General features: G+C 58.9%; 8 protein-coding genes and 2 long non-coding RNA genes across 19 annotated transcripts in view; 4 read left to right on the top strand and 6 right to left on the bottom strand.

The window, feature by feature from the left end:
• The first annotated feature begins 5,495 nt into the window (after positions 1 to 5,495).
• Positions 5,496 to 33,220, top strand: CHFR (checkpoint with forkhead and ring finger domains). 3 transcript variants are annotated; one of them, XM_069497433.1, is made up of 18 exons: positions 5,496 to 5,557; positions 5,736 to 5,877; positions 11,039 to 11,138; positions 14,554 to 14,663; positions 15,527 to 15,586; positions 15,739 to 15,945; positions 19,660 to 19,824; positions 21,427 to 21,586; positions 22,592 to 22,746; positions 22,851 to 23,013; positions 24,435 to 24,577; positions 25,889 to 26,083; positions 27,952 to 28,035; positions 28,537 to 28,607; positions 29,495 to 29,582; positions 31,344 to 31,451; positions 32,031 to 32,103; positions 33,110 to 33,220. In XM_069497433.1, the coding sequence occupies exons 2-18, from the start codon at positions 5,748 to 5,750 to the stop codon at positions 33,150 to 33,152; spliced, it is 2,055 nt and encodes a 684-aa protein (XP_069353534.1). In that variant the 5' UTR covers positions 5,496 to 5,557; positions 5,736 to 5,747; the 3' UTR covers positions 33,153 to 33,220. The 3 variants fall into 3 exon arrangements, with proteins under 3 accessions (XP_069353534.1, XP_069353536.1, XP_069353535.1); XM_069497435.1 differs by having other exon boundaries at positions 25,889 to 26,008; XM_069497434.1 differs by having other exon boundaries at positions 32,031 to 32,083; positions 33,110 to 33,201.
• Positions 33,221 to 36,459: 3,239 nt separating this feature from the next.
• GOLGA3 (golgin A3) lies at positions 36,460 to 87,251 on the top strand. Its single transcript, XM_069497457.1, has 24 exons — positions 36,460 to 36,516; positions 42,216 to 42,529; positions 44,896 to 45,054; positions 48,144 to 48,256; positions 53,083 to 53,738; positions 54,569 to 54,680; positions 56,485 to 56,791; positions 59,188 to 59,390; positions 63,434 to 63,571; positions 64,932 to 65,093; positions 65,415 to 65,783; positions 68,337 to 68,414; positions 69,230 to 69,493; positions 70,899 to 70,993; positions 72,374 to 72,593; positions 75,952 to 76,095; positions 76,836 to 77,033; positions 77,815 to 77,931; positions 79,761 to 79,900; positions 80,477 to 80,609; positions 80,814 to 80,936; positions 81,709 to 81,873; positions 82,669 to 82,832; positions 83,453 to 87,251. The coding sequence occupies exons 2-24, from the start codon at positions 42,397 to 42,399 to the stop codon at positions 83,655 to 83,657; spliced, it is 4,398 nt and encodes a 1,465-aa protein (XP_069353558.1). The 5' UTR covers positions 36,460 to 36,516; positions 42,216 to 42,396; the 3' UTR covers positions 83,658 to 87,251.
• A 3,822-nt stretch (positions 87,252 to 91,073) lies between these two features.
• ANKLE2 (ankyrin repeat and LEM domain containing 2) lies at positions 91,074 to 120,252 on the top strand. The gene is made up of 13 exons (XM_069497599.1): positions 91,074 to 91,254; positions 98,375 to 98,848; positions 100,841 to 101,047; positions 102,032 to 102,225; positions 102,331 to 102,519; positions 104,260 to 104,382; positions 105,761 to 105,827; positions 108,270 to 108,442; positions 109,826 to 109,932; positions 110,858 to 111,048; positions 116,012 to 116,651; positions 117,648 to 117,779; positions 118,194 to 120,252. The coding sequence occupies exons 1-13, from the start codon at positions 91,074 to 91,076 to the stop codon at positions 118,414 to 118,416; spliced, it is 2,901 nt and encodes a 966-aa protein (XP_069353700.1). The 3' UTR covers positions 118,417 to 120,252.
• Positions 120,253 to 121,085: 833 nt separating this feature from the next.
• On the bottom strand, positions 121,086 to 128,212 carry PGAM5 (PGAM family member 5, mitochondrial serine/threonine protein phosphatase). 2 transcript variants are annotated; one of them, XM_069496719.1, is made up of 6 exons: positions 127,990 to 128,212; positions 125,633 to 125,811; positions 124,385 to 124,510; positions 124,178 to 124,266; positions 123,843 to 123,976; positions 121,086 to 121,982 (listed from the first exon to the last, which is right to left on the bottom strand). In XM_069496719.1, the coding sequence occupies exons 1-6, from the start codon at positions 128,178 to 128,180 to the stop codon at positions 121,832 to 121,834; spliced, it is 870 nt and encodes a 289-aa protein (XP_069352820.1). In that variant the 5' UTR covers positions 128,181 to 128,212; the 3' UTR covers positions 121,086 to 121,831. The 2 variants fall into 2 exon arrangements, with proteins under 2 accessions (XP_069352820.1, XP_069352821.1); XM_069496720.1 differs by having other exon boundaries at positions 123,843 to 123,973; positions 127,990 to 128,180.
• Positions 128,213 to 131,843: 3,631 nt separating this feature from the next.
• On the bottom strand, positions 131,844 to 138,449 carry PXMP2 (peroxisomal membrane protein 2). 2 transcript variants are annotated; one of them, XM_069496721.1, is made up of 5 exons: positions 138,196 to 138,449; positions 136,847 to 136,963; positions 134,878 to 135,040; positions 133,558 to 133,677; positions 131,844 to 132,228 (listed from the first exon to the last, which is right to left on the bottom strand). In XM_069496721.1, the coding sequence occupies exons 1-5, from the start codon at positions 138,315 to 138,317 to the stop codon at positions 132,160 to 132,162; spliced, it is 591 nt and encodes a 196-aa protein (XP_069352822.1). In that variant the 5' UTR covers positions 138,318 to 138,449; the 3' UTR covers positions 131,844 to 132,159. The 2 variants fall into 2 exon arrangements, with proteins under 2 accessions (XP_069352822.1, XP_069352824.1); XM_069496723.1 differs by lacking the exon at positions 138,196 to 138,449 and adding an exon at positions 137,341 to 137,707.
• A 170-nt stretch (positions 138,450 to 138,619) lies between these two features.
• On the top strand, positions 138,620 to 180,586 carry POLE (DNA polymerase epsilon, catalytic subunit). Its single transcript, XM_069496797.1, has 49 exons — positions 138,620 to 138,681; positions 141,214 to 141,355; positions 141,765 to 141,845; positions 142,207 to 142,251; positions 142,372 to 142,464; positions 143,053 to 143,207; positions 144,403 to 144,544; positions 144,676 to 144,756; positions 145,448 to 145,555; positions 145,890 to 146,000; positions 146,746 to 146,831; positions 147,023 to 147,142; positions 148,594 to 148,726; positions 149,008 to 149,121; positions 149,422 to 149,634; positions 149,943 to 150,050; positions 153,768 to 153,896; positions 153,982 to 154,084; positions 154,174 to 154,320; positions 154,678 to 154,823; positions 155,797 to 155,945; positions 156,703 to 156,795; positions 156,900 to 157,044; positions 159,329 to 159,486; positions 159,816 to 160,011; positions 161,741 to 161,955; positions 162,835 to 162,937; positions 163,440 to 163,520; positions 163,603 to 163,725; positions 164,808 to 165,020; positions 165,174 to 165,383; positions 165,570 to 165,713; positions 168,740 to 168,880; positions 169,091 to 169,244; positions 169,320 to 169,426; positions 169,627 to 169,803; positions 169,889 to 170,112; positions 170,198 to 170,418; positions 170,770 to 170,974; positions 172,770 to 172,943; positions 173,850 to 173,975; positions 175,415 to 175,547; positions 176,778 to 176,964; positions 177,918 to 178,049; positions 178,166 to 178,359; positions 178,678 to 178,878; positions 179,182 to 179,307; positions 179,898 to 179,987; positions 180,086 to 180,586. Exons 1-49 carry the CDS (start codon positions 138,620 to 138,622, stop codon positions 180,197 to 180,199), a joined length of 6,855 nt encoding a protein of 2,284 aa, XP_069352898.1. The 3' UTR covers positions 180,200 to 180,586.
• Positions 178,392 to 180,150, bottom strand: LOC138401408 (uncharacterized). The gene is made up of 3 exons (XR_011236519.1): positions 180,067 to 180,150; positions 179,415 to 179,536; positions 178,392 to 178,686 (listed from the first exon to the last, which is right to left on the bottom strand). It is a non-coding gene; the product is annotated as an uncharacterized lncRNA (long non-coding RNA).
• Positions 180,587 to 181,827: 1,241 nt separating the features above from the next.
• On the bottom strand, positions 181,828 to 185,456 carry P2RX2 (purinergic receptor P2X 2). 5 transcript variants are annotated; one of them, XM_069496745.1, is made up of 12 exons: positions 185,201 to 185,456; positions 184,948 to 185,083; positions 184,784 to 184,855; positions 184,630 to 184,705; positions 184,362 to 184,458; positions 184,113 to 184,193; positions 183,780 to 183,918; positions 183,446 to 183,576; positions 183,219 to 183,309; positions 183,020 to 183,085; positions 182,866 to 182,943; positions 181,828 to 182,673 (listed from the first exon to the last, which is right to left on the bottom strand). In XM_069496745.1, the coding sequence occupies exons 1-12, from the start codon at positions 185,374 to 185,376 to the stop codon at positions 182,569 to 182,571; spliced, it is 1,248 nt and encodes a 415-aa protein (XP_069352846.1). In that variant the 5' UTR covers positions 185,377 to 185,456; the 3' UTR covers positions 181,828 to 182,568. The 5 variants fall into 5 exon arrangements, with proteins under 5 accessions (XP_069352846.1, XP_069352844.1, XP_069352845.1 ...); XM_069496743.1 differs by having other exon boundaries at positions 181,828 to 182,943; XM_069496744.1 differs by lacking the exon at positions 184,784 to 184,855 and having other exon boundaries at positions 181,828 to 182,943.
• Positions 185,457 to 186,672: 1,216 nt separating this feature from the next.
• On the bottom strand, positions 186,673 to 188,910 carry LOC138401392 (uncharacterized). The gene is made up of 3 exons (XR_011236516.1): positions 188,238 to 188,910; positions 187,528 to 187,628; positions 186,673 to 186,722 (listed from the first exon to the last, which is right to left on the bottom strand). It is a non-coding gene; the product is annotated as an uncharacterized lncRNA (long non-coding RNA).
• A 16,643-nt stretch (positions 188,911 to 205,553) lies between these two features.
• FBRSL1 (fibrosin like 1) overlaps positions 205,554 to 273,532 on the bottom strand; it is a 68,850-nt gene continuing 871 nt past the window's right edge. The window contains exons 2-20 of one of the 2 annotated variants that reach the window (XM_069496739.1): positions 259,233 to 259,433; positions 247,287 to 247,391; positions 245,493 to 245,528; positions 229,913 to 229,942; positions 218,922 to 218,967; positions 216,920 to 217,238; positions 216,558 to 216,778; positions 215,527 to 215,753; positions 214,784 to 214,840; positions 214,533 to 214,628; positions 213,259 to 213,327; positions 213,108 to 213,137; positions 212,899 to 212,970; positions 211,399 to 211,528; positions 208,529 to 208,606; positions 208,253 to 208,336; positions 207,892 to 208,099; positions 206,637 to 206,856; positions 205,554 to 206,570 (exon numbers count right to left, since the gene is read on the bottom strand). In XM_069496739.1, coding sequence (XP_069352840.1) covers positions 206,031 to 206,570; positions 206,637 to 206,856; positions 207,892 to 208,099; positions 208,253 to 208,336; positions 208,529 to 208,606; positions 211,399 to 211,528; positions 212,899 to 212,970; positions 213,108 to 213,137; positions 213,259 to 213,327; positions 214,533 to 214,628; positions 214,784 to 214,840; positions 215,527 to 215,753; positions 216,558 to 216,778; positions 216,920 to 217,238; positions 218,922 to 218,967; positions 229,913 to 229,942; positions 245,493 to 245,528; positions 247,287 to 247,391; positions 259,233 to 259,433 — 2,769 coding nt within the window. In that variant the 3' untranslated portion in view covers positions 205,554 to 206,030. Of the gene's footprint in view, positions 206,571 to 206,636; positions 206,857 to 207,891; positions 208,100 to 208,252; positions 208,337 to 208,528; positions 208,607 to 211,398; positions 211,529 to 212,898; positions 212,971 to 213,107; positions 213,138 to 213,258; positions 213,328 to 214,532; positions 214,629 to 214,783; positions 214,841 to 215,526; positions 215,754 to 216,557; positions 216,779 to 216,919; positions 217,239 to 218,921; positions 218,968 to 229,912; positions 229,943 to 245,492; positions 245,529 to 247,286; positions 247,392 to 255,820; positions 257,960 to 258,016; positions 258,448 to 259,232; positions 259,434 to 273,532 lie in introns of those variants that run through there. The other variant, XM_069496740.1, reaches the window with a different exon arrangement.

The raw sequence follows: 273,532 nt of genomic DNA on the forward strand, positions 1-273,532 counted from the left end.
TTAAAAAAATGTGGGTGGGCAGATTAGACACAGAAGAAGGAAAAAAATGAACGTGAAGAGTAAGAAAAAAACTATCCAAATGATATACAGAGAGGAAAAAGACTTTTTAAATTTCAAAATATTATAGAGGTACAAATGTTTTTGATTATATGGATCAGTTTTGTAATGCTGGAGTCAGGGCTATAAGTGTGCCCATCACCCAAATGGTGTTCATTGTACCCATCAGGAAGGTTTTCAACTATCCCCTCCTCCCCCCGCTTGATTTCCACTGAGTTTTGCTGTACACATGTGTGCTCATTGGTTAGTTCCAATTTAATAGTAAGTACATGCGGTGTTTGTTTTTCCATTCTTTAGATTTTTCACTTAGGATAATAGTCTCCAGTTCCATCCAAATTGTTGCAAAACAAATTAATTCATCCTTTTCTATGGCTGAGTAGTATTCCATGGTATACATATAGCACATTTTGTTGGAAAAAGACTTTTTAAAAAGACACAGAATAGGAAAACAGTTACAGTGGTGTAATATATGCATAATTGGAATTCTGAAGAGAAAGAGAAGAGGCATAAAAATGTATTTGAATAAATAATGGCTGTAAAATTTCCAAATATGATGAAAACAATAACCCCACATATTCAAGAAGCTCAAAGAACACAAAGCAGAATAAACATAAGGAAAATCACAGCAATACACATCGTAGTCACATTGATGAAAATCAATGATAAAAAGAATAATTTTAAAGCACCTAGGAGAAAAAAACAATATATCTACAGGAACAAAGAATGGCAGTGTACTTCTGGTCAGTACTATGCAAGGTAAACACAATGGAATGTCATCTTTACGTTTACTAAAAGAAAGAAAAACAACAAACCCTTCAAACTAGAATTCTATTTCCATCAAAAACATCCTTCCAAAATGAAGGCAAAATAAAGACTATTTCAGATAAAAAAAAGTCAAAGAGGATTTACCACCTGTGGACCTGCCTATAGGAAACATTAAAGGAAGTTTGGGGGCAGCAGGAAGATAATACAAAGTGGAAATTTGGATCCATACAAAGGAATAAAGTTCGGGAAGTGGTGAATATGTGGGTAACTATAAAAGATATTTTTCTCATTTTAAACTATCTTAAAGGGAATTAATTGCTTAAAGTCAAAACCGTGATAACATATTTTGGGCTTATGATATACTTAGAAGTAGTGTATGACAGCAATAGAACTTAAGTATAAATCTTTAAAAGTAATTGAACAGACTGCATCCTCTGGGTCAGAAGCTGGTTTCTGCAGAGCTCAGGAGATTGGCGTCTGCAGCGGCTGCTCGCAGGGGCTGTCCGTGTCGCGGCTCTGCGTGTGCTGACTGTTCTCTGCTTCTCCAGATCCATTCTCCTCCCTTGTCTGCCCCGCATGCCCAGCCTGTCTTCCAGAGGCAGGTGTGAACATGGGACGTACCAGGGGGTGGGAGGAGAGAGAGGTTGTAATGTCTGTCGCCTCCCCCTCCCTGCTGGGCCGTGACCCTGCCAGTCTGTGTCCTCCCTCTGGCAGCCCCGTCTGCGGCTGCGGATCTCTCCGGCCTTCAGTGAACCACAGCCCCTCTGCTGGCTCTTCAGACTCAGCTACTTCCGGGAGCTTCCCCATAACTGGTTGGGTTGCTTTAATTTGAAGACATACCTGTAAACAGCCCCTTTATTAAATGTTCTTAAGTTAATATTTTGAATGTGCCATATGTTTTCTGTGCCATCCATTAAATGATGAGCATTTAATAAAATTGTGAGCATCAGCGTACGCCTCACAGGGCATACCATGACATCTACCGAGATTTCCCACACTGAATACCAATATCTTCTCTTTGTATTTTAACAGTGCAGTAGAAATTATACCAAATGACAAAGTTATTTTTGCTTTTTTGCTGCATATATAAACGGCTCTGGGGATTGTTGCCATCTGCTACATATGTGAATGGGATTGCAGTTGTCACTAAACTACTCCTCAGTGATAGAAAGCAAAATGTGTATGAAGTCTTACGCTACCTCTGGGTTAGCTGTACAACCTACAGAAGACATTGGTATATAGGTTAACTACGTACGGACAGGAAACAAGATAACCAGTTACTGAGTGAAGAAAGGGGAGAATGATGTACCATCCTTCCCCGTGCTCTGAAAAGTTGTGCTGTGCAACTAAAATATCCTTGTTTTGTAGTCTGTTCTTTATTATGTGTAATTCATGTAATCTGTAACCTATGGGCAAGATTTTCCACTTCAGTGGTCAACATTACTATAGGGACTTCCTCAAAGCCTTTGAAGAAGGCTTTCCCACCTTTCCCATCAGTTCCCATCCCACAAACCATCAAAAAGAAAATCAGCTTTTCTAGGATTAAACTGGAGTTGATTCACTTATGATTTCATGAAGCATAATAAATTAAGTTGAGCTGGGTGCGGTGCTTTGTGCCTGTAGTCCCAGCTACCCGGGAGGCTGAGGCAGGAGGATCGCTTGAGCCCAGCAGTTTGAGACTGCCTGTGCAACGTAGTGAGACCCTGTCTCTAAAAATACATACATATGTACATGCATACATACATGCAAACTAAAGAGGCCCAGTATAGATGGCAGCATCCCCCGTCATTTGCTAAACATCTCCCTTAAGAATTTCACTTTTCTTTATCCTCTCTCAACTAATCGTTCTCTCCAGCTGACACACAAGCATCATTTGAAGGGAAATAATTGCCATCAGGCTACACAGAAGTCTCTTTTTTCCCCGTTGGATTTGCATTTCAGGCCGCATTTTGAAGGAGATCTTTGTACAGGTTTTCCATGTCACACAACTCCCGGAGGCTCCATTCACATTGTGGTCTGTGTTAATAAACGTGTATTACTCTGGTCCTGTCTCTAAGGAATGAACTAGCAAATGAAATAAATATTTTGGGATGTGGGCGTAATTGGAATACAGCATTGTGAGTTACCTGTAATTGTTTCTTTGTAATAGTAGTGTGTTATGTGTGTGAATAAAATGGTTTTCACCCTCAGGATTCTCCCGTGGCCTCATTTATTTGCCGTATAGTGAAGGGAGAGGCCATTCTCACTCCCCTTGTCTTAGAAAATTTTATTTACCTCATGAGGTCTGTCTGCAACTTAGAAGCAGGCACTATAACATCTCTTGACTAGTTCAAAAGAATGAAATTCAACTAAGTTATACGAAGTTTCCTTCCAACACCACACACCCCAATGACATATCAGCTCAGATACCTTAATGAGTAGTGGATTTATATTGAGACCAAATATGTGACTTTAGTGATACTAACTAATAATTCTTTATTTTCTTTGTGGGATTTTTGCAACTCAGAACACAATTATTACTCATTGTATCCAGGTAGTCTTAACATCATACCAGAGTGCTAAAATTAAGTAAACCAGGAAACATCAAATTTATTTAATGATACTTAAACCACTAAAGGTGCCCAGGAAAAAGAATGTAGCTATAGAAGCTACATTCATTGGTAAGATGAAAGGAAGAGAGATGTACAAGTGAAGGGACATTTATAACTTGAGTTTCCCATTTAAAGACTATCCTATCATTAAAAATCCTTACAAAAACCAGATCAAGTTCAGACTCACAGTAAGGAATGGGAGGATGTGCATTAACTTTTTTTTTTTTTTTTTGAGACAGAGTCTCACTCTGTTGCCCGGGCTAGAGTGAGTGCCGTGGCATCAGCCTAGCTCACAGCAACCTCAAACTCTTGGGCTTAAGCGATCCTCCTGCCTCAGCCTCCCGAGTAGCTGGGACTACAGGCACGTGCCACCATGCCCGGCTAATTTTTTATATATATATTTTTAGTTGGCCAGATCATTTCTTTCTATTTTTAGTAGAGACAGGGTCTCGCTCTTGCTCAGGCTGGTCTCGAACTCCTGACCTCGAGCGATCCTCCCCCCTTGGCCTCCCAGAGTGCTAGGATTACAGGCGTGAGCCACCGCGCCCGGCCTGGAGGATTTTTAATAATCAGGCGGATGGGATGCACCACCAGTGAAAAGCAGCTAGCTACTCCTGTCACTGCCAATAAGTTCATGATCAAAGTGGCCATGGCGGCAGGGATGGAGGTTTTGCGTGAGCTTCTACTCACCAAGGGTGACCTGCTACGGCCACCACTGAGTGCCCAATATGCCAGCAGCTGAGACCAACACTGAGTCCCTGATATGACGCCGTTGCCCAGGGTGATCAGACAGCTACTTAGGGGCAGGTTGATTATGTTGGAAGCTGCTATTTTGGGAGGGGCAGTGTCTTGTTCCTACTGGAATAGACACTCTGGATATGGATCTGCCTTCCCTGAATATACGGCTTGTGCCAAAACCGCCCTCTGCAGACTCACAGAATGTTGATCCCAGGCTTTCCACAGTGCTGGGCCTTGATCAGCACTGCTTCCGACCAAGGAACTCGCTTCACAGTAAATGAAGTGCGCCTGGGCCCACACTGATGGAATTCATGGGTCCTGCTGGTTTTGGTTTTCTGGTGGAACTCAGACTGATACAAGTATATTGTGAAAGGGAGTCTCTGCCAGAGGCACTCACTGCGATTTTCCTGTGTATCCTTCCAGAGATATTTTTATAAACATTTGTAGGCATAAGTATAGAATACATACAAATATACTTACGTATGTATATGTATATCTAGTTTGTTTAACACAAAGGGATGCCTACTTTACATTTTTGAAACTTCACTTTGGAGCTCTTCGTCGGTGCAGACATCAGCTTCGTTTTTCTGAACTACACATAATGGCACTGCATGGACGTGCCTTGCTGTCTTGACTCAGTGTCCTGCCGGTGGGCATTAAGGTTTCCTCACTTGCATGCTGGAGCATCCTTCTTCGGAGCACACACCGGAATGCCGAGAGATTCCAAAGAAAACGTGCGTTTACAATGGAAAGATATTGCAAAAGCGCCCTCCGATACAGGTAAGGTGGACAGTCGCTTCAACATCTAAAAGTCACGAGGCAGACCCGCCTGGGGAAGAGCGAGACCCGTCTGTAGGAAAAATAGAAAAATCAGCCGGGCGCGCTGTTGCGCCTGGAGTCCCAGCTACTCGGGAGGCTGAGGCAGGAGGATCGCTTGAGCCCAGGAATCCGAGGTTGCAGCGAGCTGTGGTGACGCCAGGCGACAAGAACGAGACTCTTGTCTCGGAAAACAAAATAAACAAATAAAAATAATAAAAGTCACGAGGCTTTAAGAATCTATTCGGACCCCAGGGCAGAAGTTACTCCTCCCTTTTGCCCCAACAGAACATGGCCCCGACCGCAGCTACTTCCGTAATCCCCACGAGACGAGTCCTCCCGGCCAGCATCAAAGATGGCGTCCAGGCCTGCAGCCTCTAGTCCACGCACGCCCGCCAGACCCTGCACGCCCGCTCTCGCTGGTCGCTCCCGGCTCCGCTCTAGCCGCCGCTCTCAGTGGGCGTCGCCTCCAGCCAATCGCAGGGTGCGGACGCCGGCTCGCCCCGCCCCGCGGATCAGCTGAGGGATCCGAGATGTCCGTTGACAGCGGAGGCGGCGCGGCCGGTTCCGGGTTCGGCGAGGGGAGGGCGGTGAGCGCGGCGGCCCGGGGGCTGCGGCCGGGAGCGGGGCCCGCCGGCGTCTGGGCCGGGCCGCAGGGCGGCGTGGGCTGGGCGGCCGGGCCGGGAGGCCCGCGGGGGCGGACCGGCCGGGCACCCGGCCTCTGCCTGTGGGGCGGGATCTCAGCGGCCGTTTCCGGGCTCTCGTTAGATGTGAATCCCCATGGAGCAGCCCGAGGAAGGCGAGCGGCCGCGGCGGCAGCCTTGGGGGCGGCTGCTCCGCCTGGGCGCGGAGGAGGGCGAGCCGCACGTCCTCCTGTGGAAACGCGAGTGGACCTTCGGCCGGAGGAGAGGTGCCGGGCCGGGCCGGGACGTGGGGCCGGGCGGGGGAGAGCGGGGCCGGGAAGGGAGGTTCCCGCGGGGGAGGCCGGGGGCGGACCCGACCCGGGGACAGGCCCAGGGGCGGGAATGCGCTGTGCTCTCCAGTTGTTCCTGTGAAATGGACTCTCGCGTAAAAGCTGCCATTTATTCACTTATTTATATGCCCACTCACTCTTCTGCGTGATTCATGCAGATCATTTAATCCTCATTATAGCTGTACGAAGTCGTTGCATTCATATATCCTCCAGAATGCAACCTTGTCATATTTGTTACTATACAAAGTTTCTTTTCTGACTACATGGAACGAAATTAGAAATCAGTAACAGAAGGAAAACTGGAAAATTCACGGATCTGTGGAAATTAAACACCGCCTCTTAAGCAACTGATGGGTCAAAGAAAAAATCAGTAACAGGAAAGGTTAAAAAATACCTTGAGACAAATGAAAACAAAAATAGAATGTAACAAAACTTAGAGGATGCAGCTAAAGCAGTGCTCCAAGGGAAATGTATAGCTGTAGTGCCTACATTAAAAAAAGATCTCGAGTACCTGCTCCTAGAATATTTGTTTGTTTAATGAACCTGGGAATGTAAGAACTTGAACAAAATTGTAGAACTAGTGAGAGAAAGTACCCTCACCCTCCACACTTACTGCCTGTAGACTTCTGAGCAACCGTCTGGTAATCTGAGTTCCCCTGTAGTTCCCTATAGGGAGAGAAATGCACTGGTTAGGTCAACAAAAATATTTCGTTTGTTGGAAAATTAATAAATTAGCATTCTGACTTTATACTTTAAAAAAGAGAATAAGAAAGATTGCTGTTTGCATATTGTTAATTTTACCCCTTAGAATGTATCTGCACCTGGTTTTTTGTTTGTTGTTTGTTTGGCAGTCTTAAATCCCAATATTAAGTTAAAAAAATTTCTACAACTTTAAAAGTACATATATTAGAAACATTTGAAAAATGCTGTGTCTTCACTTGATATACTGTAAGGACTGATGAAGAGCAGAGGCCCTGGAGACAAACTGCCTGGGTTTCCAACCTGTCACCAACACTTAACTTTGGGCTTGCAACGTATCTTTCTGTGCTTTTGTACTTTCTTCATAGGGTTGCTGTGAGGATTTGATAGGATCAAACGAGGACTGCTTAGAAGGAGCCTGGCTTAGAGTTAACACTGAATGTTAGCCATTGAAGAACAAAGTCCTATTGTAGGATGTTTGTGCAAATGAGATTTTTAATCCAGTTTTATAGAGGTATAATGTACATATGGTAAATTATATAAATAACATGTTATTACATGTTAAGGCATAGTACATGTTAAAGAGGAAAAACATGTCATTGAGTTAATCTGCTTCTTAATAGAAATGCTTTCAGTAAATGTATTAATAATGTTGCTAGCAAAAATGTAGTTTGTTGGCCCGGCACGGTGGCTCACGCCTGTAATCCTAGCACTCTGAGAGGCCAAGGTGGGCGGATCGTTTGAGCTCAGGAGTTCGAGACCAGCCTGAGCAAGAGCGAGACCCCATCTCTACTAAAAATAGAAAGAAATTATATGGACAGCTAAAAATATATATAGAAAAAATTAGCCGGGCATGGTGGTGCATGCCTGTAGTCCCAGCTACTCGGGAGGCTGAGACAGGAGGATCCCTTGAGTTCGGGAGTTTGAGGTTGCTGTGAGCTAGGCTGATGCCACGGCACTCACTCTAGCCTGGGTAACAGAGTGAGACTCTGTCTCAAAAAATAAAATATTTTTTCCTGCAGCTGTGAAGCAGAAAAACAAACAAACAAACAAAAATGTAGTTTGTTGTATTAGTCTGTTTGTACTGCCATAGCAAAGTACCACGTTCTGGGTGGTTTAAGGCTGTCGTCCAGGGCCATCCAGGAACTGGGCTGCACAGCAGGAGGCAAGCGGGGGGTGGGGGGGTGAGCGAGCTGAGCCCCCCTGCACCCACAGCTGCTCCCATTGAATGCATCACCGCCAAGCCCCGCCCCCGCCAGATCAGTAGCAGCATCAGCCCCTCAGGAGCACAGACTCCACTGCAGGCTGCACATGCGAGATACCCGGTTTGCACCCCGCCCCCCCCCCCCCCGCCCGTGAGAATCCAGCCTGATGATCTGGGGTGCAGTGGAGGCAGCGACTCCCACCCCCGTCCTGTGGAAAACTGTCTTCCATCAAGCCGGTCCCTGGTGTTAAAAAGGCTGGGGGCTGCTGGTTTAAGCAACAGAAATTTATTTCTCCTTGTCCTAGAGGCTGGAAAGTCCAAGATCAAGGTGCTGGCAGTTCCTGGTGAGGGATCAGTCACTTCCTGGCTTGCAGACGGCCACCTTCCCGCTGGGTTGGCACATGGTGGAGAGTGAGAGCTCTTGTCTCTCTTCCTCCTCTTAAAAGGGCACCAGCCCTATGAGATCAGAGCCCACCCTGTGGCCTCATTTAATCTTTATCACCTCTTCACAGACCCCGTCTCCAAATACAGTCACATCGGGGGTGAGGACTTGAACATACATTCAGTCCATAAACAGTAGAACCTGGTTGTGTTTATTTTAAAACAATTGTATGCCTGCCCTATGCAAGGCATTATTTGGGGGGAAGGGGAGTGTAGAGTTGACATGTGCAGGAAGGGATAGAAGAACTTCACCTTCCCAAGGAGCTCTTCATTCTCAGGGGCTGCCAGAAGTGTACAGCAGCCACGTGAAAGATTCAGCCCAGCAAATCGCTAAGAATAGAAACTCAGTGCAGAGTATCTCTGTCCCACATTAAAATGCTGATGTTCTGGCATGGCGAAACCTCTGATAAAAACCCACTGTGGCGACACAGTGACTAGTGCCGGGTCTGAGGCTGCAGGGAGACCATCCTGGTGCTTATTTTCAGTGGAATGGGAAGATCTTGACCACAGGTGATATTCACCTTGGACAAGTGTAACAAAGGACTTCCGTAATGTAGAACGTTTGTGCAGATAAGATTTTTATGGTATGGTTTTATGGAGGTGTAATTTACATACAGTAAAATTCACCTCTTTCGACGTTCAGTTCCGTGGGTTTTAAGAAATGTAATGACCACTACAGTCAAGATGTGGAACATTTCCATCACCCCAGAAACTCCCCTTGGGAGTTGGTCCCCCAGCCTAGCCCCAGCTCCTGGCAGCCACTGATCTGATTTCCGTGCCTGGACTTCTCCCTTTTCCGGAATGTTATCTGAGTGGAGTCACACAGCTTTCCACTGTAGTCATTGCATCAGGTTTCTTTCTCTCGGCCTGTGGGTTTGAGAGTCACCGTTTGCTGTTGTGTGTGTCCATAGTTTGTTCCTTTGTGCTGCTGGGCAGTATTCCGTTGTTAGGGTGTCCCACAGTTTGTTAGTTTACCACCAGTTGACGGACATTTGTGTTGGTTCCTGTTTTGGGTCATGAGAATAAAGCTACTGTAACATTAGCGTACGGTCTTTCTATGCACATGTAATTTTATTTCTCTTAGCTCAACACCCAGTAAGGGAATTGCTGGGTCGTGTGGCGAGTGTATGTTTAACTTGGTGAGACATTGCCAAGCTGCTTTCCAAAGTGACTGTGTCATTTCGCAATCCCACTGGCAATGTGTGAGAGATCTGGTTTTTCCACTTCCTCCCTGGAAAGACTCTGTGTGGTCAGTCTTTCATTTCAGCCAGTTCTCATTTGGTGATTAGTGGTATTTCATGGTTTTAATTTGCACTTCTCTGATGGCTGATGATGTGGAACATCTTTTCATGTGCTTATTTACCATGCATATCTGTTCTTTGATAAAGTGCTTAAGTCTTTAAATTGTGTTTTGGCTTTCTTATTTATTGAGCTATCAGAGTTCTTTATGAATTCTGGATACAAGACCTTTATCGGAGAAGTGTTTAACAGATATCCCCACCAGTCTGTGGCTTGTCTCTTCATCTTATTAGACAGTGACTTCTGAAGAACAGATTTTTACTTTTGATGAACCTCAGTTTATCAATGTTTTCCTTTCTGGTTTGTGCTTTTTGTGTCCAATCCAAGAAATCCGTGACAATGTCACCAAGTTTTTCTCCTGTTTTCCAGTGGAAGTTTCATAACTTTAGGTTTTACGTTTATCTGTGTCTGGCCATCTTTACACAGTGTAACACTGTATTGATTATTGGAGCTTGATGGTAAGTCAGCCAAGTGATGTGAATCTCCCAACTTCATTCTTTTTCAAAATTCCTTTGGTTATTCTAAATTTTTTTCTATGAACTTTAGAATCAGCTTGCTTTTAGAATCTATGAGCCTTCTGGGATTTTGACTGGAATTGCACTGAATCTGTGAAACCATCTGGAGGAGGACTGGCATATTGAGTCTTCTGACTCACAAACCCCGTAGGTCAGTGATGGGATCGAAGCAGGGTCAGCTTGTCGTTTCTTGTGGAACCTTCTGGAGAAGTACATGTGCATGGTTACTGTCTCCTTGCCAAATCCTCTTTTTAATTGCCTTTAATGCCTTATAGTATATGTACCATCATAGACAATTATAAGCAATAGTGATTACCGATTAGATATTAAAAAGCTCCTAAAACTTTTGTTCTTTTAAGGAGAGCAAATATTTGAGGATTTTCCCTCTTGCATTTAATGAAGATATAATGATTGTATTCAATTTTAGGTGCATTCCTCTACTGTTTTATATTTTCTTACACATGTACATGTGCCTACGATAATTGTCTCAACCACATTTCCTGTGACTGTTGGTGTTTGCTTCAATTTTGTGATAATTTATGAAACATAAGGTTACACAGAGAAGAAATTTAGGACGAAGTTAAGATACTGAAGCATTACCTTAGCCCCTTATTTTTTAAAGCTCTAAATTTATCAGGCTGGCAGCACACATGTGCATGTTGCAAAGTGGTCGGGAAGAGGCAGTTCACATGTAGCTGGAGGTGCTGACGGGGCATGTTTGAGGTGGCGGGCATTCGCAGAGATTCAGGACACAGTCCTTGCCCCTGTACTGTGGCTCAACACTTAGATACTTTTAAAATTCTTCGCACCTTGCTTGATTAAATTTCCCCTAAGTGTGTGTGATGGGGGTCCTAATTTCGACTCCCACTTCTGTAAAGCAAAGGGCACTTGTGTTCACAGCCCGCGATCATCCCAGTGTCTCCCACCCTCTCTGTTTTAGGTTGCGACCTTTCGTTCCCCAGCAATAAACTGGTCTCTGGAGATCATTGTAAAATTGTAGTGGATGAGAAATCTGGTCAGGTGATGCTGGAAGACACCAGGTGAGCTCTCTCTGAACCTCTTTGTGTCCCCTTGCACCTGAAGAAGCCTGACCTGAAGCCTGTGAGTGCCCGTGTGCCGCGGCTGAGGGGAAGGAACGGGCTGTGTCTGCAGCGAGAGGCCAGCGGCTCGTTTTCCGTAGCGCAGCACGGTCGCGCGCATCGGTGACGGGGACGGTTCTGGGGGAGCCTCGTGCTCCTGCACAGACGCGGGTGGGCGGCCCCTGGGCTGTGTGGGGGACGCTGTTGCTCCCAGGCTGCGAGCCTGCGCGGCGTGCTGCTGTACTGACTGCTGCAGGTGAGTATGCGTGCAGCTGAACAGAGAGGTGCGGCCAAGCTGGGGTGTTACGGTCTCACGGGACCAGCCTCGCATGCGCGGTCGCTGTTGGCCAAAGCGTTGCTCTGCGGCACGTAACTGTAGTTAATTAGGTACTCACCGTATTAGAAATTGTTTTCTGGCTTCCAGGACGGGACACTCAGTGGCGCTCTGGTGTCTGTGACCCTTCTTTGCGTGTATTCAAATTAAAGCAAATATGTCTCAGAAATAAGACTTTGAAAATATTGTCTCTACAAAAAAATTTTTTAAAAATAAGCCAGGCACAGTGGCACGTGCCTATAGTCCCAGCTACTTGGGAGGCTGAGCAGGAGGCTCATTTGAGCCCGGAAGTTCGAGGCCACAGTGAGCTGTGATCGCGCCAGTGCAATCCTGCCTGACCGAGCGGGGCCCTGTCTCTAAAATGAATGAATCCATGAGATTGGTAAATTTTTGGTTCTCGCAAACATTTTCAAGTTTGACTTCTCTCCCCCAAATCAAAAAATCTTTTTTATTAATTAATAAACTCTCATAAAACTTAACTACAAGTTGAGCACCCCTTATCTGAAATGCTTGGGACCAGAAATGTTTCTGATTTTGTATTTTTTTAGATTTTGGAATATTTGCATTATAATTACCAGTTGAGAATCCTAATTTGAAAATCTGAAAAGCTCCAAGGAACATTTTCTTTAAGTGTCATGTGAGCGCTCAGAAAGTTTCAGATTTTGGAGCGTTTCAGATTTTGGATGAGGGATGCTCAACTTGTAGTATGTAGGAGGTGGAAAGCTCTTCATATTAAAGTGCATATATATTTTGTGTAAATGAGATTATACTGCAAATACTATTGTGGTATCTGCTTTTTCACTTACAGTGTTTTGTGGGGTGCTTAACATGACATTGTGTCTGATCCATCTCGTTTTTTCATTATTTTATAGTTTATTTGTCACTTCCCTAACTGATGGACATTTATTATTTTGGCTTTTTCTTATTATAAATGACACTGTGGTGACTCTCTTCCAACCTCTGCCTTCATGTCTGATTATTTTCTTGGGGTGATTTCTCAGAAAGGAATGCCGTGTCAGAATGTGCCTGTTAGGAATCTGGTACAAGTGGCAGTGTGCGGAGAGCATGCCTTTTCCACTGGATTTTTTATTTTTATTTTTGTAAAGATTAGGCTCTATGAGATTCTTTGGTAACTAAGAGTTCCGGCATGGAAGACGAGGAAGACTAGGTTTTGCTGGGAGGAAGTGGTGCTCCCTTTCCTGTTCGGAGAGGTAGCAGGTCAGGTTCTTTATTGCTCAGTGCAGTGTGGAGAACAGAGTGCTGGGTCTGGAGCCGCTCTGCCTGCATCCGGAACTGGCTCTCCTGTGCTGGCTGTATCATGGCGTTGGTTTCCTGTGGCTGTTGTAACAGTTACCACAAACTTTAGTGTCTTAAAATAACACAAATTTGTCATCTGGCAGTCATGGATGTCCAAAGAGCAACATGGGCCTCACGGGGCTGAAGTCAAGGTCTGGGCAGGGCTGGTTCCTTCTGGAGGCTCGAGGGGGGAATTTGTTCTCTCTCTTCCAGCTTCCAAGACCACCCATGTTCCTTGGCAGAGGCAGGCTGGAGGGGAAGAGGGGGCTCCAGGCAGAAGGAGCCACATGTGGGGAGGTCCGGAGGCACGAGCAGGTCTTATGTGGTCAGAGCCAGTGGTCTGTGGCAAAGCCACACGAGGGAGTTTGGACTTCAGCTTGGGAGCAGCAAGAAGTCATGGAACGGCTGTAAGCAGGGAAGTGAAATAATCAGATTTTTTGTTTAGAGAGAGTGTGAGGTGGATTATGGGGAGACGCCTGGCAGCAGAGGCGCTCAGTGTACGTGGGGATTGGCTCCAGGACCCCCAAACCCGCACAGGCTGAAGTCCCGCAGTGGGCCCCGCAGAACCCGCAGGGACGGAAGGTCGGCCCTCCACGTAGCTCGGGTCTCCCATTCTGAGTGTTTTCGACCCACGTTTGGTTCAGGCCCGTGTTGTTGGAGGGTCACCTGTGTGCTGTGACGGTTGAGGTCACCACCCTGGCTGCTGCCGTGTGGCTCTCTGCATTTCACTGGGATGCAGCCATGGCCATCCGTAAACGTGCCGTCTCTGGCTGCCGTCACGCCACAGTGGCAGAGCTGAGTGGTCACGGCAGGGACCACGTGACTGCCAAACCTGAACGGTTTACTGCCTGGCCCTTCACAGAGAACATCTGTGGTCCCTGACCCCGTGAACTGGGACGGAGGTCAGCTCAGATGCGAAAGCTCTTCACCGCCGGGCCGGGAGTGGCCCTGTAGAGCTGGGGCCTGCAGTGGGGAGGATGGCCGTGATCAGGCTGGTCGCTCAGGTGCTGAGCTTTGTGGGGTGTGCCGTGCTCTCGGTCTGTCATCACTGGCCAACCCCAGTGTCCTATCAGGTCTCCACTCAGCAGTCCTCCCAGGGAAGTGCTTCCTGTCCCCTCTCAGTCTCCTCCTGCCTGTTCCTGCCACACCCTGGGCCTGGGCATCTGCCTTGGCCTGTCCCAGCAGCGTTGTGGTCACTGCTGGTCACCCAGCAGAGTGGCTCGGGTGACTTAGCAGCCAGGCCACACATTCTGAGCACAGGGACACATCATCTTCCAGGTGATGGCCCAGCATTTATTTTGCTTCTGCCCTGAGCCCGTCTCATAGGAGGGATCAGTACTTATCTGAGGAAAGATCTGGGTCGTGCCTGCTGGAGGGAGTGACCTGGTACGGTGCTGAGCACACTCGGGCGAGGCTGGGAATCAAAGCCCAGTGCTGCCGGCGAGGCCTGAGGACCCACCGGGCGGCAGACGGGAGAAAACCCCGCCTTGCACAGCAGTGTGGAAACACTTGCTAGGCCGTTTAGTTGCCACTTAGGTTGTCAGAAGGGAGGAACAGGCAAGTTTTCTTCTCCAGAGAATTACAAGGTGGTGCTTGATATGTGCATTGTTAAATATTTGCATTATTCCCGTCCAGTGTCTTCAGAATGGCAATGTGAGCTGTTTCCCTAATGATGGTAGAAAAAAATTTTAACTCAAGTTATTTCAGTAGGATAAATAGCATTTTTGTTTGTTTGTTTTTTTACAGCACCAATGGAACAGTAATTAACAAGCTGAAAATTGTTAAGAAGCAGAGTTGCCCTTTGCAGACGGGGGACATCATCTACTTGGTGTACAGGAAGAATGAGCCGGAACACAGTAAGAGCGAGGAAACTTCCCAGGGTCAGACACAGGCAGGGGTGCGCTGCGGAGAAGCCCAGCTGAGCCAGACGCACCTGCAGAGGGGCTGTTGGCACAGGTGTTTCCTGGAGGAATGTCGCTGTGGGCTGCGCTCCCTTCGCCGTCTGCGTGGGTTCTTGGTGTCCGTAGTACCTGTTGGAGAACGGGAGTGCGGCCGAGTCCCACAGCTTTTCAAGGACACCACTTTGGTCACACGCGTGAATCTCAAAGGGCAGGCGAGGAAGAGGAATGGTGGCGGGTTAGGTCCCATCGTAGTGGAATCTTGGTTCTTGGGGAATGAAACCCAGGACAGAGACCTGGAGGCCATGGGTGGTTCTGCTTTTGGAGCTTTACGAGAGCCAGCAGAGGCGAGACTGGATTCCTGTGGGGCTTTCTCAGCCCCAGGGGTCCATGTTTTTGTTTGTGGAAGAATGACAGGAGGATTATGGGAGTCCTGTGAGGGTCACCCCGAAACATTTAAAGACCACGGTGGTAAGAAAGAGGCAGAAGGGGGCAGATATTTCTTTGGTCATCCTCAACCTAATCAAAATCAGCCCCTGCCACAAGGAAAGATCTTACTTCTCTTCCTTTTGGTGGTGTGAAATGATAAGCAAGGCACGATGCTTCCCCACAGCACACCGTGCCGTTTTTCCCTGGGGCTCGTTTATTTCAAGTTGGTAAAGATGTTTTGGATCACTTGTTTTGAAATCTTAAGCTAGGGAATGTTGTTACTGGCCAGTGAGCCAGAACAATCGAAGATGTGTGGCTGCAGGGAACAGGGGGAGAGCGAGCTCTCCCTGCACGTGGCTGCCACTGGTCTGACCCGATTCCTGTCCTCGCAGACGTGGCATACCTCTACGAGTCTCTACCCGAGGAGCAAAGCGTGACACAGGAGTCCCTCGGTGAGTAGGATAACCACAGAGAAGTGGACGCATGTAAGGGCTGTTGAATTCTTAAGACAAACGCCCTTCGATGCTCTGGAGCGTCTCAGCTAAGGTGGCGGTGTCCGCCGGAGCCCTCAGTGTTGCTTCTTCTGCTCCTTTTGTGGCTACAGAAGCTAATAAAGAAAACGTGTTCCACGTGACCAAAGATACCTCAGGTGCAGGGCATGGTGACGAACCCCAGGTCCCACCATCGTCACCCGTCACTCAGGTGTGCTTTGAGGAGCCGCAGCCATCGACATCGACGTCAGACCTCCTCCCCACGGCCTCTACCTCTGCCCCGGAGCCTCCTGCGGGACACGGGCGTTGCTCCGGCTCCGGTGAGATGGACATTTCCTGTGTCTGTCCCGTGAGGTCGCGGTGGTGGGAGCACAGTGTTTTGTTCATTGATCCTTACCGGTGTTGTCACAGGCACGGGTGAGCCAGTGGAGAGGGCCTAAGGTTCCCAGTACTGTGATCTCTGCAGTAGTAAATATTGACTTGTTCTATCCCCGAGGGAAATGCTGAAGGTCGGGGACTGTGGTACCCTGGTATACTTACATCCCATTTTATTGGGATGTAATTCACGTAACATACAAATCACCCAGTTACAGTGTCCATCTCGGTGGTTTTTATAGCATTCCTAAGGTTTTGCAACCATCATCACTAACTCTAGAACGTTTTCATCGCCCCAAGAGGAAACCCATCCCCAGGGGCAAACACTCCCCATCCCCTTCCCTGCCCCTCGGCAGCCGTGAACCTGCCTCCTGTCTCTGTGGATGTGGCTGTTCCGGATGTTTCCTGTGTGCAGAATCAGACGGTAGCATGTGGTCTTTTGTGACTGGCTTCCTTCACTCAGCTGATGTTTTCCAAGTTCATCCAGAAGGCAGATTATTTAAAACCAGCTTCCCACACGCTGTTCCTTACCGTGTGATGGCTCCGTGGTCACTGGGAAAGGGTCAGACCCTCTAGGTGCTGTACGACGTGGTGGTCTTCTTGTAGGCGTTGTATGTTCCCTGAGTTGGATCACACTGTGACTATGTATATTTTTCTAGTTTCTTTCTTAGCTGTTCTCCTGTATTTTTCTTCTAGATTATCTTCAGAATTAGCTTTTCAAGTTTTAAAAAAAAGTCTTTTTGAGATTTTGATTTGGGGAGAATTGAAATTTTATAATACCTGGGGAAATGGTATTTCTCCCTGTTCATTATTAAGCTCTTTGACGGTCTTCAGTGAAGTTTTGTAGCTTTCTTCACGCAGGGATAGTTCTCATTTTTTCCTAGGCTATTGGGCTCTCTTGTTCTCATGTCGTGCAGCAGTCTGGGGGTTTCTTTTGGACAGAGATCCTCTAAATCTCAGTGAGGATGTGTTTGGATGTGACGGAAAAGCTGGTTCCCATAACAGAAAGGCTGAGAACACCCCGCCCAGGGCGGGCACCAGAGCCTGTGGGAGAAGGACCTTGGTTTCGAATGGGTCTGCGCTGGGCAGCAGAGCGAGACATCTGCCCCGGGGGCTGCTCCGTCCGTCTCGCCAGCCTGGCTGCTTTGCAGCAAGATGTCCCTTCTTTTTATGTCTCTTCAAGTACCGAGCGGGATTTGGGGACAGGGACTCAGTCTGCCTCTTGGCCCTGGGAGCCTTCTCCCACCCCCTGGACCTGTTCCTGCTTTTGTTAACTTGGTTTTCCTCCCTCACGCTGTGGCTCTTTCCTGCCTGGGCAGCCCCGCACGGCCTGCGTGTCGTCCTCCTCAGGGCCTCGTGGGGGCTGCCCCGTCCGGCCTGCCCCGTCCTTCTCCAGGGCCCCTTTGGGTAAGCCTGACTCCTCAGCAGCAAGGCATTGTGGGCAGCGTACTTCACTCCTTTCTCAGGTCAATGACATCCCAGCCGCCGGAAGGGTGATGTTGTGGCTTCTCAGGACACGTGGGAGGGCTTCTCAGATGCTCGGTAGGGACGCTCAGTTGCAGAGAGGCTGGTCAGCGAGTGCCACGCAGGACAAGTCACTCTCACCAGCCCAGGGACAGAAGGAGTTCCCTCCAGCCTGTCTCCTGGAGACGTCTAAACCCTAACTCCAGCTGCTCAAAGACCCTTCGATCTGCGTCTGTTCAGACATTACCTCAAATTCACAAGTGAAAGAAAATGCAGTCAGACTTCAAGGTGAAGACACGCACGTTTGAATAGCTGGACGGCTGGAGTTCTGCGAGTCTCTGGGCCCACGTGCCCTTCACAGTGTTGTCCAGGTCCCCTAGAGCTCAGGTGCCAGCACTCCTGGGGTCACGCTGGCTCTCTGCAGCCGGCTCCAGCCGCTGGTTACTCAGCCCATGATCTTGGCCCCAAAGGAGAAGTAAGTGGTATTCGCTCTACGTCATGTGACCCCAGAGCCTTCCAAGTCCAACAAGCACAGACCACCAGCCGTGTAGACAGGCTACACCGTGTCTGGAGTCCCAGCTGTCATTTTGTGGATAGTATAAGACCCTCTTCAAAATGAAGCACCAGACAGCTCTGGCCTATAAAGAAAACCCACCTCACCAGTCCAATTGTTTCCCATCCCATCCCCTCCGTATGCGTAGCACGGCGTGTAGACCGAGCAGCAGGTTTCTTTAATTTTTTTAGTATGTTCTACTGCTATAGGGCAATGCATTTATATATTACTTAGGTAATTTTCAAAAATGAAATTTTTTGTATCCGTATGCCTAAGTGTATGCACACTAACAAAATAATCGTAGTTGATACTGAGCACCTGCTGGACGTGAGGGAGTGTGCAGAGAGCTTCTCATAAGTCCTAAGTCACTTCTCACCGCGATGGGGCCTGTCGGAGAGGCGCCATTCATACGACCTTTATTCTGGAGTTGAGGAGTCGGGCTGAGCACAGAGGGCTCTCGAGACCCTCGAATGCTGGGCCGTCGGCCCCCGGCCAGCCCGGGAAGCTGTCTGTCCCCTGTTAGTACGTGAGTTAATTTATTCCCCAAACTATTTTGTTTTTCTTTCAGCTGCTGTTGGCCAGTGTTTTCTTTTTTCAAATACTAGTACTTACCATTTGAATATTATAAACTAAATATGTATTGCACTATAATGTTATAAACCAGATCTGTCTGTTTGTTTGAGACGGTCTCCCTGTGCTGCCCAGGCTGGAGTGCAGTGCCGCCATCACAGCTCGGCGCAGCCTCGCACTCCTGGGCTCCTGGGCTTTAGATCTTTCTTAAGACAGAGGTTATCGGCCAAGCGCAGTGGCTCACGCCTGTAATCTTAGCACTTTGGAGGGCTAAGGTGGGAGGATCGCTTGAGGCCAGGAGTTCAAGACCAGCTCTGAGCAAGAGCGAGACCCCATCTTTATAAAAAATAGAAAAATTAGCTGGGCATGATGGCGAGCACGTGTAGTCCCAGCTACTCGGGAGGCTGAGGCAGGAGGATTCCTCGAGCCCAGGAGTTGGAGGCTGCTGTGAGCTGTGATCATGCCGCTGCCCTCATGTCCCGGCAACAAAGCATGGTCCTGTCTCAAAAAAAAAAAAAAAAGATGTTAGAAAGTTTGCCCATCCTTCTGCCAGGGTCACTGCAGTGATTTACGACTCGAGCTGCTTGCTCGTGGAGCCCAGAGCTCTCCCGACACGTTGCTGTTCTCCTTCCCTTTATCACACTTCTTGGGAAGACAGTTAACGCAGCCCTCCATCCCCGCTCCCGGCTAGAGCTGCTGCCTCTCTCTGTTGAAATGTCTCTACACGGACCTGTGTTTAACAGTTGACAACATGCGTGCATGCTGCAGTGGCATGTGGCTCTGCCCCGTGTTGGACTCGGTGTCCGAGGGTTGACCCCAGTGACAGACATCTCTGCATTTCGTTCCCTGTGACTGTGCTACTCGCCCCAGCTCCACCCGGCACAGTGACGGGCACAGACCCACCTAAGATCGGGAGGAGACTGAATAAGCATTTCTCGTGAGCCAGGCATCGTTCTTAAACCAGGACAGCCTGGCCTGCAAAAGGCGCTTGTTTAAGCCAGTGACACCTGACCCAGCGTGTTCCCTCCTGAGGTGGATAAATCAGAGTCTGTCTTGTTTGTTCCACTCACAGGGTCCGGGGGTGCAGCCACCTCCCCAAAAGCAGGTGGTCCATTGGTGGCCAGTGATGAAATCGCCGGCTTTGCTTCGGCTCCCCCAGACTTAGAAGGAGCACCCTCTTCGCTGGAACCCCAGGATCAGGAGGATTTGGAGCCCACGAGAAAGAAAATGAAAGCAGGTCAGAGTCTGTGGTTCTGTGCGTCCCGCGCCCTCTCGTGAACTCCCCGGGGGGTGGGGGGTGTGGAGGGGGTCCTCACTTCCTGCAGGAGCACGAGGACCCTGCCTCAGCTCGGTCCCTGCCTCAGCTGGGTCCCTGCCTCAGCTCGGGCCCTGCCTCAGCTCGGGCCCTGCCTCAGCTCGGTCCCTGCCTCAGCTCGGGCCCTGCCTCAGCTCGGGCCCTGTAGCACCTCAGCGTTTTCTGAGTGAAAATCCGGGCTTTTTCTTTCTCATTTGCATAATCCACGTAGAAGTGTGTTCACTGCCCGGCTATGCTCTGTGTCTGGAAATGGTGTGTTCCAAATTTCAGAATTGATCTAAAAGTCCTCTGTCCTGATACGGCAATAATTTCTAAAAGTGTAGTTTGAATATTCACATGGAAGATGATTTAGATTCTGTCCTGTTCTGCAGGACTAAATAAATAAATGAAATTTTTTAAAATGGAGATTATTTAGAGAAAAGTCTACATTTTAAAAGCCAAAGTTAAAGGTGTTACCAGAAATACCAGGGAGTGTCGTGGCAGGATGACGGCTGCCCCGGGAGCAGCCCCGCCGGGCGCAGTTCCGCAGGGCGGCTGGGCAGGGTGGGGGCCTCGGGAGAAATTAAATCATCCGCCACGGCGAGTGGGTGGGCTTGGGAAGGGTGGGCAAAGAACCAGCAACAGTCACGTAGGAAAAGTAAATAAGCATAAAAACGAGGACATTTTTAACCCCAGCAAAAATTAAAAATCGTACAAGACAGAAAACTTAATTATAGTCTCTAGTGGGCTCAGGAATGAACATTTATAAGCATAATGGTGTAAAGGCCGCATATGGAGCCAGCGGTTGTGTGGTGACAATATTGGGACGGGGCCTCAGGGATCAATATTCTCTACCTCGATAGATGTCAGGAGACCATGTCTAAAATTGGTAAATCAAATTGTAGTATTAAAATTCAGAAAAACGGAGGTAAATGCCAGCAGAAACAGGTAAAAGACATGAAAGGAGTTTTCCTCAGAGGAGGGAAATCTGGGTCAGGAGAGGCTGGGGCCAAGGGTGGCTGCTTTTGTTTTGTTCTATTTGTCTTTTTAAATAATGTGTGTTTCTTTAATTAGACATTTATGAATGTCAACATATGAGCATTATAGAAAAATAAAACCACCAGAAGAAAAAAATTTTTAAAGCTACTGGTGCCAGCTTGTAATCTCTGCTTTTTAGCACTGTTCAGGGTGTACACGAGTCACAGTTTTTTGTTTGTTTAAACAAAAATGGACAGTATACACAAATACTGTTTGACAGCTGAGCTTTATCTCTGAGCCACACATCCCGAATGTCTTTTTTCGTGTATTAACTATGCCTTTAAACAAGACTTAAACATACTGGGACATGAGACTAAGGTGGGGCCTTCTTAAAAATACCCCGTGTAAATACAGACACACGGCGGGGATTGCGTGTCTCCTGCCTGGTGGACAGCAGAGGCCTGAAGCTTTTCTGTGTCTACAGATTACGACGTTAGTAAACCAGAAAGACGCTGCATTTATTTCCTTCTTGGCTTTGACAGTCAGACGTGTCCCTTTCTCTCACAGACGGTGAGCTTGACCTGAACCTGCAGCTGTCGGCCGCAGACCAGGGTAGGAAGGCCCGGACCGTCCCCGAGGGCGCCAGGGCTGCAGCCGTGAAGCCAGACAAGATGGAGGAGACGCTCACGTGCATCATCTGCCAGGACCTGCTGCACGACTGCGTGAGGTACGACCGCGCCCCGCTCGCCCCGGCGCAGGCTGGGCACGCGGGTTTCTCGCCCAGCGGCAGGGAGGAGGCCACGGCTGGAACAAGCCTCGCGTCCTGCTTGGCATGGAGTTGCTGAGGTTGCATTGTCATTTTACTCGTGTGGCCGGCAAGGAGCAAGCCTGGGCCCGGAGACCGAGGCTGTGGAACCCGCAGGATCTCGGCAGGGCCAGTTTCGACGGGTTTGGGTCCCCTGTGACCTGGTGAACCCCGTCTCCACCTCGCAGGCAGACCAAATGAACCGTACTGAGTTCTAAACGTGTCCTAGCTGAAGAAAGGTGACACTTAGCGTAGAACGAGGGTGTAGGAGCAGCTGGGGGAGAGCCTGCTTGCTTGCCTTTGGGAACTTCAGAGTTAGAGCCTGTCGGACTTTCCATCCCAAACACGCTGCGTCCTTGTTACTCGTCTTGCTGCAGTCACAATCTGTTCTCCTCTGTCCCTCCTGAAAACACAGAGTCCACGTGGCCTCTGATTGGTTTTCGTCGACCAAGACTGAGTGGAAATATTTTTAGGTCGAATGATGGTTTGGGCTCCGCCCTCCCACCGGTTGGCCGGTGGCTCAGATTGGCATGTCCTTTTCCTGGGTGGGCCCGCTGGGGGACCTGGGCCTGAGGGCCACAGCCCCATCTGCAGACGCCCCTGTGCTCCAGCCTGCAGCCCCTGGGTGGGCCCGCTGGGGACCTGGGTCCGAGGGCCGGGGCCCCGTCTGCAGACGCCCCTGTGCTCCAGCCTGCAGCCCCTGGGTGGGCCCGCTGGGGACCTGGGCCCGAGGGCCGGGGCCCCGTCTGCAGACGCCCCTGTGCTCCAGCCTGCAGCCCCTGGGTGGGCCCGCTGGGGACCTGGGCCCGAGGGCCGGGGCCCCGTCTGCAGACGCCCCTGTGCTCCAGCCTGCAGCCCCTGGGTGGGCCTGCTGGGGACCTGGGCCCGAGGGCCACAGCCCCGTCTGCAGACGCCCCTATGCTCCAGCCTGCAGCCCTGCATGCACACGTTCTGCGCGGCGTGCTACTCCGGCTGGATGGAGCGCTCCTCGCTCTGCCCCACCTGCCGCTGTCCGGTGGAGCGCATCTGTAAAAACCACATCCTCAACAACCTCGTGGAGGCGTACCTCACCCAGCACCCAGGCAAGTGGGCCGCCCCCCGGGCCCCCCTTCCTCAGGCGCCGGGGACGTGAGCCGAGCGGCCAGGCTGTGCCGCCAGTGAGTGGAGTCGTGCCCTCTGACCCTAGACAAGAGCCGCAGCGAGGAGGACGTGCAGAGCATGGACGCCAGGAACAAGATCACTCAAGACATGCTGCAGCCCAAAGTCAGGAGATCTTTTTCTGACGAAGAGGGGAGTTCGGAGGACCTGCTGGAGCTGTCCGACGTCGACAGCGAGTCCTCGGACGTCAGGTGAGTCCTGGCCTGGCGCCGAGCAGAGCGTGGGAGCCGGTGGTGCCGTCAGCGCCGCGGTTGGGAGTTTGCCACTGGGGTGAACTGGACAGCGTGGGCTCCCGGCCCCGGCTCTGCCCCCGCAGCCCAGCTCCTCGGTGGCCTGAGCTTGTCTTCTGGTGTTGGGGGGACCCGCACCTGCGCCGAGGCGTGGTGAGGATGGGACGAACACTCAGGGCGGCGGCTGGCAGTGCCGGCCGCGGGTGACCGACGGGGACCCGCCCTGTGCCGACACCCTTTCGTGTCCTCAGTCTCCGCGTCGAGGGTCTGGCCCTAACACAGGGTCGTCACTGGATGCGCTGTTTTCTTCCCACACCAGCACACTTAGTATTCATGCCTTCTCTAGTGGCCATGAAGTCCTGTGTTGTAAACTGCAATACGTGTCACTTGTAAGGAAGTGGCCCAGTCGTCCAGCTGAGAGGGTACTGTCCTGGGCGGCCTCATTGTGTCTGCTGACATGTTGTATTTCCTGGCTCAGAAGTCCAGGATCTGAAGTTTGCATCGAGGCCATGATATTTAAAAAGACAATAAACAGGCCGGGCGCGGTGGCTCACGCCTGTAATCCTAGCACTCTGGGAGGCCGAGGTGGGCGGATCGTTTGAGCTCAGGAGTTCGAGACCAGCCTGAGCAAGAGTGAGACCCCATCTCTACTAAAAATAGAAAGAAATTATATGGACAGCTAAAAATATATATATAGAAAAAATTAGCCGGGCATGGTGGCACATGCCTGTAGTCCCAGCTACTCGGGAGGCTGAGACAGGAGGATCCCTTGAGCTCAGGAGTTTGAGGTTGCTGTGAGCTAGGCAGACGCCACGGCACTCACTCTAGCCTGGGCAACAAAGTGAGACTCTGTCTCAAAAAAAAAAAAAAAAAAAAAAAAAAAAAAAAAAAAAAGACAATAAACAAAAGACCCCAAACCTTTTATTATTATTTCCTTTCTGTAAATTTAGCAAATGACAGTTAAGAAAAAAAAGAAAATGAAAAATCAGTTTAGTGTTAACGTTTTGTTATACCCACCTGGTCATTCAGATGCGTATCCATGCACATGTTTTTTAACGAAATAGACAATATTCTAGTGAATACGGCATGAAGATGAGATTGTACTGTGGGTCTGCACCTGTGGGGCCCCCGGCATTTCGAGCCTGGCAGCCGTGCTGTGGCACCCCCCCACCCCCCGTCCCCTGGGACAGGGCCCTGCTTGCCGCAGACTCCCCTTCTCTTCCAGGGATGGGGCGCTGCGCAGGGCGGGAGGCCACCACACTGCTTGAGGCTGGCGCCAGGGCGGGAGGCGGCGGATTTTGGGTGGCGCTGTTTCTGTGTCTGGGGGCTGGCGGGTGCGGCTCCACCCTGCCCCCCAGCCCTGCCCTGTGCTCCCCTCGCAGCCAGCCGTACGTCGTGTGCCGCCAGTGTCCGGAGTATCGGAGGCAGGCGGCACGGCCCCTTCCCTGCGCGGCCCCCGACGGCGAGCCCGGTGCCCCTCAGGCCCTCGGAGATGCGCCGTCTACGTCCACCAGCCTCGCCACAGGTGAGACACCGCCCCTGTCGGACGTGTCCCTCGTCGTCCCGTCTTGCCTCACGGCCACCGTGCTGACGTGCAGTGTGGCCGACACTCTGCCACCTTCGCTCTGCACCGTGTGCCGCCCTCCGGCCTCCTGCCTCAGTGGCCCCGCCTCTCACAGCTCGTTACTTTTTGTAACGGATTTTGGCTGAGAAATCAGATAACTGCGTGTTCCCTCGTGAGCTCCCTCCTGTGGACCCCTGGGGATTAGTCCTGGTTTTGACACTTGGTCTGTCCCCAGCCCGCTGCTCAGGCAGCTGGCGTCCCCGCTGGGTTTCAGACCCAAAGCGATGGTCACACGTCTGGCCCTCAGATGAGAGGTGGGCTTCTCGCCAGCAGCAGGTGGGGACGTCACCAGAAGCTGTCCTGTGCCTCGAGTCACCCCGAACGCTCTCCTGTCAGGCGCCTGTTTCCAGCAGGCGGGTCCCCAGGTGCACCAACAGCGGCGCAGGAGAGCTTGCCGGGCACGTGGGATGCGCGGTTCTCGGCCGTCCGCGCTGTGGTTCCTGCAGAACGGAACACGGCCCGCCGGGGCCTGGCGCGAGGCCACCCGCCTGCAGCCGTGACGCAGAGCCACCTTCCTAGAGCTCAGTTCTCCAGTGGCTTCTCGTAGAGCCTGTGGACGGGACACGGGTGTGCACGCGAGGCCACGGGCCTGCGTGTGACTCTGCCACGCCTCAGCTCCGCCTGGGGCACTAGTCGGGCTCCTGCTTGTGCATAGGAGGGACCCAGCACCTCCTCTGGGCCTGTCACGGTGCTCATGGGGGTCATGCGTGCAGAGGTGTGAGACCCTCGGTGGCTGCTCCAGAAGGTTGCAGAGGAGTTGCTGTGGGGGTGGTTGGCGTGTCCCCGTGATCTTTCCTCTGTGGCCCGTGCGTGTCAGGGAGCTTGGCCACGTTGGCACACAGTGCCAGGTCAGCCGCACCACCGTGCCCGTCACGTGTGTTTCTGAAGGATGTGCTGAGGCAGAAGTTAAATACATACTTTGTTTTGTTGCTTTACAGCATTATATATGCTCCGTGGGCCTGTCTTTCCTTTATAGGAAATAAGAGAAAACCTTCAACTGATCTTTGAAATCTTCCTGTAACCACTGAGCCAAAAGGCAATTTTTGATGACCCTTAAATCTACTCAAAGTCCCTTGGTTGGGACGGTCCAGTGTCCTTTGTCTGCTCAGAACAGGTCCAGATTCCTTGGTGTCCTCGGGTCTGTCGCTCTGATGTGAGTCTAATCTGCTCTTTCTGCCCGTTGTTCCAACACGCTCGGCCCGTGCACGCCAGCGGGCCAGGAGTACGTGTGCCCGCTGCAGGGGAGCCACGCCACGTGCACCTGCTGCTTCCAGCCCATGCCGGACCGGAGAGCCGAGCGCGAGCGGGACCCGCGCGTCGCCCCCCAGCAGTGTGAGTGCGCGAGCCCGGCGCTCTGCCCGCGAGGCTCAGGTGGCAAAGCCGTGTTGACCTTGTGTGGGGCGCGAAGTAAGGACACAGTTTCTCTTGTTTTCATCCACATAGCCAGTTGTCCCTGCGTGACCGTGTTGAATAATCCATCTCTTCCCACCAGGGAAGACGCTGCCCTGACACAGGCCAGGTCTCCGTACTCGGCGGTTCTCTGTCGGGGTCTGTGTCCATTTCTGTCCCCACGTAGGAACCACAGTTGCTTGATAACGTCTCACTTCTAAACCGAACAGATGCGGCCGGGCACAGTGGCTCACACCTGCAGTCCCAGCTCTCTGGGAGGCTGAGGCAGGAGGATCGCTTGAGCTCAGCGGTTCGAGACCAGCCTGAGCAAGAGTGAGACCCCGTCTCTACTAAAAATAGAAAAATAAGCCTGGCGTGGCGCATGCCTGTAGTCCCAGCTACTCGGGAGGCTGAGGCGGGAGTGTGCCTTGAGTCCAGGAGTCGGAGGTTGCTGTGAGCTACGATGACACTACTGCACTCTACCCAGGGCGACAGAGGGAGACTCTGTCTCAAAAAAATAAGTAAATAAGTAAATCTAGGAGGTGAAATGTGATCCTTTGTTTTACTCTACAGGCCTTCCTGTCAAAATGGAGCCTGTGGTTGATTTAGTGGCTGTCTGAGTTGTCCCTGACTGAAACGTCTGCCCTTTCCTTGGCCTCCTTGTACGATGCCTCCTGGTTTGCACGAGCACCACTGTCGGTGGAGAGAACGTGGACCGGTGTGGCAGCACCAGTCTGTTCTGGTGGCGCACGAGGTGCTGTCCTGTCCCGCACGCTGGGGCCGTCGCAGGACAAACACGGTCCCAGCACACGCTCTCTCTGGAATGATTTGAGCGTGTTCCGGGCACTCTGCCACTGTGCTCCGGAGCCTGGCTGGGCACAGGTGCCGGCTGGGCCTGCTGAGGGGGATGTGGGCCCAGGGCAGGCAGGTGCAGCTGCCCCGGTGGGACACACCTGGGCTGCCTCCGGGTGGCCACTGCTCACTGCTCGACGTCGCCCGTCGGGAGAGCAGGTGAGAGGTCGCAGGGGACGCCCACCCCCTGCCGGACGTACGCTGAGGGCAGCGAAGGGCAGCTCAGGGAAGGGCTTTACAAACTGGCAGGAGGCCAGCTTTCTCTCAGTAATCTTGACTTTTGACTCTGATTTCATACTGAATGCTTTCATACGTGGAGACATTTATCAAGTGATTACAGATTTTAAAAGACTTTTTTTTTTTTTTTTTTTTTTTGAGACGGGTCTCGTTCTGTCGCCCAGGCTGGAGTGCAGTGGCGAGATCACAGATCACTGCAGCCTCCAACTCCTGGGCCCAAGCGATCCTCCTGCCTCAGCCTCCCAGACAGCTGGGACTACAGGTGTGAGCCACGCGCCCAGCCAGATTTTAGAAGACTTTAATATTCCATATGATGAGAATTTTACCTAATATTATATTTTAGGGAATTCTGCTCTATAGAATATTAAACATTAAAAAATAATGTCTGTAAAAAGAAGGTAACAACATGAAAAAATACTCAGGTAGAGAAAAGGCACCTACAAGATGTGAGTACGTGGCTGATGGCAAGGATGTCACACCTGGCAGAGCTGGGCGGAGCCCGCGGAAGCTGCGTCGGGCGAGGGGCAGATGTGATTCTAGCTTTTGCGGGTCTCGGGGTTTTCTGGGGACGAGCGTGTGTACGGGGCGAGGACCAGTGGGGGTCTGCAGCCCTCAGCTGTTGCAGCTCCGTCCCTCTGGTGCCAGCGGGGGTGTGGCCCCTGCTCCCAGGTTCCCTGGAAACTCCTCCTAAATCGCGTCCTCCAGGCGAGTTGAGCGCCTGGGTCTGGCACTGCCTGGAATCGCGTCCGGGACGGGCCGTGTGCCGGGTGCCGCCTGACAGTGTCCTCCGTCCACAGGTGCGGTTTGCCTGCAGCCCTTCTGCCATCTGTACTGGGGCTGCGCCCGGACCGGCTGCTTTGGCTGCCTGGCCCCGTTCTGCGGTAATGCCGGCTCTCCAGCCTCGAGTTGCTTTGACCTTGTGCTGTCTCTTGGGGACCTTGAGGGCAGGTGACGGTGGTGACCATGGCCCACCGGGGGGCAGGGGGCGGCCACCGTAGGTTACCACGTGACCAGCTGCCTTTGCCCGCTCAACTGAGACGTTTGCCGATTTCAAAGTGTCAAATTTGTGTCGATCCAAAATCAAGCAATAGCAGAACAATTAGGGGATGCACTAACTTTTGAAACCTGAATCCTTACTGCAGGGTCCACTTTTACACTGTGAGAACAGGTGTGGAGGAGACGCAGAACTTACCGTTGTAACAAGGGAGTGAAATAGAAATCCTTTTTACCTGTTGTCTGTTTAAAGTTATCTTATTGAACTTAGTAATTTATTCTTTGTAGAATCTATAATGAAAAGAAATTTGTCTATTCTGTCAGGCAAATAATACTTTCCTACGATGTCTTTATAAAACAGATAACATTGCTTCCCTTCATCTCGGCAGAACTCAACCTGGGGGACAAGTGTCTGGATGGGGTGTTGAACAACAACAACTATGAGTCAGACGTCCTGAAGGTACCCCCCTTTCGAACTTGCCCGAAACCGACAAGAGCCCCGTGACTTTTCCCGTTACTTTTCGGACTCTTTGTGCTCCTGCTGACTCATCCAGCCAGCTCTCTGCATGCCATTGCTGGACGCCTGTTTTCCCCTGTTCCAAAAATCGGTGTCTCCTTTCTGCCCATCACGCCGTGAATCCGCAGGAGCCAGTTTCTGAAGCTCACGGAGAGGGTTTATGGAAAGTGCGGCCCTCAGCGGGGTTCTGCTCCCTGGCGCCTGCCTTTTCTGGCCGTTTTCCTTCCCACGTTTGAGGAAGCCGCTCGGCGCTCACAGTTTTCATGTGTTTAACGTGCACACCCGCCCTCTCCGCCAGAGCCTCGCCGACCACCGCACGCGCACAGCAGGGGCCTCCGCCTCCCCCGTGGGCATGGCCGCGCGGGCTTCACTCAGCGGCACCACGCTGTGCTTTGAGGCCACACGCAGGGGCGTGTTTTGTTGGTTTGCACAGAAGGAGCTAACAGCTCCGGTTTCTGAAGGGCAGAGAGGACAGACGCCAGGCCCTCAGTTTTCCCTGATCCCAGACCGAGGCCCGTCACGGACTCGGGACACCCTGGCCGAGGCTTGGCGTCTCACTTGCCCGTGTGCTGTGGGCGTCACTGCAGACGTGGTGTGAAACTGTGGTAACTCGTGCCCTCAAGCTTCAAAAGCTCGCCTTCCTCTCCGGAAGGCTCCGGGACGAGACCCCTCGCGCAGTGGCGTGGGTGTCGCCTGGGCTGGCCCCGCACAGGTGCCCACAGGGGGCCGTGCTTGGCTCTGCCCACCTTCGGGGCCTTTCCTTTCTTCGCATTTTAGCATTTCTTCCCCTGACCTAGTATTTCTTCTTACTGCCCTTTTCCCCCTCGCAGAATTACCTGGCAACCAGGGGTCTGACGTGGAGAAACATGCTGACGGAGAGCCTGGTGGCACTTCAGCGGGGGGCGTTTTTACTGTCTGGTAAGCTTCGTTCATGTGCCGCCGAGCTCTGGAACGGACTCGAGTTCCCAAGGCTCCCTTGCCTGCTGCAAAGCAGCAGAACCTGGCAGGGCGTCCCGGGCCGCGTCGCCTGTCTGCTGTCCCGCAGTTACGGCTTCGACCTCCACCCACCCTGGCGGAGAGAGAGAAAGGTCCGGATACTTCTGGATGGTTTTTTAAAAATTTGGTTTGAACCTGCGTGACACATTCCAGCACCTTCTCTCCCCATGGAGGAGGGCAGGATCGCAACTTGGAGGTTCCCCACGCTTGTCCCCGGGGGTCCTGGTGCCTGTTGTCCTAGGAGGCTCTGGTCTTGGTGTGCTGAGCATCAGCGAGAGTCACCCTCTCCCAGGGGAGGACCAGGTGCCTTGAGGAATGGGATTTTTGTCACTAAGGGAGGCTGCAGAAATATTAACAGGGGACTCTTTTTCTAAGACATAAATTATTAAGAAAGAATTGAGAGGTTTTTCTAAAATCCTTTCAAGCTGTGTCTGTTTCGAGGACGAGTTCTAGTGAGCGTCTTATGTGTGGGTGTCGGGCGTCCTGCGCTGTGACAGCTGCCGTGTGGCCGCCCAGATCCGTCAGCGAGGTCTGAGCTCCTTCGGGTTCTCAATGGCCTCTTATTTTTGGCTCACAAAGAAAATGTAAGTGATCCAAAGATAAAGTAAAAGTCGCTGGAAATGTACTAGCTTAGAGACACGCAGAGTTGACCTGTTTGTGACGGCCCGTCCAGGCACCTTGAAACACACACCCCTGCGTGTGCACCTCACTTCCACGGCGTCCTGCTGTGCACGCTGTGTGCACCCGGGTTTGCACTCAGCACGGTGTCGTGGACCCCTTCTGTCTGTAAAGTTCTACACCTTGATTGTTTTAATTGCATAATATTCTAATATCGTGGGTTATTTAGCCAATGTATTAATACAGGGTATTTAAGTTATTTCCAGTTTTTCGCCATTTTAAGCAACATTGCAGTTGCTGAGCATGCAGCGTTGTAGGCTTGAAAAATCCTCGGCTCGGGATAAATAAGTGGGATCCTCAGGACGGTGGCGCACACAGCCGAGGCCACCGGGCACGGTGTCCTGCTGCCCCATGTCCGGGGGGCCGACCGCAGAAGCCGCGGCCGTCAGCTCCGAGTTGCCTTCACCTTGTCAGTGGGAGAGGCCGGCAGTGACGTGTCGTTGTGCTATTTGCCCGTTTTCGATTATTAACTACATTGAAGATCTTTTGCATTGATGGGTCATTTGCCTGTCTGTGATCCTGGCCCGTATTGGTATCAGGCTCTTTGATCTTTTGTTCTTGGTGTGGATTTGTATGTTAACTTTGTTAACTGAGGGCACAGCGCATGGTCACGTGTGTCGCGGATGTCTCCTCTCTGTCATCGGGACTTCACGTCTGTCTGTCGTGTGTGTTCACTGTGATGTTGACGTTGTAAGACCTTTCTGGTGTGCCCTCTGGTTTCCATGACATGCTTAGAAATGGGGCAAGAGAAAGTAATATTCATTCGTTTTTCTCTTAGTGCATTTTTGGATTTTTTAATATTTAAATTTTTTATCTGTGTGAGATGATTTTGGCACAAGAAAGTAAATTGGTCTCTCTGGTTTTGCTCGTTTGGGCCGTCGCCTCAAGCCCAGTTACGGGTCGGGCGTTAGCTTGCCCCGGTGTGAGGCGCCGCGTCTGCTCTGCTGCCCTGGGAGGGGACCCGCCTGACGCTGGCGGTGTCTGCATGAGGCCGTGTCCTTCCAGATCGCAGGGTCACGGGGAACACGGTGCTGTGCTACTGCTGCGGCCTGCGCAGCTTCCGGGAGCTGACCTACCAGTACCGGCAGAACATTCCGGCCTCCGAGTTGCCAGGTGAGGCTCCCACCCGCACTCCCGCCCGCATGAGTGCCGCTCGGATCGGCCTTCTTAGCAGACGCTCGGCCTGGCCTTTGCTGGCGTCCAGCGGAGGGGCCGCGGGCAGGGAAGCGGCTGCGTGAGGCCCTCGGTCTGTTCGCTGTCACTGACCCAGGCAGCCAGGCGAACAAGCTACATGAAGACGTCCGGTAGACAAGTGGAGTGATTTCATTTCCTAAGTTGGACTTTCAATTAAATACGTTTTCCTTTCCTGAAATCTTGGAACCATCCAAGGGAGTTGGTTATAAACAGTGACAAGATGCTGGTGTTTCAGCTGCGATTTGTCTTCTTGGACCTCTACTTAAATTCAGTCAGTTGCCCGGGCACAGTGGCTCACACTTGTGATCCCAGCACTTTGGGAGGCTGAGGATGGAGGATCACTTGAGGCCAGGAATTCAAGGCTGCAGTGAGCTATGATGACACCACTGCACTCCAGCCTGGGCAACAGAGTGGAGACCTTGTCTCAAAAACAAAAAAAAAAAAACAACACCTCAATTGATATATCTAATAGATACACGTAATTTTTTCTTTTTCCAGTGGCTGTAACGTCCCGTCCTGACTGCTACTGGGGCCGTAACTGCCGCACTCAGGTGAAGGCTCACCACGCGATGTGAGTGAGGCTGGGGCTGCCTGTGCGGCCGAGGCTTGGGAAGGCAGGGGAGACAGCCCAGTATCTGCTCATAAACACGCTAGCTGAGCCACTGTGCCTCTGCAGAGCCACGCAGTGTGCAGAGTAACCTCTCCGTGTAGGAATTCTTCTCTCCTGTTACCTTCTTTGGTGCAGTGTTTATTGCAAACGTTCACTTCCATCTTGCACTCCGAGTCTTCATGGCCGGAGTCACTGGCGGCTTCCAGGGGACGCTCAGCGTCGGAGGCCCAGCAGCTTCTGAGCCAGGGGCTGTGGTCACCGCAGGCCACTCACGGAACTAGGGCAGCTGGGAGCTTCTCTGACTGAGCGGTGAGGCGATCACTACAGTCAGTCCCACGCCTGGACACGGGCCCCGGCAGGCGCCTGTGGGCTTGGGGCTCGGGGTACAGTCCTTGAGACAGTGCCGTCAGCATGGGGGACGTCTGATAAAGGTGGTCCCACGAAGGAGTAGTTTCGTGGAATAAAAACCAGGCTTTGTGTTTGAGCACAAACAGCACGTGGAAGAGACCGTATTGTGACCACAGAGACTTCCCTGGTGCCTGGCTCACCTTCCTCGCTGGAAGCACGGATCAGGGTGGCAAAGGCACATCTGACGTGTGGGGCTTGCGGGAGGGAAGGTGGCTGCGCTAGGGACCTGCGGCACCACGGGGACACTCTGAGGAATCACAGCTTTTGTTTTCTTCTCTGACAAAATTACGCAAGATGTTTTCACTTCTCTTTTAAAAATTTAAAAGAGAAAAAGAAGGCTACCGTTAGGGGTGAGTTTCTTTGATATGATTAGACAAGTACTGCTGTAGGTCCACATGCACACACGCACGCACACACGCACATACACGCGCACGCACACACACACACACACACACACACAATGTGTCTCTCAGGTAGTTCTTCCAGTACATGGTTTCAGAATTTATTTGAATACCTGTCTCATGTCCTCTTGTGTAATTTGACCATTCTCTCCCTGCAGGAAATTCAATCACATCTGTGAACAGACGAGGTTCAAGAACTAGGAGTCGGGAAGCCCTCGTAGATGTGGCGTGTTGGAGGAATGGCAGCACGTTTTAGAAACACTGAACACAGACACGTTGGGGCATCTCTAGAGTCCCCGAGAGATGCTGGGGTCTCTGGTCAGGGACTCTGGCGTGACTTTCTCTTCGGCGGAGTTCTGCCCTCCGAACGAGACTCTCCCAGGGTGCCTGGGGGGTCTTGGCAGCCACAGCCTGTCCCCCTGGCAAGCGCCAGGCAGGGACTCACGGTGGCTGGAGCAGCAGAGACGGAAGCGCTTCCCGTGGACGGAGTCGTCCCTTCCCACTGAGATGGGGACAGCGCGGCTTTGCTCTCTCTGTGCCCTTCCCATAACTAGAGTCACAGCAAGTCTCTTTTCAGGAAAAGTTTCAAGGGAGAAAGGGGAAAGTTTATCAAAAACATTCTGTTTAAGGAAAATGGAACATAAGTTTACAGCCTACAGGATGTACAGAATATTCTACTGTCGGGAAAACCACGGCGTTTTATATATTTTTTATTTTAATAGGTTTGGTGCTTATCTTCTAATAAGATTTAAATATCACAAACTGTAGCACAAATAATATAATTTATAATTTACAAATTGACTAAAATTGGGTATAGTATGGTATTTGAAAGAATAAGCATATGTTTCTGTTTATTAAAAAAAAAATCTACCGATGTCCCAAACTGCTCACCCTGGAAGTGGATCGTGGGTCTCCGCCGTCACTAGCGCAGGGCTGACCACGGTCCTGGATGGGGTGGCAGGACGCCCCCCCCAGCTCCCCAAGCCCCCGTGGCAGGCCCTCCCCACGGAGACCCCGCAGAGTGCGGGGGGAGGGGCACACGGGGCCTTGGTTTCTGGGATCCCTTTCCCACATTAGGTTTGCCATGTCATCTGGAATAATACTTGAAATTTTGGCTTTTGTAAAAAAGAAAAATTATCTTCTGTTGAAATCACCTGTTATGTTTGTTTGCAATCTGGTAACTTTTTTGCTTCTTCTCAGGAATATGATTTTCAACTGTTGTCTTGCTCTTGATACACACTGAGAAGCAGCACTCGGATTTGTGGAAGAAAGTCCTCTCTTTTGCAACCTAATAAACAGGCCGCGTTTGTTTCGCTCCCCGTGTCGGGCTTGCTTGTGTGTGGGCTGCCGCACGTGACGGACCCAGAGCTGGCCTGCAGCTGCCCGTGGGCTATCACCCCCGCCCCCCGTGCCCACCGCATGCGTGCCGACTCCGTGCAAGCTGTGTCTCCTGTGTGCTCTGGTGCAGCACGGGGCTCCCCGTCCTCCCAGTGCCCTGCTCAGAAGCGGCGGCCAGCCCTGCCCCCCCGCCTGTCCCATCAGCTGCACACCCTTCAGTGCCGTCGGAGCGAGGCCTTCCTGGCCCAAAGGGCTCTGAGCTCCACACCAGGGGAAGAGGGCCAGAGGTTCTGCATGAGACGGTTGGCCCCACGAATGCCAAGCAAATTGGGTAAAACAAGGACTTGGGAATGAGGGCCAACCCTCCTGCCTAAGGCCAAATAAAAGCCTTTGAAATAGGTTCTAAATCATCTTAAATACCTTCATGCTAACAGGCGGCAATGCTTGGTCAGGCCCAGATCCGAGAGGTGGGAGCCCAGTGCTGCTGCTATGGCCAAACGGGAGACGCGGCTGAGAGGCTGGAGGGGCTTCCGCCAGCTGGGGGTTCCCCTGCCCTGGGCCGGCAGCCCAGGAGAGAGTTACAGCTGGCCTCAGCGGAGAGACCCAGATGCTGTTGCCAGGGCCACTGGGGCGCCAGGAACCTGGCATTGGGAAACAGCTTTCCTCGGTAGAAAGCCCAGGAGAAACACAGATTTGTGCGTTATGCTTTTCTCGTCATGTCTAAGAACTCTCCCCAAGCTGTAGGTCCTGAAAATGTTCTCATATTTTCTTCTAAAAGTAGTAGAGTTTCATGTATTTTACACTTAAGTCTGTGATCATTTCGAATTAAAATTATTATTACATTTTTGGAGCCAGGGTCTCTGTAGCCCAGGCTGGAGTGCAGTGGCACAATCATAGCTCACTGCAATCTCAGGCTATCCTGCCTCAGCCTCTGAGCCCCTGGGATTTCAAGCATGAATTGCCACCTTGAGTTAAAATTTGCATTTGCAGGTGAGTTGATGGTCTATGTAGATAATTCCATGGAATTTACAAAAAAAAAAGACAAAAACAAAAAAACCTAAACAAACCCTATTACTAATAAGTCAGTTCAGTGAAGTCTCTGGATACAAAGTCAACACACAGAATTCATCACATTTCTAGAGACTAACAGTGAACATGTAGGAACCAAAGTAAAAAACAACGCCATTTACAATAGCTTAGAAGAAAATGAAACACTTAGGTATAAACAAGACGTACAAAATCTGTATGCTGAAATTGCAAAACGTGGATGAAAGAAATCAATGAAGACCTAAATAAATGGAGGGACCTGCCATGTACACAGATGGAAAGGCTGAGTCAACACAGTAAAGATGTCAGTTCTCCCCAATTTGATCTGGACTTTCATGCAATTTCCATCAAAATCCGGGAAAAGTTTTTTGTAGACAGACACGCTCATTCTAAAATGTGAACGAGACGTCTGGGCTAGCAGAGCCGCCCTCCGTGACGCCACGGCTTCCCGCAGTGTCGGCGGGGGCCGCACACCGAGCACCCCGGCTACTTCTGGACAAACGTGCAAAAGCGATTTATGGGAGGAATTTAATGTCTTTTCAATAATCGGAGCGGGAACAGCTCGATGCCCCAGGCAAAAACCAGCGGCCCAGCTCCGGCCTGCGCCTCATGCCCTAGAGCGTCAGCGTTCGCGCTGCGCAAAAGCCGAGCGTGGCGGTGGCCGCGCGACCCGCGCTGGCGGGAGCAAGACCCGGGCCGGGAGGGGCGGCCGGCCCGCGCGGGGCGGGGCCTTATGGCCACGCCCTCCAGGGGGCGGGGCGAGTTCAGCCACGCCCGCAGCCTGACAGATGGGGCGGGGCAGGACCGGGACTGAGCCCTGCCACGCCACTTCCGCCGGAAGCTCAATTATTTAGCTTCCTGTTGGGAGGGGTCCTGCAAGTCTGGAAGTTGTGTGTGTTCGAGGGAAAGTGCTGCAAACTGTTAAAGTCACTTTCTGAAATCTGCCTGGGGTTAGTTAGGGGTGAGCTCGACATGGACCCTGCGGCCAGACTGTCTGTGGCCCTAGGGCGGCTGGTGGCGAGCGGAGGACTACATTCTCTCCTCCGGAACGGAGGCGGCGCGTACAGGCTGTTTCCGGGGGGCCCGTAGTTGTTGCACCGCCGCGCCCCGCTCCTGGCGCGGCCACGTCTGCGCCGGAGCAGCCGAGCCGGGCGGCCGCCGCGGCTCCCTCAGCGCTAGGGTGAGAGTCGCGCGGGCCGCGGTGCCCCGGGGCTGGGCTCGTGCCGGGAGAGGGCCCAGGAGTCGGCGGCGGAGGCCGGGCGGCGGGCGAGGGGCAGCGGGGCCTGGGCGCGGCTGCCTCCGGGAGCGGCGCGGTGACGGCCGTTCCAGTCACCCTTCTCACTCCTGGTGGCCTCGGGCCCGGAAGGCGGCTCCAGCTGTTAGCGGGGCTGCCTCTGTGGATACCGATTCTCTTGGGCCCTTCCGGAACGCTTGTCTGCGCGTAATAGGGTGCGACTTGTCCCCGAGGTGTCTGCTGCTGCTGCTCGGGCAGTGCTTGTGTTTTAAGTCTTGTCCTTTGCAGTTTAATTTTAATTTTTTTTTTTTTTTTGAGAAGAGGTCTCGCTCTGTCGCCCAGACTGGAGTGCAGTGGAGTCATTACAGCTCACTGCAGCCTCGAACTCCGGGGCTCAAGCCGTCCTCCCACCTCAGCCTCCCGAGTAGACAGATGTCATTTGCAGTTGATGACAAACGTGACATGCTGTCGGGCAGTTTGTGTGCAACCGTGTTCTAAAGAATCCATGTCCTCCCCTGTTTCCCTCTGTCCCTGGCAGACGGATTATTTCTATTCTAGGTGCTCAGAGGTGTTTCCCTGGTTCGGCGCTACTGTCCAGAGGGACTGGGTCCACTGTCACTAGTATGAACCCGGTGAACAGCTCGACCCTCATCCCGCAGATATTTATCGAGTGCCTGTTGGGTGACAGGTCCTGTTCGTGGAGGCCCCGGGTTCAGTGGCGAAGTCTTGTCAGGTTCCCTGTCCTCGCCGAGCGCACCTGGTGGGGGACACGTGAGGCTGGTGCTGAGAGTGCTCCTGGTGATTGGGGTGGGCAAGCTGCTTTCAGTTGTATGGGAAGCTCCGTAAGGGAGGCCACTTTTGTGCCAAAGCCTCTGTGGCGAGAAGCTGGCCACGCAGAGTTGTGGGGAAGGAGCGTTTGAAACAGAGTGAACTGGAAGTGTGAAGACCTTGAGGAAGGAGCAAGCTCAGTGCTTAGGGCTCGTGCGTAAAGAAAAAGGAGCAAAGTGACAGGAGTTGGGCTGCAGTGCAGGCAGGGGCCAGACCGCAGTCGGCTTCCTAGTTCCTGGTGAGAGGTTGGATTTTATTATCATCGGGACATTGCAAGCCATTTACAGGTGACTCATGGATTCTTTTTATTTGTCTCTTTAATATCATGAACATCGCCCTTTATAACCCTTTAACAGCTTTTGGTTACAGTGTTCTTTGAATGGCAAGAAAAGGAAGTAAGTCATCTATAAAGTGGGAATAGGAGAGAAAAAGAAAAAACAAGGAAAAGGAAATAAGTCACCTGGCATTGCCCAGATTCAAAAGTAGCTTTCTTTTCTTTTCTTTTCTTTTTCTGCCAGTTGTCTTAAGAAATAGTGTACTTTCTCAGTTGGCTTTTACTTATCCATTTTGACAAGGAACAATTGAAGGGAAAGTAACAATAATAATTGTTCCCATTTTATTGAAGATGTAGAACAGACCCTCTGCCTTCTTGCATTTAATCCTGGCAGAAATTTTGTATTGTTTTTCTTATTAAGGAAACAGGCTAAGAGTAGGTAAGAAATCTTCGAACAGTCTCATAGCTGAGCGGTGGAGGAGTCAGGATGTGAAGTAGAGAGCTCCAGTTCCCAGCCTGTCCACCTCTCTGTGTCTCTGCTGAACACGAGGTTTGCTTTTGGCTTTCCCTTGGTATGTAGGGCTCCCTGTCCCTATGGATACCAGTGTAGCCCCCCTCAGCCAGATATCATCTTAAGGAAATCTTGTTTTATCTTTGCCTGTGCTCTATTTCTAACTGCTGGGAGGACCACCTTAAATAAGGTGGGGTCTGAGTAGCTGTTAACGTATACATGTGGAATTTATCTAATCTGCTGAATGAGAGAAGCCAGAAATCCTACAGGCGCCTGGGGTGGTGGTTTCTCAGTATGAAGTCCCTTGATGTTGGACAGGGGTGAACCTCGATCTGTGAGCACCCTCTGAAGTCCCACGTGACAGCTTCGCCTGTTTCTTCCCTCTAGGAAACATAGGCATGCAAGTGGTCAAAAATAAGATTGACCTCTTTATTTTTTTTTAAATCACAGAATGGAATGCCTGTTACCAATAACAGCTTCCTTGCGACACACCCCCAACTGTCTGATCCTCCTCCAGTTGCCCAGAGATTCGTTTTGTCAGCGGTCTGAGGTAATGAGCCCCTGAACGACTGAGTCATGCTAACTAAAATTCAAGTGAGACCGAGGAGAGAGAATGCCAGTTTATTGCCCTACAAGGAGGAGTATCACTGTCACCAAACGCTACTTTGGGCTCAGGCGGTAAATCCCGTCTCTGTAGTCCAGCCTCGAGAGGAGCTGCGTGTAAACAGGAGCCGTCTTTATGAGCCACCAGAATAAGTCACAGTCCCGGCGTCTCCAATCGGGTGGGGGCAGGACTGCTTGGGAGTCACGGGGTTTCTTGTTTAGCAGGACATCAGAATGAGAAATTAAATGAGTGGAATCTGTGATGGCTTCTGGCCCAGACAGCCTGAAGTGTACGTTGCCGTGTTTGGCGTGCCTTCGCAGTGGCACCTGAATACCCTTGGCCAAGGTGTCTCTTTCCTGGGCAGCGTTAGGGGTGGGCGTCGTCACTGTTTGCCTCTGTGGCCGTTCCCTTCTGCCTAGTCTGTCTTCAGGGGCTAAATCCCTTCCTGCTGGTCGTCCCGTTCTTCCCGTCCAGGGGAGGCTTGTTTGGGGTGCAGCCTTTGCGGTCTGCTCTTCTGGTCTCTACCTCCCGGGGCCACTCTGGCCCCATCAAAACTGGAGCTCTCAGGTATTTTCCATAGGAAGAGTGAAGAGATTTTCTGTATTTTATTTTATTTATTTATTTATTTATTTTTTTGAGACACAGTCTCACTCTGTTGCCCAGGCTAGAGTGCCGTGGCGTCAGCCTAGCTCACAGCAACCTCCAACTCCTGGGCTCAAGCAATCCTCCTGCCTCAGCCTCCTGAGTAGCTGGGACTACGGGCATGCGCCACCATGCCTGGCTAATTTTTTTCTATATATATTTTAGTTGGCCAGATAATTTCTTTCTATGTTTAGTAGAGATGGGGTCTCACTCTTGCTCAGGCTGGTCTGGAACTCCTGACCTCAAGCGATCCTCCCACCTTGGCCTCCCAGAGTGCTAGGATTACAGGCGTGAGCCACTGCGCCCAACCGATTTTCTATATTTTAAAAGGCAGTGTTGATGCTCAGGGATCCAAATACCTTGTTGTTTTGTTTCGGAACCGTCAGCTTGACTGCCGAGGGGGGGACTTGGCAGAGCCAAGGATTCAGTTCCGCAGCCTGTGTGGGGTGTCGTGAGTGGGCAGTGTTCGAGGTCGTGGGGACACGGACGTGGAAGGATAGTTTTTGTTTTCAGGGATCTGACCAGGGAATGGGCATACGCACAGTTGCAAGCATGACGTGCCATGGCAGAGGGCACACGTGAGGTACGGTGATGACTGGAGGGAGTGTGCAGGGCACTTTGCCCTCGAGGCCCGGAGAGACGTCAGAGGCAGCGCCTGGTGCAGACGGGGAAGGACAGAGGGGGTTTCCCTGGCGGTCGGGGGAGAGGGGCGTTCCTGGCAGAGAGGCCAGATCTGCGGTCGAAGACACACAGGGCACGTGGGCGCTGTGGGAACAGACAGGGATTGGATGTCGTCCCCTGCGCTCCCACCCCACCAGGCAGAAGCAAAGACACAGCAAAACAAAACGCAAGTTTTCTTTTGCTAGGGACACGTCCAGGATGACAGTCCGTGCGGTGTGTCGGTATCCGGTGACAGAGTCCACGTTCCATCACTCTCATTCCCGCGTGTCCGTCTGTGACTCGTCTGTCCTGGGAGCGGCAAGTCTGTGGTGCAGGGGCCACCTTGGCCATCGCGTTGCTGACGTGCCTTGCCCTGCTCCGTGTGTCTTCCCCACGGTGTCAGACCCGGCCTGGCTGGCTTTCCACCCGCCGGGCGTGTCTGGGTCTGCAGCCGAGGGGCAGGCGTGGTGGGCATCACGGTGGTTTTCCTGTGAAATGTGATTTTCAGAGGGTTCTGTGGAGTGAGTGAGGACGGCCGTGTAGCTCGAATCTCTGCCCAGGCTCCGGGGGCCCGTTTATCTGCCCACCCATCCAGAAAGTCTCCAGGGACGAAAGATGTTACTGACGATTGTAAAGACAAAAATGAGATGGAGAATTCGTCGCACACAGCATTATTTTGGGGCCAGCCTCAGTAACGTTCTCAGCTTCTGTGATTCAGACTTCGTTTTAGTGTTCAGATATTTGTATGTGCTGCTCAGGCCGTGCATTCGGATGTGCATCCCAGAGCCCTTGGCGGCAGTTCTTTGATCAGCTCCATTGGATCTGTAGTCACTAATGTTACCACGCATTTCTATTAACAGTACTTTCCAGTTACAAACCCGTAATGCTGGTTTTACACTAGTAACATACAGGCCTTTTTGTATTAGCAACACTATTATTAACTTATCCTGGCTCTGGCCTGTAGGGAGCGAGGTGGCAAAGAGGAAAACGTGGGTTATTACAGTGACAAGCAGATGCTCGTAGGTCTGCACGTCCCTGTATTGTCACTGACGGCGTCTGGAAACTGGGTCACACCCACCACCGACAGGTGCCCTGTCACAGGTGAACAGTCACCGATGGCAGGTGAGTGACAGCGAAAGCTCCTGGCACGACCAGCACCCGCGTGACCTGCCGCCGCCCAGTCAGCGGCACACCTGCTTGTTTAGGCCACCGTGTGGCTTCTTGTCTGTGATTTCTGCGTGGGATTCGTAAGCTAGAGACGAAGGCTGTGTAATGTTTATCGTGAGGCGTGTCAAATACAGAACGTAATGCAGCATAACATGAAGCTTATTCTTGAGGAAGTAAATGCCGTCATTTCTGTAGAATGAATAGAAACTCATGCCAGTATCATATCTGTTAAGGAAATGAGTTCACAGCATCAGTACGTTGCAAAGTTGATAACCAATTGCCAAACTTTGGGCAAATTTCAGTCCCTTAAATCTAGTCTAACAGGTGTGTTGCAAGAAAGCTGGTCCAGCTAGGGATGGAGACAGGGCGGCCACCCTCTGGCCCCCAGCCCAAGTCAGCTGCCTTTCCGTGTGTCCCCTCCCACCTCGTACCCAGTCCCCGCATCCCGTGGCGGCTGCTTCTTTAATGCTGTCCCTCTGGATCTGAGCTGTCCACCTTGCAGGGCAGTGCTGCCCGGCAGGAGCTGTGGCCTTGGGGACCGTCCCTTCGGGTGGCCTGGGAGGGGAGTGTGCCCTGTGGGCACCTGGGCCTGAAACACTGATGTAGAACTGGCCACATGTGGCTATTTCAAATTAAATACATTTAAATGAAATTTCAAACTTGGGTCCTCGGCTGCCCTGAGTGTTGGCTGCAGCCAGCGGCAGAGCTGCTCCGTCCTGGCAGAAGGCTCTCAGACAGGCGCCTTCGGGAACCGGCCCAGGGCGGCCAGTTCAGCATTGTATCCTCAAAACCTGGGATCTTGTAGGTGCCCAAGGATTATGTGTTGAATAAATAATGCGTCTTTTATTTCTTGTACATGTTATATGCAAATCGGGAACCAAATGTTAATTTTGTCATTGTTACTTGAAATCTGATAAATGCAGTTTCATGATACGGTTTTTCTCTCTCCCTCCTGTCAGGTGTCGTGCTGTCAGCTGGTTGGACGTCAGGCTGTCTGGGAATCTTGGAACCCCACCCTGAGCATGGAAGGCGCCGTGGGGCCCTTCGCGGGAGCTCCGGGCTGCTGCTGATGGCAGAGGCCAGGCTCACCTGCAGCCCACGGGGCCCTTTGGCGACAGCGCAGCTCGCGTCCTGCTGACCATGGAGGGGGCGGCGGCCGAGCAGGACGGCCTCTTGGAGGACACGCCCGGCAGTGGCGCGTCAGCCCTCCCCGAGGCCCCCCTGAAGCCCCGGGGCTCACTGGCCCGGCCTGACGTGTGGGACGAGGCCCAGCGTAAGTCCCCGCGTCCCTGTGTGCTGCTGGACGGGAGGGCGCGGTCGGCTCGTGTTTTGGAGGGGGCTGTGAACACGTTCAGAGTGTGTTTTGGTGACCGGATGCGTGTTTTTTCTCATTCGGTGCAGACTTTAGATCAAGCGCCGTTCGTATTAAACGGCATACGAACCACCTAAGTTGTGTTTCCCTGCAGGCTTCTGTGGGTCGTCGCTGACACGGTGTTGTTCCCTGGCTAAATCTCTGCCTTTTTGGTTGGTCACTTGGCAACTTTTAATAACCTGAATTCAGAAATGATCCAACAGAGATCTAAGGAGTGTTGAGTCACGGTTTTATGGTAGTGGCTGGTTCGTGTCGTGGCCCTTCCTGTCAGGAGGTGTCAGTGCAGCGTCGGCTTTGAAACTGTAGATGACAGATGTCATAATTTACTAGCAGAAATTGCATTCTAGTTCCTGTGAAATGACGTTCAGGCACGTCAGGTGGCCTTGCTGGTGACTGCCACGTAAGTGCCAGGTGAGGCAGGACGCAGCATGTGGACCTGAGACCGTGGGGTCTGAATCAGACAGACACGGACCAGCTTTCCAGGCTGCCACGCGGGGGTGACGTGCCCTTGAGCAAGAGGCCCCCTTCCCTCCACCTCAGTCTTCTCTTCTGTGAAACAGAACGTTAACGGTGCCCAAGTCATGGGCAGTTGTGAGGGTTAGGAGAAACGACGCGTGTAAAATGCCGAGAGCATGGCCAGTGTCCAGGCGGTGGTGGTGGCCGTTTGTCATCGTATCGTTGTTGTTTGTTTATCCATCGTTAGCCTTGTGTTTGGAAGCAATAGAGTCTCACTGTTTACTGGGCCTTTTACTTTTAGGTTTTTTAACAACTGCAGTATGATTCTCAAGAACACACTTTGTTGGGCAAGCAGGAAGTGGCATTAACCCAGTTACCTTGTGTCTGAAACGCAGGGAGCCGAAGCAGCCGTGGTCTCAGGGCAGTGACTGGGTCCCCTTGCTCTGCTCCCTGTCCGTGGGACCCATTGGCATCTGGTTTGTCTTCTGGGGAGGCGTGATAGTAAACAGCTGTTTCAGTTGGGATTCACATTTGCAAGCGACAGAAACCCATTTTTAATTTGCTTGCGCACAAAGAGAATTTCCTGGATGTGTACCGGGTACGTCATGGGTTCCACGTGACGCCAGCCCCTGTGGGAACTCAGGGCCCACTGGAGCCAGGGCTGGGACCACCCCCCCCCCCCCCGGGCTCGGAACCTCCAGGACCCTCCTCACACCATTCTGGTCTTTGCTGACTGGCTCACCCGCCAGGGTGAGGGAGAAGACTAAGAATCATTTACTTGCAGTAAGTCCTTCTTCCTTTTTTTCCATTCGATGAGGAAATGTGTTTTAGTTTGCATAGTGAATAATTCTACGTGTAATAATGTCAATGGGTTAGCCTAAGTTTAATACGTGAGTACAGAGTTGTCACTGGTTAAACTTGAGTTTCTGCCTAACTGCTGGCCTTCAAGCGGAAGCACAGTCCTGGGTTCGTGCTTGGCGTTGCCAGAATTGTTCAGCTCGGGTGATCTACCTGTTTGCCGTAGGTTTCTCATACTGGAGGGTAAACTTATGCTTTGGAATGAATCAGGCCTCCGTAAACGGGACTGTGACTAGCACTGCTGTTACCAATTCTTGTTAAAAAAAATTGTCGGCTATGTCTTAAGTTAAGTTTTCTTTTGCTCTTTTTTTTTTTTTTTTTTTTTTGAGAGACAGAGTCCCACCCTGTCTCCCAGGCTAGAGTGTTGTCATCGTAGCCCACAGCAACCTCAAACTCCTGGGCTCAAGCGATCCTCCTGCCTCAGCCTCCCGAGTAGCTGGGATGACAGGCGCATGCCACCACACCTGGATAATTTTTTTATTTTTTGTTGAGACAGGGTCTCGCTATATTGCCCAGGCTGGTCTCAAACTTCTGGCCTCAAGCTGTCCTCCCACCTCAGCCTTCCAGGCCAAGTGCCAGGATTACAAGTGGGAGACTTTGCCCAGCCCTCTTTTGCTATTTTTTAAAAGCAGACTTTCACAAGATTTCTTACTGCCCTTACGGAAATGAAAGGGAGACGTTACTACGTAAGTTCTACAACCGTAGTGTGGAGGGTGAAGCCGTTTCCCAGGTGAGGACGCTGGGCCCAGAGCAGCTGTGGGACCTGTCCCACGTCACCCTGCCTGCAGGAGAAGCGAGGCCTCTCTCCTCTCAGAGTGAGCGTGTTTATGGGATGTGGAAATGCTCATGCTCAGGGATCCACGTTCTCCTCTGTCCTGCCTTAGCTGCGTGTCTGAAAAGTGACTTGACCGTGTTGTCAGACCACGGTGGCCCAGTGTGCTCTCTCTTTCCAGGTGCCAGCGTCAAGGGACACAGAACTTCCGAGGAGGGAGAAGGCCCGCCTGGACCCGGCCAGGGAGGCCTCTGCCGGAACGGGCCAGCAGCGCAGCTCCCAGACCCTCCCCTGTCTCCCACTCCCACCACAAGCTCAGTGGTTCCAGATGCCTCTCCAGGTGTGGCTGGTTTCCATGACAACCTAAGGAAGTCTCAGGGAAGTAGTGCTGAGGGCAGTGTTAGAAAAGAAGCTTTGCAGTCTCTCAGCCTCAGTCTTCCTATGCAAGAAACGCAACTGTGTAAGCATCCGTTCTCCGCCGGGCCCTTCCCCTCCCCGTGCCAGCGTCACCAGCCCCCGAGAGCCGTGCCCTGGGCACCTGCTGTGTGAGCAGGCGCCTCCCTTGGCCACGTCCCATCCTAGCACCGCGCTGGGCCCTGTGTGTACCAGGCAGCTTCGTTTCAAAGACTGAAAACACACTCAGCAGTTGAGGCTCCTCTGCAGCCCGATGTTGGCAGTGGCTGAAGCCCTTGACCCAAAGCCCTCCGTGTCCTTTGTCACCACGTGGGCAGTAAGCAGACTGTGGAGGGCCAGTCCTGAGACAGTTTACAGTTATGCTTGGAGGTGTCATTGGTGAATTATTTTAACTTTTTTTGTTAAGAGTCTTGCTATGTTGCCCAGGCTGGTCTTGAACTCCCGGCCGCAAGTGATCCTCCTGCCTCAGCCTCCTGGGATGAATTATTTTAATCAGCATTTATTTTGTGCTGATGTCTAGAAACTCAGAGATGAACTAACCACATTCTGGCAGCCTGTGGGCCCTAGAAACCTTGAGACCTTTTCCTAACCGTTACTTTTCATGTATGCACGTGTGTGTAACTTTACATAACGAGGCTACATAAGACGTGCCATTCTCACCCCCTGTCCCCTTCATGCCTCGTTCCTGCCCACAGGACCCTCTGCAGGCCTCTTAAACATACCCAGGTTTTTGCTCATTGTTTCTTAAAAGGGGATTGTATTGCTCACATGACCGCATGTTTTCCCCACTTAGCTGGATCACACGGAGACCGTTGCGCTGTCTGACGTAGCTCTGAGCCGTTCCGTGGCTGGGCCACTGCTCCGCGGCCGTCTCCTGCCTGCCGTGTTCCTGGTCCTGTCACGAGGCGTGGCGCTTCAGCCAGGACCCGGGCCCCCTGCCCTTGGGCTGGGCCCTCACTTCGTGGGCCGCACCCCAGAGCAGACTTGCGTGGTCTGGGCCATGAGCACCCTCGGTGCCATCCCAGGTGGTGACACGGCCACCAGACCCCTAAGGACACTTTCTCCCACGTCCCACCAGCACATAGACACTCTCTCCATTTCTTTTTAATTTTTACCAGTCTGATGGGTCTGAGACGATACTTCATTGTTACTTTAACTACTAGAGGGTTACTTGAGGATTGGAACATCTTTTTATCTGTTTGGTGGCCATTTGGACATTCTTCTCTGTGAATTGTCTCTTCATATGTTTGCCCATTTTTATTATGGATTATTTGCCTTTTTCTTCATGGGCATTATTTTTTTTAAGGCTACGGTGTGGTTTTTTGTTTGTTCTTGTGTTTTGAGACAAGGTCTCGCTCTGTTTCCCAGGCTGCAGTGCGGTGGTGCGGTCACAGGTCACTGCAGCCTCCAACTCCCCGGCCTCAAGGGATCCTCCTGCGTAGGTGGGAGACAGGTGTGGATGACCACGCCCAGCTAATTTTTCACATTTTTAGTAGCAACGGGGTCTCGCTATGCTGCCCAGGCTGATCTTGAGCTCCTGGCATCAGGTGATCCTCCTGCCTTGTCCTCCCAGAGTGCTGGGATTACAGGTGTGAGCCAGAACTGTGGTGAATTTTTAGTGAAATTCTTGGGCCTGCTCAGGTCTTAGGGATTATTACAGCAATAGCTGCTTATCTCCTCAGTACCCCTGTCTAAAGAGGGTGCCACATACAACAGGGTGCTGAATGGTCTCACTTGTCTACTTGGTGGACACCCAGACCGTCTGGCGGGGTTCCGTGTGACATCTGTCCATGTGCTGAAGGAGATAAAGTCACTGGCCCAGTCCTGGGGAACTGGCTGCCCAGGCTGTAACTGTAACCCCTTTGCAGGCTCCATTCAGCCCTTTAACTACCCAAAATAAAAGGTTTGGGTTTTAGATATTTTAAATTATGTTTTTGGCTGAAAAGTTGTCATTTCCTCCCCATCCTGTCCTTGCCCACGACCTCATCTCTCTGGAAACTGAGGTAGCCGCCCCTGGCCCTGGGGCAGACGCCTGCTCAGTCTTTGCTCTGCGAGTCCCAGCGCCAGACTTCAGCACTTTTATTCCCTAAGTAGACAGTGTCGCTTACTGCTAGCTTGTGTAAACACTCTTTGGATTTTAGGAAACTTTATTACAACATGACATTTTTGCAGGAATTGAGGTAGGCTGTGGATCAAATTAGATCCCCAAATGTAACTGCATGAAGAAAGCATGCTTCCTGTCACGAGAGCACACGATGGCCACGTGCCTGTTGGTCCCACTGAGTGGAATTCTGTCACGACTGCCTTTAGTGCTCCTCACCTCGAGGTTGTCAGTAGCTTTGTGAGCTCAGCGAGAGTTGAGACTTTCTGTGCCTCAGAGCACTTAGCACCGACACCAACTTTAAATTCAATTCTTTTTGTTATTAAAAGGCACTTTTTGACCAGGCATGGTGGTTCATATCTGTAATCCCAGCACTCTGGGAGGCCGAGGCAGGAGGATCGCTTCAGGTCAGGAGTTTGTGGCCAGCCTGAGCAAGAGCAAGACCCCATCTCTACCAAAAATGGAAAAAACTAGCCAGGCCTGGTGGCACATGCCTGTAGTCCCAGCTACGTGGGAGGCTGAGGCACAAGGATCACTCGAGCCCAGGAGTTTGAGGCTGCAGTGAGCTGTGATGATGCCACTGCACTCTACCCCGGGCTACAGAGCGAGACTTTGTCTCAAAAAAACAGGCACTTGTTACCATCTCCTGTCTTACCACCGAGTACGCACACGAGGTGGCGCACTCATGGCGTGAACACAGACCCAGTGCTTGTCCACTGTGTCCCCTACAAGGGGGGTCCTGGCTGTGGTCAGCGTCGAAGGCTCCCAGTTTCCTCTTGATCTAGAATGGTTCTTCGAAACTAGATGGCTGCATATCGCTTAGGCACTGAAACATATTGGCAATTCAATGCAAAACAGCCAAGCTGTTGTTCTGACTTTTTCACCAGTTTCTAAGTGGCCATTTCTCCCCACAGGCTCCACAGAGTCTCCGCTGCCCCCGGAGAGGGAGGAGCAGGTCCGACTTCAGGCTCAGAAGCAGCTGGAAGAGCAGCTCAAACAGTACAGAGTGAAGCGCCAGCAGGAGAGGGTGAGTGTCCCTCTGCTGAACACGCTCAGTACCAGAGGCAGGAGTTGGTCACGTGTGACTGTGGAACCTGCTGTTTGTGTCCCTGTGCTGGCTGGGACGGGCTCTGGGGTCTGCAGCTCCGCCTCTGAGGAGACCAGCAGGCGTCTGGTTCATGCCCCTCCTCTGCCACTGCTTGCTTTGGAACAAGCATGTTTGATTCCCAGATCTGCCATTTGGAAAGCATAGGAAGTAAACACAGGCACACCTCGGAGATAATGAACATTCTGTTCCACACCACCACAGAAAAGCAAATATCACAATAAAGTAGGTCATACAAATTTTTTGTTTCCTCCGGACATGTAAAAGTTATGTTTACACTGTACTGTAGTCTATTAAGTGTATGGTAGCATTATGTGTTAAAAAAAAAAAAAATTCAATATGTATACCTGAATTTGAAAATGCTTTACTGCTCAGAAATGTCAACAGTCCTCTGAGCCTTCATCCAGGGGTGATCTGTTTGCTGGGGGAGGGTCTTGCCTCGATGTTGGCGCTGCGGACTGATGACGGTGGCAACTTCTTAAAATAAGACAATGGTGAAGTTTGCCACACCGAGGTACAGGGAGATGACTCTTCCTTCCCTCCTTTCACAAAAGATCTTTCTGTAGCCTGCAACGCCATTCGATAGCATTTCACCCAGAGTAGAACTTTGTCCAGGACTGGAGTCAGTCCTCGAAATCCAGCTGCCGCTTTGCCAGCTAAGCTCGCGTCATGTTGTAAATGCTTTGCTGTCATTTCAACAATGTCCACAGCAGCTTCACCAGGAGCAGATTCCATCTCAAGAAACCACTTTCTTTGTTCATCCCTAAGAAGCAACTTCTCGTCTGTGCAAGTCTGATCATGAGGTCGCAGCCGTTCACTCCCGTCTTCGGGCTCCTCGTCTAACTCTCGTTCTCTTGCTGTTTCCACCACATCTGCAGTGACTTCTTCCAATTAAGTCCTGAACCCTCAAAGTCATCCATGAGGCTGGAGTCAGCTTCCTCCAAACTCCTATGAATGTTAATATTTTGACCTCCTCTCGTGAATCACGAATGATCTTAATGGCATCTAGAGTGGTGACTCTTTTCCAGAAGGTTTTAAATTTACTTTGCCCAGGTCCATCGGAGGAATCACTATCTATGGAAGCACTATGGCCTTACAAAATGTATCTCTTAAATAAGACTTGAAAGTCAGAATGACTTCGTGATCCACGTGCTGCAGAATGGGTGTTGTATTGAGGCATGAACACGACTCGTCTCCTTGTACCTCATCTCCTGGTGTCTCTCCAGCGGAGCTCTTGGGTCGCCAGATGCCTTGTCAGTGAGTGACGTTTTGCAAGGAATCCTTTTTTCTGAGCAGAAGGTCTCAACGGTGGGTTTAGAATAGTCAGTGAGCCATGCTGTAAACAGATGTGCTGTCGTCCAGGCTTTGCTGTTCCATCCATAGAGCACAGGCAGAGAAGATCTAGCATCGTTCTTGAGGTTCCAGGATTGTCAGGATGGTCAGTGAGCACTGGCTTCAACTTAAAATCACCAGCTGCCTTGGCCCCTGACACGAAAGTCAGCCTGTCCTGTGAAGCCAGGCACTGACTTCTCACTATGAAAGTCCTAGATGGCATCTTCCAGTAGAAGGCTGTTTTGTCTACACTGCAAATCCGTTGTTGAGTGGAGCCCCCTTCCTCAGCGATCTCAGCGAGACCTTCTGGACAACCTGCCGCAGCTTCTCCGCCAGCACCTGCCGCTTCACCTTGTGCTGTCGGGCCAGGAACACGGCTTCTCTCCTTGCCCCTCGGGAAACTACTTGTGCTGCCTTCGGACTTTTCTTCTGCAGCTTCCTCGCCTGTCTCAGCCTTCACAGAATTGCAGAGAGTCGGGGCCTTGCTCTGGATTAGGCTTTGGCTTAAGGGAGTGTCGTGGCTGGTTTGATCTTGTGTCCAGACCCCTGAGACTGTCTCCATATCAGCAATAAGGCTGTTCTGCTCTCTTACCATTCGTGTGTTCGCTGGAGCGGCACTTTCAGTTTCCTTCAAGAACTTTCCCTGTGCATTCACAGCTTGGCCAACTGCTTGGCACAAGGGGCCTAGCTCTTGGCCTGTCTCCACTTCCAACTTGCCTTCCTCACTGAGCTTAATGACTTCCAACTTCTGATTTAAAGTGAGAGATGTGTGACTCTTCCTTTCACTTGGACACTTCCAGGCTATTGTCGGCTTGTTAATTGAGCTAATTTTAGTGCTGTTGTGTTTCAGGGAGTAGGGAGGTCCCAGGCGAGGGGGAGATGAGGGCACAGCCAGTTGGTGCAGCAGTCAGAACATTCATCGTTTGTCAGTTTAGCTCGATGTCTTGTATAGACACAGTTCCTGCCCCAAGATAGTTACAGTAGCAACATCCAGGATCACTGCTCAGAGATCGCCATAACAGACACGTAATGAAAAGTTTGACATGTTGTGGGGATTTCCAAAAGAACTCACGGCAGTAGGTCCGTGTGAAAAGCTTTATGATCGTCTCAATAGGTGCTAAAAAGGTATTTGGTAAAATACAAAATTCCCGATTGAAAAACACAAAAGAAAACTGCTACACTAGGAATAGAAGGATATTTCCTTAGCACAGGCGTTGTGGTTCAGGCAACATATTTAAATGGTACAAAACGATGAGGAAAAGTCCCCTTCTGTTTCTGGTCTGACGTGTGCTACGAAAACACCCTTATGCTCCTGCTCCTGTCTCCGCTGAGAGCACCTGCTGAGAAACTGTCCCTTCTGCCTTGTCTCCACGCCTCCGACTTCACCACCTGCACCCTGAGCTCTCCGCCGTCAGCACAGACAGTCGGGAGCCCCCGTCCTGCGTGGTAGCGTGTGCGTGTGTACCAGCGTTTAATTAGCCAGTCCGCGGGGATCAGCATTTTGGTGGTTTTCTAATTTTCAAAATTGCAAACAATACTGCCATGAATGTTGTATATCTTGATAAACTTTCATGGGTAAATCCTTAATTATGAACTATTGAGTAGAAGGTGTTATCTATTTGTTATTGTAGAAGTTATTTCCCTCCCATTAGGCTAGACCGGCTTGTGCTCTGGCTGGCAGTGTAGGAGGCTGCCTGCTTCCTTACCCATGGCAGCTTCAGAGATGACAAAACTTGAGTTTTTGTCCCTCTGACAGGTGAGACAGAGGGTGTCTCCCGACACTGAGCATCTCACGTGTTGGCCGTTGTGTTTCTTGCCGTAGTCTTTGCCCGTCTTCCGCTGGCCGTCGTTCTGCTGTGGGGCCGCGTCCCAGGAGAGTGGCCCTTGTCAGTGCAGGTTGAAAGTGCCATGTCCCTGACGGCCACGTCGCTGACTTCTTCTGTGGCATGATTTCTGCTGAATACCAGCTTTAAATATTTGCCATCAAAAATTTTAATCTTTGTTATTTCTTTCAATTTCAAAATCAGAAGAATATAAATTCCTCAGCGTTTTTTTCTTACATTTTTAAGATTTTAAAAAAATATTTACTATAATCATCTCGAATGTTTTGGATTAGAGAGAGAGGTGGGGTTTGGGTCTCTTTGGACAGCCGGTCGGTCAGCCCAGATTGCTTATTCCGTGGTCTGACTTTCCCCCGGTTGCAACACTGCCTTGTCGTGGCACTTCCTGACTAACCACCCGCCCCACCAAATATTTAATACAATCATCCAAAATGTTTTGGATTAGAGAGAGAGGCGGGGTTTGGGTCTCTTTGGACAGCCGGTCGGTCATCCCGCGCCACCCGCGCCTGCTGCTTTTCTGGGCCTGGCTGGGTCTAGTCATCGTAGGTTTACGCCGTCCACAGCGAGAGTGGACGTGCCTGTGCCGGGGCCCCGCCCTCACTGCGCTTTTCTGGCTGTTCCCGCCCATTTGCTCTGGGCACCCCCAGTGTCATTCCGTGATGTTTCCCACCCTCCTCCATGTGCCCTGCCCGATGGGACTGGTTTTGTGGCATGACCAGGACCGAGTGGTTCTGGCAGCGAGGACACACGGTGGGGCTTTCCTTCATCCCGGTCTCAGGCCGACTGATAATTAACGTCAGGAAAAGCAGTGAGCGAGGTGAACATTGAAAAGGAGAAAGATGCGTTATTTGCAGGTATTGGTAACACCGTGGAAAACTCTAAAGAATCAACGGAAAAAATTATTAGATCTCACTAGGGTTCAGAAAATTAGTTAAAAAATACAAGTATGAAAAATTAATAGTTATCCTAACGTGATCGGTTATAAAATTAATGGGAAAAGATAACAGTTACAATAACAACAAAAACGGTAAAATATCCGAGAGATAAATTAAAATGGCAACGAAAAGGGCTTAGACTGTAGATGGAGAAGCTGAAATAACTGCTTTGTTGAGAGACACACAAGCAGATAATAATCGACGGGAAGCAGCCCCTGATCCCTAAGTAATTATAAATTTGAGGTTGTTCTAATTCAAAAGGACATTTTTTTAACTGGAAGAAAAATTTTTTTAATGTTTATCTGAAAGTGAACAGGAGAACAGCCAGGGGCGTCTTGTCAGGGGAGTATGATGATGACATGATGCTCTTACCTGGGTTTCAACATGTTCAAAGTCACACTCACTAAAGGGGGCGCTTTCGGCCTGGGAGTGGTCAGACCAGTCAGCCGAGCGAGACCCCGAAGCAGCGAGACCCACGGCCTGAGGCCTGGCCGCACCCTGCGTGGTGGGGGCGGGGCGGTGGGTGCTCCCTGGTTACCCGCAGAGGGGACATTAGTTGGTGTAGCCTTTCTGCATGGCGGTTTTAGAATGCTGCTTGTCAATTTTAAACATAATTTTTGTGCTTTTGTTTCCTCCTCAGTCCAGTCAACCTGCAACAAAAGCAAGACTTTTTAGCACACTTGATCCTGAGCTCATGTTAAACCCAGAACACCTACCGAGGGCCAGTACTGTGGCTATGACAAAGGAGTATTCCTTCCTGCGCACCAGTGTCCCTCGTGGGCCCAAGGTGGGCAGCTTGGGGCTGTTGGCCCATCCCAAGGAGAAAAAAAGTTCAAAATCAAGCAAAATTCGGTCTCTGGCTGATTACAGAACTGAAGGTGCAGGTGCTGGGAGTTCTGGTGGAAACGCTCCGGCCGCCGACTCTCCCGGGGGGGCCCTGAAGCAGGGCGGAAGCAGCGCGTCCGTCGTGGCCGAGATCAGCCTGTCCCCCGAGACCGACGACCGCCTGGAGAACGCCTCGCTGACTGGGGACAGCGTGTCTGAGGCCGATGGCAACGAGAGTGACAGCTCATCGCACAGCAGTCTGTCCGCCCGAGGGACCTGTGGCGTCCTGGGGAACACAGCGGGCACACCGGAAACCTCCTACGTGCTCGACGGCCAGGAGACGGCTGCGGACGCTCTGGGCCAGTTCCCTTCCATCAAGGACGTGCTCCTGGCCGCAGCGGCCGAGCACCAAGGCCAAGGGCAGGAGGTGAACGGGGAGGTGCACAGCCGAAGAAACAGCGTCTGCAGCAGGTAGGGCAGCTGCAGGCTGGGCGGGCGGGCGGCAGGCCTGGTCTCAGACACAGGTCTGGACCACGTCCCCCGTCACCAGAGCAAGCTGACCCCCTGATTCTCATTCCTGATTTCAGCTTTAGCCTTGACATCAATGTTTCATTCCTACACAGCTCTGTTGCTTTTTTTTTTTTTTTTTGAGACAGAGTCTCACTCTGTTTCCCAGGCTAGAGTGAGTGCCGTGGCGTCAGCCTAGCTCACAGCAACCTCAAACTCCTGAGCTCAAGTGATCCTCCTGTCTCAGCCTCCCGAGTAGCTGGGACTACAGGCATGCGCCACCATGCCCGGCTAACTTTTTCTATATATATTTTTAGCTGTCCATATAATTTCTTTCTATTTTTAGTAGAGATGGGGTCTCGCTCTTGCTCAGGCTGGTCTCGAACTCCTGAGCTCAAACGATCCGCCCACCTCGGCCTCCCAGAGTGCTAGGATTACAGGCGTGAGCCACCGCGCCTGGCCTCTGTTGCTTTTTAAGAAATGAAATTAGATCGCGTCAGTAATCGTCTGTGGCACTAGCGTATCCCATCCTCTGGTATTTACTCAGACTGTCTCGGAACCCGCGCGGCGCTCACATGGGCCCTCGTTTCCAAAGGGCCCAGCGCGGGAAGATGCCTGACTTGGCAGTGTGCCTTGGCAGTGCACATGCAAACTCGAGCTTTCTAGATAAATCTGTCGACTCAGTTTTTAAAGCCACGGGAGGGAGCAGCAAGGGCGTGTGAAACGGGAGTGTGGAGAAAAGTGACGAAGCCACCGTCACTCACATGTCCCTGGTCCTGCGCTTTGTCCTGCAGTGTGTCCATGGAGAGCTCCGTTGCTGAGACTCAGGATGAAATGTTGCAGGTTCTGAAAGAAAAAATGAGACTGGAAGGACAGCTGGAAGCCTTATCATTGGAGGCCAGTCAGGTAATGGAGATTCGGCTGGTGTTTTGTTGTGCCCTGCCTCCGAAAGGAGCGTGCAGTTCCTTTGTTGGGTGCAGAGTTTTACAGACGTCTTTAAGAATGAGCCGTATCCACCAAGTCTTTCGTATCTCTGCGTTTTTGAGCTATTTCGTCTGTCTGTCGGCCTCAGAGAGAGGTGTGTGAGCTTCCTGCTCTGGTCGTGCATGGTCAGTTTCTCCCCCATCTCCCTCAGGGTTTGCCCAGAATATTTCCTAGATGTTAGGTACCTCACAGTCCACGACAGTTAATGCTCTTGGTGGATTGCAGCTTTTCCTGGTATGGTTCAAATTTTCATCTTTACTTCTTTAGTATGTTTTGCGGTGGGGTTCTGCTTTTTTGATATTAATTTTGCTGTATCTGGTTAGCATTTGCCAAAAAATCATTTTCCATCCCTTAATTTTCAGCTTTCCTTTGTCATTTTGCTGTATGCGCTTTTATCAATAGCAAAGCCCTAGATTTTTATCTTTCTGTCAATGACTGAAGTGCATCGGTTCAGTGGAATTTGGTGTCTGCGTTTGGCCTGTGGGAGCGTGAGGATGCACAGCAGGCTCACAGGCCTGACGGCGGAGAAGGTGTCCTTGCAGTGAGTGTGCTGCAGGGCAGCGGGCGGGGGACCGGGGCTGGCTTTGCTAGACACACCTTGCGGGTGTGCAATGGCTTCGTGTCCAGCATGGTCCTTGGACACAGTCCGACCACTGTGTGATGCATAAAACTGTGTCTACTAAGATTTCAGAGATGTGGAGATTAATTTTGGTTGTATACGGTTTTTACTTTACGTACTTCTTGAGAATGTAGCTCTCTCATCAGATGCGATTCCGCTTCATCTATATTCCATTCAGTCCCTGGGACAGTCTAAGAGCTTGCTTTGACTTCACTTTATCTTCGTATCCTCCTGGGATTACTGTGTCCAGACCAAGGTCTGCGTGGATTGCTGTTGGTGCAGTACTTCCTGGCATCTCTGTGCCGGTGCCAATTCTCCTTATTCTAAACTCTCATTAAGCTTGCTCAGTTGACTCGGTGGTAACTGGGTGCTTGTTCCTGCGTGTGCTGGCTTTGCTGTCCGTCTTGAGGGTGACGTGTGGATTCTGGATTCCCATGCACATCTCCAGCTGCGCTTGCAACGCCGGCGTGCAGACGGGCGGGTGGGCGTGTGCCCTTTGCTCACTTCTTGTGGTGGTCTTTGCCGCTCCTGGGGCCCTTCCTCTCCCTCCCTGCTGCACCCTGGGGACGGCCCTGCTGTGGTCACTGAGGACAGCGCCTGCGCCCAGTGGCCCTGGCTGGAGCCCTCAGAACCTCTCTGACGTAGCAGCAGCCTTTCCCTGGAGGTGTTTCCTCTCTGCATCCCCCGCTCCGACCTGCGTCTGACTGCCGTTGACCTCAGGGAGCCCTCAGCACGTCTGGCGTTCTTGCTTTGTGCACGCAAGTGTGCACCCTTGTGAGCTTTTTTGGTTTTTGAAAACATATGTTTTCCCACATCCTTGCAGGCGAGTGGGTGCCTTCCCAGCTCTGCCTGATGCTGCCCTGCCTGGTGCAGCTCTGCCTAAGGCTGGCGCAGACTCTGCACGCGTCCCCTCCTGCCTCGTGGGCATGTCTGGAAACTCGCCGCCTTTGGGGGTGACGGTGTTGGGAGAGTGGCTGGGTGGTGCGGGAGTGTCACGTAAAGTCTGCCTGTCGGACACCTTTCTCCGTCTCGCTGGCTGTGTTTTGGCCGTCCTGTTACCATGCTGGACTTTCCTGAAAGTCAGTGGTGCTTTGGGGGTCTTTGCAGGCACTTAAAGAGAAGGCTGAGCTGCAGGCCCAGCTGGCTGCCCTCACCACCAGGCTGCAGGTGCAGGTGGAGCACAGCCGCAGCAGCCAGCAGCGCCAGGACTCCCTCAGCCTGGAGGTGGACACCTTGAAGCAGTCCTGCTGGGACCTGGAGCAGGCCATGACTGACCTGCAGAACATGCTGGAAGCCAAAAATGCCAGCCTGGCTTCCTCCAACAACGACCTGAAGGTAGCAGAGGAGCAGTACCAGCGGCTCATGGCGAAAGTGGAAGATATGCAAAGCAACATCCTCAGCAGGGACAACACAGGTGAGGGCTCCGCCCCTGCCCCGCCCAGCTCCGCCCCTGCCCCTGCGCGGCTCCGCCCCTGCCCCTGCCCGGCTCCGCCCCTGCCCCTGCCCGGCTCCGCCCCTGCCCCTGCCCGGCTCTGCCCCTGCCCTGCCCGGCTCCGCCCCTGCCCCTGCCCGGCTCCTCCCCTGCCCGGCTCCGCCCCTGCCCCTGCCCGCCTCCGCCCCTGCCCCTGCCCCTGCCTGGCTCCGCCCCTGCCCCTGCCCGCCTCCGCCCCTGCCCCTGCCCCTGCCCGGCTCCGCCCCTGCCCCTGCGCGGCTCCGCCCCTGCCCCTGCCCGGCTCCGCCCCTGCCCCTGCGCGGCTCCGCCCCTGCCCCTGCGCGGCTCCGCCCCTGCCCCTGCCCGGCTCCGCCCCTGCCCTGCCCGGCTCCGCCCCTGCCCCTGCCCGCCTCCGCCCCTGCCCCTGCCCCTGCCCCTGCCCGGCTCTGCCCCTGCCCGGCTCCTCCCCTGCCCTTGCCCCGCTCTGCCCCTGCCCGGCTCCTCCCCTGCCCTTGCCCGGCTCTGCCCCTGCCCAGCTCTGCCCTGCCCCTGCACAGCGGCCCAGCAAGGCGGGCGGTGGGGCCGGTCCGTCGCCACGGCAGTGTGTCTGTGGGCGCATAGTTTATAATTCACACATACAATGTCTGCTTTTCTAAGGGAAATACACTTTTCGGTTGACCTCATGGAGTTCTGCACGTTTTTGCGTGAGTGTCCAGGGACATGAATTAGACCTCAGAAAGTGACTCTGCCCCCTTGACCGTAGTGGTCATCGCTGCCACTCATTCCGCCTTAGAAGTCCAGTGTTGTGGGGTGCAGAGCTGCCTGCTCTTCCACAGAACTGCAGTTCTCTTAACATATTTAAAAGGAACACAGGTTGCTGGTTGCTAGAGCTCTCCGTGTTGTGTCCAGCGTTCTGGCCCAGCCGCCTCCCCGTAGGGCCGACCTGAGGGGCAGCAGGAGCCGGGGCAGCCCCTGTGGCTCAGCCATGTGTCTTTCGCCTTCTCCGTGCTACCTGCCTGCCCTTGGTGCTCCGCCCTCAGTCGCCTCCCAGAGCTGATGCTCTTACCCCACTGGGCACTGAGAAGGTTCCGGTCTGCCTGCTCTGCATGTAGGGGTGCGAACAGGAGGGGGGGCCAAGGCGTGGTGGGACGACTGAAGATCAGAGCCCAGCGGGTGTGGAGTGACCCCCTCGAAGGCTGCTTGGATGAGGCTCTTCTCGGGGGGCTCGGGGCCGCCGGAGCGACAGGAGGGCCTTGGTGCAGCCGGCGTGAGGGCGAGGCAGTGTGAGGCGAGGTCTCAGATCTGATGGCCCAGAGGAAGGTGACAAGCCACACTGTCACAGAGGCTCTCTTCTCATGCTAGAAGAGAGAACCAGCCAAGAAACAAAAAGTAGACTTTTAAAATTGCTATTAATTTTTCAGACTTTGAGAGCTTTATGACACCCAGTCCCCTAGGAAAAACCATAAAGTCCAGAACATTCTGAGTGCCAGTGGAGTTCTGTGGCTGTGGGTTGCAAGGCTTCACTGAGCAGAGCTCGCTGGGTAGCAGAACCAGCCGGCACTCAGGCGGCTGCTGGTCCTGGCCACAGCCCAGCCGCAGGGGCACCAATGCCACTTGTCGATGGCTGGTGGACGTCAGCAGACTGTTCAAAGACGGGAGCCTCGGGGTCCCTCACAATTTGTGGACCCAGAGTTGATTTTCAGCATCACAGATTCCACAACTGTGAATTTGCCACGTAAATTTTTTACACCCCGGAATCGTAACTCGCAGAGCTTTAATAGTCGTTCACGGACATGAGCAGAGAGGCAAAAGCTTAAGTTGCCTGAAGTGCTTGTCTGTAGCCGAGGCGCCTTCCCGCGTCAGCTCAGACTGTGAACAGTGTCCTTTTCCTTGTCTGTTCAGTGCCATGTTTATATTTCTGTGCTTTTTTGGGTGATTTTGCTATTTAAAATGTCTCCAACCACTGGCTGGCGTTAAGTGCAAGGAGGCTATGACGTGTGTTTTTGGAGAAGATATATTTCCTAGAGAAGCTTCACGTTCCTGTTGGCTGTGAGTTCAACAGGAACGAATCGATATGATGTATTACGTAAGTTGTCCTTAAGCAGAAACACACATACGCAGAGGTTCCGGGCTGGTCAGTTGATGCAGATGTTGTGAGCAGAGGCTGCAGGACCTGACCGTGCGCTCCCCAGAGCAGTGGCTCAGCACCTGCAGGTGCCATGTTCACACGGCCGTGCAGGTTGTTACTGAGAATAACCAGCCTGACTGTGTTCCCTGCTCTCTGCAGAGACACCCTTTGTGTCGGGCGTCCGCGCGGGGCTGTGGGCTCCCCCGCGCGTGGCCGTCAGTCTGAGCTGGGTGTCCCCGCTCCCTCACAGTGCACGACCTGCGGCAGCAGATGACGGCCCTGCAGAGCCAGCTGCAGCAGGTGCAGCTGGAACGCACGACGCTGACCAGCAAGCTGAAGGCTTCCCAGGCGGAAATCTCGTCCCTGCAGAACGTCCGGCAGTGGTACCAGCAGCAGCTTGCCCTGGCGCAGGAGGCCCGCGTCCGGCTGCAGGACGAGATGGCCCACATCCAGGTACCGCGCCTGGCACTCCCTCCCGGGGGGACATGGGCACATGGCCTGGTAGGTCATGCTTCATGTCTTTGTGTGCAACTGTAACTTTTCCCTAAATTAAAAAGGTTTTTCCCTGGGCGCAGTGGCTCAGGCCAGTCATCCCAGCACTCTGGGAGGCCGAGGCAGGAGGATCGCTTGAGCTCAGGAGTTGGAGACCAGCCTGAGCGAGAGCGAGACCCCGTCTCTACTAAAACTAGAAAAAAGTAGCCGGACACGGTGGCGTGCGCCTGTACCCCCAGCAGCCCGGGAGGCCGAGGCGAGGGAACCGGGAGTTAGGGGCTGTCGTGCCCTGTGATTGTGCCTGGGATTAGCCGCTGCGCCCCAGCCTGGGCAGCAGAGGGAGACCTCGTCTCTGAAAAATGCCAAATAATATTATAGAAGGATTTTCCTGTTTTTAGATTTCCCAGATATATATATTTTTAATCTCCTGACCACTAATCCTGCCCACGCCGCGTCCTGGGCAGGAGCCTCCCTCCAGGACCTTCTACCAGAGTCTCTCGCTTCTGCTTGAGCGTTGTTGGTTCTGAAGCCCCCCCACTGGGCCGTCCATGTCCCTGGCCCTCGCTAGGCTCCTGCCTCCCCCTCGGGGCCGTCCCGTGTCCCTGGTCCTCGCTAGGCTCCTGCCTCCCCCTCGGGGCCGTCCCGTGTCCCTGGCCCTCGCTAGGCTCCTGCCTCCCCCTCGGGGCCGTCCCGTGTCCCTGGCCCTCGCTAGGCTCCTGCCTCCCCCGCTGGGCCGTCCCGTGTCCCTGGCCCTCGCTAGGCTCCTGCCTCCCCCTCGGGGCCGTCCCGTGTCCCTGGTCCTCGCTAGGCTCCTGCCTCCCCCACTGGGCCGTCCCGTGTCCCTGGCCCTCGCTAGGCTCCTGCCTCCCCCTCGGGGCCGTCCCGTGTCCCTGGCCCTCGCTAGGCTCCTGCCTCCCCCTCGGGGCCGTCCCGTGTCCCTGGCCCTCGCTAGGCTCCTGCCTCCCCCTCGGGGCCGTCCATGTCCCTGGTCCTCGCTAGGCTCCTGCCTCCCCCTCGGGGCCGTCCCGTGTCCCTGGTCCTCGCTAGGCTCCTGCCTCCCCCTCGGGGCCGTCCCGTGTCCCTGGCCCTCGCTAGGCTCCTGCCTCCCCCTCGGGGCCGTCCCGTGTCCCTGGCCCTCGCTAGGCTCCTGCCTCCCCCTCGGGGCCGTCCCGTGTCCCTGGTCCTCGCTAGGCTCCTGCCTCCCCCTCGGGGCCGTCCCGTGTCCCTGGCCCTCGCTAGGCTCCTGCCTCCCCCACTGGGCCGTCCCGTGTCCCTGGCCCTCGCTAGGCTCCTGCCTCCCCCTCGGGGCCGTCCCGTGTCCCTGGCCCTCGCTAGGCTCCTGCCTCCCCCTCGGGGCCGTCCATGTCCCTGGTCCTCGCTAGGCTCCTGCCTCCCCCTCGGGGCCGTCCCGTGTCCCTGGTCCTCGCTAGGCTCCTGCCTCCCCCTCGGGGCCGTCCCGTGTCCCTGGCCCTCGCTAGGCTCCTGCCTCCCCCTCGGGGCCGTCCCGTGTCCCTGGCCCTCGCTAGGCTCCTGCCTCCCCCTCGGGGCCGTCCCGTGTCCCTGGCCCTCGCTAGGCTCCTGCCTCCCCCTCGGGGCCGTCCCGTGTCCCTGGCCCTCGCTAGGCTCCTGCCTCCCCCGCTGGGCCGTCCCGTGTCCCTGGCCCTCGCTAGGCTCCTGCCTCCCCCTCGGGGCCGTCCCGTGTCCCTGGCCCTCGCTAGACTCCTGCCTCCCCCTCGGGGCCGTCCCGTGTCCCTGGCCCTCGCTAGGCTCCTGCCTCCCCCTCGGGGCCGTCCCGTGTCCCTGGTCCTCGCTAGGCTCCTGCCTCCCCCTCGGGGCCGTCCCGTGTCCCTGGTCCTCGCTAGGCTCCTGCCTCCCCCTCGGGGCCGTCCCGTGTCCCTGGCCCTCGCTAGGCTCCTGCCTCCCCCTCGGGGCCGTCCCGTGTCCCTGGCCCTCGCTAGGCTCCTGCCTCCCCCTCGGGGCCGTCCCGTGTCCCTGGCCCTCGCTAGGCTCCTGCCTCCCCCTCGGGGCCGTCCCGTGTCCCTGGCCCTCGCTAGGCTCCTGCCTCCCCCTCGGGGCCGTCCCGTGTCCCTGGCCCTCGCTAGGCTCCTGCCTCCCCCACTGGGCCGTCCCGTGTCCCTGGCCCTCGCTAGGCTCCTGCCTCCCCCTCGGGGCCGTCCCGTGTCCCTGGCCCTCGCTAGGCTCCTACCTCCCCCGAAGGGCAGCTCTGTCCCAGTTCGAGCTCAGCCCCAAACCCGCTGCGGCTCTCGACTCTCCGCCAGCTGCTGCACTCTGGGCCCTGCCCCGCTGCGAAGTCTCCGGCCTGGGCGTGGCAGGTGTCTCTTCCTGGCTGCAGTGTCACCTGGCTCTGGCTGCCTGGGCTCCCAGTGATGTCGGTGACCACGTTTCCCGCAGGGACTGCCCTGTAGGGAGCGTTTCCTGTCTCTCCCGTCCACTTCCTGAGTGGAGACTCCGTGTCCACCCTGATGCTGCCGTGTGGGCGCGGCGTCTGTCCAGGTCCCCGGGCAAAGTCACCTCCTGGCCTGCCCCTCGGCCCCCGGCAGCCGAGTGTCAGCGGCTGGAGACGCTCGGGCGGGACAGGCGAGTGGCCGAAGTGCCTGTGCCCCGGGTCCCTGTGCGCCGGGTCCCTGTGCCCCGGGTCCCTGTGCCCCGGGTCCCTGTGCCCCGGGTCCCTGTGCCCCGGCCAGCGAGAGGGACTCCGGGTGCTGAGGAGCAGGCTCTGTTTCCAGATGAAATACTGTAGATGTGTTAAAACTCTATTTCTGAAGTGCAGGATGTAAAGTACTAATTCGACCAAACTTTCCTTTTTTATCTAGAGTTTACAAATATACAAAATAGAAGTTTTCTGCAGTTTATAGTACATGTGTTTTAGCCAAAGGACCATAGTGAAAAGCATTTGTTCTGCTTACACTGTACTTGGAAATAAATCATCGTACAACTTATTTCACTTTTTAAGCTACAGCCCTAAAATATTTAAAGAAGTCAGTCAGGTATGTAAATGCCCTGGCAAGAGTCAGAAATGTGGTTTGGACGACGGAAATAGAGGGAGAGTCTAACGCAAGGGGTGGTCTGAGGGCTTCAGCTGCTTTTGCCAAATTCCTCTGGAGCCCGGCTTCGGTGTTCCTCAGTCAGGGTTTCCGGTGCATTCTCTGTGCCCGCGTTTCCCCTCTGCTCCCAGGAATGTTCAGAAGGGAGCGTCTCTCTCGCCTCATTGTCCTGAAGCAGCCCCAGCCAGTGCTGTCTTCTTGGCTCTGCGCGGCTTCCGTCTCCACCCTGAAGCCCACACGTCTGCCCCTCTTGGCCTCGTGAGGTCCCCGATGTGGGAGCAGGTCAAGTGCAGCCCCCAGGAGCCCTTGCAGGTCCTTTTCAGTTCTCGGTCCCCTGGGCTGACCTGTGCCACCCTGGGGCCGTGGCTCTGGGCTCCGTTTTCTAGAGGAGACGGTTGGTTGAAGTCGGCCCTGAGCCCTCCGTGGGGCCCTGGTCAGGCCCTGGCTGGGCTGTGGATGCCGCTCCTGGGAATGTGCGTGCTGGCGTCAGACTGAGGGAGGGAGGGGCATCTGCTGGGTTTGTCAGTTCAGATGAGGCTCCTCGGCTGTGGGGCTCAGAGATGCCCCTTCGATAGGAACCTGTTTTTAGAGACAGGGTCTTGCCCTGTTGCCCAGGCTGGCCTCAAACTCCTGGGCTCCGGCCATCCTCTCGCCTCAGCCTCCTGAGTAGCTGGAGCTGTGGGCGTGTGCCACCGCGCCCCGCAACTGATGGGGACTTTTGTGTGGGTCCAGCCACACCCTGCACAGTCTCGGTGTGGTGACCACTGATGTCCAGGCCGCACACAGAGCCCAGACAGCCTGCGTTTGAGGTGGGACGACACGTGGGAGACGTTGAGGGACCCGCCGGTGACCCTCACCCTGGGGTCTCTGGGGACAGGCTGGTCTGCATTTCCTGCTTGAAGTTGAGCAACTTTGGACTTTGTGCCTTTTCCTCTGCAGGTCGGGCAGATGACCCAGGCAGGCCTCCTGGAGCACCTGAAACTCGAGAACGTGTCCCTGTCCCACCAGCTGACGGAGACCCAGCACAGGTCCATCAGGGAGAAGGAGCGTATCGCCGTCCAGCTCCAGAGCATCGAGGTGAGGCCCGGTGGCTGGTCTTCACTGGGTTTGGGGGCATGCTGGTGAGGTTAAGAAAACATACATGCACATGAACATAGATACAGTGTGTTTCTTGTTACACACACATGCACACACACACTTTAATGCTTGCGAACAGCTGCGGCGATAGCTGTGGAAGGTTTGGGGGATCCATGCCTCATCTCTTACCTGTGAGTGGGCCACACTTTGGAGCTCTTCTCCCCTGAGCCCTGCCCTGGGCCTGCCTGGGCATTGCCAGCGGGGACAGTGCGGGTGCCAGGTGGGTGGGGAGGAAAGGGCTTAGCACGTCCGTGCGACTGGCAGCGTCTCAGAGCCTGGCGGTGGTGGTTTCTCAGCCTGCGTTGCTGTGTGGTCCCCCAGCCCCCAGTGGAGTTGCCGCGGTTCTGCCAGCTGCCCGCTGAGAGCCTCTCCAGGGGATGGGAAATACGTAGCTCCGGCTGGATCCACATAGCTGTTCTCTTTTTAGCTGTGAGACCCTGGGCGATTTCTTAACCTCTCTGAGCCTTGTTTCCTTCTTTAAAAAGTGGGGACAATAATACCTACTTAATAGTCTTGTTGGAAAAAGAAGAAGCAACAGTGTGAAACCTCCAGGCAGGTGTGAGGTGGCGTTTTGTGCCCGACTGTTTGCTGCTCTCGGGCACGTGAGGGTCAGCTTCCCTTGACCGCTGGGCTCCTCATCTCTCGGCCTCCTCCCCGGGGAAGATTCCGGGGCCTTTTTGATGGGGATGGTGGATGACGGGCATGTCCTGTCAGCTGTAATGCTTCAAGGGCTGGGTAGAAAGGAGCGGAAAAAGTTTTAAGCTATTAGTTTTAGGTTGTAAACTAAAAAAAACAATGTTTTTTTCCATAAGAAGTGTGCCTAGACATTAGGCCTTACCCATGTAGTTAAGATGTAAGGAATGCTGAATTTGCCCCGTGGTCCCCTGGCGTCGTGTTTTGTTTACCAGGTGGTATCAGGTGATACTCTTATTAAAGAGAATGTTCCATGTCTCACCCCAGAAGGGACCGGCCACCCACCTCTTCACGGGAGAAGCCACCAGGGAGGCTTCCTTTCCCCAGCCGATCCCAGTTCTTAAGACGGGGTGGTTCGCCTGCCTCTCTCGGGCCAGGCCTGTGGGTCAGCAGAGGGGAGGACTGGGCCGGGCTGGCCGGGAGTGGAGCCCCAGGTGGCCTGGCCACAGGGTCCACCCTGGCCCCTCGAGCCGCAGACAGGACGGCGACGGGAACAGGAGGGCCCTGGCCAGGGCGGCAGGTTTCCCGGTGAAGCGGGAGGTTTGCAGTCTTTGGTGGGAGCCAGATTTGCCTGCTTGTTTGAAAACACTTTGTTTCCCGGGCCCAGGCGGACATGCTGGATCAGGAGGCGGCCTTTGTGCAGATCCAGGAGGCGAAGACGATGGTGGAGGAGGACCTGCAGAGGCGGCTGGAGGAGTTCGAAGACGAGAGGCAGCGGCTGCAGAGGGTGGCTGCCTCGGCGGCGTCCCTGGATCAGCAGCTAGAGCAGGCGAGTACCTGCCGCCGCCTCAGCGCCGAGGCCTCGGGTGCACACGGGCAGCCGCGCGGTCCAGCTCGCGTGGGGCGCGTCCATGCAGGCGCCTGTGGGTGTCGGGCAGAGCCGCGTGAGGGGTCCCCCACCAGGCTCTGCTGCTGCTGCAGACCTGGCCGTGTGTTTGCTGCTGTTGGCATTCTTCTGCGTCAGCAGTTTGCATGAAAAAGTCCCTCCAAAGTATCCATCAGAATTATTCAAAACCTGCACAGGGAAAAAGTGTAAGTTCTCGGAGGGGGATGGAGAGCAGCCATATTGAACTCACTGTCTCTTTCTCAGGCTAAGTTGACATTGCACCAGCGAGACCAGCAGCTGGAGGCTTTGCAGCAGGAGCAGCTGGACCTGATGAAGCAGCTCACCGCCACGCAGGAGACGCTGCAGGCCAGGGAGCAGTCCCTCGGCCACCTGCAGGCCCAGTACGACGAGCTGCAGGCCAGGCTGGCGGAGCTGCAGGGGGAGGCAGCCTCCAGGGAGGACGCCGTCCGCTTCCTGCAGAGCGAGAAGATCGCCTTGGAGGTGGCCCTGCAGGCGGCCAAGAGTAGCAAAGAGGAGCTGGACAGAGAAGCAAAGCGCCTAGAAGAGGGCACTGAGGAAACGTCTGGGATTTTAGAGCAGCTGAGAGACGAACTGGCCATGAAGACCTGCCAGGTAACGCAGTCTAACTCTGTTACGAATCGAAATCACGTGCACGAGAGCGAGTGCCGCATGTGTGGTCCTTGGTGTGGACGTGCTGTTTTGTGACGTGGGTGACCATTGGGGAAGGGCCCCGAGCTCCGCTGGGGACGGGATCCCACCGGCATCTCTGCCTCTGGCCCTGCACTAGCTGCTGGCAGTGGAGACGCCCAGACCTGGGAAACTGAATTTTATGTGAGGCTTTTGCGTGATCTACCAGGAAACACCAGTGTCTGCACTGAGGCCGGGGTGCTGAGAGTCAGGAGCAGCTGCAGGGACTTGGCCGTCCCTTCCCTGTGCCTGTGTGTGGCCTCCACGGGCTCCCGCAGGGCAGCTGTGGCGTGAGGTGGTGTGTGGGGTGGGCCAGAGCCCGCGAGGCCCGGCCTGTGGACAGCTCCCTGCGGGGTCCTGGAGCATGTGAGGGGGAGCGCTGACATGCTGACAGCGTGACGTGGCCCTGGTGGAGGCAAACATGCTTAAAAACAGAGACAGAGCGGAAAAGCCAGAGGGCGTGGAGGAAGCAGCATCCGTGTCGAGGAATGATGCTGTCTTTGAATCCCACTCTACAGTGGAACAGCCTGGAAAGAGAAAGTCACACGCTGTGTGTTCTCGCAGCGGGAGCTGAATCGTGCACACGAGGTCACGAGGGTGGGGTGATGGACACAGGGGACACGGGGGACACGGGGGACACAGGGCAGGGGTCTGGGGCGAGTGGACACACCGAGAGCCCAGACCTCACCACCGTGTCCTGCGTCCACGTGGCAAAACTACACTGTGCCCTCTCAGTCTATAAACCTAAAGATAACCGTAAAAATAAATAAATCCCGCTCTGTGAGGTCCGGGGCGAGAGGAAATCATGCATCTGTCTTCCCTCTGGGAAATCAAGTGGGAGGAGCCGCCCGTCCCCACGGCAGTAGGTCGCTCCAGGCTCCCTGCGCTGCGGCGAGTCACGGCTACCGTGCTGGGGAGTTAATCAAGAGCAATTGTCAGAATGCTGTTGTTGAATCTGAATTTTAATGTACTGTTTGCTCAGTAAGAGGAACATCGGCTGACATTGGGAAAACTCTGAAAGAGGCCTTTGGTGGTACCAGACATTATTTGTCACATTGGAATTCCACCTGCACTGTTACTAACCAAGGCGCTGGCAGTTACCTGATCTGGGTTTACCCTGGATCGAGCCTGTTTGCCCCAAAGCAGATGGAGGTGGTGGGGGTGGGGTGGTGGTCCCGTCTCACCAGGAAGCTGCTTCTCGGACTTTGGGTGCTGTTCTCTTGACTGGGGAGCCAGAGTCAGCCCGGCTGGGAAACAGACTGGCCCCGTCCCAGCCTCGGTGCCGGCCGCCGCACCAGCCTCGCTCGCGGGGTGTGCGAGGCGTCTGGAAGCAACCTGTCCCCGGGGGGCTGGAGGCTTGTCTGACCGTGGCGCCCCCTTTGCCTGGTTCCAAGCCTCTGCCCCCACCTGGAGCTGCTGTGGGACCAGGGGCAGGCGATGGGGACCTGTGGGAGGGGACGAATGACACGTGCGAAGCAAAGCAGTGCTGTGATCCTTCTCGGAAGGGTTCCCGAAGGAGCCACTCCAGAGCGTTGGGGAAAGTGGCGCATTTCCGGGCCATACCCAAGTGGTGACTAGGACTTGCATGGAGTGTGTTCCTGTCGGAGAGGAGGAAAACCGTGGCCACGAACAAGCTCCTGCCCGTTTGTAGGGACGTGCGTGCACTGGAAGCCGCACGTAAACGTGATCTCACAGGGCCTCCCCACGTGACATGGCGCGTGGTGGCATCTCCGTCACACGGTGTGGACCAGTGGAAACACGCCCAGGGCCTTGGTGTGTTTGTCACCTGGTTGCTTTTTTTGTCTTAATTCGAGACGGCCTCGCTCCAGCCCAGGCTGGAGCGCAGTGGTGCATTCCCAGCTCACCGCAGCCTCCAACTCCCGGGCTCAAGCGTCCTCCCGCCTCAGCCTCCCGAGTAGCTGGGACTACAGGCACCTCCACACCGGGCCTCACCCGGCTTCTTCAGCGTTCTTTGCTGAGGCAGAGTAGCGTTTCACAGTCGTCACGTGTTCCTGGGTCCCCTGGGGTTTCCACGACGGATTCCGACTCGGTCGGTCTGGCCGGGCTGGGGGCTCTGCATTTCTTGCGGCACCAGAGAGCACACGGCCGGTGACAGAGGCCGGGACCCCAGCCCGGGCTTGGCACACGCAGCCTGGGGCCCAGCGCACCGCCGAGCATCGTAATGTTTATTGGACGCAGGGAATCGAGTTTATTTACTGACTGTCCGTGGCTGCTGCTGTGCTCCACGAGCAGAGCCGAGGGGCTGCAGCACTGCGGCCTGTGAGCTGAAGGTGTCCCCTACCTGGCGGGTCCCAGGAGAGCCCTGCCGTCCCCGTGCTGAGTGTCCCCGCCTCGGCCCTGCCCGCCCTCCTTGCCCGCTCCGTCCTGCTCGCAGTGCTGAGGGGTCCCAGAGCTCAGGCTGCAGACGTGGCCCTGCCGGAGCCCTCGCGTGACGTCTGTGCACTTCCGTCCCCGCAGGTGGAGCACCTGCAGCAGGAGACTGTCACTCTGAGGAAGCAGACTCAGAAAGTGAAGGAGCAGTTTATTCAACAAAAGGTACAAACGTGTCGTCGGTTTCTTCATGTGAAGCAAGTGTGTGAGCAAAGTCCCGGGCGGGGTAATTGCTTCAGTAGAAGGAACTGACCGAGGAGGCAGTGCCAGACCCTTAATTTTTCCGAGGAACTTCACTGGTTCTAAGGTCCCCGCCCGCCCCCCATTTTAATCCCCCAAGTCCGGCTGTGCTTCCAGGCAGGGCGGGGTCTGACCCCCAGCTCAGCAGTGGAGCTGCCATCACGCCTGTCGGGACACCCGTGTGCGTTTCGCACTGTTGTTATCACACAGGTTGTGTTTGCCATTTAAAATGTCCCTGAAAAATTCACACCACATTCCAGGCTTGAAACAAATCCCAGTGTCACCAGCAAGGGACGGAACATAGATCTTGTCGGGGAGGCTCGTGCCTCCTGCTGGAGGGGTGACTGTGGCCCCCACTTCCTCGCAAAGCCGCAGTCGAGCGCCCTACGGGGTGTGAGAGAGGAAGCCCCAGAGCAGTGTCGTGAGCAGTTTCTGTCGTATCACTGGGACACAGGCGGGGGATGACCTGTCTGAAGCCAAGCGACGCGGCCAACGGGAGAAGGAGCTGGCTCAGGACAGAGATGTCCGGGAGGCCGGTGGGCCGGCTTCCAGTGACACGCAGAGTCCGTGCGGGCACCTGACATCACTGGGTGGATGAAATGGGGGTGGCTCTGAGGTGGTGGTGACGTATGTTGTCTTCAAGTCAAAGGAGTTATGCCGTAGATACGTGGCGAGTACCTTGTTGCACGGCCGGGCCCCGGGAAGACGGCCCTGAGTGCCCGGGCTCTGTCTCCTGGCAGGTGATGGTGGAGGCCTACCGGCGGGATGCCACCTCCAGAGACCGGCTGGTCAGCGAGCTGAAAGCCGCAAAGAAGGGGCTGGACGCGGAGGTGAAGGGGCTGAGGCAGGAGCTGGTGAGGCTGCACGGGGAGCAGAGGGCCACGGAGTCGGAGCACGCGCGCCTGCAGAAGGAGCTGTCCGCGGTCCACCGGCAGATGGCCGATCTCGAAGGGCATCTCCAGTCCGTGCAGAAGGAGCGGGACGAGATGGAGACGCAGTTGCAGGTCTGCCGGGCGAGCGGGGTTAGATCCGTTTGGCTTGTGTTGTAGGCGGGGTGGGGGCACGTTGGGGAGAAGCTTCCAGAGAAACGTCCGAGGACAAGGCCCTCTTGGAGCCTCCGTCCTGGTCGGACAGGCGGGCAAGTCCAGGCGGTGATGTGGGCGAGGGGGGTGCATGGGCCGGGGCCGTGCCGGCGCCAGGGGCCGCCCTCCTGCCGTGGGAGCATCTGCAGAGCCCCCCCGTCAGGGTGCAGCAGTCCAAGCGGCTGAGTCCCGTGGCTGGAGTGTGGGGCTGGGGTGGCGGGTGCCACGCTGGTCCCAGCCAGAGCTTTCCCCGGGTGTGTGGATGCCGGCGAGGGTCTGCCCGGCCTCAGCAGGCAGCAGGCGGTGAGAGGTGGGGGTGGGGACGGAGGCCACAGTCCAGTCTGTGTTCAGATGCCCAGGATGCCCAGGTGTCTCATCCTGGGACGAGAAGTCGGGGAAGAACAGTGGATTCGGGGCAGGGTGGGCAGGGTGTGGAGCCAAGCGCAGGAGAGAACCAGCCGAGGGCCGCAGGGCCCGGGGGAGCTGAGGCACCTGCCCTGCAAGGGGCCAGGCTGAGGCTGGCAAGTGGACGGTGCTAAGTAGGGGCCGGGGAGACGCCGTCAGTGCTGGAGAACGGGGGGGTGGGGAGGTGCTGTCGGAGCTGCGGGACTCGAGGTGGCCCCAATGTGGGGCCAAGCACATCCGCACCCGCCGCCTGCAGTGGCTTGTTGCTGTGGCTGAGCTGGTTCTGGGGGACTCTCTGCCGCACGGGGTCAGCAGAGGCAGCAAGGTTCAGGGGTCCTAGGGCTCCGGGCAGCCCACAGGGCGGGGGCTTTCCTGTCACCCGCTGCCTCCCTGTCATGCCTCAGTGCTCTGCACACAGCGTCTGGAAACTCTTTTTTTTTTTTTTTTTTTTTTTTTTGAGAAAGAGCCTTGCTCTGTGGCCCCGGCTGGAGTGCAGTGGTGTCTTCACAGCTCACTGCAGCCTCCGACTCCTGGGCTCAGGCGATCCTCCTGCCTCAGCCTCCCGAGTAGCTGGGGCTGCAGGCACGTGCCACCACACCTGGCTAATTTTTCTATTTTCAGTAGAGACAGGGTCTCACTCTTGCTGAGGCTGGTCTCAAACTCCTGAGCTCAAGCGATCCTCCCGCGTCCGCCCCTTAGAGTGCTGGGATTATAGGCGTGAGCCACCGCACCCGGCCTGGAAAGACTTTTGACCTCTGTGGAGTGTTGTTTCTGAATAGACAAACGTCCCTGTCGGGGTTTTCTTCAAGGCTGAGTCCTCAAGGGTGGCCCTCAATGGCACCACGGACCCCAAGGCGTCAGGTGAGGGGCAGGCGGCTTGTGCCTCTTATCTGTGTTTCTCATGCTGTCTTTCCTCCCAAAGTCGTTGCAGTTTGACACGGGGCAGGTGGTCACCCTTACGGAGGCCAACGAGGCGCTCAAGAAACAAATCGAAGAGCTGCAGCAAGAAGCCAGGAAGTAAGTCTGCACCTGCCTGGGATGGTGGCGTGAGCGTCCGCCTGAGCGTGCACAGGCAGGCCTGGACACCCTCTCTCAGAAGCAGCTTGGGGCCACGTAAAGGCGGCCTGGAACGTTAAGTTCTACATTTAAAGTTCCAGCTGGGCATGGTGATGGGCGCCTGTAGTCCCAGCTACTGGGGAGGCTGAAGCAGGAGGATGCTTGAGGCCAGGAGTTGGAGGCTGCGGTGAACTGCTATTGCACTGCTGCACTCCAGTCTGGGTGACAGTGAGACCCGGTCTCCTAATTAGGAAAACAAAATGTAAAGTTCCTCTGTGATTTGGCAGTTGCTCATTCTGTGAGATAATCACAGATTATTGATTCGCTAAAGCATCCTGTAACAGAAGCTCCCCTTTTGTCTTTATGCATTTGACTTTTTGTGCCACACACTTGTGGCCACCCCTCCCCACCCCCACCCCCTCAGCAGGGACTACACTTTGATATTCGTGCTCGTACCCTTTACATGCACGCAAATGTGAAAACACAGACCTAACCCGCATACACCTGTGTACATGTGTGTGCAGGTAATACACGTGCAGATGCCCGTGTAGGTACATACATGTGCACCCCATGCATACATGTATGTACAGGTGTGCACATGTATGTGCAGACACGCATACGTGTGTGCAGGTACATACACATGCAGATGCCTATGTGCGTGTGTGCAGATGCAGACATCTGTGTACGTGTATGTGTGTGTAGATGCAGACATCTGTGTACACGTATGCGGCTGCATACATGTTCAGACACTTGTACATGTATGTGCAGACACGTACAAATGTGTGTATGTGTGCAGGTACACACAGTGCAGACGTGTATACATGCACGTGCAGGTACACACATGTACAGGCATGTGTGCATGCATGCACAGATACACACGTGCAGACATGTGTACATGCATGTGCAGGAACATACATGACCGTTTCTGTTTGGAGGAGCAGACTGTTTCTCTGCCTTCACAAGATCATTTTAAAATCGCCCCAAGAGGAGGGCAGGTCTGATGGGGGTGGTGGAAATGGCCGAAACTCACGAGTGCTTCCCCTCTGCCTGGCTCTGCGGGACGCCTGACGTGGGCTGTCCCTGTCCCTCACGCAGCCGCAGCAGGACAGGCACCTGCTCACCTGACTCACCTCCCCCGAGGGGCGGGCGGGGTCTGGGGAGGGTGGTGGGGTGGGTGCAGCTGAGGGGGCCCCTCCAGAGCCTGGGTCTGAGCCCCTGGGCCCACCCTGGGGCTGCACTCCTGAAACCTATCACTGTCACCGGATGTGGTGTGCCAGGACGCTGGGCCGGTGGCACCGGAGGGTAATCGAGCTTCCTTCGCTGTCCTTGGTGACACCCCAGGGCCATCACGGAGCAGCAGCAGCAGATGAAGCAGCTGGGCTCGGACCTGACCAGCGCCGAGAAGGAGATGAAGAGCAAGCACAAGGCCTACGAGAATGCCGTGAGCATCCTCAGCCGCCGCCTGCGGGAGGCGCTCACGGCCAAGGAGGCCGCGGACGCGGAGCTGAGCCAGCTTAGAGCCCAGAGCAGCGCCGGCGGCGACAGCGACCTGGCTCTACATGTAGGTAAACACCACGCCCCGCCAGAGTCGTGAAGCCTGTCTGTAGGGAAAGGAAGTGTTACGAACGTTTGCCCCCTAAAACCTGTACGAGGGTCTAGACAAAAGCTAGCATTTCTGTAAAATACTGCTAGTATGGACGTGTGCCAGGGACCTGTGATGACTGTGTGTGTCACCTCACAGGACCCTCACAACCGTGCCATCTGGGGTCTCCTCATTTCCACCAAGGGACCCCCTTGGCTTAGAGGAACCGCCACTCGCTGAGAGGCAGAGACAGACGCGTGCTTGGGCCACCTGCCCGCGCTCTCTCCGCACTCCCGGCTCAGGGGTTGACGTGCCTAGAGGGGGACCGCGGACAGGCGCCCGCTGAGAGCTGGAGTGGACCGTGGGGTGTGGGGGTGTGGGGCCGTGGGGCGTGGAGTGTGGGGCCGTGGGGCGTGGAGTGTGGGGCCGTGGGTCATGGCCGTGGGGAGTGGAGTGTGGGGCCGTGGGGCGTGGAGTGTGGGGCCGTGGGGCGTGGAGGGTGGGGCTGTGGGGAGTGGAGTGTGGGGCCGTGGGGCGTGGCCGTGGGGAGTGGAGTGTGGGGCCGTGGGGCGTGGAGTGTGGGGCCGTGGGGCGTGGAGGGTGGGGCTGTGGGGAGTGGAGTGTGGGGCGTGGGAGTGTGGGGCCGTGGGGCGTGGAGTGTGGGGCCGTGGGTCATGGCCGTGGGGAGTGGAGTGTGGGGCCGTGGGGCGTGGAGTGTGGGGCCGTGGGGCGTGGAGGGTGGGGCTGTGGGGAGTGGAGTGTGGGGCCGTGGGGCGTGGCCGTGGGGAGTGGAGTGTGGGGCCGTGGGGCGTGGAGTGTGGGGCCGTGGGGCGTGGAGGGTGGGGCTGTGGGGAGTGGAGTGTGGGGCGTGGGAGTGTGGGGCCGTGGGGCGTGGAGTGTGGGGCCGTGGGTCATGGCCGTGGGGAGTGGAGTGTGGGGCCGTGGGGCGTGGAGTGTGGGGCCGTGGGGCGTGGAGGGTGGGGCTGTGGGGAGTGGAGTGTGGGGCCGTGGGGCGTGGAGTGTGGGGCCGTGGGGCGTGGAGTGTGGGGCCGTGGGGAGTGGAGTGTGGGGCCGTGGGGCGTGGAGTGTGGGGCCGTGGGGCGTGGAGGGTGGGGCTGTGGGGAGTGGAGTGTGGGGCGTGGGAGTGTGGGGCCGTGGGGCGTGGCCGTGGGGAGTGGAGTGTGGGGCCGTGGGGAGTGGAGTGTGGGGCCGTGGGGCGTGGAGGGTGGGGCCGTGGGGCGTGGAGGGTGGGGCTGTGGGGCGTGGAGGGTGGGGCTGTGGGGCGTGGAGTGTGGGGCGTGGGAGTGTGGGGCCGTGGGGCGTGGAGTGTGGGGCCGTGGGGAGTGGAGTGTGGGGCCGTGGGGCGTGGAGGGTGGGGCCGTGGGGCGTGGAGGGTGGGGCCGTGGGGCGTGGAGGGTGGGGCTGTGGGGCGTGGAGGGTGGGGCTGTGGGGCGTGGAGTGTGGGGCGTGGGAGTGTGGGGCCGTGGGGCGTGGAGTGTGGGGCGTGGGGGTGTGGGGCCGTGGGGCGTGGGGGTGTGGGGCCGTGGGGCGTGGGGGTGTGGGGCCGTGGGGCGTGGAGGGTGGGGCCGTGGGGCGTGGAGGGTGGGGCTGTGGGGCGTGGAGGGTGGGGCGTGGGGGTGTGGGGCCGTGGGGCGTGGAGTGTGGGGCGTGGGGGTGTGGGGCCGTGGGGAGTGGAGTGTGGGGCGTGGGGGTGTGGGGCCGTGGGGCGTGGGGGTGTGGGGCATGGCCGTGGGGCGTGGAGTGTGGGGCGTGGGGGTGTGGGGCCGTGGGGCGTGGAGTGTGGGGCGTGGGGGTGTGGGGCGTGGAGTGTGGGGCGTGGGGGTGTGGGGCCGTGGGGCGTGGAGGGTGGGGCGTGGGGGTGTGGGGCCGTGGGGCGTGGAGTGTGGGGCCGTGGGCTGTGGGCGGTGCTGCTGGGGTTCAGGGAGCTGTGGGCGCAGCGGCGCCTGCCGTGCCCGGAGCAGAGCGAGGCGCCCCCGGCAGAGGCCCCTGTGCAGTCCTGTCAGAGCTGGGCCGGCCTGGACGGTGCGGCCTCCATTTTCTTTCACTTTTACTAGTAGATGTAAGATTCTACCGGAGTCAGTTTGTTTGGATTTTATTTGTTACGTGTCATTACACTGACATCTTAGTGGTTGGTTTTTTGTTTTGAGACAGGGTCTTGCTCTGTTGCCCTGGGCTGGAGTGCGGTGGCGTCATACTCACTGCAGCCTCCAACTCCTGCGCGCAAATGATCCTCCCGCCTCGGTCTCCCAGAGTGCTGGGATCACAGGCGTGAGCCACCGCGCCCGGGCCCATAGTGTTTCTTACATGCAGTTTATTTCTGTCTCCCGTCCACTTACGAGTTTACTAGGAAGTGACTGTGTCATCATCTGGGGTTCTCGCTCTCACCTGGTTACTTTATAAAACACGGGGGGGATTTAGTCAACTGCCATTTTCCCTTCGACCTGAAAGTGTGTCTCGGCTGTTGTTTGCCCTCGGTCAGTGGCGGGTGGTGGGAGCAGAGTCTCCGTGGGCCTGCAGCAGCTGAGGGACAGCAGGCCCGGGAGCTGGCGTCCGAGCTCCGTCTGGGCCTCACCTCTCCTGGGATGGTGACTTCTGGCAGGTGGCTCAGTTGTGATCCTCAGTAAGATGAGGACGAGATGCGGCAAATAGTAGAACCTCCTCATCAGACGGTTGAGTTCGGGGCACTTGGACAGGGTTGGAATGGGGCCTGGCACCACTGAGGCAGCGAGTGTGTGTGTGAGCACGCGTGTGGGGTGTAAGCACGTGTGGTGCCTGTGATGCAAGTGTGTGACTCCATGTGTGAGCATGTGTGTTTGCATGTGCCTCCTTGTGAGCGCGTGCATGGGTTGTGAGCATGTGTGTGCTTACATGTGGTGCCTGTGTGTGCGTGGGGAAGTGTGTGAGCATGAGTGTGGAGTGTGAGCACATGCGTGTACATGTGCACGTGTGCGAATGCACATGTGTGTATGTGTGGTGTTTGTCACACTGTGCCAGGTGCTGCTTACTTGCCCTCAATGGTGGCGTGTAGCCTTCATCTACAGGTCAGATTTTTTTCTGCATTTTCAAAGCGTGTGACTGGAAAGATTATTGTGTTTGTCTTGATGTTACTTTGTGTGTCACTAGCGTGTGCGTGGTGTGTTGGTCAATCCAAGTCCTTTAAAGAGAGTGCAGTGTTGTGAGAATGGGTTCATACCGGTGCTGGCACGGCATTGTCCAGTGTGTGTGGCCACAGCTTCGTGCCTGTAGGCACCGCGGGAGGCCGGGTGACGAGGGCCTGTCCTGATGACCAAACGCACTGTGTCTGTCCCGCCGCCAGGAGAGGATCCGGGCCCTGGAGGTGGAGCTGCAGGCCGTCGGCCGCAGCAAGGAGCTGCTGGAGAGCGAGCTGCAGGAGGTCATCGCGACCAGCGGCCAGGAGCTGGAGGAGTCGCGGGAGAAGGTGCTGGAGCTGGAGGACGAGGTGAGGCCCGACGCCTGCCATCGCCGGAGTGATGCGATGGTCCCTGGGCTCCGGGGCAGGCCGCCATGAGCGCGGGCCCTGGAGAGCAGGAGCACCTCGCCGTGCGCCCGGCACGGCTGCCTGGCGCTGCTGCCGCCCTCTGTGGTGGAGCAGGCTCTGATCCCAGCCCTCCAGCGAGGACAGTTGCCACCACAGCCCCTGCGTAGAGTGGTCCCTGGAATTCGCAGTGACGCTTCCCTCAATGCTCTGGCTGCAAATAAGAAATCCAGCTCAAATCTTGAAAGAACTCTCAAAACTCCCAGGTTCAGAGACGGTTCTTGCTTTGGGCTCTGCTGACGGCAGCTCAGCACTGTCACGCAGAGCCCTTGCCTTGCCCTCACCACCAGCCCCCAGCTCACCCAGCAGAGTCCCCAGCGGCTCTTAGTCACCCTGGGCTGCATGTGTCATTCACTCACCTCTGTCCTGGCCTTAGCTCCGTGCCCACCCCGCTGAGTGGCTTGACCAGGGCCAGGGCTGGGTCCCTGGACAGCCGTCCCCAGACGCACATGGGCCAGGAGCGGGCAGGGTGCTGGCCATGGACAGGCAGGAGGGGGCCGGGGAAGCCACTGCCCGCGGCCACGCAGCCCAGGCCATGAAGTGAGGGCAGTTTGTTGCTCGCGGTTGCGTGCTAGTACCAGCGCTGCTTGCGTATTCCCGGGGTTTTTTGCAACCCCGTGTTCACGGCTGCTCCGGTGTTTCAGCTCCAGGAATCCAGAGGCTTCAGGAGGAGGATCAAGTGCCTGGAGGAGTCGAACAAGAAGTTGGCTCTCAAGCTGGAGCACGAGAAGGGGAAGCTTATGGGCCTCGGACAGTCCAACGCGGCCCTGCGGGAGCACAACAGCGTCTTGGAGCGAGCTCTGGCCAAGAGGGAGGCAGACCTGGTCCAGTTCAACCTCCAGGTACTCGGACGCGTCAGCAGAAGCAAACAGCGCTGGGTGGGCCGGGCGGCACTGCAGATTCCTCCTGACCACCTTCGAGGAAAGTGCAGCCTCCCCTCCCCAGAGATGAGGAGACAGAGCCCCAGAGTGTGGTGGACTAGAGTCCCCAGCTGTGAGGCGCAGACCCAGAGCCCCCCTGTGTGTTCACAGTGGAGCGAGTGTGCCGAGTTCGTCCTGGCTTTGGGTGCAGGCGTGATGCCTTCTTGTTCCAGGCAGGGACGTCGCCTGTAGGGGACATTGACCTGAAGGCCTCAAACTGATTTTAGACCCCATCGGGGCCCTGCTCCGCTCCTGCAGCCTTTCTGCCGGGAGAGAGCGTCAGTGGCAGCCCAGGGCCAGCCGGAGCCCCAGCCTTGGAGTAACCCGTCCTGAGACGGTTTCCCTGCCCTCCACACTCTCTTCTTTTTGAACTTGGCTGCCCCCCGGCCCCCGCATTGCCGCCTCGCCACAGCGGCATCGAGTCTGAGCCCCTGAGTCACGTGCTTCTCTCGGTTCCCAGCCAGGTTCTGGAACGTGACCCCGTGATTGTAGCGCAGCCGCAGGTCCCTGGTCTGGGAACAGTGCTCTCTCGAGGTGGAGTTTCCTCCTCTCTAACTGTGCCCTCCTGATGTGAGCTGCCTTGTTCCCCCTCCCGCTGCACCTCCCGCCGGCACGGGCTGCAGCGGCCCGAGCCCTGCCCTGGCCTCCTCGGGGGCTGGCACTCGATGTCTCTCCTGACTCGTCCTTCTGCCATGCCGTCTAGGTCCAGGCGGTTTTGCAGCGCAAAGAGAAGGAGGATCGCCAGATGAAGCAGCTGGTGCAGGTGCTGCAGGCCTCGCTGGAGAAGGAGAAGGGGAAGGTCAGCAGCCTCACGGAGCAGGTGTGTGCCGCCCTCCTGCCGGTCCGCTTTCTGTTAAAGTCGCTGCCTCACACGGGTGCCCTTCGCGCTTGAGCTCCCCTTCCAGAAATTCACAGAGACGGAGGCATCACTGCCGTCGCTGGGGAAGGTGGGTTGCAGAGCTCCAGGGCCCGTCCGTGGAAGGAGCTGTCGGGTGAAATGAGAGGCAGCTCTGAGGGCCTGGGCCGGGCGTGTGACGTGTTTGTGTCTGTTTACGTGTTGCTGGGAGGAGGCGTCCCGTCTGCAGTGCCACCCGAGCAAAGCAAGCGAGAACGGCGTGTGATCCGTTTGTGTTAAACAAGCGGGCGAGGAGGATGGGTGTGTGCATGCTCGTCTGAGTAGGGGCCGTCTGCTCACAGCTGCTCCGTTCCGGCTTCAGGTGTTCACTGAGGCGTCGGGTCAGCCGACTCAGCAGAGAGCCCTGCGCCGACCGCCTGGTCTCCACACCAGGGCCCTGCCCCCAGGCCCTCCTCCTCCTCCCTAACGGAGGCTAACCCTGGAGGTTGCGTCCCCAGTGCCTGGCACGGAGCAGATGCTCAGAACACGGCTGCCGTGTGTGTGCACACAAGGGCTGTGTGCCCGCGTGGGGTGTAGTCGGTGTGTGCACGCGTGCATTGTGATGCGCGTGTGTGCGTGGAGGGTTTCTCAGAGGAACACGAGGAACACTGTGATCGTCTCTGGAGAGGGCAGGAAAGACACGTCGCTTTTCCTTTAAGGTCTCTTTGAATTACTTTGCAACTTACAGTTACTTTCAAAATTCAGAATTTTCAGCCTAAGAATAAAACTGCTTTAGCTCCTGTGACCTGGCTTTTGCCACATCCTTTAAAAACTTCTCTCTGATAATGCAATGGAGATTTAAAAAAAAGAAGAAAGTTCTTGATTTTTTGGGTGAGACAGTAAACCTTTTTTTAAGATAGAATTAGTTTGAAGATATGGTAAAAATATTTTATTTTTTTAGAGACATGCTCTTGCTCTGTTGCTAAGGCTGGAGTGCAGTGGCATCATCATAGCTCGCTGCAGCCTTGACCTCCTGGGCTAAAGCGATCCTCCTGCCTCAGCCTCCTGAGCAGTTGGGACTACAGGCTGCGCCACACTCGGCTAACTTTTTTTATTGTTAGATCTTGCTATGTTGCTCAGGCTGGTCTCGAACTCCTGGGCTCAAGTGATCCTCCCACCTTGGCCTTCCAAAGTGTTGGGATTACGGGTGTGAGCCGCCACGCCTGGCCTTAAACTTTTTAAATGAAATACTGGGTAGTGCAGTTAGACAAGAAAACTAAACTACCGGAAAACGGAAACTTTTGTTTTTTGTTATACTCCGAGAATTTGCTTGTCTTGTTGGAAGCCTTGAGAGAATCTATTGTTAGCTGTGAAAAGCAGTAAAATTCTAGAAAGGAGGTTTGTTCCATCGTGAATGGCAAGACTCGACAGCTTTATCCCAGCTGAGTGGTACGGTGGAAAGGCAGCGTCGTCTCAATGCTTGAGCTGTGGGTACGTTTAGCTGGAAACGCGCAGATACACTTGAGGGAGACTCTGCAAACCAGTCAGACCAGAAATCTCGAACAGATTTGTTCGTTCAGCAGAGTCTGGCAGCCTAGAGTCTAGCTAGCGCGTACTCTCCGCTCCTGAGTCCGGTGCTTCAGTCGTCAGGAGGAACCAGACGCCCACCTGCAGCTCGGATGCTGGCGGGTCAGCAGGGGTCAGCAGGGGTCAGCAGGGGTCAGCAGGGGCTCCCTCTGCACGTGCCCATCACAGAGCTGCACGCGTCACGCTGGGCGCCGTGTGCGTTGATCGTGTGGCTTCCTTCCTCCTAGGTGGCTGCTGCCAGGGCAGAAGCTGGTCATAGTCGCCGCCACTTCACGGCGGCCGCTCTGGAGCTGAGTGAGGTGAAGAAGGAGCTGCAGGCCAAGGAGCAGCTGGTGCGGACGCTGCAGGCCGAGGCCGACAGTCTCCAGTGAGTGCAGGCCGTGCAGGGGCGGGCGGGAGCCTGGCCGGCCGCAGGCGTGGGGGGCAGGGTCGTTCCTCCTCTGTCTGACTCAGCACGGCAGGGTCATCTCTTTTCTAGCACATTGTAGCAGACTGCCAGGGATCTCAGAGGCAAGTCAAAGGGGTTGAATACCCCCGACTTCTGTCTCCAGATGCTGAGCCTCCCTCTCGCTGCCCTGTGCTCACGCCCCCAAACCAGAGCGCGCCCCACCGTGAGCACGCACCTCAGGGCCGTGGCGGGGACCCCGAGGGGGTCGTCACAGACTCCTCCCTGGTGCAGCATCGAGTCAGACTCACGCAGGCACCAGCCAGGCGCGAGGTCCTAGTGGCTCTGGAGGCCACCGCTCCCTGCACGGTCTCAGCAGCCACTCGCTGTCGTCTGCGGACGGTGTCGACAGGGCGAGACGGTGCATCCAAAAGCACCGGGAACAGGCCCAGCGCAGGGGTCTCACCGGGACGGACGCGCCCCACAGGCAGCATGTCCAGAGGGAGGGCGGGTTGGGAGAACGCAGTGATCCCATTCGCACTTGTCTTTTCACGCTAGGTGTCAGGAGGGGAAACATTCCCAGGAAGTAGCCCAGTTCCAGGTGGAGCTGGCCGAGGCCCGGACGCAGCTGCAGCTCCTGCAGAAGCAGCTGGACGAGCAGCTGAGCAGACAGCCCCTGGGAAGCCAAGAGGTGACGTGCCGGGCGCCTCACGTCCCTAGTTAGCGTGGCTCACGGGGCTGGACGGGATTACTGCCTGCCCTGTCTGCTGGGAGAGGAATGTTTATTTTTTTCCTTAATGTGGCATTAAAAGATAAGTAGGAATACAGTTAGAGCAAATTTGCAGTGCAAGAAAGCCACTTTAAAATGCTGTTGGTCCTGTGACCTCCTCCTCAGGTGGAAAATCTCAGGTGGGAGCTGGATCAGAAGGAGAGGGAGATCCAGTCGTTGAAGCAGCAGCTGGACTCGACGGGGCAGCAGGGTCGGAAGGAGCTGGAAGGGACGCGGCAGATGTTGCAGGTGCCTGTCCTGCGGGGCTCATGGGGCGTTGGTGGCCGGGGCCGCATGCCAGGCAGGGAGTGCGTCAGGATGGCTGCGCTCAGCACACGGTTCCAAAGACACTGTCACCTGGTCCCGGTCACGCAGCTGGAAGGGGCAGGGCTGAAGCCCCAGCCAGCTCGACGCCTCGGCTGAGGGGTGGGAAACGTGCCGGGCGCGGTGCCACCAGTCCCGTTCGCGGGGGGCCGCGTGGGAGGAGTTGGCCAGTTCGTGACCAGCTCCTCTAACACGAGCTCGGTCTACAGAGTTCCTGGCCACGTGAGGAAAGGATCAGGAATGTAATCGTAAGCGGGTGGCTTGAGTCACAGGAGAATTGATTCACGATTCAGGCTGAGTGTCCCCCATACAAGAATCTGAAATCCAGAACTTTTTGAGCACCAGCGCGACACTCAAAACGTTCTGGGTAGGGATCCTCAACTGTATTTTTTAGGAAGGGTTAGGCTGCTGCTAGTGGCTAACAGGAGCTTCTCGGGGTTTATTGTAACATGTAGCCGCGGGATATTGCTGGTGCCTTGGCAGCGACTCTGGGATCCGGGTAGGAATGTCGAGGGTGTGGCTATGACTGTGACTGCAGCCATCACGATCGGGTGTGAGATGGAAACGTCATCCACTAACGCCCGTGAAAGCGCCGTGTGTTCGGTCCCTTTAGCATGAGGACATGACACGCCAACTGGCATCTTCGTGGTCTGTTCAAGATCTTTTAGCTTTTAAAGCTCTGACTTCACTTTCCCAGAACACCAAGTCTGAGTTGGAGGTGGTGCAGGAGAATCTGTCCAGGACCCAGAAGGATAAATTTATGCTTCAAGCCAAAGTGTCAGAGCTGAAGAACAACATGAAGACGGTGCTGCAGCTAAACCAGCAGCTGAAGCTGGACCTCCGCCGCGGGGCAGCCAAGACGGTACGCAGGCCCCCGGCCGCCGTAGGTTGTGTGGACAGGAGGTTTCCAGTTGCTCAGACACAAACAGATAAGTTCAGCCAGCCCTGAGCAAACGGCGGCAGAGTATCTGCTTGGACTGCAGGCCAAGCTGTTTTATTTTGTGGCGTTTCCAAAGGAGTGTTTCTGCTTTTCCTGAATTAAAATACCATGTTGCTGTAATACGCTTCATAAGCCGCACGAGAGAGGACCCTGTGGTGGAGCAGCCCTTACTGTGTCCTCAGAGCCGGGCACGGCGGTTGCCGGGTGGGCTTGGGCCAGGGGCTCTGGAGCTGCTGTCATTGTCCTGCCCGGAGTCTGCACACCTGGCAGTTTCTCCGCACCCGTCTGCGGAGATACTCTCCAGGACGCAAGTGCAAAGAAATCTCTCAGATTCAGGTTTATTTAGCATCAGTTGCCTATGTGTGAAAAAGTTTTAGGTCCTAGGAAAGGGAGTCAGATATGTTGGAAAATTTATTTAATGTCTTAGGGAAATTCAGAGATGGCCACGATCTCTGAGGGTTCTAGTTTAGGATTAAGCTCCGTCCTCTTGAAGATCCAGAACTTAGGTTGTTTGTGCTTTGTTATATGCATTCGAGATAAGATTATTTATCCAGCCAAAATTGCATGAACTCCTTTGAGTTCCTGATGCAACAGCGACCGGGATGGCCCCTTCCCGAGGCCCCACGTTGAGCCGGGGAGGCCCATTGCTGGGGTTTTGCTGGGGAGACTGGCGGCAGGAGGGTGGTGCGCAGGCTAACGATGTGCTTCTAAACACAGAGGAAGGAGCTGAGAGGCGAGGCCAGCCCTTCCGGCCCCGCCACGCCCATCAAGATCCCCGACTGCCCCGTCCCAGCCGCGCTGCTGGAGGAGCTGCTGCGGCCCCCGCCCGCCGTGAGCAAGGAGCCCCTCAAGAACCTCAACAGCTGTCTCCAGCAGCTCAGGTCCGTCTCACTCTGCGCTCTGTGTATTTAAGAGTTAACGATGTGTTTACTTGGAGGGGTCTCTCCCGTTGCCAGCATCGGAGGCCCAGCGGAGTCTGAGCAGGGCTGTGTTAGGTAGGGGTTACACACACACACGCACACACATGCACCCCCCTCAGATTGCCTGGGGTTGGACTGCCCTGATGAGCCCTTAGGAGCTGGAAGACCAGACACGGACTCGTCAGCCTGTGGGCTGAGCCTACTAGCTGGGGCAGAAGAGGCTGATGCTCATGGGTGTGGCCGTGACGTGAAAGTCAAGTGTGAAACCGTACTCGGGGACAGCTTTTCCCCACAGCGACCCAGTCTGAGTCGGGCCACATTCCGGGTGGGAGCAGAAGCCGGAGGCACCTGTCGGTTGGCCTCGGCACAGTGTAGAGAAAAATGCCGAGAACACCTCAAGTCCTGCTGAGCGAAAGCTCGGCTGGTTTTGCTGGTCTCCGAGGGCACTAGGAGCCAACTCCACTGCTAGGGCGAGAACTGCCACTCGGTCCAGGCTTGTTACGGATAAGCCCGTGGGTAAGTGGTTCTGCTCGGCCCTCGTGTGACCGGGGTTTCTTCCTTTGCCTCCTCCTGTCTGGCAGGCAGGAGATGGACAGCCTGCAGCGCCAGATGGAGGAGCACACCTTCACCGTGCCCGAGTCCCTGCCCCCCTGGGCCCAGGCGGAGGGCCACCTCTCGGACCCAGCCACCGCGGGCCCTGCCCTCCTGGGGGACCACGCCAACCCCCGAGGCGACACGCAGAAACACGGGCAGAGCAGGGCTTCCAAAGAAGGACCGGGGCAGTGACTGCTGCAGCCACTGCCAGGTGTTTGTGACTGTGGAAAGGAATACTCTTTTGTCAATGTTATTTATTTGATTGTTTAAAGTTTTGCTTTTGCTTTAATAAGGAGTAAAATGACAGAACGAGAGCCAAGGATTAGAGAAATAGTCATTTGAATATCACAGTTAGCTTTTCCCACGAAGTGAGCAAATCTTAGACACCTCGTTCAGAGCTCGGTGAGGAAGTTTCGCTTGCACCTGACGGGTCGTTGGCAACAGGTGGCATCTGAGTGACAGCAGCCGGTTCCTGGTGGAAAGCGCAGGGCAGGGCCTGTGGCGGCAGCGCCCGGGCGGGCGGGCGGCCTGTGGGGTGCAGCTCACGCCCCTGCTCCGTCTGGTGGGCTGTGCCTTCCTGCAGAAACGGAATTTTATTTGCACCTTTGGCTTTTTGTCATTTTTTCAATAGCCATCCCACCATAGGATATGTATGCAAACACTGGAAATCATAATCTAATCTAGGAAGTACGACTGTCTTTTCATTGATTGCCTTTTGACAGTTTGCTGTCCGGAAATAATGTACACGTAGGCTTTAGGGATATCAGTCAGAAAATTTTATTTTAAGAAATATAATTATTTACGTTCTGAAACCAAATACTCTTACACAGAAAGGGTTCTTTGTTTAGTTTCACTTTATTTCTGAGGGTCTTTCCTTCCGGCCTGGTCTCTTCCTGTCAGACACTGGGCAGGAGCCGGTCACCCCCCGGGCAGACCTGATGTCCGCGAGGAGGCTGAGGACGCCAAGGCCGCCTCGCATGGCCTGCTGCGTGGGGGGCGCAGGGACAGCCAGAGTCGGGGAGGAAGGTGAGAGGGGCCGGGGCTGCCGGCAGGGGCTCCTGAGGTTTCCGTCAGAGCCTGCACCTTTGTAGACAAGAGGCAGTCACAAGCCTTTCTCAGGGCTCACGCTTCTCTGTCCCCAGGGAGAAATCTTCCCCAGGGCCTGCAAGAAGCCTCTGTGGGTGTAGTCACCAAGAGAAATCCCAGATCCTCCGTGGTCAGACTAGTGTCACAGCCCCACAAGGAGGCGGCTGCGCCCTCCTGAGATGCCTCAGACACAGGCGCCGAGTTTTAAGTCGGCACTGAGTGCGTGAGGCTCACATTTCTCACCTGAAATACTGAAACACCGCAGGCACTGATGCCCTGGGAGGGCTGAGGCCTGTAAATTCCCCCTAGTTTGCTAAGAAAACCTAAAATAATATTTATTGGCCTGGGCCAGAAGAGAGAGAGAGAGAAAGAGACTGGGTCCACCTGGCCCCTCCCTGGGTGTCGCTGGCCAGTACAGATGTGCTCCTGTCCCCGGTGGGTGGCTGTTCTGCGGAGAAGCAGTTCGTGTTCTCTCGTAATAGACTGTTAGAAAGTTAGGCGATGAGGTTGAGGTGGCGTCAACCACAAAGATGTTTAGGGTTTAAAAAATATTCCCTAGCAAGTATTTGAACTTCTAAAACACATGTATCATTTGTACAGGGTTAATTTTGAAATAATACTTGAAAACTTCACTATAAATATATTTTGCTTTTTAAGTTGGAGATCACTTCTGACTAAATTGTTTTTGTACCATTAGAAAGAAAATGGTAACTTACGTTCTTATTTATTTTGGCTGTCTTATCCTTTGTTTTAATTTTAAAACCGAGAAATAACACTCGTTGTGTGTCAGAGCTGCTTTCTCCTGGCATATAGATGGTCCTCCAGGGAGTCCTGTTCACGGTGTAGTTTTTTTCTCTTAGGATAAACTGATTCTGAATGTATTTATCAAGTGAAAGCAGATCTCTGTTCCTCACGCCTTTGCCCCTTTGTTTAGCTGTCTGCGTGTATGCTCGTGTGCGTGTGCGTAAGAGTGTAGGCATGTGCACATGTGCGTGTGCTCGTGTGTGTGCATGTGCGTAAGAGTGTGCATGTGCGTGCGTGTGTGCGTGTGCACATGTATGTGTGCATAAGAGTGTGTGCGTGTGTGTGCATGTGCGAGCGTGCGTGCGTGTGCACATGTGCGTGCATGTGCACATGTGCGTGTGCGTAAGAGTGTGTGCGTGTGCACATGTACATGTGCATGAGTGTGCGTGTGTGCATGTGCGTGCGTGCGCGTGTGTGCGTGCGTGTGCACATGTGCATAAGAGTGTGTGCGTGTGCACATGTGCGTGTGCGTAAGAGTGTGAGCGTGTGTGTGCATGTGCGAGCGTGCGTGCGTGTGCACATGTACGTGTGCATAAGAGTGTGTGCGTGTGCACATGTACGTGTGCATAAGAGTGTGTGCGTGTGCACATGTACGTGTGCTTGTGCGTGTGCACATGTACGTGTGCATAAGAGTGTGTGCGTGTGCACGCCCTCAGAGTCAGCACCTCTCTTGGTGTTCTGTGTCACCCTGGGCCAGTTGTCACTGGGACCCTCTTCTGGTCTGGAAGGGCCTGCCCTGTCTTTGTCCCCAGTGCGAGGCGGGTCTCGTGTTTGCTCCTTGCATTTTCACGCACAGCCTGTGGCTCTGGGCCTCAGGCCTCTCGTGTTCACGCTGCCACTGCCTTGGGCCTCCTTCAGAAGTCACCTTAGAGAGGAAGCTGGTTTCTAAATCGCCTGCTTTTCCGTCTCCAAGGGCCCCTCCTGGCTCTTCTACCTCCCGGAGCTAGATTCTTCAGTGAGTGAAGTTTGAATTACTGTTGTTCTTGTGGGCAGAAATGGGAATTTTGGAATATCCTCATGGAAACCAGCGGTCAAGTCTGGAGTGTTAACTGATGAAACAGGGTCACCGTCACACTGTGTCTGTGCGTGTTACTCAGCCCCAGGCTGTATGTCGTGTCCCGTCACAGGGAATGTTGGCTTGGGCACTTTGTGATGTCATTACCCGTTTTTCTTATGTTCCAAAAACACTTAACTGCAGTGTGGTTTCCATGGTGCATGTCAGACAGAAGCCACGGATCTCATCCATTTATGTGCCTTGGTTCTGGTCTTTGGCGTGTGTACCGGGCAGTGTTTTGGTAGAACATGGGTCTGACTGTCCCAGGCCTGGCTCCTGGGGTGGTGCCCGCTGGGGTGGCCGCGGGGCAGGAGGCCTGCGTCAAGCTCGGCCTCGGTGTGGAACTGACTTTCTTGGTTCAGGATCCTGCCACGGCCGTGGGCCTGCAGTCTCCATGAGGGATATTCCTACTTCCATGAGTATTTTAACAAAATTTAAATGTCATGTGTAAAGATTCTAGGAGTGACAGGGACCAGCATCCACTTCGCATTCTAGGAGTGGAAGATAAATGCCCCGGAGCCTCCCTGTCGAGGACGCCTGGTGACGGGCATGAGGCTGTGATGTGAGCCTTCCTCTGACCGGCTCATTGATTCAGAGTTCGAGGAGAATCTCGGTATACGGTGGTCTCAGGTTATAGCAGGATTCCTGAGGGGAAGGTTTTAGAGGGTCTAGAAAATTCAGTGGTTTTAAGTTATTCATTCCTATTAAAAATTTCCTCACAAAAGAATCCTCAAGTTGTGGCTGTTCAGAGGAAAGGTGTCACCATGTGTAACAAATTGTAACTTTAAAAAGCATGTTGATTTTTTATAAATTTAAGTGTGCTTGGGAATTCTTTAAATTTTGTGCAATAAACTATTTTTTGTAAAGATTTTCATATTTCGTGCGGGGCTTCATTTTAATATTTATATTTTGTCATATTTGGGAGTCACTTTGTAATCTTGTGTTATTGCACACTCTGTTTCACAAGATAATTTTACTGTTCCGCCCAAGTTTCAGACAGGATGTGGTGTCTGACTTCGTGCTGCCTTTGACCACGGCAGGGTAGCAGCTGCCCGTGTCCTTCCCTTCTGCGCCCACTCACTGCTGCCCTTTGCGAGGAGTGGAAAGGAGGGTGAGTCTGCAGGGGCAACCAAGGGGACGGGTCGGTGGCTGTTCTCCAGGCTGCGGCTCCGTTCCCGAGTGTTGCCACCGCGCCCCCGCCTCTGCGGGTCGCCACGGATACGGTGGGGCTGCAACTCCCAGACCCACCTGGTGACACCCAGCGAACTCTGGTTCTGCTCAGTAAGAGCTGCCAGGCGCAGAGTTTTCAGTTAAATGTTGCCAGGGCCAGCGTGGCTGAAAGAGCACAGAAGGGGAGGAGAGAAGTGGCCGCAGGACTGGACTCCGTGCTGGGATTCACGCCTTTTCACACATCCCCGTGTGACTCGCTTCCGTGCCCGGGAGTCGGGCCGTTCGGTCCTGCACAGATGTAAGTGAAAACTGCCTGACCCCACATTTTGTGGGGAGTACTGAGGATGCGGTACCTTCTCGTCTACAGTAACCATTAAGGAGGCTTGTATGTGTGAGAGCTTTTTCCTTTTGTACGTGAAATTGCTGAACGTTTGCAGGCAACTAGCTGGCTGGCAGAGTTAAACTGTATCTGCTTTGTCAAACAGACGCTCCATCCTGCGTCCTCTCACAAAGCTGTTGGTGGGCATCACGAAGCAGCTTTGGCACAGATGTATGGGCAGCCGTTTCCTGGCCGTGAGTGGCACAGGTACCTCCAGGAGTTTGGGGTGAGCGTAGGACCAAGGACTGATCCCTGACGGGAGGCTCAGTATTTAAAAATCCCCAGGTCACTCGGAAGCCTGATACTCATGCAGTGGTAGGACGCAGATGATGGGGGATATATAAAGTAGGGTTTTTTACACCCCTGCTATACAGCTTGATGGATAAACGTAACATTTGTTAGAAGAGTCCCCAAGCCTTTCTTTGGTGAGGAATTCTCAGCAGTCAGTAACTTTGAAAGTCGGAAGTATTTATTGGATTCCTCTGCTGGCCTCCACGCCTGCTTTCATTTGACAACGAACATTGCAGATTCTGATAAAAAAGTGTACTTGGACAAAGGCCTGTTTCCTGGAAACAGTGGGCAATATTAAACTGCGTCGCCAAGCCACCTCTGCCGTTATTTGCGATGCCCTCTGTCCGTTTGTGTGTGGGGTGTCACTAGGCACCGTCCTGTGCCCACAGCCCTCAGGACGACCTGGGCACGAGCCTGGCTCCACCTCTTGCTGGCCGGTCCACGTTTCCAGGCTGCCTCCAGCTGCAGCGAGGGCCAACAACGGGGCCTCCGCGGGCTGTGAGGACTGAACGTGTGGGTGGGAGCCTGCCGCAGCCGGGGGCTCACACACCTCGCAGTGACACATGGAGTGGGAACGTCCCTCCGCGAAGGCAGCGCTTACTGGGCAGCGTCTGGGACGGGGCAGCGGTCTGGACGCACAACCAGGGAGGCATCACCATGTCTGCCTAACGTTTTTTATTTTTGTTGAGAGAGGGTCTTGCTAGGTTGCCTAGGCTGGTCTCGAACTCCTGGGCTCAAGCCATCCTCCCACCTCCTGAAGTGCTGGGATGACAGGTGAGAGCCCCACGTCCAGCCCACACCCCTTCCTCAACCGCCCTGCGTGGGGCAGCCCCTCTGCCCGTGGCCCCCCAGGCCCCTGGTTTCCTGCAGCAGCTGGTGTGTCATCGTGGAGCCGCCTGCTCCCACCCAGGCTCCACCCGAGGGTCTCGGTGTCCGGCTGTGGCCGTCTCCATGTTTCCTTGCTGCAAGGTTTCGTTCTAAAAAGACACTGTTTATTCATTTACATGTAGGCGTAATTTATAGTACAAAAAGATACAGATTTTAAGTACGCAGTTTGATGCGTACTTGGCCATCAGGAGGCTGCTGCTGTTTCAGGCTGCTCTGACAAAACACCATACACTGGGCAGCTTGCAAAACAAATTTCCCACAGTTCTGAAGGCCAGGAAGACCCAGGTCAGGCACCTGCAGGGTCAGTGGCTGATGAGGACCCACTTCTAGTTCTTAGGTGGCGCCTTCTTGCTGTGTCCTTGCGTGACTTAGGAGGCAAGGGGCTTCTCTTCCGCGTCTTTCAAAAGGGCACTGATGGCATCCACGAAGGCTCTACCTCATCACCTCCACAGCACCCGCATCCTGACTCCATCATCACCCTGGGGGTTAGGATGTCAGCACATGGATTTTGGAGGGATACAAACATCCTGACCATAGTAGAGTACGTTTAACTTTATCCCTAACTCATTTTACACTCTGACCAGCACTGTATGAGAATTGCAACATTGTTCCACATTCTCACCAAAATTTATTGTCATTCTTTTAATTTTAGCCACTCTGGTGGGCATTTCATTGGGCTTTTAATTTGCATTTCACCCATGTTCAAATTTACTGACCCAACCTACCGTTAGTACCATGATTTTTTTTTTTTTTTTGTACCATGAGAGACGAGGTCGTGCTCTGTCGCCCAGGCTGGAGTGCAGCGGTGTGATCACAGCTCCCTGCAGCCCTCAAGGCCTGGGCTCATGCAATTCTCCTACCTCAACCTCCCCAGTAGCTGGGACTATAGGCCCGTGCCACCATGCCTGGATCAATGATTTTATTTTTGTTTTCATTGTTTCACCAACAAAGCCAAGGCAAAATTGATTTTTTTTAAACCAAGGACATCAATTATATTTTTTAGGTCTTTTTTTACTTAAAAAATTAAGATATAAACTACATAAAGTAAAATTCACCTTTTATCGTACCTGAGCGTTCTGACAAGCATCTGCAATCGTGTGACCCCACAATCAAGATACAGAACGCTGTCGTCACACCCCGACATTCCCCGGGCGACCGTGCAGTCACCCCCTGCCACCCCCAGGCAGCCCGCGCTGCTTTCCGTCCTGTGCACGAATGTCCTGCGGGTGCAATCGTGCGGCACAGAGGACGCCGCCGCACCTCCTCGGTTCCCCGGGAATAGGGCGGTGAGAAAGCAAGAATTAACTCGGACCAAGAATGTACGGATCCGACCGGGCACACTCAGACGAAGGCAGGTGCGAGGTTAGCAGGAAGCGGTAACTGCCCAGCACACGGCGCGGCCGGTCTGCCGCGTTCTGACCGGCGAGAACTGCTCTAGAGTCGTGGCCGCCGGAAAGTACGACGGTGAGGACGAAACGCAAATGCCGGGCGTCCGGGGTCCGAGTCCCGTGCGACCCGGGGGTCCGCGCGCTCCCGGACGCGGCTCCCGCCCGGTCCCTCGCGCGCCCTCACCCGGCCGCGGGCAGACGGCGCCAGGCGGAGGCCGCCCCAGCCGTCCCCGCGCGACGCGGCGCCGCGCCCGCCTCAGGCCCCCGCGCCCGCCTCAGGACCCCGCGCCCGGCTGCCCGCGCTGATGCCTGACGGCGCGCCCGCCCGCCCCGCGCCGCCTGGGGCCTGGGCCCGGGGCCGCCTCCCTCGGCGAGCGCCCCGGGGCTGAGGCGGACGCCCGCGCCCGCGCGAGCAGCCCCCGTCCCGCTCCGGGCGGGCCCGCGCCCGACGCCGTCAGGCAGTGGCGCGGACAGCCCGGCGCGGGGCGCGGCGACGCAGGACCCCGGAGGCCTTGGCGGCGGCGGCGGCGGCGGCCCGGGCGGCGGCGATGCTGTGGCCGCGACTGGCGGCGGCCGAGTGGGCGGCGCTGGCCTGGGAGCTGCTGGGCGCGTCGGTGCTGCTGATCGCCGTGCGCTGGCTGGTGCGGCGGCTGGAGAAGCGGCCGCGGGGCCTGGGCCGGGGCGCGACCCCCGCGCCGCCTTCCCGCGCAGCCGGCGCCCCCGACGCAGGTGAGGCCGGTCGGCGGTGGGGCCCGCCCCGTCCCGCCCGTCCCGCCCGTCCCGCCGCGGGCTCGGCGAGGGGCAGTTGGGCGGGGCCGGTTGGCGGCGGGTGCGGGGCGGCGGGAGTGCGCGGGGCTGAGGAGCGGGAGTTCTGAGTTGCGTGACGGGGTCCGGGGCTCGCTCTGGAAAGTTCATCCGGCCGCTGTCGCGCGAGTTGTCGGGGCGGGCGCAGCCTGAGCCCGGCAGGTGTCCGGGGCGGGGGACGAGCGTCCGCGAAGGCCGCGCGGCCGGGACAGGCGGGCGGGAGGCGAGGGCGACACCGCGGGGCTGGGGACTCTGCTGTGATGGAAACGCGCCCTGGGGATCCATGGCCCGAATCGGGTGGCGGTAACAAGCGTCGCTGAGTCCGGATGTGTTTTCGACGTGAGGCCCCGTGCAGTTGCTGGTAACCGAATGCAGGTGGGACGAGGAAGAGGCAAGTGTCACTCCAGGGTTCGGGGCAGGAGGAAGTGAAAGCGTGTCGGTGTCGTTGATCGCTTTGGGGCAGACTGTCCGGTGAAGCAGCTCAGCAGTTGGGTTTCGGTGATTTCAGATATTTAAATGTAAGGCAACTGTGACATTAGTTGTTGGTTTTCATCCTGGTTTCCTGGCAGAAACTCCCCAAATCCCTGGAATCTCCTAGGTGATGTCTGCGAGTGCTAATGAGTTGACTGGCGTCTGGCCGCCCCCAGGTGGCTTCGGGTCCCAGGGAAGACCCAGGTCTGACGAGAGGGTTGGACTTGCAGCGCCATCCCCAACCTGCGTGCAGGGGACGGGGGCAGAAAGCTAAGTCGATCACCGGTGGCCAGTGGTTTAACCAACTGTGCCGACATAACGAAGCTTCCGTAAAAGCCCCGGAGGACTGGGTTCAGGTGGCTTCCAGGTGGAAGGTGCTCGAGGCTGGTGCCCAGGGAGGGCGCAGAAGCTCCACACCCTTTCCCACTTTTTGGCCCTACGTCTCCCTTCCACTGTGTCTTTTGTAATCCTTTACAACACACTGGTAAATGTAAGTAAAACAGTCCCTGAGTTCTGGGAGCCACTTAGCGAATTAATGGTCCCCGAGGAGGGAGTCGTGGACAGAGCCCTCAGCCTGTGGGGTCTGACGCTGTCTCCAGGAGTTACTGTTAGGACAGAACTGAGTCAGGACATCCAGCCAGTGTCACTGCAGAATTAATTACTTGCGTGGTGTGGGGCGACCCCACACGTCTGGTTTCTGAAGCGCACAAAGAGAGTGCAGTGGGAGAAACTGAGTCTGTTCTTGCTTTATGTCGTCAGACTGCTGGACACGGAGGAACGGTGCTGTGTAGTGACTGAGTGGGTTCATGCGTCAGTGGTGTGAGTCGTCTCCTGGCCCTACCGCCTGCTGCTGTGGGCCCGCGCTGAACACCTCTGTTCTCAGCTGCTCGTTCAGAAGCTAGGAGCAGTAGTGGCACCTGGTTAATAAGACTTGTCAGTGGAGTGGGTACAGCATGTGGCACGTGTCCGGCACTGGTGAGTGCTGTCACTGTAATCGCTGGCATCATCCACGCAGGGCTGTGCAGGACGGTGGGTGTCTGGTGTCTGAGACAAGACCTGGAGATGAAGCGTAGAGATACTGGGTAAAGCTGTGAGTCTGGAGGCCCTGGTGCAGGGTTTTGTTTTGGGGGCTCCCATTTGGCCTGGTCGTCCCCAGCAGTCTGTTTCCATCTCCTCCTCAGCCCGGGACCTCGGGGCGGTGGTCCTTGCCCCCCGGGGTGGTCCTTGCCCCCCGGGCCGTGTGCGCCTCCTCCAGGAACCCCTTTGGGTCCCGTCTGATTTCTTCCTGGAGGATAAACGAGTTTCTCGAGTTCTCTGATAGGAATACGAAATTTTTTGAGCAGAAAACAAAACGGATGACCCTACTTTAGAATCTTAGGGCCAAAGGGATCCTTAGGGGTAACTTCCTTCTCACGTCCTGGTTTTACAGCTGAGGAAACAGGCCCGGAAGGTCAGCGTCCCACTGGGATCCCAGGTTGGTGGCAGAAGCCGGCTGGGATGTGGGTCTGTTGACACGGGGTCTAGCGCACCTGCCATCCTGTTGGCTTCCGCCTTCTCGCGTCCCCTTGAGAAGGTTTCAGGCGGCGCCTTTACTAAATAGCGCGCTGGTTTGTGCGTTTACACTGTCAGTGCTGGGCCACAAAACCCAGGGCAGGACACCGAGACTGAAAACTACCCAGACACTGAAGCCAAACGGTGCGTGTGGCTGACGGGTGTGGGGCTAAGACGTTACAGTTTGCAGTGCTTTTTCAGTAAGAAGTTCTCTTTAATTTTTAGGTTTTCATTTTGAAATAGTTTTAGACTTATAAAAGATTACAAAAATAGTACACAGCAAATAAACATATGTGAACAGATGTTCAACATCAGCCAGTAGGGAAATAACAAATTTTTTTTTAATGTTTAAGAGATGGGGTTTTGCTGTGTTGCCCAGGCTTGTCTTGAACTCCTGGGCTCAAGTGATCGTCCTGCTCCAGCCTCCTGAGTCACTGGGACCGCAGGCACGAGTCACCAGGCTTGGCGGGAAATACAAATTAACCCTAAAGTGGGATGCTGCTGCACACGTATTAGAATGGCTGCAATACCCTAGATTGGCCGGGATGTGGAGAGACTGGGTCTCTCGTGCGTTGCTGGTGGGATGGTAAGTGGTCCGGCCACTCTGGAAATCAGTCTGGCAATGTCTCGGGAAGTTAAAGCTGGCCGGCACTCCTGAGATTTGTATCCTAGAAAAATGAAAACTTATTTTCACACGCAAGCTCGTGTGTGAACGTTCACAGCAACCTTATTTGTCATCGCCCAAAACTGAAACAACCCGAATGTCCCTGAGGGGTGAGTGGTTTAACAGACGGGCACGTCCGTGCCGTGGGGTGCTGCTCAGCGGTGACCCTTCCTCAGCCTGGGTGGGTCTCCAGGGCACGGGGCGGAGCGAGAGCAGCCACTCTCGGAAGTTCCGTGCTTGCTACCCCGTTCATGTAACATTCTTGAAATGGGAGAGTTACAGGGATGGAGAGCGGGGGAGGGTTGCCGGGGGTGAGGACGGTGGGCAAGACGGGAGGTGACCGGAGTGCAGCGGGAGGGAGGTCTCTGTGGGCTGGGACAGTTCTGCGTGTGACTGAGGTAGTCGTGGTTACGGGAGTCTGTTCGTGTGATGAACTGTCATAGAATTATGCAAAGACACAGCAGAGACTCAGCCCGCAGAGCTGGTGAGCTCCGAGGTCTAGTTTGTTGTTCGGTGCCAGTGTCGGTTTCTGGGTTTTGCGAGTGTGCTCTGGATACGTAAGATGTCAAGCTTTGGGGGAAGCTGGGTGATGGGGCCACAGGGGCTCTTTGTATGATTTTTGCAAGAACTTCTGAGTCCGGAAGATTTCAGAATAAACAGTTAAATCATGTTTACCATCTTCTGGATTTCCCAGATGTGAGTATCTCACATAACCACGCTACAAAACAAAAACCAGGAAATTAACGTTGATGGAACAGTCTTATCCAGTCTACAGACCTAACTCAATGTCTCGTATCTTTATCCATCTATCGGAGACCATGAGGTCACACCAATACTGCCAATTCCAGTGCGACATCACTGGTTTTATTCCAGCCCAAGAGTCCAGTCTGGCCCCCACCTACTTTTGTACTTGAAGTTTTATTGGAACACGGCCGTGCCTCTCTGCGTACTGTCTGAGGCTGTTCTGAGCACTGGAGAGACCGTGCGGCTCCCAAAGCCTCGGGTGCTCATATTCACTCTCTGGCGCTTGCAGGAGCAGTTTGCTGTCCCCACCTCCCTTTCTGCCAGCAGGAATCCCGGCTCTCGTCACAGTATGCTCCAGTTCTTTGCTTAGTCCTGGAGCACACGGGAAATAGCTTCAGACTTGGGGAGCTACAAGCCTGTGGAAAACACCTGCTACCTGGAGGGTGGTCATCGTGTGCGGCTCGTTTTGTCTTTATCCTTAGAGTACACGGTCCCTTAGTGTTTTCCAGAGTTACTTCGGTTCTCCCACCTTTGTGTTATTGCTGTGTAATACAGGTAGGATTATCTGTGTTGGTTTGTATTCCTTTTGGGGGTCTCCCCATCTTTTTATTTGTTTACTTATTTCTTGCATATGTGAATCACAAACATGCTTTAAAAGTCAGAACCATATAAAAGCTTAAATTCGGAAGTTACTGGCTCCCATTCTGTCCATCTGGTCCCACCCACCCCGTAGATAACCAGTCTTACTAGTTTCCACTGTATCCTTTGTTTCTTTGTACACTTGAGTAGACACTTGTATCTTGTGTTAATATTAGTAAGAGAGTGTCCATTTTCATTTTTATTCAAACTGACTTTCTAGCGTGTTATGTACTTTGAAAGATTAATAAGCCTGTATTCCTTAATAGTTGAATAGCTATATCTGACATTATGGATAATTTTTTAGTGTCACAGTGTACAGTCTTTACATGCATTATTTTATCTAATTTTCATTACACCATAAGAAAGAGAATTATTAGTGTGTCCGTTTTATAGATAAGGCAACTGAAGATTAGAGTTTAAATAATTTGCCCAAGGCCACAGTTGGTAACTTAATGTAGTTGATTGTCCTGTTGAGGGCTCGCTTGGTCACAAGAACACAGCCTCCTTCCAGCTCGCCCCAGTGAAACCGGCGGCTCCAGAGGAAGGTTTCAGAGGTTGTGTGGAAACAGTGGAACCCTGCCGGGACTGGGAGGGTCCTCTCTGCGTATTCATAGCGTCCTCGCGCTTGCGCCCCCCTCAGATCTTGCCCTGCGTGTGGCTCCGACCGCCTGTGCGCCTGCTTCGCTGTGGGTTCAGCACAGACCTTCCGTCCGTTTGTGGTCACCAGGCTGTGTGCGTGTACAGAGGATCTGGTCAGGTGTTTATGTCAGTGGGCTCCACCGTCGGGGTCTTTGGCAGCTGTGGACGGGGCGGAGTAACACATCCATTGTTTAAAAGATTAGTGTCCCCTGCGCAAATAAGTAACCGTTATTTTTGAAATCTTGGAGTGGGGGGGGCATTATAAAAATTTTTTAAAATAATGAAATAGCACGAAATAGGTACAATAATTTAATGAGTGCTGAGACCCACTGCCCAGCTTCAGCAGGTATGTGTGTTGTGAGTCTTGTTTCACCACCGGGGCTCCCCGTGCTTGCTCTGCTGACGTCATTAAAGCCAGTCCCGACAGCTCATCACGTCACCTGTCGGCACTTCCCAGACCCTCTGCGCTTGCTTTCAGCGGTGTATAATGTGTCCGAGTCCTGAGTTTTTCTTCCTCCTCGTGTCTTTTAATCCTTAATATTACTCGGATGCCTTTTTAGGCTCGCTGTCCTTGTGTGTGTCCCGCTGTTTTACAGCCACCGTCCACCTGCTGCTGATGCCCACGTCTGCTCTCCCCACGCCGAACTTCTGTCTTCCAAACCACAGACCTGAAAATCGAAATGCCCCCTGGGTATCGATGGCAAGGCTTGATGCCTACAATTGGGAAGAAGGAATTTCCCTCTACTTATTCCATCTCTAACAGCCTCTGCCTCAGTAGTCTCTTCCCCGGCACCTGGACTGGGGATGGAGGGGTCTCCATGGGCCATCGCGGTCCCCCCCGGCCTGCCCGGTGGCGTCTGACTGGCCTGTGGATGACACAGCCTGTTTCTCAAGTCCCTGTTACTACGGCAGCAGTCTGTGCCCCGTCGTTTCCTACCTTCTCCCCTGAGTCCAGCTGGCCACGTTTAATCTGTACGCCACAAATTCAACCACTGTTCTCCACGTACACCGAGCTAAGCTCCGGTGCTGGTTCAGACCCGCTGTCTGATAGCTGTGTGACGTGGACAAGTCGCTCAGCCTCTCTCTGCTGCAGGATCTTCCTCTGTAAAAGGGGGGGTGAGCAGTGGCGGCCACACTTACCACATGGGGTTGCTGTGACTATTCAGTGACATGGTATATGCTAAATGCTTGGAACGTCACCAGGTACTAGGCACACGGAAAGCCTCCAAAGCATAAAACACTAGTTATTTGTGGTTAGTATTAGCAAAATGACTGCCAGAGCTGTGTGGCTCTTCCGTTTAAATCTTTGCATGCTTTCCCATCACTTATGGAATAAAGTGCAAATATATCTGTAGGATAAATTTCTTCTTCTTTTTTTTTTTTTTTTTTTTTTTTGAGACAGGGTCTCTACTCTGTCGCCAAGGCTGGAGTGCCTTGGAGCTCACTGCACCCTTGAACTCCTGGGCTCAAGGGATCCTCCTGCCTAGGCCTCCCAAAGTTCTAGCATTACAGGCATGAGCCACTCTGCCTGGCCTAGACCTGGAATTTTGGTGGACAGTGTCAACTTGCCTTGCATGGGATTTGTTCCAAATTATACTCCCAGCCAGTGATGGATGACTGTGCCTGTCTCCTCGGTGCACTTACCTGCAGAGAACGTTCACCTGACGGTAACGTGTGATGGAACTAGCTTATGAGATTCTTTTTTTTTTTTTTTTTTTTGTTGAGACAGAGTCTCACTTTGTTGCCCAGGCTAGAGTGAGTGCCGTGGCGTCAGCTTAGCTCACAGCAACCTCAGACTCCTCGGCTTAAGCGATCCTACTGCCTCAGCCTCCCGAGTAGCTGGGACTACAGGCATGCGCCACTATGCCCGGCTAATTTTTTTTTTCTATATAGATTTTTAGTTGTCCATATAATGTCTTTCCATTTTTAGTAGAGACGGGGTCTCGCTCAGGCTGGTCTCGAACTCCTGACCTTGAGCAATCCACCCGCCTCGGCCTCCCAGAGTGCTAGGATTACAGGCGTGAGCCACCGCGCCCGGCCAGCTTATGAGATTCTTATCCAAATCAACCAGGAACCGCTTATTTTAATTTTGTTTAGATTTTATAGATGTGGAAGTATAAAATTTATGAAAATTACCATAGATAATTTATAGAGGCCAAAGGATATGGAGAAACACTGGGTTGAAACCCAGTGTTTCTCCCACTGGGAGAAACTTGAAACCAGGTTTGAAACTTGAAACTTGAAACCCACTTTGAAACCAGGTTTTCTCAAACCTTGTTTTAATACGAAAGCACGAGCTTGTAGCCAGCAAATCAGGTCTCTTTGTCTCGGTTCCAGGTGAAATGACAATGGACGCCGTCCTGGCTCGGTTGAAACTTCTGAATCCAGATGACCTCAGAGAAGAAATTGTCAAGGCCGGATTGAAATGTGGACCCATTACATCAACCACACGGTTCATTTTTGAGAAAAAGTTGGCTCAGGCTTTACTGGAGCAAGGAGGAAGGCTGCCTTCCTCTCCTCCCGGCCACGACGAGGCAGGTGGCACAGCTCTAAGCCAGGACACGCAAAGGCTGCTGCAGTCTGCGGGAGAGACCCCCACCGGGCAGCCCAGTTTCCCCGAGGACAGAGATTTTGGCTACAGCGTAGGCCTGAATCCTCCGGAGGAAGAAGCCGTGGCGCTGCCGGCCTGCCTGATGCCCGTGAGTGCCGCGGCCCCGGCGGCCTCCCACGCCGCCGGAGGGACTGGCTACAAGGAGCCGCCTCTGTACTACGGGGTGTGCCCCGCCTACGAGGACGTCCCAGCGAGAACTGGTAACGTGGCCATCCTGCCCAACTCCTTGAACGGGTTACCTGTGGGGAGGGTGTGATTTTGAAAATTGGAAACTATAGATAGAAACAGTGTAACATTTTTATATAGAACTTTCTTGAATTTCATGTAAATCTATATAAGCATTTTGACAAATTGTTGGGAACATGGGACCCTGTGAGATACACTTGACTTACAGAGAGCGATCGGCTGCCATTTGTTGGGAACCTTGTTGATTAATTGTCTCCCCCTTTTTTAAATTCATTATAACCTGAGCACCTTTTATGTTAATGAATGCAAATGGCCAAGGAATATATAAACAATTTTCAACGTCAAAGAATTGTGAAGGGCTCAATAGATAGCAGTGGGGAAAAGCAGTGAGAACTCGATGTTGGTTGGACTGTCACAAATTGCGCCCTGCCGTTGCTGCTGTCACTGTGATGCCATTCGTGGCAATGCCCAAGAGTAGGAGGTTGGGTCATTTTACCCCGAGTAGAATGGAATATTATTCCACTGCAAGATCTTTTTAAAGAAGATTAATGACACTGTGAAATGGTCATGATGCAATTTGTGGTGTTAATCTTTATTATGAAAGTTGCTTATAAAAAATTCATTTGTAATGTATGTATTACGTATATGGTATCTAAAGTAAAAGTGAAGTTTCTCTCCTGCCCACCCAAATCTCACTCCCTAGAAGTGACCACACCTGATCTGGCTATTTTTTATGCATACATATAAACATTGCTTTTATATTTCATATATATTTTGAGACATAGTATATGCGTATTTTTGAATTTAACATAAGTGTAAATGTATATAAATACACATTGTTTTTATTTTTATTAAAATGGCAAGTAGAAGTACAGGGTCAAAAGGTAAGCGTTTTTAACACTTTGAAAGCTACCACTTTCCAAAACATATGCATTCCATCTAAAAAGGGAAAAGTGCTTGTTTTATTTCTATTCTGCCTTGTGTACTGCACGCGGTTAAAACTTTCCATTTATGTTTTGAGTAAAGGAAACCTGCTATCTTGTTTTAGGTTAAATACCATTTTTATACGGTTATGGTCTGTGTTTGATGATTGCTTGGTCAATACATTGGCCTTTTGTATCAAACAGTGGACATTAACCATTCTTCATTGTTATATATATATTTTCTCCAAGTCCACCATCATATTTGTATTTTATGTATTTATGATGGTCTTGTACAAAACTTGATTGTGGTAGTTCTACAGAACTTTTAATGTTATCATGTATTCGGAACTGTCTTTTCCTTTATGGATGGTTTCTTGGCCGGCATAAGAAGGCTTAGCCCACTCAAAGTTATGTTTAAAATTGTCTTATATTCTTTGCTAATATTTTCATGGTTTTTTTTTTTTTCATGGTTTGTTTTTTCTTTTTAAGTTATTTTTATCTAGTTTTTTTTTTTTAAGAGACAGGGTTTCTCTCTGTCATCTAGGCTGGAGTGCAGTGGCATCATCATAGCTCACCACAGCCTCAAATGCCTGGGCTCAAGCGATCCTCCTGCCTCAGCTTCCTGAATAGCTGGGACTACAGATGTGCACCACGCCTGGCTAATTTTTTTATTTTTTGTAGAAACAGGGTCTGGCTGTGTTGCTCAGTGTGATCAAAAACTCCTGGTCTCAAGGGATCCGCCCGCCTCACCCTCCCAAAGTGCTGGGATTACAGGCGTGAGCTACCACGCCCGGCCTTTATTTAGATCTCTAATCCATGTGAAATTTACTTTTTAGTGTGGTATCTTGGGATACTAAATTACATTTATATATGAAATATGTAGCATGTTATTCACAACACATGATCAAGCTGATTGTGTTCTTTTGGCCCTTTTTCTTCAAGATTGGAAATCTGAGCTCTGAGTGCAGAGATGAACCCAGTGGCTGGGAGGCTGCGGTTTCCACAGATCACTGAGCCCAGGGTTGACGGTGGCAGTGCCACAGCCACTCGGCTCTGACTCTCCTGTGTTCCTTTTCCCACCAGAAAGGGTCCACGTTTATGAAAATAAGAAGGAAGCATTGCAAGCTGTCAAAATGATCAAAGGGTCCCGATTTAAAGCTTTTTCAACCAGAGAAGACGCTGAGAAGTTTGCCAGGGGAGTTTGTGATTATTTCCCTTCTCCAAGCAAAACCTCGCTACCACTTTCTCCTGTGAAAGCAGCACCTCCCTTCAGCAGTGGTGAGTTGAAAGGTCAGTTATACAGCAGTTCCCGTCTTGCCGTTGCTGTCAGACTCGCCCGGACTGTCTTGTGCCCTCCTTCCTGATACGTGGTGACGGGTTTTCTCCATGAGGGCAGAGGGGATGGGGCTGAGTGCACCAGGGAGCCCCTCAGGCCCTGAGGCCGACATGCCAGTACTCAGCATCCTAACGGTGGAGAAATGCTGGAAGGAACACCGTTGTCCTTCATCCGTCCCCTTGTGTCTCCTGCTGCCTGTTGATTCCGGGTGTTTTTTGGATGCTGAGACGAGCCTGCTTCCCCATCTGAAGCTCTCCCCACGCCTGGGGCCAGGGCAGCTGCAGAAGTTGGGCTCACCTGCAGGGGCGCAGCCAGAAACCCGGCCACACCCGCCGCCCCGCTCAGGGCCGCTGGCAGTCAGCTCCATGCGGAGCCCCCCGTTGCCCCCGCTCAGCTGTCCGGTCTTCCCCGGCTGGCTGGGCTCCAGGGGGAGGGACTGCCTCCTGGACATGTGACCTTCGGTTAGGAATCCTGTCTGCCGGTTCCCTCACTCAGCCTCATCGAGGTGCCTCCTACACAGAGACCAGAGTGATTCCTCACGGTTCACAGACTTCTCTCTTTGTAGTCTGTGAACGTCCCCTGGTGCGAATGACGTGGGGGACATTCTCCCTCTTGGGGGATCCCCTGCACACCCAGGCCTTGTGTGGTTGCTGGCGGAGTCTCCTTGGCTGCAGCTGCCCTGTTCCTCCTCCGCCTGCTGAAAGCTGACTCAGCGCTCAGAGTTCAGCAAGTGACGCCTCATTCACAAAGCCTTTCCCGGGCGGGTGCTAGTGGGGTTGGTCGCGCCCCAGCCTGCCGGTGCTGCTGTCCCTCCCCTGTTCCTCCCCAATGGCGTGGAAGCCGCTGCAGAAAAGCTGTTGATCCTCTCAGCATAGCACAGAGGAGGTGATGAGAAATTGTGAAATTAAGTGTTTTTAAATTTTGTCTCTTGATGACAGATGGTTTGTGCTTGTCTGAATCAGAAACGGTGAACAAAGAGCGAGCGAACAGTTATAAAACGCCCCGTACGCAGGACCTCACTGCCAAGCTTCGGAAAGCCGTGGAGAAGGGAGAAGAGGACACCTTTTGTGATCTTGTCTGGAGTAACCCCCGCTATCTGATCGGCTCGGGAGACAACCCCACCATTGTGCAGGTGAGCCTGCTTTGAGCCGCGCGCGTGCCATTGTGATCGCCGTAGTCGTGACAGAATTCGCCGACCTTTAGCAAAAAGGAGGCTCAGAGTATGCGCTTCTTGCAGGAAGGATGTAGGTACAACGTCATGCACGTGGCTGCCAAAGAGAACCAGGCGTCCATCTGCCAGCTGACGGTGGCCACCCTGGAGAACCCCGACTTCATGCGGCTGATGTACCCGGACGACGACGCGGCCATGCTGCAGCAGCGCACGTGCTACCTGGTGGACCTCTACCTCAACACGCCCGACAAGACGGCGAGTCGCCCGCGCCGCCCGCGCTCCGTGGCCGGCCGTCGCCTGTTTGCGGGTTGCGCGTCTGTGCTCCCAGCAGAGCGTTTCTTGCGCTCCGCCAGCGAGTGAGGCGCGGGGGGACGGTCAGAGAAGAGAGCACACTCGCTGGGCTCGGAAGCCCTGGAAATGCGCCCGCGGGGCGGGAGGCCTCCCGCTGCTGTGGCCACGCTGGGGGGCGGGCCGCTCCCGGGGTCCCTCGGGGCTCTGTCGAGACGGGAACATGGGCAAGTGCCAGAGAGCATAGAAAAGAAAGTAAAAAAAGTTTTGGTGCCTTTTATTCTAGTATTCCACATATATGTTTTATATATTTATGTGTGTGCACACACACATATATATAAAAATTTTCAAAGGCCAGATTTTTAATGGTCCAATAAGGGTTAAGTAAGGATTCCTGAAACACAAAAATTGATGTATTTATAGAAGGGAAAACCCAGTGACAGCTTAGAGCCAAGGAGTGTAAACTCTGAGCAAAACCTGGGAGTTTAGAAAGTTGTGGGTGAGAAAGTAAAAGAACCGTATCTTGGTGGGGCATAATTTTGTTATTTGATAAAACAACAAATATGATACATTGAACTGCAGAATTGAAAAGCAAGAATAACTTTTAAATTAACAAGAAAGAAAAGGGGAAATGTAGAGAAATTGGACCAAGCTACCAAATTATAGAAAGAGGTAAAAGACAAAAAAAAAAATAGTACGCATAAAATAAGAAAGGAAGAATAAAATCAAAGTCAGACTAAGTGTGAACTAATTAAATAAGGATACCAGATTTGATCAGTACAATCAGCACCTGTGACTTTGTGGCTGTAATACAGCACTTAGTGCCCTGTGCCCTACAGAAAAACGTGGGGGTGGTTTTTTTTTTTTTTTTTTTTGAGCCAGGCTGGAGTACAATGGCGTGATCACAGCTCCCTGCGGCCCCAAACTCCTGGGCTCAACAGATCCTCCTTCCTCAGCCTTCCAAGTGGCTGGGACTGTAGGTGTGCGCCACCACGCCCGCCTGGCTAATTTTTAAATTTTTTGTAGACATGGGGGTCTCGCTGTATTGCTCAGTCTGGTCTCAAACTCCTGCTCTCAAGCCATCCTCCCACCCTGGAGGAATACGGTGTGAGCCACTGTACCCAGCCTTTCTTTAAATTAATGTCTGTGGAATCTATGCATGTGTCCAGAAAGAAAACTTATTAAATTACTGAAATTAGATGTTTCAGGTCACTTTGTGTTATAACCACTAGAAGTAGGAGTTCATAAAGTGGCCAGAACGACCTCAGCTCTTTAGAAAGTGCTGGGTTTGTGGGGCCACCACATCCCTGGAGACTGTGGCTGAGGGGAGGGCAGGCGTCGAGGTGAGCAGGTGTGCGGGGTTCGGAGCAGGTGGAAAGGGGGGTCCGGAGGAAGTGTGGCGGTGAGGGTCCTTCATGTGCAGGTGTGGCAGGAGGCCCGGAGGGGCCAGCGAGCGAGTTCCCGAATCAAGGCACCCTGGAACCTGAGACATGAATGAATGAGGCCCAAAGGTTGGGGAGGGCAGAGCCAGTCCTCCCGCTGGAGCAGGGTCCGCAAACACCAGCCCGGGGCCCACGTCACCCGCCGGCTGTGTGTGCAGGTGCAGCTTTGCCAGGACACAGCCGTGCTGTCTGTCTGTCAACTGTAGAGTGACCCTTATAAGGCAAAGAAGTGTGAATAATCGTGCTTCCTCTGCACCTTTTCCAGGGCTACGACACACCGCTGCACTTTGCTTGCAAGTTCGGGAACGCGGATGTGGTCAGCGTGCTTTCTTCACACCATTTGACTGTAAAAAACCCAAGGAATAAATACGATAAAACACCTGAAGATGTAAGTACTTATTAAAATTCAGTTACTCTCTAGAGTTAGCAATGAAAAAGCATAATGTACAGTCTGTGGCCACAGCTACGGTGGAGTCCTAAGTCACCGCGAGTTTGCGTCGTGGGCTCGCTGAGCACCGGCTGACGCGTCAGGGTGACGCCGCTTGGGAGCCGCGAGGGGTTGAACTGACTTGGGTTTTTTGTTTTTTTTTTTTATAACGTTGGTACCATTGACCCAATTTGCTGGTTTTATTTTCCTAAAACTGGCAGTCAGCTGTTGTGAACAGCTCACGGTCTTTCTCCAAGTCTGAAACACATCAGTGACCAGGGTCAGAGAGCACAGAGGTGAGGGTGGTGATGGTGACGAAGGCGGTGACTCTGAAGGCAGCTCAGTGTGCACCAGGGGGTGGGCCAGGCCCCTCACGCGTGTCGTCACCGACCCAGACAGGCCTCGCACGATGCTTGGGGAGGGCAGAGGGAGCTGGCCCTGGGGGTCGAGAGACTGTGAGCCGGGACCTGTCACCCCTTGGAAACAACACCTACCGGGACCCTTTCCTGGTGGCAGCGGCTTCTCCCACGCCCCCCTTGTAACTGCTGCTGTTACATAGGTCAGGCCCACTGTCTGTAGAAAGTTTAAAATAACCCACAAAAAAGGAGTAAAGTTCACCAGAAAATTCTGCAGTTGAGAAATTACCATTATTTTGCATAGGTACGACTTAACTTTGTGTGTCTTTCTTTATAAAATGCTACTTGGTGACCAGCTTGAAAGCTCATGGCATTTTTAAAGCCCCTCGACTCACAGTCAGGGACAGACTGAAAACAGGCTGCACTCGTGCGTTGCTCTCTCAGGCTGTTCCCTTTCTTTTCCGCTTACGTGAAGGTTATTGGTTTTCTGTTGTTTCTAGCAAAATTGGTCTGACTGCTACGATTCTCCAAGGGCTGGGAAGATTGATCCCAGTGCTTACAAAGATGTCACTTTTCTGTTCCGTGTGAGACAGGAGCTCCGTCCGCCTGGACCAGAGCACAGAAAAGTCACACGGGGAGAAGGGCCCGGGCGGTGGTGCTCAGACCACTGAGAACGTCACGGCCACGTCCGTGCTGAACTCTTAGGTTTTCCTTCCCTTGCAGAAAATTACAGAATGTGGAGTAGCACAGAGAATAGTCACATGTGCCCCTGGTCCCAGAGTGTGCTCCCTCGGCCCGTCCCCTGAGGCTCTGACAGAAACGGTTTAGGGGACAGACTGTTCTCGTCACACGATTCGTGTGAGCTTTATTAAACTTCAGCAGTGAGATACTGTCGTGTTGACGGTAAAACTTGCTTTTATCAAATCACTGTAATGAAGGACATGTTGCAATAAAATAAGATTTAGACACTTTTTCTCCAATAGGTAATTTGTGAAAGAAGCAAAAATAAATCTGTGGAACTGAAGGAGCGGATCAGAGAATATTTACAAGGTAAGATGGGGTCAGGGTGTTGCTGCACGGCCGGCCTCGCGCTCTGGGCCGCACAGCGGAGCTGTCCTGGAGCCCTTCGCCCTCCGCAGCCTCCTCTCGGTTGCCCTTTACTTCCCCGAGTTCGTTTCCCTCCTCTGCTTTCACGGAACTCTGCTCTGAAGCCTCGTGTCCTCCTTCGGGCCTTTCTGGGGGGAGAACCTTTTTGAGGTTGTCCGTTGTCAGCTGTTGCTCACGCCTCGCCCGTGTGATCCGTGTGATCCGTGTGGTCCCTGCAGGTCTCTCCCAGCAGGTTCTCTGTGATCAGCTCCTTCAGGTGGAGCCTGCAGGTTGGCAGAGGGCAGCGCGGGGCAGGCTTTGGCTCTAGTTCGTGTCCGTTCATTCCGGAGCCCTCTGCAGCAGGACCTGGCCTCCCTCCCCTGCTTTGAGCTCCTCGGCTGGTGCCTGGGCGGCTCCTGCCCCGGCTCTCTGGGACGGCTCCCACCCCTGGAGGGGCCTTCCTGTCCCCACCCCTGGAGGGGCCTTCCTGTCCCCACCCCTGGAGGGGCCTTCCTGTCCCCACCCCTGGAGGGGCCTTCCTGTCCCCACCCCTGGAGGGGCTGTGTTTGCTCGCTGAGGCCCCTGCTCTGGTCAGAAGCTTCACGTAGCTGGCGCCTGTGCCCCGTGGTCTGTGGGCGCCCGCGTGTGACGGTGGCCGCGTCCCCGAGGGGCTTCCCCTGCCGCCTTCCCGAGTGTCGTTGTCAGTACATGTCGGAAGGGGGCAGAAAGGTGCCCTCTCTTGGCCGTCTGCAGCCAGAGCTGCGGTGCTGCTTGCTGGAGGCGACTGGGGCAGGCGTGCCAGGCTCGTGGACTCTGCCGTCTGTGCCTGCCTTTGCTTCTCCGCTCCCGCCTGAAGCTCCACTGGCCTTCGTTTAAGTCAGAGTCAGCAGGTGCGACTGCCCAGCTCCCGACCTGCTTTTGTAGATAAAGTGTCGCTGGCGCACAGCCGTGACCATCCGTGTGCACGCTGCGTGTGGGCACTTGCCTGGTACAGACCACATGGCCCACGCAGCCTGATTCTTCACGGCCCAGCCTTTTGTAGAAAAAGTTCGCTGACCCCTGATCTAAAGTGTCCAGAGCCTTAGCTCGTTCCCTTGTCTCTTCCAGTCCTAGGAATTTACGTTAATTATACTTGCTAAGTGTGCACGATATGCACAGGATGTGGGTCCCAGCGTTGTGCTGGTGGCGGCAGGGATGTCCTCGGCCATGTGGGCGTCACTTCCAGAGACCTGGCTTGGGCCGGGCACGGTGGCTCACACCTGTAATCCCAGCACTCTGGGAGGCCGAGGTGGGAGGATCGCTTGAGCTCAGGAGTTCCAGACCAGCCTGAGCAAGAGCGAGACTCCATCTCTACTAAAAATAGAAAAATTAGCCAGGCATGGTGTCGCATGCCTGTAGTCCCAGCTACTTGGGAGCCTAGGGCAGGAGGATCGGTTGAGCCCAGAAGTTGGAGGTTGCTGTGAGCCATCATGGAGACACTGTACTCTACCTGGGGTGACAGAATGAGACTCTGTCTCAAAAAAAAAAAAAACCCCACAATTAAGCATTAGTATTTTATGGATAGTTAAATCATAGGTGGATTTTACCCTATACCTTCACCAGAAGACACCATTGTTTCATATACCACTAAGAGAGGAAAAAACTTGCCAGTTACCAACAAAATACCGTTATACTTATGATGCATCCTGGGCCAAGATTGTAAAATGTGAAATACTGTTTTAATTGCTGTAGTTTCTAATATACTCTGCAATGAAAATACGGTACTTTGATAATCAGGGGGAAAAGTATAAAAACTTGGATAGGCATTAAAATAGAAAACTCCCAGGCATTCTTGGGCAGCACGACTGGTGTACCTCCCGCTGTCCACGAGGCCATCGGGTCCAGGGGCCGGGCTCGAGCGCGGGGCGGGTGGTGTGTGGCCTCAGGACACCAAGGACCTCAGGACACCGTGGGACTTGCCACGCACCGCGGGCACAGCCTCACGACACCGCTTGTCCTCTGCCTCCCACGCCACACGCCACGGCGCCACGGGGCTGCAGACCCGTCTGGAGACGCGTGACGAGCGGTGCCAGCTGTGAAGCAGCTCAGGGCTGGGGAACCGAGGGGGCAGAAACAGAGCGTGACTCACTGCCACCGTTTGTGGAGCTCCTGGTCGTGCTCGGTGAAGACAGGCTGCGTTTCTGTCCTTTGAGACCCGGGTGGGGGCGTCTCCCGTTCTCCCCCTTTTCTCTGTTTTAGCAGAGGAGGAAAGCGAGGCTTGTTTGGTGAAGCGAGCGCTGGTCTGTGCCCTGACCTGCGGCTGCAGAGCTTGTGTTTTTATCTCTTGTCACTCTGTCCCTTTGCGAAGGCCGTGGTCGGTGCCTGCGTCACTCGTGCTGAGGTGGCCGACGCCTGTCTCCTCCCCAGGTCACTACTACGTGCCGCTTCTGCGGGCAGAGGACACCGCTTCTCCAGTCATCGGGGAGCTGTGGTCCTCGGACCGGGCGGCCCAGTCCTCTCCCGGTGGCCGCTATGGGGGCAGCCCCAGAGACCCCGTGCTGACCCTGAGAGCCTTCGCAGGGCCCCTGAGTCCGTCCAAGGTGAGCTGCTGGGGAACCTTCTGGAAGCATCTCCTGGCTGTGGCCACACTGGGGTGTTCTAGCCTGTGGCTTTGTGCTTGGGCTTAGGAACCAGGTCCCCTGGAACCTAAGGTCCTCCTCTTCCAAGACCGGCTCCCAGTGAGCTGGTGACAGGCGTCAGGACATTTGCCAGAGGAATGTGTGCCCGACCCAGTTGCCTGTTGGCCAGGCACGTGCCGAGAAGCCCACGCTGCTCAGCGTAGCTCGGGGCCTGGCCAGGCCTCTGCCGTGCCCGGGTCCTCCCTGCTCTTCCCGTCTGCGTCAGGCCTTCTCACGGCACCTCGCCCGTCCAGCAAGGCTGTCCCTCGTGACCAGGACGCGTGCGTCTGAGGGCGACTTGCAGACCGAGCTGCCTGAGGCCTGGCTCCGCCTGCGTCCTTACAGATGCGTGGCGCCAGCTCCCTCTCCGGGGGCCCTTCCTGGGTGCCCAGACCTCAGCGCCTCGGGCTTCGCCCACATCCCTGATGTTCAGATAAATCCTCAGTGGTCGTGTTGCGGGGTCAAAGGGTTATGCACATTTTTAGGCCAGTTTTACATTGGATAGTTCTTTCTCCACCTGAAATATTTCATGCACTGGCCTGTCTGTAATCTTGTACTAAAAACTTTCTAAATAAGTTGTTATCTGCAACTGTAAAAATGTCTCAAAAATGAGGTGGTATCAGCATCAGGTCAGCTCCATAAAACAAAACTCTAGTAAGAGTGACTCAGAAAGATAAATGTTTATTTTCTTCTCTCGTGGTGGGAAGGTGGTTACGTGTGTGGTCAGGGGTGGTGGCTCCAAGACACCTGCTGTCCCCAGGGCGAGGCCTCGGGCTTAGGCCCTTCTGGTCCAGATCTGACCCTCAGAGCCGAGACGGGGCCACAGGAGAGAAGGCAGCCCCTCCCCTACCTGCGCGTGCAGCCACTCTTGGCTACACGACAGGTGGGCCTGGGGCTCCGTGAACGGGGGTGGCAAGAAGGATGTTGTGAGACAAGCAGATTCTGCAATGCTGGTGGGTCTCTAAGTCCCCCCAGGTGAGTGGCATCTCTTTTTCCCCTTTTTTAGAGAGAGGGTCTTGCTCTGGCACCCAGGCTGGAGTGCAGTGGCATTGCGGCCTCAAACTCTTGGGCCCCGGCGATCCTACTGCTTCAGCCTCCTGAGTAGCTGGGACTGCAGGTGCCACCACCACGCCTGGCCAACTTTTTTATTTTTGTAGAGATGGGTTCTCGCTATGTTGCTCAGGCTGGCCTCAAACTCCTGGCCTCAAGTCATCCTCCCACCTTGGCCTCCCAAAGTGCTGGGATGACAGGCGTGAGCCGGCACACCCGGCCACGGCATCTCTTAATACACTTTTTTTTCCATAGGCAGAAGATTTTCGCAAACTCTGGAAAACTCCACCTCGAGAGAAAGCAAGCTTCTTTCACAATGTCAGGAAATCTGACCCGGAGAGAGGCTTTGAGAGAGTGGGAAGGTAGTCACGGGACCGGCGCGTGGAGTCGTGCAAGCTGAGGCGGGCTGTGTGGTGTGCTGTGTGGTTCTGTGCTGAGCGAGGGTGGAAAGGCCAGGCCCGGCTGCCGTCAGAGTAATGGCTTCCCGGCATCCTTTACCGGAGCCGCTTGCTCCAGGTCTAAGTCCTTACACACACGGGACATGATGCAATTTGTGATGCAGAATTAAAACCTACAACAGTCCCTTCCCAGACCTTGGAGCAGCTGTGTAACATATTTCTAAGGGATCTTAATGTTTTGTGTAAGGTAGTGTATGAATGGATGTTTCCTTGGGAAAAAAAGAAAATCTAACATTCCGCCTCTGTTTAAAACACAAGAGGCAGGTGTGGCTAGAAACGTAAATGTTCTAAAAAGTCCCTGAAAAGAAAGTCTATAACCACAAAGCTGAATTATGTTTTAATCAAATAAAGTTTCATGGGATTGTTTAGAACCTTTTCTCAAAATGCATGCCCAGATTCAAGTTTACAACTTGAGCCTCAAAAAGACCTCTAAATTTTATGTGCACGGCCCAAACTGGCGTCACATGCCACTTCGTAGAGTTGTCCCGTGGAAATGAAAAAGTACGTCTGTCAGTGCAGCCCTGCCCTTTGACCTGTCGCCACGGAGGTCTGCTGGTGTGAGGCGTGTTTGGGCTGAGGTCTCCTTCAGGCTGTCACATGTGTGACAGCTCCTCACGGGAGCACCGCCGGGCCTCACCCTGTTAGGAAGAGTGCTGTTTTAGAAATTGCAAATTTCCTTAGCCCCAAATGTAGGATAAAATAAAATTATCACCAAGATTGCAGACATTGTTTTGGCACTTGGAGCATCAGTGGCTATTTTCTGTACAGTCAGTTCTCTGAGTATTTCTTCTGGTTTTTCACCTGGTTAATTGTGTTTTATTTCTTGCAGGGAGCTAGCTCATGAGCTGGGGTACCCCTGGGTTGAATACTGGGAATTTCTGGGCTGTTTTGTTGATCTGTCTTCCCAGGAGGGCCTGCAAAGACTAGAAGAGTATCTCACTCAGCAGGAAACGGGCAAAAAGGCTCATGGAGAAACAGGAGGAAAGAAAGCCTGCTGCAGAGACGGAGCCCGCACCTCTGGTACGGAGGGAGCACACGTCTGGGGTGCGGGTGTATGAAGCTCTGGTACGGAGGGAGCACACGTCTGGGGGTGCGGGTGTATGAAGCTCTGGTACGGAGGGAGCACACGTCTGGGGTGCAGGTGTGTGAAGCTCTGGTACGGAGGGAGCGCACGTCTGGGTGCAGGTGTATGAAGCTCTGGTATGGAGGGAGCGCACGTCTGGGTGCAGGTGTATGAAGCTCTGGTACGGAGGGAGCGCACGTCTGGGTGCAGGTGTATGAAGCTCTGGTACGGAGGGAGCACACGTCTGGGGTGCAGGTGTATGAAGCTCTGGTACGGAGGGAGCACACGTCTGGGGGTGCGGGTGTATGAAGCTCTGGTACGGAGGGAGCACACGTCTGGGGTGCGGGTGTATGAAGCTCTGGTACGGAGGGAGCACACGTCTGGGGTGCGGGTGTATGAAGCTCTGGTACGGAGGGAGCACACGTCTGGGGGTGCGGGTGTATGAAGCTCTGGTACGGAGGGAGCACACGTCTGGGGTGCGGGTGTATGAAGCTCTGGTACGGAGGGAGCACACGTCTGGGGTGCAGGTGTATGAAGCTCTGGTACGGAGGGAGCACACGTCTGGGGTGCGGGTGTATGAAGCTCTGGTACGGAGGGAGCACACGTCTGGGGTGCAGGTGTATGAAGCTCTGGTACGGAGGGAGCGCACGTCTGGGTGCAGGTGTATGAAGCTCTGGTACGGAGGGAGCGCACGTCTGGGTGCAGGTGTATGAAGCTCTGGTACGGAGGGAGCGCACGTCTGGGGGTGCGGGTGTATGAAGCTCTGGTACGGAGGGAGCGCACGTCTGGGTGCAGGTGTATGAAGCTCTGGTACGGAGGGAGCGCACGTCTGGGTGCAGGTGTATGAAGCTCTGGTACGGAGGGAGCGCACGTCTGGGGTGCGGGTGTATGAAGCTCTGGTACGGAGGGAGCACACGTCTGGGTGCAGGTGTATGAAGCTCTGGTATGGAGGGAGCGCACGTCTGGGGTGCAGGTGTATGAAGCTCTGGTACGGAGGGAGCACACGTCTGGGTGCAGGTGTATGAAGCTCTGGTACGGAGGGAGCACACGTCTGGGTGCAGGTGTATGAAGCTCTGGTATGGAGGGAGCACACGTCTGGGGTGCGGGTGTATGAAGCTCTGGTACGGAGGGAGCGCACGTCTGGGTGCAGGTGTATGAAGCTCTGGTACGGAGGGAGCGCACGTCTGGGGTGCGGGTGTATGAAGCTCTGGTACGGAGGGAGCGCACGTCTGGGGTGCAGGTGTATGAAGCTCTGGTACGGAGGGAGCGCACGTCTGGGGGTGCGGGTGTATGAAGCTCTGGTACGGAGGGAGCACACGTCTGGGGTGCAGGTGTATGAAGCTCTGGTATGGAGGGAGCACACGTCTGGGGTGCGGGTGTATGAAGCTCTGGTACGGAGGGAGCGCACGTCTGGGGGTGCGGGTGTATGAAGCTCTGGTACGGAGGGAGCGCACGTCTGGGGTGCAGGTGTATGAAGCTCTGGTACGGAGGGAGCACACGTCTGGGGTGCAGGTGTATGAAGCTCTGGTATGGAGGGAGCACACGTCTGGGGTGCGGGTGTATGAAGCTCTGGTACGGAGGGAGCGCACGTCTGGGGTGCGGGTGTATGAAGCTCTGGTACGGAGGGAGCACACGTCTGGGGTGCGGGTGTATGAAGCTCTGGTACGGAGGGAGCACACGTCTGGGGTGCGGGTGTATGAAGCTCTGGTACGGAGGGAGCACACGTCTGGGGTGCGGGTGTATGAAGCTCTGGTACGGAGGGAGCGCACGTCTGGGGTGCAGGTGTATGAAGCTCTGGTACGGAGGGAGCGCACGTCTGGGGTGCGGGTGTATGAAGCTCTGGTACGGAGGGAGCACACGTCTGGGGGTGCAGGTGTATGAAGCTCTGGTACGGAGGGAGCGCACGTCTGGGGGTGCGGGTGTATGAAGCTCTGGTACGGAGGGAGCACACGTCTGGGGTGCGGGTGTATGAAGCTCTGGTACGGAGGGAGCACACGTCTGGGGGTGCAGGTGTATGAAGCTCTGGTACGGAGGGAGCGCACGTCTGGGTGTGCGGGTGTATGAAGCTCTGGTACGGAGGGAGCGCACGTCTGGGGGTGCGGGTGTATGAAGCTCTGGTACGGAGGGAGCGCACGTCTGGGGTGCAGGTGTATGAAGCTCTGGTACGGAGGGAGCGCACGTCTGGGGTGCAGGTGTATGAAGCTCTGGTACGGAGGGAGCGCACGTCTGGGGGTGCGGGTGTATGAAGCTCTGGTACGGAGGGAGCACACGTCTGGGGTGCAGGTGTATGAAGCTCTGGTACGGAGGGAGCGCACGTCTGGGGGTGCGGGTGTATGAAGCTCTGGTATGGAGGGAGCACACGTCTGGGGTGCGGGTGTATGAAGCTCTGGTATGGAGGGAGCACACGTCTGGGGTGCGGGTGTATGAAGCTCTGGTACGGAGGGAGCGCACGTCTGGGTGCAGGTGTATGAAGCTCTGGTACGGAGGGAGCGCACGTCTGGGTGCAGGTGTATGAAGCTCTGGTACGGAGGGAGCGCACGTCTGGGTGCAGGTGTATGAAGCTCTGGTATGGAGGGAGCACACGTCTGGGGTGCGGGTGTATGAAGCTCTGGTATGGAGGGAGCACACGTCTGGGGTGCGGGTGTGTGAAGCTCTGGTATGGAGGGAGCGCACGTCTGGGGTGCGGGTGTGTGAAGCTCTGGTATGGAGGGAGCACACGTCTGGGGTGCGGGTGTGTGAAGCTCTGGTATGGAGGGAGCACACGTCTGGGGTGCGGGTGTATGAAGCTCTGGTACGGAGGGAGCACACGTCTGGGGTGCAGGTGTGTGAAGCTCTGGTACGGAGGGAGCACACGTCTGGGGGTGCAGGTGTGTGAAGCTCTGCTATGGAGGGAGCACACGTCTGGGGGTGCAGGTGTGTGAAGCTCTGGTATGGAGGGAGCGCACGTCTGGGTGCAGGTGTATGAAGCTCTGGTACGGAGGGAGCGCACGTCTGGGGTGCAGGTGTATGAAGCTCTGGTACGGAGGGAGCGCACGTGTGGGGTGCGGGTGTATGAAGCTCTGGTACGGAGGGAGCGCACGTCTGGGGTGCAGGTGTATGAAGCTCTGGTACGGAGGGAGCACACGTCTGGGGTGCAGGTGTATGAAGCTCTGGTACGGAGGGAGCGCACGTGTGGGGTGCGGGTGTATGAAGCTCTGGTACGGAGGGAGCGCACGTCTGGGTGCAGGTGTATGAAGCTCTGGTACGGAGGGAGCGCACGTCTGGGTGCAGGTGTATGAAGCTCTGGTACGGAGGGAGCGCACGTCTGGGGTGCAGGTGTATGAAGCTCTGGTACGGAGGGAGCGCACGTGTGGGGTGCGGGTGTATGAAGCTCTGGTACGGAGGGAGCACACGTCTGGGGTGCAGGTGTATGAAGCTCTGGTACGGAGGGAGCGCACGTCTGGGGGTGCAGGTGTATGAAGCTCTGGTACGGAGGGAGCACACGTCTGGGGTGCAGGTGTATGAAGCTCTGGTACGGAGGGAGCACACGTGTGGGGTGCGGGTGTATGAAGCTCTGGTACGGAGGGAGCACACGTCTGGGGTGCAGGTGTATGAAGCTCTGGTACGGAGGGAGCACACGTCTGGGGTGCAGGTGTATGAAGCTCTGGTACGGAGGGAGCGCACGTCTGGGGTGCGGGTGTGTGAAGCTCTGGTACGGAGGGAGCACACGTCTGGGGTGCAGGTGTATGAAGCTCTGGTACGGAGGGAGCACACGTCTGGGGTGCAGGTGTATGAAGCTCTGGTATGGAGGGAGCACACGTCTGGGGTGCGGGTGTGTGAAGCTCTGGTACGGAGGGAGCACACGTCTGGGGTGCAGGTGTATGAAGCTCTGGTACGGAGGGAGCACACGTCTGGGGTGCAGGTGTATGAAGCTCTGGTATGGAGGGAGCACACGTCTGGGGGTGCGGGTGTATGAAGCTCTGGTACGGAGGGAGCACACGTCTGGGGTGCGGGTGTGTGAAGCTCTGGTACGGAGGGAGCACACGTCTGGGTGCAGGTGTATGAAGCTCTGGTACGGAGGGAGCACACGTCTGGGGTGCAGGTGTATGAAGCTCTGGTACGGAGGGAGCACACGTCTGGGGTGCGGGTGTGTGAAGCTCTGGTACGGAGGGAGCGCACGTCTGGGGTGCGGGTGTATGAAGCTCTGGTACGGAGGGAGCGCACGTCTGGGGTGCGGGTGTATGAAGCTCTGGTACGGAGGGAGCGCACGTCGGCGGTGGGGGGTGTATTTGAAGACTGTGGTATCACTTCAAGCAGTATTTGCTATTTCTGGTTTTGTTTGCTAACTCAGTGGTGAGCAAAGCTTCGTCCTGTGCTGTTTTACAAACTCACAGTAGCTGGACTGCACTGGCTGGGGCTCTGTAGTATTTTAGCTCTGGCATATTTTCAGGGAGAGAACGAGGAGGGCCTCACACCAGAATCCTGGTGTGTATTTGTCAGAAACCAGGGTGCAAAGCGCTCAGAAGCACAAAGGCAGTGAATGGAACGACCATGATGTGGTTTGACTGCACAAAACTTTAACTCATGAAAACATTGACAACGTTAAAAAGAGAATATAAAGAGTAAGAAAAATGGCAGAAATACTCCAAAAGTGAAATGGGCAAAGGAGAAGAAATTATTCAAAGGAAATAAGTGTGCATCTCACTAGTAATAAAAAAAATCCACCTTTCAAACACAGTGAGGCACCACGGTAAAATCTCAGATGGGTGAGGAACCTTTATTTCTGCTTGCCCTGTTCCGAGGAGTAACAGCGATTTTCTGTCTTGAACTCTGAAGAGGGGGTTTTGAATTTGATTTGTTGCTGGGGTCGTGGGAATGTCTGACGTGCTCGAGGGGGACAGAACGCTCACGCCACTCACGTGCTCTCTGTCGTCCTCACAGGCGGTGGGAAGGCCTGCAGCAACTCCATCTCTGTGGGGGCCTTTCTAGACGAAGATGACAGAAGCTTGGAAGAAATTAAAAATCAGCAAAACCTAGCTCGAAATGCCAGCCAGCCCGCGCCCGGAGCTCCTGGACACGCAGCTTGCAGCCCCCTGCCCTCGGAGCCGAAGGCAGACTTGATAGAAGCCTCAGACCCGAACGGTCCCCGCGGCAGCAGAAATGGGTTTTGCAGTCCTCTGAGTCACGAGACGCTGGGCGGGAAGAGGCCCAAGTCCCCCGGCGAGGAAGAAGCATATCTGTCACCTGTCTCGGGTTTGAGTGCTGAGTTTGATAAACTGAATTTGCAAAATCTAGGAAGTCGCTTTTCCAAGGCACCAAATAAAAATATTATGAAAACTAAAGATAAGAAGACCCTGACTTCAAGAATGGACGCAGTAGAAAGTGACTCGTTGGCACCTCCTGCTGCAGACCAACCCAGAAATAACCAAAGACAGACAGACAGTGAAATGTCAGCTGGAATGGCCAAAATGTCCCTGGGTCCCAGCAGCCCCAGGCAGGAGACCTTGAGCGGGGGTGGCCCTCAGCCTCCGGCATCCGCCCCCACCAAGAGGGAGACCACCCAGAGGCTCTTCCTTTTTGGGTAGGTGTGTGCCGCCGTGTGCTCACACTCGGCACGGTTTCTGGTTCCTTTTAAACCCTCTCTTTTCCCAGTTTGATACGACATTCGCTTTTAGTTCCCATATCTGGTCTCTCGAGGGTGGGGCTTCTGAATGCTCCTTCAGGGACCTCTTCAGTTAGCCGGGGTGGGGGCGGATTCTAGTGTCTGCTGTTACCTGCTAGGGAAGCAAATGCTACCGGAACGACGGATCTATTCCAAGACTTCAGTTTGTTTTCGAGGAAAATCCATCTTGGGGACAGTCTCAGTACTGCAGGTGGTGGAAGTCCCCAGCCGGCTGGTGTTGAGTACCCCTAAAGGTGGAAATATGCAAACAATGTTTTTGTTTTGTTTTTTTTAGAGAGACAGGGTCTTGCTCTGTTACTCTGGCTGGAGTGCAGTGGTGTCATCATAGCTGATTGTAACCTCAAACTCCTAGGCTCAGGCCATCCTCCTGCCTCAGCCTCCTGAGTATCTGGGGCTACAGGCACGCGCCACCATGCCCTGCTGATTTTTCTATGTTTTATAGGAACAGGGTCTTGATATGTTGCCCAGGCTGGTCTCGAACTCCTGGCCTCAAGAGATCCTCCTGCCTCGGCCTCCCTAAGTGCTGGGATTACTGGCGAGAGCCACTGTGCCCAGCCCCTAAACCATATTTTAATAGCAGGGGTGGATCTTGCCGTGGTAGGAGACCTAAGCTGGCGTCCTGGTGTCTTTTCCCTGCCCCCTCCTGCACTCTGCTCACAGGGCAGTGCGTCCTCGTCCCGCTCCCCGGCCTGTGCGTCCCTGGCGGCAGGCGCTCTGAGTCCCGGCGATGGTTCAGTAGTTCCTGTGCTCAGGCCGGATGGATTCTCGCACACCATTTTGTTTGCACGCTGGGTTTTTAAGTTAAAATTGCAGTGATACTTTGGAAGTCTTTTTTTTGTTTGTCACCAAAGTTGTTTCTGCTTTTTCCTGAATCCCTTTTATTCTGCATTCTAGAGAGGAGCCGTCAAAACTAGATCGAGACGTGTTGGCGGCTCTGGAATGTGCAGACATCGACCCTCGCCAGTACCCGGCCGTCCACAGGTGGAGGAGCGCGGTGCTGTGCTACCCGCCCTCGGACAGGCAGAGGTATCCGCGGGACCCCGGGACCCGGCGTACTGGCAGGGGTGGCTGCTGGGAGGGGGCGTCTGGAGCGGTCACGTGAACACGTTAGTGGCTCTCCCGTGACGCTGGCAGTCCCACAGCCAGGCTCACACGTGTACTCCCGTGCCGGGGGTCCGTACACGCAGGACAGACCTGCAGTCGGGTGGGAGAGCAGCGTGTCTGCTGCGTGTCCCAGGGGTGGAGGCGGCCCGGGCGTGCGCTCAGGGTCCCCGGCAGTTCTCGTGGAAAATCCACGTGAGATTTAAAATTTCCCGGTGCCCGTGGTTCCGAGTTGAGAAGGCCGCTTCTCTGTCCGGGGCCGGGTGCCCGTGCCCGAGTGCCCTGCCTGCGCTCCCTGACTGCGCGGCTGCGCTGACAGACCTGCCTTGGTTTCCTCAGTTGGCCGAGCCCCGCGCTGAAGGGAAAGTTCCAGCCTCAGCCGCCGGATCTCGGGTGCCCTCCCAGCCGCAGTCCGGGGAGAAGCGGCCCTGCCGGAAGCAGCCCTGGAAGGCCCGGCCACGCCTCCTGCCGCCCCGGCCTGGGCAGCCCCGGGCGCCTCAGCCCCGCACACGGCAGCCACCTCCGCAGGGCCACGCGCCTGGCCGAGCTGGCCGCGCTGTAGGCTGGCGCTCGCTGCCGGGCACTCGCTTTGCTCTCCAGTTTCAAAGAAAGGGTAACATGTTTCCCGCTAAAATGTCACAAAAGATTATATTCTGATTAATTTATTTATCTTCACTTTGAAAGTGTAAGAATTTTAGAAAATGCAAGTGTTCTAAATAAAATTTAGATTTCTGGTATGTTGGAAGAAGTTAATGAAAGCGAACTCAGATACGAACTTCCTGTGAAATGTGGACGTGGTCAGTAGTGGTACCGACCTCCTAGGCGGCAGTCCCTGGGTCTGGGTGTGACAGGAGAGGGTGCCGAGGCCGATTACTGACAGCTGGCCGTGTGCTCCCCGGGCCCCTGAGCAAATGCCCGACTCGGAGGGCGCGGCTGAGCCGTTGGCACTGGCGTCGTGCCAGGGGCAGCCGTGTGTCAGCTTGCCTTTTCCCGGGGGCACCGCCCAGACTGCCTGGTACGTGGCGAGGCCGGAACCCCTCTAGGTTTGCCGGGGGCAGGAGATAGACGGCAGGGAGGCAGCGAACCTGGGGTGTGTCTCAGACCTGCAGCGATATTTATAATCTGGGTCATTAAAAACATTTAAATTATTGACCAGAAGATAAAAGTAGCTTTTCTCTTGGGAAAAGTCTAGCCATTGGGAGTTACGCAAACAGTCCCACAAAACTCACCAGCAATGATGAAAAAGTGTTTGCGTTTTGCACCAGCACTTGAGCTTTCAGGCTACGTTATTTAGTTGCCAATGTAGTGATGATAAAATAATCTGTAAATTGTTTCCTGTTTTTGAAATTTATTCTTAGGGTTTGCTGAGCATAAATGATTCTATGGCCGACCGTGGCAGATGTGGCCCTTATTGTAGAATTCATTCCAGTTGGGATTCCCTTTATCAAAGAGCATTGCTTCGCAGTCCAGAACCCGAGATCTGCGTCCTGTTTCTGTTCCTTGTGGTGCTTGTCGCCTTCCCCTGGGCCCTGCCCGCGGGGTCTGCGCGTGAGGACCAGGGCACAGAACACAGCGCCGGGTGCGGCAGGACTCCCAGGAAGCATTAACCTCGCTGAAGGCCGACTTCTTCCTGGGTGTCACAAACAACTGCTCACACACAAGCAGTATTTTGTGAACATTTCCAGTGTTTAATCCAAAAGGAAAAACTAGCAATGTTTTTGCTAACTTCAGTGCCTTTTGTAAATCATTCTTAATTTTCCTGAACTTGCTTTTTGAGAACATACAGTGATACTATGTAGGTGTAAGATTGTTCTTTGTTTGTAAAATTTCTGAACTTAAACTTATGTAAAAAAAAACTTATGTCAGCCGAGCACAGTGGTGCATACCTGTAGTCCCAGCTACTTGGGAGGCTGAGGCAGGAGGATCACTTGAGCCCAGGAGTTCTCAAGTCCAGCCTGGGCAACATAGCAAGACCCCATCTCTTAAAAAAAAAAAAAAAAAAAAGCTTATTTCTCTCAAGTGATAAGAGAGACAGGTCAGGAAAATTGGAATCAAGACTTAGATTTTACAATTCAAAAGTCTGTTTCACAGGGTGTTTTCATTTGCTGTGTAGCAGATAGGATCTAGGTGCAAGACAGAAATGACATTCCATTCTAAAAAGCAACAGCATTTTAAAAAGGCATCTTTGTTCTCAAAAGCAATCAGAATATGGATATTACAGTCACAGTGATGATGTTTTTTCTAGAATCTTACCATACTGTCATGTATATTATTGTAAATATTCAAATCGAAATTAAAATGGTGTTTCTGCCCTCATTTTACAGACTGCTGCTCCTATTTCCCAAGTTTCCGAGTTCCGCCTTTGCCTGTTTCTCCTCTGTCTGAGGCGGTGCCAGTCCCAGCGAACGCTGTCTCTGCTCTGCCTCAGAAAGCTCCTCTCACCTGTGCCCGGCGTGCTGGCCTTTTTAGTAAAATTTACAGCAGTATTTTGGTGAAACGGCACATTAATCGGAGCACTCAGATTTATTTTCTGTTTTTGCCTCTTTCTTTCCAGCAAACCCGCAGCTGCCGACGTTGGGCTGCGCTGCCTCAGTGCCCACGAGTGTGGCCTGGCGCCAGCCCAGGTCCCAACTCAGGGCTCAGGCTTCTCCTAGGTGCTGCCCCAGTTCGCCGAGGTCCAGTGTCAAGGACTTCGATGTGCGGGGGCTGGGATGCCACGGCTGTGACCTTGGGCGTCCTTGCCACCTGAGGTCAAAAGTGACCGTGCCAGCTGTCTGTGTGTTTTTGAAGTTGGCACAGTCTCTGGCTTGTAGAAACTAGTTCCAGAAAAAGGTGCATGGTTGCCGTGGCTGTTGGCTCTAGACAGCCATTCGTTAGGTCTGCTGTCGCGGTCTAGGGCGAGGAGAGGGCCCCAGGCCACTGGCGGGACGTCCTCCGAGCAGGACAGCCGGGCGGACACAGGCAAAGCCATCGGCCTGTGCAAGAGCTTTCTGGCAACACCACTCCTGTCTGTCACCCTGCACGGGTTTCCTGTTTTCTTTAATGACAGTCACAATTAGTACTTTTTAAAAACCAGTAAAATTTTATTGTGTGTCTATTTCCAAAGTGGACAGAGAAATAGATCGGATATCCCAGTTAGTTCAATTGCTTGCGGAAAATGTTCATAACCACTTCCTAGAAATTGTACTGTTTTTCCTAAATGAACAGAATATTTGACATAGATACATCATGTTTAAATATTTTAATCCATAAGCATTAAAGATTACCTAGAGGCAAACTAAGATTAAGCTGTGAGTCTGGGATAGTTTGTTGAAAGGGGACACCCCCTCCTGGGCTGTCACCAGCCTGCACCTCCCTGGGGACCCACACAAAGGTCACGGTCACGCCACCTCCACAGATTTGTCTCGTGTCCCCCGCCCCCGGTCCAAGTTCATCTGTGTGGCTGGTAAGTCCTTGTGCCCCGGAGTCCTAGTAAAGTGGGGGGTCAGACCCAGCAGGTCAGGGATCTGTAGCTTTGGGGGGAGAAATTGGTTTTCAAAGCAAGAACCCAGAGAAGGAAAATCCTTAATTGACAAGTACTTAAGTGACAAAGGGTTTTAAGAAACAAGAATGTATGAAGTGAAATGAGCAGTGAGCAGACCCTGGTGCCTGACAGGTTCCTGACGGGAGCCCTGGGGTTGCCCCGAGCCCAGGCCTGGCCCTGCCTGAGGTTTCGCCCCCCAGGGTCACCCTGGCAGGTCGCAGGAAGGTAGGAAACCATGCAGAGAGGCCAGGCTGTCTGATCCAAATCTTTGCCTTTGCAGCCTGGGCCAGAAATAAGTACCCAAATGCAGCATTTTAGATATTTCTGCTTTTCTGCCGGCCTCTTCCTCAGAAGCAACACGTAACTGCAGCGCGGCCTGTACGGGGAAGACGGAAGGAAGCCGGCCAGAGCCAGGTCTCGAGCTGAGGCGGAGGGTGGGGCGGGCGGACGGCCCTCAGGACCGGGTGATCTTGTCGGGGGGCATGAACCCGGTGTCACCAAGGGTCCTGAGCGCCACTCGGCCGTTGGGTCGGATCACCAGGTGGGTGATGCTGCCGTTGTTGAGGGAGAGGCGGAGCCAGCCTTCCGGAGGAAACTGCAGCGCTCTGGGAGGGGGGAGAGAACACGCTGGAGCAGGGGGCTCGCTCCTAAGGCGGGCCGCGGCAGGGGACGCCCCGCCCCGCTCGCAGACAGGGCTGGGGTCTCGGAGCACACTCGGGGGGCCCACGCCGGCTAAGTCTTCCCTGTCTTCCGGCCTGGGGGTCAGCAGGGGAAAGAGCTGCCCGGATCGATGGCAACTGACCCATCAAATAAGGGACCTGCCCCGCTCTGGGACCGAGCCCAGCGCAAGATCTGCGTGTGAGTCAGAAACACGTGGGTTCTCACAAGCGCACGCAGGTTAACTCCTGCTTCTCCTGTAACGGCGGGAGGGCAGGCAAACGGCACAACAGACCCGCTCCGAGAAGCTCCGTAGCTGCTCCCCAGGAAGGGACAGTAGTGACCCACGGCCCCTGGCGATGACCCACGGCCCCTGGCGATGACCCACGGCCCCTGGCGATCTTCAAGCTCCTAAAGCGCCTTTTAGGCACAGTCGGTACTTGCTGAGCAGCTCAGCGCTGCCCCCACCTCCCGGGTCGCGGCCCCCCAGTGTCCCGCTGTCTCCCCGGCTCTGCCCCACGGCACGGGTCCCTGGGCGGAGCAGCACAGAGGACTGTCACATGCCAGCTGGTGACCGTCCGGCACAGGTGAGCTCTACTCCCAAGTTCCCGATGACTTCTGGTGGGTTGTCAGCGCTGGTGTCACCTCCAAGTGACTGTCACGGAACACGCACTAACACGTTCATGTGAGTGCAGGAATCACCCACACGGCCCGTTCACGGGCACACGAGGACGTGACTGGGGCAGGTCAGGGCAAGCGCTGTGGCCGAGACCAGGCCTCCCTCCCACCAGCAGCTTGAGAATCCGGCTCCCACATCCGCGTTTCTGGGGGCCGCTGCCCTCCAGACCACGGCGCCCCACCACCCCTGGGCGTCCTGCCAGGACCACGACCGACTGACACCTGCGGGGAAGTCGCCATCCACAGCCCTGGGGACGGGCCCACAGGACACGCAGGCAGAGACCCAGGTCCTGGCTTCGGACAGTGTCACCGCCCGGTTCTGTCCGGTCCTGCCGCCAGCTGTGTCCTCACGAGAGGAGAAACCCTCCACTACTGAAGCCCAGGCACCGTCTAGGGGCCTGTGGGGACGACTGGCATTTAGTGCGGTTTGGCCAATCCTCTTGCCTGTTTCCAACTCACAAGCGTATAAACCGGCCTGCCGCCCAGGGGCCTCTGTGACGTGGCTGGTTCAGGGCTGTGGCAGGGAAAATACAACCTGAGCCTGGAACGTTCCGTGGTGCCAGAGTGGGAGCCCCTTGAAGGAGCAGCCTGCGCAGCCCAGGGAGCAAAGAGCGTCCCCGCGCCTGCGCCGCAGACACAAGGACGGCACCTACAGAGGCGGGACCCGGGACACACAGGGTCACCGTGAGACAGACACCAGAGCGATGGCTTTCCAGCCGGACACGGCGGTGCCGAAAGCAGCCCACGTAAGTCTGAAGTCGGATGTTTGTCAAGTGTGACAAGTCCAGCACGCACCACCTACCCCAGGTCACCACGGTGACCCGCCAGCGTCAGGTACCTCAACTGTCTGCACCGATCTGCCCCCAAACACGTAATCGTGAGAACCCCAGATGACTGACTGGGACTCGTCAAGAGGGTCCCGGTTACGAAAGACGAGACTGAGGACCCCCACGGGCCGGTGGAGCCCAGGGACAGGGACCACGGGCCCAGGCCCCGAGGCAGCTGGTGGGTGGCCAGGTGTCAGCTGCGGGGAAGCGGGTGGAGGGCACCCGCCCACCCTGTCCTGTTCCTGCTACTTTCCGCTACGTCTGAGACTGTTTCAGGCCGAGCACAGCCCGGCCGGCCCCCACCTGCACACGATGTAGCGGATGACGTTGGCGTGACATATGAAGATCTCGTAACTGTCCTCCTCCTGCTTGGCATCCGCCCGGTGGATGTAGTTCCGGAAGGCGGCCTCGATCCGGGCTCCGTCTTCGTAATACTGCTGGGGGCCGAGTCAGGAGTCGTCGGTGTGCACGCAGGCACCGCCACTGCCCGGGGGACAGCCGGGCACACAGGCAGAGGGGTCGGGGGCAGAGGGGCACACGGGCAGAGGGGTCGGGGGCAGAGGGGCGGGGGGCCAACGGGTCGGGGGCAGAGGGGCGGGGGCCGAGGGGCGGGGGCCGCGCCGGGGAGGTGTTCTCACCACAGCTTCTGGCTTCCAGTGGGACACGGGCGGGTCCGGCTCGATGGGGGCTCCCTCCCGCAGCAGGTCCGTGCTGACCTTGCAGACGCCTGGGGAGAAGCACAGGGACGCCTGGCGTTGCCGTCACGCGCACGGCTGGCGTCTCCAGGGAGCTGCTCTGTGGCCTGCGCCGCGCTTAACGCTCAGGCCCCGACGCAGAGCACTCACCTGGCAGGTGTCTGCCGATGATGTCGGTGGTCTCCACGGCCCGGGTCATGGAGGAGTGGACGATCCTGGTAAACTTCAACCCCAGGCTTGCGAGCCGGAGCCCAGTGAGTTCCGCCTGCTCACGACCTTGAAGGCGAAACACACCTTGGACCACCTGTGCCCGGATCCCTCCTTCCCTGCACAGGGAGCGACACCCGAGCAAGCACCACGCACCACCCTGCGTCCCTGCCCTCGTGGGGCGCGTCCCTGCCCTCGTGGGGCCAGGCACCCAGTGAGCACCCAGTGAGCCAGAGCACAAGACGATCCAGCTGTTTTCGACCCCCACGTGGAAAACACACATCTGATTCCATCAACAATGACCAGACCTGATGACTGTCCCCTGCTCACCACGCTGGGCCCCTCGCACCGTTCCTGCTCGACTGTGTGACCGACCCACTGGCCACGTGAGATCACAGGCGTCAGTTCTTAAAACTGAACATCTCAGTGTTACCAGGTGGAGACTGGAAGCACGTGCAGATGTGTTTTCTCACATGCTTTAGCAGCTGGTTGAAAATGCCCCCAGGAAGTCAGTTTCCTTTGCATGTGGTGACATCTGCTACCTGCGTCACCTTCCACCTGGGCACAGGAGCCAGAGCAGCTCTGCAGGGGAGGGGCAGCGTCTGCTGGAGCTCAGGCCCTTTGGCCAGATACGTGCACGAGTGGGCAAGATCCCATTTAAACATTTACGCTGGACCTCACACCACCCTGCATTTCCTTCCCCAGGGATTTCTCCCACAGACCCGCGCACGGGCACAGAGACATTCCTGGCAGCCCTGGTCACAGCCCCAAGAAACCGGCAACCACAGGTCTGCCCGGGACAGCTGGGACTTCCTGCTGTCTTGTCTGTTCGACAGGACCTCACGGTGCAAAGGCCAAGCAGATCTGTAGGTGCTGAATGGAAGGATCCTCAGCAGCAACTTAAGTCAAGAAAAATGCAGCGCGAGAGGCGTGCAGCCGTCAGCGGACCCAGGGGCAGTACGAGGCCCCTGCTAGAACACACACTGAACTGCATCGCTCGCAAGCAAGGCCAGTCGCAACAGTTTTTAAAAGCGAAGGACATTTCTAAAAGCCTGTCTCCTGTCCAAGTTCAGCTGACCGTCACTGATAATGCCAATGTCTCTGACCCAGGTTCAAGGAGGCCCAATGCCTCGTGCACCTTCGAGAAGGATGGCCAACGGGGGCCGGCGGGGCATCGAGCCCGTCACATACCCAGTGGGGTCAGCGTGCGGTCCTTTTCCAGGGAGCCGTCCACGTGGTACTGGGAGTGCCTGATGAGGAAGATGTGCCGCGTGGCCTTGGCTTTGCAGTGGTCAAGCCTGGAAGCCAGTTCTTCTTCTCCAGACTCCACGTTCCTCTTCCGCACGTTCATCAGAGACAAGGGTTCTCGCCTAATGTTGAAACACAAGATGGTATGTCCTTGTGACCTCTGTTCCCAGGTCACCTTCAAGTATTTCTGATAAGATGGTATTTCCAAATCGTCAGACTGATTGGGAAGAGCTCGGGGGAGAGGCCAGGGCCCTCGGCACTGCCCTGGAGACCAGCCTCTCAGAGCACGCTCCACTCTGTACCCCGACAGCCAGCTCCAGGCCTGTTTTGGGTGACACAGGGGTGAGCAAGACAGACAGGTGAAGCCCTGTGCAACTTAGTCCCAGCGAGGAGTAGCAGACAATCAGCAGACAACCCGGAACAGCATCAAGCACGTGGGGAACAAAACCAGGTGACAGGATAGAGCGGTGGTGGGAGGGAAGTGTCCACAGGGTGGCCAGAACCGTCTCTCCGACGGGGACATTTCAGCAGGCCCTAGAACCGCATTGTCCACAGTAGCCGCTAGCTATGTGGCTGTTTGGATTCAACATAATTAAAATTAAATAAAACTAGAGCTCCATTTCCTCAGTCACACTAAACACATTTAAATGCCCACTTGGGGTAGTGGCTACTGCGTCGGACGGCAGGAAAGAAACATTCCCGTTATCAGAGTCCTATTCCAGAGCTGCGGGACGTGAAGGAACCCAGGTCAGGAGAGGCCAGGCCGGTTTCTGGTGGCTCACAGAGCTGAAGCCAGTAAGTTAAATGTGGCAGAGAATGGGACGAGCACAAGTGGAACCTGCCAGGATTTGCTTAGCTGAGACAATGGTGGAAGAGGAAGTTCTGGAAAGGCGTAATGGTGCCTCAGGGGTTATTTGGGCCGTGCTGACCTGGGGCGCCCGCCTGTTCCACCACACTGGCATGTCTGGAGGGCCCAGAGAAAACATTTGGGAGCTACAGTCCCAGAGGCAGGTATCCACGGACTACCTGAAGCCCCAGAAAAGCCTGGAGGTTTAACCAGATGAGGCTCTGGAACTTTCTAGCATGGACCTATGGCATACAAGAGGAAAAGTGCTCCTTTTCCGGCACCTTCCTGCAGTGGCCCGTGCCTTCTGTCTGTCATGAGTTCGTCCTCACCCCACGAGGTTCAGTTCTCTTCTCCCAGCGTCCCCCGGTCATAAATCTGGACATGACATGCAAACACAAACATTGGCTTAAATCAGGTGACACTGGATTCAACCGTTGGTTCTACTTCAAGCAAGTTCTTTAACCCCGGAGTGAATCTGGCTCCTTAAAAAGGCCTAAGAAATTCAGAAGGTACTGATTTCTAAAAAAGAGAATATGACTCCAGTCTGTCCAGAGAAAAACATCAGACAATGCCAGTTGACGGACCTGCTACAAAACACCTGACCAGGACTCCTCAAAACAGTCACGATCATCAAAACAAGAAAAGTCTGAGAAACTGCCACGGCCAAAAGGAGCCGAAGGAGACAGGAAGACTAATTGTCATGTGGGATCCTGGAACAAAGGACATTAAGTAAAAACCAATTTTTAAAAATCACAATGAAGCATGAACTTTAGTTAATAATACTGTATCAATATGGGTTCATTAATTGTGACAAACACACCATACCTGATGTAAGATGTTAATAATAAATTACGTGTAGGGTATAAAGGGACTCTATTTTCTTTGCAATTTTTCTGTAAAGTTTATTTTTTAAAAAATTGAAGGTGAAAAAACATATCTATGAAGCTCCTGATACAACTGTAGTAACAAGTATTATGAATAGTTCTGTGCCCAAAATCTCACGCTATCAAGCGCAGGAAGGACCGTCCCACAATGACCGCTTCCCACCTCCAGGACCGCCCTATCCGATAGAAGCAGAAGGCCAGCAACAGACGGGATTTAAATGTTCTAGTAGCAACATTAAAAAAGAGAAACAGGTGAAATTTCAACATCACACTTTATTTAATCCAATATGCCAAATATACTATCATCTCAACACACAGTGAATATTAAAAACGCGCACTGCTTTTTCTTTAACGTGAAATAAAACTAAGGCTACGCTTCCGCATTCACACGCGCCATTTGCAAACGTTCAGTCACCACCTGTGGCCGCCGCGCGACCCGAGACGCGAGTTGCCAGCCCGGCCCCGTCGGCCCCGCCGCCCGGAGCGCCCCGGGCACGGCCCCGCCCGCCCCGCCGGTCCCCCGCCCCTGGGAACCGAGACCCGAGAGCGCGCCCCGGGCAGAGGCGCACCTGTCCCAGTTGGGGTCCCAGACGCCGGGCCCCGGCCGCGCGCCCCCCGCCCACGCCGGCGGCTCGGCCGCGCGCGGCTCCGCGTCCCCGCCCGCGCGCGGCTTCCCCACCGCCACGGCCGAGAAGAGCACGGCGGCCGAGCCCCCGGCCAGCCCGCAGGCCGCCAGCTGCAGCACCTGCCGGAACGCCATGCCGCCCGCTCCGCGCCGGCCCGCGCAGGCGCTCTCGGCCCGGACGGCGCGCCGCGAGGGACAAGGCGAGAGCCGCTTCCGGCGGGCCTGGCGGAAGTCCCGCCTACCGGGCCGCAGGGGCGCTCGGAGCTCCCGGCCACGCCTGCCGGAGGGAAGGCGGAGCTGGGCGCCGCTCGCGGCGGGTTCTCGAGGGTTCGCGGACTCCTCTTCGCCGAGACCCTCCCTCGACGTCTGCAGAAGACCCTGGAGTCGGATCGTCCGCTCCTGCCAGCCCTGGGGACTCCCGGAGCTTCCCGCCGTGGCACAGGTGGGGCCGGCGTCCGGGCGGGGCGGCGGCGGGAGCGAGGCGGACTCCTGGGACGGCGGCGTCGGGCTGCGCGGGCGCCCGCGGTGGGCAGGCTGCGCCGGGGGAGCCCAAGGGAGCCCGAGGGAGGTGGCGGCTGCTGAGAAACGCAGAGGAAGGACCCGCAGGGTCTTGCAGGTAAGAACTTGGGGCTTCAGGTGAACTACAAAACTTCTAGAAGGTTTTTGTTTTTTAAAAAATTCTTTATTGTGGTAGAGCACATAGAGTTTACCATCCTAACCATTTCTAAGAGTTGGTCCGGCCGCTTTAGGTACATTGATGTCGTCCTGCAGCCGCCACCGTGTATCTCAGAACCTTTTCATCTTCCCGAACTGAAATTTTGTCCGCATTAAACGGTAACTCCCTATTCCCCTCTGTTCCTGGCTCGCCGTTTTACTTTCTATTAGTTCAGCTGCTCTAGGGACTTCATACAAGTGAAATCGCACTTAGCATAATGTCCTCGAAGTTCCATGTTACAGCCTGTGTCGGCGTTTCCTTTTAAGGTGCATGATACCGCACCGGACGGACAGACGACATTCTGTTTCTCCATTCACCCGCCGTCGGGCACTTGGGTTATTTCCACCTTCTGGCTGTGGTGACTGAAGCTGGTGTGAGCGTCGGTGTGCAAATACCTCTTTGAGACCCTGCCTTAAATCCTTGGGTCTGTACCCAGAAGTGAGACTGCTGGACTAGATCTGCCCATTTTTAAGTTGGAAAGTGACATGATATAATTTGCATTTTTACAAAACCACTTTGAAGAATTAATCTTTTCCCCAGAAATACCCACACCTCTGCTTAAACTTGGTGTCTTGAACCCATACATTTAGGTCTGCTTCTTCTGCGGGTTGTTTACTGAAATATAATACTAAAAAGATTTTTTTTTAAATTTTAATCTTTTAAAAAGACAAATCTGCAAGGCCATAATTGAATTCATGAGAAAAGACTACAGCAGAGAAGTTAGTTAACAAAATTTTGAAAAGCTGGAATTCAGATCTTTATGTACCTGAGAAAACCGAACACCACTTGCCTACGTGGAAGGAAACCAAGAAGCAAGTGAATCTAGAAGAGTCTTGGGCAGGGGTGGGGGACCTGCCGCCTGGAGGCCACATTGGAAACACACTCTCTTCTAGGCGAGCGAACGCTGTGTGAGCCATTATGGGATAGCGCACGCCCTACATTTTAAAGAGAGAAACCCCTTTTTTTCTGTCTCAAGAGACTGTTTCTCTTTCCTGGAGTCCTTCAGTTCCCACCTCGTTGCAGTCAAAGTTTCCGTGTCAGCTGTGCTTGGGGAAAGCCAGCCCTCGGGCAGCGCACTGTGGATTCTGGCTCGTATCACTCGGGGCGGTTTCCTAGACTTTATGGGTTCGTTTTGTTCAGATATAATTAAGATACGATTTGGTCAAGGCACTGAGACCTGAGTGTAGGGCAAAGTGCTTGCTCAGAACTATTTCCAGCTCACCTAACCACTCACAGATACCTGTTTTCCACATTACTTGTGAGTGTTCACCCGGGGGACTGAAAAGTCCTGCGCCTCCGCCTTCCCGTGGGCCGATAGCACTCGGTACATGTGTGTCAAACGAACTTGAGTGAACGCAGACTGCGGCCAGCCAGGTAACGCCAGGAATTCACATTACTTAGGAACAAAACCCTTCCCCAGCGAACTCTCCATTTTAAGCTCACCCTGACGCCGAGAGGCTGTGTGAGGAGACAGTGAAGCCAGGGGCTCGGGAACCGGCTGAATCCAGGATTCATGTCTTGCCAGCTGAGGGGTCTTGCCTCAGTTTCCCCATTTGCAAAATGGGGGAAACAGTGGTACCTACCTCACAGGATTGTTGCAGGATCAAATGATGCTGACACATGTGAGGCTTTCAGACGAGTTCCGGCACAAAGCAGGCTCACAGCAGGCTGATAGTACTACGACCGACCTACAGCATTAAATCTGAAATCTGCTCTGAGATCCTCCACGGCCAGTGGGACAGGAGTCACTGGGAGGTGGCAGATTAGAGGCGCAGATGGAACTGTCACCTTTCACGTGAATTGTAGGACCATCTGTGTCCCTTTTGAAGATGCTCTAAAATTCCTTTGGGAACTACCCCGCCCCACCGTGTGTATTCTGAGCCAAAAGAACAATTGTTTGAAAGTCTGAGGGCAGGCAGGGATGTGAACAGGTATTTGTACTCCCATGTTCAGAGCAGCATCATTCTTTGTAGCCAGAAGTTGGAAATAACCCAAACAAGCATTGAAAGGTGAGTGGATAAACAAAACGTGGTCTGTACACAGTGGAATGTTCAGTCTTTTTAAAAAGGAAAGACGTAACCTCAGCTACTTGGGAGGCTGAGGCAGGAGGATCACTGAAGCCCAGGAGTTGGAGGCTGCCGTGAGCTCTGATCGCACCACTGCACTTTAGCCTGGGCGACAGTGAAACCCTGTCTCTAAAAAAATAAGTAAAAAAAAAGGAAGGAAATTCTGACACATGATATTGTCTTAGTCCGTTTGTGTTGTTATAACAAGATCTCGCAAACTAGGTTATTTATAAACAGTACAACTTTACTTCTCACAGTTCTGGCAGCTGGAAGTCCAAGAGCAGTGTGCCAGCTGGGAGGGGGCCCTTCCTGCTTCCAAGAAGGCACCTGGTTACTGCACCCTCCAGAGGGGAGGACTGTCCCCACATGGAGGGGGGCTCGGGAAGACACGAGGGTGAACCCTAAAGCTTCTTTTATGAGGGCCTCGATCCATTCATAAGGGTGGTCCCTGTGACTTAATCACATCCCCACAGGCCCCACCTCTTAGTACCCCCAGAATGGGGATTAAATGTTAACGTGAATTTTGGAGGGGATACCACATTCAAGCCATAGAAGATGCCACGCTAAGTGAAATAGTCATAAAAGAACAAACACTGTATGGTTCCATTCATTTGAGGCACCTGGAGTCAAATTTACAGAGACAAAGCAGAATGGGGGTTATGGGGGGAGGGAAAGGGGCAGTTAGTGTTTGATGGGGACAGAGTTTCAGTTTGGGACGATGAAAGGTCCTAGAAATGGGTGATGGTGACGGTTGTACCAACTGTGAATGCACTTAATGCTTCTGAACTATACACTTAAAAATGGTTAAAATAGTAAATTTTTTTAAAGCCTGTCAAATGTAGCAGTGAGGGGTCGTATGCCAACTTCAGTGACACTAATGTTAATAAGCTCTGATAACCCACTACCATCACACCAGCCTAAAATGGTAAATTGTGTATTTTATGTATTTTACCACAATAAAAAAGTAAAAACAAAATCTGGCTATGCATTTCTTCCAAAGCAACAGCAGTTGTTCTGAGAAATTGAAACCACCACTGAAGAAGCCACATTATAGTTTATTGTGATCCTAATTCAGTCCACAGTGACAAGTGACGTCGTCTCTACTGTAGTTTGAGTTTCTAGGGCAGCGGCATCTGAAGTCAGCTCCTGCCTTGTCAAAACACGAGATTCTGACATTGAGAGGTCTCTGTTTCTCCATCCGTTATTTTAGGGCATCTTGAATCACGTGATTTAGTGTCAGCTGGAGTCCTGATGGGGTTGGTTCTGCTCTCTGGGCAGGTGAGGCTCCCCCAGACCCCGGCCGCAGTGCATCTGCTGTTCTCCCGCGCCATCCTCACTTCCCCAGAGAGGCCAGGTAGGCGTACCAGAACAGAGCCACCAGGTTGGCGAAAAGCACCCGGAACTGCCGGAGAGAACAGTCAGGCTGCGGTAAGTGGGCGGCTGTGACCGCAGTTACCAAGCATCGGTCACCCGGGACAGAGCTCACCTGTTGAACCACCCACCCACTGCCGTATCACTGCGCCTGTAGTTCGCACACAGCGTCACGCTGGTGCCGGGCAGAGGGGGTGAGGGAGACAAACGGTCCCCTCCTGACGACGTTTGTAGGGCGACAGGAAAACAGCAACTCGGTCATCACAAAAGCAAATCACGGGCCCCTTCCTCCTCACTGCACACCTCGGCTCCTGGCTCACGAGGTGGCCGCCCCCTCTGTGGGGAGCATGGCTGACACTGGCCCCCCCACACCGCCCTTGACCCCAGCTCACCAGGGTCCCTCTTCCCTGCTTTGATGAGGTGACAGAGCTGCTCCCACCTGAAACCACCTTTGGCCAGGTGCCAAGCCTCCCTGGCGTGTGGCTCAGTGGAAGGGGCAGTCCCGCCCACCTGGTGGACCACTGTGTCCCAGGGTCTCAAGCAGCAGGGCAGAGTGGGTGCCCAGGGGACACTTGTGGAATAAACTCCACTGCCCCTTAAGCACCTGCGGCCACCTAAAAACGGAAGCTCTAACCACAGCCTCCCACTTTGTCCCTAGGCTACCTGGAGGCCCCTTCCTGCCTCTCCGCTCCTCCATCCTAGGGCCCTCCAGGCTGTCGGACACTCTGCCTTCCGTCTTTATTTCCTCCTCGAAATTCCTTGGCGTGCTCGGCCCACAGCTGCAGGTTCCTCCCCCTGCGTCTCTGCTGCCCTCCCTGGGAAACCTCTCCCTCCCCAGGGCTGAGCACAGCTGGGCAAGCCACAGGCACACGAGGGTCTTCCGCCCCTGCCGGCCCCTCTGCCCACTGAGCTTGCTCCCAGCCTCCACGGGGCCAAACTGACCCCTTCTTTACCCCCCAGGATATCGTGAGCGGCACGTGTGGGTGGCCCCAGCCCTGACTGCGACTCGCTCCCCCAAGGCCGCCTGCAGCCTCCCAGAGGGGCCTTCCAGAACCTGGCCCCTCAGGGCCACCCCCACCCCCAGGTGTCCCCCACCCCTGCCCTGCCCCCCACTCCCACCCCACTCCAGCTCCCCACCTCCCAGGTGTCGGCCACTCTGCCCACCACCCAGGTGTCCCCCCCCCACCAGGTATGGCTGCAGATGCGTCGACCTCGCGGCCCAGTGTCCAGCACGTCCAGCCACTGGACAACCCGAGCCCGGGGAGGAAGCGGGAGGCGGCGGGACCAGCCGGGAGGCCGCTCTGCGCAGTGGGAAACGGCGGGACAGGGGGCGGGGCCGGGCGGGGCGGGGCGGCCTCACCTGCAGCGGGACGTAGTTGATGTTGATGAACTGCATCGGCGTCCAGACCCTCCAGTTCGTCCTCAGCGCCGGCCAGAAGTGCGCACGCACCGTGGCCACAGCGGCCACCGCGTCCTGCCCCTGCGGGGAGGCGGGGTCAGCTCCGCGGCAGCACCCGGGGGCTGTGCACAGCGCGCCCTGCACACCTGCCGTGACGCCCAGCCCCAAAGCTGATGCATTCCCAACCGAACCCTTCAGGAGTTTCTCTGAAAATGGGCCCCAAATAAACTGACTGTAAATGTCATCTAAAAAAATAAATGGGCAGGTCATCTGGGAAAGTAAGGAGGGAAGGCCTACTTTACTAGGAATTTAAGAAAATACTACAAAATTATGCTAATTAAAATAGTCTGGTAGCAACAGCCCCAAAACCAAAAAAAAAAAACAAAAAATACAATGAAAATGAAATCAGCAAAAGGGCAAAGAGTCCAGATAACGGCCACCACACGTGGGCATGGAAATATGACAAATTATCGTTCCAGAATACTGGGGCTGTTCAAGAAATGGTAATGAGACAGTGTGTGATGCCAGTGGAGAAGATCAAGACGTCCCCCACTGTAAACAGAAATTAAACCATAAGGAAACTGCAGGAAAGTGTAGGAGAATATTTCTATTTGGGTGTAGCAATATGCACAAAATAAATCCTAAGAGTAAAAGAAGCAAGGACAGGACATGCTGCACTATAAGGAAGTGCACCAAGGAAAAGAATGTCATATTTGAATATATGAGCTTTTAAAACTTCTGTATGGGGAAAAACACTATAAATAGCTTCATTTATGTAAACTTTGAACTTTAACTTTATATGAAGCTAAAAGACAAAAACACCTAAAAAATGGAGAAAATACCTGCAACTCGTATTTGGCAAAGGATATCCTTAACATGTAAATACACAAATCAGAAAAAAAAAAGAAAACCCAAACACTAATAGAAAATAAGCAAAATTCAGCAGGCGCAGTGGCTCACGCCTGTAATCCTAGCAGTTTGGGAAGCTGAGGTGGGAGGATCACCTGAGCCAGGAGCCCGAGACCAGCCTGAGCAACATAGCGAGAGACTGTCTCTGCAAATACTAAATAATCCAAAATATTAGCCTGGTGAAGTGGCGCACGCCTGCAGTCCCAGCTAGTCGGGAGGCCGAGGCGGGAGGATCCCTTGAGCCCAGGAGTTGGAGGCTGCGGTGATGAGACCCCTGCACTCCAGCCTGGGCGACAGAGCCCTCATCTCCTAGAAGAAAAGCAAGCCGATGCTAAATGCAGAGCTGTGGTAAGGGCAGCGGCAGACACCCACCTGCAGGAAGTTCATGACGAGGAAGAACAGCAGCAGGAAGGCCGGAGCCACGAGGAGGCGTTCCAGGAGGAGCCTCTTGACTCCCGCCAAGGGAACCTCCGGAGGGACCCAGCGCTCCAGGAGGAGGTAGAAGTGGTGACTCAGCGGCCCTGTGAAGAAGAAGCTGAGGCCCCGCGGCGGGTGTGAGCCGGCTGCGGTTCTCTGGCCGGGCCCTTCCCTGGTCCAGCTTCACCCCCGACCCGTCTCCCTGACACCCCTGAGTTCTGACCACACAGGTGTGCATGGACCTTCTAGAAAATATGTTTTCTCTGAATCTGCTTCAGGCTCCTTTTTGGTCTCTAGTAGACCAAAGCCGTTCCTGGCCTGGATCCTTGGCTCCCAGAGCTTTCTCCCCATCTGCACGTGGACAGGCCCTTCCTGGGGGTCCTGGCTAACGCACAGCCCTGTGCCGCCTCTCCTTCTTCCAGGCCCTGGTCGGTTTTCCGCAGAGCATTGTCACGATCTCAATCGCTTGGTTAGATAGCGCCCTCTTCCCCCCCAGAGGGAGACCCCACGGGCACGCGGTGTCTGTCTGTCCACAGCTGAGCTGCAGTGCCCAGAACAGGGCCTGGCTCTGAGAAGGTGCTCAGTAATAAACAGATGGACACGACCCTGGTTTTAGAGCTTTTTATCACTCTGGGGCAACTGGCAAGGGTGAGAGCTGGTGCTGCCCACGGACCTGTCTCCATTGCTGCTGTTAATTCCACAGCGTACCTGGGACAGAATGCGGCCCAGCCACTATGTCTCCTGGCACAACAGACCTGCCAGGACTTAAAATTCGGCAATGAAAAGAGGGTTTGAGACCCAGGAGTCTCTCGACTTCTGACACTGAAAGTCTTTAAACAAGTGGTTCTCAGTTGGGTTTTCCCACCTCCAGCAGGGATTCTTCTTGGGGAGAACTGAAGTCTTGGGGATGGATCGATTGGTAACTGGATAAGGCCTCCTAGGTAATCTTGCTACATACCCTTTTCTGGGACCCCCGCTTTAAATTAATTATGGAAAAACCACGATGACTCAAATTAGCATGCTTACAAGTACAAAAATGGTCTTTGTGAATTCTGAATTTAAAAAAATCACTAGTTGGAAAAGACTTCAAAATAATCCATTTATAACACTAATGTTGGCCATAGAGCTCAGGGTGGGTTAAATTGGTTAAACTCCTGAATCACTGTGCTTTTGCAATTCAGAAAGTGGTTCAGAAACTGGACATTTTTTACAATACCTGAGTATTTTTGTGGATGTTTACGCTATGAAAATAACAATAGAAGCCAGGTGTCGTGCCTCATGCCTGTAATCCTAGCACTCTGGGAGGCTGAGGCAGGAGGATCACTTGAGGTCAGGAGCTTGAGACCAGCCTGAGAATAGTAAGACCCCATCTATACAAAATATTAAAAGTAACATTAACGGGGCATGGTGGCTCACACCTGTAGTCCCAGCTCCTAGGGAGGCTGAGCAGGTGGATCCCTTGAGCCAGGAGGTTCAAGGCTGCAGTGAGCTATGATGATGCCCCTGTACCGCAGCCTGGGCAACAGAGCAAGACCCTGTCTCCAAAAAAAATAAGAAAGAAAGAAAAGAAAAAGAAAATAATAGAAACCAGCCATATTTGAGTCAGTTTTTCTCCTTTAGAGCCCAACCTAGGGTGCTTCCAGGGTCTTTGAGTCCTGAGATCTGACTTCAGGTTTTCGGTGAGTTACCTGCCATCAGGTCTCCCTCTCAGCCCAAATAAGATGGCCACTCCCACCCATGCCTTTAAAAATAAAACTACAAAACTATACGCATGTGTACACATACTACACAAACTATATAAACTGTTCTTATTTTTCCCCATGATGATTACTTCAATGCTTAATTCCAAAAACGTGGCTTTGGTGCCCCAGGTTGGCCGTCGTCGGTTGGCACCAGGGTAAGCCAGCCCCTGCCCGGCACTCACCCGTAAACCGCATATCTGAGGGGCCCACTGACATCTAGACTTGGAGAGTTTTCTTTTTTCCGAGATTTCTTCTCAATCATCTGGGTGAGGAGGTTCCCAAGTGCTGACAAAACACCACTGTGGACAGAGAGAATCAGAAAACAGGAGCAAGCAGTGTGAGGGTGTCCCTTTCCTGCAGGTGAACTGGCAGGGCTGCGGGGACATGCTGGACGTGGGTGGGATGAGTCTAATACAGCAGCTGCAGTGCGAAGCCCCTACAGCGCCAGGTGCGGACAGCAGAACTTACACACACACACACACCCCCACCCCCACCCCACACACACGTGCACACACACACACACACACACGCACACACGTTAAGTGCAAGCAGGTTTCCAGTTGGTGGGCTGCACTGGTGTCAACGTCCTGGTTGGGATGTTATACTACAGTTTTGCCAAATGTTACCATTCGGGGAATCAGAAAGGTCTGGTCATCCAAGGGCAACCAGAGAGAACCTTATGATAACACTTCTGTATTTTCGCTGTGCTGGTGAATACATGAACCCGTGTATGTGATAAAACTGCACGGAACTAAATATGCACGAGCACAAGAAAAACGGGGCAAAGTTTGAATGTGACCTGTGACCTGTGCTGGGGTCGATGTCCAGGCTGTGATATTGTGCTGTTTACAGAAACTGGACAGGGTGCACAAGGGATCTCTCTATCACGTCCTACAACCGCATATGAACCTACAATTACCACAGTGAAAACTTCAACAAAAAGGTGGAGTCAGGCCAAGTTTCTTCCCCCCAGGCTTGGTCCATAGCTGCTTTCTGAGGCGCTCCCTGAGCTATGAGACCCTAAGTTCCTGCTGCGGGGCCTGGAGCCACCTTGCTCTGACGCTGTCCCCTCGCAGGCCGCTGGCTTCCTGCAGACAGACTCCTTCCCACTCCCGCGGGCCGGGGGCGCTTCTGCTTCCCTTCACGCGGCCCGTTCGGCGTCACCTTCTCACGCAGGCCCTGACCACCGTATCTGCCACGTATTCACCCGCTTCTCGTCTAGTTCCTGGCCAAGAGGCCGGCTCCGTGAGCCGCGATCGCAGCTGCACGGCAGCCCTCCGCCTCCACGGAAGGCTGAACTCACGGAGGGCGGACGGGGAAAAGTTGGAAAGAAGGAAGCGGGAGCGTCCCGCGGGGAAGTCCGCCCTCCGCACCAAAGGGCGGCTCGCCGCAGGCCAGGCCCGCAGGTCTCCGGTTTGTGTCGAGACCGCCCAAAAAGTGCTTCCCAGAACCGAGGTTTCTGCTTAATTTAAGGCCGGGGTCGTCTCGAAACGCGGGCACGTCGCCCCTGCAGCGCCCCGCCCCCGCCCACCTGGTGGCCGCCTTGGTGAGCACCGGGTACAGCCGCAGGAGGAGCAGGTACCGGGCGAGCGCCCGCCGCGGGAGCGCCCCGAACCCGGCCTCGGCCCGCAGCTTGGACTCCACCGGCGCCATCGCCTCCCCTGCGCCGAGCCGCCCGGGGCAGCGACCCCACCTCCGGCCGGCCGGGCGCGGGGCGGGGACGGCCTGACATTTCCGGTCCCGCCGCGGTCCGCAGCGCCGTCGGGCCCAAACGGCGCGCCGCACTGCCGCGCACTTGTCCCCGGTCCCTGCCGCGCCTCCTCGCGCGCCGACGCCGATTGGAGCACCGTGGGGCGGGGTCGCCTCCTGATTGGACGGCGGGAGTCCCGGATGTCGCGAGAACGGGCGCGAGCGCGCCAAATTTCTCCCGGGAAGCCGCGGAAGCCAGCAGCGCGATGGCTCTGAGGAGCGGCGGGCGAGGGCGTGCGGAGCCGGGCGCGGACGGCGAGTCGAGCCGGTGAGACCACGCTCCTGGGCGGGACGGCGCGTCCTTCCGGTCGGCAGGACGGGGCGCGACGGCTCCGGCCGCTGGGTCCCTGCCCTCGCCCGGGTTACCTCGGCTCGCGCGGCCGCTGCCGCTCACCCTGCTGAGCGGGTCGGTGGGGACGGGGCCGGCGCTCGGCGCTGCGCGGTGGCGGTGGCGGTGGCGTGCGGAGGGCCGCGTCCGGCGTCTGGCCCAGCGCTGCGGGTGTCCGCGTTCCGGGCTGGAGGCCGGGGCCGGGGCCGGGGTGGGAGTGGGTCGCCCGAGCGGGTCCCCACGGCGGGCGACGTGAGGGTGCGGCGGCCGTGACCCTGGGCGCGCCGCGGCCCCTCGCGGGGCTGCCGTGGACGGGGGAGCGTCCGCGCTGTGGCGAGACGCCCCCGCAGACGTCACGACCCTCTGAAGCGCGAGGGTCCCGAGCCCGGAACGAGCTCCCCCGGCCCCGGTGGCGGCGGCCCGGCGGCGCCCTCGGGCGGAGGGACGTTTTTCTCGCAGCTCTTTGCCCGCTGCCGTTTGTGAATTAGCACCTGGGGGGATGCGCCGTGGAGATTAAAGACCTGAACTCTGCGCGAGTTTGGTTTAAATCATTTTTTTTTAATTTTTAACTGGTCTCATACTGGGTGTTTAGCTTGTTTAGATGGCTTGCTTTTTTTCTCTCTTTTAAACAAACCTGTGATGAATTTCTGTCGTGTAAAAAAAATAAAAACTTCCTGTCCATAATTTTTCTCGGCATCAATTTCTAGCAGTGAGATTACAGAGTCCAATGACACGGAAACGTTTTAGAAACACTCTCGCCTCGTGGAGGAGCCCAGTGGCTCATTTTGTGCTGCTGTAAAGCGATGCCTGAGGCCGCGTAACGTATAAAGAGAGGACGTTTCCCAGCAGCTGCGGGAATGTGGTCTCCCGTGCGCGGGACCGTGTGTTTGCGGTCCCCGCGCGGCCCCTCTGCGAACGCGCGTGCTGCGCGCGCGACCACGTCCTGAGCAGCTGCGTTATTCCCACCGAGACAGAAGAGCGCGGGATGTTGGCGCTTCCCTGACGTTTCTGAGGAGTGGAAAACGCACCGGGCGTGGGAAATAAATGGGTCTTCTGGCCAATAAAGACTTCAGAATCTCAGAACTGTGGTTTGGAGAAAAAACTGCATTAAAAAAAAAAAGTTGGCATGCCCATAAAAGGATTGCTCTGTTTTGAAATTAGATACGCTAATCCCTCTGGTCCGTCCACACGGGCTCACACCTGTGGAGGTAAAGATTGTGAACAACGTGCCGTGCGCAGAATGGAGCTCGGGAATCAGGACAGGTTTGGGTAGTTCTGGTGGTGAGCGGTTTCCATCGGATACTTAATGTAAGGCCGGTGGTAAAATCTGTAGGAAGGGGTGAGAGTCCAACCAGAGAAAGGCTCGGGAGGTCCGAGGCAGAGGTATCGGGGTGCAGAGCTGAGCCCTCAGTTTCCCCAGTGGGTGAAGATAGCTCCTCTCATCGCCGCTGCCTTGCGGGTTTGGCTGTGCTGACATCTAGACTCAGGCACCCCGGAAAGGTCTGTTGCCGTAAAGGTAGAGTTTATTTTGCTGCACCAGGTGTTTTTTTTTAAAGTTTATTTCACTAGATTTCGAGTGTACCAGTTGGATTCCATTACATATATAGTATAGCAGGTGTTTCTTGTTTTCCTTTCTTTTTTTTTTTTCTTTTTCCGGAGACGGAGTCTCTGTCACCTGGGCTAGAGTGCCGTGGCGTCAGCCTCGCTCACAGCAACCTCCAACTCCTGGGTTCTAGCGATTCTCCTGTCTCAGCCTCCCGAGTAGCTGGGACTACAGGCACGTGCCACCACACTCAGCTTATTTTTTCTATTTTTAGTTGTTTGGTTAATTTCTTTCTATTTTTAGTAGAGACGGGGTCTGGCTCTTGCTCAGGCTGGTCTCAAGCTCCTGACCTCAAGCGATCCTCCCACCTCGGCCTCCCGGATTGCTGGGATTACAGGCGTGAGCCACTGTGCCCGGCCTTAGCAGGGCTCATGATGCAATTGGTAAATAGAGGAAAGATGTTAGCAAAATGTGGTGTGGTTGTTATCAGTTCATCTGCAGTTTTTCCTAGGCAAGGGGAATCAGAATAGAGGAGTAGAATCGCATTCTTTTGTAGGAAAGGACAAAGCTCTTAGCTGGAATGTTGCACAGATTTTCTTTGAACATGGGTTTTCATTTCTCTGGGATTAATGCGCAGGAGCGCGGTGCGGGGATTTGTGTGTTTTTAGCATCCCACGAGGTGGCGGCATTCAGCCGTGATTGCTCTTTTGGTTAGTGTTCTGGTTACAAAGTCAAACAGGTTTGAGGAGCCTGCCCCAGTCATGTTTTTCCCATAAATCCTTTTATTTTAATGAGCTTTTTGTCCAAACTCAAGGTTTTTCAGAAATGCATATATCATGTCATACCTGAAACACTTTATTAAAGGTTAAGGGTTTCGGGAATAGGTGGAGTCAAACGGTAAAGACTGAGTCTCCTCCTCCTTTCTCCAGTGACGATGGCCCCTCTTCCTCCGTCTCCGCGCTCAAGCGCCTGGAACGGAGTCAGTGGACGGACAAGATGGATTTGCGGTTTGGCTTTGAGCGGCTGAAGGAGCCTGGTGAGAAGACCGGCTGGCTCATCAACATGCACCCCGTAAGCACCAGCGCTGTCCCCGGTCTTCCCCCCTCAGGAGGACAGCTGCACCCCTTCCCGTCAGAGCATGGTCCTTGTCTGAAGCGTAGGGGGTGGGGGGCACCCTGCCGTTGGGGTGATGCAGGTGGGAGGTGCGACTGTTCCCAGCTCCCCTCCTCTCCTGGCTAACGTCAAGGAGGGGCCGCCTGTCAGCCATCACAACAGAGCTTTCCAGGCTCATGAGGGAGAAATTCGGAGAAATCCCCACCGGGGGGCTGCTGGAGATGAGGCCAGCAGTGTCCATGCAGAGGTGGAGTAAAGAGCTAGATGATTCTGTTCTTCAAGTGCTCGGTTTCTCAGAGTAGAAGGGAAAGGGTTTTACACTGTGCAGAGAATGATCTTCTGTCCCTGTTGACGGACTCTCTTGTAGACTGAGATCTTAGATGAAGATAAACGCTTAGTCAGTGCGGTGGATTACTACTTTATTCAGGACGATGGGAGCAGATTTAAGGTAAGCCCCTGGCCCCAAGGAGCTAAAACCCACCTATTATGCGTGGCTGGGTGTTCATTTAGCTCAGCGACTGGGGCAGTGGGAGGCTTCTGACACACAGCTGGGAGCTGCCTCAGGCATGACCTAAGGTGCCAGAGAGAACTTTCAGGAAGACTCTGAAAGGCAAGTGGTGTTGTGTGTCAGATTCTTGCCCTGAGATATGGCAGATCCAAATTTCCTATTATGCCGTCTCAAGGCTCTCAAGGTCAAGGATGCATTGGATGTAGGCTGCTCGTGGGTTGTAACAGCAAACAGTCTGTCTTCACTTTTCTCTCCCTTTTTCCTTGCCCATCGCTCCTGGATGGGTTGGGGACTGTTGCAGGTGGCCCTGCCCTATAAGCCGTATTTCTACATTGCAACCAGGAAGGTAAGTCTGTTTCATAGAGTCCGCTCAGATGGCCTGTGGTGGGCCTCAGAACTGGGAAATGGGTGAGGGAGGAAATACCTTTTACCAACGGAAAGTCTTTTCATTCTGGTCCTGATTTAGGGTTGTGAGCGAGAAGTTTCATCTTTTCTTTCCAAGAAGTTTCAGGGTAAAATTGCAAAAGTAGAGACTGTCCCCAAAGAGGATCTGGACTTGGTGAGTATCACCCAGACCTTCCAAGGGTAAATGAGGCTGCCGTCACATTGTCTGTGGCAGGTGAGACTGGCAGAGGTAGAAGGTTAGGTTATCTATTGGGTGGTGGGGTATGGCAAAGTAGGGGCCAGGCACAGTGGCTCATGCCTGTAATCCCAACATTTTGGGAGGCTGAGGCAGGAGGATTGCTTGAGGCCAGGAATTCAAGACCAGCCTGGGCAATATAGTGAGACCCTGTCACTACAAAAAAATTTTTTTAAAGTAGCTGGACGTGGGATCATGCATATATAGTCCCTCCTACTCAGGAGGCTGAGGCAGGAGGATCACTTGAGCCAAGGAGTTCGAGGCTTCAGTGAGCTATGATGATACCACTGCACTCTAGCCCGGGCAACAGAGTGAGAGCCTGTCTCTTAAAAAAAAAAAAAAGATGACGTTAGTTGGTGCCACATTCAGAGTTGGACAGGGTGCTTTGGAGTCAGTGACTCTTTGGGTATGTTTACCTTTGAGACTTTATTTACCCTCTTGTTTTCTCTCACCAACAAAGTCCTGTCTCTCTTGGGCTCATGAGTGTGATCTCTTTTACTTCGTTAGCCAAATCACTTAGTGGGTTTGAAGCGAAATTACATCAAGCTATCCTTCCACACGGTGGAGGATCTTGTCAAAGTGAGGAAGGAGATTTCCCCTGCTGTGAAGAAGAACCGGGAGCAGGACCGTGCCAGCGATGCGTACACAGCCATGCTGTCCAGGTGACCTCCATTCTCCAGAGGGAGTGCCCACTGGTCCCGAGTGACAGGGCGGGGACGAGGGAGTGCCCACTGGTCCCGAGTGACAGGGCGGGGACGAGGGAGTGCCCACTGGTCCCGAGTGACAGGGCGGGGACGAGGGAGTGCCCACTGCTCCTGAGTGACAGGGTGGGGACGAGGCAGGAAAACCAGCAATGAAGGACCTCAGTGATGGCTCCACGTGACATGGAAACACTTGAGCAATGTCCTCTGATTAAATAGACAGTGGCCTCCCAGGGTGTATTTTATTTTGTATTTTAGCTCTCCTTCTTTTCTTGTGTAGGGGGTGGGTTTGTGGCTATAAAATTGAGTTGCTCTAACAATAAAGACATTGTAGGGGGAGAAAGATCCCTCATCCCCCCCCAACATAGTCCATCTACAAATTTTTATTAAGTGCCAAGGTTCATAAAGCACGTCTTCTCCAGAGAACCTTGGGTGTTAGTGGAGAAATTTAAGGATAGAACAACAAACACTATTCATCAAATGTTTAAGTGTCAACAGTAGTAGGAAGCAAAGTAAAACATTAAAGTTTGGATGACTTCAGAAGAGCTAATCGCATCCTCTGACGAAAGATCAGTTGGGACCCTGAGCATTTCTGCCGTCCTGACCTTCTTGCCCAGCAATGCCGTAAATTACTTTTCAGAATGTTGGAAGGCATAATCGGAGACTGAGTCCTCAGAGGCCTGAGCCATATCTGAGACTTGTGTTTTTTTTTTTTTCCCTGAATAGTCCATTCAGTATTTGAGCTTAGTGGGCCGATAGCGGTCACAAGGATGGGCCACATCTGTGGACACAGCGGAGACCCACGCGTAGGCTGTGTGCAGTGGGGGCCTAAGTAACAGAGGCCCTAGCGGGGCAGCCACCCCGGGTGCCGTCCTCACTGGCACCACTGAGGGTTGTTTTGTTTTTTCTCTTAATTGGGCTGTAACTTCCATCATGTTAAATGCACACATCGTAAGTGTATGTTGACTTTTCTCATGTCTGCGGCCTGTTGCTCGGGGGAATTGATCATCAAAGCCATTCACTAGGGAAGGGCTGCCTTGGTCGTCGATCGACACCACCTTGGTTTTCCTTTGTGTTTACCCTGGGAGCTCTGGTCTTCACCTGTCCAGCCCCCAGCAGAGGTAGTTGAGTTAGCCACACTCTCTTTGTCGCCCAGTGTTCTGCAAGGGGGCAGTGTAATCACCGATGAGGAAGAGACCTCGCGGAAGTTGGCCGACCAGCTGGACAACATTGTGGACATGCGCGAGTACGACGTCCCCTACCACATCCGCCTCTCCATTGACCTGAAGATCCACGTGGTGAGTGTGACAGGGCCAGGTGACTGCTCATGCGAAGTTCCCAACAGTCAGGAAGTGACACTTACGGGTAAATCCACAGAGAAATGGGCTTCCCTGGACGTAGAGCTCTAACTACACTGCACGTTCTGCAGGCTCATTGGTACAATGTCAGGCACCGAGGAAGTGCTTTGCCCGTGGAAATCACCCGCCGGGACGACCTTGTGGAACGACCTGTGAGTGCCGTTTGCGTTTCCTCCGTCCTGAAATTTCACCTTTTCTGGAGAGAGCGTATTCAGTGCTGAAAGGTGGATTCCACTCAAAAATTTGCTTCTTTTTCCTCAAACGCGTTCTTAAAGGATTATGGAACTAAAATTGTTTTCATGTGTTTCTGACCTGAGAGCATCGTCTCATTTAGCATGGTACGTTACCACGTGGCATCAGTGTTGGAGCTAGGCTGGATTTGGAGGTTTGGGGAGAAGCTGTCCCTTCCATCTTCCAAGTTGGCAGTGAAGCGACATGGTGGGAAGTGGACCTGTAACTGGAAGGCCTTGGTTCACGCGCGGCTTTGTGACTTAGGAAAGTGCTTGTTCGGTTTTATTTCCAAAATGGAGATGTCAGCACGGAACCACAGTCAGCTGTCAGGGCTGTTGTGAAGGTCGGGATGAGGTGAGGCGTGTTAAAGAGCTTCGAGACCACGGTGTTCTGTCAGCTCAGGCTTGTCCTGTGGTCTGCGCGGCCACCGTCTCTCAGGTGTTGCGTTATTCACGCCCGCAGTGAACTCCCCTTCCTGACCCAGGGCAGTCGGTCTCCAGGTACCTGCCCTGGCTCGTCTGGAGTCTCTCCACTCTCGCTGTAGCCAGCAGAGGTGCAGCAGGCTGGCAGGGGGTTCCCAGAGTTCCACTTTATGCTGTTTTGTCCTTCCAGGACCCTGTGGTTTTGGCATTTGACATTGAGACAACCAAACTGCCTCTCAAGTTTCCTGACGCCGAGACAGACCAGATTATGATGATTTCCTACATGATCGACGGCCAGGTGAGCAGTGACCTCGGGGAGGCGAGCTCCTGCCACAGGGACCTTGTCGGGTCCCCGAGCGAGAGCAGCGTCTGCCCACGGCAGTGTTTGCTGAAGGAGTGAGGGGAGCCCAGGAACGGAAGCAAGCGTGCTGCTCTGACATCCTGCTGTGCCCCCTCCTTCCTAACGAGATCTAGACGCCAGCGTCCCTTCCTGGGGAGCGGACGGTGCCTGCACGTTGCTGCAGAGATCTCTGTAGCACGAGTCTCCTGGCAGAGTCTCTGGGCCGTGTCGGGAGGCCGTGTCCCAGCCTGGCTGTCTCTGACTCGTGCTAATTGCCAATCACCTTCCCCAGGGCTACCTCATCACCAACAGGGAGATCGTTTCAGAAGATATTGAAGATTTTGAGTTTACCCCCAAGCCGGAATATGAAGGGCCCTTTTGTGTCTTCAATGAGCCTGATGAGGTAAAGAGCATCACTTGGGGCATTGCTGGGTGTTCTGGGGTGAAACGGGAGGAAGAGGTGTGTGGATCCCTTCAAGGCCTTGGGCTCCCGTTGGATCAGAACCGCAGCACGGTGAGCTGTGTTCTCGGGGTGTGAGCCTGTCCTGGTGGAGACAGGAGGGTGGGGGGAATATGGGTGGACAGGAGGCAGGAGGGTGGGGGGACGAGAGCGGGCAGGAGGCAGGAGGGTGGGGGGGACGAGGGCGGGACAGGAGGCAGGAGGGTGGGGGGGACGAGGGCGGGCAGGAGGCAGGAGGGTGGGGGGGACGAGGGCGGGCAGGAGGCAGGAGGGTGGGGGGGACGAGGGCGGGCAGGAGGCAGGAGGGTGGGGGGGACGAGGGCGGGACAGGAGGCAGGAGGGTGGGGGGGACGAGGGCGGGCAGGAGGCAGGAGGGTGGGGGGGACGAGGGCGGGCAGGAGGCAGGAGGGTGGGGGGGACGAGGGCGGGCAGGAGGCAGGAGGGTGGGGGGACGAGGGCGGGCGGGAGGCAGGAGGGTGGGGGGGACGAGGGCGGGCGGGAGGCAGGAGGGTGGGGGGGAACGAGGGCGGACGGGAGGCAGGAGGGTGGGGGGGACGAGGGCGGGCAGGAGGCAGGAGGGTGGGGGGACGAGGGCGGGCAGGAGGCTGCCTCTGACCTTGGAGAGAGCAGCTCAGAAACCGCCTGGCGACGAGAGCACACCCCCGACGCTGTGCCTCGCTGGGCCCAGGTCCATCTGCTCCAAAGGTGGTTCGAGCACGTCCAGGAGACCAAGCCCACCGTCATGGTCACCTACAATGGGGACTTTTTTGACTGGTGAGTGTGATGTCTTTGTGAGTAACTAGAAGGCGGGAGAGAAGGGGTGTTTGGCGGTGCGAGTGGGCTTCTCCGACTGTGGGGATCCCAGGTGTGCCCTGGTGTCTCCGGGAATCAGCCTCCCCGTGTCCGAGGGAGGAGAAGTAGAGGCCAACCTGTCCTGGTGCTTGTCTGCTCCCTTCCGTGCCCAGGCCGTTTGTGGAGGCCAGGGCGGCGGTGTACGGCCTGAGCATGCAGCAGGAGATCGGCTTCCAGAAGGACAGCCAGGGAGAGTACAAGGCGCCCCAGTGCATCCACATGGACTGCCTCAGGTGGGTGCCCGGAGCACCTGCGCGCGACACCGCGGCCGCACACGTGACATCTGACGGCTGGAAGGCTCCCGCCTCACGCGTGCTGCACGTCCACACATCTCTCGCGGGAGGAGGGTGGGCTCCAAGCAGCAGTTCCGGGTCATCGGAGAACACAGCAGCTGTGGCTGTGTCTTTGATTGCTGGCAAATCACTCATTTAGTCAGCAAGCGCATGCTGACCGCAGCCTGCAGGGGGGCAGCCAGGGCAGAGAGGAGCACTCCGGCAGGGTGGGGTCCCCGTGGGGCGCGGGCTGCAGAGGGACCTGGGCTTGCCCAGGCAAGGCGTGGACGCGGCAGCCAGGCTGGCTCACAGGGCAGGCGCGGATTCCAGACAGCAGCCGGGGCGTGGGAGGCAGCCTGAGGTGTCCTGGGGGCTCAGGCACGTCTGGGGGGGAGGAAGGACATGGAGATGCCGAGAAGGAAGACCAGAGGGGGCGGAGTCTCCACGAGCCTCCAGCGCCAGATGAGAAGGTGGAGGCTTCTCGACCGGCTCTGGGTGCCACTGGAGCATTTGAAACATGGCCACGTTTCTGTTCAGCTCTGGCATCAGCACTTGGGGTGGGGGGCAGGGGACTGGGCCAGTTCAGAGTGACAGAGGGACAGCCCTGGTACAAGGTGGGTGCAGGGTGGAGAGGACCCTGGGTCTGCTGATCTGTGGTGGGCGGGGACAGGGACACTGTTCTCAGGAGGGGGTGGGCACCTGGCATCTCTGCAACAGGGGAGGCCGGGAACGGGGCAGAGAGCAGGTTTCAGATGGAAGGTGCTTCTGCAGTCGTGCTAGCCGGGGAGCCCAGCCCACGTGGGCGCCGTGGGAACCGTCACGACTCAGGCTGGGCTTGTGCTGTGGATTAGGGGTCACTGGCAGGCAGGTCTTGGTGAAAGCCGGGTGGCCGACAAACTCCTAGGACGTGAGGTAAAATGAGAGGACAGGGCTATGGGGGTGGACGGCCCTGGGGGGCCACAGGAGGTGGGGTGGGCTCCACGCCGGGCCTCTTGCAGAAGTGCTGGGCTTGGGCGTTTCCGTGCTGAGGGCCAGCGCCAGGCAGGAGCAGAGAAGCGCCGTGGTGTGTGGACCATGGCCCGATGGGCTCGGGGAGAGGCTGTGCGCGTGGGTGTCGGCCCACCTGCCGCCTCACCTCTGGAATGGGAGGCCGGGCGCTTTGCTGAGGGGGAGGGGGAGGCACAGCCAAGGACCAGCTCTGACGTTTCCCTATGTTTCGTGGGTGCATCTGTGAGATGACCTAGGTCCAGGCGAAGGGTTTTTGTGAAGGCTCTGCCCCCTTGGGGTTTGGTGTGGGTTCCCGGTACCTGTTAGGATCCTGCACTTTCCGTGTCGTGGCCAGTGTGCCAGTTCCTGGGTTCTCGGGCTTCGTGTTGACTCCTCCCTGGCTTCTGTTCTCGTTTCCTTCCCAGGTGGGTGAAGAGGGACAGTTACCTTCCCGTGGGCAGCCACAACCTCAAGGCCGCTGCCAAGGCCAAGCTGGGCTACGACCCTGTGGAGCTGGACCCCGAGGACATGTGCCGGATGGCCACGGAGCAGCCCCAGGCATGTGAGCTGCGTCCGCTCTCCCGTGCTGCTGCACGTCACGTGTGTGCCACGCAGAGGCCGGCCTGGGCCCGGGTGCTGCTTTCTGTCCCGGCCCTGCTCCGCCCAGCAGGGCTGCGCTTCCTGCAGGCTGGTGTGTTTTGTCCTGTGCCCGTCTCCTCCCGTGGACGTGTGTGTGGCGGCTGGTGCGGCCCAGCGCCTCCCTGCGCTTTGCCCTCTGCCTCACGTGTCACCTGGGGCCACTGGTCTTGACGGCCTGCTCTGTGGTGTTCTCTCCTCAGACTCTGGCCACGTATTCCGTGTCGGACGCTGTCGCCACCTACTATCTGTACATGAAGTACGTCCACCCCTTCATCTTTGCTCTGTGCACCATCATCCCCATGGAGCCCGATGAGGTTGGTGTCCCCTGTCCCCACCACAGCACCCTCCTCTCCCCAGCCCCTGCCTGTTGTGGCTGCACCCCTGCCTGGCAGAGGCAGGTGGGTCCAGGGAGGGCTGGTGTGATGCCACCGTGTCCTTCAGGGATCCAGCCCGTGCGGGAATAGCTATGGGAGCCGGCTTCACAGCCGTTCATCAGCAGGCTTCCTGTCCTTTCTCGTCTGGGGCAAGTTGAGGTGCCTTCGTCGTGGCTCAGGGACTGTGCCTGCGATCGGCGCTGCCGGCACGGCTCCCGGAATCCCTGGTGTCTTCCGCAGGTGTTGCGGAAGGGCTCGGGCACGCTGTGCGAGGCCCTGCTGATGGTCCAGGCCTTCCATGCCAACATCGTCTTCCCCAACAAGCAGGAGCAGGAGCTCAACAAGCTGACGGCCGACGGCCACGTGCTGGATGCGGAGACCTACGTGGGGGGCCACGTGGAGGCCCTCGAGTCTGGCGTCTTCCGCAGCGACATCCCCTGCCGGTTCCGGATGGTGTGCTGCCTCCCCGGGCCTCCCCACTCTCGTGCCGTGGTCGGGCCCAGAAGCCCCTCGGGGCTGAAATCGAGCCCCTTCTCCCCTCCCTCTCCCACAGCCCCTCCCCCGGTCCGGCCCCTCCCCTGGGGCTGCTCTAGGGCAGGACTGCGCAGTGTGCGGCAGAGGGAGCCTGTGGGTCCTTCCGGAGCTTTCTAGGCACATCCTGCCGTGGGCTCTGCACACCTGCAGCCGCAGCGTCCCAGCTGGGCTAGGCAGGTGCAGGCGCGTCTCCCGTCTGACTTGTGTCATCTCGTTGTCTGTGCCAGAACCCGGCTGCCTTTGACTTCCTACTGCAGCGGGTAGAGAAGACCGTGCGCCACGCCCTCGAGGAGGAGGAGAAGGTGGCCGTGGAGCAGGTCACCAACTTTCAAGAGGTAACGTCCGGGAGGCAGGAAGCGTAGCCTGTGCTCCTGCGCCTTCCTTCCCAGACTGCCGCTCCCAGGAGCGTGTTCGTTAAGCACCTGCCGCGTGCGGGTCTCTGGTCGCACAGGTGGTCGTGGTTGTGACGCGTGGTGGATCTGCCGGGGCGGGAGAGTTCCACGGAGCTGTGCTTGGAATGCGGCGGTGGCCGCCCCGGCCTCCTGCCCCGTGTCAAGCTGGTAGGACTTTATCGTGTAGGCAGTGGGGCCACTGGAGACTTTTGGTTTTGTTTTGTTGTTAAGGAGACTTTAAAATGGTGACAGATAGTAAATTCTAAAGTAACAATAGAACATGGTGACTGTGTGATCCAGTCAAAGTGTGTTGTGACTGCAGAGGGAGACGCCACTGTTGGGTGGTCCCCGTCCCTTGGGACGTGGCACATGTCAGCTCTCTGTCAGGAATCGCTGAACACCACGGCATGTTCAGGGACTGGCGGTTTGGAGTTTTTAACAGTTCTGGTGTCAATGTCAAGGAACACCTTGTAACAGATTAGCTGGACAAAAGTCAAACGAGAATGCACTCTCTGCAAACTGTCAGTGCTGTTTGCATGTCGTCAGCTACAGCTGCTGTTGTGCTTCAGGGAACTCTCAGTGAGCCTCTCTGGGGGGAGCCTGGTGTGAATGACACACACGGGGCAAAGAACTTCTCAGAAGGAACAAAGATTTGCTAAGAAACCGTGAGATGGCAAGCAGAGTTGGGCTGGAGGTGTGGGTACAGGGACTCCAGACCCTCGGTAGCCCCAGAGGTGGCTCTGTAGGCGACAGTCTGTCTCATGAGCTACATCCACAGCCTGGAAAGGGAAGCCCAGGGTCACCCTTGTGTTCCTGAGCGACCACACAGTGGTCACGTGGGCGGCTGGGGGACGTCAGCAGGGCCCAGAGCAACCTGAGGTGTGTCCACATGGGTCCCTGCCTTAGAAACGGCCTTTCAGCTGCTCCCACCCTGTTCGCCTTCTGGGCCTGGCAGCGTTTCAGGACGTCCTTGGCAGGTGAACACGGGTGGAGTGGGGCTCGTTCTGCTGAGTGCTTTGCCTCAAGTTCAAGTAGAAACTAAACATTGCGTTATTTTTTACTACTTTGAAGGGTTTTAAAGATATTTTTAAAGACTAAGGACAATTTTGTGTTCAAGTGATTTTCTAAAAAGACTTTACCAAATTTATTGTATTTTGTAAAAGTGGTGGCTTCCCTTCTGGTTAACTTTTTTCTGCTGGTTAATTTTTGCTCATTTAGGTGTTTTTCAGCTTTTTCTACCCTTGAATGTCTGACACAGGGGTTGGCAAACCGTGGAACACGAGGCCTGTTCTTATACAGGCAGTAACCCAAGAATGGTTACCTTTATAAAGCATTGTTTAAAAAAACACCTAACAAGAATATGCAATGCACCATTCTCTTGTGTGGCTATAAAACCTAAAATATTTATTATCGTGGCCTTCACAAAGAAAGTTTAGCGACCCCATAGCTAAATGATTTTTAAAATTTTTAGCCAATTTGTATAAGAATGCTAATGTATTAAGTTTTCTGATAAATATTTATTAGATTAAGTCCTGGATATAGTAGTTCTCAAATTTTGGCATTTTGTTTCTTGGTGTTGCATACATTTTGTACAAAATGAATTTATTAAATAAGCACATACCAAATGTCATGATTTCATGAGGTGTTTCGTTTTGAAGAGTGAACAGCAGTGTACAGCTCTCAGAAGCCTGTTTAGCTTCAGTTCTGTATAGTTTCGGTGACTGGTTCTATTTTTGCTTTTTAGGACGATATTTTAATTTCTAGAAGCTCTATTGGTTCTTTTCCAAATCTGCTTTTTTTAAAAAGTATGCTATCTTTCTTTTTCTGTGTTTTTATTTTTTTATTTTTTATTTATTTATTTTTTTGAGACAGTCTCACTCTGTTGCCCAGGCTAGAGTGCCGTGGCGTCAGCCTAGCTCACAGCAACCTCAAACTCCTGAGCTCAAGCGATCCTCCTGTCTCAGCCTCCCGAGTAGCCGGGACTACAGGCATGCGCCTCCACGCCCTGCTGATTTTTTCTATGTATATTTTTAGTCGTCCATATAATTTCTTTGTATTTTTAGTAGAGACGGGGTCTCGCTCATGCTCAGGCTGGTCTCGAACTCCTGAGCTCAAACAATCCTCCCTCCTTGGCCTCCCAGAGTGCTAGGATTATAGGCGTGAGCCACCGCGCCCGGCCTTTTTCTGTGTTTTTAGATTTTATTGTCTTTAGTATTTTTAAACATGCTCATTTTAGTGTGTTTAATCCAGGAGTTTTATTGTCTGGAGTTCTTGGGGTCTCCTGCCGTGTCTGCTGTTGGTCTCTCTGGGGTCCTGTGGTGTGAGTCTGTGGCAGGGAGTCCGGTGCAGTCTGCTGACGGCCTTCCGGTAGCTTCACAGCCGTCACTGCCTGGTTTCCCAGGAGTGCCACTGGCCAGGGGCCCCTTTTCATTTGGTTCTTTGACTTGAGGGTTCCCAGACGATGTGGAAATGTGATGTAAAGCACAGACTTGTCAGAGGGCTGCTCGAGTATGACGTTCTCTTCGCTCAGACTCGGTTTTGGCGAGCAGACCTGTCCAGTCTGTCCTTTCATGGAGGTGGCCTTTGAGAGTCCTGCCTCTGGGGCTCCGTTGGGTGTAGGCTGTCCCTCCCTGACGAGGCGTGAGAGAGTGCAGAGAGGAGCTCCGAGCGCAGGCCCAAGGTGCTGTCCTGGGAAGGCCCGTGGGCAAGGCCCTCGCTGGGTTTGGTTTCCAGTGAGTTCCGCCATTCTCTGATAAGGGCGGCTCGCTGTGCCTCACTGTACATGCAAACGTTGTGGTGTGTGCTGGGCTGGAATTGGGTGTGTGCCAAGCAGAGACGCCCACACAACCAGCCCCCAACGAGACCCTGGGCGCTGGGTCTGAGGAGCTTCCCTGGTGGACAGGAGTTCACATGGTTGCCATGGTTTGACGCTGGGAGGATGAAGCGTGACCTGTGTGGCCCCTCAGGAAGGGGACTCTGGAAGCTTGTGCCTGGCTTCCCTGGCTTCAGCCCCCACCTTCGCCCTTCCCGGCCCCTCCAGGGCATCTGCCACGTCAGCTCACTGCACTGGTTTTGAGTCTGTGCGTTGCTTTTGCTCTCTGGGGATTGTTCCCTGCCTAAAGGTCAGTTCTGCATTTACAGGGATAGTTTTTGTATTTTACACAGGATTTCGAGGAGTTTGGTATCAGGAGTTTTTAGGCTCATGGTGTAGCTGTGGCTGGAAGTCCCGTGGGGGCCAGTCCAGGACGTGGTTCAGAGCATGGGCGTGGACCGGGAGGGCCTGTCGCAGGAGCCCACGCTGTCCCTGAGCCTTCTCCTCTGTCGGGACTGCATGGCGCACACTCGGCACCTCGCTGGACACAGGGGCACCCAGGAATGGTGTCTGCTCGGGCTGGACCCTGGGCTGCCACTCCAGTCTCAACGGCCACACCGTGCAGAGGTCACAGGCTGGAGCCACAGAGTTCTTTCGGGATGGCGGGTGCTGTCCCCGTGGACGCTGCCCTGGTCTGGGCACTGCTCTTGCCTGCAGGCGTCACCGACACCCGGGCCCTGGGTACAGTGCCGTCATTTCCTCCCTGGACCTGTGGTGCCACCTTGGTTACTCTGCTGTTCCCCGTTCTTACCTTGGTACCAACCCCTCTGCTTCCCCTTCCTCTGTAGGTGTGTGACCAGATTAAGACCAAACTCACCTCCCTGAAGGATGTTCCTAACCGGATTGAGTGTCCCCTCATCTACCACCTGGACGTGGGGGCCATGTACCCCAACATCATCCTGACGAACCGCCTGCAGGTGAGACTTACCCTCCTGCGCCTTCCCGCGCCAGGACTGGAACATTCTCTGCCTGACCCTGGCTGCTTCCTTGCTCCCTACTCAGCCCTCTGCCATGGTGGACGAGGCCACCTGTGCCGCCTGCGACTTCAATAAGCCGGGAGCGAACTGCCAGAGGAGGATGGCCTGGCAGTGGAGGGGCGAGTTCAGTGAGTGTGGGCTGGGGGGCTGGGGGGCTGGCGGGAGGCGGGAGAGCCTGGGGCTCCTTCCCAACCTGCTCCTGTCGCCTCCTTCCCAGTGCCGGCCAGTCGCAGTGAATACCATCGCATCCAGCACCAGCTGGAGTCCGAGAAGTTCCCCCCCTTGTTCCCGGAGGGACCAGCTCGAGCCTTTCATGAGCTGTCCCGCGAGGAGCAGGCCAAATACGAGAAGAAGAGGCTGGCGGGTGAGCCTGGGTGTGGCCTCCGCCTTCTGGGCCTGGCACCTCCTGCTCCCACTGTCTGCACTGAGCGTGTTGGCACATCGCAGCATCTGCGTCTGCTCTACGTTGCTGTGAACCGCTCTTTCTGTGGGGTTCCTGTCCTGGTTTCTCCTTCAGCAGGTGTTCAGAAGCTGCTCTCTTTCTGTGATCTTGGCGTGTTTGGCCTGTGTGTACCAGGGGCTGTCTTTGTTGGGGTGATGAGCTAGCAGCGTATCTGAGTTTCCTACTCCTGCATGTCCCTCCACATCCCTGCGTCCCAGGTCTTTCTCTCGTGTCTGGAAGGTCTCACCTACACCCCCTGCCACTCTGAATTGTGCTTAGATTACTGTCGGAAAGCCTACAAGAAGCTCCACATCACCAAGGTGGAGGAGCGCCTCACCACCATCTGCCAGCGGGAGAACTCCTTCTACGTGGACACGGTGCGCGCCTTCCGGGACAGGCGCTACGAGTTCAAAGGGCTCCACAAGGTGAGGTCTGAGGCTTTTGAGAGTTGGCCTTGCTGAGGGCAGATCAGCGTTTAGTTTCTGAAATGAGGGTCTTTGCTAGGCTCTGCCTGGACGTTCTTGGCTGGGCAACTGGCATGTGCTGGTTTGGATCCTCTGAGCCAACACACACCCTTGGACGGTAAATGCACAGATGCTTTTAGCTTCGAAGGGCTCATGACCAGAAACGATGTGGCTGTCACCCAGCCTGGTCTGGGGCCTCCGACTGCCCTGAACGATAGTTCTGACGTGATTACTTAGTTTGGAACGAGGGTCAGCACGTGACAGCTGGGTGGCAGTTTGGATAAATAAACTTTTATTGGAACCCAGCTGCATCCCCGCCACCGTGGGAGGCGAGTGGCGCTGAAAGATATAACATGGGCTAGGCGCAGTGGCTCACGCCTGTATCCTAGCACTTTGGGAGGCTGGGGCTAGAGGATCACTTGAGGCCAGGAGTTCGAGACCAGCCTGAGCAAGAGCAAGACCCTGTTGCTACAAAAAAAGCAAAAAATCTGTCGGGTGTGGTGGTGCACGCCTGTAGTCCAGGTACTTGGGAGGCTGAGACAAGAGGATCGATTGAGCCCAGGATTTTGAGTTTGCTGTGAGCTACGGTGACACCACCACTGCACTCTAGCCGGGGTGACCGAGCGAGACTCTGTCTCAAAAAAAAAAAAAAAAACCCCCAAACAAAAACACGTAACATGAATGTGTTCCTAGAGCTCAGAACTTTCAGGAAAGCTGCCTCACCTGGGGCAGACGCAGGACACGTGACAACCAAGCGTAAAAGGAAAATAGGGCGAAATGTTGACGGGCCAGTCTAGGAGGGAAGTGTGTGGTCTTCACTGTACTGTTTTTTCAGATTTTCTCTGGATTTGAACGTTTTCAAAACATTAAAAACTTGGGCTGTTGATTGTGTAGAACGTGAGATGGAAACTGAAGTGCTGTGTGTGGTTCCCAGGTGTGGAAGAAGAAGCTCTCGGCGGCCGTGGAGGCGGGCGACGCGGCCGAGGCCAAGCGCTGCCGGAACATGGAGGTTCTGTACGACTCGCTGCAGCTGGCGCACAAGTGCATCCTCAACTCCTTCTACGGCTACGTCATGCGCAAGGGGTGCGGCCGCCCGGCAGATGCTTGCGGGATGGATGAAGGGACGAGGGAACGAACGTGTGGGCACCGTTAGATGCCTGGGTTAACACCGTGGGGGGTGGGGTGCCACGTTCCAATTCCAGGAGAGAGCCAGCCTTGGGGCAGGGGGTGATGGGCTGGGAGGTGACAGAGAGAGGGCCCACCTTGACTTTGAGGATCCGGGGTGTCCACGAGAGGCGAGTGCTGCTGGGTGTGCTTGTCCCAGCATGTGGGCTGGAGAGTCGATTTGGATTCCAGCATGTTCACGTCACTTAGAGTGTCCTCACTCGGGGACGTGGAGAGGATCTGGGTGTCTATTTAGAGATGGGCAGGGGACTGTCTCGTGAGAGGCAGAGCCGGGTTGGGGGGCAGCAGAGAGCAGGGCTGGGGCCCAGGGCAGGAGGGGCGAAGCCAGAGGTGAGAATGGGGCTGGGAGGGGTTTGAAGAGAGCAGAGAAGGGTCTGGGGTGGGGTTGAGAGTCCTGCTGAAGCGGGAGTTGTGAACTGTTACGGTGGCAGCCCTTGCACCCTTCCAGAACTTTCCTGAGCTGTGCTGGACACCCTGAGCTAGGGACAGGAAAGTGTCCTCAGGGCAGGGCCAAATTCTGCCCGAGTTCTGTCCTGCTCCAGATGTATTTGGCCACTCCCCTGGTCCCTTCTCGGGGTCTCTCCCCTGGCTTCTTCCCCTCCGGGGGGCGCCTCCCAGCAGCCCCGCCCCCCAAAAGCCGTGGCTGTCCCCACAGGGCTCGCTGGTACTCCATGGAGATGGCGGGCATCGTCTGCTTCACGGGGGCCAACATCATCACGCAGGCGCGCGAGCTGATCGAGCAGATCGGGTAAGGGCCCACGGGGCAGGGGGCTGCGTGGGGAGGACGGGGTGGGGGCTGCACGCTGGGACCCTGGAGCCGGGCGCTGACGGCCTTGCACCCTGTCCCTGAAGGAGGCCCCTAGAACTGGACACAGATGGGATATGGTGCGTCCTGCCCAACAGCTTCCCAGAAAATTTTGTCCTCCAGACGACCAACGCGAAGAAGCCCAGGGTGACCATCTCCTACCCTGGGGCCATGCTGAACATCTTGGTCAAGGTGAGTCCAGTGAGGGGCTTCCAGCCCCGGCTGCAGCCGGCCCTTGCGGACGCCCCGACGGGTCTGGGGGTGACTGCAGCAGCGCTAGAGGGGTCAGAGCTCTTCCCTCAGCCATCTGCGGTCAGATTGCGTGCTTAGGTTCTTGATCGAGTTCTGCGCCTTTCTCCCTCACAGCACCCAGAGTTTTTTGCTTTTAACTTATTTTGAAATAATTTTAAACTCATAGGAAATTACAAAAAATAGTGCAGAGAATTTCTGGACGGCCTTCAGCCTGATTCCTGATGTTGGCCTCGTGCTCGAACCACAGTGTGATTGTCAAAGCTAAGAGATTCACGTTGGTACAGCTGGCAGCTGAGTTACAGGCTTCAGGTGCAGTTCCTGTTTTCCCCTCCTGTCCTTCCTCTGCCCCAGGTCCCAGCCAGGACCCCCGCGGTGTCGGGTCATCCTGTCTCAGTCCCCTGCAGGCTTGCACTGCCTCGGCCTGTCCTTGTCTGCCAGGACCTCACGCTTTGATGTGCTAGTCTGGCATTCTGTTGACTGTCCCTTGATTTGGGATTGTTGTATCTCATTATCAGACTGCAGTTATCTGGGATTTTTCTGAGGAACATCACAAGATGACTCCCTCTGGTCGCATCCTCTTGGGCGCGTGTGTCAGGTCGGGGTCTGTGGTGTTGTGGAACGTTGGCTTGGAGCCCGGTGCGTGGAGACGAGGCCCCCTCGCCTTGCGCTGTTCTGTCAGCAAATCCACACTCGGGGGAGAGGATTAAGCTTCCCCTCCTGGAGAAAGGCGTATCAGGGTTTCTTGGTATGTCAGAGCCGCCACAGTACTGATGTTATGAAAGATAATTGAGACTGTGCGGATACCCCGTTGCCCCTTAAGCTTTCGCCCACTGATTTTGGTGTTACCGGGCATTTTGCCGGTAGCCATCGTCACTGTGGTGTGTCCTCTGTTGGTTTTCTTCTGTGTGGCGGTTTTCTGTTTCCCCCATTGCTTCCACTTTAACTGGAATTCTGTAAGGAAGAGTTGTCACCCTTCTCTCCCGTTAATTCCGTTGTTAAATGTGCTCATTTGTTTGTACCAGCCTGGACACAGGGTGTCTGCTCTGTTGGGCTACGGTCCGGTACGGCCCTCACGTGTGCTGAGGCTCAGTCTGCTCCCTTTGGCCACGGAGCAGGTTGCGGGGTCCTTCCCTGTTGCCACGTGTTCTTGGAATGTGCCCCGATCCGTTCTTTCGTTTTTGCTTCTGGAGCACCTCCTTCCTTACTGGTGGTGCAAGGTGCTCCAGCCTCATCGTGTACTTTCCCTGGTCCTGCCTGGAGTCGGCCAGTTCTGGGAGCCAGATTCCTGTTCCTGGAGAGTGGCGGGGGACACGGGGGTGGGGTGCTGGCTGTGCTCATCACTCCCGGGTGCCGTAGCTCTTCATGACTCGGTGGGCCGAGCCAGGAGATGCGTGTGTGATAACCCACGCACACAGAGCTGTTTATTTCTGTGTCTGTGTGTGTCCGTGTTGCCATCTCTGGCTCCGGTCTGGCCCCCTTCCCTTGTTAGTGACTTCTGTCTCCTGTGGCCATGGACGTGTCTCTGGTTCGTTCGTGTAAAGCAGCTTCAGATTTGCTACCAGAGTTGAGCCCCTGTGAGAAGTAAACTCACCCTCTGCAGCCCAGCGTCTGTGCACGGTCACTTCTGTCCTGTCTTCCACGGCGCAGGCGGCACAGTCTGCAGCGGCCGCCCCTCTTCCCCGCACCCCAGCGTGTTCTCGCACACGTCAGCAGGGCAGTGGCGTGCGTTTGTCCCAGTCCGCACCCCTCTTCCCCCGACGCCCTGGCTAATGCCTTTCCATTTGCGTCAGTGAAGCTCACTCTTTGTGCGGCCCTGAGGGTTGTGACAGGCGCACGGTGCCACGTACCACCGCAGAGCGGCACAGCGCCAGCCCCCAGCACTCCCCGCGTGCCAGCCCTTTGTCAGCTACCCTTTCTCTACTCCGAAACCCGGCAACCCTCAGTGCGTTTTTTGTGCCATAGTTTTGGGCTTTCCAAGATGTCAATTGAACAGAAACATACACTGGTAACCTGTGGGGTCTGGCCCCTTGGATTCAGCAAGATGCACTGGAGTTTCGCCATGTTGCTGTGTGTACCAGAACTTGCTCCCCTTCTGCTCCTGGGCTGTGTCTGTGACGTGGAAGAGCCTCAGTTTGCTGGTCCACCTGCTCCGTGAGGGATGTCAGGTGGTTACGGGTTTGGGCCTCTGTGAGTGATGCGGCCCCTTTTCACTCTTGTTCCTCAGGAGGGCTTCACCAACCACCAGTACCAGGAGCTGGCCGAGCCGTCCTCGCTCACCTACGTCACTCGTTCAGAAAACAGCATCTTTTTTGAGGTGGATGGACCCTACCTTGCCATGATCCTTCCAGCCTCCAAGGAAGAAGGCAAGAAACTGAAGAAGAGGTGGGACTCTCACAGCCTCTGTGCTTTGGAAAGGAAACGGATTGAGATGGCGATTTAACAACCCAGTGGGGAAAACGGACCAGGAGCCAGGATGGGGCGGGCCCGGGTTCCCTTGGTCTCACGATGCAGTTTGCACAGCCCCCGTCACCACCTGTCGTGCTCCGGCTCTGTGGGCTGCAGGCCCGCAAGTCGTGCCATCTTTGAGGAGCATCAGCTCGAGGGTGGAGTGACGCCGCCGCCTGCTGGAGGGTCAGAAAGAGAAGAGGAAGGCAGGGGAGACAACAGCTCGCACCCCAGTGCTTTCTCACTGCTCTGCTTGTCTGTCCTAGGTACGCCGTGTTCAACGAAGATGGCTCCCTGGCTGAGCTCAAGGGCTTCGAGGTCAAACGCCGTGGGGAACTGCAGCTGATTAAGATCTTCCAGTCCTCGGTGTTTGAGGCCTTCCTCAAGGGCAGCACGCTGGAGGAGGTGTACGGCTCGGTGGCCAAGGTGGCCGACTACTGGCTGGACGTGCTGTACAGCAAGGTGCGGGCCCAGCGCCTCCTCACCTGGCTCGGAGGGACGTAGGGCCCTGCAGGAAAGGGACCTGGTGTTCCCTGGGTGACACCAAGGTGACCCAAGAACTCGGGACTGAATCTGATGGAATCCAAGCACCAGTGCCCCTCCGAATTCCCCTCAGCTTCTGTGTCCTGTGACACAGCTCTCCACTCTATGACGGAAACATTTCTAAAAACAGCATGATAACAGGAATCTTAAAGGAAAAATTTACCAATAATCACATCAAATTCCTTGATTTTTAAAGGTTTTGTAGGCCCTGCAAATGCACACATAACTTTTATGATTTATTTGTGGAGATAGGTTCTGGCTTTGTTGCCCAGGCTGGTCTTTTTTTTTTTTTTTTTTTTTTGAGACAGAGTCTCACTCTGTTACTCACCCAGGTAACTCACCCACTCACTCACTCACCCAGGCTAGAGTGCCGTGGCGTCAGCCTAGCTCACAGCAACCTCAAACTCCTGGACTCAAGCGATCCTCCCGCCTCAGCCTCCCGAGTAGCTGGGACTACAGTTATGTGCCACCATGCCCAGCTAATTTTTTGTATATGTATTTTTAGTTGTCCAGATCATTTCTTTGTATTTTTAGTAGAGATGGGGTCTTGCTCTTGCTCAGGCTGGTCTCGAAATCCTGACCTTGAGCGATCCACCTGCCTCGGCCTCCCAGAGTGCTAGGATTACAGGCGTGAGCCACTGCGCCCGGCCGTGGCTGGTCTTAAACCTCTAGCCTCAAGCGATCCTACTGCTTCGCCTCCAGGCATGCCAGGAGTACAGGCGTGAGCCACCACACCTGCCCAGATTTTCATTGCTATAAATAAGGTTGCGTGGAACATCTTGGTACCTACACCTTTCCCTCCTCTCTCGCGTTATTTTCTAGGGGTGGGCTTTCTGGGTGGAAAAAACAAAATATTCTGGAGCATTTCCTGGCTTGCTTAGCTTCATGGGCTCTGTTTCTCGGCACGTCTCGTTCAGCATAGAGCAGACCCATGCGTGAAAGTGAGCACCAGGGAACCCCACAGGGTTTCCTGAGCCGGGCAGATCTCACAGGGTGTGGGGCCGGCGGTCGGGGAACGAGCATGCAAAGACACGCTCCGCTGGCGGGTGGATGCCACACACCGCGGCATTCCACGGCCTCCACAGCCAGCGTTGCTCTCTGTCGTCTCTGGCTTCTCCTCCTGTCTTTCTCTTCCTTTCAGGAGAAAAAGAGCTGTTTCTTTCCATCTTATGTGGAGCAACTTCCTTAACTACAACCTTGGTGCTCACTGTTCAGTAAATGTTTTGTGATATTTGTCTAACAAGAGCCAAAGCTTTGTGAATTTTTTTACTTCTTATTTATTTATTGGAGACAGAGTCTCACTCTGTCGCCCTGGCGAGAGTGCAGTGGCGTGAGCCTAGTTCACCACAACCTCGAACCCCTGGGCTCAAGCGCTGCTCCTGCATCAGCTTCCCAGGTAGCTGGGACTACGGACGTGCACCAGCACGCCCGGCCAAGGCGAAGGCTTTGCGCGCGCGCGCGCGTGTGTGTGTGTGTGTGTGTGTGTGTGTAAGTGTTGCTGTGCAGTAGTAAGAGGCAGCCCTGTGAAATCACAGCCTTCAGCTGCACAGGCTGGAGAAATGCGCGTCCCCGTGGAGCAGGGTCCTCAGCTCAGGCTTGACACCCTGGACTCCTGCCGTGTTGCTTCATCCGCTGCCTCTTTCTCTAGGCGGCAAACATGCCTGATTCCGAGCTGTTCGAGCTGATCTCTGAGAACCGTTCCATGTCTCGGAAGCTGGAAGATTACGGGGAGCAGAAGTCTACGTCCATCAGCACAGCCAAGCGCCTGGCCGAGTTCCTGGGAGACCAGATGGTCAAGGACGCGGGGCTGAGCTGCCGCTACATCATCTCCCGCAAGCCCGAGGGCTCCCCTGTCACCGAGAGGCAAGGCCTGCCTTAAAGATCAGAGTTACGCTTAATGCCAGATGTGGGCAGAGCATAAGTGTCCGTCACCCAGAAACGCACAGATGTGTTTTTTAGGCCATGAAGCACCACACAAGGGTTCAGAGGCTTGAATTGTAGCTGCAGGTCACGGCACCGGCAGAGCTTGAAACAATGTTGGAATAAAAAGCAAAAGCAGGTTGCAGGATAACACATGGACCTCCACCTGTGTAAAACTTGAAAACATGGGAACTGCTGTTTTATGGTTACACGGAACAGCAGGGGCGTAAGCGCCTGCGTGCGTTGACAAGTGCCAGGATGAGGGTTGTGTTACCTCCTTGTGAGGAGGGGACAGGCTAGACCCCACGCGGCTTCTCCCAGCAGCCGGGTGCTGACGCTGATGGAGCTGGGTGGGTGCACAGGCTGTGTGTCCTCCACATGTTCCTCTGTGTTTATGACATTTCACAACAGGTGTTTCCTCCAGCAAAGGGAAGAGCCAGTTGCTTTGCTTGTGACGTGAGAACGGGCTGGTCCTTTCTAAAAAGTAGCCCAACGTTGCTCTGTTTTACCCAGTGACTAACAGTTTAGAAATGTTTACTTCCATGTGTGCACGTGGACGTGTGCCTTACTGTGAGGATGTGTGAGCTCCGTCGGTGGGTAAACGCTGGAGACGACCCAGGGGCCAGCGGCAGGGGCGGGGCATGAAACCGCAGTCCTCCAATCAGACGGCATCACAGATGAGGTGTGGTTTGCGCAAAATAACAACGTTAAATAAAACGTAGGCTATAAATCCCCATTTCCAAGTGCATTTGGTGAGAACTATAATTGGATTTCGGGTGAGCTTCACTGTTGATGAGTTTTGTGTCTTTTCTCCATACCCAGGGCTATCCCACTTGCCATCTTCCAGGCAGAGCCCACGGTGAGGAAGCACTTTCTCCGGAAATGGCTTAAGAGCTCTTCCCTTCAGGACTTCGATATTCGGACAGTGAGTGCCTGGTTTTGTTCCTGCTCTCACAGTTCAGGAGGAAAGCTAGACATGGCGGAGTCCTCCTGCCCTGACGTGTGATGAGTTGGGTCGTTCTGTTGTCGGGGGTCTGCTGTCTTGACTTCCTCCTTTCTGATATGTATGCGATAGGTGAGGAAATACTAACTCTTTAGGGCAAAACTGAGAAAGGTCCCCGCCGGGAGGTGGTGTTCTCTTGGATGGACTAAGGCCAAGGGTCTCACTCAGCCACCCACCAGCTCCATGACCTGCTGCCTGCCTTGGTGTCCTCCGTGAAATGGGCGCCTTTTGTCACAGAGTTTCTAAGAGGATTGAATAAGACAGCATTTCGCTCTGTGCTTGGCGTGGAGGAAGCTTCCCAAATAGTTCCTGTCCGTCGTAGACTCTCTAAGAGGGTTAAACAAGACACAGCATTAGCTCCGTGCTTGGCGTGGAGGAAGTGTCACAGACAGTCGCTGCTGTTCTGTTTCTCGTTGCCACTCAGATCCTGGATTGGGACTACTACATCGAGCGGCTGGGAAGTGCCATCCAGAAGATCATCACGATCCCTGCAGCTCTGCAGCAGGTGAGGGGGAGCCGGTGGCAGGTGGCTGGAAACCAGCGTAGCCGGACGGGGTTCCTCCCTGATCCGTGTGGTCCTCGTGCAGGTGAAGAACCCAGTGCCACGCGTCAAACACCCTGACTGGCTGCACAGAAAGCTACTGGAGAAGAATGACGCCTACAAGCAGAAGAAGATCAGTGAGCTCTTCGTCCTGGAGGGCAGGAGACAGGTGACGGGGCCAAGCCCAGGACCAGGGTGGCTGGGCAGGCAGGGTTCCATGGCACACGAAGGTCAGGTGTTGTAGAGCTGATCTCAGAAATGACATCCCGTCGCTTCTGCTACCTTCTGTCCGTTGGAGGCACATCACTGGCCCCGCCCACACTCGGGGGAGTCACCCGGGGCTCTCGGGGCCCTTTTGGAAGGCTGCCTGCACAGCTGCAGGGCGTCACCCCACTGTTAATTAGGAAGTGCCACGTGAAATATCTGAGGGTGCATCACAGTGAAAACGAGTAGGAGTGGTAACGTCAAACATCAGCACATGGGGAAACAGGAAGTCACCAATGTGAGAGGACACGGTGCTCATCCCTGTGACCCAGGCAACGTGAGCAGGGACGGTCCCTGAGTCACGGTTCGTAAGTTCGAAAACATAGGAACTAGGCCGGGCGCGGTGGCTCACGCCTGTAATCCTAGCACTCTGGGAGGCCGAGGTGGGCGGATCCTTTGAGCTCAGGAGTTCGAGACCAGCCTGAGCAAGAGCGAGACCCCATCTCTACTAAAAATAGAAACAAATTATATGGACAGCTAAAAACATATATAGAAAAAATTAGCCGGGCATGGTGGTGCATGCCTGTAGTCCCAGCTACTCGGGAGGCTGAGACAGGAGGATCCTTTGAGCTCAGGAGTTTGAGGTTGCTGTGAGCTAGGCTGACGCCACGGCACTCACTCTAGCCTGGGCAACAGAGTGAGACTCTGTCTCAAAAAAAAAAAAAAAAAAAAAAGAAAACATAGGAACTAATCACTCCTCATGTGGAAAGGAAGGGGTAGGTAAGCTGATGGATTTGCACGATGGGATGTTCTAGAAGTTAACATGGAAGGACCATGTCCACGTGTGTCCACGGGGGTCGGTCTCAAAAGCATGTGGGTGAAAGTTGCAGGAGGACACGTGCCGCGTGTTGCCATTTAGATTAACTCGGACTTAGAGCTGTGGCACATGTCTGCGGACACACAGGAAAAGTATAAAGATGTGCGTTTCTAGAAGTAGGATTTACGGGGACAAGATCCTGAGTTTTGAGTCTCGCTGGGTCTTTCCAGATCGTGATGGCCCAGGCCTCAGAGGACAGTCCCAGGCCTGGCGTTGCCGACATGGAGGACTTCGGCCTCACGCAGCCGCCCCACCCGGCAGTGCCTGTGGCTACGAAGAGGAAGCGAGTCCTTTGGGAGAGCCAGGAGGAGTCTCAGGACCTTGCGCTGACTGTGCCCTGGCAGGAGATCTTGGGGCAGCCTCCCCCGCTGGGGACCACCCAGGTAAGCGGCGGAGCCGTGGCGCTGTCTCTCCGAGGGGTAGCGCCCTGACCCCTGGGGAGAGGGGTTGTGAGAGTGCCAGCCTCGTACAGAGCTTAGGAAGTGGGTTGTGGGGGAGGACCCTCCTCACCACGCCCCCGGCCATGTGTGCCCCAGGCTGAGTGGCTGGTCTGGCTCGGCTTCCACAAGAAGAAGTGGCAGCTGCAAGCCCGGCAGCGCCTCGCCCGCAGGAAGCGGCAGCGTCTGGAGCCCTCGGGGGGTGCGCTGAGGCCTGGGGCCATCCGAGACGGGCCTGCCACGGGGCTGGGGAGCTTCTTGCGAAGAACTGCTCGCAGCATCTTGGACCTTCCTTGGCAGATTGTACAGGTGTGGCCCTCGACCCAAGGGAGGGGCCCTTCTGCGGTGGGGCATGAGGACAGGCCTGTGGCTTCCCGCCTGTTGCAGGGGTCCTGACCCCTGTGCTTGGGGCCCGGTGGAGGCTCCCGGGGAGGTGGCCCGGCCCGCGCGTCTTGGCGTGTGCTGTGATGTGCCATGCACCTGCGTTCCTTGCAGATCAGTGAGACCAGCCAGGCTGGCCTCTTCCGGCTGTGGGCCGTCATCGGCAGTGACCTGCACTGCATCAAGCTGAGCATCCCTCGAGTGTTCTACGTGAACCAGCGGGCGGCCAAAGCCGAGGACGGGCCTTCCTATCGCAAGGTGGGCGGGGCCGGCGCCACTGCTCCCTGCCGGGCAGCTTCCGAGGTGGTTTGCACAGAATCGGTCAGACACAGAGCTAGCGAGCTGGGTGGGCTCGGGCCACAGCTTCGCAGCACGCTGTTGGGGTGCTGTGCGGATTCATCGAAACGATGTCTGGCCACTGAGCACAGAACCTGGGGCAGAGCTGACGCCCCATCCTGACCTGTCTGTGGTGCCCATGGCGCTGGAGTGGGCTGGGTGGCATTTGTGCAAACTCTGTTTCCATCGGGCGTTTCTTTGTTAATAGCTTTATTGGGATATAAATTCACACACTGTACAACTCACCCATTTAATATGCAGTTCAGTGACTTTTAGTGTATTCCCAGAGTGTACCACTGTTGCCAGAGTTTTAAGATATTTTCATCACCCCAAAAAGAAACCGTATCTTAGCTGTTGCTGTCCTCCCCCAGCCCTGGGTAACCACTGGTCCACTGTCTGCCTCTGGATTTGCCTGCTCCGGGCGTTTCATGTAAATGGAGCCACACAGTGGGTGCTTCTTGGTGCTGGGTTCCTTCCACTTAGCAGACTGTGTCTCGGGTCATGGTGCTGCAGCGTGTCCCGTAGGCTCTCACGTGGTATCTTGCTGTGACCCCCAATGCCCCCTCTTACCTCCCCACCCCCGTTACAACTTTGTGCATCTCAGTTGGAAAGTGAACTACAGTTTCTTCTTTTTTTTTTTTTTTTTTTTTTTTTTGTTGAGACAGAGTCTCACTTTGTTGCCCAGGCTAGAGTGAGTGCCGTGGCGTCAGCTTAGCTCACAGCAACCTCAAACTCCTGGGCTTAAGCGATCCTACTGCCTCAGCCTCCCGAGTAGCTGGGACTACAGGCATGCGCCACTATGCCCGGCTAATTTTTTCTATATAGATTTTTAGGTGTCCATATAATGTCTTTCTATTTTTAGTAGAGACGGGGTCTCGCTCAGGCTGGTCTCGAACTCCTGACCTTGAGCAATCCACCCGCCTCGGCCTCCCAGAGTGCTAGGATTACAGGCGTGAGCCACCGCGCCCGGCCTACAGTTTCTTCTTACAAAGCAAGATGGGGCCGGGCGCGGTGGCTCACACCTGTAATCCCAGCACTCTGGGAGGCCAAGGCGGGAGGATTGCTTGAGGTCAAGAGTTCAAGACGAGACCAAGCTTGAGCAAGAGCGAAACCCTGTCTATACTAAAATTAGAAAGAAATTATATGGACAACTAAAAAAAAAAATACATATATATATATATATATATATATATAAAGTTAGCCAGACATAGTGGCACATGCCTGTAGTCCCAGCTACTCGGGAGGCTGAGGCAGGAGGATCCCTTAAGCTCAGGAGTTTGAGGTTGCTGTGAGCTAGGCTGACACCACGACACTCTAGCCCAGGCAACAGAGTGAGACTTTGTCAAAAAAAAAAAGGAACAAGACCAGCCTGAGCAAGAGCGAGACCCCATCTCTACTAAAAATAGAAAAAATTAGCTGGGTGTGGTGTGCTGGTGCACACCTGTAGTCTCAGGTACTTGGGAGGCTGAGGCAGGAGGATCATTTGAACCCAGGGTTTGGAGGCTGCAGTGAGCTACAGTGATGCCACAGTACTCTAACTGGGACAACAGAGTAAGACGCCATCTCAAAAAAAAAAAAAAAAGATATTATTTGAGTCATTTTACTTAAAGTTGCAATTTCCAAAAACATATTGATGGTGTTAAGTGAGGACATACTGTAATTTACACATGGTCGAATGCAGATTTTCAATGTATAGTTCGATTGGTTTGACACACGAGTGTGCCTGTGTCACCCAGACACAGCCAGAGGGCGTTCTTGTCCCCTCCCTGCCCTTGAGCTGTGGAGCCGAGTTCTGTATTCCTGTAACTTCAGGTGCATTTGATTTTCTAGAGCTTCACATTCATGGGACCAGTCAGTACACCCTGTGGACAGTCACTATTTTTCTGAGACTCAAATTACCTCACAGCGGGCCAGAGAGTCCCTTCAGGACGGCTCCTGAGTCCTTTCTGAAGTCCCTGTTAGTCTTTGAACACTTGGTTTTTAGCCACTGAGGTCCCAGGCTCACCGTACACTTCCCCAGGCGTGGACTTGGCCACTGTTGTCGGAGGCCGTGATGAGAAACTGGGGGTACCAGGGGCAGGTGTCACCTCTGGGTGTCATCTCATCTAGATCCTTCAGTAGACAGCCAAGAAATGCATATAAAATAATATACGCTTAAACTAATCCTTCCAATGCAGATTTACCATGACTTAATTTTCTCTTAATTTCTTTGGTTTTCATATCTGTGTCTCAATTGAGACTACTAAAAAATCTGAAAATCTTAATTGTTAATGTCTGCCTTCTGCTACACTGTATATAAAATAGTTTAGAGTTATACTAATATTACTAAAAACAATAAAACTGCTAAGTGAAGATTTTTTTTTTTGGTTCTTTTAGGCCTTCGAATATGTATGTCCTTCAAAGAATATTTAGTAAGAGTTTTTTTTTCCAGAAATATTGTGGAATAATTATTTCTTCTGTATAGTTACAGTATCATATTAACAAACAGCTAGATTTATTTACCTGTTTCTGTTTTTAATTTTAGGGAGAGTTTGATTTTTTTACATTTTGATTTAATTTTACAATTTTATTTATTTATCGAGACAGGGTCTCGCGCTGTTGCCGAGGCCGGAGTGCGGTGGTGGCATCATAGTTCCCTGCAGCCTCCAGCCCCTGGGCTCAGGCATCCTCCCACCTCCACCTCCTGGGTAGCCAGGACCCCTGGCTTGATCCCCCCCCCCCCCAGCCTGAGGGCTCTTGTCCACGTCCCAGAGGCCAAGGCTGCTTTTTAACATCATGTCCAGAGCTTTTAGTTGTGATCATTGGGCGAGGGGGGCTGCAGTGGGTTTACCTGCCCGTTGTGGGCACTGGAAGTGCTGGGGCTCTAAAGAGCGTACACGTGTGTGCGTGTGCGTAACAGACATTTCCGATCAAGCTGTGTGACGAGCTCTTTGCCGCATTGTCACCAGGTAAATCGAGTCCTTCCTCGCTCCAATGTGGTCTACAATCTCTACGAGTATTCGGTGCCAGAGGACATGTACCAGGAACATATCAACGAGATCAACACCGAGCTGTCAGCACCGGACATTGAGGGCGTCTATGAGACCCAGGTAGCCGTGTCCCGGCCACACTCGGCTGAGCCGGGTGGAGTGGAGGAGACACCCACCGGGGTGTGGGCCGGGCGGCAGTGATGAGGGATCCCAGCCCGTTCGGGAGGGGAGTCTGGACAGCGGGTCTGCTGAAGGCCTGTGGGCAGGGGGCCCTGAGGGGGTGCCACGTGCGGCCCTCCCCAGTCAGCCCTCACCCACCACCCCTTCCAGGTGCCACTGTTGTTCCGGGCCCTGGTGCAGCTGGGCTGTGTGTGTGTCGTCAACAAGCAGCTGGTCAGACACCTTTCAGGCTGGGAAGCGGACACCTTTGCTCTCGAGCACCTGGAGATGCGTTCTCTGGCCCAGTTCAGCTACCTGGAACCAGGTATGGCCTGTGCCCACTGCCCGACACACACTCTGCCTCCGCACACCCCAGGTGACAGCTCCTGTCCCCCTGCAGGGAGCATCCGCCACGTCTACCTGTACCACCACTCGCAGGGCCACAAAGCTCTCTTCGGGCTGTTCATCCCCTCGCAGCGCAGGGCGTCTGTGTTTGTGTTGGACACCGTGAGTCCCCGGGCCACTGCGGAGCGCACTGGGGGCGGGATCTAGGGAAGGAGGACGCTTTCTCCTGTCTTCCTCCTCGAGGGCCTGCCCAGCAGCGCCTGTCGCCATTGCAGCGGGACTGGACTGGCAGGGTGAGGTCTGCCCCCAGGGCCCTGCGTCATCCCGCGCGGCAGAGGGCTGATGCGGCCTCGCCTGCCCAGGTGCGCAGCAACCAGATGCCCAGCCTCAGCGCCCTGTACTCGGCAGAGCACAGCCTCCTGCTGGACAGGCTGGGCCCCGAGCTCCTGCCGCCGTCCAAGCACACGTTTGAAGTTCGGGCTGAAACCGACCTGAAGACCATCTGCAGAGCTATCCAGCGCTTCCTGCTCGCCTACAAGGTGCGGTGGTCTTGGTCCTGCGTGGGAGCCCCCTCTTCTCCAGGCTAGGACACAAGGTCCTCTCTTCTCTCCCGCCCTGACACAGGAGGAGCGCCGGGGGCCCACGCTCATTGCTGTTCAGTCCAGCTGGGAGCTGAGGAGGCTGGCCAGTGAGGTCCCCGTCCTGGAGGAGTTCCCGCTGGTGCCCATCCACGTGGCTGACACGATCAGCTATGGCGTCCTGGACTGGCAACGCCATGGCGCACGCCGCATGATCCGGCACTACCTCAGCCTGGACACCTGCCTGTCACAGGCCTTTGACATGAGCAGGTGGGCCCAGAGGGAGCCGTGCTGGGTGCGCAGGGCCCGGGTGTCTCCAGGGACGCTCCCCGGCGCTGACCTGTGCCCCGTGCAGGTACTTCCACATTCCCATCGGGAACCTGCCGGAAGACATCTCCACCTTCGGCTCCGACCTCTTCTTTGCCCGCCACCTCCAGCGCCACAACCACCTGCTGTGGCTGTCCCCGACGGCCCGCCCCGACCTGGGTGGGAAGGAGGCCGATGACAACCGCCTGGTCATGGAGTTCGACGACCAAGCCAGCGTGGAGATCAACAGCTCAGGCTGCTACTCCACAGGTGAGAGGGCGAGCTCGTGCCAGCTGGCCTGGTGTGTCTGCCCTTGTGACGTCCTGTCGAGGCACAAGTGCCCAGCCACAGGCTTGGAACTCGACCATGTGGGAGTGCGTCCCGGGGTCCGAGGGCCAGGCAGGGGCTCCGTGCCTCAGGGGCCCTCAGGAAGCCGGGTGGCCTGGTGGGTTTGAGGGGTGGGTGCTGGCAGGTCCGATGCTGGTCAGAGGACGTGTGCTGTGCCCTGGCCCTGCTGGGCAGCGCCGCGTGTCCTAGAGGTGGTACTGGCTGGGGTTGGGCCCTGGGGGGTGGCAGCACTGGAGCTGGTGGGCCTGGCCGAGCCTGGCGTCCCCTGTGCAGTGTGCGTGGAGCTGGACCTGCAGAACCTGGCCGTCAACACCATCCTCCAGTCCCACCACGTCAACGACATGGAGGGAGCCGACAGCGTGGGCATCAGCTTCGACGTGATCCAGCAGGCCTCCCTGGAGGACATGATCACAGGCGGTCAGGCCGCCAGCGCCCCGGCCAGCTACGACGAGACGGCCCTCTGCTCCAACACCTTCAGGTGCTGCCCTCTCCTGGGAGCGTGAGGAGTTGCATCCTCTGCCCTTACTTTGGAAGGCTGGGGTTTAAGACCGTGTCCCTCGGGCTTTCCTCAGCCAGGTCAGCAGACCCAGAAACCGCCGAGCGGCAAGGTTTCCCTTTAGTCCATTGGCTTTGGCCTTTGTGTGTCCTGTGGTCCCCAGGGGCCACTCCAGGGGCTACCTCTTACCTCCCTGCGGCCAGAGCCATTTCACACAGAGCCTCTCTAACCCAGGGCTGCTTTTCGAGGTGAGCAAAGGCGCGTCAGTGGGAATCTATGGCCAGCTGGACAGAATGGGCTGCGAGTCATCGGCGTTTGGGTGGCCACGGTAGTGCGTGCCAGGAAGTGGGCTGAGCGCTCTGACCTGCCTCAGTTCCCCGCAGCAGCCCCGCTAGGTGGTGCGGCTGTCACCCGTTTTACAAGTGAGGATGCTGAGGTCAGAGGGGCTGCCACTGTGGTCGTAGTTGTGCCAGGATGGAGCAGGAGGGTCGGCTCTCAGAAACGAGTCTGTGTCCTCAGCCACTGCCGTCACACAGGAGGAAACCAGACAGGGAGGCGTTGGGGGCCAGGAGCAGGGTCTTGGCAGAAAAGCAGGCAGTTCAGTTCTGAAAGGTAGAGAGAGTCGGGCCGCAGATGGCAGGCGTTCTCGCACTGGGGAGGCAGGGTTCCCCGCACCGCTGAGCCATCCGGGGTGATTGTCCCTGTGAGGTCACGACGAAGGCGAGTGTTGGTGTGGCTTTGGCCTCTGTGGGTTCTGTTCTAACAAGCTGTGGCTGACGCCCAGGAAGCTTCCCAGCGCTTCAGCGGGGCGAGTGCTGTTGGGAGAGCCCCCAGCTAAAGTGGGGTTCTAGTTCTGGAGCGGTTGGCAGCCCCACCTTCACTGGACGTGGCGTTTACAGTGTAAACACAGGCCCAACGCCTGTGTCCCGCCTGTGGCCGGGGAGTCCCTCCCATGGCAAACTTGTCGATTCTGGCAGATGCTCTTGTGGCTCTTGTCCGACCTGTGTCCAGTGTGTGCCTGAGCATCGCTGTGGCGCGGGGAGCCCCGCCTTCTGTCCCCCCGGTGCCCAGGGACCACCCGGCCGGGGCAGCCCTGCTTCTGCAGATGGAAGGCGCAAAGGCAGGGCACCGCCACCGTGGGCAACACGCCCAGACTTCCTGCTCACAGAGCCTGGCAGGGAGGGCAGCCCTCTGTCCCCGGTCACACGAGGCAGGATGAAGGGTCAGGCAGAGAGGGAGCCTGCCGTGTGGCGTCCAGCAGTGGACATGAGGTGACAGGGCGTGGGTCGCTCTAAGTGCGCGGGCAAATGCCTCAATGGTCCCCTGAAGGGAAGTGGCAGGAAAGTCACCTCCAGGTTCTCGTTCCTGGGCACTGGCTTGGCCACGTGGGTGTGGTGCTCCCCTTCCACTGTCCCGGCAGCAGCCTTGGCTGTGTGGTCCTGGACGGGGCCCTGCCACACTGCACACGCGTGGCCTTGTACTGGGCCCCTCCTGGAGGGCAAGGGCCCCCCTGCCGGTCTGTGAGAGTCTGAGTCGCGCTGAGGGGGGTGGCGGGGTGAACTAGCTCGAGGGGTGAAATGGAGAGAAACCGGTGAGGTGCGAGGGGAAGGGCTGGAGTTTGGACAGTGACTCAGTGTGGGCGCAGTGAGGAGGGGGGACAGCCACCACGCAGATGGGGACCCAGCGGCGCAGGGAAAACCTGCACTGTGACAGTTGGGGGTCCGCCGTGGGGGCAGCACGTGGGCGGTGGGGACGGCCTGCTGCTCCTGCCTTCCAGGATCCTGAAGAGCATGGTGGTGGGCTGGGTGAAGGAGATCACGCAGTACCACAACGTCTACGCGGACAACCAGGTCATGCACTTCTACCGCTGGCTCCGCTCGCCGTCCTCGCTGCTTCACGACCCCGCCCTGCACCGGACGCTGCACAACATGATGAAGAAGCTCTTCCTGCAGTGAGTGCGCGTCGCCCCCAGGGCCGTAGGCGCCTCCTCGGCCCGGCCGTGCTGAGCCTCGCCCCCAAAACCAGAGACACGGCTGCCAGTTCCTCTGGCGTAAACCGGCCATCTGGGGGCCACAGCACAGGACAACTGAGAGGGTCCCAGAACCCGGCTGCTGTGCAGCTTTGCGTGTGCATCCCCCCCGAGGTGGCTGGAGGGTACGGCAGCTTTTGCCCTTGTTTGTACAGATTGTGCCACACTGTATGTGTTGTCGTGGAGACCTATGTGCGGATGTGCCACCAAGTGGACACTGAAGCTGTTTTTAGCCTTGTGCTACTACAAGTGACACATCAGTGGGGGCTGTGTGCACGGGGCCACGCACACCCACCTGCAAGTGGCTCCCGGGAGGCTGCAGGCCTGTGGGAATTCAAACCAGGTGGGCGGGTGCTGGTGTGGTGGGCGTTGCCAGGGCGTCCCTGCGGAGGCTCACGGCTGAGGATGCCTGTCCCCCGGCCCTGCCCCGACCGTGTGGCTGGGCACGTTCCCGGCCGGGTGGGGTGGTCCCGATTTGTGATTCTTACAAGGAGCGAAGTCAACTTTTCTCTTCAGGCCCTCTCCAGTTTCACCGGATGGGGTCTGTTTTTCTGTAGTCTTACTGGTTTTTCTCTTACTAAGTTTTGTGTGAGCTCTCTCTATAGAAAAAGTAGCCATTTTTGTGTGACGAGAACTTGGTGAATTTTTTCTCAGTCTTTGGTTCTCCTGCCTTTGTTCATGGTGGTTTTGCCACGCAGAAATCTTTGCCCTTCTTTGCGTCTGGGTCTAAGACTATTATGAGACTTTTCCACATATTCCTCTTGAGGCTTTCTCTCTTTCTTTACGCACCATGGCATCTCTGCCAGCGATTCTGAACTCACTCCACAGGCTCATCGCTGAGTTCAAGCGCCTGGGGTCATCGGTCGTCTATGCCAACTTCAACCGCATCATCCTCTGCACGAAGAAGCGCCGAATCGAAGACGCCATCGCCTACGTGGACTACATCACCAGCAGGTGGAGTCGCGTGGGGCTTCAGGGGAGAGGCTGAGGGCCCCCAAGTGCCAGGCGTCCCTGTGGCTAGACGGGGAGGTCCTCGGGGATGCAGCATTCACCAAGGACGAAGCCACAACTGCACGAGAAGGGGGTAGCTGCCATCCTAGTGTCCTAGCAAATCGCGGCCACGCTCGGGTGCGTAAGCATGTTGCTTGGTTTAGAAGGTTGAGGAAGTGTCACCTTTGGCCAGCAGGTTCCATGCGGTGTGGTGTGTGAGCCTTTCCTAGACGTCAGCGTTGGCAGCTGAGAGCGTGTGATTCCAGGGGGGTCGGGCTGTGCAAAGCGTTCACCTGCCAGAGCTGGGGCTTGTGGTTCTGACCTTCAGGCAGCAGCCGCCTGCCTGTGCTCCAGGCGGGTTCCCGGGGCTCCCGGGACTTGGCTGTGCTCCTCGTACACTTGATTTTCTCTGAATGTGAACTAAAGACACAGCAGCAAACAACTTCCAGTCCCCCTTCTCTGCTGTTATTCGGTTGACAGTGGGCAGCTCCCACCCCTAGGTGTGCTCACACGGGGCAGGAGGGAAGCGCTTTTCCAAGCACAGGGGATCCATAGGTGGGGTCTGCGCGTGATGACAGGAGCAGCGTCAGGGCACTGCAGAAAGGGTTGGCGCAAGTTGAGGATGGGTTTTATTACTAAATACTAATAGTAGGAGGTGGAGCTTAGAAGACTTTTATTCCTAATGAAAACATATGCGCTGGAGCACCTTGGACAAAAGACCACTGCTGTCTTCCCGCAGACCCGCGGTGTGCCTGGCGGGCTGGCTCAGCCGTGCTCAGGCAGGGCGGCTGAGTACCAGGGGAAGGGCAGCCCCTCCCAGGGCTGGGGAGGCTCCAGGAGTGGGGGGCTGGGCTGCGTTGGGATCCAGGGTGCCGTTCTCCCCCTCTGAACCTGAGCAGTGGGGGGAACAAAGAACATCCTCCTGCAGGAGCCACGGTTTGGGTTATTTAGCTGCATTTTCAAAGTTGTTATTATTTAGGATTTCCTTCCTTCTTCCTTTGTTTTCTCAAGGCCTGTGTGTGTGGAGGACTGGGTGAATCGTGGGGAGGCCGGCGTGACGGGGGGATGAGAGTGAAGACAGCCTAGAAGGGCTTGGTGGGGGGCCGGTGTTGTCAGCTCCCCGTCTGCAGCTGGTCCAAGGCCATGACGTGGTTAACTCGCAGCCTGCCGGGCGCAAGAGTGCATCCAGCTCTTTGTGGCCCCCGCGCCCGGGTCCCGGCTGCTCCCCGCGGCCAGCCTCCTCGTGCCGTGTGCGCACGGCCCCCAGGAAGCCTGGGGGGTGATGTCATCCCAGTGAACTTCAGGTTCCTTGTCAAGTAGAGGCACCGGGGAAAAGGGGAAGGTGGAGAACACGGGAAGCTGTTGGCTCCACTTAAGCAGCTTCTTCCACGCTTCCTCCACAGCATCCATTCTAAAGACATCTTCCATTCCCTGACAATTTCGTTCTCTCGATGCTGGGAGTTTCTTCTCTGGATGGATCCTTCTAACTACGGGGGCATTAAAGGAAAGGTTTCACCTGGTGTTCACTGTGGACAGGTAAGAGCTACAGTCTGCAGCGTCCCTGCCTTAGGCCGGGCTGTGCAGCCACAAACACTGCAGACTTCGTTCTGCTCCGGTTACTTTATGAGGAGGAAGGTCGTGAGCAAACACACACACAGAACCGCCAGCCTGCGTGGGCAGGAGGCTGCGGTGGCTCAGGAGGTGCAGTCGGGAGGGGAGAGCAGGTGTCGTGTGAGCGTGAGGGGCCGGGGTGGCGGGCGGCTGGCCCGGGGGCGGTGGTGCTCCTGGCTGGTGGTCCCAGGTGTGAGCAGAGCGCAGGAAGGGCCAGGCCACTCCAGGGGCTGGGGCAGGGACTTGGCTTTAGTGGGGGTGGGGCAGGAACTCGGCTTTAGTGGGGGTGGGGATTCTGAACCCGGCTCGGCCCCTGTGTGGGTCTCACACCTGCAGAGGTGGAGGCGGGGAGGGCCCTGGGTGGGATCTGAGGCGGAGCCCAGGGGCCAGCGGGTCGGCTGCCAGGGGTGAGGAGAGGTGGCTGTGTGGAGTGTGGGGCGGGAAGTCGTGTCTGGCTGGGGGCGACAGCCTTTGCGAGGTCAGAGGTTGAGACGCGGGTGGTCAGCTGATACGGGAGTGCCAGGGCGCTGCTGTGTCCTCCACGGGGGTCCTCAGAGGGGACCCAGAGGAAGCCGTGGCAGCGGAAGGGTCAGCTCTGTGGGAGGCAGGAAGCTGATGAGAGACACGATGAGGCCAAGGCCGCCCTGGACGCCTGCACAGGAGCGACCCTGGCTGGAGTTGGGGGCAGAACCTGACTGAAGGGGCTCGGCAGACAGTGGAGGGACGAAGCGTCCGCAGGGTAGACGACAGCTGGGCAGCTGGGGAGGGGACAGTGCAGGGTCGGGGCAGGTGGTGTCTGCGTCGCTGTCTCCGCAGGAGTGAACGGTGCCGCGGCGGGTACATGGCGCCACACGGGAGGGACGTGGCAGGAAAGCCGGCTCTGCCACGGCGCCGGGGCTGTCCCGGGAAGAGATTCTTGGACTCAGGGGGAGAACTTGGTCACCGGGGAAGCTCTGGTTGATTCTCTCGGGAGGTGGGAGGTGAGCGATTGTAAAGTGGATCCTCCGAAGGAGCAAAATGAGGGTCACAGTCACCCCCATGGGGCTCTGTGTTCTGGGGCGCAGAGGCTCAGGGAGTCAGGTGGGCTGCGGGACCAGGTCTGAGGAGGCTCCTCTCCAGCGTGACGTGCGACACGGGAGTGTCTCTGTGTCACAGCAAGACTCCCAGGAAGGGGAGGGAGCGGAGGGCGAGCAGGAGAGTGAGGAGGAGGAGGAGGAGGAGGAGGAGGAAGACGCGGAGGAGCCCGACGACGTGGAGGAGCTGCTGGAGAACAACTGGAACATTCTGCAGTTTCTGCCGCAGGCCGCCTCCTGCCAGAGCTACTTCCTCATGATTGTTTCAGGTGAGCCCAGAGCGTGGGGCAGGCGGCTCCCCCAGCAGGCAGGCCCGGTGGGTAACGAAGGTGTCGGTGGTGCGGCTAGAAGGGGACGGCCGGGACGTCAGGGCGGGGTGGAGAGCGCAGCCCTGCCTTGGCCCCTGCTGCCCCGCCCCCTGCGGCAGGTGTGTTCCCCTCAGGACGGCCCACGGGGGCAGCTGCCCTGGGGCGTGTCAGTGAGGGGCCCCCAGTTCTCCCGAGGTCTGCTTCAGTGTGGAGTCACACTCGTGTGCGGGCACACGCAGCAGCTAGCGGTAAACCCTGACCCCTGACCCCGTAGCCTCTGCATCAGCTGCCCCCCAGCTGGTCTTTGGGGCCTTTCTGGGGGAGGAAACTGCTCTGCCTGGTTCGGGTCTAGCGTTTGCAACTCAAGTTTCGTAGGTTAATAGACACATGAGTCATAAATTAAACACCCTTTGTCAGTCAGAGCCGTCTGTTAAAGCAGAACAATTAAGGACCAGTGTCGTAAATCAAACTGTCAGCAGGTAGACACACACACACAGAGCAACAGACATGGTTCCAGTTGTGATTATTTTATATTTTTGCTACCTCTCCTTGAGTCTTTAACTGTCTGAGTTCTCTTGTGAAAACTCTTCCGGAAGTTGGCTGACGCTGGGTGTCAGCCTTCCCTTTTGTTGGGGGCCGTTTCTTCGCTCCCTGTTGCGTGAGACGGTTGACGCATGTTGCCTTGTCCATGCGGTTTTCTCGCTGAGAAGGAGCCCGGGTGTCAGCAAGCGTCCCTGCTTGTCTCCACTTCTCTCGTGGGCTCTTGGCTCCTCTAAAGGCAGGAGGTGAAATCCCTGATACTGACATTTCAGCCACGCCAGCCCGGTGCTCTGACCCGCTGCAGGGTCCTCGCAGACCGCGGGGCGTGTCCAGCATCCCTGACCCTCGGGGCCCGTGCCTGCCTCTCCCCGCAGCATACATCGTGGCCGTGTACCACAGCATGAAGGACGGGCTGAGGCGCAGCGCCCCGGGGAGCACCCCCATGCGGAGGAGGGGTGCCAGCCAGTTCTCCCAGGAGGCCGAGGGGGCGGCCGGAGCCCTTCCCGGTGAGCAGTCCCTGTCCCACGAGGCCTGGCCCTGCTGTGCCACAGGTGGCCCAGGCAGGCAGGCGGGGAGCTCCCCTGCACCAGGGTGGGCGCGAGGCCTTCCTGTCTCTTCCTAGGGATGATCACCTTCTCTCAAGATTACGTAGCCAATGAACTCACTCAGAGCTTCTTCACCATCACACAGAAGATTCAAAAGAAAGTCACAGGCTCTCGGAACTCGACCGAGCCCTCCGAGATGTTTCCTCACCTCCCTGGTTCTCACCTGCTGCTCAATAACCCTGCTCTGGAGTTCATCAAATACGTGTGCAAGGTGAGAGTGCTCATGTGTGCCGGGTGAGGACGTCACGTGTGTGCAAGATGGGAAAGCATCCGTGGCTGCAGGCTGAGGGCAGGTGTAAGTCATTGATCCTGCCACCGTCTACTGTGACCCTGTCACAGGCAGTCACTGTTGGGGCATTTGGGTTCAGGGGTGAACAAGACAGGACAGGCCCTGCCCTCGAGCCGGTGGGACAGGCTCTCTGATGTTTCTGGAAGATGCCGTGTAGGATCGAGAGGCTGAGACAGGGAGGTCCAGACAGGCAGGGAGGCCCTGGGCGCTCCCTCCCGACACGGGCTGCGGTCTCTGCAGGTGCTGTCCCTGGACACAAACATCACCAACCAGGTGAACAAGCTCAACCGAGACCTGCTGCGCCTGGTGGACGTCGGTGAGTTCTCCAAGGAGGCCCAGTTCAGGGACCCCTGCCGCTCCTACGTGCTCCCCGAGGTCATCTGCCACAGCTGCAATTTCTGCCGCGACCTGGACCTGTGCAAGGACTCCTCCTTCTCTCAGGTGGGCTCAGCGCCGGCGCCCTTGGCTGGCAGGGCCAGGACGTTCCGGCCTCCAGACGGCCAGTGCGGTCCCGCAGCTCCTGCCTCCCTACCTGGCAGGTGGCACCTGCTACCCGCAGGCTCCTCTGTGGACTCGGGGCAGGCCCCCTTGGGCCACTCTGTGCCACGTCCCAGGCATGGTGCAGGCAGAGGCCAGGGCGAGGCCCCAGGCAGCCCTCCAGCCCCTTCCGTCCTGGGGCTGCCACCACAGTGCCGGGACCAGGGCCGGGGCCAAGTGAGCCCTCACTCCTCTTGCTCTGCCTAGGACGGGGCCGTCTTGCCCCAGTGGCTCTGCTCCAACTGCCAGGCAGCCTACAACTCCTCTGCCATCGAGATGGCCCTGGTGGAAGCCCTGCAGAAGAAGCTGATGGCCTTCACCCTGCAGGACCTGGTGAGCTGCAGGCCTGTGCCCACCTGCTGCCCTCTGGGGGCAGGGGCATTTCTGCACGCGCGTCTGCACTCTAGGGACACTGGGTGTGCGTAGGTCCCCATTCGTACCCAGTATTCTCTGGGGGGACTTCCTCTGCAGACCCATCCCCACCACGAGCCCAGTCAGCTGTTGTGTCGGCATCTGTCGGGCACCGGCCGTGGCCTGAACGCTGGCTCTGTGGGCGTACACACTAGCGGAGGGAGACAGGTGGTCAGCACGGCGGGTGTGGGGGGAGCCAAAGGGGGCCGCAGGGCTGTCTCGCTGAGCAGAGGCTTGGGGGGGGCGCTGGGCTGCCAAGCGGCCGTCATGGGCCAGTGTCCCCTGCCCAGGCCTGGCGCACTGGACACAGCAGGCACACGGCCTGGGGTGGGATATCCCCGTGAGGAGGGCGTGTTGGCAGGGTTTGGGCGAAGTCGTGAATTTTATTCATAACTGAGGACCAACACACGCACAGCAGGAACTCGAGGCCTCTTAGAAAGGCCGGGAGGAGGTGGGGGGCAGGCCTGGCGGGGCGGGTGGACTGGCGCCCAACAGGGCTCCTCCCTCGCCAGATCTGCCTGAAGTGCCGTGGCGTGAAGGAGGCCAACATGCCCTTGCACTGCGGCTGCGCCGGGGACTTCGCCCTCACCATCCACACTCAGGTGCGCCCTCCCGGGGGGGTGGTCAGCCTCAGCACAGCCTTGCGCCCTTGACCTCCTCTGGGTGGGACGGGGGCCTCACCGCATGTTTATTCCTGCAGGTCTTCGTGGAGCAGATTAGGATCTTCCAGAACATTGCCCAGCACTACGGCATGTCGTACCTCCTGGAGACCCTGGAGTGGCTGCTGCGGAAGAACCCTCGGCTGGGCCGGTAGCCAGCCCCGGGCTCTTGGGACACCAGTGTCCACGCCAGGCGTCCTGTGGCCACGAAGCTGTGTCCCTGTGCTCCCAGCAACCAGGCCCCAAGCGCCCCTGACTCCAAACCCAGGACCCCCGGCACAGGGACGACCATCTTCGGGGAGCTCAGAGGCGGCCGGAGGGGAGCTGCTCCGTCCTCAGCAGAGCCGCCTGCCGGAGCAGGGCACGGGCCGAGAAGCCTCTTGAGGATGGTGAGGGGTCGCTGAATAAACACGTTTCCCAGCCTCTACTGCTTTCTGCACACCACCGGGTGGGGCGGGGTGAGAACGTCCTCCCCCCGTTCTTCCTCCTGACCCCAGAGGCCCCCAAGGGCCTCCCGCGTCCTTGCCTGCGCCTGGGCCCTGAGGCCAGGTGGGCCCCGAGGCCATGGCCTTCTCCAGGGACCCAGACCCTGCGCCTGTGGGGACCTGGGCTTCTGCCTGCCCTGGTCTGTGGACCCTTCTCCAGAGCAGGCTCCAGCGGGGCAGCCTGTGCCGCGGGACCCCTCAGTCTCGTCTCACGTTTAGCCTTGAGTGGCCTTGTCCCTTACTTCCTGGCACGGGACTGGACAGAAGCAGGAAGAAAAGAAGCAGTAGGAAATGCAAGTCACAAGCTCGAGATCCCAGACGAAGCAGCCTCACGGGAATGTGGGGACCCCCCCCCCCGCCCCGGGCTCCCCAGGAGGTGCAGGTCCCTGGGCTCGAGCTGACTTTACATCTGTCCTGGCCCGACAGCTGTCGGCTGTACTTCCAGTTTTCATGTAAATTTTACACCTAAGGGTGAAGTTCTCCAGGTTGTCATTGTGTGTTGGTGCAAGGCGCCCCGGCCTCTGGAAGGAGACTGGGTGCCACTGGGCATGGGTTTGGCCCCCCGGTGCTGCTCAGGCCATCTGCCCGGAGAAACCTGATGCCACTCGGATGGACGGAGCCCTGTGGCCTCCAGAGTGGAGATCAAATCAAATTAGGGCAAGCTGGGCGGGAGGGGATCCAGCTAGCCGGGCTTCGTTCCGGGAAGCGAAGCCGGAGAAGACCCAGGGGAGAGGAGACAGCCAGGGACAGCCCCTCGTCCTCCATCAAGGCCACCCCTAGCAGGACCCAGGGTTGCTCCGCGCAGCCGTGGCGCCTGCCTGGGGGTCGGGGCATTTGAGGTGGCAGAGGCCACAGAGAGAGAAACCCAAGCCCCTGGCCTGGTTCCTCAGCACCAGCCAGGACCCAACTGGAAAAGCCAGTTTCTCCAAAACTAAAGCTGGGCCTCTGGAGCCCCACACACACTGAGGTGTCAGGGGACCCCAGGGTGGGCGTTGTGAGTGGGTGCTGGCTCCATACTACCTGTAAACATTCCAAATTCAGGCCTTTGGTGGGGTCTCAGTGTCCCCTGCTTTGCCCTCTGGCTGTGGCTGCCCTGGAGCTTGGTTTCCTGTCTGAGGTGGGTGTCACCTGCTGCAGTCACAGGTCTGTGCAGCTCAGCACAGTGCCCAGACCCGCCCCCTCGCCACGGAGCCAAGGCCTGGGCTCCTGCGGCAGGGCCCACAGGCGCCTGGCTGGCGTCCGAGGACGTGGTAACCAGATTACCCGAGGCCCTGATCCGGTTAGTGCCTCTCCCAGCCCTCCCGGCGCTCACCCTGCCTTGCCCGCCCAGCCCCGTGGAGCGTGGACGGGCACTGTGACCTCGGGCCTGCACAATCTGAGCTTCCGTTGTCCTCGGGCGTGACCCTCGCAGCCTTGTCCCACGGTCTGGGAGGGAGGCGGCACGGGTCTGGGTCTGGGGCAACGCTGCAGGGAGCTGGCGAGTGAGGGGCCCAGGCGGGGACGCCACCCTGGGTCCCGATGCAGTCGGCTGTGTCCCTGTCCCCTGGGCGCCAGGGCAGGCAGACACGTGCACACTTGGCACCCAGGCAGGGGACGGGCATCCCACCTTGTATTCATGGGCTCAGATGCTCCTTCCCAAGGAACAAGTCCAGAAGGTTCTGGTCACGGGTTTATTGGATGCTGAGCATGTCGTGACTTCTGAGGGCAGGGTCCAGGCAGAGCGTGAGGTTACAAGGCTCAAGGTGGGGGCTGGGGGCGGCTTTCCCACGCCCCCAAGAGCAGTGGCAGAGAGGTGAGGGGGTGGGGAGCCCTGGGCGCGATTGGTGGGGCAGGGGGACATGCCTCTACCCGCAGACCCCAGGAGGCTGGGGGAAGGTGGCAGCCTCTGGTTCCCAGTCTCGTGGAGATGCTCGGCCACTGAGGTGCCTAGACAGGGCCCCCGTCCACGAGGCAGGTCCCCCAGGGGGGTGGCCAGGCCGTCAGGGACCTGGTCTGTGGGCCCAGGTCTGCAGCGAGGCACGATGGGAAGGACAGGAGGCTCAGAGTTGGGCTAAACCTCTGGGGTCCGTGGGCGTGGAGTCCAGGCGGGGAAGCTCGGAGGCAGGAAGGCTTTGTCCTGTGCTCTGTCCAGGGGTGTCCGCCATCTGCTCGGGTGGGGCAGAGGTGGGGCACGGCGGCGGGCCTCCCTCTGCCCCTCCTCCCGAGTGCGGCCCGCGTGGGTGGATGGGGCTGGGTGGCCGGTCCACGGAGCAGTGACCAGGTGGGGGAGGGGCCTGGCCCAGAACAAGGGCAAGGGTCACAGGCCAGCTACTGGAGGGGGGCCTCGGCTTACACACCTTGTCGAATTTCTTGTGGCTGTAGACCTTGTTTTTGTTCATGAATGTGAGCAAGATCCAGTCACACAGAAAGGAGCCCTGGGGCCGGCAGAGACCGGGCGTCAGGGCCTGGCAGACCCCCCACACCCACCAGGCCCCCAGGTGGGCTCCTTACCACCCCGATGGAGGTCAGAGCCGTGGCCAGGTTAATGATGGTGGGAATCAGGCTGAACTTCCCGGCCTGGGGAGAGCAGGCGTGTCTGGATGGGGCCACCTGGGGCTCGGGGGGGCGGGGCTGAGCCAGCTCGGTCACGGCTGCAGCCCCCACTTTCAGGAGGCGAGGGGCCGGCCCCACCCCAGCGGGCTGTGCTCACCTGCCCGTGCACGATGACGTCGATGCGGATGCCGTAGGCTTTGATGAGCGTGCGGGTCGTGGTGCCGTTTGTCTTGTAGTACTTGGCAAACCTGGAGCGGGCGACCCGGAAGCCGAGTCCAGGCTGCCTGACCCCGCGGACGTTGCGGGGGCCGGGGGGCTGCTCCTAGGGCAGCTCGGGGGAAGCTCGGGCCTCTGGGGTCAGTCATGCCCTGAGGACAAGGGTACCTGAAGTTGTAGCCCGACGAGGCAGGGACGTGTTTGGGGTCGAGCCTGCGGAAGGAGTACTTGGGGTTGCAGGCGGCTGCAGCCAGGTCCAAGTCACAGTCCCAGTTGATGATGACACCTATGACACCACCCTGCCAGGCAGAGCGAGAGAACGAGAGCGAAGGAGCTGGTGAAGGCGCCGGCGGCAGCCGCGTGGCCAGGTGTCAATAATTTAGCAGGCGCACACACCCAGTCTCGCAGATTGTGTTTCTCTCCTCGGGCCAGGACTGCAGAGGGACGCGTGGCCGGGACAGAGTCCCCTCCTGCGCAGGCAGAGCCGCCCACCCGTCCTCACCTTATGCGCGAGCTCCGTGAAGTTCTCCCCAGCCTGCTCCACGACGAAGCCCAGCTTGAAGATGGGGCAGTAGGGGTCTAAGGCCTCGTCGAAGGAGCAGTGCTTCAGGTACCCGTCCCTGCGGTCTGCGATGTTGCCCCTAGGAGGGGCAGGGGCAGAGCCTGGCACCCCAGCAGGAGGGGCAGGGACACAGCCTGGCACCCCAGCAGGAGGGGCAGGGACACAGCCTGGCACCCCAGCAGGAGGGGCAGGGGCACAGCCTGGCACCCCAGCAGCTCACTCCCAGCAGGCAGCCCCCACGCTCACCCTGGCGCCACGCCCACCGGCTCTTACTTGGAGAAGCGGAACTTGGGGTAGTGGATGCTGTTCTTGATAAGGATGGTGAAGTTCGGGGCCATCTTACCCAGAAATTGGCTGAAGAGGCACAGGCAGGGATGGTTCAGTGCCCACCCCCAAAGCCCCCCACCCCGCAGAGGCCCCCTCCCCAGTACACGTGGCCGCTGCCCGTGCAGAGAAAGTGGCCGTAGAGCCTCGGGGTGGAAGCCGAGGCCGCAGGTGGGTGGGGTCGCCGAGTGCCCCTACCTGACAGAGGCGCCGTCTTCCACGGGGCACCAGCCGGACACCTCGCAGGTCTTGGAGGCCCCCTGGTAGTAGGGTACGCAGCGCCCGGTCCGCAGCCCTGCGGGGCAGACACTGCCGAGCTGGCGGTGGGGCATCGGGGCACCCTGACCCTTCCCCGGCCCCCCGGGGGAACCCTGACCCTTCCCCGGCCCCCCGGGGGCACCCTGACCCTTCCCCGGCCCCCCAGGGGCACCCTGACCTTTCCCCGGCCCCCCGGGGGCACACTGACCGTTCCCCAGCATGTCTAGTTCCCCAGCCACGCAGTCCTCATCCTGGTGGCAGGCGGCGTTGGGGACCCTCATGCTCTAGGGCGGAGATGCCAGTCAGGGGTCCTGCAGGGACAGGGACCACCCAGGCCCCCCTGCCACTGGACCCGGCCTCACCTCTGGGCAGGTTCCCAGGGCCTGGGAAGGGGTGACCTCGATCCTGGTGATGATGCTGAACACGCTGCCCCCCTGGGCTCAGAGAGAGGAGCCGGTTGGCGGTGACAGCTCCTACCCCTCGTCCCCCCAGGATGTGCCATTAGTGGGGCAGGGGCCGGCCGTACCTCGGGGGGCTTCACGTATTCCTCCACGTCCCACACTTTGTGCTCCGACGTGGTGACCCCCTTGACCTTGGTGATGACGGAGCTCTCGGGCCCCGTCTCGCTGTCCTGGTAGCTCTTCTGCACGATGAACACGTACCTGCGGGGCAGGGGCGGCGCCGGCTCCGGAGGCGGCCCGGGAAGGTGGGAGCCAGGAGCGGGAACGCCCTCCCGGCCCGCGCCCCCGGCCCGCACCCCCGGCCCCAGCCCCGCGCACCACACGAAGTAGAGCAAGATGAGCAGCTGCACCGTGCGGTACAGGACGCCCAGGCGCCGGTTCCTCACCACGATCACCTTGGGCGTCTCGTAGTCCCAGAAGGCGGACCAGCAGCCGCGGGCCAGGCGCCGGACCACGGCCGCCCCCGCCAGGGGCTTGGGCTGGGCAGCGGCCATGGCACGGCCCCACCGCGAGCCACCTCCCGGGAAGCCGCAGCCGGAGCCACCCCAGCCCCGCGGTGAGGGCGGGCCGGGGGCGAGGCCGGCGGGGGAGGCTGCCGGGCCCTCCTCCTCCTCCTCCTCCTCCAGGGAGTGGCCTCTCGCACCCTCCCCGCGCCCCTGGGCTGGTCCCGGCCGCAGCTCCGGACTCCAGCGACTGGGCGGGTGTCCCCAGGGGCTCGGAGGTGGAGCCGGGGTGGGGCAGCCCCGCCAGGAGCCCAGAGGTGGAGGGTGGAGAGCCCGAGCGGGAACTTCCCAAGAACGAGGAGACAGAGCTCGGGCCGATTCCCCGCCGGGTCCTGTCCACGGGTCTCCGGCTCGGGACAGTCTGGTCCCCGGGAGTTGCGGCTGCTTTTCGCTCCCGAGCTGGGTAGCAAAGGACGGAATGATTACTCCGAACACAGGGTCGAGAGGAGAGAGAACAAAATCTGAAAGAGAAAATGGGCCCCGCGGCTAAATTCCTCCCTGGATTTGTTTCCAGGGGTCAGAGCCCTTTGCTAATTTCTTCACCAACTTCCATACAGGGCGGCTGTTTTCAGCCGACTTTTGCACTCAGCAAACAAGCAGCTTCCAGCAGGCGTTCAGAGCCGAACACCGGACCCTTCATGCACTTGCTCACGTTCTTCCCTCCACCCATCCTTTCTTCTAGGCCCAGCCCCCACATGTCCCCTTGTTGTGTATTTGAAATTAGAGATGGGGTGTGAGGAGAGAGACGTAAGCTTCAGCCTGTGTTTCTTCATAATGGCCGCGGGAGGTCATCGATGGGCAGATCCATCCTGGAAAGTAAGACACAAAGTGACAAGACCAAGCATGACCGGTTGATAATATATAGGTGTTTTTGGGTGGTCATGGGAACGCAGCGTGTTGTATGATTCCTCCCCCCAGGAGGACTGGAGGAATGATAAACTACTGGCTGATAGTAAGCCAGTCTGCGCCATTTCTCTGCCAGGAACGTGGAGGCAGCCACCCTCCTCCAGTCCCTGTCGCGTCACTGGTAGACAGAGGGGTCTTTGAGGCCCCGAGTTAGGGGCTTAAACATAGGCAGGTTTAAGACAGGACCCCAGTGAACGGTGCCTGGGAGAAATAAGAGGAGGAAAAGGCTGCAACGCAGCCCTCAGGGAACCTGACTATTACAGGCAGCAATAGCCACATACTCCCGGAAAGTGTCCCCGGGGTAGAGGGGCCCCCAGTGGTGTCAGCACAGCCGAGGCCTGTGTCCCCAGCTGTCTCACCTGACCCCACGCCATCCTGGGCGCCGTCATGGTGTTACCCATATGTCACGGCGGGACCCCCATCGGCAGCAGCTGGAGGGAGAGGTTTCATTTGTGGAATCCAGCTCTTGATGTGGCAAACCCGTCTGGAAGGGAACCACTAGGGACCTCTAGAAAAAATACAAATAAAGATAAAATTCCCCCGTATAGTCCACTAGGACTCATGCTAAAATATTGGAATGATAGTGCCCAAACTAAAGGGAAAGAGAAACAACAGATGGTGAAGTATTGCTATTTCATTTGGATGCAAGAACCCATTCTTAAACCATCTGTATTTTGGCCCAAATTTGTTTCCAACCAAGACTGGGTTTGCCAACTTCTAATTGAATATGTTCATAGCTAAAGTCCCGTCTCTCAGGAAGAAATTGACTCTGCCCTCTGTTGGGGGAACGGTCCGTGGTCTTGTTCCCTCTTAAAGGGAGGGACAACAAAGAAACAGGAGAGGATGAAAAAGAGAAGCCCTCTCCCCCCTGGGACCCCCTTTCCTCTCTACCCCCACCTTACAACTCTGAAAACCCACGTGCTGAAAATTCTCAAACGGTGGCCCTTTGTCCAGCCCCCTGGAGGGAGGAGCCAAGGATGTGAGATGGGAGGAGGTGGATCCTAAACCACCACTAGGGCCTCAGCTCCTACCCCAACCCTGTACCCTTCGCTCCCTAATTTAAGGAAAGAAAGAGCACAATGTAAAAAGGACATCCAAAACTTTCCCTTTCCTTCCCGGGATGAAAAATCCCAGGGTGTATACCCACTCCGGGAACTGCCCCTAGGTGGCGGAGAAACAGTGTCAGTGCTCCCCTTACTAGTTCAGAAGTCAGAAATTTAAAGAAAGAGCTAGAACCTCTGTTAGACCCGCAGGGGGTTGCAGGTAAGCTGGATCAATTTCTAGGTCCCCGGATGTACACATGGCCGAGCTCCTGTCGGTCCTGAGTGTTCTGTTTTCTGGGGAGAGAAGGGGATGATTAGGAGACAGCTATGGCCGTCTGGGAACATGAGCACCCGCAGGCCCCAGTGAGGTGCCCGCAGAGGTGAAATTTCCAAATCAGGAGCCCCAGTGGGACGGTAATAATGAAGTCCACAGAAACACTATGAGAGATCTTAGAAATCTGATTATAAAAGGCAAAGGGGCCGGGCGCAGTGGCTCACGCCTGTAATCCTAGCACTCTGGGAGGCCGAGGCGGGTGGATCGCTCAAGGTCAGGAGTTCGAGACCAGCCTGAGCAAGAGTGAGACCCCCCCGTCTCTACTAAAAATAGAAAGAAATTATCTGGCCAACTGAAGATATATATAGAAAAAATTAGCCGGGCATGGTGGCGCATGCCTGTAGTCCCAGCTACTCGGGAGGCTGAGACAGGAGGATCGCTTGAGCCCAGGAGTTGGAGGCTGCTGTGAGCTAGGCTGACGCCACGGCACTCTACCCCGGGCAACAGAGTGAGACTCTATCAAAAAAAAAAAAGAGGGAATAAAGCCTCCTGCCTCAACTGTCCACCCCCCACTCCCTGTATGAAACCCAACAGCAGGACCGGACCTGTGTCTTTCCCCAGCGACCCACCTAAGGTGCCCATTACAGAGGTCAAGGATTTAAGGCAGACAGCTGCAATAGAAACTGGGTATAAAGACGAAAACGCCTGGTTAGAATGGATCAAATATTCTGTCCCCACCCTAAATAAGAGCGATTGTCACGCCTGTGTGACAGGGAGACCGGAGGCCCAGACAGTTCCCTCTCCACGTGGAGGGTCTGCGGATCCCGCGGGCAGGCACTGGGTGGTAGCCTCTTCCAGGAGGCCGTGGCGTGGGGGGATGAATCCTGCAAAACCCCATCGTTGCTCTTCCCCACACGAGAGGTCTTGCAGGTCAGCCCCCGACGACCCTGAGGCCACCAGCCTCTGACGTCAACTTCACCTCGTCTCTCCAGACAGGAGGGGGCGGCGGCTCTTGGAAACACGACAGGTGCAACGAGAGCCTGGCCTTCAAGAAGCTGCAGGATCAGTCTGCCCTCTCCGTACCCGAGGAGGGTCTGGGGGGATTGCGAGGACACACCGAGGTCCCACCGGGAAGTGGGAATGGCACCTGCGCTTTGGTGCAGCTGGCCGTCCCTTGTGCCCTGGCGTCCACCAGCTCCCAGTTGAGGAAAGGGGACATCGGACAAAAAGAGAAATAGATGCTCCCAGAGGATCTTTTGGTCCCCGTATTTTTATTGACGCTATTGGAGTCCCGGAGGGGGACCGAATGAATTCAAAGCTAGAAATGAAATGGCTGCTGGGTATGAATCTTTACTTTTCTGGTGGTCCACCATAAATAAAGATGTAGATTGGATCAACTACGTGTACTATAATCAGCAGAGGTTTGTAAATTTTACCAGGGATGCCATGAAAGGTATGGCCCAACAACTGGGACCCACCAGTAAAATGACCTGGGAAAACAGCTTTAGAGATGACGTCAGCAGGCAAAGGTGGCGTGTGTGTCAGGGCTGGAGGCCAGAGCTGCACTCACACCCCAACAGCACAGCTCCGATGACAGTCACCAGAGCTCTGCGAGGACTTACAGCCTCGGCTAATGAGCTGGCTGGAAACCCAGGGACAGGGGACCCTTGACCCGCTCCTGGAGCAGCGGTTTGGAAAATGGAAAAGGTTGATGACGTCAGTGCTGACTTCCTTAATTATTGCATTTGGTGTCTTAACATTACTGGGACGTTGCTTTACCCCGTGTGCTAGAGGACTAGTCCAAAGAGTCATAGAGACACGCTGACTAGACCCCCTCTGCCACCCCCGTATGAGAACAGGTTACTACGATTAGAAGACCAGGAGCACCAAAGTCACCTCCTCCTCACCGAGTCTGAGAAGAGAGTCCGACAGAAGAGGGGGAAACTGGAGGGGGAGGTGACCTTGGCTTGATCTTCTCTGCCAGAGTGTCAGGAAGTCACACACTCCGACCACCTCGCTGAGCCTGAGCCTGAGCCTTCACTGCACTGAGCCCCCACCCTCTCTCCGTGTCTCTCCTCCACCCCTCAGCCAGTCGGGTGAGAACAATGCTGTGCGGTCGAAATCCCGGCCACTGGGATGAGATGCGGCCAAAGGTCTGCGTTAGGGACAGAGGCGAGAACCCACCTGTCGCGCCTGCCGGCTGCTCCGACTGCGCTGGCCCCTCTGATCACAGGTACAGGCTGTGCTTTGCCGGGACAGCTTGCAGGGTCTCACTACGCTCTTAAGGGCACCGCGCGTCATTTCCAACACTTGCCAGCAGGGGCCTGTGAGTGCCAGTGATGTGGCGAATGTGCCGATCCTGCAAAGTGGTCTGAAAGGCCACCACGGGTGACAGGTCCATCATCAGTGTTCACAGCCGTGAGGACGCCCTAGAGAGAGATGGAGTTTGACAATGAGTGACAGCAGGGGACACACTCACCCGGTGACAGGTCATTCCTGAGCGTCAACAGGTAACATCACAGGTGCCCAAAGACCAGGAAATACGCAAGGTCCATCTGCCAGAGTGAGTGAGGGTCAGGCCCCAGGGTCGACCCCAGGTGACAAAGACACACCTTGTGCACCGGAGGAGCTGAGCAGGCTCCTGTTGTGTGAGGAGCTCATTTCTGGGTGACGGAAACTGTTTGGAAAACGCGTGCTCTGGTGAAAGGACTGATGGACGTCACGGCATTTTTTTTTTTTTTTTTTTTTTTTTTTTGAGACAGAGTCTCACTCTGTTGCCCAGGCTAGAGTGAGTGCCGTGGCGTCAGCCTAGCTCACAGCAACCTCAAACTCCTGGGCTCAAGCGATCCTCCTGCCTCAGCCTCCCGAGTAGCTGGGACTACAGGCATGCACCACCATGCCCGGCTAATTTTTTTTTTTCTATATATATTTTTAGCTGTCCATATAATTTCTTTCTATTTTTAGTAGAGATGGGGTCTCGCTCTTGCTCAGGCTGGTCTCGAACTTCTGAGCTCAAACGATCCGCCCACCTCGGCCTCCCAGAGTGCTAGGATTACAGGCGTGAGCCACCGCGCCCGGCCCATCACGGCATTTTTAAAGGCGTTAGTGGAAGATACAGGGCAGGAAACGAGACAGTCAACGTTGTTATTTCCGGGCCCCAGGCAGAGGGATGGGAGCACGGATAAGAGAAATAAAGGGAGTGTTGCCCGGTACCTGATGAGCCTGTAGAACAAGGAGTTGTTGAAGTTTGATCAGGTAGATCCTTAATAAGAGCATTTTCAGTGTGGACAACGAATAGAACACACAGTGGGAGTCAGTGATGATGTTTAGAGGTTCTACTGGGAATGTTCTTTCTCCCCCCAAAAAAAAGAAAAAGAAAAAAGAGTCTCACTCTGTTCCCTGGGCTAGAGTGAGTGCCATGGCGTCAGCCTAGCTCACAGCAACCTCAAACTCCTGGGCTTAAGTGATCCTCCTGCCTCAGCCTCCTGAGTAGCTGGGACTACAGGCATGCGCCACCATGTCTGGCTCATTTTATCTATATATTTTTAGTTGTCCAGCTAATTCCTTTCTATTTTTAGTAGAGACGGGGTCTCGCTCTTGCTCGGGCTGGTCTCGAACTCCTGAGCTCAAATGATCCTCCTGCCTCAGTCTCCCAGAGTGCTAGGATTACAGGCGTGAGCCACCGCACTCGGCTGGGTGGATTGTTCGAGCTCAGGAGTTCGAGACCAGCCCGAGCAAGAGCGAGACTCTGTCTCTACTAAAAATACAAAGAAATTATCTGGACAACTAAAAATATATGTAGAAAAAATTACCTGGGCATGGTGGCTCATGCCTGTAGTCCCAGCTACTCGGGAGGCTGAGGCAAGAGGATTGCTTGAGCCCAGGAGTCTGAGCTAGGCTGACGCCACGGCACTCTAGCCCAGGCAACAGAGTGAGACTCTGTCTCAAAAAAAAAAAAAAAAGCCCATCTCTTGGAATTAACGACAGCTGGGGAAGACCGGGTTGTAGGGGCCCCATCGGGACTATAGCAGCACCAAGAGCTCTTGGGTCCTGTAGCAAACGCCACTTACTGTTCCTTTTAGGTACGACGAATACGGGAGTGTTCCATGGGCTCAGGGGAAGGGGCTCCGTGTCCCGCTTTCAGTTGGTCCTGGACAAGAGATTTTAAATGTTTTAATTTATCCTGCTTAACGGGCCACTGCTCCACCCAGAGGGGCGAATCAGTCGTGCGCTGTAAAGGTGTGGGTTGCATTGGATGCACCTGAGCCGTGGCCCCACGGAAAAGGCAGGGTAGTTAGACGATGCCATTGTTCCAGCAAATCTTGTCCCCATAAAGACGACCCTCTGGTAGGCAATGTGGAAAAGTGGCTGGTTTGCCAGGGGAGGAAGAGAACTCCCCCTTGGGGGAGGAGGAGGGGGAGGAGGAGGGGGAGGAGGGGGAGGAGGGGGAGGAGGAGGGGGAGGAGGAGGGGGAGGAGGGGGAGGGGGAGGGGGAGGGGGAGGAGGGGGAGGAGGGGGAGGAGGGGGAGGAGGGGGAAGGGGAGGGGGAGGGGAGGGGAGGAGGGGAGGAGGGGGAGGAGGGGGAGGGGAGGGGGAGGGGGAGGGGGAGGAGGGGGAGGGGAGGGGGAGGGAGGGGGAGGGGAGGGGGAGGGGGGGGGAGGGGAGGGGGAGGGGGAGGGGGAGGAGGGGGGAGGAGGCGGCATCGGCAGGGGCTGCTCACCCTGTTGAGCCACAGAAGGCGACGGTGGAGAGAAGGGCTCAGGATTCGGGGAATTTTAGGGCCGCGGAGGAGCAGCTCCCAGGACTGGAACCCGTGGGAACACGTAACAGAGTCAGCGCCACGAGCACCCGGCTCCACGTGGTAACACGGCAAGGGCCCCGCACCCCCCGCCTCCGATTCTCCTTGACAAACGTCCCCACTGGCTCCCGGGGCCTCACCTGCCCTCACCTGGGAACCGGGCGATGCCGTCTCACAGCGGCTGCAGGCTTTGGCTCCACAGGTCACCAGGCGGCTTCTAAGAGTCGCTGCCAAGTGCGAGACGGATTCGCTGGTCTTTCGTCTGCTCTCCCCGTGTTAGGACCCCCCCTTCCGAAACCACACGCGTCCGGCCCTTTCCCAGAGCTGCGGGCGGGACTGTCCCCTACTGGGCAGCCAAACGCTCACTGGGTGCGCGGGTTCCTGAGTCACTTGCTGCAGCTGCTTCTCGCTCCTGAGCTCGGTGGCGAAGGAAGGAACGGGTCCTCGAAACGCAGCGTTCAGAGACGGGAGAGACCGAGATCCGAAGGAGAAAATGGCCTCCCCAGCCAGGCTCCTCCCCGAACTTGTCTCCAAGGGCACGTGCAAAGGGCCCGGGCCGCGTGCTGAGTTAACACCCTCCATGCAGCTCAGCTGTTCGCAGCTGAACTTTGCACTCAGCGAACAGGCGGCTTCGGGAGGTGCTTTCACCTGACGCCTCACTCACCTGCTCACGGTCTTTCCACCCATCCATCCTTTCTTCTAGGCCCAGCCCCTGTCCCCTGGTCTCCTGTCCCCCCTGCTCCCTGGTCCCTTCCTTGGCCGTGGCCCCCGCACTCCACCCTGCAGCCCTGCGGGGACGCCCACCCCTACTTCGCCTTCCATGAGCCGCTGCAGTGGCCCCAACTCTCTGCTTCTGTCCACGGCTCATCCGTTTTCTTTTTTTTTTCCTTTTTTTTAATTTATTTTTTTTTTTTAACAATGGGTCCCAAGAGAGGGGCCCGGGCGAGCCTCATGGTCCCACACGTGGAACCAGAGAAGCCGCCTCATCCGTTTTCTTCTTTGCAAACCAAAGGCTTTTCGAGAAACTTTGCATGTCCCTGCCCCACCCACATTACTTCGAAGCAAGTCCCAAACACCATAGTATTTCACAAAATGATTTTTGCAGTATTCTTTTATTGTGATAAATCCACATAGCATATAATTAACCATTGTGTTTATTTCATTTTTAAAAATTGACAAATAATAATTGTACATATTCACGGGGTCTATAGTGACGTTTCAATGCATATAATGTGTGGGGGTCAGATCAGGGTAATTAGCGTATCTGTCACCTCAAACACCGATCATTTCTTCATGTTGGGAACATACAACATCCTCCTAGTTGAAACTATGTAACATAGGACTGTTAACCGTAGTCACCCCGCAGTGAGCAGTGCAGAACTCGGGAACTTACTCCTCCTTTCTAGCTGTAATTTTATGTCCTTTAATAAATAATCATTTTAAAGTGAACAATTCAAAGCTCTCCCTGCGCTGAGCCCTCCTGGGCGTCCTGGGCTCGCCGGCAGCGGCTGTCGTGGACACTTGTCCCGGCAGGGGGAGATGACAGAAGCGGGGAGAGGACGTGAAGCATTAACTGACTGGACATCCCGGCATGTGAATTCCACACCGAGACCAAACGCGTCCCCATGACGGTAACGGTGGCATCAGTGGCCAAGGCTGACGCGGGGAGGAGAGGGGTCGTCAGAGTAAGTCGGCCTGAAGCCGCCTCGGCCACGAACTGCAGCCTTAGAACTTCACCAGCCGAAGGGCTGATTTCGGAGGTGTTTTAGTGACGGGCAGCTGCGTCTCAGCCAGTCGCAGGCTGGCGTGTTGTCTGAGACGAGTTTTCTGCCCTGTCGTTAGGAAAACTCATCGGATGACAAGGAGACTTGCGGTTTCCTTCGGAAGGTGGCTTTCGTTGGGCGTCACCTTGCTAGAAAACAGAACAGTCTCGTAAAGTCAGCGAGGAGCCCGTGTGCCGTTGGTTCCAGGAGGCCACAAATGCTCACGGTGAATTTTCAATGAGGTGCCTCAAAACCTCCTGGGAGGAAACTTAAGAAACCAAATGAAAACTCCTGTTGCAAACCGGAGCGATGCGTGAGGCCACCAGGCTCAGACTGTAAGGACAGCCAGGGTGGAAGTTACTATCTGTGATTTGCGTAAATACATTTAAATAGGTTCAGGAAATCAGTCCTCAGCAGACTGAGTCTCATGATTGTTTTTTACTTTGAAAAGGCACTTTCCAAGTGAAAAAATCCAGTTATTCAATTGAACTCTAAAACCTTTGGTTCAAAGGAAGTATTACTCTCTGGCAAGAATAGAAAAAAGTTATCAATAAATAACCCCTTAAGAACAGTCAAGTTATAAGTAAAAGTTTTGATTTCTTTTAAAATAGTTCTGTTCACACACCCACCATATGGGTCACCCGTTTAGAGTTTGACTTAAGGCTTTGTGCACATTGGGTGTCGGGGACACGTGGTGGCCACAGTCGATTTCAGGACGTTCTCCTCACCCCGGAAAGAAGCCCACACCGTCCCCGTCCCATCCCCACCTGCCCCACCGGCCCCACCAGCCCCACCGTCCCCGTCCCATCCCCACCGGCCCCACCGGCCCCACCAGCCCACACCGGCCCCGTCCCATCCCCACCGGCCCCACCGGCCCCACCGGCCCCAGGCAACCACTGACCTACTTTCTTCTCAAAAAATCAATAATTTTCTCATCATGGCAAGAACGCTTCCCACGAGAGCCACCCTGGTCACGTGGCAGGGCCTTGCAGACTGACCCCGGCTGCACTGACCCTTCGCACCGGCTGACGAGGGACCCCCAGCCCCACCCCCAGCCCCTCCCCCAGCCCCAGCAGCCACCATCCCACGCGTGATGCTGAGTGCGACTGTTCTAGAGAACACACCTAAGTGGGACCACGCGGTGTCTGCTTCTGCGACAGCTCACCTGCTGCTGCGTGTGGCAGACGGGATCGCGGCTCGTGGACACCTGGCCGTCCAGTCCATTGTCTGCCGTGAACATTTGGATTGTTCCCCACGAATCTGCTTTCTGCTTCTGTGGATTCGTCTATTCTGGACGTTGTGTATAAATGATTCATTTTTATTTTACAAAGCCTTTCTCCCTAAAAAATCTCGTAAGAGCTTTTTCCAGGTATAATTTGCATATTACACAATTCACCCATTTAAAGGGCAGGATTCACTGTTTTAGTACATTCACAGGATTGCGCGAACATCACCGTGATCTAAGCTGAGCGTGTTCGTGGCCCCGGGAAGAAGCCCCCCGCGGTTGCCGCGCCCGCTCCCCTCTCCTCCCCGTGCCCTTCCCGGCAACACTGTCCACGGCCGCCCGGGCCTCCAGCTCTGCCCTCCGTCCTCAGCGCCCCGAGCTGTTTCCAGACTCACTCCTGACCCCGGCGAGCGGTGGTGACGCTGCCTGACGTCGGCCTCCCAGATGCTCCGCGGCCCTGGGACTCCCGTTCTGGGGAAGGGTGGGTGAGGGGCCGCGTGGAGAGAGCTGCCCTCGGCTCCCTGCTGCTGCAGCCCGAGGGGGCCACACGTGCGTGAAGGGGCCGCCTTGGACACTCTGCCCGGCGAGTCCCGGGCCGTGCTGGCCGCCCGGGCCGGAGCAGCTGAGTGGCTCCGCCAGCTGAGCCCAGGCAACCCGGGGCAGCTCGTCCCCGCAGGCTGCCGAGTCCTGGGCACGGCGTTAGCCGGTGGTGGTGACAGATGCCGCCATATAGCCATGTGTGCACGTCCCGCCCCCCTGGGGGTCTCCGGCGACTGTCTCTGCTCCCGCCCCCGGCCCTGCCTGGACCCAGCCGGGCTCCCTCTGGCCTGGACGGCTGCAAACTCTCCCAGGGGTCTCCTCACCCCAGTCTCCCCCCGTCCTTGCAGGACTCAGCGTCACAGGCTTGGCCTTGGGCTCGGGCTTCCTGCCTGGTGCTCGCGCCCTGCGGGCCCCAAGCTCGGGCTGCCGCCTGCTCTGCTCCGCCGCACCCGAGGGCACCTGCCACCCTCCGGCTGCCGAGTGTCTGTCTGGTCCCTTCCCCAGATGGACAGAGAGGGTCCCGCGGACCAGAGCGCAGCCTGCCCTCCCCGGGCACATGGTCACACGTAAGGAACCAGCAAACAGCAGCCGCTAACTGCTGCTGGAGGAGCCAACAGACGTGTGGAAATGGACGCAGACACCAGCCACGAGCAGGCCGCCGGGCGTCGGGGGGCAGGCGGCGGGAAGGGGCCCCACGTGGGTGGGGCCAGCGCAGTGGCCGTCCCTGGCCGGTCTCGGGTGGACCTGGGTGCAGGCGGGGAGGCTGCGGTGGCCGGCCAGTCGCTGCAGAGGCCCTGGGTGGCTTCCTACAGGCTGGGTCCGGCCATGTGTGCCCTGGCCACGGTTCGCAGCATGTCCAGGCCCTCCTGCCGGGTGACAGAGCCTTCCTCCTGGCGCTGGGCGGGAACAGGAAGGAGAGAGGGGACGGCTGGAGGTGGGGCCTTGCCCTGACCTGCTGTGCTCTGGGGCTGGCGTCTTTTCTGGAAGCCGCGGCCACAGGAGGAGCAGGTGGCCTCAGACAGAGAGGTAGGCCCTGAGCACGCGGGCAGCGACCCACGACCGGGAGCTTCGCAGGGGGGGGAGTCCGGTCTCGTGGATTCACTCTCCCGTTGTTTTCCCGTGTGTGAGTGTCCAAGAGGATGCTGGGACGGCCGACGGCGGGGCCACGCTGCCCTTGGCCAGGGCGCGCCTCTGGGCGGTTGCCTCCTCCTCCCGCTGGCACCGGAGGCCCCACCTGGCCGACCGTGTGGCTTACAATTGGGAGAGGCCGGTGGGGAGCGTCGTGCCGACCTGGGGGCCGTGGGCCGCACACGGCAGCTGTGGTTTAGGGGGGATTTCCTGGGATTTGTGACGTCTTTGGCAAGACATGGCCTCCAGCGTTGATCTAGCACATTGAGACTTCATGAAATCCAAGCCTGCTGTTGGTGTCTGGAAGGAAAAACTGAAGTTTCTGTCTGAGAGATTCACAAACAAATGTCCAGGAAAAAAGACTCCAAATGTGGGAGAATCTTTCAAAATAACGAGGGGCTGTGAAGGCTGTTCCTCAAGCTCAGAAGAACGATGCCTCCGGGGTATTTGTGAGGTCGGCCTGTGGCCTTTGTTTTTACTGTGGTCAAACACACTGACCACGACATCGACCGTTTTAGCCATTTTTAAGCGCACAGTTCAGTGTGTCAATGAACCGTCACGCGGTTCGTCTCCGGAACACGCTCATCTTCCCAAAGGGAGTCTCTGTCCCCACCACGCACCCCTCCGTGTCCCCTCTGCACCCTGGAGCCCCCACGCTGCCCCCGTCTCTGTGAGCTCGGGGACTCTGGGACCCGGGTCTGCCCCGGCCGCGCTGTAGCCGGTGTCGAGACTTCCCTCCCACCATGTGCGTCTCTGCGTGTTCACCCACGGTCCGTAGGGGCCCCCCGGGTCGCTCCCGCCTCCTGGCTGCATGCTGTGAAGAGTCGCGGTGACCGGTGGTGACCTGTGACCTCTCGCAGACTGGAATTTGGGCAGCGTGTGCTCCGGCGCCCTGTGGGGCCCTTTGATCTGTCGAGCACGTCCTGCTCCGTTTGGAAACTGGGCCTGTGCATTTTCAGGGGCCTATGAGAAGGTTTAAGAGAAGAAAAAATTTTTTCCTGGTTCAAAGTACAGAAAGAACACCGCACGTTTAAAATTTAAAAGTGTTCCAGTTGCGATTCATTTAGCTTTTATGTAGTGACACCGAGAGTTGTCTTTTCTCGGTTTGACGTGACGTGCAAAGGCCTCGCGGGCTCGGGCGGTGGCTGTGGGTTCATCCCGGGAGACGGTTCCATGACCAGGGGGCGCCAGGCCCGGGATCAGGGCCGAGGGGCCCCCGAGACCACGAGGGACGTGAGAACACGCCCTGTGCCCTGGCGCCGCCCCTCGAGCCCTGACTTGGGGTGCCCACGAGGCAGGAGCACAGCAGGGAGGGTGGGCAGGCGCCCGGCGTGGGCGGATCCGGCAGGCGCTGAGGAACCGGGTTCGCTGTTGGTCCGGAGCAGCCGCGGCCCGGGGCCCGCCCCGTCCTGCGCTGGCTCGCTCAGGGCACGTGGGGTCGGGGGCTCACAGGTGCGCCGAGCGGAGGCCGCCGTGGAGGGTGGGGGCGGCCAGCCGGAGCAGGCGTCCCGCGGGGCCTTTGCTGTCTCTGGTGGGTTCTGAGTCGGAAATGGCACAAACTCACGGGAGCTGCGGTGGCGAAGCCGAGCCCTGACCCCTGCGGCTGGTTCCTGCAGGGAGCTGCAGGCTGTGGCCAGAGCTCGGTTTTTATACCTGGCTGGGCGGCGTCTGCACCTTCCTTCTCTCAGGACCAAGGTGTGTCTTGGGGCCCACTACTGACACCTGGTGACCTCATGTTAAAAGAAAAACTTCAGACAGATTTAACGGAGTTTATTTGAGTGAAGCACGGCCGGTGGATCGGGCGGCACCGGAGCTGGGAGTGACAACGTGCCGCAGCATGTTCGTGATAAGGGAAACTGAGGCAGGCAAAGACGGGGGCCTGTGGGAACTCTGCTTTTCGCAGTTTTCTGTAGACCTAAACACTGCTCTGGAAAATAAGCCGTATGGATGTTTTCTTTAAAAAATCCATTTTGCAAGAGGAAGGAGCAGCAAGGAGCTGAAGGGAGCGGCTGCCGCCGGGTGCTCGGAGGCCGAGAGCGCGATGGCCGGCTCGGGGCGGACGCTGCTGCCGCTGCTGCTGCTGCTGCCGCTGCCGCTGCTGGGGTCCTGGGAATGGAAGCCGACGGGCCTGAGCCGCAAGGTGCGTGCCGGGCCCCCGCCGACGCCGTGGCCGCGCTCCGGCCCACAGTGCCCCTCCCCTCCTGCCCTGGGGCGAGCCCTCCGCGTCTCCCGGCGACGGGTCAGTAAGATCTTTATGCAACAAGAGAAGACCCCCCCCCCCCATGCACCCTCCCACAGTCTCCGCTGTGCTCACTTTCCTGACCCCGCACCGCCGAGTCTGCCCTCCTGGGCCTCCACGCAGCTCAACCTTCCCGGCAGGAGCAGCCTGAGCTCCGGGCTGGCTGTCCCTTAAGCAGCTCCGCACTTTCGTTACGTTTCATAAAACTTACTTGTGTTAACGGGCAGTGCGTTTGTTACTGTTATTTTAAAACTTTCCTCAGTTTCAGTGTCGAATGCAGCAAAGGTCAGTAGCTGTCGCCCACCTCCCCAGCAGCCCTCAAGACCCCTTCACAGGCCCGAGACACAGCTGTGGCCCAGCCGCGGTCAAAGGTCACACTCACACATGGCACCTCCGGGCCGGCTCAGCCGGCAGCCGACATGGGCTGAACCTCAGCTCCAGCTCCTGCTGGCTGTGTGATCCTGGGCTAGTCACTCACCCTCTCTGAGCCCGTTTAGTCTCCTGGGAAATGTAGGCAGGAGGCGCAGAGCTGCTTCCTCTGCAGTCCGGGCCCCTCCCCTCCGTGTGCCTCAGTTGATTCTGTTCATGCGGCTCACGGCAGACATTCCTTTCCCCTTCCTCCCCACTGGGCACCCTGCCCTTGCCCTGCCAGACTGACTGTGGGCAGGTTTGTTCCAGAAACTTCTCTGGCCTGAGTCTGAAGGATGGTGACCTGGGGAAGCCAGAGGGGGAGGAGGCCCCCGGAGCCCTGGGAGTCACGGCTGTGTTTCAGGGGACCCGCGAGGCCTGTGAGGGCCACAGAGAGTGCCTGAGCGAATGCTGTGTCCCCAACAGCCTGAACCCCCAGAAGTTCTGCACCTCCAAAACCGTCTTCCGAAAGTGCCTGTGGTGGCAGAGGGTGTGTGCGGGACGCCGTGCTCTGGAATGGCAGAGGAAGGCGGTAGGAGGGACACGGTCTCTTGTCCCCACAGCCTAATGGGGACAAGTGCCAGGGCCACGACGAGTGCCAGAGCAGCTGCTGCACCAGGATCAGCGTCGACCCGCAGCTGTTCTGCACGGGCAAGACCATCTTCCTGCAGTGCGTGCGCTGGCGCAAGGTGAGCCCCCGGGCAGTGCGCGCCGGCGCAAGGTGAGCCCCCTGGCGCAAGGTGAGCCCCCGGGCAGTGCGCGCCCCGGCGCAAGGTGAGCCCCCTGGCGCAAGGTGAGCCCCCGGGCAGTGCGCGCCCCTGCGCAAGGTGAGCCCCCGGGCAGTGCGCGCGCCGGCGCAAGGTGAGCCCCGGGCAGGCGGACGCACAGGGACGCCAGGGTCCCCAGGCGTGCAGACGGGAGGGGCAGCGAGGGGGCGGCCACCTCTGCGCCCGGCCCTGCTTGGCTGGAGGAAGGACGCGGAGGCTGTCCGGGGGGCGGCTCTCCCCCGTGTCTCCCCAGCCCAACGGCGACTACTGCTGCCGCCACGAGGACTGCCGCAGCCGCTGCTGCCTCCGGCTGAACGAGGTCAGCCGCTACCGCTGCATCCCGCGCACGGGGATCCTGGCCCAGTGCCTGCCCCTGGTGAGTCCCTCGGCTGGGGGGCTTGGCCGGCCGTGCGCCGTGGGAGAGGGGGGTGCCGGGAACCCGAACCTGCGGGGACCACTGCAGCAGCATCGGCCCGTTCACCAAGAGCGAGCGCGCAGGGAACGTCTTGGGCAGAACCCGGGTCCCGGGCTGGGCACGGCGTGTGCAGCTGTCAGAGCCCTGCAGGGACGCGCAGGGGAGGGCCGGGGGACCTGTGGGAGCTGGCGAGAGCCCCAGGGGACAGAGAGGACAGTCTGGGGGGGGGGCTGTGCCATCAGCAGCCCTGGGGCAGCAGGGGGTCTCCCAGCCCCCTCTCCTGGTGACTTCCGTGGAAAGGCACGGCCTGGGCCATGCAGGTGTGGAGCCCAGGTGAGCTGGGTCAGGAGGTCCGCGGGGGGCAGACACGGCAGGCGCCAGTTTCCCCAGAGACCAGGCAGCGGCTGCGCCAGGTGCTGGGGCTGTGAGCTGCGACTGGAGATCCTGGCGCAAAGGGTCTCGGTGGGCACAGCCGCGTCTCTCAGCCACGCAGCGTCTGCTCCCAGGGCGGCCGCGCACAGCAGGGGCGCACGGACTCCGCACGAGCCCAGCGCACCCGGCACCCTCCCCCACGGGGTCCCCGCCGCGACGGGCGACTGGGCTCAGGGGCAGCCGGTCCACAGCGACCGTCTCCTGCCCCTGCTCCGCGCTGACACTCCCAGGGCACTTCCTCGATTTTGGTGTTTCCTTTAGTGACATGAACAGGAATCTGTGTCCTGAAGAACCAAACCTGGGCCCCAGGGACGCCTACCTGGACCTCGGTGTGCCGGGAGCTGGATTCGGACGGAAGATTCGCTTGTGGTCCACGCGGCCCTTTCGGGGGCGCCGAGGAAATCCGGGCGCGGAAGGCTCGGAACACACCGGCTCGTCCGGCACAAATAAACCTGCCTGAAGGCAGCGCGTGTCTCGTCACCGCGACCTCCAGGTCGTGAAAGCGGAACCCGCGAAACCCGGGGGCTGCGGGGGCGGGGGCTGCAGGTGGGCGGAGCCAAGGCCGAGGCGGAGCCGCCGTCACAGCGAGGGCTGTCGGGGGGGGGGGGCTGTCGGGGAGGTTGTGGGGGGGCTGTCGGGGGGCTGTGGGGGGCTGTCGGGGGGCTGTGGGGGGGCTGTCGGGGGGCTGTGGGGGGCTGTCGGGGGGCTGTCGGGGGGCTGTCGGGGGGGGCTGTCGGGGAGGTTGTGGGGGGCTGTCGGGGGGGGCTGTCGGGGGGGGCTGTCGGGGGGCTGTGGGGGGCTGTGGGGGGCTGTCGGGGGGCTGTCGGGGGGGGCTGTCGGGGAGGTTGTGGGGGGCTGTCGGGGGGCTGTGGGGGGGCTGTCGGGGGGCTGTGGGGGGCTGTCGGGGGGCTGTCGGGGGGCTGTGGGGGGCTGTCGGGGGGGGCTGTCGGGGAGGTTGTGGGGGGGCTGTCGGGGGGCTGTGGGGGGCTGTCGGGGGGCTGTGGGGGGGCTGTCGGGGGGCTGTGGGGGGCTGTCGGGGGGCTGTCGGGGGGCTGTGGGGGGCTGTCGGGGGGCTGTGGGGGGCTGTGGGGGGGGCTGTCGGGGCTGGGGGGGCAGTCGGGGGGCTGTCGGGGGCTGTGGGGGGCCTGTGGAGGGGCTGTGGGGGGGCTATCGGGGGGGGCTGTGGGGGGGCTGTCGGGGGGCTGTCGGGGGCTGTCGGGGGGGCTGTCGGGGGGCTGGGGGGGCAGTCGGGGGGGCTGGGGGGGCTGTCGGGGGGCTGTCGGGGGGCAGTCGGGGGGGCAGTCGGGGGGCTGGGGGGGCTGTCGGGGGGCTGTGGGGGCTGTGGGGGGCTGTGGGGGGACCTGTCGGGGGGCTGTCGGGGGGCTGTGGGGGGCTGTCGGGGGGCTGTGGGGGGCTGTCGGGGGGCTGTCGGGGGGGCTGTGGGGGGACCTGTCGGGGGGCTGTCGGGGGGCTGTCGGGGGGGCTGTGGGGGGGGGACCTGTCGGGGGGCTGTCGGGGGGGCTGTGGGGGGCTGTCGGGGGGCTGTCGGGGGGGCTGTGGGGGGCTGTCGGGGGGGCTGTGGGGGGACCTGTCGGGGGGGCTGTCGGGGGGCTGTCGGGGGGGCTGTGGGGCGGGGACCTGTCGGGGGGCTGTCGGGGGGGCTGTGGGGGGCTGTCGGGGGGCTGTCGGGGGGGCTGTGGGGGGCTGTCGGGGGGGCTGTGGGGGGCTGTGGGGGGCTGTCGGGGGGGCTGTGGGGGGCTGTGGGGGGCTGTCGGGGGGGCTGTGGGGGGCTGTCGGGGGGCTGTGGGGGGCTGTCGGGGGGCTGTGGGGGGCTGTCGGGGGGCTGTGGGGGGCTGTGGGGGGCTGTCGGGGGCTGCCCAGGCTGGACACTACATGTCCCCCCTCCAGCCAGAGTGTCCACAGCAAAGGTTCAAGTGCATTTTGTCACCGTAGATCAAATAAATTTGTTGTTCCGACTGAAAAGGTCCCCCCCTCCCTCCTCCTCCCCCCCCCCTCCTCCTCCTCCTCCTCCTCCTCCCCCCTCCCCCAGCTTCCGTTCACCCGGCAAAGGGTCGCCTGGCTCTGAGGTGCTCGGGCACAGGGGGACAACGCCAACCCTGCAAGGTCCCCAGGGGGCCGGCACCCCCCACGCAGACAGGGGTTCCACACAGAAGGCCACCGTACGGGCTGCGTGGCGGGACCTCGGGCCCACGTGACGCCTGCACCAATGCCGGAGGGCAGAGGGAGGAGCTTCAGCGGCGGAGGGAGGAGCCTCAGCGGCGGAGGGAGGAGCTTCAGCGGCGGAGGGAGGAGCTTCAGCGGGGGAGAGAGGAGCTTCAGCGGCAGAGGGAGGAGCCTCAGCGGCGGAGGGAGGAGCTTCAGCGGCGGAGGGAGGAGCCTCAGCGGCGGAGGGAGGAGCTTCAGCGGTGGAGGGAGGAGCCTCAGCGGCAGAGGGAGGAGCTTCAGCGGCGGAGGGAGGAGCCTCAGCGGCGGAGGGAGGAGCTTCAGCGGTGGAGGGAGGAGCCTCAGCGGCAGAGGGAGGAGCTTCAGCGGCGGAGGGAGGAGCCTCAGCGGCGGAGGGAGGAGCTTCAGCGGCAGAGGGAGGAGCTTCAGCGGCGGAAGGAGGAGCCTCAGCGGCGGAGGGAGGAGCTTCAGCGGTGGAGGGAGGAGCCTCAGCGGCGGAGGGAGGAGCTTCAGCGGCGGAGGGAGGAGCCTCAGCGGCGGAGGGAGGAGCTTCAGCGGCGGAGGGAGGAGCTTCAGCGCAGGCCCGAGGGCACAGCCTGGCAGGGGGGCGGGCCGAGCTGGGGCGGTGCCAGGACTGCCAAGCCCGCGACCCGCGTGGGGCCTTGCTTCCAGGGGCCTGGGCCCCCCACAGCAGCCCGCGCTGCAGGGGGAATGCGGGGCGTTTGGGGTCACCCTGGGCCTGCCCGGAGGCCGCCCGCCCCAAGGCCACACAGAACACTCGACCACGGTTTCATCCAAAATCAAGGCTGTATTTACCTCCACTGACTGACATGAGAACAGAATAGGCAAAGGAAGCGGGGTCCACGCTGGAAAACGTCGGGGACAGAACGGCCGTGGACGGCCGAAGCCCGGCAGGGACAGACCGGACGTCGGGAAACGGGGACACAGGGACGCGCCGCCGGCACAGCACGGTGGCTCGTGCGCTTATGCGGCAAACCCGGGCCACAGGGAGCAGCCGCGGTGCCGGAGGTGCACGCGCACGGAGACAAACGTCTGACCGCCTTCACACGGGAGAGAAAATATACAAAAGTGATTTATTTTTTTGTAATCAAACTTTAGACTCTTGCACTTCTAAAACTCTACCTGGTATAGAGATCGCGAGAACACCGCACGACGAGCACAAGGGTCCACAGAGCTGTCCCTGCGGCCAGCGCCAGCCAGTCCGGAAGCGACACCCGGGGAGCGCCGCTCTCCCTACCGAGGGTGCAGCCGGGGGCACCCACGGCCTGGGGCGGCCACCGGGGGGCACCCACGGGCTGGGGCGGCCACCGGGGGGCACCCACGGGCTGGGGCGGCCACCCGGGGGCACCCACGGGCTGGGGCGGCCACCGGGGGGGCACCCACGGGCTGGGGCGGCCACCCGGGGGGCACCCACGGGCTGGGGCGGCCACCGGGGGGCACCCACGGGCTGGGGCGGCCACCGGGGGGGGGCACCCACGGCCTGGGGCGGCCACCCGGGGGCACCCACCGGCCTGGGGCAGCCGGGGGCACCCACGGGCTGGGGCGGCCACCGGGGGGCACCCACGGGCTGGGGCGGCCACCGGGGGGCACCCACGGGCTGGGGCGGCCACCGGGGGGCACCCACGGGCTGGGGCGGCCACCGGGGGGCACCCACGGGCTGGGGCAGCCGGGGCCGGGACTTGCGCGACTTCGCGGACAGCCGGTCCCGCCTCGGAGCTCTTGCATAGTTGAGGGCAGTTGCTGCGGTTAAACCCCCCGCAGCCAGTGGGCGTTTTGTGACCGTGTTAAACAAATAACCAGAGGGGTTTCCGGAAACCACTTTTATAAAGTCTACCTAGGGTAAGAATTTAATAACGTCGTACATTTATATCAACAGACTATGTACACGTTTCCTTTGTTTTTAAAAAAAACAAACCAAAAAAGAAATCCTTACACTTCTGCATAATAAGGCAAAAAACAAAGTTTTGTACATTATTATTAATTATTATTTTAATATATATCTGTGACTTCGGTTCCAAGTACCGAGGGAGGGCCAGGGCCGGCCCGAGCGGGGGCCTCACAGTGCGCTGGACAAAGTGACCGTGTTTTCTCCATAAACGAGACAAACCCTGGGGCTCTGGGGAGGGGTCCGGGCCTGCGACCTTGCAAGCCCCAACACAAAAAATCAAGAAGCAAAAAGTTTCTTTTTTGGTTCTTTTAAGTGTCTAAAGAGCACAAAATTAAGAAAAATACAAATCCATTAAAAACGCTTCTCACCTGTGGGGAAAAAAGGTACAAACTTGATTTTTTTTTTTCCCAGTAGCCTAATCTCAAGCTCGGAAAACAAAAGGCCACCCCCAGAAAAGCTGTTTATTAAATTCCCCAACCCCGCAGACTTCGCGTGGAAAAGCATGTCACCCCAGGATTCGATGGAGCTGTGCTTAAGTTCTAGAAATGTACATTTAGAAAAGTTTACAGCAGTGCATTCGTAAAAGGGTCCCTCGGCCGGCCGCCCCGCGGGGACTACCGCGCCTCCACCTCCTGGGGGTTGCGGGACGGGGAGTAGGCGCGCGCGTCGCCGGGCCCGAGGCCCTCAAGCGGGCTAGTCCTGCTCCGCGGCGCGGGCGGCGTGGGCGGCCCGGCCACCAGCGGGGGCGGCGCGCCGAGCGCGGCGGCGGCCGGCGGGGTCCGCGCCAGGAGTCCGAGGCGCGGCAGGTGCGGGGCGCTGTCGGGGCCCGGGCCCCGCGCGCGCTCCAGCTCCTCGCGGCGCGGCCCCCGCAGGCGCTCGGGGCTGTAGTCGTGCGGCTCGCGGTCGCGGTAGGCGCGCTCGGGGGGCTCGAAGAGGGCGCCGGGGCCGGCGGGGAAGGCGCGGCGCGGCAGCTCCAGGCCGCGGTAGGCGTCGCGCAGCGGCTCCCACGCGAAGCCCGGCGCGCCCAGGCGCTCGCGGCCCACGCCCAGCGGCGCGGGTGCGGGGTGCAGGCCGCCCGCGGACGGCTCAGCCGCCTCGTCCTCCCTGCGCTCCTCCTTGACCTTCACGTCGCCCTGGGGCCGCTCGGCCGGCGCCTCGGGGGGCTTCCCCGGCGGCTCCCGGCCCAAGAGGCCGGCCAGGCGCAGGCCTTCGCCCAGGGCCGCCTTGCTGTAGGGCGAGGGCGCGCGCGCGGCCAGCTTGGCGCCCTCCTCCTTGGCGGGCGAGCAGCTCTCCTTGACCCGGGGCTCGGCCTCGCGCTCCGCGGGGACCCCGGACCGGCCCAGCTCGCCCTGGCCGCGGAGCAGGAGGCTGCTGACAGCGTGGCCCACAGGAGCAGCAGGCGATGCTCGACTGACCAGGCGCGTCTTCTCCAGGAGGTCCCTGGGGTGTCAGGACAAGTGTGGTCAGTCTGAGGTGGCTCTTCCAGCTGGCAGCCCCTAGAAGGCTGTGTTCTCATCACCTGCAGGGCCCACGTTCCCTGGTGTGTGTGTGTGGGGGGGTCCTTTTAGCACCCCGAGTTTCTGCAGATGCCAGTAGTGCCCCTGTCAACACACTGGTGGTGACAACAGAACCCCCCCCCAATCTCCAAACACCCCAGGCTTCCCTCCCCCTGGCAAACAACCTAGAAGCAGCCGGAGCCGAACCACAAAGCTCTGCACCGGCACTGAGGCTGGGACCGTGGGCAGTCAGGGGCCTCCAGTCCTTGGGGGGGGTCAAGGGGGCTCTCGGGGAGATGCCGGCTGCCCCAGCCATGGAATTGCTGCCTCAAACTCTGGTTCCCACCCCACGCGTGGAGGGCTGACATCCACCCACCCTAGACTGCGGGTCCTCCAGCCCCCCACCTTGTCCTTGGAGAGGAAGGTCTCAGGAAGGCTGGGGCCACCCTGCGGCGGGCGAGGGGTTCTGAGCCCATGTCTGCAGGGGCGCCTTGGGCCACCCCCCCAACCACGTGCACCCCCAGGGCGTGCAGTGGCTACCCCCCCCACCGTGTGCACCCCCAGGGCGTGCAGTGGCCACCCCCCCCACCGTGTGCACCCCCAGGATGTGCAGTGACCACCCCCCCCACCGTGTGCACCCCCAGGGCGTGCAGTGACCACCCCCCCACTGTGTACACCCCCAGGATGTGCAGTGACCACCCCCCCACTGTGTGCACCCCCAGGATGTGCAGTGGCCACCCCCCCACCGTGTGCACCCCCAGGATGTGCAGTGGCCACCCCCCCACCGTGTGCACCCCCAGGGCACAGTGGCCAGCACACGGCTGTGCTCACCAGGGCCTATCCCGGCCCCGTCTCCATGGGGAGAGTCGGAGGCAGGGCCAGGTCCGACCTGCCCGAGCCCCCAGGTCTCTGCACCAGGCAGGGCAGGGTGGGGGCGTGGAGGGGTGGGGCAGGGGAAGGCTGGGCGGGCGCCACTCACCGCTCACGTTCCTCCAGGCCCTTGTCTGGCTCTCGGTCGTGGTTGGTCAGGGCTGAGACCCGCTCTGTGTCCATGGACTTGGGCCACGGGGGTGGCGTGGGGAAGGAGGGTGGTGCCCGGTGCAGCCGGTTCCAGGTCTCGTGGGGGCTGGGCAGGCCGTGCACCGAGGAGCCCTCCTTGGGGGCAAAGATGCTGCCACCGCCAGGAGCTGGGGGCAGCACCCAGGGAGTGTGAGGCCAGCCGTCCGGCCCCCACCTGCTGACTGTGCCCCATGGGGGCCCTGCCATCCCCTGGGTCCCGAGTGGGCACTACGAGGGGGTGCGCCCAGCTGGGGAGAGCGCTGCACGTGTGTGTCACTTACTCAGAGCGTGGCTGCCCAGGCCCCCGAAGGCATGGCTCCCCAAGCTCCCCAGGCCCCCGAAGCTGCTCGACCTGCTGAAAGGGTCTGGGGGGCAACCAGGGGTCAGGGGTCAGCGAGGCTCAGCTGGGACTCCCACGTGACTCCCCAGCCTGATAGGGGGGGCCCTATGTGATCCCAGGGGTGCCCTGAGGCTCAGGGTTACCCTCCTGCCCTGACACCCCCAACCCTGAGTCTGCTGAGGAAGCCAGACCCCACCCCCCGGGCCGGGGCACCCACCTGCCAGGTGACTGGTGGGCAGGAAGCTGCCGGGGGGAGCTGAGGGTCCGAAGGGGTTGGTGGCAGGATGGGCGGCACCTGCAGGGGAGACAAGTTGACAGAGGCCCGGAGCTGCACCTGGGGCCCCCGTCCACAGGGCGGTTCCCGGGGGGGGGCACCCCGGTTTCCTGAGGGAACCTCTGCTGCCTGTTGTCCGGAACGGCCCGGCCGTGGGGTGAAGGTGTGTCCGGTAGGGCAGGGCGGGACTCGTTCTCCTCCCGACACCTGGAGGATGTGGCTGGGGCTGCAGTGGCCGCCCTGGGACGCGGCCACAGGGACGGAGGTGCCCGGAGGAAGGGGGCCACGGCTTGGGCAGGGACACAGAGGGGGCGTCCCCATGGGAGTGGCCTTGGTTGGCTGTTCCCAAGCCAGTCACACCGCAGTCTTGACCCAGGAGAGCTGCTAAATGACCCCTGCTACTTACGACAGGCCTGACAGACATGGGTTTGTCTGGGGCACTGAGCGAGGCGGCCACTTGTGTGACCCCGGGCACAGGGCCAGCCCACAGGTGCCACCTCAGCACCTGCCCTGGCTCCCAGCGACACCCCCAGCCCTGGTGTGGGCCAGTGTCACGCCCTGCACTCGGTAGGGGGGCGTCCTTCACTCCAGAGGACGGGTTTCTGGCGAGACCAGCTTGGCTGCTCCAGGTCCCTCCTGGCCCTGATCCTGGGGACGGCCACCTGTGGGCCCCGGCAGGTGCGTCCCCCACATTGCGGGGGGCAGGGCCTGCTTAGGGCTCCACGTGGGAAGTCGACACCCACGTCTACCCTGGAGAGGACCGCACAGCCGCCACGCTGCTGCAACAGCCCGCCAAGGCCGTGGGGAGCGGAGGAGACCCGGCTGCCTGAAGCCCACACGTGGGAGAAGCCGCGAGTTAACGTTGGAACCTCCAGCCCCCGCCGGGGAAGGACCGCAGAGCCAGTGAGCACGTGCCAGGCGGGCACCAAGTCACGGCTGTTCCTTTCCACTCGGGGAAGAAACAGAACCTCCGGCGCAGTTAACGAAGGGGAAAGTGAGGCAGAGCTGAGCGGGGCCGGGCACTGCGGGGCCGGGAGCTGGGGACAGCTCCACGCAGACGGGTGAGCAGGGCTGCACCGACCGACTCCCGGCTGGAAACATTCGAGCGACCCAACGGGCTCAGGAAGAAACGGAAGCTGCGGCGTCCTACAGCCACAAAGCCAGCAGCTCAAACTCTGGCCAGGGCCCCCTCAGGGCGGAGAGCAGGAAAAAGGGAATCCCCTAACCCACGAGCGCAAACAGCCTTCACGGCAGAACCGGATATTCAGTACGACCAAGGGGAATGCACGGCCGTTCGGGATAACACGTCAGGAACAAGATGTTGGCAAAGTGACCCCAGAAATATGTCCACAGTTCACACATCAAGGTGACTCATCTGGTTCGGAATAAAGAAGCAGAATTGTCACTTGTAGAGATGACTTTCTACACAAACAGTATTGAAAGAATCTACGTTTGAATTTCTTTGCGTTTGTAAGAATTAGGCAAGACTGCCGGATGCAGAGAGTACGGTACAGATCCTGTTTCCTAGCAACGGCCAGCTAAGAAATGTAGTTTTAGAAATGCCAACCCCAGTATCAGTGAAACAGACGGCACCTGGGAGTCACTCTGAGGTCTCCTGTGTGGGAGCAACGCCTGATCACAGGTAGGAAGCGAGAGGAGGGAGGACGCCTGCTCACAGGTAGGAGGCGAGAGGAGGGAGGACGCCCGCTCACAGGTGGGAAGGGAGAGGAGGGAGGACGCCCGCTCACAGGTGGGAAGGGAGAGGAGGGAGGACGCCCGCTCACAGGTGGGAAGGGAGAGGAGGGAGGACGCCCGCTCACAGGTGGGAAGGGAGAGGAGGGAGGACGCCCGCTCACAGGTGGGAAGGGAGAGGAGGGAGGACGCCCGCTCACAGGTGGGAAGGGAGAGGAGGGAGGACGCCCGCTCACAGGTGGGAAGGGAGAGGAGGGAGGACGCCCGCTCACAGGTGGGAAGGGAGAGGAGGGAGGACGCCCGCTCACAGGTGGGAAGGGAGAGGAGGGAGGACGCCCGCTCACAGGTGGGAAGCGAGAGGAGGGAGGACGCCCGCTCACAGGTGGGAAGGGAGAGGAGGGAGGACGCCCGCTCACAGGTGGGAAGGGAGAGGAGGGAGGACGCCCGCTCACAGGTGGGAAGCGAGAGGAGGAAGGACGCCCGCTCACAGGTGGGAAGGGAGAGGAGGGAGGACGCCTGCTCACAGGTGGGAAGGGAGAGGAGGGAGGACGCCCGCTCACAGGTGGGAAGGGAGAGGAGGGAGGACGCCCGCTCACAGGTGGGAAGGGAGAGGAGGGAGGACGCCCGCTCACAGGTACGAAGGGAGAGGAGGGATTCCCTCCAAGTGAGGTGCACTCTGTGCCCGGTTCCAGGAAAGCCCCGGTGCCTGCGGTGCCTGCGGGAACAGGCAGATGTGACCTTTGCGCGGAGCTGAGAGGGCCCTGACGCATGCACGGCGGGTAGGGGGGCAAGAGCAGGGCGGGGTTGGGGCCGCAGCTGGGACCACCTCGGCGGGGCTGCCACCTCCCTTCCTGGGGGGCTGGGGCCGGGGGACAAGGGCCGGGGGGTAGTGGGGATTCCCACCTGCTGCTTCCGCCCCGGTGGGCGGGCGCAGGACGTCAGAACAGGGGCCTTGGGGGAGGGGACGCCAGGGCGAGGGACGAGCCCGCCAGTGGCACATCACATATCACGGGGCTCCCTCCTGGCGTAAGTGGGGGGGTGTCCAAAAGCAAAAACGCCCCGAGCTGGCCGGACAGGGGAGACATTTCTCCCCCCCCCCACCCCCAGGCGCCGGGTCTCACCTGAGCTGGAGAAGAGCGGCCGGGCCAGGTCCTGCGGGTAGTGGAACCCGGCAAACACGCCCGGGGCGGGGGGTCTGCCAAACAGGTCCAGCTTTGCGCCCACCTCCAGCTTGTGTGGGTCCAGCGGCACCTGCAGAGAGGACGGGGCTGCCAGGGCGACGGGGACACAGGTGGCTGGCGCTTGCCAAGCTCCCGACACGGGACAATCGGGCGTCGTTACCACACGGCGCAGTGACACGGGTTGCCAAGCGGTTCCAGCATGCGTGTGGGGTCTTTGCAGCCTGGTGCATACTTTACACGTACAGTGCAGCTCAATTTGGGGACATTGCATTGGAAATACTTTTTTTCTAGTTAGATTCTCAAAAATGGAGCTAAGTTGTTCCAAATATGGTTAAGGGTTTCCCCATGACCAAATTTAGTATCAGTTTTAAAAGTTAAATTTGTTAAGAGTAAACAAAACTAACCCTTGTCCCCCATCTGCACCGGCCCCATGGCAGGGCCGTGGCCGCCACGCAGAACGCGGTACATGGCTCGGGGCTCAGGGGCAGCCACAAGGGACCCTGGTGCCCTCCCGGCTGCAGCCGCAGGGGCCGAGCGAGTCCCAGCGACCCTCCCGCCCTGCCCGTCCTGGGGCCAAACGGCGCTTGGGCCTATCACCCGCTTCCGCAGGGCCGCAGTGACTTCGGGGCACCCTCGCCCTGCATGAGACCCGACCTCGGCGCCCCGTGCCCACCAGGGTGCAGCCGGGTGTCGCGGGGGCCACGTGCGCCACCTCCCGCCCACCACTCTCACTGGCACCGCACCGGGAGCATCTCCGAGTCCCGGCCACGTCTCCCGGGAGGTGCCACCCAAACGTTCACACGTCAAGACACACAGTCCTTCGTCACAGATCCCTCTCAAAGCGCATGCAGGACGTGATGATTCTTAACAAGTGCCACAGAGGAAACGTGTGTTACCTGGGGCAGTGCTGGGGACAGCAGGGGCGCAGGGTCCCCTGGGGCTGAGGCCACCGTCTGGCTGTCCTGCCTCCCCGGCAGGGACTGTGCCCCTCCAGCCACCCGTGGGGCTGCATCTTTCTCTGCCCACCCACCTCGGAGCACATCAGCTCTGTGAGTGCTTCGGGTATGCCCGGTGCACTGCTGAACACCCAGGCACACAGCAGGCGCTCAATAATGTCAGGGAGAGGGAGGGCAGAGGGCCCACTGTGGGCGGAGCCAGCAGGTTCCCTGAACATCCCAGGGGCACAAGGACGGCCCCCTCCGGGGAAGGCAGGGGCAGGCAGCCAATGCCTGCGGGTCAGACACGTGAGCACACGCGTGTGAACACACACAGGCTCGCTTGGCGCCCTCCCACCCTCCAGGTCTGACCCCAGGCTGGAGACGGGGCCTCCACACGCCCCTCACCTCAGCCTCAGAGGCCGGCAGGAGCCTCCCACCAGCACCCGAGGCGTCCCAGAAGCACATGGGGACACCACGTGCCGGGCCCCGGGTTTGTCCTCACCTTCATCTTCTGCTGATGGTGGTAGATCTGCCACGCGATCTGCACATGCACCGCACACCACTTCCCCGGCTTCTGCGACAGGACCCGGCACGGCTCAGCGGGTGGGGCAGCCGCCTCTCCTCCCACCCCCTGCCTTTCCCAGGTTCCCCTGTGACGGGCACCCCCAGGGCCACCCGGCCCCTTCTCCCCAGGGACACGCACACACTCACCCTGACCACCGCCCGGTACGGATCAGAGACCTGAGGGACAGGGAGGAGCGTTGGTCCAGGCCCTGCAGGAGGCCCAGTCCCGGGGGCGCGGGGGACACGGCCCCTCTGCCAGGACACCCCCTGGGGCAGGGGGACACCCAGCGACACCTACCCCGGGGGCTTTCTGCAGGAGCGTGTGCACGGCACTGGCCCGGCCCGTTACCTCCAGCGGGTTTGAAGTCTGAGGGGAGAGGAGAGAGAGACTGTGCGCGTGCGGGACCACCCCACGGCCACCCCCACGGCTCCGGCTTCCTGGCTCTGGCACCGGCCTGCCAGCCGTGGGGCCCTCGGCGCTGCTGCCCGGGGGGCCTGGCTTCCCGGAGAGACCAGCACTCCCTCCATCCAGTGGTTTCCACGACGGTGGGGAGGGGCTCTTGACACTGCCGTGTCGGGGAGGGTGGGCTGCCCCTGGGAGAGTCACTTGCTGCCGGGGCCACGACAGCCCCCGCAGGAGGGGGAGCTGCAGTGTGAGCAGACGGGCTGAGGGCAGACGGGCTGTGCTCCCCGCCTGGGGCTCCGTGGAGGGGATGACCCGCAGCAGAGACTGGCTGTGGGCAGCTTTCCTGCCAGCAACCTGGCCCTTCCGGCTCCTTCCCACTGGGCCAGAGCAGTGGACACCACGCCAAGCAGTCACCCTCGGGGAATGGCCCTCTGGGCGCTGCCCTGCCCAGGAGCAGCCCGCAGAGGGCTTGGCCAGGACAGACCCCCTGACCCGACTCAGGGCCTCCATGCCCCCGGCTGCTGGAGCCCTGGGAGTCCAGGTTTGGGGACCCCTCTCCCCATGCACCCCTCTTGAGGCAGGCTCTGAATCCTCGGCGGTGGCTGTCTGGGGCCCAGAGACCCCCTGGGCCTGTCCCACCCGGCTAGGACTGGGGCGGGGCCAGGCTCAGGGCGTCAGGGCAGCCGTGGGCAGCGAGTGGCAGTTGCGGCGGCATCCTGAGGTCGAGGCTGGTTGGGACCTGGAGTGGCCCAGGGCCCACTTGGGGCCGACACCTGTCCTCGTGCCCCTCGCAAGGCCACGGTGGGAGACAGGGACACACACGCCCGCTGTCCTGGGAAGGCGCTGTGGCACAGCCTCCTGCTGCCCTCAGCCTCCGGCGGTGTGGACGCCCCTGTGCTGGCTGCTGCCTACACTGGGGGGTCCCGTCAGGATGGGGTCTCCTGCATCGAGGCTGAAGCCTCTCGTGGGGTGCCGGGATCCACCACGTGCTCCTCTCTGCCCGCTGCCACCCCTCCCTGGGGCACTTCCAGTCCAGAACCCCCGATATCCCCGCCTGGCAGTGCCCGGGTTGGGACAGGGCTGGGTGGGGCAGTCTCGCCGCCCCGTCCCCACCCGGAACCCCACCCACCGCTGTGCCCGCCCCACCTGCCAGGAGCAGCTGGTACCTTGGGCTGAAAAGCACCCTGCAGGGACCCAAAGGGGCCAGGGTGCGGAAGCAGGGCAGGCAGTCCCGGGATGGCGGGAGGGAAGGGCGGGAAGAACTGCAAGAGAAGGGAGAGGCTGCAGGGCCCCCTCCTGTCCCCCCTCTGCACCCAGGGCCTGGCCCGACACAGCGGGGGACGAAGCCCTGGCCAGGCGCAAGGCCACCGCGGCAGGCACACGGGGACGGGCTCTGGGGAACGCCGGGGACACTCACACTCACGTTGGAATGTCGGAAGTAGGAGCTGTCCAGCTTGGGAGTGTACTTGTCGAACTGGAAGGGAAAGAGGTGGGTGAGGCCCCCAGCACACACCGGATGCCCCCCTGGGGGCCCCAGCACCTGCCCACCCTGGCTCCCCACCCCCCGCCGCCCCCCGCAGCGGCCAGCTGCCCCCAGGCTCAAGCGCGCCAGCCCACAGCCCTGCACTCAGCCCAGTGGGGCCAGGTTTCCAACCAGGGAGCCCCCTTTCTAGTGGGGGTCTGTGTGCCCAGAAGGGCCCTGGCTGGGAAGGGGCATGAAGCCCGGGATGCGGGACACACCCAGCTACTGACCAACTGGCAGGAGCCAGGAAGCCCGGCCACACGGCAGCTGCGTAGGAGCCACCGCCTGGGGCCAGGGGACACGCGTGGACCCAGTCTCGGGCTCTGGGGCCCTTAAGTCCTATCTGGGCCTCCAGACCTGGCACCGGGGACCCATGGTGGGTACAACTGGCCCCAAGGATGTGTCACCCACACGTGGACACGGGACACCCGCCCAAGCCCAGGACAACGGCCCTGGACGGGGACCTCATGGCACGACTCAGGGGAGACCAGAGGGCGGGCGGGGCACCGCCCCACTGTCCAGGCAGACGCCGCCGGCCTCACCCGCCCGTGTGCGTGCGCGCGTGTGTCTGCGTGTGCCTGCCGCATGTCCCCGCCCCGGCCCGCCCCCCGCCCCTGCCAGCACGCGGGCCTACGCACCGGCGGGGGTGCGGCGGGCGGCGTGAGCGGCGTCGGGGGCAGCCCCGCGGGGAAGGGGGCGAATGTGTGTTGGTGCTGGTGTGTGTGCTGGTGTGTGTGTTGGTGTGTGTGCTGGTGCTGGTGGAACTCCGCCCGCAGCAGAGCCCCCGGGCCCAGGGAGGCGCCAGGCCGCTCGGCGCTCTGCACCAGAAACCGCGTGTTCAGCTCTTGCCTGAGCAGCTCGTGATCTACAAGAGAAAAAGAGAGAGAGACAGAGAGGCACGTCGGCCGCGGGCTCCCGGCGGGGCGAGGCGGATAGTCACCTGGCACTCCCGGTTTCGGCAGGCCAAGCCGCGGTGGCCGCTCGCTAGGTGCGGGCCCAGGGGTGGAGCTAAGAGAGGGGCCTGTGACCAAGTACCAATCAGAATCCCCGAATGAGGCTGGCAATACATGATTGGCTGGCTGAATGAGATCAGCAGGCTGGCATCTGGAGGGAGAGAGAACAGGGTGAGCCTGCGGCGCCGCCCGCCCGCAGCCACGCAGAGCTCCGAGGGCTCCAGAGGCGCCACCCTGGGGAGCCTGTGTCCAGCCCCCCCAGACCACTGTCCGGGTCCCGTCCACGGACGCCGGGCTGCCCCACCCGGGCAGGGCTGACTCAGAACTGCGGAAGGCACCTGGAGCGGGGGAGACATCCTCCTGCCCGGGCCACTCAGGCCTGGCCCCAGCGGAAGCTCCGGGAGGGAGAGGCGGGTGGGGGGGGCTCTGCTCACTTTGGACCCCCTGCTCCCCCGGCCCCACCCGCGCCCCAGCGGTGCAGCCCTGACACAGGAGGGAGCAGAGGACAGCCCCCCAGCCGCAGCGAATCTGCAGGTGCGCACATGAGCGCGTCTGTGCGCGTGCCTGCACCCGTGCGCATGCCCGCGGCTTGCCTGGGACCGCTGGGAAAAGGTGGGGCCTGGGCCTGGGCCGAGCCCCGCCGAACGCCCCTCCCTGGGGGTCGCATCCCGCATCTGCCCACCCTGCCCAGGCGAGACCAGGCTGAGGGCACCTACCAGCAGGGTGTCCTGGGATGCCCAGGCTGCTGGCGGGCAGCGCCGGGGGCGGGGGCAGTGTCGCGGGGGCAGCGAACATGGCTGCTGCGTGGTGCTGGTGCTGCGCCTGGGACCGGAGCGCCAGGTGTGAGGTAGACAGGTGGGGGCCCGGCCCGTGCGGCGACAGCGACACGTGCTTCGCCAGGCCGAGGGCGGCACCGCTGCCCACGCTGCTGCTCCTGCTGCGGGACATGGGGCTCAGCGCCCGCCCGCGCCCTCCCCGCGGCCCCCAGCCCAGGGACCCCCAGAGGCCCGCAGGCCCCGCCCCTCACTGAGGCCCCCACCTGAGGCCCGCAGGCCCCGCCCCTCACTGAGGCCCTCACCTGAGGCCTTGGAGGCCGTGGGGCGCCACCGGGCCGGGGCCCGCGAAGGCGCCCAGGGACGCAGGCACGTGTGTCGGGAGCGCGCCGCGGGGCTGGGGGGGCGCGGGCGGCGGCTGCGGAGTGTGGCGGGGCGGGGCGGGGGCCTCCTTCTTCACCAGGGGGCTGGAGCGGGCCGGCGGGGCCCCGGCGCAGGGCGTGGCGAGGGGCGCGGGGCTGGCGGGCGGGAAACACCCGGTGCTGAGCTCACGGCTGCGCTCCAGGCCCGACACCTTGGGCACCGCCCCGGCCTTGGCCTCCGGCTTCTCGCGCCGCGCGGGGCCTGCGGGGAGAGCAGCAGCTGCGACCCCGGAGTCCGCTCTCCGACTGCTCCCGGCCACCCAGCGCGTCCTGCTGCCGGCCGATTCCCACCGAACCAGGCGCAGGGAGAGCGCGCACCCTGCCCCAGGCCACACCCGATGCCCCGGGGGTCCAGCCCCACCACCAGGAGGGCAGCTGACGGCTCCAAGGCCATCACGGCAGAGGGAGTCATGGGGGTAGTGGCTGTCATGACCCCACTTTACAGACAAAACCAAGGTACACCAAGGACGGCCCAAGAGGGGGACTGGTTCGAACCCAGGAGCTCAGTGACCGCACCTGCATCTTCCTGCGCCCGCACCTGCCCACCCTGCACCCTGCGCAGGCCCAGAGCTCGCGTCGCAGCTGCCGCACCGAGTATGCAGGTGCCCAGCTTCCCCTTCCAGAACCCCCAGGAGGGGAGCGACCCCTCCCAGGAACCTGGGCAAGGGCACCAGGCAGCTTGGTGGGGAAGCTGCTCCCGACTGCGGCCACCTGCCACCCAGCTGCCGTCACCCCCTGTTTCTCAGCTGCTGTCCCCACCCAGGGTGGATGGACCCTCCCCAGGGCTGCTCCCTTGACCCCCAAATCTTCCTTCTGAGGCCGTGCCAGGCAGGGTCTCAGACCTTCCCCAGGGCGGGCGGAGGGCGGTGTCCACCCTGGAGGACCTGAGCTGACGCCTGCCTCCTCCAGGTGTGCACGAGCAAACCCAGGTTTCAGGGCGCAGCACACTTCCCGCTTCCTTCCCGGGGCCTGGGGACAGCGGAGCCGTGGCCCTCAGGGGCCGCTGACCCCACAGCCATCCTTCAAGGGCCCCTGGGGAAGTCTCCTCCCACCTCCCACCTCAGCCACAGCCCTGCACCCCGCGGAAGCCACTCCCTGAGGACACGGGTGAGCACGGAGCCCGCTGGCCTCGACTAGGGTGTCCCAGGGCACTGTCTCTACCCAACCTCCCCGGCACCCCTCTGTCCTCTGGGGTTAGCCTCATGGGGACCCCTCCTCTCTCCATCTCCCCTGCCCCTTCCCAACCGAAAGCAGCTGTGAGGCTGCAGAGAGGCAGGCTTGGCCGGGCAAACAGGCAGGACGTGGCCCACCTGGCAGACACTTGGCAGTGCGCACCGTCCGGAAGCATCCCCGCTGGGGACACGCAGACCAGCCCGCAACCCTGGGCAGTTTCCAGCTGCAGCACCAGCTGCCGCTCTCCTGCCGGGACTGTGGGTGCCCGTCCTGCCCTGATGCCACGCAGCCCAAAGCCGCTGTGCGCGATGCTTGGACGTGAAGCGTGTAGAGGCCATGTCTGCCAGGGGGGCGTCACTGGCAGCATCCACCTGTGCTTGCAGCAAGGCTGGTCCTGTCAAAGCACATCCGGGCGCAGCCTTCCAAACAACGGGGGGTGGCGGCCCCGGGGGCGGAGCAGAGACTCCCGAGACTCTGCTCTGAGTCAGCACCGGACAGAGACACTGCCGGCCAGGCCTCGCTCTGGGAATTCCCGGAGCCCCCACCTCTTTGTTGAGCTCAGCTGGCGGAGGGGGGGATGCCCCCTCGTGGTTGAGAGACTCGAGTTACAAAAGCCTGTCCTGGCCCAGGGGGCAGGTGCTGGGGGCTGGAACACTTTCAGGGACCACAGAAATGCCACATACTACTGGGGACACCAGCCAGGTACACGTACCTTTATCAGCCGCTGGGGCAAAGAGTTTGTCGGAGCCCACAGATGCCTGCAGAGAGAGGAGAGGTCAGAGGTGGGGTCTGGGGTGAGCCTGCCCTGAGCGCCCCCAAGACCGCAGACAGGTGAGCTTTGTGCCCGTGTGGAGAGCCTGCCTGGCCTGCGGCACACGCCTCTGCCCACCCGCTCATGCTCAGTCCTGGGCCCCAGCACACCTGCTCACGCCTGCTCACGCCTGCTCACGCCCCTCTGCTTCCTCAGAGTGGGGTCTGAGTGAAGATGGGGAGAGAACTATGGACACCACCCGCTCAGCAGGGGACGTGGGTGCCGAGTGGCTCCTGCCAGTGTGGCCTGGGGGGAGCCCTGGGGTTTTGCAAAGCCCCCCCCCCCCACATGGGAACCAGCACCAGGAGCCCGTGGGCCCCGCGGGACCTCGGCCTGGCAGGCAGAAGCAGATGACGGAGAAGAGTCGAGGACAGGCCCTGTGCCCCAGGCAGGGCACGGCGCAAGTGCCCAGCTTAGCGCCTGAGCGAAGGTGGCAGCCAAACGCTGAACGGGATGGAGATGCCGACCCACACGGCTGCAGGACCGTTCTCTGTGCCTGGGACGGCCGAGGTGCAGGCCTGTGGCCAGCGCCGTCGAGAGTGGCAGGCAGCGTGACCACTCTGGGGGTGGCCAAGCCCACCTCTCCTCCTCTCCTAGAGACACACGCCCAAGTGTGCACAGAGGAGCGTGAGGGGGGTCCGCAACGGCGCAGGTGGCCGGGGTGAGAACCTGGCCCTCGACGTCCACCAGCAGGCGGCGTGAGCGGAGCCCCGTGCTCTGGAGGGCTCTGCAGCTGTTCACGGGAGCTTGGTAAGAACGACCCCACACGGATCTTCATTTCCCTGCACCATTTCCCCGTCCACCAACAGGCCACTGGGTCAGCGAAGAGTGTGCGGCCGCTCGGCCTGCCTGCCCCAGTCCCAGTGGCCAAAAGCCACCCACAATGCCCCCACCTGCCAGGGCCCCCACCAAGGTCCAGGAGGGCCCTGTTACCACCCTCCTGGGCCCCGTGCAGCGCCCCAGTGCCACTCCCGGGGTGGTAGTATTGCCCGGGCTGGGTTTAGCTCTTAGAGATCCATTCTCCACACAGCCAAGACTGTCTTTTAAAACCAAATCAGAACAAGTCATCTCTGGACTTAAAACATTCCAGAGCCTTCCCACGGCCCTGGACCACAGTCCCAACTCATCCCCACCCGGGGCCCTGCACCCACGGCTCCCTGGCCCTGGCCCCACCCCCTCTCTCGGTGGTCTCACAGGGGTGGCTCCAGCCTCCCGAGTGGCTTTCCTGGACCCCCCAACTGAGGGCACCACCGCGTCGTCAGCACCCACTGGGTGGGTCTTCTCTGCGGGGTCCCAGGTCTGAGTGGTCCCTACTGGCCAGCGGGCCTGTGGCAGCCCCCTCTGCAGCTGGACATGCAGGGTCTGGCACCGGTGAGCGGGTGACAGCGACCTCCCTCCGTAACGAGGCACCCTAAGGCCTTCATGATGCCACCAGCACGGCCAAAGGGTGCCAGTGGGGCACGCGAGCAGGCAGGGCCCAGGGTGCCGCAATGACCTTCCAGGGTGGACACCAGTGGGGCCAGGAGGCAGGGAGGTGCTGGGGTCTCCGGGTGAGCACAGAAAGGCGAAGCTGGTGCCCCGCAATTCCACAGCCAACCCAAACGGCGGCCCGGAGGCGCAGGCCCTGGCCTTCGAGGTAACCGACGCAGGTCAGAGGGTGAGCGGGAAGCACTTAGGTGCCTGGCGCCACAACTCCCAAAGGACAGCGCGGCCCGGGCTGCACCCCACGCTGGCTGGACACCACCTGTGCTAACATGGTGGCACCACCACCCCGCACACCCGGCCGAGGACGGAGGAGAGGTGCCGTCTCAGAAAGGTGTGCTCCCCTGGGGACCTGCTGGGGGCTGGCCCCAAGCGCCACATCCCGACCTGGGCGACCAGGCGCTGCGGGTTCAGGGCAACATCCCCGGCTGGAGCACGGGCTCCAGGGCCACGAGGTGGCACCCCAGGTACCAGCCAAGGTGGGGTGGGGAGGGGGGGGGCGGCAGGGCAAGGGCGCACCCCCCCAGGTACCAGCGATGGCGAAGGCTGTGCTCCCAGGGCCACCCCATGTGCACACCCTGCCCTCAGCATGGGAGTCTGCTCAGGAAGTTGGGGGTGGGCGACCCAGGGATCCTTGTACCCACACAGGTCCCAGGCACACAGCTGGCCAGCTTCCATCTCACAGGAAGAGCCAGGACACCTGGCCAGGTGTGGCCACGCCCATCCAGGAAGGCTGTGAGCAGACCTGGGACTTTTGGGAGGCTGTGGCCGAGGTTCCAGCCCCTTCCTAGAGATGCCCAGAGACAGCCTTCTGGGACCCATGCCCGCTCCAGGGCCCCTAGCTCCCCTTCTACGACGAGGCTTCCAGACTGGCCTGCTGACCTGAGGGGGTGGGCGGCCCCAAAAGGGCCCCTGGACCTGCGCTAACAACTTCCCGCGCATTATCTACCCGGAGGTGACCCAGGGGGGCGCAGCCACAGCAGCCTCGAATCCTGGCGCTGAGCCAGTGTGGGGGCGGAAGGAAGGAGGGTCACTCCGGGCCAAGTACAGGTGGGAGGTCCCCGGGCCCAGGCTCGGTCCGGCCTAGGGGCATGCCTGGCAGGGAGTGCGTCAGCGCCAGCACGGACCCCCTGAGGCGCACAAGCCCGGCCGCGGGCGGAGGTCGCGGCGCGCTTTGTCTGCGAGGGCCCAACCCGCGGAGCAGCCTTGGCCCAGACACGCGGCGCAGCCTTAGCCAGCCGCGCCCCGCCCCAGACAAAGAACTCCAACTCCGGGCAGGTGAGCGTGGCGCCGGGAACCGGGTGGCCGATTCCGCGCTGGGGCGCAAACAAAGGCACGCGCCCCCCACGACGCCCGACCCCGCCCCCACCGCCGGCCCCCAGTGCCCTGGCCGGGGCCCAGGGGCCCAGGACCCTCAACCGGGCTGCATCCCCGCCTGCCGCCACGTGCGCCCCCGGGGGTGGGGGGGCGCAGTCTCCGCACGCTCGGCTCCCGGGAGACAAGGTGGGCAGAAGGCGCGGGGCCTCTCCCGCGTCCCGCTCCCCTAGGAGGTGGTTGCTCTTCCGTCCCCGGCCCTCCAAAGTCGCGAATTCCTCTCCGGAGCCCGAAGCGCGCTCTCACCTCGCGGGCGCTGCAGATCCGGCGAGCTCCGCAGGCGACGGCCACTAGTCCTGCGGCCTGAGCCGGAACCCGGCTGCATGGACGCGGGTGGCCGAGCGTGGGCACCGGCCGGTCCGGCCAGTCCAGGCGACCCCTGTCCCGGCGCGCCCCGCTTAGCCAGAGATCCGGCCGGGGACGCGCGGGGCGCGCATGTCCGCCGCGTCGGGCGGCTCTCGGGCGCCCTGGCAGAGGGGGCGCCCTGGCAGAGGGGGCGCCCGGGGCGCCGTCGGGCGCGGGGCGGTGGGAGGCGGCTGGCGCTCGGGCGGGCGCGGGCTGGGCGCACAGCTGGCGGCGCGCGGGCAGCGGCGGGCGCGCGGGCGGGCGGGGCGGAGGCGGGGCCGGGCAGGCCCGACTAATCCAGCCCCGAGGCGCGGATCTGCCCGCGCCGGGCCGCCGGCTCCGGGTCCGAGCGGGGCGCAGGGTCGGGGCGCGTAGCGCCTGCCGCGCCGAGCGCTTTATGGGCGCGACTCCTCCGACACGCGCAGCAACAAGTTAGGGACAGCGGCCACCGCACCTCCAGAAGGGGAAACTGCGAGAGAAGTGAGGTCAGGGCCGCGGTCGAGAAGCTGGGACTGGAAGGGAGGACAGAGCCCGCACAGCTGTCCGAGCCCCGCCTGCCCCGCCCGGGTTTCTCCATCTGCGAAACGGGGACGCAGAGTCGGAGCCGGCTCCAAGCAGGTGCTGCAGCTGCAAAGGGCCGCACGGCGCGCCGACCGGGCCCTGCCGATTTTACGCACGCCGCGGGCGGCACACGGAGCGCCTGGCTGCCCCGTGGGGGTGCGGGCTTGAATCGGGATCCGGGACGAACCGCGGCCCATGCGCACCACACCGACCCAGGCACCCGGCGGGACCCTCCATCGCGGCGGGCACAGAGGCCGAAAACCAGGACACCCACAGCACCAGTCCGCCCCGATGCGTGCCAGAAAGCCGGGTAAGGGGGGGCGGCGCGGCTCCCACCGGCAGTTAGGAAGTTTAAGGACGGGCGCCCCTGCAAGCTGCTCCCGAGGGCCCAGGAGACCAGCCCTGGTCCGGGGAAGCCTACGTCCTGGTTCCAGGCCTGAGCTTGCTGGTGGGACATGCTCCTATTTCTGGGCTTGAAGGACTGGCCGTGGCTGGGCACATCAGGGGTTGGTCCATTCAATGTGGAGCCATTCCACGGCCATTCCTAAGGACCATGGGGACCAGCTCCAAGGTGTGCCTTGGGGACAGAACGGCATGCAAGCTGGGCCAGCACTTTTCTTTTCAAAAGGTGACTAAAAGAAACACTGGGGAACATGAGCCTTGGACACGCACAGGGAACCTCCAACGGTGCAGAAGAAATCGCCACAAGCTGCCTCTAGGTGGGGAATAGGAGCCTTTCGTCGTGTTTGAACCATTTCCCAAACACACAACCGTCATCCCCCAAGTCCTGTTTCTTGCCACAAGGCAGCGTGCTGTGGAGCACCCTCTGGGAGCGAGCATGTCCACAGCCCACACAGCCAGGGGGCCACTCACCACCACGTCCACCCTCTGGAGATTTACATGTCACTAGCAAGGACAGGCACAGAGGAACCAGACAGGGACTCGCCACCGGCTGCACGGCTGGTTTGTGGCTGAGCGGGAATTTGAGCCCCTGGTGTGGCCAGGACAGCTCCTCCAGGGTGGGGTGGGCTGCTCCACGGAGACACCCAGGACCCCCGGGGTGACCTCAGGGGCCTGGCCCGGCAAGGGCAGCCAGGAGGGGCCCTGCACCGAGGTCATTTCTGTCCTTCTCGGGGCCCTGGTGGTGAAGCCTCCAGAGAGGCCTGCCGGGAACAGGCAGGGGAGGGGAGGAGGGGGACAGACCCAGGCACAGTCCTCGTTCTGCCCCTTCCTGGCTGCCTGACCCTGGGCAGGGTGACCATCATCCCCCCAGTCTGGGGACTCTGCACAAATTGAGCTATTGAATCTTCAGGCCTCCGGGAAGTTCTGTTGTCATCTCCTCCTTCTCCAGATGGCTGGACTGCAACCCAGGGGACAGCCACACTGTGCCCCTGCTCCTCAGCTGGAGGCCGCAGCGGGGGTTGGGGGATGCAGACCCCACCCCTGGCAGTAGCCGGGGTCCCAGGGGCCAGCGGAGTGGGGAGAGCAGAGAGCAGGAATTGAGGGGCTACTTCTGGCTCCAGGCTCGGCAGGAGCAGTGGGAGCCCTGAGAGCTGAGGGGTCCAGGACAAGCCCCCCCGGGTCTGGCTGTCAGGCCATGGCCAAGGTCTCCACACGGCCCCTAGCTCCTGTCTCAGGGCCTCACCCACCTAGAAACCCAAACCACAATCCTCCTGTAGGGAACGTGACTTTCGTTTTCAGGCATCGTTCCCGAGGCCACGCTGGGCGCTAACGGTCCCCGAGGAGGCTCCATCCTGGCGGGTGTCGGAGGGGCTTGGAGAGCAGCACCCGTGAGCCCCCCCCCACTGCCCACCCTGGTTTGGGAGTAAAACTAGACTTTGAGAACCCGGGGCAGGTCTGTCTTTAATTTTGTTTAGAAAGGAAAGTAGCTGTGATATGAAAGATTTAATGAGGTTAGAAATCTAGAAGGAAATGGAGTGGGGAGAGATTATCAAGAGAAATAAAGGCGGCCGCCGGAGAGTACACTGATATTAAATATCAGGCTTCCAAACCAAATATATATAATCCACTTAGGGACTTAATGGTGGCGTTCAGAGGCACATTTATCCCAAGCTTATGGTTCAACAGCCAATATTATAACTGCATCTGTCATCGTCACGGAGCAGGAGGGTCCCTGGAGGGGCTCTGCCCAGAACCCTGGGGCAGCGCAGCCCCCGTCCATTAGTGACTGCCCCCCCCCGACGCTCCGTGGTGCCAAGGGACAGAGGAGGCTGCTCCCTGGAAGCCACCACGCTGCAGAGACCTGGGCGGTGTGGCTGTCACACTGACGCCTGCCGAGATCTGGGGACAGGGAGGGCCACACGCATGGCCTGGAGGAAGCGCGTCTGACACAGTGAACCCAGGAGCCAGCAAGGCAGAGAAGGGGTCTCAGGGTCTGGCCCACACTGTTCTGGGCAGGCCACAGCCACGTGGGAGTGTGGCCTTGCCACGGAACAGCTGTGGCTCTGCCGTGTCCGATGGGTGTGAGGCGAGGGCACTGTGGGGCTCACCAGCCCGTGAGAGGCGGGAAGGCAGTGAGGCCAGTGAGTGCCCCCGAGGTCAGCTGCCCTGCTCGCCCACCAGGAAGCGCCACCCCGTGCAAAGCAGCTGTGAGCTCTGCCCTGCGTCTGACAGACTACGCACTGTGGTCCACCCCTCCCCTGCCCCTGGGGTCAGCCCCACCCATCCCTGCAGGCTCCCCAAGCGCCTGGGCACCTCCAGCACGGGAGCCTCTAGGTCCGCAGAGCAGGTGGGTCTGGAGGGGTGGCAGAGTCTGGTCGAGCCCTCCTGGCACGGGGGGCAGCCCCGCCTGGGATACACGTGGGTGGCAGAGTGCGGACGGAAGCCTGCGGCCCCAGCGCCGTGCCTTGCGCAGCCAGCTCTGGAAAGGCTGCCGGTTCACGGCCTCCTGGGCCCAGGCACCCCAGAAACCTACCCTCTTCCCCTGTAAATGTCCCCATTCCCTGAGCCTGCTCTGAGTGGGATGCAGGACCCTGGCCGTCCTCCTCGGGGCCTCAGCTGTCCCCCTGCCCCAGGCCCGAGACCCAGCACGGCCCCCGTCTGTGGTAGAAAAGTCACAGTCCCCCAGAGACCGTCTACCTCCGTCCTGCTCCCTGGAACCTGTGGGACGTGACCTGTGGCAAAAGGGACTTTGCAGCTGGGATTAAATGGAGAACCTTGAGGTGCCGGGATGCCCGGCGGCCCGGGGGCGTCATCATGAGGGCCCTCACGGGAGGAAGGCGGGGTCAGAGTCAGAGGGGAGATGGGACGAGAGACTGCGGTGCTGTGGCCAGGAGCCAAGCAGCGTGGTGGCCTCTCAAGCTCGTACAGGCAGGAAATGAATTGTCACCAGGGCGACACCTTGGTTTCAACCGGATGAGACCATCTGGACTTGCGACCACCAGAACTGTGATCGGCCTGTGCTGTTTTCAGTCACTGGGGTTGTGGTGAGCGGTTCCAGCGGCTGTGGGACACCAGTGCCCTCCCTGTGCCCCCGAGTCTGTGGCATCACAGCCTCAGCCAGAGCCCACTGTCTCCTGCTGGGACCGGTGCAGTAGCCTGACTCTGCCTGGCTCTGCCCTCACTGGCCGTGGGACCTGTCTGACCACTTAAACGGGGCGGGTGGGACAAAGGCCACTTCAAGGCTCTCTGAAGACCTCGCGGGTGCTCTGTGGTGGTCATGGTCCTCGAAGGGACCCACAGGTCCACACCCAAGGCCTGTCCAACCCTCAGCCTCTCAGCCTGGCTGCAGTGCAGCGTGAGTGCCCGGCAAGGGTGGGCCTGCTGCCGGATGCCGAGCCCAGCACGTGGCCATACGCAGGTGAGCACAGAGGTGAGCAGGCCCCCGCTGCACGCCGTGGTCATGCAGGCAGCTGTGGAAACCTCGGGCTTCCCTGGGACCCCACCGGGGTCCAGCCTCTGCGAGACGAACGCCCCACACAGGAGTGTCCAGCCCCACCGTCCCTCAGTCTGCCCTGCTGTCCTCACAGCTCTCAGAACAGCACCTAAGAACTTTAAAGATGGGAAGACAGGTTCAGAGAGGACCCCAGTCAGGCAGGGAGCTCCCTTGGGAGAAGGGTCTGCTGGGGAGGAGAGGCAGGTGTAGGTGTGGAAGCCCGCCCGGCTGTCTGCATCCTGAGACAACCACAAGAGCATCTGCCACGCCCCCCACGGCCCAGTGCCCCCCGGCGGCAAGGAGCCCTGGCCTCTGCCCGGGTTGCAGCCCCAGGCCCCACCGTGACCCCGTTTTGCAGACAGAACAGTGAGGCTGAGGGTGGCGGGCTGCCCCTCTGCCGTGACCCGCCCGTGCTGCCGTGGCGCCAGCTGTCCTCCCCAGGAAAGGCCCCTCTGCAGCCCCTGCAGATGAGCCTGTCCCAGCCTGGTGCTCTGGAGGAGGCCTCGCTCGGGGGGTGCCTCGGGGGAGCGGGGGTTGCTGTGGCTGCCGGCAGCTGGGGAGGAGCGGGAGGAGCACGGGCCAGCTGCCTGGTGAGCCCCACACAATTTTTCACCCCATATTTTTCCAATAAAAAGGCGGTTAGACACCAACCGCAGACTCACGGGGCCATCTGGCCACACTCCTCCCTCCGGCCAGCTGCCAACGCTGGAGCGCAGGGCGGCAGGCGGCCTCCGAGGCGGGTCCGGAGGGGGAGGAGGTGCTGGGGCACAGGGGGACGGCGGTGGGGGGGGCTCCTGTCTGTCATTCGTCCACTTGGAGGGGAAATGTCCCCAGAGTGTCTGTACCTTGACTCGAAGCAGAGTCCACGGCAGGTCCCTGGGGAGAGCTGGGCTGGGGGGGCTGGGCCCGGCTGAGCGCAGACCCTGGCAGGTTTGGGGAGAAGAGGCCTCCCCAGGTGCCCGCCCTCAGGTGCCCCGCCCACCTGCCGGGCTCCGCCAGGGCTGTTGCGGGTCCCCGCATGTCCCGTGGGGTCAGTGGGACAGGGCCCAGCACACTGGGCTTTCTGCAGCCGCTGTCTTCTGCCCTGCCCGCGCGTGTGGCGGCCTCTGACCGCTGAGGACCGTCCGCCCAGAGCGGCCGGCTGCTTCCGGGCCGCCGTGTGCCAGGGACTGTGAGAAATCTCGTGTTCAACCGCGCACAGTGCGAGTCCCGCGTCTGGGCGAGGGTCTGGCGGGCCCTGTGTGTGGCTCACAGCCCGGGCCAGACAAGCCCGGCCCTCCGAGGGGCCACGGGGCGCCGTCTCCCCTGCCCGGCCACGCTGGGGTCTGAGCGAGAGCAGGTGGGGTCTGTGGCCACGTTCGCTCTTGCTGGGGCAGGTCCCTGGATGGGGCAGCACAGTCGCTCTGAAAGCCACGGGGGCTGGCGTTCTCCCCCAGCTGCACAGGGGTCTTGGGGAGAAAGAAGCTGCCAGTCTGCAGACTCCCCCGACCCTGTTCTAGAACTCTCTCCTGTTGCCCCCTCGTCCCTCCCGCCCAGGCTGGTGCAGCCCAGGGTGACGGGTCGGGACCGTACTGGCGTCTGGCGGTGGACCAGCCGGGTCCTGGCAGGCTGGGGTTGACCCCGTGGGTGTGGGGGGCGGGGCAGGCGGTGCACACCGGAGCCTGCCCTGGGGCAGCGGTGGCAGCTTTGTTTCCTCCCTGGAAGGCGGGGTGCGGTGGGGGGGGCCCTGGCAGCCTTCCAGCCTCCAGAGCTCCCCTCCCCTCCTCTCCCCTCCCCTCCCCCAGAGCAGCCCTCGGCTGCGCAGAGCGTTTTCCCCGAAAATCGGTTTTAAATTAAAGCAGGTGCTGCGGGGACGAGCCCAGGTGCCCGTGATCTAATTCCGTTAACGAGATCAGGACGGATGATGCCTCCTGTCTGCGGCTGGTGGGGCGGCCGCCGGGCGGGGGGCCTGCACAGCGCCCTGGGAGAGGCCGGCGGCTCCCTGCGGGGTCCCCCAGTGCGTCCCGACACTGTCCCTCCACGGGATGGGTGAGAAGAGGGTACAGCGCGTGAGGACGCTGTGGCCGCAGCAGCCCAGGCACCGAAACCCCAGACGCACCCGGGCCTGGGTGCTGGCCCACATGCGGCCACCGCACTGAAGGAGCCAGGACAGACCCAGCCCCCGGGTTTCCGTGACGACCTGCCTTGACGTCGGGGCATCTCAAATCCCAGGCCTGCCCCCATCCCAGGCCACCTCTGTGCAGTCTGACACCGGCCCCCACCGGCCCTTGGCCACGAAGCCCCACAGCTCAGAAGGCCCCTGCCGGGGGTCTCCCCACGGTGACCAGACACCCCTCAATCCACTGCACAGAGCTGCCCCCGCGGAACGCCATCCCACCTCATGGAAACGTGCCTGAGAACCAAAGTCAGCCTCCAGTTTCTCTCTGGCCCTGGGCAGACGCCTCGTGCTCACGGCGGCCTGTCTGGGCCTTTGCTGTCCCCCAGACTCGTGTTGTCACTGCCCAGGCCCCGGGGCTCTAGCGGAGCGGAGCGGTTCCCGGCCAGGACCGGGCTCCCCGAGAGCCAGTGCCGTGGCTGCCCCTCTCCCCTGCCCACAGCACACACAGCCGGCAGATGGCCAGGGATGGGGGGCCCTGCACCCCAAGGGCCCATGTCCAGCCCCGGCCTGGGACCTGCAGCGTGGACGGGTCCCAGAGAGGCCCAGAAGGGAAGGAAGGCCCCGGGCAGGCCTGCCACCGTGCGTCCGAGAGCAAGTGGCTTGGCCGTCCCTGAGCCAACCCGAGCCGCGGCAGTGCTGGGTTACGGCCCCCACCCTGCCAGAACACGGGGCTGACTGTGACGTGCTGCCGTCAGCACAAGTCTCTGCGTCCTGCTCACGTTCACGGCCCCAGGCGGGAAGCCCCCAGCAAAGCCCGGTGCCCACGAGGGGCCAGTGCGGGGGCCAGGCTCTCTCGGGCCGACGGGGCCAGTCTCAGGGCTCAGGCCTGGCCGCCCTCTGCGGCCAGGAGCTGGGACCGGGAGCACATGGCCACCCTCCCTGGGTACCTCTGCCCACCGGGGCCTGCGTTCTGGGGTCAGAAGGGTCTGGGTGGCCACGGTGTTGATGCCGCCACACCTGAGGAGGCCACAGCCCTGCACGTCCACTGGCAGGGAGACCCCTGCAAAGCCCCACCTTGATGCCCGGGCCCCAGGCCCAGCCCAGCCCGAGTCCAGGAGAGGAGAGAACTGGGCTTACCTTGTCGTCCAGGCCACTCTCGCTGTCACACTGTGGGGACAAAGAAGAGAGCAGTGAGTCAGGGCCCCCCACACCACGGCGTCCCCCGCCCAGGGCTCGGCGCTGGTGTGGGGGGAATGTCCGCAGGCCGGTGGCCCAGGCTGCGGGGGCGGGACCCCGATCAAAGTCCTCGGGTGGACAAAGAGGCACCACCAGCCCAGCCTGCCTGAGGCGTGCACCGGACCCCAGACCCCAGAACAGGCCCTGCCTCCCCCAGGGGGCCTTCCCAGCCCCCACGCGGGAGCCTCACTCCACTCCCCAGTGCTCTGTGCGCCCGGCGGGACGGGACCAGGGGACGCTGGGACACCTGGCCCTGCCCCCCAGCCCTTGTGGGCGGGGGCCTGGGACCCTGGGGTCAGGACCGCCCACGGCCAAGGGGGGCTGCGCAGAGGGAGGGGCCCCGCCGCACAGCACACGCTCCGGGTTGGAAACTCGGACCGTTTGTCAGCTCGGCTGGTTAACGCGCGGTTGTGACAACTGAGGTTGTGACAACTGAGAGGACACCTTTGTCTTCTGTGTTCAGCAAGCAGAGCTTTACAGAGAACACGCTGCTCTAGAAGCCACAGCAATTTCCCCCTAAAAGAATGAACAGGGAAAGAAACTCCTTCCTAGCGACTGCAGTTATGATGCGTTCGTGTCAAATGAATGATCCTGCTGAGAATCAATCTCCCGAGACGCACGCGGCAGACCCGGCTCCCCAGACGCGGCGCGGCCGGCTTTCGTGCTGTGCTCCGCTGGATGGACGTCGCGATCACGCTACACCGCCTGCCGCCTGCCCCGATCGCAGGCTGCGACGTTCTCAACGACCAAGTTCACAGAGTTGCGCAAAACGTGCTTTACCAGACACTCACGGCAGCCAGCAAATGCCACCTCCAGCTAGTGACGAGTGACGAAGGCAGGCTTGCAGGGGCGACCCGGCCTGGGCCCCTGGGGAGGGGGCATCCTCTCTGAGCTGACAGGCTTTGCGTCCCAGGAGCCCCAAGCACCCACCTGCCCCAGCATCATGCCGCCCCGTAGGCCAGCGAGACCCCCAGGGTGGGCAGGAGGCAGTGTGGCCCCTCCTGGCTGTGCAGCCGGGGCCAAGCCCTCTCCTGGGGGCTTGGGGGGGACTGGGGTCCCCAGTCCTGGCCTTTAGGACGAGAGGCAGAGAAGGGCCTCACTCCCTGCCGGCTCGACCCCCTGCACCTGCCCGGCCAGGCCTGTCTGCAAAGGCGTCCAGGGCACCTGTGTACAGAGCATGGTCCCTCCCCGCCCAGAGGCGGCAGGTGTGCTGCTCACTGAGGCCCGGGGCCCTGGACCCCGACACCCCACCAGCCTCGCGGGCCTGGGTCCCTCCAGGCCTCAGCCCTCTCTGGGAAGCGGGCAGGGCTCAGTGCTCAGTGAGAACGTCCAGGCTGGGAGGGAAGGAGGTGGGAATGAGGGCGTGCTGGGGAGGGCCCGGCCCAGGCGCGCAGAGGGGAGCGGAGGTGCCCGCAGGGCTGCGGGGACAGCAGGGCTGGAGGAGGCGAGCCCAGTCATGGCCACGCCGCAGGACGGGACTTCTGAGCAACAGTGAGGACGGGAGGCAGAGCCGGGGTCATGGCCTGTGGGACCAGCCCGATGGCCTCTAACCTGGCAGCCAGGGCCCCTGGGGACCCCGACTCAGGCCTGCCCCCAGTGTCATCGGGGCTGCAGAGCCCTTGTGTTGGGAACCGCAGTCCCAGTAAGCCGCAGGGCTGCCGTGGGTCGGGCCTCACACTCAGCACGCCTGTCACTCGGGCCTGGGGGCCACCCAGGACCACCCGCCAAGCTGGCCTCGCTCCCGTCCCGCAGGGCAGAGCCAGCACCTCCAGGGCCCAGGACTGGGTGCACATTTGCCCCCGGCTCAGGTCTGCGGCCGGACTAGACGGAGTTCGTCACCGCTGCGAGGTGTGACGTGGCCAAACCCCGGAGGGATGAGGGCGCAGTCCGGACTCCGCAGGCCGAACAGCAGGGCTGTCCGCGTGGCGGGCAGGGCGGGAAACGGACTCAGTTACCGAGTCCACGGAATGACGTCTGACTGCAGAGTCGGAACTGAGTGAGGCGACCGTGGCGAGGAGGGAAGAGCCACGTCCGCCCGCGGGAGCCCCTGAGCGAGGTGGCCTTCACGGAGCGTCACCCTGGAGCACATGAGGGGCGAGGCTCGGATGCCTCGGAGCAGAGGACCCCAGGCCCCAGGGGATGAGCCGGGTATCGCTGGAAGGCGAAGACACACGCCCCAGAGCAGATGCCTGCTCTCATGCCACACTGAGCTCCCACACTGTGCAGCCTTGGGCAAGTCCCTTGAACTCTCTGTTCCTCAGGTTATACTTCTGTAAAACTGGGACAAAAGCCCACTGACAGGGTGCTTATGTGGCTTACGTGAGTGAATACATGCAAAACACCAAATAGCGCCAGATACGTAGTCAGTACAATATACACGTGACAGTGTCATCCGCATCCTCACCACCACCATCATCATCCTCAGCACCATCATCTTCACCACCATCATCACCATCATCCTCACCACCACCATCATCATCCTCATCCCCATCATCACCATCATCTTCACCACCACCATCATCCTCACCACCACCATCATCATCATCCGCATCATCACCATCATCCTCACCACCACCATCATCATCCTCAGCACCATCATCTTCACCACCATCATCACCATCATCCTCACCACCACCACCATCATCCTCATCCCCATCATCACCATCATCTTCACCACCACCACCATCATCCTCATCCCCATCATCACCATCATCCTCACCACCACCATCATCATCCTCATCCCCATCATCACCATCATCCTCACCACCACCATCATCATCATCCGCATCATCACCATCATCTTCACCACCACCACCATCATCCTCATCCCCATCATCACCATCATCCTCACCACCACCATCATCATCCTCATCCCCATCATCACCATCATCCTCACCACCACCATCATCATCATCCGCATCATCACCATCATCCTCACCACCACCACCATCATCATCATCCCCATCATCACCATCATCCTCACCACCACCACCATCATCATCATCCCCATCATCACCATCATCCTCACCACCACCACCATCATCATCATCCCCATCATCACCATCATCCTCACCACCACCACCATCATCACATCCTCATCACCATCTTGACCACCATCATCCTCATCACCATCTTGACCACCATCATCACCATCATCCTCACCACCACCATCATCATCCTCATCCCCATCATCACATCCTCATCACCATCTTGACCACCATCATTCTCATCACCATCATCACCGTCTTCACCAGCATCATCCTCACCACCATCATCACCATCATCCCCATCATCCTCACCACCACCATCATCCCCACCATCATCACCTCCATTCTTACTGTCTCCCTCGGAAGCCAGGAGCGGGGGACTCCCTCTTCCCCGGAGAAGCCGGACTCCCACCTGGGGATTCTATGGAGGTAACCTTGGCCCTGGCAGTGCCCACTCTTGTCCGTGGCCCTGGCTCACCGGGGACCCCCACACCCCTTGAACTGGGAAGCCGGAGGGTGCCAGGTGACTCTGACGAGTGGCCGGGGGGGAAGGTGCTGCCCTAAACCTCGGGGCCTAGTCCCTCCGTCCTGCTCGGTTTGGCCTGATTTATTATTTTTCATATTTGCTGCCAGAATTTAGAAACCGCGAGATTTCTCATGAAGACTCCCTGCTGCCTCCTGCTGAGAACGGGAACCACGTCCCCACGTGACGGCTCCCGTGGCTCCCGCCACCTCCCCGCCGCCCTGGCCTTGAGCCCCAGTGCCTGATCACCCACGGAGAGCAGCCCACCCAGCCCGACCAGCACACTCGCGGCCGGGCTGGCGTCCCTGTCACAGGAGACCCTGGCCAGGCCGTGAGCCTCCGTTCCCTCAGCAGGGACAGCAGCGCCCCCACGCCGGGTGGGCTTCGGGGTGAGGTGAGCCGGCATGTGCAGCGTCGGGTCAGCAGCGCTGGCAGCTGGGGCTCCGTGACATGAGCTGCTGTCTCGTCCCTTTGCCCAGCTGTCGCCATCGTCACCACTGCCAGGACCCCCTCACCCGGCTGCGACCCCCTTTTGCCCATGGGCCTGGCCGGGACGCCTCACCTGGCAGTGCACCCCCTGCTCCCCCAGACGCACCCGCATGGGAGGTCAGGGGAACGTGGCCTCCACCACCCAGGCCTCCCTCGCCCCTTCCAGAGCCCGGGCGCCCGCGGGCTGGGGCCGCCCTCCACCCCCACAGGCCGACAGGCGCAAACCAGCACAGCGAGGGAGCAGCCACAGACACGCGCTTTCTCTCTCAGCGTGAACGTTAATTACGGCTTCACAGCGGTGGAGGGACGGCCCCCTCCCATGGCTCAAATAAGGCATGAAAAATTCATGAGCGGGAGACCTTGGGCTGAGACCACTGTTCCCATCCGCCCGGAGGGGAGATTGCCTGGCCCACAGAGCCCACTGGGCGGGGCGGGGAGACAGGGGGGCCAAGGGGCTGTCCTGGGGGAGGCTCAGGGCCCTGCCCTGGAGGAAGGAGCCAGAAGCACCGCCAGCGTCTGCCCCCACCTCCCCAGCGTCCCACTCAGGCGATAGGCCTGGTCCCAGCGCTGGAAAGGGGCTGTGGGCAGGGCTGTGGCTGGCTCAGCTTGGCCAGTGTGGGCCGGGTTTCTGCCCTGCTGCAGTGCACAAGCTGCACAACTGCACTCGAAGGTTCGGCTTGCAGAGCTGGGGGGAAGGGGGGTCTTGACCCCTCCCCCAACAACACTGCCGGCTGCAGGCCCGTGGAACCGTGAACGTTAGCAGAATGTGTGGCCCTCTGGCCAGTGGGTGTGGGAGGGACCCCAGTGAGCATCTTGGGCGGGAGGGTCTGGGCTGCTGGGACCACCCACGCTGAAGCCCCACCCTAGGCCAAATGCCTGAGGCCTGAGGTGTGCACACGTGTGTTCCACGTGGTCCTGCTGGTATGCCGAGTGCACAGTGCGTGCGCCTGCTGTATGCCTGCCTGTCCCAGGCGTGTGCTGGTGCCCAGGCCCTCACGCGTGGTGCGGGCATCCTGGCAGAGCCCAGCGCGTGTGCATGGCCCGTGGGGGCCGGGGGCCTGCCCTGCCGCCCGCTGTGCTGGGCTCCTGCCTCCGCAGCCCGCCATGGGGCGGCCACGCAATCCATCTGTCCTGAGCCTGCGGCATCGGCGTCCACGGGGCGCAGCGGGAGCCACTTCGGTGAATGGGCCGTGTGAGTGGTCTCTGCCCGGCCCGCCCCGCGGGGACCCCTCCCCCTCGCCTGTGCCGTGTGCTCCGTGGGGAAGCGGAACACATTCCAATTAAGCAGTTCAGCTAAAACAGAGCCCTGAGCGAGCGCCAGTGTGGCCCGGGGGCTGCGGTGCAGCCTAGCGAGGAGGTGACGCTAGCTCAGAGCTGCGGAAACGTCCCCGCGGTGCTCGGATCACGAAGCGTTTTAGGGTCTGGAGTCCGGCTGAGGAGGTCCTCGGTCACGCTGCTATGCCCCCCTCAGTCTCGCCAGTTAGCGCCCTGGGCCTAGGCTCACCCCTTCCCTTCCCACCATGGGCAGCGCCAGGCTGGCCCGACGGGAGAGTGGACGCTGGCGGGGGAGGAGCCTGCCGCCTGGTGCTCCCACCTGCAGGCCCAGGGACAGACACCTGCCTGGGGACAGTGCCGCACCCCCAGGGGCCCCGGTGGCACAGGCCCATTTCGCAGGTGCGAAGTGGAGGCACAGAGGGAGCAGCAACTTGCCACAGCCGCACGGCACGCCAGGGAGGGCCACAGCCGAGCCCAGGCCCGGAGCTGGGGTTTGGGGTCTGGGGTCTGGGCTCGTGGGGCCGGCAAGGAGGGGAGCCCCCGACACCAGGGCGGCCCCACGGGGCAGGGCAGGGCCCAGGGCAGCCGGGAGCCTGGTTCTGAAGCCAGTGAGGGCCGGACGTGGTGGGAGGGGCTCCTTGGGCTGAGTAGCCCCGGACACCGTGTGGCACCTGTGGCCCAGAGGCCGGCTGAGGCCACTCTGGGGCTGGAACCCGCTCCTGCCTGTGGCCCGCGGGGACACCTGCCCAGGCTGCCTGAGGGGCCAGTGAGGGGGTCGCACAGCGATGCCTGGGGGAGGGGACGTCTGGCCCCACTGTGGGGTGGGGTGTGGGCGGGGCAGGGGGGACAGGGCCTGGGGTGAGGGGTGGGGGGCCGCTGGGGTGCACTCTGAGGGTGACGCAGGGAAGGGGGCACCCGGCCAGAGGGGGCTGGGGCGGGACGGGGTGGGCGGGGCCCTGACCAAGCCACCTCCCCCGCCCCCCGACCTCGCCCAGGGTGGGGGGACGGTGCCCCCAGCTGCCCTGGAAGGGGCTGGGTGGGTCCCAGTGGGGGGGGCTGTGCGGCCCCCACCTGCTTCCTGACGAGGAGGGGCTGGGCGGCCTCGATCCCGAATCCAGGCCTGGAACCCACAGCCGGGGCCGAGGCCAGGCTGGGCGCTGCCCGGGGCCCCACCTCGGACCAGGCTCCCAGGAAACCCGGCTATTCCACGGGATAAGCCACGGGCCACGGGCCTGAAAATTCCATTCGTGTTTATTCAGCTAATTCAGTTTTTATGAGTGTTTAGGCTTTAAAGCAAAACAAAGCACTAATTACCCAATTAACTGGCAATTAAGTTACTACAGCCTAATAGCCAGGCCGCCTGCCTCCAGGGGCCGGGGGCAGTGAGACCTGCCGGCTTTGGTGCAGCTGGAACCGAAGCCGGAGCCTGGGAGGGCAGGGTCAGGACAGGGACAGCCCTGCCAGGGGGCCTGGGGAGGTGGCACCCTCGGGCCCCCAGAGGGGTCTGGGCTCTGCGGTCGCGTCCCGCACTGTCCTCAGCTGACCTCTGGCCCTGCAGGGACGCCCCTGGTGGGTGGCAGGTGGGAGCCGGGTGCCCACCGCACCAGCACTCGCCGCCTGCCCGGCCCTCTCTGGGCTCTGCAGCCGGCAGAGGGCTCGGCGGGGCCAGGGAGGGGGCGGGGGGGCCTGCGCCGACACGCTCAGGGTCCGCACGGATCCACATCCGTGTGGCCGGCGCCCTGGGCAGGAGGGAAGCCCGCCTGGAGAGGGGCCGTCCCTCCCGACTCCAATCTGAGGACGACCCAGAACCAAACCCCTCACAGGCCCAGCCGGGACCACCTGCCGCCACCCTCAGCTCCCCCCACCCCCCAGCGGAGCACTGCCCACACCTCCTGCAGTTCCGGAATGTTCCGAGATGTTCACACAGCTAACAACCTGCTTCCTATCACCTGAGCCTGGAGCTTAACTGCGCGGCGAACCACAAGACGACTCTGACTTTCTCAGACTGCGGCTGCGCACACGGCAAGGAACATCTGGACGGCACTTGGTTTTCCAGTGCTCCGAGGTCACCACCGCGGGGAGCGGGCGGGAGGAGGAGGGGCCTGGAGCCCGGCACGGCGGTCCCTGGCCCGGCTGCGTCACAGGGTCCTGTGCTTGGGACGTGGCCGCCGCGGGCCGACTCTCTACACTGAAGGGGAACCGCGTACGCGGACGGCTTCGCCGAGGGTGCAAACTCCTGCTCACCCTGTCGCTGGCCCCACGCAGAGCGCGTCACGTGACCCTGCAGCCACGGGCACAGTCCCAGGCCCTTCCACCAGGGTCCCCTGGAGTGTGGCCCTCGGTGTCCCCTGCCGGGGCTCTGCGGGGTGAGCCTCCTCCACCCCACCCCCCAGCCTCACCGTGACTAAGTGACAGGCACACAGTCACACACACCTGTGCACACGCTGCCATGCACACACGTGTACATTCACATTGCTAAGTGTCTACAAATGCACATGTAGTCACATGCATTTCCATGTATACACGCACGCTGTCATATACACAGCCATACATTTTACATACACACACGTGCACTCACATGTCACATATACACGTTTCCACACGTGACAGGTGGCTCCCACCTTGGCCTGCGCCCCATATACCCCAGCACCCCGAGCCCCTCTGGTCTCTGCTCAGATGCCACTCTGGGGCCCCCAGCCCAGGCCGCCCCCACGGGCCACGCTTGCTCCTGTGGCTCCCCCGCCCCCGCCCTCGCAGGCCCCAAGCGCAAGGACGCGGCAGCGCTGCGTGTGCCCGTGGACCGCCAAGGGCCGCCAGGTGAGGGCCGCCTGCCACGGGCCCCTGCTGCCCTCGCCCCGCCGTCCCCGCACCACCGGGGGACCTGCCACCCCCCTCCGCGGCTCAGACCTTACCGGGGTCCCGTCCACATGGGAGCAGCGTGGGCCTGTGCGTCTCCCCCCGCTCTCCCTTCTCTCGTTAGCGTCTCCCTGCGCGCCCGGCTGGGCCGGAATAATTAACGCGCCGTGTCAGGGAATGAATAAAAGATGCCCCGGGCCCCGCCAGCCGGCTGACCTTTCCTGGAGTCGACTGTATTAATATATTCTCGTGTTGTCAGACTCGAAGCGCTAACTGCCTCATGAATTATTCATCGACACAAAAAGTCTTAACCAGGAACAGTGTTAACATTAATTCCTAACCTCCGTGTCCCCGCAGCCCGGCCTGTTCCGCATAATTGGATTTCAGCTCCAGCGGGCACCCCGGGCCGCTCTCCCGCACGCCCTGGAGCTGCCACCGTCGCCGAGGACACCGCCGGCCACCACCCGCGGACGGGGGCAGGGGCTCGCCTGGGCGTCCCCGACTGAGGCCGGGGTCCAGCCTGGAACCGGGCTGGCCTGCGAGGGCTCTGACCACAGAGGGTGGCAGGGTGACGCCTGCCGTGCCACCACCCCACTGAGCCACCACGGAGAGGCCTGACCACTTGCCCAGGAGCCAGGCGTGCGGGCAGGGCCCCCAACCCTCCCGCCCAGCCACCCCCAGGTGACGCCAGGCAATGCCACACAGAGCAGAAGAGCCACCCACTGGCTGAGCCCTGCAGGGTCCTGACCCACGAAGCCAGGGGAGGAGACACATGGGCGAGAGTGTGCACACCCTCCGTGGGGCCGTCCGTGGGGTGGACAGCGGAGTGGGATCCCACGGGACGTCCCTGCAAAGTGCCACTTCCTGTCTCTGGCGGAGCAGGGGGGGGCCAAGTCCGTCAGCCCCACCCAAACACCCCACACAGGGTGGGCTCAAGTTTGTGCCTCAGTTTCTACATCTGCATATGGGAGCGATGCCTCCTCCATGGGACAGTCACCAGTTTAAAATAAAACAATGTGTGTGTGGGGGGCTTTTAGAGATCACGGGAAACACCGTCAGGCGTGAGGTGCTCCCGTCACACTGCGCCTGGTGAGGCCCGTGCCGGGTGCCACAGGTGACACCTGCCCCTCACCGCAGCCCACAGCACCAGGCCCCACGTGGGAGCAGGCAGGACAGTCACCTCCTGGAAGCCCACGTCCCCACCACCCCCTGCTGATAGCGCCCCCACCCTCCCTCTGAGGACTCGCCCAGAGACGAGCCAACCCCGTGGCAGTGCTCGGGCTGCTGGAACGAGCCCTGCCTGAAGTCAGCTCCCTTTCAGTCATGTGAATTGGCCAATCCCTTTAGCACATAATGCTGGGGGTGGGGGGAAGTGGGCAGGTGTGGACAGGCATTGCCCTGCACGGCCCCTGCCCCCCACTGCCCACCTGTCCCACGCCCTCTCCTCCCCCCAGCGCTGCCCACCTGCCTCCCTGATGCGCCTCCCCCTGGGGCTCTGGCCTAACCTCACCTGCGGCTGCTCTGAGATTGTAGCCCCCGAGGACCGACCGCTCCTCTCCTGTCTGTCCCGCAGCGGGTAGGGAGCGGGCACAGGCTGTCCTCAGTCCCCGTCACTCTGGGACGCGCAGACGGGCGCAGGGGACGGGGGTGTGGGAGCAGGAGGGCGCAGCTTGGCCACACGCGTGGTCCCGGCACAGCGGCCACGTCCCCGGCAGCCGTGCCCAGAGGTCGGGAGAACATGGCTCCCTGACTGCAGGGAGAGGCTGCTGGGTTTTTATTACTTTCGTACAAATTACGGCCGCTTGGAAGAGGCTCAAGGAGCAGCGTAATGAAAGTCATAAACCTGCCTCGTACAGACGGGCCCGGCCACAGGGCGGCCGGCGTGGCGCGGGGGCGGCACGGCCAGGCCAGCTGCTGGGCGTCAGCGGTGGCCCTGATGGCCAGAGCAAGCAGGTCATTTGGCCGCTCGGGGTCCCTCGGGGCTCAAGGTGGGGGGATGAGCGCCAAGGCCACGGCCACAGCCACCGGCCAGGGTCCCCTGGCCCTGGTGGCTCCACCCTGCGTGTGCTTCTCGGTCAGCCCACACGTCCCTCCCCCCCCGCACCCCCCTGACGCCTGGGGGCTCAGCCAGGAAGCAGCCGAGGGGCAGCCCGAGCTCTGCCGTCCCCGGGAGGCCGGAGGCCGCTGAGCACGGCCCACGTGGCCTCTGCACCTGGACCCGTCCCCTCCAGGTGGCCTCGAGTGTCAAGAACACGTGGCCACAAACAGCGGTGAGGTCACTTCCCTCAGAGCCTGACGCATGACCCACACGTGCTCACGATGTCCCCAGGAGGGGCTTCCCTGGCCCAGCGGGGAGGGCCCAGGCTTGGAGCCGCAGCCCACAGACGTCTGGGCACGGCGCCCTCCCCCTGCACAGCCGACATTGGCACGTGGAGACCGCAGACACCCGCCCCACGGAGCAGGGAGGAAACCCCAGGTGGGCGGGGGAGCCTCTCCCACAGGTCCCAGCCGCCAGCCAGGTGACAGGGCGCGGGGACAGCTGCCGCAGAAGAGCCGCAGGGCCCTGCATGGTGCCATGCCCAGGAGCGATCAGTCCCCACGGTGGGAGCAGGACCCCGGGGCACCCCAAAGGCCCCCTCCCTCCCTGTCTGAGCCCCAGGTTGAGGCCACAAGAGCCCGGGTGTCTCCTCAGCAGAGGACGGCCCGGGGTCAGCAGAAAAGGACCCTGCAAGGTGGCAGCTACGGGTGAACACGGGCCCCGCCCGGAGGACCTGTGTCCCCTCGGGTCGTGTGGCGCTTGCACTCCAGTCATCGAGAGTGTGGCGCCCCTGGCCTGGCCCAAGTCCCTGTGAGGGTCCAGACTCGAGGAGCACGCGTGGCCCGCGGGACCCTGTGTGAATTCCCGACCCACAGACTGCGCCTGTCGAAGGCAGTGGGATACGTCACTAAGTTCTGGGCTATCTGTCACGCAGCCACACTGATGGACACGCCTGTGGGGCTTCCCATGTAGGGCGTGTCATCCTGTTAGACACCACGTCGTTTCCGCACGGGCTGGTGAAGAGAGTCCTGCTCCGGCACCCTCCAGGCGTCCCCAGCCACCGAGGGGCCACGGCCCAGGGCCAGCCCCGCCTCAGCGCAGCCTGGGCTGCAGCCACAAGTGGGGAGGCGCCCCCCCCCAGCTCTGGGTCCCCCCCCCCCATGGCGCCATCAGCGCGGGGAGGGTCCTGGGAAAATGGGTGGTTTGCAGCCTGACCCACAATTCAGAATTACTTTTCCGAAATCCTCCAAAAGTCATGAAGCCAATCAGCGAATCACACCCTAAGTGAAGGGGTCCCCCACCCCCAGCAGGCACAGCAGACGGTCCCAGCCTGGTCCAGGCCAGCCCAGTGGGCTCCGGAATCCTCTGCCTCTGCCTGCATCCCACCCTCCCCAGACACACCCACGCCTGCGGCCGGGGGGGCTGCAGTGGCTCTTCCCCCACAGCCAGGGGCCTCCCCAGCACCCTCCCCCCCCCTGGCTCCACCGCTTGATCCTCCCTCCCCGGCCCCGCCCCTCCCTGTTGTCCCTCACGGGCGCTGGCTGCACTCGCACTCAGGGCCTTTGCACCTGCTCACAGCTGCCTCTGCTGGTCTCACCGCCCACCCGCGAGCACCCAGGCCCCGCCCCCTTCCCTTCACTGCACTTTGCGCCTTGGGCCAGGGCAGCTGCTCATGGCTTCATCTCCCACCTCCGCCGCGGGACCCTGAGCCCGCGTGCGCACGGCCAGTCTGCTGACCGGGAGTGGCTGACGTCAGCGCTGGCTGGTTGCGAGGCTGAGGGACGGCAGCAGGGAAGGATTTCTCTGGCCCCCCATTCGCAGGCGGGGGGCCTGGTGGTGCTGTGGGCAGGGAGGGCAGTCCAGGCAGGGCCCCGGGGGACAGGGCGGCGAGGGTCTCCTCACGAAGGCTGGGTGCCTGTGCCTCAGTATCCCCGTCTGGAGAGTCGCGGGGGCACACAGAAACCGGGCACGGCTCACACGTGCAGTGAGCACCCGGGAGTCCCGATGACCCCACGGCCGGCCGCGTCAGCAGCACGCTACCTGCCACACCTGCGGGGCAGGCCCTTCCAGAACATTCCGCACACTGGGCCTGGGGAGGGTAGCTGCGGTCCCAGCAGGCATTTATAGATTCTCATTTCTCTTTAATAAAGGAAACCCTCACACCCCCTGCTTCGCCAGAGACAGACAGGATCATCATGTTCCCGGCTGCAAGCAACCAAATTAAGAACGTTACTTTGTAACTAATTGCATGGCGCGAACACACATCTGACAGCGCCGCACGGAGCTTTCGGGACAAAAGCTGTTGAGGACGAGTGGTAATTGGGGCTTTGCTGGAGATAAATATTGGCAAAATCAAACCACTTCTAAGTACGGGCTGTAAAACGAGGTCAGGTGACAAACGCCCCGTGTCACTGCAGGAACGTGTCGGGAGAGGCGGGGCATGTGCGTGGCCACGGCCCTGGTGCGTTGGGTGTGGGCCCCACGGCACACGCATGCATCCACTGGGAGCATCCAGTGTCCCAGGAAGAGGGAGAGGCACGCCTGCAGCACACGCACGCACACACACAGACACACACAGGACACAGGGACACAAAACACAGAGAGAGACACACGCAAACACAGAGACCCGAGAGAACCCCATGACACCTCTAGCTGAGGCACGCACAGCCCCACCCAAACATACACGCACACATGTGCACACACAGGTACACACACGGCGTCCCAACCAGAGAATGCACACGCGTGTCCGAGGCCCCACAGTGCAGTCCCGCTCTGGAGACAAGCTGGTAGCCGTCCTGAATCCTGGCCCTCGCCCAGCTCCTGCCCTGACTCCTGGGCACAGGTCACCTCGGCCAGTCCCTGCTCCCCAGCCCTGGGGCGGCGCAGCCCCGACCTGGCCTCCAGCCTGGGGATGCTCTCGGGGTATGAGCACCTCTGAGGGCGCGCTGCTCCCCGCTGTCTGCCCGGAGCCTGGGCTCCCACTGCAACCCACACACCAACGGGACAAGAGGCCCCGGGGCCGTGACAACCTGGGGGGCTGAGGGCCACCAGGGCCAGGGCCACCAGGGCTGGCTGACTGTGCCCTGGACCCCGGGGGCCTGTCTGTGCACACCAGGTCTGACACCTGCGCCTGCCTGTGCTGGGGCGTGAGGCGCACACGGGGCCATCAGGCCTCGGGGCCCTGGGGGCTCCCGCTGTGTGGAGGGGAGCCCTCCCCCACCCGCCGCCATCTGTCACTTCTGTGCCGCGGCCGAGGGGGGTTAAGCAGCTGGCAAGTTAATTGCGGTTTTTCAGGAAACATTCGCAGCAGGGTCTTGGGGAGACGACCCGGCTGACGAAGGGGGTGGAGGCTGACGGGCGCCGGTGCTCAGGGCAGGGAGACCCCAGGGCCCCCGGGGACTCAGACCCGGGGGAGCCCACGGGACGTCCCTGGGCCCAGCCACACGGGCCCCTCTGGGACACGTGCACGCCTCACCCTGAGCCCTGGGAACCAGCAGGACCCCACCCAACACCCAAAATGTCACATAAATCCTCACGGCAGGAACCTGCTCCTCCTGCCACAGAACCCCCAGCTTCCCTGGGAGCTCGGGTGCGGAGGTCAGCCAGGGTCACGCACCCTGCCCAGGTGCCCCGCGGTGACGACCTGTCCCACACCCGGACACAGCACACTACAGGAGCCCTGGTGCACCCAGGACACCACGTGGAGGGGGCCACCTGTCGCGGTCACGGTGGCACGTCAGGGGCACCCACAACCACCCCATGAGGGCTGTGTCCCAGCACACGAAGGACAACACGGCTGCCCAAGGCCACATGCTGCAGGAGGCTGTGACATCTGCCTAGGAAGAACACCCCAGGTGGCCGCCACAGAGACCCCTTCCCAAAGTGTATTCCATGGGCCACCCCAGGGCAAGACTCGGGGACCCTGTGGCCAAACCAGGGCTGGAGGCTGAAGGCGGAGCCCGGGGTCTCAGGGCTCAAACAGACCCTCGGATGGGCGGCGGGGGCGGGGCCTGGAGGTGGGAGGCCCAGCCAAGCCCCTGCACCTGCACCCAAGCGTGTGGCCGACGCCTGCCCCAGAGCCCCCAAGGGCCCAGGCGTCTCGGGGTCCACTCACAGCCTGGACTCCTCAGCGACCAGCCGCAGCCACAGGCTGGAGGGGGCCGGGCCACGCCAGGCGGGTAATGGGTTAATCACACGCCCTATAAAACTCGAGGGCCCCGCCAGGCTGCAGACGAGGCGGGCGGGATCCAGGCCCCTCCAGTGAGCTGGGCACGGCCGTAAATCTGCAGAAACGGCTTTAGGGAGCTCTGGGTTTTACGATGTCATTAACGCTCCTCTTGACACTTGGGAGGAACGAAATGAAGCCGCGAGGTGGGCACGGCTGCTCCTGGGGGGCAGGGGGTGCCAGCCAGGCCTCCCCACCGGGCGGGCATGGACAGCGCCTGCAGCAACCCCAGCCAGGACAGGGGTGTTGGCCACAGCACAGCTGTGTCACTTGCTCCCGTGGGGACACACAGGCACGCTTGGAAACACAACTCGCCCTCCACTGGCCACCCCCCCCCACACACACACACAGGCCGAGTGTGCGTCTCCCTCCTGGTGACAGCCGTGTGGGGCCGTGTGGGGCCGTGTGGGCCCGTGCGGGGCCGTGTGGGGCCGTGCGGGGCCATGTGGGGCCATGCGGGCCATGTGGGCCGTGCGGGGCCATGTGGGCCGTGCGGGGCCGTGTGGGGCCGTGTGGGGCCATGCGGGGCCGTGCGGGGCCATGTGGGCCGTGCGGGGCCGTGTGGGGCCGTGCGGGGCCGTGCGGGGCCGTGTGGGCCCGTGCGGGGCCGTGTGGGGCCGTGCGGGGCCGTGTGGGGCCGTGCGGGCCCGTGTGGGCCGTGCGGGGCCATGTGGGCCGTGCGGGGCCGTGTGGGGCCGTGTGGGGCCATGCGGGGCCGTGTGGGGCCATGCGGGCCATGTGGGCCGTGTGGGGCCGTGTGGGGCCGTGTGGGCCGCATGGCTCTCTGGGCACCAGCCTGAGCGTCTCTGGCTGGGCTGAGGAAGGGTTGGGCGCAGGAGCAGGAGGCAGCTCCCGGGGCTCTGGGGCCCAGAGACCACTTGGAGGCCCCTGCGGGGGTCCCAGCACCAGGGCCAGCCCCGCCCGGCCCCGGGCAGCACATCAGCCTGGGGACTCCGCAGGGCCCCGAGCAGGACGCTCCTCGTCACCGTGACCCCACTGCTGTCGGGCACTGAGGAGGGAGCGGGGTGCCGGGTGGGACCCTCTGAGGGGAGCCTCCCGGCAGGCGAGGTGAGGGGCAGGGGACTTACGGAGTAGCCTCTCCCCGAGACCGCCTGCGCCGAGCTCTGCAGGGAGGAAGAAGCACAGTCAGAGACAGCGGCCCGACGCCACCCTCCTGCCAGACCCTCCGCCCCAGCCCAGGGCCCAGCGCCGAGCAGGTGGGCGGACGTCGCACCCCACCGCCCGCGACTCCGCCAGCTCCTGCCCCTGGGCGGCCCGTGCCCCCGGGCTGGGCCAGCTGCGGCTCTTGCAGCAGCTGTGGGGGGGGCTCGGGAAAGGGGTCACCCCCACAGGTGTCCGTGGCCAGTTGCTGCCCCCAAGAGGGGAGGACCCGCCTGGAGAGGGCTCTTCTAGGCAGAAGGACACTGTGCCCCACAGCCCTGCGGTCATGGGGGGCTGCCTCCTGTGCCCACCACCCCACAGGGGTCCAGAGCCACAGGACCTCAGGGAGGATGGTCAGGGAAGGCTTCCTGGAGGAGGAGACCTTGAGAAAGGGCCACCACAGGGGCCCTGACAGGCCACGGGCAGGAGGGTGTGGTGGGGCCCCTCTGGCTGGAACGGGCGTTTGGGGCCATCAGGACAGAGGCCGTGGGTCTCCCTGGCTGCACCACACTGCTGGGGCCCCACAAGCTCCCCAGGGCCGGCGCTGCCCACCAGGGCCGCCGCCCGTCAGCAGAGGCTGCGACAGGAAGGGGTGCAGGATGCGGGCACGGGGCGTGGCTGCCGAGTGGGCAGGTGGGGGGCTCTTGGCACTGGGCTTGGGTGGGCACAGCACGCAGGGGATGGCACTTCCTGGGGCATCTGGGCAGGGACGGGGCAGGACAGAGGGGGTGTCCAGCCAAGGGGGGATGCAGCCGCCTCCGCAGAATGGGGGGAGACCCCCACCTCTTCCCCAGACAGACCCTCCCCAGGGCCCAGCCCAGCTCCTGGGGGTCCCTGCCAGGCAGAGCCCAGCTGGGTGGGTCTCCCCTCAGGGACCCTGGGGGACACAGCCCAGGCCCTGGCTGGGCCCCACTGGCCGGCCCAAGGCCCGTCAGCGGGGGCAGACCCGTCCCTGAGGTCCGGCAGCATGGCTGCCTGCCTGTGCTCAGAACACGCCCTCACGCCGGGCTGGCAGTTCGAGGACAACTAGAGCTCCCTGCGCCTCAGTTGCCGACCTGTTTTCCCACCGTGCAGCAGCAGGGGCAGCACGGCCCCTCCCGCCACCCCCAGGCCCCCAGGAAACCCGCCCGCCCCAGGCCACTTCAGGGGCCTCCCCTGGGCCCGAATGCCCCTGGGGCGAGGGAGACCCTAGCTGGGGGGGGGGGCCTGGCCATGCCAAGGGCTGGGCTCCAAGGCCCCCACCTGACTCCACTGCTGGGTCCCCCGGGACCTGGAGCCCAGGGACCCTCTCAGGGACATTGAAGCTGCGTCCGGACCCAGGTCAGCGGGTGCCTCTCCCAGCCAGGCACCGCCGAACCGCCGGGTCTGCTCAGGGCGGGAGGAGCCCCTTCTGCTGACTTGAGTAAACGCCTCGGGCTCCTAACAGCTTTGTGGCGCCCGCCCCGCCGCCCCACCCTCCTCCTCCTCATGCCCCCCCGTGGGCAGGGGCAGCCGCGACGGCAAGTTTAAGATTTCCCCGAATTGCTTCTCGGTCCTAACTAGCAAAGAACCTTGCTTTACGGCAGGCCAAATGCCACGTGCCAACGCTAAGCCTCCTCGGGAACTCCCGGGGCCCCCACCCGGTGGCTTCCTGGACAGCCTCTGCAGGACATGCCCTGGCCGCCCGCCCGCCGGGCCACCCTGGGACTCCACAGTGCTCAGGGGCGGCGGGGGACACTCACGTCACTGAGCTGGTCCCGAGAGCTGCTCCGCCGGGAGCTGGCGGCTTCGAGGATGCTGTCGTCATCACTGTCCCGGTCGCCTCCTCTGGACACGGTGACCTTCATCTGGGACAGGGAGAGACACCGTCTCAGGCAAACCCACACCTGAGCCGTCTGCACAGGGGACCCTCAGCCAGGGCGACTCCCCCGCCGCCCCCCGCCCAGGGCTGCTGGGTCGCGCTCGGGACGGGCCGTGGCCACTGTCCGCGGGGTCCTCGGCTGGGGCTGGAGGGCGGCAGCCAGGGCAGAGCTCTGCAGAGCCGGGCGGCCCCCCTCACACCAGGGCCGGCGGGCGACACCCGGGAGGGCAGAGGGCGCGGAGGCTGCAGAGCCGCCATTAGCTCTGCCCCCGGCTGCTCCAGCTGCGGACTTCACAGACACCCTGGTGGATCGCGGGGCGGGTCGCGGCTTTGCCACTCACCCCCGGGCCTCCGCCCGCCCCCCAGCCAGGCCACACCCAAGGGCGGGGCCGTCTGAAGGCCGCGTCCAAGACCGAGCAGGGGTCACGCCTGAGAGAGGCCGGGTGACCTGGCGCTCCCTGCTGTGTGCCCTTGGGCCCCGCACAGCGGCTCTGAGCCTCCTCCCCCCGCTGCCTGTGCGATGGAGCCGCCACTCTGCCACGGTGACGCCACCACCCTGACACGGGCACCCCGGGGGCCCGCTACTGGCACAGCAGCCCTGAGTAGCCACTGTCCTTGTTTCCCTTTTACAGATCAAAAACGTGTGGCCCAGAGAGATTAGTGGCCAGGCTGGGACCGCAGCCGGAGCCCTGCAGCAGGGGCGGTGACAGGCTGCAAGCTCTGGGGGGCCGCACCCAGCAGGGCCTGCCCCGAGCACCCACCCAGGCCCAGCTGCCTGTCTCCATGGCCTCCGCTCATCCGGAACGTTCCTGCACCTTGCAGTAGTGTATGTGCCCTGTCCTGGGAATGCCTGCCCACCCTCCCTGCCCGGTTTCGTCCCCCAAGTCGCACATCCCAGAGCCCCAGTGAGGGCCGGTGGAGCCTGTGGCCAAAGTCCTCAAAGTTCAGTCATTTCGTGGGAGCTCCAGGCCTGGAGACGCTGCCCCAGGGCTGGTCAGCATGGCCCGGCGCTGGCCACCGGCCGCTGCAGAGCCCCCCAGCGTCCACCCCGGGGCCGAGGTGGGGTGCACCCCAGCCGCCAGGCCTCTGAGGGCCCAACACCCCTTTCCTGTGTGTCCAGTTAATGTCCAGAGGACCGAGGGACTCTCACGCAGGGTCCCTGGGGGCAAAGGCAGGAGGCCAGGCCCATGGGAGAGCAGGGCCAGCCCACACCCAGGAGGGGGCCGGGGAGGGGCTCTGGTCCCCAAGGAGTCCCCACTGTGTGGTGCCAGTGAGGCCCTGAGGACTGGCGGAGGGAGAGTGGCCTGCTCAGGCCCTGTGCTGGCTCTTCCCGGCCAGGGGGGCTCGGGCGGTGACTGGCCTGCCCCAGCCCGGGTGTCCTCTGCAGAAGGGGACGCTGGCAGTGCCTCACACGGACGGTGGCTGGAAGCCACCAGGTGTCACTCTCTCCCTAACTGGACTCCGCCCCACGCAGGGAGAAGGGCTTGCTCGAGGTGCTTAGGAGCATGGAGCTCTGCTGACCCCAGGTGGCCACGGCCCTGTGCTCAGTGCTTTCGTGGGTTTGGATGACGCTTTATCTCGGGGGTCCCCAGAGTGTGCTCCAAGCAGCCCCAAGTCCAGCTGGCAGGGCCTGCCCGGACCTACCAGGCTCTCGAGTGACTCCAGGACTGAGAACCTTCCCCTCTGTCTGCACCCAGAGGGGAGCAAAGGCTGCAGGTGAGCGGGACCCGGTCTGTGCTTCCTGGCTGGCATGAGCCCGGAGGGGACATGAGACACGGGTGGGGACAGGGCCAGGAACAGCAGCCCTGACAGCTCACCTGCCCTCACCAGCAGAGAGCACCACCGCCCCACTTTGTAGATGGGGAAACTGAGGCACAGGGACTTGCCCCAGGGCACCTGCAGGTGACGGGGACTTTAGACGGCTGGGAGGACACCCCTCCACAAAGCAGGAGAAGGGGAGGCCTGAGGGGGCTTTCTGCCCAGCTGTGCTCAGACCCAGCCAACTCCTGGGGTGGGGTCCAGGGGCGTAAATATTCACCGTCGCTGATTTAGTGACTCAGTTTAACCACCGGCTGCTCCCGCAAGCTGCCACCCTCTGAACACAGCCTGTAGGACGGGGCCAGGACGGGGCGTCCCGGCAGACCTGGGCTCTGGGTGTTCTGGCAGGGACCTCGAGAACTCCAGCGTGGGGCCCCCTCCTCAGCCCACCGGCTCCACGCTGCACATCCCAGAAGCGCACGCCCTGCGCAGGCGGGAAACAGGCGGTTCCACTGGGGGCTCAGACTCGCTGGGTGGTCGGGCGCAGGGCTGGGAGCCCCCAGAACTCCCACTCACACACGCAGGGGCACACACAGACCCACAGGCACACGCACACTCGCCACCCAGACTTGTGTGGACACACACACTGCCACAAACACACCTGCTTTGCCCAGTGGCCTCACATGGCCTGCCTCCAGCACACCAGACGCACAAAACCTGTGCACACCGCTCACCAGCCCTCCCCCACCACGGTGCCCAGACACCCACCCTAACCCCCGGGTGCACACAACCCTGCCCAGGCCCGACCCTGAAGCAGGGCACACACGAGGCCCCCTAGCACCCCCACAGTCCTCTGTGCAGACTGAACAGAAGGCATCCTGCAAGTGCATACAGGACGGCAGGAATGGCAGCCCTGCACGGTGCTGTGCACGACTTGAGCAGCTGTACATGGTGGCCTGGTGAGACTCACGCCAGCCCATCAGGCAGTTCCACACTCAGACAAGAGCCACCCCACAAGTGCACATGAGCTCAGACTGTGGCCCTGGCACAGCTGGCCTCTCACCTGCAGGCCTGCGGGGGACGGGGTGGGAGCTGCCTGGGCTGTGGCTCCCTCAGGCCTGCCAGGCCCAGGTCGGGCCCCTGCACCCCTGGGCCACCATCCTGGCAGGAAACAAGAACTCCAGCTGTAGAAGCGGAGCACAGGCTCACAGTAGCCCAGCTGCCGCCATCCCCGTGGAAACACACGTGCACACACACCGTCCCCACCCTGGCCTGCAGCCCGCACCCCGCCCGTCCCGGGCACTGGCTGCTGGCCCTGTGCTAAGTGGTCACCGGGCGCTTGCAGCCTCCTGCACCTCCCAGGTGACTCTCATGCCCACCCCAGGCCGAGAAGCCCTGCCACCCAGTCTGCACCCGGGCCCGGCCCCCAGCGGGAGTGGGGACTTGGGTGGACGGAAGGGTGCTGACGGGTGGAGCTGTGTCCATTCCCTGGGTGCTCTACTCCCCACCTCCCAGCCCCTGGGTTCTGGAGTGTTCTGGGAGCCCCCGAAACTGTCCATTAATCCCCAGCACAGCCCTAGTGCAGCGGACGCCCGTTCCTGGCCGGCCCTCACTCCCCTCATCGGACAGCTCCTCTGGTGCAGGGTCTTAGGCCCGGTGCTGGGCACCCAGACCCCCTGGCACTTCCCCGTGACCTCCCCGTGTCAGGGCTGCCTGGGGAGCCCACGCGTCTCCAGGCCTGGCCAAGCCCCTAGACCCTGACTGCTGGCCCCTCACGGTTAGCCAGGGCACAGCCCATCCGGGTCCCCCTGCCCCAAACCTGCCCTCACCGCAGGGGACTGGCAGGCAGATGCCCCGCCCAGCCCCGATTTCTGTGGACCCCACCTCCTTGGGTCGCGGGGCGCGGGGGAGGGGCAGACACCGTGTCCAGGCGGCTGACACCCTTCCTGCCTCTTCCTCCCCAGCACGGGCACCAGCAACTGTGCCCTGCGCTTTGCTTTTGGTTGCTGTCGCCCCCGACCCTTGCCACCGCAGCAAGGCTGCCCGCACCGCCCCCGGGGCTCCCTCCCGCGGCTCCGCTGACAGCGCCGGGATCGCGGAGAACCGGCCGCTTCCGGGCGCGGAGGACTCGGAGCCGGAGCGCGCGCCGGGCCGGCAGCGGCCCCTGCTGGCGGATCCGGGTACTGCAGCCCAGCCTTATCGGACCCGACGCGCTTGGCACTGCGGACCCTGGTGTGAGCAGAGCATCATCTCTCCTCTCTGGGCTGACATTTACTCAGTTTAGCTCGGGCCTTGCTTCTTTCAGGGACTCTTTCTGATAGGCCATCCGCTCCCTATGCCAATCAGGCTCTCATAGTCCCGAGTGTGCCCCCGAAAGTGACGTGGGATTCCTGTCTGTCTCCCTGTGTCAGACTGAGAGTGCCCAGCAGGCGAGGGCTGCCCCTCATCCCTGCCTACCTGGCACGGTGGGCACAGCGAGGAGCACTCAGGCAGTGTCTGGGAAAGACCACGCGTCCCCAGAGTCAGCACAGTGTCAAGGGGGCAAGATGCTGCCCTCTGAGTGCTGGACACCCCCTCGAGCTCCTCGACATTCTTCTGTTGGGGTTCACACAAATGGATGAATGGACAGATGGGGAGATGGAAGGGTGGGTGGGTGGACAGGCAGATGAATGAGTGGATGGGTGGGAGGGTGGCTGGACAGGTAGATGGGCGGGTGGGTGGACCGACAGGTGGATTAGTGGATAGATTAAGTGGATGGGTGGATGGGAGGGAGGATGCACAGATGAATGGGTAAACGCATGGAGATGCACAGCAGGTTATACAAGCGACGCTGGCTGAGTTGAGGACGCGACCCTAGGAGGTGTGTTTCCAGCAGGCTCCTGGGGATACAAGCCGTGTGGGGCGAGTGCCCACAAGGCCCAAGTCCTGTTTGCTGGGGGAGGCACAGGAGCAGCAGCTGTGTCCAGAACCGCAGCACAGCGGACCTCAGCAGGTATGTGCTGCCAGCTCTGGGGTGGGACCGCTGGTCTCCGCCAATTCTGCCTGGGCCACCCTGGATGGGTCACTCAGTCTTGCTCAGTTTGTGCCCCATCTGTCCCACAGGCTAACGACCTAATTCAGGCTATCACCTCCTTCCCGAGCAGCCACCACAGCCTCCAAGAGGTGTCACCACCTCCATGGCTGTCCTGGTGTCCCCATGAGTTTCTAACATCAATCAGGCTGGGCGTGGTGGCTCACACCTGTAATCCTAGCACTCTGGGAGGCTGAGGCGGGAGGATCACTTCAGCTCAGGAGTTCGAGACCAGCCTAGAAAGACTCCATCTCTACTAAAAATAGAAAAATTAGCCAGGCATGGTGGTACATGCCTGTAGTCCCAGCTACTCGGGAGGCTGAGGCAGGAGGATCGCTTGAGCCCAGGAGTTTGAGGTTGCTGTGACTAGGCTGACACCAGGGCACTCTAGCCCAGGCAATAGAGCGAGATTGTATAAAAAAAAAAAAAAAAAATCAGCTCATGTCACTCCCTCTCCTGAACCCCCTGTGGTTTCCCATTGTGAGGGCGAGGTCCACACCGGACACTAGCGAGCCGAGCCTCATCTTCCCCAGTCCCAGGGGCTGCTCGGCTTGTGTGCGCCAGGCCACGCCCCTCAGGCCACGCCCCCCGGGCACGTCCTCTACGCGAGGGCTCCTCCCGGGTCTCGGCCTTCTCTCCTCCCAGGCAGCTGTGCTGTCTGCTCAGACGTCGCCACCTGGGGCAGGACAGTCACCTGTCTTGTTCACTGCTGTACCCGGGGCCTAGAGCAGGGGCCGACAGAAGAGTGCAAAGATCCTGTGGGACGAGGCTGGGGGGCGCAGTCACCGCGTGGCCCGCGGCTGTGGGGGGCGGGGCGTGTCCGCGGGGCGGCCCCGTCTCCTTCCTCATTCTCTCCAGCCAGCAGGGCCCTGGGCCGACTTCCCGTTCACGTGGGGGAGAGTCTGGCGAGTCTGGCGGCAGGAAGCTCCAGCATCGTGACCCCGCCTGCTGCTCCCACGGGCAGGCCCAGGCCCCAGGTCAGAGCCACCGAGCAGCTGAGTGCTCTGCCCACAAGCCCTGCCACAACTGCCCCGCGAGGGGACCGGCCTGGCCCCGAGGACAAGAGGAGTGTGAGAGTTCAGGACAACAGAAGCAGCCAGGCAGACAGCACACGCCTTGCACATCAGCACACTGTGTCGTCCCAACACGCCCAAGAACAATGCACTGTCATTAACACCCCACTTTATAGATGAGGAAACTGAGACCCAGAAAGGAGAAGCCCCTTCCGGAGGCCGCCAAGCCCACACTCCTGACCTCATGCTCAGGAGGAGCTGGGAGCTGCAGGCCGTGGGCACTGTCTGCAAAGTGTGGGGTGCGGGACAGGCTGAGGGGGTCCTACCTCCCCTCAGCACCCCTCTAGCCGAAACCTCGAGGCCCCATAAAGCCAATGACAGGTGCCACCGCGGGAGGACTGCAGAGCGAGGACGGAGCTGGCATCCAGGACAAGGGCCCTCAGCCATGCCCCGCGGGGGGCCAGACCCCTGTTAACAGCAGCGCTAAGGACAGGGACAGTTCTATTCTGACAGTCCTGGGGGGATGTCATTACCCCATTTTACAGATGAGGAAACGAGGCGCCCGCCAGGGCCACACAGCTGGCTCTTCTCTGGGATGCTCATCAACTGGGACTCTGCCCGGCCCGTCTGGGGGCTGTCTCTTCCGTGATTAGAAAACCCCGAACAAGCACACGTCGCCGCAGCGAAGTCGACACAGCCACAGCGGAGAAGCCCCCTGGGGCCCAGCCCTGCGGGAGTTGGGGCACGAGGAGCCAGCAAGGGGGGACCAGAAAGGGTGACTCCAGCATGGGGTGGGGGAAGGCATGGGGACAGGGACACAGCTGAGACAGCAAAGGTCCCTGAGCTGCCGGAGGGAGGCAGGGCCGGGCCACCAAGGACCCTGAGGGTAGAGGGAACCTTCCAGAAGACTCCTGGCGGAGGCGGGAGGCCTGCACACGGGCTGGCAGAGAAAGGCTGCAGTTGCGGCCGCCTTCCAGGGCCCGGCCGAGGTTCAGATTCCACAGGTGGCTGCGGGTTTGAATCCTGCTCAGCCGCTCCTGTGCTGACCTTGGGCGCGTTATTTAGCGGCTGCTTTTCTCCTTCAGCGTCTTCAGCCGCCTGGGAATAACCATGCTGCCCCACAGGCCACGGCGAGCCTCACGGACACAGTGCCGCGCTGGGCCCTGAGACAGCTGAGCTGGGGTGTCCAGAGACCCCACCTGGCAGACACGGGCCTGGCCTTGCCCAGGTTTGGTTCTGAAGGAATTGTCCACTTCACCTAAGCCGCTGAAGTTACTGGAACGAAAGTGTTCCCACGTGGTCCCTTCCACGCCATGGCACCTGCGGTGATGTTTCCCCCTTCACTGCTAGTGTTGGTCACTTGTGTTCTCTTCTTAACCCAGCGAGGGATTTCTCAATTTGCTGGTGTTTCGGAAGAAACAACTCCGCCTGTGTGGCTTTCCTGCCTGGCTTGTTTCCCGGTTCCCGGTCTCCGCTGTCCACACCTTCCTTCCTCCCGCGGCTCAGTTCTGCCTTCAGCTCTCACGGGGAAACCGGGCCGCTGGCTGCAGCCCTCTCTCCTTTCCTAGCACGAGCATGTCAAGCCAGGGGCTTCCCTCTGGGCCCTGGTCAGTGGCCCCCACACATCCTGGCGTCCTGTTCTATGTTTCCCAGCCAAGTCCCGCTCAGAGGAGATGCGGCAGGTGGAGCCCAGGACCTGCCGGCTGGGCCGGGACGCGGGTGAGGGCGGCGAGGACGGCAGGGGGCTCCCGACTTCCGGCCCCACCATCCCAGCAGACGCTGGTTCATCCACAGGGCAGGGGCAGGAGCTGGGCGCTCTGGGTTGCTCACACGGAGAGGGGACCCTGGGCCCACTGGGTGTCAAGGCCAGGCTTTGGAGCCTCTCTGGGTCCCCAAGGGGCCTGGTGGCTTCCTCAGCAGGTGTCCACTGTACCCCCAGCTCCTAGCCACAGGGGCCCAGCCCAGGTGGCTGCCCTGTCGAGCCCCCAGCACGGAAGGCTCCGCGGGCTGTCCTGGCCTGCACTGGGGACAAGGCCCCTCCGTCCCCCAAGCCCCCAGGACGGACAGGTTGGAAACAGCCAGGGCAGTTTAAACCATTTCTACCCCCAGTGCACAACAGGGGTGTCGGAGGGTGGCTTCAGCCCCCTTTCGAGTGACTTTGAAGGTAATAACAGCAAGATGGGAACTTTCCCCAAACCCACGGCTAGGACCCAGCCCCTAGGCTCCCCGTGGGCCCCCGACAGGCACCAGGGGGGCTGAGACCCACCCCTGTGAGCCTCTTTCAAGACTGACCTGGGGCGGGTTCGGCTTGGTCTGAATTCCGCCTTCGCAGGAAGGCCCACCTGGGGCGCAGGTCCGCCGGGCACCCACCCTGGGGGCAAAGTGCCCCCCAGCCCCCTGTCCCCGGGCCAGAGCAGACACCCAGGTCCTTGCTCTGTTCAGTCGGAAACTAATGAATCAAGAGCCAAGTCCATTTGCGTAAGAACCATTTGTCAGAATAAATCAGGTAGGACGCACACTCATCTACATAAATTACAAACACTAATGCTGTTATAAAAAATAGTGGCACGGCACTTTTTATTTTCTTTAATCAGAAAAATAAGCCCTGCGTTTCTAGGATGGAGGCCCCAGGGGAGCATCCAGGAAAGGGCCTGCCCCGCGGCGGGCGGGGTCCTCGGGAGCAGCGGGGAGGGGGCCAGGGGTCGGCTTGGGTCTGCAGCCAGGGAGCCTCCTCCCACCTCCCCTCAGCCCGGGGACCCACGTGGCCAGTGCTGCTCTCCAGAAACGGCTGGCTCTGGACACAGAGAGCTCTTCTGCCCCTCCCTGGCTCCCCCTCCGCGCAGACCACCTCCCTCACGGGGCAAGACGCGTGCCCAGGACCGCAGGAGACCTGAGTGTGGGGCTGCCGTGAGACCTGGGGTCTTTGGTGGGGACGGGGTGCGGCCCCTGACCACAGGTGGGCGCCCAGAGACAGCCCTGTAGTGTGGGGGCTGCCGACTGGGGCGACAGCCAGTGCTGGGGGCTCTCCCTGGTCTGGAGAGCCTGACGGCCCCTCTTTGCGTCCCCACTGGGGGTGGAGGCAGAGTCCTGAGAGGTGGGCCGGGAGCCTCCGCTCACCAGCACCTCCTTGATGGACCAGACAGCCCTCCTGCGCTTACGGACCCGGGCAGGGGACGCCAGCACCACCCGACCGCTGGCGGGGCTGGGACCCGGAGCCTGGCCTCTAGCCAAACCCACACTGCGGCCAACTCGCCACCAGGCTATTCTGCGGGGGAGCAGGGGACACACTGCGGCCAGACAGGTCAGGGGGGGCCCAAGAAGCAAGGCCTGCGGGCGGCTCCCCCTCCCAACAAAAGCACTCCCGCCCAGCCACACACACGCTCCCTGCACAGGGGGTACACCTGGGACAGGTGCGCACGGAGACTCAGAGAGGCAAGGACAGTGTCGGCAACTCAGAGGCCTGCAAAGACGCTGAGGGACCCCCAGCCAGCTCCGAGCGGAGGGCAGCTGTGCCCTCCCCAGGGCGTGCACGTCACAGGCAGCCCTCGGGTGGGGGCACTGGGACACCGGTGGGGGAGGGCGCCCGGCGCCGGTCGTCTCCTCTCCTCTTCTCCTGCCGCGTGGGCGCGTGGGCCTCGCCTGATCCCGGCACTGTGGGGCCCCCACCCCCACCCGAGCCTCAGTCTCCACAGCAACGCCTGGCCCTGTCTGGAGGCCTCAGGCCATTCCAGCAAAGCATCTCAGGCATGCAGGGAAGCGGCCTGGCCTCGGGCCCTGCCGGCGCACGGCACGGGGGTGTCTGCAACTCAAGGAAGCCCCCACAGGCATCAGGCTCCAGGGCTCACAGAAGGGGCCTGGCGGGCCGCCCAGGGGGCAGAGGAGCGGGTCCCCCGTGACCTCAGGGGCCGGCAGGGACGGCCCAGGGCCAGCAGCTGGGGCTGAGGGGCTGGCACCAGGTCCAACAGGGACCGCCGAGGCCGGCACGGGGGCCCCATGAGAGGCCGGCGGGGCAGGCCTGGCTGCCCCAGGAGGGAAGGGCGGTCGGGGATGGGGAGTAATGGCTGGGGCTGGCAGGACTGGTTTGGGCCCATGAGTGGCCGCAGGGGCTGGCAGGACTGTTCCGGGCCCATCAGTGGCCGCTTGGGTGGGCGAGGCTGCTCGGGGCCCATGAGTGGCCGCTTCTGCTGGCATGGCTGTCCCGGGCCCAGCAGTGAGGGCTTGGGTGGGCCAGGCTGCTCTGGGGCTTCACCTAATTGCCGAGGCTGACGGAGGCCCAGGAGGGACCGCCGGGGGCGGCTGGGCTGGCCCAAGAGGGACCTTCGGGGCTGGCCATACTGACACGGAGCTAGGAACGCCCGCCGGAAGCAGCAGCACTGGCGCGGGAGGAAGCTGGCAGGCCGGCGGCGTGGTCGCAGGGGCAAGAGTGGCCGTGGGGGCTGGCACCGCGGGCACTGGGCTAGCAGGGACCACAGGGGCCGGCAGCACTGTCCTGAGGAAGCCTCGCTGGGCTGGCTACAGTGACAGGGGCTGGCCCATGGCCGCCGGGGCCGGCAGCAGTGCCACAGGGTCAGCAGTGACCGCAGACACCGGCAGCAGGGCCCTGGGGCCAGCAGGGAGCGCAGATGCCGGCAGTGGAGGCAGGGAGCCAGGAGGGACCGCGGGGCCAGCAGAGAGCGCCGGCGCCGGCAGTGGAGGCAGGGGGCCAAGAGGGACCTCGGGGCCAGCAGGGAGCGCCGGCGTCGGCAGTGGAGGCAGGGGGCCAGGAGGGACCGTGGGGCCAGCAGGGAGCGCAGGCGCCGGCAGCACTGCCTGAGGCCTGGGAGCGCCCCGCGCGGCTGGCAAGGCTGAGCCCGACGGGACTGCCGGGACTGCCGGGGCTGACACTGCTGATCTGGGGCTGCAGGCAGCTGCTGGGGTCTGCAGGGCTGACGGGGGCCCGGAAGTAACCGCCGGGGCTGGCAGGGCTGTCTCAGGCCCAGAAGTGACCGCTGGGGCCAGGTGCGCTGACCCGGGGGTGGCCGCTGGGGCTGGCGGGGCTGGCGGGGCTGGCAGGGCTGCCCGGGGTCCGGGAGTGCCGACGGGGCTGGGGGGGGCCCCTGGGGCTGGCTGGGCTGGCTGGGCTGGAGCTGCTGCTGGCGCTGGGCCGGGCCGTTCTGGTCCCGGTGGTTGGCTGGGAGCGGCCCCCCTTCTGGGGAGCACACCTGCATGGAAGAAAGAGCACGTGTCCACCTGGGCAGGTGTGCCTGCGGACCCCCCATCCAGCCCAGGCCCGGGAGACATGCTGCCCCTCTCTAGCAGCCCGAGTCCCGAGGGAGCCGACAGCGGAGCCCGACACACCAAACAGAACCCCTTTCTCAAAGAAGGCGCGGCCCACGGAGCCCCAGGAGGAAGCAGCCGCACGCCGGGCTGCGCCGGGACAGAGCCCCAGGCTGGGAGAAGCCCTGGGCCAGCTGCCACCTGCTCTGACCCCAGCCAGGCAGGTGGGGCCCTGTTTCCCGGCTGTGCCGTGCACCTGGACCACCAACCACAAGTCACGTGCCTGCGGCGACCACCGGGGCTGACCGCTCCCCTCCCCTGCGCCGCACACATGAGCAGACGGCGCCGTGTGCGCAGCAGGAGAGTGCTCTGCAATGAACCTGGTCCCCACGCTGCCAACAGACACGCTGGACACCACTGGACACCGGGTCGTCGGCGGAGCCTGGCAGACGCAGAGGGGAAACGGGGCCGGCCTATCAGTGTGGCCCCCGCCCAGCGAACGTCCGCTCCTCCCCGTCCCGCCGGGGCCCTGGGCACGTCACTGCCTCCTTGTGACCCAGCCCCGTCCAGGTGTGCCCCGCACCCCGAGCCCGACAGCGATGGAGGGCATCGCCGGGCAGGCCCAGGGGCCGCCGCGGTGGTGTCCAGGTGCTGGCGTGGCCCCGGGCCGCCTGCCGCGCCGAGCGCAGACCCTGTGCAGGGCTCCCGAGGGGGCGGGACCCGCGCTCACCTGCTTGGAGGGCTGCAGCGGGACCTTCCTCGGGCCCCCGTCGCAGGCGGGCTCCACGTCCTGCCCGGGGCTGCCCGCCTCCAGGGGCCGCCTGTGCTCACTCGGCTCTGCAGGGGGGCAGTTTTCCGACTCCCGGGGCTTCTTGATGAGGCGACGTTCCCACTTCTCCTTACGCTCGTGGGGCTTCAGGGCCATGTCCTTCTGCGGGGAGATGAGGGGAAAGCGGTTAACTGGTGGGGACACCCACAGGACCACGCCACGCTCAGGGCTGGGCCCCCAGCCCAGGACAGCACCTGCCAGGGTGGGGCCCCCGAGCGGGCTCTCAGGCCGGACCACGCCTAAGGGAAGGGGCCCCCTCTCGGAAGCCACCTCTGAGGCGGGAGGAGCAGATGGACGGCTGGTGTGGGTGGTCCCACAGCGGACGGCGTCTCCCCTGGGCCCAGGCCGCAGAGCACGGCCGCGTCCTCAGCCCTGGAGGCCCTGCTGGGGCTCCATCCACACCCAGCGCCGCGGCTGGGGGCCGGGGACTGCAAGGACACCCCATGGGAAGCAGCCCTAGCTGACACCACACGGAAGTGCCCCCCAGGAAGTACCCCCCGGTGACACCCCACACGCCATAGCCAGTGCCCCCCGGTGACACCCCACAGCGAGTGCCCCCCGGTGACACCCCACACGCCATAGCCAGTGCCCCCCGGTGACACCTCACAGCGAGTGCCCCCCGGTGACACCCCACACGCCATAGCCAGTGCCCCCCGGTGACACCTCACAGCGAGTGCCCCCCGTGACACCCCACACGCCATAGCCAGTGCCCCCCGGTGACACCCCACAGCGAGTGCCCCCCGGTGACACCCCACACGCCATAGCCAGTGCCCCCCGGTGACACCCCACACGCCATAGCCAGTGCCCCCCGGTGACACCTCACAGCGAGTGCCCCCCGTGACACCCCACACCCCACAGCGAGTGCCCCCCGGTGACACCCCACAGCGAGTGCCCCCCGGTGACACCCCACACGCCATAGCCAGTGCCCCCCGGTGACACCTCACAGCAAGTGCCCCCCGTGACACCCCACATCCCACGGCAAGTGCCCCCCAGTGACACCCCGCGGCAAGTGCCCCCATGTGCCCGAGGGCCTGTGGACTTGGGGACAAAGACCCTCCCCGTGGCTCACCTCTCAAACCCCAGACCCCGGGACACCGGCAGGCCACCTGTGTTCCTGCTGGTCCCAGCCAGCCCTCGCCCCACCCCAAACCCTTGCGAGCCAGCGCGGACTGTCTGAGCCCATGGGCAGACCACCCCTCCTGCATTCAGCAGGCCAGCAGTGAGCGCCTGCTGTATGCCCGCCTGGCTGCAGGACCAGCGCGGCAGGGACACACACGTGTGGGCTCCAGAAGATGCAGCGTCAGTGAGGACAGCCCACCAGGGCACGGCGTCCTCCCCGAGGGGGAACAGTGAGGGGGACACCGGCACTGGAGCCTGAGGACAGGGGTCTGGGGGGCCCTCCTCCCCCACACAGGGCCAGGCGACAGGACAGCCCCAGCTTGGGGCCACGGTGTCCCTGTGGAGGAAACCTCACTGCTCCTCCGGTGAGGACACGGATGACGACGATGGGAGAGGTGTGGTGACGTGGTAGCTCTGCCAATGCACTGGCCCTGCTGTCCCCGTCACCCTGTCGTCCAACTCTGCTGCTGCAGGCCCTACAGGGCCGCCCAGGCCGGCCCCACAGCCCCCCCGGACCAGCCAGGAGCTGCTGGGGCCACCGCCGGGCGGTCTGGACCCCACCTGCTACGGGCACAGGACCCGCCGCCCGTCTCGCTGGGCGGAGGGCCTGGGCCCGGACACAGCACACGCTGCAGCCGAGAAGGGACGGAGCTTTTCGCAGGGTTTGGACCGAAGCGTGAACGGATACGGGGTGACTTTCCAGTGACCGTGACACCTGCACCAAGCTGGGGCTTGTCTGGCAAGGACAGGAGGGACAGAGGGAGAGGCAGGCCCCGCGGAATGCCCGGTGGGGACCGGGGAGGGTGCAGGGCAGACGAACCCTCGCCTGGGCCTGACCGGCCTCACAGGCCACGCCGCCCTCGCTCCGGTCACCACGGCGTTTGCATTTGGCAGCAGCAAACTGTTCTGATTTGCCACGTTCTCTGGGCACCTGTCCTGGCATTTCTTTGCTTTCAAAGACACAGAGAATCCCATGGGCCCCTCCCGCAGCCCCGCTGCAGCCACGCAGCACAGGGCGCGTTCCGTACACCGTCCGTCCTGCCCTCGCTCAGCCCCAGGTGGGGCTCACGTGTTGAAGGAACATTTTAGAGAACAGCATCTCACCCGGGGGCACTGAGCCCTCCACAAGTCCCAGGCTTCACAAAGGACTCTGTGCCAGGGGCCCCCAGTCCGGGCTCTGGTGCGCTCACCTGGGAGGGGAGAGACAGTTCCCCTGGGCGCCAGTGGGGCCATCCCCAGCCTCCGCAGGTGACAGCCAACCCTTCAGCTGGTGCCCTAAGAGGGCGTGAAAAGCACCCGGGCCTGGGACAGTGCTGGCTAGCCTTGCCAGGGGAGGACGGGGCCACAGCCACCTGGGGCTCTCCAGGACCATGCGGATCTGTGCGTGGCGCCTGGCCGGCTTCAGGGTCCCCTAGCAACACCCCAGAGCTGCCCCAGAGAGCCCTGACGGAAGGACGGTAGGGGCCCTCGCTGGCCCCATTGCTGCCCCCGACACACGTGCCTGGGCCACCAGGATCCTGCTCTGACCAGAGTCACTCGGTCCCTCCACGTCCACCATGAAGGGTCAGCACTGCAGCTCAGAGAAGGTGGAGATGTCCTGCCCGAGGCCACCAGGCAGGCGGCAGTGTGGCTGTCCCCTGCTGGGGCGAGGACCTGAGGGGCACAGTGCCCGAGGCAGCCCCTGCGCGGGGGCAGGGCAGGCAGCGTGCTGTCTGACCCTCAAGCTCCCCGCAGAGTGCTGGGTCCGCGCCAGGCGCTCTGCTCAACGCGTGACAAACGTCCACACGTGCACACCTGACCTGTGAAGTTGTTGCTGTGACGACTCCAGCATCAAATGAAGAAACTGAGGCACAGAGAGGCCTCCCTAACTGCCCAGGATCCGCGTCCTCAGCACCAGCCACCGCCCAGCCCAGCCCTGGGGGCCACCAGCTCCCCTCACCAGCAGGGAGGCCCCAGTACCCACACCCCAGTGATGGCCCAGCACCCTCCGCGGCGGCCGGGCCCCCGAACCTCTGCTCCCCTCCCAGGAGGCCCCTTGGGCGAGACTGTCCTGTAGCAGTTTTACGCGACTGTATTTACCGCCCTAAACGTTATTACTATGTAGCACCAAGGAAATTTCTAACTGCACTCTGGCAAACCAAGCACAGAGAGACAAAAATAATTACAACTCCGCACACAGCCCCGCTTCCCCCTCATGAGGACGGGGCTGTGGTGGCCGAGCCCCTCCAGCCAGGAAGCACCCTGGGGGCTCTGCTGCGGCCCAGCGCTGGGCAGGGGCTGGGGCAGGAGGCTGCGGGCGGCTCAGCCGCCTGTCGCCCGGTCGTGCTGGCGCACACGTCCAGCAAGGCGCCTCGGCCCGGCCAGCACAGCGCCCCCGCGACCCCTCCGGCGGCCCTGGCTCCCGCCGTGCACCCAGCTGGCCCCAAGCACCCTGCACTGCCCCTCTGCCCAGGCCAAAGGCGGGACGGGAGCCGGCCCGGGACACCATGGGGCAGCCCCCACCGTGACCCCGGTGTGGGACTGTGTTTAGTTGTCCCTCCAGCCAAGAAGGTGGGGACAGGACTCTGTGCCACCCTGACCCGTCTCCCCGCAGCTCACACCCCACCGGTAGGTGACGGCTCCGCATCTCCCCTCGCCCGGCGCATCCGCCGTCGTGGATCCTGCTTCACACACACCGCGGGGACTGTCCCCGGCAGGCCCTGCTGACACCTCACTTGCTCCAGGAGCGTCCGGAACACTGTCCTGCAGGCTCACAGCTCTCGGCCGGCAAGGGCCCGGCACCTGGGAGCTGGGAGCCAGGCCGGTGCAGGGCTGACGCCAGTGTGGCTGCAGGCGTCCTGGCCGCGGGGCCTGAGCGCCTGGCGACGGCACATGGGCTGCCACTCAGGGAGCGGGAGGCAGGGCCCGGGGTCGGCAGCGGGTGGCGGCCGGGGTGCTGAGAGGCCCAGGGCGCCTATCGGCTACGGCCTGTCTCCTGGGCAGAGCACCAAGCACCTGCCGCACCTGCCCACCAGGCTTCTGCAGAAAGACCTCTGCCAGGCCCTGTGGTGACCCCAGGCTGTGTGGTTAGCGAGGGCCACCTGGAGACACGTTAGACGTGGGCTGATGGGGACAGCTGCTGCCTGGCCAGAGGCCGGCGCCAGGACGGGCACGGTGGGCTCGCGGCTGAGACGGGGCTGCGGTGAGCGGCAGGGGCGGCCACTGCCTGCCGCCACCCACCCGCCAACACCCCTGCTGGCTGCCCAGCCACCACGTCCGCCTGGAGAGCACACGCCAGCCGGCGTGGAGGCTCCAGGCTCAGCCCCGCTGTGCACCTGGGAGCTCCGCTGACCCTTCCTCCCTCCAGCTCGAGGCACTGCAAGGCCACGGCACACGCTGGACGTGGCCTGCAGCCTGCTGGCCGGGCTGCCTCGGGGCTGCCACGAGGGCTGAGGCAGCACAGAGGAGACAGCCCAGGGGTGGCCCCAGCCACCTGGGGTCTACAGAGGATTCTGGAAGGGCCGCTTGTGGGGACTGGCCAGCACCAAGGCCCCAGGTGGGATGAGGCAAGTCGGAATGGTGGTTACCACACGGTTGCGTCACAGGACGCAAGTGTGGTCAACTCTGTGAAATGAACACGGGTCCTACATGCTCTTGTGTATGTGAACCCTCTTACAAGTGGAAAAGAAAGAGAGGCAAAAACCAGGTCACTCAGATTTGACGGAGGTGGCCCTCCGAAAGGGAGCCGGGTACGGGGATGACGGGCAGGCGCTCCGGACAAGCCCGTGCCACTGAGATCCGCAGCCGGGCGGGAGGAAGGCGCAGAAGCCAGAGCCCCTGTCCTGGCGCCTCCCTTGCTGGCCGGGGCTGAGGGGCCACTGGGCCGCCATTTGCCCACAGTGGCGCCTGTCACTTGTGCCCAAGGCCTTGAGCACCGGAGGGAGGCAGGCTCAGGCCTGAGTCCTGTCCCAATGCCACAGCCCCGTGACCTCCCGACGGCAGGGGAGGCGTCCAGAGCACTAACCCGCCGTGGGCAGTGGAGCCGGTGGGTCTCTGAGGCCTGGCGGCCTCCCTCCCTGTGCGCCCGGGACCCGCACGGCTGGTGCTGACAGCTGCAGCTCACCTGTCACTCCTGGGCCGCCCAACACCCCAGAGCGTCTTCTGCGGCCCAGGGAGGCCCAGGGCTAGCACGGGTGTCACTGCAGCCACCAGGCCTGGGATGTGAAAGGGCCCGGTGGCAGCCGCAGGTTGGCCTTGCCTTCACCCAGGAGCACCGGTCTGCGTGCACCAGGGAGGACAGGCTGTCTCACAGCGCCGGGGCAGGGGGCCTGGTGGGAGGAACTGGCCCTGAGAGTAATCGAGGCTGAGACAGCTCACCTGCCTCCTGCCCCGGGGACCCGTCCACACCAGCAGCCCAGCTCACATCAGGGGCCACCCCTCCCTGGCCAATGTCCCCTGAGCTCTTTCCCTGCCAGGATCTTGGCCTCACAGTCCTGGGAAGAGGCACGTGGCCATGCCAGCCCAGGACAGGGGAGGAAGGGCAGGCTGTGTGGGCACAGGCCGAGGGTCAGAGGGGACAGCTGTGTTGGGAGAGGCTATTGAGGACCTGAGGGTCCCTGTGATGGGAGCCCGGGGCCATGCGAGTGTGGACAGGCTCTCCCAGGCTGGAGACATCTGCGGATGCCCCAGGGCCCTCAGCCCCCTGGGCCTCAGTTCCGCCCAGAGGGTGAGACCAGCAGATTCGTGAAGTCCAAGAGCCGCGTGCCCAGCATCGTGAAGAGACAGCAGCTTGGCCCTGACCGCCACCACTGCTGGGACGTCACTGTCACGACTGGGTTGCTGCTAAGGCCGGGGCTCCAGCAGCAGCCACCACAGGGCCACGCATGTGCCCCAGACACACGTAGCTGCTTGCCCCCCACAGCCATGGGAAAGAGGGACTCTGCCAGCACAGACTGGGCAGGCACCGCCTCTGGCCTCAGGAGCTGGTCACCGCATGTGGCTCTGAGCCCTCGTCACTCGCTCGCACGGAGTCCACGGGCAGTTCCTGCCCCCACGCCGCCAAGCTGGACACGGTAGCTCCAGGTCAGGAGGCAGGGCTGGGGCCACAGAGACCCCGCCCAGCCAGCCCGGGCTTTCTGCCGGGGGCCCGCCCACACGTGCACACACACATGCCACGCACGCTGCCCCTGGGAAGGCGGGCGCGGAGCCTTCGACACCGGCCTGGGCTGCAGAGGGCGTGGCGGCCCAGCTGTCCACGGAAACCAGACAAACAAAGTTCTGGGGAACTCAACAGAGCCGCACCTGCGCCCGCCAGTTTTCCCTCTCAGCGTGCTCCACAGAGCAGGCACCACCGCAGCCCCATGCTGGACTGGAACCAAACGCCTCACGTCACTAGTCCCAAAGCGCCTGACTCCACCAGCTTGAGGACCGCCCTCCACCCACCCCAGCCCCTCAGCATCCTCCAGACGGCCACCGCCTGTCAACCCAAAACTCGACCCGGCCAAGCCGCTACCCCACATGCCTGTCCTCCCTGACGGGCCCTAGGGTGGCCATGGACTCCTCTGCGAAGCCCGCCTGGACTGCTTGTCCTTGTCCCTTTACTGCCGGCCATCCTGACACTCACTAGTCAGTGGCTGGGCCCCTGGCATATTCCCTGGAGGCTGCGGCAGGCCTGGCACACAGCTGGCACTCAATATATGCTTACTGGGTCGGGGAAGGAAGGACAGTTCCTCCCCCACCTGGCCACTCCCAGAGCCCAGCACCCTCAGCGGGCCCAGCATGTACCCAGCAAGTGCAGCAGGGCTGGGTGGGAGGGGCAGCGCCAAGGCCGGATGAGGCCACCCGTCACCCAAGGAGGCGGCCCCGGCAGCCCAGGCTCCTGAAGCCTCACAGAGCACCACCCAGTTGTGTCCTCAGGGGACTCAAGGGACAGCAGGAGCTCCCATCACGAAAACATGGGCAGGAAGGGCTTGGCCTGCCCCCGGGGAGGGAGGACTAAGGGGCTCGGAGCAGAGAGGGGTGTGGACAGGGGGCCACCGGGCCTGGGTAGTGTCACTGGCCTCCACGCCCAGTCCACAGTGGGTGAGCACCCAGGGCTCCCCATCCATCACACCAGGCGGCCGGGGGGTCGAACTCTGGCTTCCTTCCTCCAGAGCGGCCGTCGCCACCCACCCGGAGCGGAGCGCCATCCTCGCTGGAATGCGCGCACGGGGCCCCAGCTCCGCGTGGTCCAGCCCAGAGGAAACCACAGCCACTGAATCCCACCGTGGGGCCGCCCGGCTGCCTGGCACAGGGAGACGTCGTTCTGGAGCTGCTGTGCACAGCAGCCCTCAGTGCTCCTGGAACCTTCCAGAACACAACCACCCACACAGCCCCAAGAGGCACTGGTACCTCCCACAGTTCCCAGGGGATCCTGGTGTTTGCAGTCACAGAGCAGAAGACCCCAGACTCCCATGAGCTGCAGCCCCACGTCGGGGTTGGGGGTGCCTGGCCCTGGCCAGCCCACCCGCCCAGGCCAAGTGCCCACAGGCAGGGCCGGCCCCGCCCACTTCCCTGGCCAGTGGGCAGGGTGGGCCCCGCGTCCAGCCCCGCCCGCCATGGGCTCTAACCGGCCTGAAGCTCAGAGTGGGGGACGTGCCAAGACCAGGCAGAAAGGAGCCTGGCAGGCAGCTGGCGACCGTGGGGGCCTCTGGAATGGTGGCGGGGCCTGGCATGTTCGCCGGGTGTCACACTCTCCACGCCAACACCCCCAGCCCTCACGACCCCAAGCCATTGTGAGTGCAGGGCCCAGAGCGGGAGCCACGCCCACGCGGGGGCAAGCAGGGTGGGGGCCCTGAGCCCCCCCGAGGCAGCGGTGGGTGCTGGACAGAGTTGGGCGGCCCGGCCCTTCCCCAGGGAACCAGCCCCCACCCTGCAGGCCAGGCCAGAGGAGGGGGCCAGGCCGGCAGCGGGCCCTCCCCACCCAGTGCCGCATGACCTTCTCAGACGCCACGGGCTTCCCAGGTATCTGGGGGCAGCACACACACATGTGCGTGCACACTAACACGTACAAACACACATGCGTGAACACACACACACACACACAGCACTCGTGGGACAAGCCCTGGTCCTTCCTCAGGGACCCAGGGGCAGCTCAGCACCGTCCCTTGTTTAGGGACAAATGACTTTGCTATGAGCCATCCAGGGTCTCTGAACAGTGTCAGATCTCCAGGCCAGCACTGCCCCAGCAGTGGAGGGGCACCCTGGGTCCCTCCAGGCAGCCTGGGGTCACCGGCTCAGCTCATCCTCGCAGGGCAGGTGGCCTGGGGACATTGAAGGGTGACCAAGGCCTGTGGGCTCCTAAAATATGCAGGAGCTGAGGCCAGAGGAGGTCCTGGCGGAGTCTGGACAGAGGAGTGCAGAGAGGACAGCCTGGGTCAGTGGTCACGCACCAGGTGGGCTCTCTGGGGGCTCCTCCTGAGACCGCCTCCCACTCTGATTCTGGAGCTGCTGGGGCCCTGGCACACCGCGCCTCCCTTAGCCAGACGCCTCTGTGCTCGTGGTCATGGCCCGCTCGCTGCCCTCTCCCGAACCCCCAGGGCCAGCTCCTGCCTGGCTCACCCCACCTGCTCTGGCCAGGTGCCCCACGGTCTGGTCTCCTCCCTCAGCACCTGCCTCCTTCCCGCCCCAAACCACGCTCACCGCTCCCTGGTGAACGGGCCGGAGTGCTGGGACCCCAGAGTCCTGTCCAAATGGTGAAGAAGTGGACAATGCGTATGCCGTTTGGACTATTCCAGAGTACAGAAAAAAAAGAAAAGTTTCCAACCCGATCACAGCAGAACCCTCAAAAACAAGACAACCACAGACAGGTCTCCTCGGAAACATGGTGGCAGAAACCCCAGCTATCGGCAAAGCCACCTGAGGTGAGACTCCACCACCACGGCCAGGCAGGGGCCGTTGCCGGAGCTCAGGGACAGCCCGACACGCACGGCACGACGGTGCCCGGCGAGCAAGGTGCTGCCCACAGGCGCTCCCTGGGCAAGAGGCCGCCCACGTGACACACCCGGAGTTGAGGGCAGACGGCAAAGGCCTCCCACCAGGGGAGGAGGGACAGACACCCGCAGGCCAGATACCGACTCTCACGACGCAGTAGCAACACACGAAAAGGCAGCGAGGGCCCAACGGGGAGGGAAGCAGCGCGGCGCCGGCTGCTGGCAGGAGCCACCAGGGCCAACGTGACCCCAGAGAACCGAGGGACAGTCAGTGCTGGCAACAGAACGCGGCAAACTGCTGCGGTACAAACGTTCGCGGGAAAATGGCTTTCCTACACCGACAGCAACAGCCAGCCGGAGACCGTGGAACAAGGCTCCTGCCCAGAGTGACAGACACGAAGACCAGGTGAACGTGAGACCCAGCAGGGAGACGGCTCTCACAGGACAGCCTTCCACCCCGCAGGACACGGGAGCTGCACCCGGGCCACTCCTGTCCCAAGGGGACACGCACACACGGGAGGGCTGGTCTCCGCACAGGCTGAACCCCCCGTGTCTCCTCAGAGGGGAAAAGCCAATCCGAGAGGGACCAGGGAACAAGAGCTGAGACAGGAACGGACGGAGGTGCGGGTGTCGGGTCAGGCTCCTGGCTGCGGGACCCACAGGGAACCCAGGGAAGAACCTTCCAGGCCGAGGGCCAGCCCACACCCAGGCCCAGGGCGCCAAGCGTGCACAGTGGGTGTGGGAGCCGCAGGGAGGACCCTGAGGGACCTGAACTGGAGCCGAGAAATGACAGGCCCAAGAAGCTGGAGGGTTGGAGACTGTCCTGCCGCAGCGGCCTAGACCCGAGGCCTGCAGGCCCCGCTCCAGCCACGGCAGGGCCCAAGGGGCCGGGGACTTCGCTCTCACCCCCTCGAGCAAGCAGCCCTCGGCCCCAGCTGTGGGACCCTCTGGGAGGAACTGGGTTCACCCCGTCCTCAAAGCAGCCCAAGACCATCACAGGCAGGTTCCAGGCTCAGCTCTGCACCCCGTCCCGTGACTCTGGGCCTCAGCTTCCCTATCTGGACAGCAGGAAGCAGCCATGAGGAGAGGTATGGGCTGAAGACCCCCAGCCCTGTCCGACTGAGGGCTGGGCTGGGCACAGGCATGGCCCCCAGCACAGACCCGGCCCTCACTGGCACCACCGACAGTGACAGTATGGGCTTCAGTGGCCCCCAGAAGCCCAAGTGACACCGCTGGCCCCTGCACACGCACTCCCGGCCAGGCGCACTCCCGGCCCTGAGCCAGCCCAGATCCTCCTGCCCTGTGCCCTTCCCGGGGGACCCTAATCATGCCGTGAAGCCCCCACCAGGCCCACACAGCAGAACCTCCTGGCTGCACCCAGGGATGGGCAGAGCCTTGGGCGCCCCCCAGCCCCCATGCTGTGCCCTGAGAACCTGCACTCTCACCTTGGCCCAGCCCTGCAGGCTCACGCCCCCGCCCAACAGGGTCCTGTTTGTCACTGTCCACAGAGATCACAGCTGGCCCCTGGACGATCACCCGCCTGCTGCCAAGGCCATGGGGGCTTCCTGAGCGCTACTCGGCACAGCAGGGTGGGTCGGGTTTTAGACGCACGTTCCTCGGATTATAAAAGTAACACGCGCTGACCAGAGAACGTGGAAACAGAATTAGAGAAGGGAAGTTGCCAGCCACCACGGCTAGTGTTCTGGGCACTTTCTTTTCCATTTTCGTTCCCACGTACACACTTCCTGAGCAGACTGCGTGTCTGCACTTCGCCATGTCACAACGATGAAGCACCAGAGACCCAGGAAAGCAGCCACCTGGAGGAGGCTGAGGCCGGAGCTGAAACTTTAGCACAAACCTTTTCACAGAGCTCGATTTCTCAACCAGGTGAAAGCAATTTGGTGTTTGAAAAAAGCAAATTAACAAAAAAAATCACAGATGTCAAACCAGAAGGGCGGTTTCTGCCCAGAGGTGGTGGCAGAGGCACTTGCCAGACACTGGCCACCCCTCTGCTGCCCAGAGCACCCGGCCAAGCACCTGACTCCACGCACGGGCCCTGCACGCGAGAACAGAGGGTGCCGTCGGTCTCAGGCCCGCTGGGCTGAGCAGGGCTGATCACCCGGAGATGCAGGGCCGGCACAGGCTGTTCTGTGGCTGGAGGGCAGCCTGGGCCACCTGGAAGGTGGCGTCTGACACAGCCCTGGACGCTCCTCTCAGCCCCACAGGCGGGAAGCTGCCCTTCTCAGAAGGACCTGGGCACGGACCAGCAGCAGCACCCAGCACTTCCCTGGTGGGCGGGGGCAGCTCCCTGTCCCTTCTGGGCAGTACCACCGGGAAACAGAGTTGTCACAGAAAACAAGAGGGACAGCAAAAACCATCCACCCAAACTGCCCCAGCATCCCTAGCCAGACAGAGCAAGAGCAGAGGACAGAGGCTAGGGGACACCCCAAACCACGAGACCCCCTCCCCCTTCCACGTCAGACAGATGGAGATGCAGAAAGTCAAGGGAGCCGGCTCAGATCTGCGGAGCCCTGGCCACCCCTGCACCCCCAGGCCCACAGGGCTTGGCCCACGCAGCGTCATCAGCTGCTGTGCACACACCCTGAGCTAGGCCAAGCCCTGCCCCCTCAGCCCACAGCCACCACTGCCAACATCAAGGAGCACCTGCTGTGTTCTCAGCGCACACAGGCACAGGCTGGAGATCTCCAGCTGACCCAAGGGGCAGGCACTGTGCCCCGACAGGGGCATGTCCAGAGGAGTCGGGCTCTCTGCTGGCGCACAGGGGGTGCAGGGGGCTCTGCCCGGGGCAGAGGGGGTGAAGAGGTCCACTGAGGGCACAGGGGGATGTAGGGGGCTCTCTGCTGGCGCACAGGGGGTGAAGGGGGCTCTGCCCAGGGCATAGAAGGGGGAGTCTGCCTGGGGTACAGAGGGTGAAGGGGGGTCTGCTGCTTGGGGGAAGACGGTGGGGCCTCCCCAGGGCAAACAGGGAATGGGGGGCCTGCCCCAGGGGACAGGGCAGGGCTGGGAGCCTATCTGGGTGGGGCTGCACTGACACCCTCGGGACACTCTCCACACGCAGGCTGCACCTCACCAGCAGGTCTGTACCTGTGCTTGTTTACAGCCCTCGCCGTGCCCCGCAGGGTGAGCAAGCCTTGGGGTTACATGGGCTTCTCTGACTCTCAAATGTCACCCCCAGGGGTGCCATGTCCTCTAAGGTCCCAGTGTGGGAACAGCCCCCAGGACCTGGGGATGGAGTGACTGTGAGTGAAGGTGGGATGCGGACAGCCCCACTTCTGGGCTGGGGTCCTGGTGGCCCTGAGCATGCGCCAGCATCTCCCTCAAGCGTCCCACGTGAGAGGCCTCCAGAGCAGGCTGGACAGCCTGGGGCCATCAGCTCCCCTCGCTGTGTGCCTCAGTGTCCCCATCTGTGGAATGGGGGCAACAGCCAGCCTCCCTCGTGGGCCGTAAGTCTGTGAAGGGCAGCTCAGAACAGTGCCCGGTAGAGGGAACGCTGACCCGGTCAGTCTCTGCTGCCGGCGTGGTCACGAATGATCTGAACTTCAGGGAAAAACCACTACACTTTAGCAAAAAACGAGGCCAATCAGGAGACACTTCTGGGCCAACCCAGAGGTTATGACTCGTCCAGAAGCCCCGTACTTTCCAAGGCAGCCTCAGAAGGGCAGAGAAAGGTGCCTGAAACACCCCAAAGGTACCGTGGCTGGGTGACTGCCCAGCAGAAGCCGGCGAGTCACGCTACGGTGGGTGGGGCGTGGGGGGTGCTGGTCTGACCCACACAATTCCCCAAAGCCCACTGACTGTGGCCGGGGACTTGGTGACCCAACGGAGGAGGTGCACAGTCAGAGCCGCTGCAGGAAGAGCGCTTGGACCCAGACGGGCCAGGCCCACTGTGGCACCCTGTGACCTCAGGCGCGTGACCCAGGCCTCCTGAACCTCAGCTTCTCTCCTCACTCGTTCAGGACACAAATGTGTATGGGACACTTTGACACACCAAGCTCCATCCTGGGCACCGGACCCCACAGCAGACGCACGAGACAGACACGGTGCCTGCTCTCTGGCCGCTCTCAAGTTCTCGTGGGAGAGCCGAGAGCACAGGGCAAACACCTCACAGGACAGCTCCACACGGTGGCAATGACAGGAGGGAAAGGGGGTGACTCTGGCACCTGGGGTTGTGGGGACAAGGGCTGCCACTACAGACGGGGCTCGAGGTGACATCTGCGCTGAGACGTGCAGGCACCAAACAGCCAGTCGGCGAGAACAGGAGGAAAACCCGACCGGCTCCCCTGCTGGAGCCAAGGGGTGAGGAGGCCGTGGGGGGACAGGGCTTTTGAGGCCACAGTTAGGGTTTTTGTTTTTCCCTCCTGGCAGGGGACACAGATGGGGCAGGCAGAGTGGTTAAGAGGTCTGGAACAGTGTGACCAGCCTCATACGCTGCAGTGCAGGAGCGTAGCCCAGGGACAGCCTGTGGTAAGTGCTCAGTAAACCGTAGTCCATGTCATTGTCACTGAGAAGGGCGAAACCAGTCCTGGAAATGAGGCCACCACACCCCACCAGGAGCCATCTAAGGCCCCCAGGTGTGCATGACAGGGGACAGCCAGGCTGTGTGGTGAGCACAAGCTACAACACCCATGTCCTGTGCTCACAGGGGCCCCACCTCTGTCCATGCACCCAGATACAAGGCGGCAGACCTGGCCCAGGGCCACATCCTCGGCCACCAACACCTGACCCTGAGGCTCTTTCCAGCCCCCAGCAGCCCCCAGAGTTGGAGTGGACTCAGCGCAGGGACCTGCAGGAGACATCTCCCACTCCCACAAAGCTCGGCCTGAGACTGGCAGACCCCAGGCCCCGGGCTCCCAAGCCCCAGGATAAGTTAAGGAGCTGGAAACCGAGCGATTCCTGGGATCCAAAGTCCAGCAGACAAGGGTCCGCCAAAGTAAGTGCTGCATGGGGCACACCGGGCTGGAGGTGTCTGCGCTCCCGCAGGGCAGGGGAGCTGAGGGTTCCAGGACCCCAGGGCCCTGGCAGCGTTTCCACTCATACCTGCTCCTGCCCACCCCACTTGCCAGCTCCCTGACAGCATTTCATTTCCCTCTCTACTCACCTGGGTTCAGGCAA

This window comes from Eulemur rufifrons, chromosome 21 (genome assembly GCF_041146395.1).
Source record: "Eulemur rufifrons isolate Redbay chromosome 21, OSU_ERuf_1, whole genome shotgun sequence".
NCBI classification, from domain to species: Eukaryota; Metazoa; Chordata; class Mammalia; order Primates; family Lemuridae; genus Eulemur; species Eulemur rufifrons.

Coding starts and splice junctions, on each gene's coding strand:
- ANKLE2 (XM_069497599.1), top strand. CDS start 91,074: ATGCTGTGGCCGCGACTGGCGGCGGCCGAGTGGGCGGCGCTGGCCTGG. Junction 91,255..98,374: donor AGCCGGCGCCCCCGACGCAG/GTGAGGCCGGTC, acceptor TCTCGGTTCCAG/GTGAAATGACAATGGACGCC. Junction 108,443..109,825: donor GGCCCCTGAGTCCGTCCAAG/GTGAGCTGCTGG, acceptor TTTTTTCCATAG/GCAGAAGATTTTCGCAAACT.
- POLE (XM_069496797.1), top strand. CDS start 138,620: ATGGCTCTGAGGAGCGGCGGGCGAGGGCGTGCGGAGCCGGGCGCGGAC. Junction 142,252..142,371: donor TCTACATTGCAACCAGGAAG/GTAAGTCTGTTT, acceptor GTCCTGATTTAG/GGTTGTGAGCGAGAAGTTTC. Junction 175,548..176,777: donor CTGGTGTTCACTGTGGACAG/GTAAGAGCTACA, acceptor TCTGTGTCACAG/CAAGACTCCCAGGAAGGGGA.
- PGAM5 (XM_069496719.1), bottom strand. CDS start 128,180: ATGGCGTTCCGGCAGGTGCTGCAGCTGGCGGCCTGCGGGCTGGCCGGG. Junction 124,511..125,632: donor CCGCACGCTGACCCCACTGG/GTATGTGACGGG, acceptor TTCGCCTTCAAG/GTCGTGAGCAGGCGGAACTC. Junction 123,977..124,177: donor ACTGGAAGCCAGAAGCTGTG/GTGAGAACACCT, acceptor CTCGGCCCCCAG/CAGTATTACGAAGACGGAGC.
- PXMP2 (XM_069496721.1), bottom strand. CDS start 138,317: ATGGCGCCGGTGGAGTCCAAGCTGCGGGCCGAGGCCGGGTTCGGGGCG. Junction 135,041..136,846: donor CTCAGATATGCGGTTTACGG/GTGAGTGCCGGG, acceptor GCGGGGCCTCAG/CTTCTTCTTCACAGGGCCGC. Junction 132,229..133,557: donor TCAACTACGTCCCGCTGCAG/GTGAGGCCGCCC, acceptor TCTCTCCGGCAG/TTCCGGGTGCTTTTCGCCAA.
- GOLGA3 (XM_069497457.1), top strand. CDS start 42,397: ATGGAGGGGGCGGCGGCCGAGCAGGACGGCCTCTTGGAGGACACGCCC. Junction 65,094..65,414: donor TGGATCAGCAGCTAGAGCAG/GCGAGTACCTGC, acceptor TCTCTTTCTCAG/GCTAAGTTGACATTGCACCA. Junction 81,874..82,668: donor GCCGCGGGGCAGCCAAGACG/GTACGCAGGCCC, acceptor TTCTAAACACAG/AGGAAGGAGCTGAGAGGCGA.
- CHFR (XM_069497433.1), top strand. CDS start 5,748: ATGGAGCAGCCCGAGGAAGGCGAGCGGCCGCGGCGGCAGCCTTGGGGG. Junction 15,946..19,659: donor CGGGCGTTGCTCCGGCTCCG/GTGAGATGGACA, acceptor TTCCACTCACAG/GGTCCGGGGGTGCAGCCACC. Junction 19,825..21,426: donor GAGAAAGAAAATGAAAGCAG/GTCAGAGTCTGT, acceptor TTTCTCTCACAG/ACGGTGAGCTTGACCTGAAC.
- P2RX2 (XM_069496743.1), bottom strand. CDS start 185,376: ATGGCCGCTGCCCAGCCCAAGCCCCTGGCGGGGGCGGCCGTGGTCCGG. Junction 184,459..184,629: donor ACTAGACATGCTGGGGAACG/GTCAGTGTGCCC, acceptor TCTGCCCCGCAG/GGCTGCGGACCGGGCGCTGC. Junction 184,194..184,361: donor GAAGACGGCGCCTCTGTCAG/GTAGGGGCACTC, acceptor GTGCCTCTTCAG/CCAATTTCTGGGTAAGATGG.